The sequence below is a fragment of the Schistocerca gregaria genome, chromosome 3, assembly GCF_023897955.1.
Source record: "Schistocerca gregaria isolate iqSchGreg1 chromosome 3, iqSchGreg1.2, whole genome shotgun sequence".
Taxonomy (NCBI): Eukaryota; Metazoa; Arthropoda; class Insecta; order Orthoptera; family Acrididae; genus Schistocerca; species Schistocerca gregaria.
In genome coordinates, this window is record NC_064922.1 from 461155990 (window position 1) to 461425247 (window position 269258).

The 269258-nt window shown below is 42.0% G+C and overlaps 1 protein-coding gene across 2 annotated transcripts; it reads right to left on the reverse strand.

The window, feature by feature from the left end:
* Window positions 1-49499: 49499 nt before the first annotated feature.
* Window positions 49500-194324, reverse strand: LOC126354172 (cytochrome P450 4C1-like). Of its 2 annotated transcripts, XM_050003607.1 has the most exons (7): window positions 176212-176339; window positions 161816-162086; window positions 146321-146522; window positions 95628-95855; window positions 90930-91160; window positions 77035-77235; window positions 49500-50364 (listed from the first exon to the last, which is right to left on the reverse strand). In XM_050003607.1, exons 1-7 carry the CDS (start codon window positions 176252-176254, stop codon window positions 49927-49929), a joined length of 1614 nt encoding a protein of 537 aa, XP_049859564.1. In that variant the 5' UTR covers window positions 176255-176339; the 3' UTR covers window positions 49500-49926. The 2 variants fall into 2 exon arrangements, with proteins under 2 accessions (XP_049859564.1, XP_049859565.1); XM_050003608.1 differs by lacking the exons at window positions 161816-162086; window positions 176212-176339 and adding an exon at window positions 194236-194324.
* Between the last annotated feature and the right edge of the window lie 74934 nt (window positions 194325-269258).

Genomic DNA, 269258 nt, shown 5'->3' on the forward strand with positions numbered 1-269258 from the left:
CTGGACGTAACAGATACCGATTCAATTCCACACGTATTATGCAAAATAACTTACCCCTCTACTACACTGCTGGAAATGGAAAAAAGAACACATTGACACCGGTGTGTCAGACCCACCATACTTGCTCCGGACACTGCGAGAGGGCTGTACAAGCAATGATCACACGCACGGCACAGCGGACACACCAGGAACCGCGGTGTTGGCCGTCGAATGGCGCTAGCTGCGCAGCATTTGTGCACCGCCGCCGTCAGTGTCAGCCAGTTTGCCGTGGCATACGGAGCTCCATCGCAGTCTTTAACACTGGTAGCATGCCGCGACAGCGTGGATGTGAACCGTATGTGCAGTTGACGGACTTTGAGCGAGGGCGTATAGTGGGCATGCGGGAGGCAGAGTGGACGTACCGCCGAATTGCTCAACACGTGGGGCGTGAGGTCTCCACAGTACATCGATGTTGTCGCCAGTGGTCGGCGGAAGGTGCACGTGCCCGTCGACCTGGGACCGGACCGCAGCGACGCACGGATGCACGCCAAGACCGTAGGATCCTACGCCGTAGGGGACCGCACCGCCACTTCCCAGCAAATTAGGGACACTGTTGCTCCTGGGGTATCGGCGAGGACCATTCGCAACCGTCTCCATGAAGCTGGGCTACGGTCCCGCACACCGTTAGGCCGTCTTCCGCTCACGCCCCAACATCGTGCAGCCCGCCTCCAGTGGTGTCACGACAGGCGTGAATGGAGGGACGAATGGAGACGTGTCGTCTTCAGCGATAAGAGTCGCTTCTGCCTTGGTGCCAATGATGGTCGTATGCGTGTTTGGCGCCGTGCAGGTGAGCGCCACAATCAGGCCTGCACACGACCGAGGCACACAGGCCAACACCCGGCATCATGGTGTGGGGAGCGATCTCCTACACTGGCCGTACACATCTGGTGATCGTCGAGGGGACACTGAATAGTGCACGGTACATCCAAACCGTCATCGAACCCATCGTTCTACCATTCCTAGACCGGCAAGGGAACTTGCTGTTCCAACAGGACAATGCACGTCCGCATGTATCCCGTGCCACCCAACGTGCTCTAGAAGGTGTAAGTCAACTACCCTGGCCAGCAAGATCTCCGGATCTGTCCCCCATTGAGCATGTTTGGGACTGGATGAAGCGTCGTCTCACCCGGTCTGCACGTCCAGCACGAACGCTGGTCCAACTGAGGCGCCAGGTGGAAATGGCATGGCAAGCCGTTCCACAGGACTACATCCAGCATCTGTACGATCGTCTCCATGGGAGAATAGCAGCCTGCATTGCTGCGAAAGGTGGATATACACTGTACTAGTGCCGAAATTGTGCATGCTCTGTTGCCTGTGTCTATGTGCCTGTGGTTCTGTCAGTGTGATCATGTGATGTATCTGACCCCAGGAATGTGTCAATAAAGTTTCCCGTTCCTGGGACAATGAATTCACGGTGTTCTTATTTCAATTTCCAGGAGTGTAGAAGCAGTGGTCCGTAGGTCTTGAGGAGAGAACCTTTCATAGTGATAGTTCATTCTCGTTCTCAATAAGTGTCGAAAAAACGCTCAAAACTATAGGTCTGTATCTCTGATATTGGACTAGTGCAGATTTTCGAGCATGTTTTATGCTCACGTATTGTGACATCTCCTCTGTAGGAACCAGTATGGGTTCGAAAACGATTGTTTGAAACCCAGCTCGCTCTGTTCGTCCACGAGACACAAATGATCTTCGTCATGAACCTCTTTGCGAGGGAGGCTGCTGTATACAAAGAAGGAAAATGCAGATGTAACATAGACTGAAATACCTTTTGCTGTACGATTACGAAATTGCAGAACAGCCACTGGTGCTCTTGTAAAATATCTGAGAGTAAGCCTACGGAGCAATGTGAAGTCGAACGACCACATAAAATTAATCGTGGATAAGGCAGATGTCAGACAAAGAATACTCAGGAAAGGTAGTCCATCAACGGAGGAAGAAGTTTAGGCGACCAATATTTGAATAACTCTCGCCGTTTTGGGATCTGTACAATGTAGAACTTTCGGAGGTAACAGAGAAGATTCAAAGAAGAGCAGCACGTTTCGTTACGGATTCTTTTAGCAAGTGCGAATTCGCCATGGATATTGTCAGCCAACTCCAGTGCCAGACGCTTGGGGGGGGGAGGCTTTCTGGATTATGTTATAACCTGTTGTTAAAGTCCGAGACCGTACATACCTAGAAGAGCTGACCAGTATATTGGCTCTTCTTACGTATACCTCATGAAAAGGTCATGAAGTTAAAATTAGGGAGATTCGCGCCCACCCGGACGCTTAATACCGATCGTTCTTTCCATGAACCAGACCCGACTGGAACAGGGAAATATCTTCCGCCACACACCGTAAGATGGCTTGTATCGTATAGATGTAGACGCAGAAGCACAATAACGCCTCATTGGTGGTGAGCAAAGGTGGACACAGCCTTCAAGTAGTTAAACACCAAGATGACCTTAGTTCAAGATGGCTGATACTTATATTACTAGAGGCCATTGGATTTCAAGTCCCTGCCGAATTTGATGGACGTACCCATTCCCCGCTACTCTAATTAAGCGGCGGCTGTGGTGGAGTGCGCACTAAGTGGCGTCGGAGGTAACACCGAAGTATCTAAAGTACATCTAGACCAGTGGTCGTCAAACTGTGGCCCAAATTAATTATTCGTACCTCCCTCAGTTCTCAGACGTTCTTTATAATACTCTGTCGAGTCCTATTAACGTGACCGCCTGCCCAAAAGCCTAAATGACCACCTTATTCAGTGGGAAGAGACACAGTGAGATCCTGGAAGGTGAGAGATTGCACGGCACTCTCACTTCTGTTTCGGTGATATGCCACTTCATGTTCATAGGGAATATGATCTTCATTGCAGTTTGACTTTATACATCATGATGAAATGGTGGGCAGTAGATGATGCTCTTGCTTGCGTGCCCTAGGGAAGGAATAACGCTAAACTTTACCTGCGTTCAAGCGAATAGAGTGCCAATTTAAGCGACTGCAGTGAAAGCAGTGACAGTGGGCAGAGGGAAGCGCGTTTTTTCGGCGGAAACTGGATGGAAACATTTCTGGACGGCCGAGTTCCGTGGTCTCACTCTGCAGACACGTTGATTGGCACCAGTCGGTAGGCAGCTTCGTCCAGGTAGACTGACTAGCGCCGAGAAGTCTCCGTTGCAGTGTCCAGCGCATTGTAGACCGGCAATAAAGCGGAGGTGGGCCCTTGTTAGGCATGAAGCCAACAAGCCAACTGTGAGCGTTCTGCGAATTTCTGTGGGACAGATGTCCAGATTCTGTTACAAAACATATTTGTGAAAGCACGAGACTTTAAGCGAGTTTATGGCCGTTTTTTGGAAACTTTGAAATGGACGCAATAGAGAAGATAACAAGCTTTCATGGAGTGTTGTGGTTGCATCCTGGTCATGTTGTTTGCAAAAGACACGACGTCAACGCGAGGGAAAGAGGCCGCGAAGCTGAATCTCTTATTTTTCTTTTTCCCAATTAATTTTAAAGTCTCTGATTGGTCAAATCATTGTATGCAGAGCAATGGGCGGGCAAGTGTAATATGTAAATAGCCTTTGCTACCGAGCTGAGGAGAAAGCAGACAGAAGGAGAACACTCTTGTACTGACACTTCGCTAGTAAAGAACTGCAGGCCATTACCTAAACAGTGATGTGACGTAGCATGTGAAAGTTGCTGGATTTGGACGGGTGACTCCTGTAACTGAAATATCAGATCTGAAGATGGTCCTGAATGAACCGAAATCGGTCATATGAATAAAAAAATTGCAATCAAGACGGATTTTAAGTAACATTATAAACAGTGAGACTTGTGTCCTCTGCTAGTGTGCCACAGAGCACCTTCCGTACCATCAGAGGTACTTCTTCCAGCATCACACACACAACGAGTGATGTCTTGAGTCGGCCGTCTAAACTTTTGACATATTCTGTCATGCATAGTAGTAGCACGGAGTCAAACTGGTTTGGCAGACCAGCAAACGGGTCCACCTGCACACTGGAATCCACCGGGGTTTCAGAGGCTCATAGGGAATTACCGGCATTTTGAATTAACTGAACGCGAGAGCGCGTACTCACATTTTCCGGGCGTGCGCCATTAATAACAGATTGCGGCCGTCCATGACTTCAGTTGCCGAACGCACCATGCTGTGCCGCCTTGACCAGCACGAGGGTGAAGTATTGGCTGCTATGGCATAGGGTTCAAATATATGTTTCTCAGCACTCTGTTCTTTCGGACCATAGTTTTCTTTTTTTACTTGATGGTGGTGTAGTTTTGTGCCATAACTCGAATCCACGTGTATGAAGTCAGATAAAGCGATTAGTGTGTTTGTTAGTGTCGTGTGTCGATCCCCAGCTGATCACTTTGTCCAGCATAGACCCCATGTTAGTGAAAGCGTTTGTCAAATGAAAATGTTTGTGTGACGGTTCTTTAGCAATTTTTTTTGCCTTGTGATGTTAAGAATGTATAAATCTATTGTCATTTAGACCACAACTTATCCCTGTATTCTGATTAAAAGTACCTTTCCATTTTTATTAAAGACCAGATTCTAAAAAGAGAGCAGCAATTTTGCAATTGGCGAACCACTGCCAGGATATAGGTCTTGACACTTCTGTGATGCTGCCAGTTTGCGTACTTGCCGAACAGGTCCACGTTATGAGGAAATAAAAACAAAATAAAAATAAAAATATGGTTCATTAGTATGCTGTCGATTTGTTTTATTTGTCGTGCGTTTGTGTCAGCGACTTCTTTGTTATTTGTCGACCGTTTTGCCGTCGTTCCTAACGGCGTTGCCGTATTATTTTTGTGTTGTTTGCTATTGTATTTCCTTCGTATTTGGTTGTGTTTGATTCTGAATCTCGTCTACTATTGACATTTTATGGGACTCGGTACATCTTGTGGGTTAGGTAATACGGTTGTCCACGTGTTGCATGGGTACTTAAAGTTTGTTGTTGACAGAAAATTTGAATGATAACGAGAAATAGGGCTAGACTGGGAGAGGGAAAATAAAGCATACGTCATGGTGTGAGTGCGCAATGAAACGGCTGAGGCACAGTTTGAACGTAGGGAGGCGTTGCTGTTGAACGGCGCTAACAACAACGAGGTCGGACAACATGAAAATCAGGCAGACGAAAGCCATATGGCTTTTCTTGAGGGACAGACGGTGTCACATTCCGTGTGATATACGATGTGAGCGTACCACAACATATCGAAGCAGAGGTGCTCGTTAGAAATCCGGACCGAGCAGACAGGACGATATCAGAACGCAGTATTGCGGATACAACACCGAAGAAATCATGTATGAGTTCGGACGATCACGATACTGAGGAAAATGAAGAGGGCTTCAATCTAGTGGCATTTTTAATGGGAATGGAGAAGAAACTGAATAGACTATAGGGTATGGAGACTGGAGTAAAAGGAATGGAGGACAAAGTTAATGAGACGAGGACGGACATAAGAAATATCGGTGGTCAGGTAAATCAGATGCGAGAGGAAAACAAGTTTTGGGCAAGTAAACTCCAGGAAAACCTATGGAAAGTAAATGCCAAAGCAATGAAAGGTTTAAAGATTGCACATGATGCTAAGAAGATGGCAGAGAGTGCCAAGACAGTTGCAAGTTTATCAAGATGAGTAGCGCCTGAAGCATCGAAAGCGAGTAAACGCATAGGATTGCAAGGACTAGAGGCGTTGATCAGTTTGAGCAAGAAGGTCGAAAGCGTGGAAAAGAGGCAAAATGAATCGGAGCAGCACATCGACACAAAAATACGTGAAGCTACGGGTTTTCATGCGACAGCGCCCATGGACAAATTAGAATCTGAGCTGCGCAAATTAAGGACTGGTTCGGAGGTGACTGCCACTCCAGTGAGCGAGGCTGAAGAGATCCGGACTCTGCTTTCGTTCATATCGCAGCAGGAAGCAATCAACACGCATGTGGAGAATAAATTGGAGGGGTCGCAAAGGAAACAAATTCAAGTACGACCAAGCGTGAACGCAACAGAGCCAGAAAGAAAATTCAGACGGGACGGATAACTGCATACCGTTAGTAGGGAGCATAGGACATGGTGAGATGACGTCGCATTTTCTCGAAGCCGAGGAGGGAGCAAAAATGTGGGGGCGTCGAACGAGGACATCCAAAGGTCTGACATTTGCAGTAAGATGGAAGTTGTCGATTAAACGCCATTTGATTTTCAACACTTCTTACAAGTACGAAAATTCGAAATCTTCCGAGATGGGGGTAGTTTTACTCACCCACGCACATGGATATCACAATTTGACCTCTCTTTATCTCCAAATTGGCCTTTAAATTCCAAGCTGGACTTTATTTGCGTATACTTGAAAGTATCAGTTGCGGAGAAAATTCGTGGAATATCAGTATCGTGTAGAGGTTACTAGGAGTTCAAGGACAGCTTCCTACATATCTGCTGGTCCAAGGAAACACAAGAGCACATGAAATACGAAATGATTGTTGGCATAGATTTCGGGAGTTCAGGCTACAAAAGCCCAGTCATGTTCCTTGTTGCAATGATTGACAAGAACCAGTATGTTGATGTACCATGCTCTACCAGTGAAACTATTGGTCATTGTTACACCAAACTTCCGTCAGCATATCAACAAGTATTAGCTGGCAGTTGTAATAAGGAACTTAGTATTTGCCGTAACACACTTCACGAATTCGACTACGCATTCCGAGCAAAGAATATCAGAGGACACAGAGGAAAGTCTGACAGATACGTCGCATCCTATATGACGCGTTCACAGTATAACCCCAATAACAGGAACGGAAATGTACGGAATTGAACGCCTTACGGAAACTATTCACTATCGGGAAATTTCGGGAGTAATGAAGTTGAACAACGAAGAGACTGGAATGGAAGCCGCAATAATTATGTACTGCCCAACAGAGGCGGGAATGGAAAGAGGAATGAAGGCTACGGACCACAAAACAACGGATGGCGAAACCATGACACCGGTTTCAATGACAATAGAAGATGGGCGCAATTGAACAACAGAGGATACAGAAATATAGATCCGATCGAGGAAATTGCGATTCGGGGACAGAATCCGGGTCGAGGGGCGCAAGGAAATGATAACCAACGTGAATGACTAGTTAAGTATGCAGAAGAGGCTCAAAACGCATCGGCAACTAAATTCGGACCTAGCCTCATCAATGTTGAAACTTCCTGGCAGATTAAAACGGTGTACCGGACCGAGACTCGATCTCGGGAAGGCAAAGTTCCCGAGTTCGAGTCTCGCTCTGTCACACCGTTTTAATCTGCCAGGAAGTTCATCTCAGCGCACACTCCGCTGCAGAGTGAAAATCTCAGTCTGGACTCATCAATGTTATTAGATATGATGATATTGAAGAAACTTTGTTGGAAGAATGAGCAGAGTTCACTCAAGATGATGTGCATGCAATTGTTATGCTTACCACTGGAGGGAAGGAAGTTAGAGCAATCCTGGACAGTGGTAGTGAGATTCGGCCATCGCGGAAGAGACTTATAGACAATGTAAGCAACTGCAAGGCGGGGTGGAACTATCGGTGAAGAGACTAAGAATAAAAGGAGCAATAGTGGGGAAGGTAACTGAAGTAAACATGCAGGCAAGGCTGGAGCTACTTTGTCAAGGCCACCTGCTGGTGAGAAACTTCCTGATCGTCCCAAAACTGACAACTGAGTTGATTATCGGAACCGATTTTCTAAGCGAGTACAATGCAATACTGGATCTAGGACGTCGTACAACTTCATTAAATAAGGATAAAAGTATCATGCTACATTTCATTGATCGGGCGGTACGGGCGCAAGTCCCGGCTAGGTGCCATAAGATCTGCGTAGGTTCAGAAGACTGGCATTTAGTGAAGCCGAAATCAGTGATGAGAGATGAAAGGGATTGCCACTGTGACCTAGAGGACACTGAGGACGAGATGTGTCGTCATGCGATACAAGAGAGGGTTTGTGGTATTGACAATATTACCGAAGGGGAGAGAGCAGAACTACAAATCGTGCTACTGAACAGTACTGAAATGTTCCTACCTAAGACAGGAGCCAACAAGAACTTCAAGTATGCGTTCCGTGTCAACGAACATCAAAAGTTTTTCGGTCCACCTTATCCCATTCCCATCGCATACACAGAGAAAGTCCTAACACAAGTACCGTGGATGGTGCATGAAGGGATCATTGAAACCATTGTGTCAACATACAATAACCCATTGCAGGTAGTTGAAAAGAAAGATGGGTGCTTGATTCGAGGCAGATCATCACGATAATCTTGCCGGAAAAAGACCGTCCGGAGAAGCTGGAAGATCTCTTGCAAAGATTTCATGGTGTCAAAGTGTTTTCGTCCACTGACCTCTGTTCAAGTTTCTGGCACACTAAATTGCACCCTTCGTGTCGTAAATACACGGCTTTCGGCAATACACTGCTATCAGTCTGCGGCATTCATCAGGGGGCTGAAGCGAATTTAGTCGGAGAGTCTAAAGAACGACATCACGTCCTATGTTGATGATATCCTCATCGTAAAGCTCGCTTGGGAGAAGCACAACAAGGTCCTTGGCGAACTACTAGGAACATGAAGGCAACATGGTGTCCCAATTAATTCAGAAAAATCTTGTTTCCGAACTAGGAAGGTGATTTTTCTTGGGCACGTGATTTCAGCAGAAGTTATTGCACCTAATCCGGAAAAACTCAAAGATATAGCACAATTCCCGAGAGCACAGACCACGAAGGACCTCAGAGGGTTCCTGGGCGTCTTAAGTTTTTGTAGGAAGTTAATTACAACGAAAGAGAATGGTTCATCAAGGTTTTGTGCCTTAACAAGAAAGAAGACACCGTCGTTATGGGACGAGGCAGCGGATCACGAATTCAGATGGCTTTAAAAAAAAAAAAAAGACTTGTAGAGGCACCTATCCTAGCTCACCCAGACATAACAGCGGATTTTTGCATGTGGACTGACGCAGAGAAAACAGGTCCTGGCATAGTAATATTCCAGCAAATTATGGAAGAGGGGACATTAGTAAACAAGACCATAGCATTTAGGAGACGGGTCCTTACAAAGTGAGAAAGGAATTACTCAGTAACTGAGTTGGAGGCACTGGCAATCGTGTGGGCTTTCAAAAAATTCAAATATTTCCTGCTGGGACACAAGACCCATGTCTTTAAAGACCACAGAGCGTTGGAATTTTTACTGTCGGCAAAACTGGGACGCGATAGGTTGACCCGTGGGTTTTATTCCTCCAGCAATTTGACTTCAACGTCATATATGTTCAGGGAAAAACAAATGTGACTGCGGACGCACTTTCACGTTTGCCGATTGGGAGACCAGATGAAAAGGGAGAAGATGCGGAGGATAGTCACTTTAGTCTATTCTATCTGCGGGGTCGCCTTAGAGAACTTCATGACTCCATCATTACAGGATATAAGAAGAGAGCAAGATAAAGATCCGGAATTGAAGCAGCTGAAAGAACGATGGAAGGAGTGCCAGGAAGTCGAAATACGAATGTTCTACCTTGTAAGGAAAGGGGTCTTATTCCACCTCCGTAACGCAACCGGCACGGTATGGAGGAGCCTTTGTTTACCAGACGAGCTAGATAATAAGTTAATCTGGTACACAAACGTAAGTTATTGTCACTTCGGACCACGGAAATGCTTCCTTAAATTCAAGGACCTGTGCCATTTTAAACAAATGGAAAGTCGCATAAGGAAGGTTTTATCAGTATGCAAGGCATGTCAGAGGGCAAAACCCGTCACCCCTGCATCCAATCGTTCCAAGCAAACTGCGAAACATGGTGGCCGCGGACTTAATGGGACCGCTCCCGGTTATTCGGCGTGGTTTCCAATACATTTTAGAAGTCGTTGAATTAACATTGAAGTTTGCTACATTTACTCCGTTACGATGAGTCATGGCAGTCACTGTTTGAAAAGCGTTAATGAAAGACTTCCTAGCGCAAGTAGGTAGGGTGGACAAAACTATTACAGATAGCGGGGCTCAGTTCCAGTCAAAAGGATGGAAGGGCACTCTGGAGAGATGTAGGATGGCACCCATCTACATATCGGGACATCACCAGAGTTCGAACCCCGCCGAACGATTGATGAATAACCTGGGTAATCTGTGTCGCATCTACTGTCTTCGACAGCGCGGCACATGGGATGTGATGCTGCGAGATTTCGATAAGTCTTGATTTAACTTTCCCATGGTTCAACTCTCTTGGCATCGATAACTGTGTTGAAGAACAGAGACCCATCAGAGAAAGTACGGGAGCTACTTGAATTTCCCCGGCGTAAACAGATTCCGCACCGAGAGATAATCGGGATGGTGCTGGAAAGGCTTCGGGAAGCTGGAACGAGAAGGAAAGAGTGACAATATAAGAAGGTTCGGGTCCGTGAATTTCGCGTTGGACAGGCTCTCAAACAACAAAAGAGACAGTGCCAAATGTTATTCAGCGTGTATAATGGACCGCTTCGGATACGGCGTTTCACGCACGAGAATGCTTATGACCTGGAGTTCCTGAGATCTAAAAGATCGGCAGGAATGCATCACATATCGCATATCAAACCCTACATTGAATAAAGTTGGAGGTCACGATAGCAGCAGTTACAGCAGGCTGAAGGAGAAGAGAAGAAAATAGAAGGGAGGACATACGACGAAAATTTCTTATTCTGAACAAGCCATAGATAGTTTAAGGGTTGGTGACAACCGAACATAACCATTGTAGCATTGGTTTGTTGAGTCATAATAATTTTAAAGATAACAATCATCCTTTTTTGTGATTCACTATGGTAATTAGCATAAGAACTTCTCCCAATACTGCAAGTCACAAGACTTGGCATTGTTAGAATTTCACTGTACGAGTATTTCTTTGTAACGTGTACCAGGTGTATAGATGTACAGTTGGTCATCCCAGAGCTGAATAAATCACAATTGTTGAGTGTATAAATGTGTCAACTTCACGACAGAAATTTCGTTGTTTATTTGAGTCCTATTTCGCGGGAGTTAATATGTTCTCATAGCAGTTTTGCAGTTTGCACGGAACGACAGAGGTGTCATAACAACGACAGAATTTTATATCTTTGAGTACGAAACAAGTGCACGAGTATTGGGGACAGAATTCTTCTCGTCACATCTTCGATATCAGCTAAGATCATATTTCTTCTGTTTATTGTGTGTGCATCGCAGTACACGCCCTTGTACGATCCGGTATATAATTCGTAGTAAAGTGTGTGGGAGGGGCATCGTTGAGACTGGTTTGCGAGATTCTTGGAGGTATTTGGCAGGAGGGTTGTGTACTGTCCACGCAAAAGGCGTGTTGACATCCTTGTGTGTTTCGCTGTGGTTTGTGACCAGTGCCCAGTGCAATGTGTCTTCACTGTGGGCTGATTACTGTTATCGCCAGTGGTGCGATGTATTTGTGGTGTGTTTTTTGTCTGTGGATGTCGCCTTTGCTGCGTTGTTTTTCTATCGAATTGGATATTTTATTCGAGTGTGGTTACACAGATGAGCTATCGTGTCTAATGCTGTTGTTGTTCACTGTGGTTATTTGCTTGTGGTTTTCTCATGTGGTTTTCCGCGCTATTGTGTGGAGATATTCTTGTGGTCTTTCGCAAGTAATTCACGAGCGACTGAGTGGTAGATCTAGGGAGATAGTTTGTACTATGTGGCGTGAGCACAGAATGTGTGAGTCACTTTGGCATGTTTTTGCAGAGTCAGCGAGGTACACCATTAATTTGAGTGAGAGGGAAGAACGGAAGATATGTAGCTTTGCGGTCAAATGCTACGAATATGTTGTGCTTTTTATGTTTCTTTCAGGGGTTGGAATGGAAAATTTCTACACTAACCTGAGAAAATTTTGTGTCAGTTTCGGAGAATAGAGAATTAAACTTTCTGTTTTTTGTCCCACTGTGAACAGCGAGCAGATTGGTGACGTCGGAATCATCGAGATTCACACCACACACCAGTGTTAGTGCCACTTTAACGACAAGAAAATGGTAGTATAGTACTCTTAGTTTGCATATCTTTTATAGTAGGTGGGTTGCCTGAATAAGTAGTATACTCAGATGGAATGAGAATAACTGAAGTGAATATGTAGTCTAAGCCAGCTTAGTACTTGAGTATGAAAGGTTATGGGAAATTAACACTATACTATCATACAGTACAACATATCACCACCACTCAAGATTACATAGATAGACACAGAAAATTAATCATTTAAAATTATTGCTGTGATAATACCCAATTTTTGTGAAATAGAATAAGATTATATTTTTGTGATAGAGCTGTAGACAATTTTCTTTATTCTTTGGGTAATCATTCATTATAATTCAGTGCATTTATGTTGTAAATGTTGTTGTTGTTGTGGTCTTCAGTCTTGAGATTGGTTTGATGCAGCTCTCCATGCTACTCTATCCTGTGCAAGCTTCTTCATCTCCCAGTACCTACTGCAACCTACATCCTTCTGACTCTGTTTAGTGTATTCATCTCTTGGTCTCCCTCTACGATTTTTACCCTCCACGCTGCCCTCCAATGCTAAATTGGTGATCCCTTGATGCCTCAGAACATGTCCTACCAACCGATCCCTTCTTCTAGTTAAGTTGTGCCACAAACTTCTCTTTTCCCCAATCCAGTTCAATACCTCCTCATTAGTTATGTGATCTACCCATCTAATCTTCAGCATTGTTCTGTAGCATCACATTTCGAAAGCTTCTATTCCCCGTCTTGTCCACACTAGTTATCGTCCATGTTTCACTTCCATACATGGCTACGCTCCATACAATTAGTTTCAGAAACGGCTTCCTGACACCTAAATCAATACTATATGTTAGCAAATTTGTCTTCTTCAGAAACGCTTTCCATGCCATTGCCAGTCTACATTTTATATCCTCTCTACTTCGACCATCATCAGTTATTTTGCTCCCCAAATAGCAAAACACCTTTACTACTTTAAGTGTCTCATTTCCTAATGTAATTCCCTCAGCGCCAACTGGCTTAATTCGACTACATTCCATTATCCTCGTTTTGCTTTGTTGATGTTCATCTTATACCCTCCTTTCATGACACTGTCCATTCCGTTCAACTGCTCTTCCAAGTCCTTTGCTGTCTCCGACAGAATTACAATGTCATCGGCGAACCTCAAAGTTTTTGTTTCTTCTCCATGGATTTTAGTACCTACTCAGAATTTTCCCTTTGTTTCCTTTACTGGTTGCTCAATATACAGCTTGACTGTAAATATATTTGTAAAAACTCAGCACTAAGTTTCCATGTAAGCAATGTGCAGACTATGAGCAGCTGAGTTGTGGCGACATATCAGGCAGTTGGAGAAGTCGGAGACATCGATGTGACTGGAGCAGCTGGGCAGACAGGCCACCATGCAGAAAAGATGCCTAAGGCAGTATGCCAGCCGTGTCAGCAGGGGGTGACGTAGCAGGTGATGGTGACCCACATATCGACCACAGGGCAGCTGGTCGACATGACGTCATCGGGCTGTGTGAATAGGGTCAGGAGGTGTCATCAGGTGGTTGGTGTCCAGCTGACATTGGAGCACTTTTGCTGCTGTTGCCACTACAAGATCCCCAGGGACCTACTGCTGAATGGAAGTCCAAGGCCCGTGCCAGCAGGGCACGCTGGGCAGTGCTGATTGGAGGCATTCAAGTGTCTGAAGACACAGTCGACGCCATCGGCGATGGCGGGAGGAGATTCACCTCAAACCTGTGTCCATATGCTTCCCGGGTCTTCCGATGACCGTCCTTGACAGCAGAACGCATTGCCAACCACCACATCATCCAAGACGGTCAGTAATCGAGACGCCACTGATTGCTGCCGCAGACAAGGTCCTGCCACACTGGGGGTGCTGCCTGTACTGTACATGCCATGAAAGATTCGCCTGTTGTATGTCAATCATATGTGTTTTGTTGTTTTAACACTTATATATTTTTACTTAAGGGACAGACTGACACTTTTTAGAGAAATAAATTGCACAGATAACACATGTAAAATGAAAACTAGAAATCTTTCATTTTGGGTGCATGTGAGAGCACTAGTAATCCTTGTTCTATCAAGGAGGAGGGATAGTAATTTTCCATGGAGCAGAGAATCCTCAAGACAACAATATTATATTCAGGTTAGGGAATAACCTTCTCTGGCCCCAATTTCAGGATGAATGAGTAGATAAATTTGTGCATGACCTTGTAACCGTTTAGAAATTGTCATTTAAGTCTGAGTCTTCACGAATATAACCTGATAGTATGCCCATCACATTTTTACTTACCACTTTAATTTTGTAGTCATGCAGCAGAGAGTGTATGGATGACCCCTCAGTGAATGTAGTAAGGACAGGGGATAACATTGTGCTGGGATTTACGGTGAACAAAAATTGATTCATGTTTGTTTCATTGACAACGACTCAAGTATTTATTCTGATCTGTGTCACACTAACCTTTCAAAGTGTGCCACTCGACATTACTAAATTTGAGAGGAATGGGGAGGATGTGAGAGATTGCAAGGCACTCTCACTTCTGATTCAATGTTTTGCCACTTCATGTTCTTAGGGAATATGATCTTTACTGCAATTTGAATTCATATATCTTGATCAAATGGTGGGCTGTAGTTAATGCTCTTGGTTGCATGCTCTGGGGCAGGAATAATGGTAAGCTTTACCTGCATTCAGAGGAATAGGGTGGACTGAAATGGCTGCTGTAAAAGCACGGTGATGGTGGGCCGAGGGAAGCGCGTTTTTTCTGCCTAACGTGGATGGAAAAATTTCTGGACAGCTGAATTCCACGGTCTCATTGTGCAAACACGTTGGTTGACGCTGGTTGGTAGACAGCTGCGTCCTGGTAGATTGACTAGCACCAAGAAACCGCCGCTGCAGTGTCCAGCGCATTGTAGACCGGCAATAAAGCAGAGATGGGCCCTTGTTAGGCAGAAAGCCGACATACAATTGTGAGCATTCTGCGAATTTCCGTGGGACAGGTCATCGGCTTCCAGACGTCCACATTCTGTTACAAAACATAATTGTGAAAGCACGAGGCTTTTAGCAAGTTTAAGGCCGTTTTGGGAAACTTCCAAATGGACGCAACAGGTGCGATAACATGATATTATGGAGGGATGTGGTTCCATCCACATCATGTAGTTAGCAAAAGACACGGAGTGGGAAAGAGGCCGCGAAGCTGAATCTTTTTTTTTCTTTACCCCAAAAGTCTTAGATTGGTCAAATCAGTGTATGCAGAGCAAGGGGCGCTATCCGAGCTTCAAATACCATGCTCCAGCTCATGATTTGCTTTGGTAATGTATGGGAGTCTAAGATGTAAACAGGCTTTTGCTGCCAAGCTGAGGAGGTAGGTGGACAGAAAGAGAAGATCACTCTTGTACTGATGCTTCTTTAGTAAAGACATGCAGGTCTCTATCTAAACAGTGAGACTTCTGTCCTCTACAAGTATCCCATTTAGAGCTTGTGGCAGTCACTTTCTGAACCGTCAGAGCATCACACACACAACGAGTGATGTGTGGGTGTATTTATTTGTCTTATGTCGGCCATTTATACATTTGACATATTCTGTCATGCATAGTCATGGCAGAGTGTCGATTTGGTTTGACAGAACAGCAAACAGGTCCACCTGCCACTCGAATCCACCGGGATTTCAGAGGCTCATAGGGAAGTACCCGAGTTCGGTATTAACTGAACGTGAGACCGCTTGAATTTTTCGGGCGAGCGCCATTAAAAACAGATTGCGTCCCTCCTTCACTTCAGTCGCCGAACGTATTGTGGTATGCCGCATCACCAGCAGGGTGGTAAAGTATTTGCTGCTACGGCATAGGGTTCCAATATGTGTTTCTCAACATCCTGTTCTTTCGAACCATATTTTTCTTTTTTTGAATAGTAGAGTATAGGTGCTTGATGGTGGCGTAGTTTTGTGCCATAACCTGGATCCACGTGCATGCAGTCAGATAAAGCGATTAGTGTTCTGGTTAGTGTCGTGTGTCGATCCCCTACTGATCACTTTGTCCATCATAGACCCAATGTTAGTGAAAGCCTTTGTCAAACGAAAATGCTTGTGTGACGGTTCTTTAGCCATTTTTTCTTTGTCTTATGATGTTAATAATGAATAAATCTATTGTCATTTAGATCACAACTTATGGATAAGTGGTGATTAGCAGTACGTTGCCATTTTTATTAAAGTCCAGATTATAAAAAGTAGCAAGCTTGCAAAGGTACCAACAAGGATGTGGAGTCGTGCGGAGTGCCGTGTCTTGACCAGCTGCATTAGGTTTCTAAGGTAAGGATCCATGGCGGTAATAGCCCGATTGAGCTTGTCCCACAGATTCTCGTTTAGGTTTTAATGCGGTGAGTCTAGTGGCCAGGGGTGTACTGTAAATACATTCTGATGATCTTCCAACCATGCAGGCACACTGCGATGACGATGATGATTTGTTTTGTTGGGTGCGGCCTTACAAAGTTCCAATTTTTCAGACAGTCCACTTTCTTTACTCATTCCAACTTAGCCGTTGTCATGAATGATGATCTTGATGAAATGAGGTACACAGTGAGGCGTACGATATGCTGCAATTTTCTGCTTGTAAATGCCACCAAGGAGAAATAAAACTGCATCTAGAGATTGTTTTGGTCCCCAAGGACAGATGTATACTTGTGTTGATGCACTGTGCCTTCCAGAATAACTAGATCAGCCAGGGAATGCTATGAAAACATTTCCCATACCGTAAAGTTTCCTCTTACATGCAGAGTGTTTGTTTTCAGTCGTTTCGCACCATAAACTTCAAGAACCATCTGTCCAATGGAGCATAAAACGTGACTCATCTGAAAAGACCACCTGCCGCCATTCAGTGGGCATCCAGTTAAGCTGCTGGCGTGAAAATTTCAGCCTCGGTTGCCGGTACACAGCAATCAGTACAGGTGCCTGCTGTGGAGCACCATAGAGAGCAATGTTCGCCAGACAGTCCTTGAGGAGACGCTGTTGTTAGCTTATTGGTTCATTTGGACGGTAAGTTGTTCAACAGGTGCTCGTTTATTTGTCTTTTTACGTCTCTGCAGCCGTCATTCACCTCCAAGATTTATGGCCAGTAGTGTACACGCAACGCGAGTTTCGGTTCCGGTTTTGGATAGCGCCTTTTTGCCCTGCACGTTGTACTTTAACCACAGCCGCACGCGAAATGTTTGCAAACTGAGCTGTTTCGTAAATGCTTCCAGCTTTGTCCCGAAAGCAAATGACCACGCCCATTTAGACGTCAATTAAATCGCTCCGTTTGCGCATAACGACAACGGCCGCATTGTTGTCATCCGTTCGGCAGGCTTTATACACCCTCCACTGGCAGTTCGGCCACCTGCCGTCTGTGACTTGTTATTCTGTGTTGACGTCGAACGTAGGAGATGGTCACGATAACGAGATTGGACCGTGTAATTAGCAACTGGCAACTAACAGTTGAATCCAGAAACCTCAACTACCATTAAGGGCTTCTTAAAGCGTAATATCCCCCTCACTAACACACAAAAATACTTAAAGAAACAGCAGTTTTTTAAGATGTGCATAATTTTAACAGAATTGGTGAATTCGGCCGTCAGCGAAATGAAGCTGCAGGCTTACCACAGGAGCAGGGGGGAGGCAGCGGGACCACTGTGCGGTTTCGGTTAAACGATTTGAACGAGATATTATCTCAACCCTTGTCTTCCACTACTGACGACTCATCAGCGTGCTCGATCGAACAGCTACAAAACTGGCCATCTTCAAATGCAATACACATTTTTAGAATGGGATATCAAATTAAATTCAGGCTTTTGTAATACAACGTAATGAGTTGAAGAAAATTTTCATTCGAAGTATTTAGTTAACATTTGTGATCGTCCCTCACACTGCATAATGCGTTACGTATAAATACAAATACTGTTATTAATGAATAAATCAGACAACACATCAAAACTTCGTCAAGTAATTACAGTGCAACAACTTAGGGCTCGCTAAGGGTGGCAGCAATCTGGAACAGAGAGCAGCCAGCACGAACTGTTGCGAATAGTACCGACTTTTGACGATGAGTGCTAGGGGTCAGCAGCCAACTTATTCCGCCGTTGCTATATATAATCAAAATTGGGCTCATAACATAAAACTTTATATAGTTTATCAGTTAATACGATTGCCACATATGTTCCCCGAAGTGCCAGCCCACAAAGACAGCATCGGCTCTTGAGCAAAAGGGTTTGACGATCGCTGATCTAGATGGCATGGCACGGGGTCGAAGAGGTGCGTTACACTTCCGGCATCGGCAGGTGGAGCCTCTCACTGGCGCCGATCTAAGGGGCCTCAGTGATGGTTTGTTTTACCTACGCTCGCGTACTACTTCGATTTTACCCGGCATGGTTGGGAGAAGGCTGATGCGGGGCTAGCAGTTGTTGCGATAGCCTAGTTACCGGGCCATGCTGACGTAAGAGCGCCAGGCTGCGACTGCTTTGAGTATTATGTATTTGTAATTAATACAGTGTATTATCACGAAATAATGTAAAGTACTTAATAGACAGAAAGATGATGAAACGTTGACTAAACACATTCCTGTTCTCTTCTTTGGATCCGTATTCGTTACCAGACTCGTCTTTACCCTGTCGCTTCCCGTAACCTGCTCGTTGGCCAGTCCGCTGGTTTATATATACCAGCCTCGACATTTTCGGCGAACTGTCTCCTGTTGGTCTCGGTTTCTCCATTTAATTGTTATTTGCAGGAACTGGTAATTTAAATTTTATATTAGATGATCCAAATAAGCAGTTTTCCTTCTTTTTATTGTGACTAGAAGTTAAATTTTTGTTTAATTGTACATAACTTGATTTCTCACTTGTTCTATGTAATATCGAGGAGAAGATTGTAGCGTGGCACGTTCCATTCCACCTCACTCCATTTTGTGCTACTTGCTGCATAGTAGTCTGATTACTTGTACAAAGTAGCAAAATAAGGTGTGCTGTATTAGAAATGTTTTGGAATAATTTTTGTATACCTTAATTCTCTCAAGAGCTACTGTGAGTCTGACTTTTCCTTGGAAGGGTGCAAGAGATACTAAGGCTTTAGCAGCTAACGTGGTTGACTTCACAGCATTTCTCACTTCAGAATTGTACGTGGTGAGGTCTTTGGCTGACGTAACAGAGAGACACCAGTGTGGGACCTGCTCGCTGTTAAAGGCTTGGCACCGAATTCATTTCTGGTCCCTGGGTGAACAAATAAATGAATATTTGTGTCTCACTGGAATGAATAAAACTGTTAATAAAAACTTAATGTACTTTCTCATTTCCAGAAACTTGTAATGTTAGATAAGACAGCATTATATTTTGTAGTAAAAGTATTATAGGCCATTTTTACTCTTCTGTTGTTTGCTGTCCTGCCCTGAACACAAAAACTTATCTACTTCATCGTGGAGATGTAGTTCTTCCTCGTCAGTTTCATTGATTATTTATTACTTTTGTCTTATAGTAATTGATTTTTAGGAATGCTTCCCAACTTAATCAGTAAAGCTCTAAGCTGTTAAGTAGCCTATTATCTGCTATGGAGGTGTAAACAGAAATCATCACCAACATGATGCCGTTTCACATGTCTTCATCAGCATGGTTTTCTTCTTCTTTCCATAACTTTTAATGATATGAGAGACTCATCTAGGTAATATGTTTGTCGACAAGGAATCAGCTTGTCTGGCAATTCCTTCATCATTCTTCTTCTCCTTCTTCTTCACTTCTCATATTAGGCACCGAACGATATTAGGAACCGAAAGATAATTTAACATGACGAAATTTGTGCTATAAAAATTGGTTCTAACCTAAAATTCAAGAGAATAATATTACAAAATGTAACATAGTAACATAATGTAACTACCACATAATACGTTTATTGTACGTATAAAAAGGAACGTGTATTACAGGCCTCTGAAAGTGCTTCACAAATAAAGAAGCAACAAGCGAACGGCAGTAGACAAAGTGCTTTCAATTAGTTGCATAGACGGAAATTACCTCCACGAATTAAAATGTTTGACTTGCTCTATGATTTATTATTCAAGACTATTTTAGACTTTACTGGAAGTCTGCCCTGAAATGTCATTACTTTCATTTTATTTACCAATAGTTTTATGTTGTAACTTGAGGCCATCTACTGCACGTATAGACTCCATTTGAGGTCATCTCCATTATCTGTAATTTACTTAGGTAATCTGCAAATAAAATTACATTGAGCCTAGTGTCACGATCTAAAAGGACTCCATATACAATAAAAGTTCAAATAAAACAATTTATCTATGTCAGTCACTTTTTATTTTCTCCTACGACGCATCTCCAGGTGGAAAACAGTGATATCTTGTTACATGTGTACCACCTGGATGCAGCTAGGTGTCTGTATTGGTTTCATTATGAATCTGTTCCAGTGGACAGAACCCTGCAGTCAGTCATAAATAAACATTTTTGACTTGATTTTTCACACAGAAACAGAAACCACTAGTATAATACATAATTTGCATTAGTATATAATTTATATTAGTGGTTCATGTTTCTGTGTGAAAAACCAAGTCAAAAATGTTAATTTATGACGAACTGCAGAGGTATGTACACAGAAACAGATTCATAATCAAACCAAAACAAACAACTAGGAGCATCCAGCTTGTACACATCTAACAAGATATCGCTGTTTTCCACCTGAAGATGAGAGTATAACGTCGCGAAACGCGTCGTAGGAGAAACTAAAAAGTGACTGGCACGTATAAATTGTATTCTTTTTTAAAAAAATTTACTGTCAAAATGGTCGCAGTTTCCTTAGAAGGTAGTCCGAGAGGGCCGGGGCAAGATTAACTCTATTTATTTAAGTTGAACACTTTCCATTCGTTCATAACTTATCGTACCCCTTTTTGTTTATGTGTTGGCTTTGTTGTTATGTTTCTCATACCTATAACAATTTCGGTCTTTGTGTATAGAATATTAACAATATTTGTGAGGTGATATGGATAATCTCATTCAGCGTCAATTTTCCATAGCATTTCTCATTTCATATTATCGAATGCTTTCTGAAAATTCACAAAAGCGAGAGGGGTTTCCCTACTGAAATCTTGTCTTTTTTCTGTAACTCGATGCAGTGCAAAAACATTACCAATAATTCATCATCTTTTTATAAAACCTGCTGGTTCTTCAAACATTAGCTTTCCCATGATATTTCTGAGCCATCCAGTCAGGATTTTGGCCTTCAATCTATAGGCTGCATCCAGGAGTCTCATCCCTCGATAATTACTACATTTATTTTTATCGTGCTTTTCAAAGATAGACATCACTTTATCTCTCAGGCACTTTTTTGCTAACTTCTTATTTGTTAAAGATTCGTATAATATGTGAACAACCCTCCGTATTTCCACTGTTCCATGTTAATATCTATTAAACCTGTTTTTGTAGGTTTGAGATATTCTATCAGTCCTCTCATATCACTAACGTCCAAGCGTTTTGTGTCATTCGGTTCAGGTAACGTCTGAATAAAAGTATCATCATACCACAATTTTTTACAAGTATCTTTATCCAGCTGAAGAGCTCATGCACTGCTCTGTATATTAATAAGTATATATATATATATATAATGTGTAACAACACCTTGCTTTTTTAAGTCTCTTAGTGAAGGTTTCGTTGAAACTAGCTCCAAGTCTCTAACGCGCAGTTGAATGAAGAGTAGGTCATACCTGTCAGTTTGTTCCCTAATGATTAATTGTGCAATACCTAATAAATCCAGCTTGTTGCTTTGCCTGATTAAAATATAATATTATTTAAATGCGGCTGGTGAAACTATCATCCTGCGTACTATTGAAGGAAGCGCGTCTAGAATTTTTTTTATCTACCTTTTCTTCTTCTGTTACAGAGCAATTACACGCTTGCTTTATTATGGCCTGCCTTTGGATTTTCTGTTATACAGTTGATATCGTTTTTCTGCACTATACTTCAACGACAAGAATCGTCTTGTTACGTTGACAGTGCCTTACTTACTCCTTTTCCACCAACTTCAATAAGTTTTATTCTTTTCATGTCGTCTCTGTTTCTTCATACTGATTTTAAACTCATTATTAAGCACTTTTTATGAATGCGAAGTGGAAATTCTCCGATAGAACGAGGACTAACAATGTCAAACGATGATATCAATTTACGATGAGAGCAGTGGAATGCAGGGTTTCATAAGGTATATTACAAGGCGTGGTGGTTTGTGGACGGGTACCATGTGATCATATTGCACTAATAAACTTGTGTTCAAAAACGATACTGTTGCGCGACAGCGATTCTGAAATCTGGGGGATTACGTAGACACTTTGGACCACAAAAGCTTGCAAGGAGCAAAGGAGACAATGTACTTTATCATCAATAGATACCAGCTCAGCTCACTTACCGAAGGTGCCCAATAAGACACTCACCAATTCGATGCACTTTGTGAATCGCCTGGTAATGTCTTGTCGAACCCTAGGAAAGATTCCCGGCATATTACGCCTGAGTCCAGCTGCTACACCTATTCGTACTACAAAATTTTATGCTGCCTTCATGGATGACACTCACATCACGGTTTTCGTTTATTCCCAGATATGAGAGTCCAATAGTGTCAGCTTCGGTGAGCGATGGCGCCAAGGTTTCGGAAAGGCGTCACATGGCAATACACAAAATGTAGTTAACAGCTGTCTTTAAAAAAAATAAACTGATGTTTACTGACAGTAATATAGATTGCCAGGAGAACTTTTGTAAGTTTGGAAGGTAAGAAATGAGATACTGACGAAAGTAAGGCTGTAAGGACGTGTCGTGAGTCGTGCTTGGGTAGCTCAGTTAGTACCAGCCTGCAGAAGCAAAGGTCCTGAATTCGAGTCACGATCCAGTACACAGTTGTAACCTGCAAGGAAGTTTCAGTGACGTACATTGCCTTCTTCACTCCCTGTGTAGCTCGTGTGCTCCAAACTCTCTACGTCATCCTCCATATGTCAGATTTGATAGCAAGCAAAGAATGCATTTCGAAACATAAGTTTACTAGCACAATGTGCTCGCATGGTACCTGCCTATAAACGACATCATAATCATGGCTGGGATGCTACCACAGCACTGGAAAATCCGTGAATGGCTCAGAGAGTATCCCATCCCGGAGATAAAAAAAATGGCTCTGAGCACTATGGTACTTAACAGCTATGGTAATTAGTCCTCTAGAACTTAGAACTACTTAAGCCTAACTAACCTAAGGACATCACACAACACCCAGTCATCATGAGGCAGAGAAAATCCCTTACCTCGCCGGGAATCGAACCCGGGAACCCGGGCGCGGGAAACGAGAACGCTACCGCACGACCACGAGATGCGGACTCCGGAGATAAAAGGCAGTAAATGTAGAAATGTAAACAGTGAAACGGTGAAACTAGGGCACCTCTAGTTGAAGAAGAATTGTGAAGAAAATACGTCGGAGCTGATGTTCGAGTCATGTAAAGAAACTGAAAGTGAGAGCTTAGAAAACGTTAATACTCTATGGTAACTACATGCTGGAGTTGCAAGTACATAGGCCGGCCAGAGTGGCCGTGCGGTTCTAGGCGCTACAGTCTGGAGCCGAGCGACCGCTCCGATCGCAGGTTCGAATCCTGCCTCGGGCATGGACGTGTGTGATGTCCTTAGGTTAGTTAGGTTTAATTAGTTCTAAGTTCTAGGCGACTGATGACCTCAGAAGTTAAGTCGCATAGTGCTCAGAGCCATTTGAACCATTTTTTTGCAAGTACATAACAAAGAGCACACTTATGGTGTCAGTAGCTCGAATGTAATTCAAACTCTCTGTGTTTTATCGCACTAATTGCTAACTCACAGTACACCAAAAGTAGCAGCTGAAAGTTTTCAAGGCATATAGTGAGTACTGCAGTATCTATTTCGTGCGATATAAGAATGAGCAAGTTTTCAGTATCATTGTAAACTATATTCGTAAAATTACAGACAGAGAGTCTAAGAAACATCGAGGATGTTGCCGTTAATATGATAATTTTGAGCCGGCTTCTGTGAAGGAGTGGTTCTAGGCGATTCAGTCCGGAACCGCGCAACTGCTACGGTCTCAGGTGCGAATCATGCCTCGGGCGTGGATGTGTGTGATGTCTTTAGGTTAGCTAGGTTTATGTAGTTATAAGTCTAGGGGACTGATGACCTCAAATGTTAAGTCCCACAGTGCTTAGAGCCATGTGAATTTGATAATTTTGAGGATTATGGTAGCAGCAGTTGTTTCGAAGGTACTTCAAAAAGTAAGTTACGCGTTATTATGGCAGAAGACAGAAGGGATAAAAGGTTGATAGTTAAGACCATAACTACCAATGGAGAAGCCTTACGACAGAAGAGAAGAAGAAGATTCACACGATGAGAGTAGAAAACAGAGACAGACATTTAGTAAACAGTGCACATGTTACGGATTTCCTTTTGTTGCATTACATATTAGGTTAACGGTAAACAGTATAGATTAATGCATGAACTGCATGATATGAAGGATGTACATAAACTTAAAACATTGCATGACAAGAAAAGGGAGCACGACGTTGCATGGTACTAACAAGTTAAATAAGACTACCCACTATTACTCTAATAATCACACATATGCAAATACAGTATTTTGTAAATCTAAAATGAATTACAATGAGACTCTATTTCAGCGTGGATCGCTTAGAGGTAACTCCCCACATACTCATGGAGCGTCCGTCAGATGTACAGCTAACTTGATATTGTAAAGGTATGAAATAGGACTCAATTTCGTCAGCGACAGAAAGGGTGGGAAAGCGGCGCAGAGGCATACGTCTACACGGGGACCCAAGGGGGAGTAGTAATCAGAAGTCGCATGGCTACGTGCGCCGCCTTGTGTGTGACGGGTCGCCAAACCAGTAGATTTCCGACAGCTTAGCTTTGTGGACTGTCATGCGGTACAGTGGAGATACCACGTGACACGGTTGGCATGCACCATCCACAACGATCGAGAAGGGACATTTTCCTTTTGCGAAACTGCCCGAAACAGCTGAAAGTGCCAACAAAAGCGGGAGTTGATACTTTAGCTGGTTTGAAAGCGACAAGATGGGCAGGGTGCAACACGTGCCGAACTGCACAGTATGTCAGTCCAGAATAACAATCAAATTCATCTTTTTCACACCTTTCATGTTGTGCCGAGTAAAAAAATGAATCAAATGGCCTGTCCTCAATCAAGTTTCCTTACACCACCATGCCTTGTAAGGTACCCCCAGACAACATCGGTGGAATGTAAACTTGGATGAAGCACTCTCTGGGTACCGCTAAGAACGGCTGATGGTGTAGCATTACTCTGAGACCCTATGTAGCTACACGGGGAAGCACGCTTCTCTGGACCATCAAGCAAGGACTTAAGAACGTGCGGTCGATCTCAGACACAAGAACAACAGTGTATGTTATGCCAATACACGGACACCTATCGGCAACAAGCCACGACACACCCACGAAATCCCATTGTAGTTGATGCCACCGAGATGAAGAGACAGCAATGCAACACATGCGCATACCAATATGCCAGCTCTTTGATGCCTTCAGCCGACGAGTAACAGTGTACCTTCACCCCCAAGTTCTGAATCACTTGCCTCTCTCACCGGTACCCTGACGAAACGAAGCAGTGCGTATCTCACTTTGTGTGCATGTGCCATCAGTGAACAACATGTTTCACGTGTGAAGCAAACTTAGTTTGCTACTGTTGGGAAAATGACTGTTACAGGGGCTTCCACGATTTTGTTTCGGCAAGACGTTACTGCTCTCAGTGTTTATTATTCTGTTTGAATACTCTGATTGTTTTTTGTACATTCCTTGACATCACAATTGAGAAACATAAAGCAACTTGTACAGGCATTTACATTTAACGAGTACATATACTAACTAAATGAGCTGATACATTTTATTCTCATATATGTACATTGTGTACAGCGCGAACTGATACACTCAAATTACACATGTAAATTACTTGCAGTTGTGGTGTACGCATGAAAGATTTGCTACATTTTATTTATTTTACTGTATTAGGTCTTGGAAACTGTAAGTTATTTCTGATTGTTCATTTTTGTTCTATATGTATTGTTTGTTTTCATGCAATGTAAATGTTATATCTTCTTCCCTGAGAAAATGATGTATTCTATAACGGCACGACCACATATTGATATGCATCTGTACATTTATAAATGCACTGGCCATATTTTTTGGTATAATCTCGTTCTTTAATAGCTGGTAAATTTCTCACAGTTTACTTTCTCTCATAAATCGTGCTCTGATATAGGGGGCATATGTGCGGGTGGATTAAGCAGTAATTTTGTTTCATGTAAACATATTGTTAAACATATTATTCTACGCGCGCTGTCAATGAAAATGATCCGCAATCTTATGATAATACATTCACGTATAATATATTCACAACAATCTACAAAACTATCAAAGAAAGAAGTTTTGGAAAAAAAATGCGTGCTACGCAGTGGGTGTCGAAAAAACGCAATTCAATCCCATATGATCAACAAAAAAACGTAGTAGTGCTGTTGCTCTTACCTTACGTATTTTCTTTTGCCGGTCGGTTTTCTTGGTAGGAAATTTAACGTTTAATGTTACAAAAGTTCCTTCTTTTCCAGTTTTTTTAGAATAAATATTTGTAAATTTTATGGACTGATTTTGGCTGTAATTTTCTTATCTGGTACGCAGTTCGCGCAACATGTAACAGACACAACTGGTTGTAGTCACAATAATGGATCGAAAATATTACTTAGGTATTTCAACTTAAAATGTATACTGATTTTTCCAGAAACAATGGTTATGGCACTCGGTTACCATTGTAACCGCCCTGTTAAATTGTTAGAAGCTTAGTAATTTTGAGATGAGAGTTATTATCAATGTCGCGTAATAAGTAATCCGCGTGAAGCGCCGTTGCGACACAGGCAAAGGTTAATTGTGGAAACAAAGCCACTGAATATTATAAGTAACGTTATTAATGAATACACCCAACTCACTACACAAAATAAGAGGACATGTACATTAGCGGGTGAATGGTTCAAAATAAGAATTAATACTGCGAAGGAAATGGGTCATAAGTATAGTTACGTTGGTACACACTCTATGTATGCGAACGTACGATCGTAATAGAGACACGTACGTTCTAGATATTATCATTCACCGTTGCCTGGGTAAAAAGAACTGCAGTTAAAATGCATTTATTCATTTGAGAAAGAAAATAATCCGACTTCGTAATTAAAAGCGAAGAGCGTACGCAGGTTCTGAATGTCGCGGCAAATATATTGAAATTGACATTGGCGGCCACGAAGGGAAAGAGATGAACGCATTCACGTACCTCTATTGTTGAGCAGCGCCGTCGTGAAGATCGTCACCTCCATCTAAATTCTCCACATAAAATTAAAATAATAATAATCTTCCACAGTTACAGGAGGTGGGAACTATGATATCGTAAGTGAGAAAGTCGTTCGGTTGCACAAATGGCTTTCATTGTATAACACCATTTAACTTTAAAACTGCACAAAACGTCTTATCACCAGGACATGAGTGCAACGAAAGGTAATTAATACTGAAACTAATAAACGGAGAGCGTAAATCTTCTTTTGTCCGTCCGTATTAAATACTTTTAGAGTGGATCTTTGGTGTTAGAGCCTAATAATTATCCATACGGTACATTTATCAATAAGAAAAAATTATTAAGTTCCTTTATAATTATTGTGTTTTGTGCTCCACGATTTCTTCCCATAACAATTTTGCATTCAATGTATGGTGACAGGTTCTGCTATTCATGATAAGTACCTACTAGGAAAAAAATTGCTTTTAGAGTACGCACTACGTTTCAGAACATGTATCATCGACCTCGCAGTTTTTCAGATGTAAGAAGGAGGTGATGAAAAGTGCCAATGCAGTATGCCAGATCTCTTTTCATTCCGTGGTACGTTATTATGCAAATCAACAACATTTGTACATGCAAATTATTCAGTTTGACATGCAAATTACTTATATTTTAGTTAAATTTAATAGAAGTCGAGAAGACTGCAGAAAGCATCTTTATCTTCAATTGCAGTAAATCAACAGTGATTACATAGGTGATTTCTTCTTTTTCTTTTATCTTGGCGCTTGTAGACGTCCTTGCCTGTTTACTGGGAACAGTGTGAAACGACTTCTGTGAGCTGCATCAGCTGCACAGTAGACAGGATAGTTCAACAGAAGAACCCCCAATAATTTTATGGTTAGCTACTGCCTGGCCAATAGATGTGGCACAATTTCAGTTATATGCCAATCGCGATAAGCAATCACTGTCAAGTGGCGGATTTCAAATGGTTCAAATGGCTCTGAGCACTATGGGACGTAACATCTGACGTCATCAGTCCCCTAGAACTTAGAACTACTTAAACTTAACTAACCTAAGAACATCACACATATCCATGCCCGAGGCAGGATTCGAACATGCGAGGGGGGGGGGGGGGGGGGGAAGGGTTCTGCAACTTGAAGATGGCTGTTACCAGCATGTTTTCGTTGAACACTACTGCGGCATTGCCACCGTTATAACCGTCATTCGAAGCTCTAACGGGTCTTCGGACACCGTTTGTAAAGTATATGCCGGAGTGGAGCAATTGGTTCTCTCCGGAAGGTGGAGAGCAGGTGTAGAAGATGATTATGGCCAATTGTGACAAAAAATTTACTAGCTTCTCAGTGGGGGGAAGGAGGGTGGGGCTAGTAGCGGCCAGTATGGGCTGGCATGCCGGTTTCAATTCCTCTGGCGCTGTCACACCCAGGGGCTCAGAGCTGAGAGGATATTAGCTCAATGCCAGGCCCGTTCAGCTGCAGTTGGTGGCTCCGTTGGGATGGCGGATGAGCTTTGGCGGCCTGTACGATGGCAGCCAACACACAACCGATGCCGATTCGAGGCCGAGCCGCCACAAGACAGCCACTTTTATAAATAACAAGGCAGATTTTGTTGCAACTGTGATGAAGCACGCAGCTCGGCAAGTCTTGGATAACGTCTGGAAACGCTCAGTACTGCCCAACGACTGGGCGAACGTTGCAAGCTCCTGGGCATGGCGTTAGTGCTGAACTAGGGGTATCGACAAGCGCCCGAAGTTCGGCATCGGGTCCCAAGTTGTGCCTGTGATATTACAATTTAGATCAAACTTTACAGAATGGGAAAATTTCCACTTCAACCTATAGAAATCCAATAAGAACCAGAAATAATGAAATGTACCGGCATGAACAATGGATACGATCCTTACCTCATTAATCCATTGTCACAACAGACGAAAAATAAACTGAACAAAGAACAACAAATTACAGCACAAGTGACAGCACCCCACCATATAAAGATGTTAAAATGCTATGCCTTGGTGTAACATATGGCACATATGCTAGATTATTCAAAATACACTGGGAAAAATCAGCTTCGGCACTAAACAGAAACCTTTATGTAGCTCATTCACAATATTATACCGTCAAGGGCTGTAGCATCTTTGATTAGTAACCAAACCGTCTTCAGCTCCGTGTTCGTACCTCACAACTACTTAAATTTTGAATGAAAATCATCAGCTGTGATGGTCGAAATCACCCTCGTTCTGACAACGGACTTGTCTAGAGGACGGAGGATGTTTAGGGCACTCTCTTGCCCTTTGCGTGGGAAATCACCCTAAAAGGCAGAAGAATCAGCAATGATTAACGGCATGAGGATACAGGCAATCCTTAGGATAGAGACATGCGTATATAAAGATGGCAATAGTATCGTGAGCACAAGGTATGAAAGGACAGTGAATTTTTACTCCACTGATTTATGTGAAAAGGTCTCCGACGTGGCTATGGCCTCACAACTGGAATTAATAGCCTCTCATCGCGGAATAGTAGTTGGAGATAGACGCATAAGACATTTCGGAAATCGTTAGGGAATTCAGTATTCCGAGATCCACTGTGCCAAGAGAGTGCCAAAAATATCAAACTTCAAACATTAGTTCCCACCACGGACATCACAGTGGCCGACGGCCTTCACGTGACGACCGAGAGCAGCGGTGTTTGAGTAGAGTTAACAGTGCTAACAGACAAGCAACGCTGCGTGAAATAAGGGCACAAAGCAATGTGGAACGTACGACGATTGTATCCGTTAGGGCTGTGAGGTTAAATGTGGCGTTAATGAGTTATGGCAACAGACGAACGATGCGAGTGCCTTTGCTAACAGCACGACATCACCTGTAGCGCCTCTCCTGGGCTCATGACCATGTCGAGTGGACCCTGGACCACAGGAAAACCGTGGCCTGTTCAGATGAGACCCGATTTCATTTCGTAAGACCTCATGGTACAGTTCGAGTGTGGCGCAGATCCCACGAAGCCATGAACCCAAGTTATCACAGAGCACTGTGCAATCTGGTAGTGGTACTTCGCTGGTGTGGGCTATGTTTGCATGGAATGGTCTGGGTCCTTTAGTCCAACAGGACCGACCATTGACTGGAGGTGGATGGGTTCGACTATTTAGGAACCATTTGCAGCCATTCATGGGTGCCATGTTCCCACAGAACTATGAAATTTTTACAGATGACAGTGCGTCATGTCACCAGTTTGAAGAACATTTTGGACGATTCGAGCGTGTGCTATGTCCACACAGACCTCCCGAAATGAATCTCATCGAACATTTATGGAAGATAATCGAGAGGTTAGTTCGTGCACATAATCAAACATCTGAAGTACTTTCGCAGTTATAGAAGGTTATAATGGCAGAATGACTCAGTGTTCTTGCAGCGGACCTCCAACGTCTGGTTGAGCACATGCAACGTCGGGTTGCTTCACTACGCAGGACAAAAGGATGTCGTACACGATATTAGAGGTATCCTATGACTTATGTGACCGCAGTTTACAGAGAAATGCGAAAGAAAATGGAGAAACTGTTAGGCGACAATCAGTTTGGCTGTATGGAACGTAGAGGCAACAGAGAGGCGTTTCCGACGATGCGGTTGATAATGGAAGTGAGACTGAATAAAATTAAAGAATTTTCGTAGGATATGTGAACACAAAAAAATTGCTCAGCAATGTAAAATGGTTTAAGGTGTTCGAAATTCTGACTAGTATAGGGGCAAAGACGGTAATACGCAATATGTACAAGAAACAAGAGCGAAAAATGTGAGTGGAAGACGAAGAAGGAAGTATTCAAATTGAAAGGTGTCTAAGAAAGGAATTCAGTCTTTCACTCCTATTTTTTAGTCTATTCACTGAATAGGCGGTGACGAAAACAAAAGAAAACTTCAAGAGTGGAATTAAAATTCAGGGTGAAAGGATATCAGTGATAAGTTTCACTTTTGACATTGCTAACCTGATTGAATGTGAAGAAGAATTAGAGGATCTTATGAATGGAATGAACACTCTAATGAGTACAGTATATGGACTGAGAGCAAATGTAAGAAAAAGGAAAGTAAGGAGAAGCAGCTGTGAGAACAGCGGGAAACTGAACATCAGATTTGCTGATAGCGAAATAGGTTAAGTTAAGGAATTCTGCTCTAGCAACAAGATAACTCGTGATGGACCAAGCAAGGAGGACATAATAAAACAGAATAGTAGTTGTAACAAGGGAATTCCTGCCCAAAATAAACCTCCTAGAATCAAACATTGGCCTTGTTTTCAGGAAGAAATTTCTAAGACTCTACTTTTGGAACATTGTATGGATGTGAAACATGGACTGCTGGAAAACCAGAACAGAAAAGAATCGAAGTATGTGAGATGTGTTGCTACAGAACAACGTTGAAAATTACGTACACTGATAAGGTAAGGAATCATGAGGTTCTCTGCAGAATCGGCAAGGAAGGGTATTTTGAGGAAACACTGAGAAAGAGGAGGGACAGGATCTCAGGACATGGGTTAAGATACCAGGAAATACCTTCTATACCATTAGAAGGAGCTGTGGAGGGTAAAAACCGTAAAGGAAAACAGAGATTGTAATACGTCCAGCAAATAATTGAGACTGCAAGTTGCAAGTGCTACTCTGAGATGAAGAGGCTGGCGCAGAAGACAATTCGTGTAGGACCGCATCAAATCACTCAGAAATGAAACCGTCATATACAGGTCTTGACACATCTGTCATTTACAAAAATATCTACGGCGAATGTAGCAAACATTGTGTATAATATATAGACGAAAGGGGCAAATATTTCATTACTCGATTTATGGAACGTTTAGTGCTACAGAGTTGATAATTGTAACAAACAGTAACAACAGACACTAGTCGCACAGGCTGCTCTTCCCTCCGAAACACCTTGACATATTACTCAAATCCGATAATAGTGGAAAAAAACGTATGTCATGGAAGAAACAGAATATTAATTCACAATATAAAAAATTGAGATAACCGGGTTCTGAAACTCAGAATTCGTCAGTAGCCTTAACGCAATGTTAATACAATACGTTTTAAGAATTGAGGTCCAAAGATCCGCAGGAATTTCGGAACCTTGTGAGAATGGACGTGGCTTATTTCGACAAGATGCTTTCGATAATAAAGGAAGTAATTCGTTCAAGTGACAGAGTAATGTCTGAGGCTGTTTCACCTAGTCGGAAGTAAGAATTAAACTGTTTGTTAATTGATTTTGTGATCAGACTCTCTCGCTAACCATTGTTGATTTTTCCTACGTCGCATGTTGAAATAAATCAAAAGAATTGGTTACATAAAATGTGACGTGGCATTACGTGCACCAGTCTGAAATCACAAATTTAAAGTATACGCACATTTACTCAGAAATAAACGATTTACGTCCTACCTTATTATCATACAGTGTGTCGTGATAACCGTACACACACCTTTCCTCACTATAAGCCTGAATTAGGACGCTTAAAACAGGTTTGTTCTATTACATTCCTGATATACGAATGAGTCAGCGCAAATTATGCTTTTTGTAAATAGGGTGTACAACGGAAAGTTTGTTTGCAAAAATATTGCTTTTGTTTAATTACTACAGTTGTGTAAATTTTATCATTGGAAAATGCGCAAAATTGTCAATATGAAAACCTGAAGTTAGCTGCTGGCCTCACTGTCAACAACAGCTGTAAACCATATACAATAACAGGCAGAAACCATGTTAGACGACACATATAATATTATTGCACGTGGGAGTGAGGACGCTTAAGTCATTTTATCGCAACTTAGTGCGTAATGGGAGTTAACAGTGTATGGACAGGTAACCTGATAGCATTGTCAGTGTGATGCGTCTAACTTAGTCAGCACTATACTTGTTTACTGTAACGTTACCACGTGTCTAGTACTGAAACGTCCACTTAGAAAAATTGTACATGACTGTGCTTAAACTGACACACAATATTTTTAGCGCAACGCAATCTGACTTTCAAAAATCCCTACAAAAGAATGGCCCTGGCTAACAGTAACCTATACCTTTCATAAATCACTTACCTCACAAAAATCTGCGTTACTCGAACTACTGCAATACAGCGAGCGCCACTACTGCCAGCTAAATAAAAGATTCAAACTACGGAAGTCACTAACTACTGATAGGCACAGTTAGCAAATAAAAGATTTTAACAGAGAACAAACAATGTATTTACCTTAACTGTCATAATATATATATATCAGTTCATGACATCCATTCTTACCAATTTCAAAACTCCGCCATCTCTCTCCCCACGTCCACCACTGCTAGCGGCTCACCTCCAACTGCGCAACGCTACGCGCTGTTAACATCCAGCCGTCCAACATTGCAATGGCGAGTATTACAATGCCAACCAGCCACTGACTCCACACAACACAGCCAGCGATTTTTCATGCAGAGCGCTATGTGGCGTTACCAATAAAAAAATCTAAACAGCCTACTTACATAGCCCCCATGCTCCCCACAAAAAAATTTTACAAACTGTTTTGGGCACTGACCAATAATGATTTGATAAAATTTTTCATAATTAAAATAACAAAGATATCAAATGCACACACTTATTGATACAATGTTAGTCAAAAGCTAAAATTATCTCACAGTCCATAAAGACAGTCCTGATCGTTCATCACAGTAAAATTGCAGTGTTTTTCTCAAAGTCTGAGCAATAAAAGAAATTGCACTTGGAAGTACTGGATTTCTAAGCAGTCTTGAAGAAGTAGTGTTGTCCTTCCAACGGAAAGACAATGCTGACTCTTGACATGCAGACAGGTAATGGGCCACAGCAGAGTCAGTCGACGTTGAAGACTATCGGTAGGTAGGCCATCACAGAGCAGACCCACTGTAGTCCTGGTAGAGATTACTATTGGTGGGCCACCAGAGGTGCAGATCCACTGCAGTCCTTGTAGAAATAATGGTATTGGTGGGTCATCAAAGGTGCTGACCCACTGCAGTCCTTGTAGAAATAATGGTATTGGTGGGTCATCAAAGGTGCAGACCCACTGTAGTCCTAGTAGAGACGGCCAGCAGGCATCTGTTGCAACTGTGCAGGTGCACAATTACCATTGAAGAGTCTTGCAGAGAAAACAGCAAGTCCATAAACCACCACTTGTCTACTCACAAAGAATTTGTTTGAGATGTCCTTAGAACCAGCAATGCTGTTACCCAGTCCCTTGCTGAATTATTAACACACGTGCAAACACTATCAGTCTCTGCTTCTCACATATTGTCCATATACTATGGCCAACAGAAGCGTGTGCAGAGAAATGTAACTTACAAGTTACTTAATTTGATGAACTGGTGTCAATTACAATTTTATAACATAAGAATACAATAACAAAGGTACAAAATACATCATTAAAAACATAATAATACAGGTAACATTTGTAGTAAAACAGGCTTTACATAAGAATAGAAATAAACATGCGCATCAGTGTTACAAAAATTATAACATAAGTACATATATAAAGATCAGAATAACTTTTGAAACATCAACTTCACATATGAGCAACAAAACAGAACAGATAAATAATGTCTAAACATGTTTACAAAGTAAATAACATATTATCAGAAAAATTCTACAACGTAACTCGTATCAGCTAAACACACAAAGACAGGAAAGAAAAATTCACATAGCGTAATAACACAAAATATGGGACAGCGTTTTTTTTCAGTGTGACATTTGGTACTGCAGTCCAACCCAAAACTTCATTCTGTAGACCTTTCGTCGTATCTCAACATTTGTTTCCACCAATAATATCCTATCCAAGCATGCTTTCTGTATTTTGTTCACATCCTCATTCAAAAATAGTTTTTCTCCACTGTACACTACCTTTTTGGCCAAATCATTTTCTTATAACTTCTCAATGAATTTATTCCAATTCCTCATAGTTAGTTTCTTATATAGTCTACCCCCTCATAAGCTATCTTAAACCTACTGAGCTCAGATGCTAAGCTAAGGGACGAGGCAATGCAGCAGCACAAAACAATTAATACAAACAGCAATGAAAAAATGGAAGTTGTCAAAGCAGGCAGCAATATTACAACTAATATAAGGCATTCAAAAAAATGGAAGTTGTCAAAGCAAGCAGCAATATTACAACTAATATAAGCAATGAGCAGCAAACAAGAAAAATAAATCAATCGTAAAACTAGCTTAACAGAGTAATACAAAGTGAAGTTTAGTAGCACTATGCCTGGCAAACAGCAGCAGCAAATGAAATAACTTATATCTAAACATGACAAAGCTCAAGCAGAAAAAATATTACAGTAAAGACAAAAATGCAGATAAGGGAAATGTATATTCACATCTTAATGTCTATGTCATTAAAGTGGTGCACCACAAAAGCAAATTCTACAAAAAATTACCAAGAAGATGAAAAGAAAATTAAGTATGCAGTGACTGTTATTAATCCCTTCTTATTGTTCTTTCCTTTCGAAGTGCTCCTTTTTCGAAGAATGTGGATCATAAAATGATTATTTAATAGATCTGTTGAGAGAAAGTGTTCACATTAGCAAATGCATTTAATTTTGAAACTTCCTGGCAGATTAAAACTGTGTGCCCGACCGAGACTCGAACTCGGGACTTTGCCTTCCGCGGGCAAATACTCTACCAACTTTTTTTTTTTTTTTTTTATTACGACCACTGGTTTACTATACCAGTGCTCTACCACTTTTTTTTTAACACTAAATGAAATGCATCCTCTGCAAAAACAAAAACAAAAGAAAATCATTGTACAACAAATCACAAAATGTAAAGGAACAGGGATACAGGGATGTTGTTTTTATTTATTATATTTATTTATTTTCCACAATCACCCTGTTAAAAGGAACATGTAGATCATGTAGATCATTTCATGGTATAGTATGTGCATTACATATGGAGCGTTGAGAGAAGCGTGAGGTTCATTATCAGCTGTCAAATGTGCACACCGACTGCACCCGGCACATCCCAGCTGCGTGGGGGGTCGAGGAAGACTGCCTGAAGATAGTTGGCAAATGTTTTCCGATAGTGTGACCATCTATGAACCTCATAGTGGGCTTGCTGTAAGAAATAACAAAAGTCGAGTCGCGACTTGGCAGCATCCCCATAGAGGTACGCGATCGTCCAACCTTTGACCCAGATGATCGACTGTGATTTAGTCGCCGGAAAGTAGTCACTCTCCGGATGTAAGAAGGAAGCAGGTGTAATATGTTGCGGGGTCACACGGAGGTAGCAAGCCACCATCTGTCGTCCTAGGAGCCATACGTCCTCCACCGCGATACAAGTTAAGCGGTGATAGTCGTCATCCACTTGGCGACATTTCGGGCACAGTGGAGTGTCCACTAGTCTAATTGCATGGAGTCATTGGTTGGTGTTGAACTTGCCACAGGTGACAGAAAACCACAGTGCCCGAACGAAGGTAGGAAAGAATTTTTGGTGCACATGTCTCCAAATCTTCGGCCAATGCAACGTGGGGTGTTTCAGTTCAATGACATTACGACTTATCCGTCGTAGCAGCCAAACATAAAAATCCTTCGCGCATGGTGGTCTCGTGCGCGGAAGCTCGTCTCTGATATAACTAAGTTCCACGATAAATGTTGATACATGCGCAAAATGTGGCGTAATGTTGCCCACCGCCACCGGAGGTGTGAGGGACGCTGGAACTAGGACATCCAGTAGGCGGGATGTAAGGGAATCACGCCCGCTACGCCATTGCTTGTACATCGTGGCTAGAAGGAGCGCCGTCGCTCGGCAGCGAACATTCGTAAGTCCGAGTCCCCCCTTGTCCGTAGGGAGCGTGAGCGTTGCGTATCGCACCTTGAGGGGCGACCCAATCATCACAAAATAGCCTAGTGCTGATTGAAGTTGATGCCCGAGCGTGAGTGGTAGGGGCAGGATCTGCGAAATATGCACCATTCGAGAAACCACATAAGTGTTCAGATATTCGACTCGCTGCAAAGGATCAAGGCGTCGTAAGAGATCTTGGCGGACCATGGTACGTGTTGTCTGTAAAATACGTCGGTAGTTAACTGCCGCAGTATGTTTCACAGATGAGGTAAAGTCTATGCCGAGATAGCGGAATCGTTGCACATAAGGAAACGGACTGATTTCTTCCGGCGTAAGGCCGTTTCCAACCGGCATTGCTGCCGATTTGTTCATGTTCACTGCACTACCCGCCGTCACACTGTGGTCCAACAACAGTTCAAGAACCGTCTTCACCTCTTCCTCAGAACGAACGAGCAGCACGAGGTCGTCCACATAAGCACGACATTTGAAGGTGTAGCCCCGCAGTTCCACCCCAGAAAGAGAATTTGTTAGCCTCCCAATTAATGGTTCCAACGCTATCACGAACAGCAGCATCGAAAGAGGGCAGCCCTGGCGAATGGAACGTCGAATTTGAATGGGCCCTGCTATACGCCCATTAACGTGTACCAAGGATTGTGCGCTCCCATAAATCCTTCTAATGGGACCAGTAAAACGGTCTGGAAATCCCATTCGTTCCAGTACAGCGTACAGATAGTTGTGGCGCACCTTATCAAAAGCATTGTCAAAATCAACCGCCACCATCGCCGCTTTAAGCCGGCACTCCTCCGCCAGCGCTATTACATCACGGCATTCGCCAGTAGCTGTTTGCACATTCACCGATCCACCCGGTGTCGTCTGTTCTGGGGAGAGAACGCTACGAATTAACATACGACATCGGGACGCTAGCATCCGTGCAAAGATCTTATAGTCTGCATTAAGCAGGGTGATGGGGCGATAAGGTGTGACCGTAATTCCTGGCTTCGGTTTATGTACTGGCACCAAGAGGCCTTCCATGAAAGCCGGTGGAATAGGCGCATCGGAATTTAACAACTCGTTGTACATTTCCGTCCATCGCGGTGCCATTTCGTTGCGAAATTCTCGATAAAATTCAGCAGGAAGTCCATCAATGCCTGGGGAGCGATTCAACGCACCCTTTGCGAACGCATCATGTACTTCCTCACAGCTAATAGCTTCCAGTAAGGTTCCAGCGTCTTCCACCGTTAGTGTACGGGAGACGTATGTGGCTATACGTTCGAGGTCATCAACACGGGCTGCTTCCTCCCGATAGATGTGTTGGTAATGGTCGAAGAATGCAGAGACAATGTCCGCTTGACGCGTCACTCTTCGGTCTTCGCGGGTAATTAACTCCCGTACCAAAACGCGTCGTCGGTGCTTTCGTTCATTCACGACGTGGTGCATGGAAGGAATCTCGTGTCGTATCGTATCGTGACATCTGGCGCGCACCATGGTTCCCTGAAGATGTTTCCGAGCTAAAGCCACTAGTTTAGCTTTTATCCTTTTGCGTTCGATCCAGACGTCCGGTCCCGGCGGACCATCGTCCAGGTCGCGCAGCGCTGCAAAATAAAAGTCGGTCGTACGGCGGCGCCATTCGGCCATCTCCCTGCTATATGAGATGAACGTACGGCGAAGCGCCGGTTTAGCACAAGTCAGCCACCAATCAAGCTTCGTCGCATACCTTCCAACCTTTCGCTCGCACATCGTCCATGTCTCAAGGATCCGTTGACGACATTCGGGATCATGTAGATGTTGAATGTTTAATTTCCACGGGGCCTTGCTGTTCCACACCTCTCTACGGGGAAGAAGCACCGTACACATGTAAGCGCTGTGATCGGAAAATGCCAATGGCCAGCGTTCCGCGTCCTGGACATCATTTGCATGAGCCCGTGAGATATAAATGCGATCTAATCGGCTCGCCGAATGACTTGTCACATAGGTGTATCCCGGTGCATCGCCATGTCGTAATTCCCACGTGTCACTAAGTACAAGGCCGCTGACAACGATTCCCAACTCCTGGCTGATGTTTGCTTGCGGCCATTGGTCTTTCTGGCTGAGAACACAGTTGAAATCTCCACCAATTATTACACATTCATAACGTCCATGGAAAAGTGGTGCAATATCTTCTGCATAAAATCGCGCCCTTTCCCGACGCCGATTGTTTCCCGACGGTGCATAAAGATTGATGATGCGTGTCCCAAACGTTGTGAAAGCCATTCCCCTGGCCGACGGAAGGTAACACACGTTTTCCACGGGGAAGCCATCTCGCACGTAAACTGCCACCCCACTCCCATTGTGATCTCCATGTGACGAATAGGATTGGTAGCCTGCGATGTGTGGGACTTCCAATGTGGACTTCCTGCAGCAAAGCAATATCCGCATCAGATGCCAAATCGTTTCCTTCAGTAGGTGTATTTTGGTTGGTGAACGCACGTCATTTATATTTAATGTCGCAATATGGTTCGCATGGCGTTGAATCCCACTCTGTCGAGGCGCAACAATATCTCCCTGCATTGGCGCTGGGGGCTGAGTTAGAAGACGTTCTCTCACCCCTCTCTCTTCACCTTCAGCAATTACTAGGCCGTCTTTGTGAGTGCCGGCTGCCTCTGTATGACGTCCGGCGCCTCCTCAATATCGTCATACCACATCTTTGCAGGCAGTGATATATTCGTGTCCATAGCCACAGCATCTGCGTCTGGAGAGCCAACTGGTTGTGGTTCCTCTTCAGCATCACCATGTCCCGCTACCGTCAATGTGACAAACCGCTGCGGGTCTGATCGAACAGTTTCCATTGCCTCATCCTGCTTCGTAGAGGCTGTTGTGTCGTCTTGCTCCACAGGCGCATCGTCGTCGGGGCAAGGGGAGTCATCCCTAGGAGATGTCGTGCGACGACGCCGTTTCCTCCTTTTCGGGGAACGTTGTTTGCGTGATCTTCCTTCCGTGTCCTCAGATTGTAGGGAATCACGGCTGCCCGACAGAAAAGCATCCGTAGGAACTGGAAGTGTTTCGAGTCCCATCGTTGTAGTTGGCGGGAGTTCGGTCGAAACTGATGTTGTCGTCACAGAGTGCGTTCCAGACGGGACAGCATCCGTAGTGGCTGGAACTGCTTCGTGTACTATCGGTGTGCTTGGTAGGAGTTCGGTGTCAACTGATGTTGTCGCCGTAGATTGTATGCTCGATGGAGCAGCATCCTCTGTCATCCCGACGTCTGCTACAAGGTTTCGGAGAGTGCCATCGGGAACTTCCACCGGGGCTGTGTCCTTTCGGTCATCAGCGGACGCAGTGAGGGCTTTGGCATAGGTGATCGGTAGTACTGTCATCTCTGGTGACGGATCCCGCACATCTGAAGGCAGTTGCATACAGTTCGACCTGAGGTGTCCCTCCTGGCCACAGCCAGAACATGTACGTGGTTGCCCATCGTAAATCACCACCGCCCTACAACCACCAATTGTCAGATAGGACGGTACATGCTTCTGAAGATCAATAGTGATCTGTCTCACTCGGTTAAGCACGGGGTACGTGGCGAATTGTGTCCAGCGTTCTGCTGTGTGACCATGTACCGTGCCGTATGGCTTAAAAGCCTCAATAACTTCGTCAGCCGGGAGCTCAAATGGCAGCTCAAAAACACGTATTGTCCGTACACCCAGACCATCATGTTCTAGAGTTACCGTGCCGACATTCCAGTCACTATGGCAAAATCGGAGACCTGCTTTTGTCGCCTGTAGAATTCTCTCACACGCCGCGTCATTTACCATCTTAACATACACCGTGGGACTAACGATGGACAGGTGAATTCCGACAATATCGTTTGGCGGTATCTTGACGTCCTCTCGTATGAATCGTTCCACTGCTAAAGCCTTTGGTCTTTCGTAGTCTTTGCAGAAATTGAATCGTAATGTAGTTTTTCTGTACTTGTTCGCCATGATCGTTGTTATAAGCCCGCGCGCAGACTAAGTCGTCAAGTAGACAAACACTCGCACACGCCGCACAGGCGGAAGTATCGGACCTCCGCTCCGCACGGCCGCTAGCGCCGAACTTAAGCTACCGATGCACGACTCACGGCGGGTACCCACAGCTTTACTTCTGCCAGTACCTCGTCTCCTACCTTGCAAACTTTACAGAAGCTCTCCTGCGAACCATGCAGAACTAGCACTCCTGAAAGAAAGGATATTGCGGAGACATGGCTTAGCCACAGCCAGGGGGATGTTTCCAGAATGAGATTTTCACTCTGGCAAAGGTCCCGAGTTCGAGTCTCGGTCGGGCACACAGTTTTAATCTGCCAGGAAGTTTCATATCAGCGCACACTCCGCTGCAGAGTGAAAATCTCATTCTGGAAACATCCCCCAGGCTGTGGCTAAGCCATGTCTCCGCAATATCCTTTCTTTCAGGAGTGCTAGTTCTGCATGGTTGGCAGGAGAGCTGTAAAGTTTGGAAGGTAGGAGATGAGGTACTGGCAGAAGTAAAACTGTGGGTAGCGGGCGTGTGTCTTGCTTCGGTAGCTCAGTTGGTAGAACACTTGCCCGCTAAAGGCAAAGGTCCCGAGTTCGAGTCTCGGTCGGGCACACAGTTTTAATCTGCCAGGAAGTTTCATATAAGCGCACACTCCGCTGCAGAGTGAAAATCTCATTCTGGAGGCATTTAATTTTATTTTATAAAACCAATGCTGCAACACAGCTGGAAACCAGATATCAAATGAAATAAGCAACTATGAAAGGCAAAGCATAAAAATATCATTCAGTAGTCATGTGACATTTCATAAGTTAGTACAGATTCTCTCAACTCTCGTAGAAAGACGCTTGTCAGCTGTGCAGATGTAAATAAGTATTTTTTCCAAGTAATGAGCGTGTCGTTTTTGCGATGCTTTTTAGAAAGGAATGTGAATAGCGAGGTTAATGGCCTCCTTTTTTCTCCTCCTGTGCCTCTGAAAGGCACAACTTATGACTTTTTCTCAAGGCGGTTGGCACACCTGGTTGCTCACAACGCATTATGTCACGGTCACTTACCTTTCTTACCGAAATATTTACACCAGTTTCCGCTACAGTGGCAGTCTCATATAAAAAATTTCACCGGTCAAGAATTTGCGTTACACATCTGTAGAAACAAAATCCTATTGATATAACAGTGTCCAAAAAATTTTCGTCGGTATTGTAATACATTCACGCATTTACATACATTTGATAACTCTTAAAGTACGATTCTTGGTTTCCAACAACCGTTTTCACAAAGCAGAGTCCCTAACCACTATTCATTATTCCTTGCTTTATTACACATATACATATTCGTGGACACTTCTTCAACATTTCATCATAGTAAATACGTAGCATAATCAAATTCCTCATATAGCATCAACTTATTGATCATAAACATACCGCAACAGCGTAATACACATCGTCATCATAACATCATAAAACCTCAACCAAATCTCAAAATCGTCGTAGCTTCCTCCAATAATTTCAAAACCTAAAGAAAAAATTCTCTGCTCATGTCAAAAGTGTCATCTACTTCAAACGTACTTTAAAAATCATGATCCCATACCAAATATATCATTCAGAGCTCTCATAGTATCACAATGGTTCAGAAAAAAAATGAACGTTTCGCAAAGTACAGACAAAATACAATTTCATTAGTGTGAAATTATCCAACTGTGTAAATGCGTAAACATCTGTCACTGACGTAAAAAAAAATGTTTGTCTCTCTCAGTTAAATGATCAGGTACCTGTTTAATTATGTGTTAGAGAAATATGGTACCAATGTGTAATGTTGTATAAGCAAATACCATATTAGCTAGGGCTCCTTGTGCTTGCCAAACACATGGTACACAAAGTAAACGTGTACTCCCCTGAGGATTAATGTAATTATATCCTCAGGTGTTACAGATTACAGCAATGGAATGAAATGTATCACGGAAAACTTTCTTTGTAATTCAAATATGTTGAAAAATAAATGGTTTAAGTACAAACTTAATCACTCAAATGCGTGTCCTGTAGCGCTAAATGTGCGTCTTGCTGTAAGACAATCTCTGTGGAAGTGTCGTAGTTATTGTCTCCAAAAGCTAAGTTCTGCAGAAGTCAATGTACTTACCTCATGATAAACGAAAGTGAAATGCTTTGCGTATAGATATCTTAGTTATTACGCTTATTGCCGTGATGAAGTAAGTACTGTACTGTACGTATTGTTGTGCTACAGAAAAGGCTGTCTCATTGTAGCTATACCACAAACGTTACTACTAAAAACATGTTATACTTTCCAGAAGAATTCAGAAAAAACTGTGCAGATATAAAACAGAAACACCGCAAACGCAACATTGTAGCTTGTCACTCATTAGTAGCGTCGTGATAAAATCGTGTAGCTGTCACATAAACTAACCACTGTGTCATCTGGTATCTCACAGAAAGTACTTTAAATCCAGAATGTATTTTCAAGTAAACCAAAATGTTGCATTAAAATCTCATTAGCAGTACTGGTAAATGGTCTAAGTATGTGAGCCTTACGGTTGTTACGTAATCGTGCCACTAACAAGCAAGAATGTACACACACATAAGAACACTGTGTCGTCTGTTCACTATAACAATGCATTCGTAATTTCTGTTTAAATAAGTTCTCTTGGTTCTTGTTTGGATATTTAACTTCAAACATTGTTGCATCTTAACAGATTATAAGTCTGACAAAGCATACTAGTAACGTGAAGTGAAAAATTTTACGGCAAAGACTAAGTTAAAAAGCAGATTATCTTTCAATAAACGGTTTTACATGTGAAATGTGGTGTAAACCTTTACTCTTCCTAGTACGCAGAGTTTCAACTTCAACGCAATTATCATGCGGTATACGTCGGTAAAGAATGCTCAAATTTTTCTCAAGGTTAGCGTCTATGTTATTTCTCTCTGAGACAGCAGACGCACGCGGCTGCCTGCGGTGTGAGTCATTGTCTGACTCTTTGTTGGCGCGCGCCGTTATTGGGATTAGGAGACCTAACTTCTACAAATTCACCTTGCCGAGAGGGCCCAGCTCTGTTTGAATCCCGCCAGTTCTGATGCAATTCAGGTCTGTCGTTACGATTATATCGCCTGTCTCCCTTGATAATAATAGTTCTGGTTGCCATATTCACTGTTTCTCTGATTGTCTCTGTGATAGTCATTACTGCGGAGAGGTGATCTTTCCCTGTAATTATTACTACTCTGCCAACGGTTGTCATACGGTTGGTGTCTGTTCTGCTCACGATTTACGTTGTACGAATAGCCTTGTCGTGCATTATTTCTGTCATCGCGGAATTGTGACAGGTGTGACCTGTAATTGTTGTGCTCCTGTTTTCGCGTTCCGCGATTGTCAGTGTCAATTTCCAATTCTTGTAACAGTCCCTGAAAAGCTTCAATGTCCTCTTTGCAACGTCCTGCCAAAATAATATGTCGTAATTGTTCAGGCAATTTGATTAAGCAAATGCGGATGAGTTCTGAGGGGCTATATGGGTTTGAAAGATACTGATTCTTATGCAACATGTCTTCAAAATATTTCATAAAACGGGAAAACTCAGATTGTTCGAAACGTTTCATCATTATGATGCTATGTTTTACTCGGTCTTGTGTAGCTTGAGACCAATACGCTGAGAGGAAGGCATGATAAAATTCTCCTTCACTGTGACAATCGTGAGTGACCGATCGCATTCTTACAGCTGGTTCATTCTCCAAGTAGCCACACATAAATTCTAACCTGTGCTCCAATGACCAGTTGGGAGGAAAACAATGAGAGAATTGATGAAGCCATGCTTGTGGATGAATGTCGTTGTCAGAATTCTTAAATGTTTTGAATTTACGTGTAGTAATGAACAGCTTATAGTCAAAATAATCGTGTCGGCGAGTCGGCCATCGCTCATTGTTACTTCGTTTCGGCGGTTCCATCTCAAAATCCAATGCGCCTTGCCAATTTCTTTCATAATTTCCGAAGTGTCCAGTGTTATTATTTTGTGGATGTTCCGTATTTCTATGTTCCTCTTCCCGTGTTGGAGAGCGAGTGTCTTCTGAAATATGTAATTTTTGTATTACCTGCGTCAACTGATCTTGTACTTCCCGGATTTCTCTTTTGTATTGCGTATTAATTTGATTTTGATTTTGTTTGAATTTTCCAATTTGTTCATACTTTTCTGTGTCAGTGAAGGCTAAGGGTCTTGTGTCATTCAGATCATCATCTACCTTTGTAGATAAGTTAGTGAACTGATCCGAAAGTTCGGCTACTTTCTCCGATAGTGACCACATTTCCTCAGTGTGTTTTTCTGAACCAAATTTCAGAGTGTCTATTTGTGTTGAAACGAATCTACTGTGTCCTTTAAGTTTTCCTGAGTTCTTGCAAGTTGCGTAACCGAATCGGTGGATGCAACTGAGTCCATTTTAGCTTGCAAGATGTCGTGATTTTCACGAACAGTAGTTTGCAGTTCTTTTATGGCTGCTTCGTGATTCTGTAATGCATTTTCATGCCGCGAAAAAATATGTTGAAAATGCTCGCAAGTTTGTGTTTTTACGTCGTTACAGATTTTTTGACATTTCGATTCAATGTTATGTAACTCAGTAGTTAAATCTTCACGTGTTTGTTCAAGTGTGGTGTGTAACTTCAGAAGATTTTGTTCCATTGTGTCTAACTTTTGAAGCTTTTGCTGTGTTTGTCCCTGATTTTGTTCCATTGAGTCCAACTGTTGCTGTGTTTGTCTCTGGTGTTGTTCTATTGTGTTTAACTTTTGAAGCATTTGCTGTGTTTGTGTCTGATTTTGTTCCATTATGTCTAACTTTTGAAGCTTTTGCTCTGTTTGTCTCTGATTTTGTTCCATTTGTTGCATTAATTGCAATAATAATGTATTAGTGTCGGGAATCTGTTCCTCTATGCTTTTCGGCAGTGCATTTGTATCGGCAACATTCACATTTTGACAAGCAGAAAATGTGTGTTGACTTTTTTGAGTAAACGGTGAGGACGCAAAACCTGAATCTACAGTATTTGCAAGATTGTGTCCTGTCATTTCGGAATCCTGAGGCGAGCTGTTGCCGACCGATCGATCGATAATGCTTCCCTGTTCACTAATTGTTTCACTGTCTACACCATTGTTTGCAGCCCGCTCCATTTCCCTATGCACTATTACCAAATTACTACTTTGAACATTAGTTAATTCATTACATGGTGGCGCTAACACACTGCTTTCGTCTTCACTGTCATTTCTCAGTTTACTTTGGAGCCTAGTATTACGTTTTCACACCCTATTATTGTCACAATGTTTCACACGACAACACAGAAAAACACAATTTGAAGAGCAAAAATTAGAGAACACATGAACATAGCAAATAATATCTAGTTAATTGCAAGCGCAGCTGCGAAATACTTGGTGCAGCTCTACATGCACGCCACAACTTCTTTACTGTACAACAATGAAAGATTACAACTACAAAGGAGATTCTCTCTACAATCACGCGCTAGCAATAAACAAAATCTACACTAATTACACAAACTACAAGAAAAAAATCAGAAGATTCCAGTGAGGTATCCTCGGCTAAGGGTCGACATATGAAACGTCCCCTTAGAAAAATTATACAAGACTGTTCTTAAACTGACACACAATATTTTTAGCGCAACGCAATCTGACTTTCAAAATTCCCTACAAAAGAATGGCCCTGACTAACATTAACCTATACCTTTCACAAATCACTTACCTCACAAAAATCTTCATTAGTCGAACTACTGCAATACAGCGAGCGCCACTACTGCCAGCTAAATAAAAGATTCAAACTACGGAAGGCACTAACTACTGATAGGCATAGTTAGCGAATGAAAGATTTTAATAGAGAACAAACATTGTATTTACCTTAATTGTCATAATATATGTCAGTTCATGACATCCATTCTACAAATTTCAAAACTCCGCCATCTCTCTCCCCACATCCACCATTGCTGGCGGCTCACCTCCAACTGCCCAATGCTACGCGCTTATCCAGGTGCCCAACGCTACAATGGCAGACAACAATGCCAACCAGCCTCTGACTGCACACAGCACAGCCAGTGATTTTTCATACAGAGCGCTATGTGGTGTTACCAATAAAAAAATCTAAACAGCCTACTTACAGTAAGTGCTGCGAACGTTTGGAATCCTCTGTGAACTTTTGGATGCTGTCGCACCACTGACGTGTGAATAAATTGTACCTGTTTCTCGCGCCAAATTATCAAGGTTGTTTGCTTTCCGAAAACTTTCATACACCAGTAAGAAACTGCGTGTATTAAGTTACTAACACGTATTTATTTTGAGAGTTAGATGTTCCGAGACCTCTATTCTTTCAGACTTATTTTTTTTAATTTCCGTTTACTGCTTAACAACCTCAGAGTTTTAAAAAGTCTGCCATGGGTGCCATTGCGCGACAAACGACCGGAATACGCGAAAGGGCAACACAAAGTCATATTGCTCCATGCCAACGCCTCCTGAGATACATAAAAACGGGTCAAAGAAAAGATCGAGGCGTTGAGTTGGGAAATACTAGGCCATGCGACTTATTCTCCAGACTTGGCGCCGTCCGATTAACATATATTTGCATCACCGGGATATGCTCTCTCTGAACGATATTTCAGTTTAATTGAAAATGTACAAAAATGTCTCGCTGACTGGTTCACTTCAAAAGAACTGTTTTTTTAGGCGTGCCATTCACAGTCTGCCGGAGAGGTGGGAGAAATATATAAACAGCAATGTAGATTATTTTAAGTAAAATATTGTTTATCAGTTTCAAACAGCCGACGTGTAATTATTGCAAACAGATCCCGGTTTCATACTTCTACACCTGGTGGTGTTAATCTTACGGATTTTCCGCACATTGCCTGTTACGTTGCCCAGGCAGAGCGGTCATTCAGTTTTCTTAACAGAGCTAAGAAAAAAGTTCTTCGAGAATTACAACAGGGCAGGAGCGGCTTGTTGGATTAGCTGTGCTCAGAGCAGAGTCAGAGTTAGTCCTCTCGTTATACTGGGGCTATAAAAGAATTAGTATCAAAAAATACTGCAAGCATCGAATTTATGTAAACCGTGAGAACTGAAAAAAATATTTTGTTTGATTTTTTTTAATTAAAATTTTCTGGCAAATCAAGAAACCAATATTTTAAATAAAGTGTTGAAGGGAGGGGCCTAAGAATGCTTACCCGGGGCCCAAAAATCCTAGTGCTTGCCCTGCCCTAATCCCTTCTTATGTAAATGACGGTAAGTCGAATTCATAATAACATTGCCTACATTATAAAGTATGTGTGTCCTCGGAGTCTTTCACGGCGGCGTGTCTGAATAAAATCTTATTGCTTTTCAAACTGCATCAGTTCGAATAAAACCCTCGAGTTTTCGACGGTCATATCCCCCATCGTCGTCAGGAGTAAAACCACCGATTTCCGAGGCTTCCACATATTTCCGCTTATATGGTCATTATAAAGTATAAAATTAACACAGAAATCGTTTGTAAATATATTGAGACCTAGTTTTCTTCTGCGCTGTACATGGAAACAAATAGAATATCGTGCAATGAGTTCTTTATACATCAAATTTTTCTGACTATATGTCTTAAAACGCTTCTTTTAGTGACGAATAAACAGTGCAGACAACATTACTTCTTAAATTATCTCGATAATGTTATATGCTGAGAAGCAGTAATTTATTCTGCTGACAATTAATATGGAGGATGGGTACTGTAAATATGGAATACCATGAAAAAATATTATAAACACTCTTGAAAGTAATTGTTTACTCGTTTCGGTTGTTTTTTTTTTTAGTGAGGGGGATCACACAGACTATCGTGAATATTTATTTTAGATCTGTAAGAATGGCTTCATTGAGATGGAAGAGTTAAATGGCAGATGAATTTTTATCTGATCATGTCATGGACGGCTGAAAGAGGTCATAGAAGGCGACACAGACGATTCAGAATTTGGAGGAGGCTCTGACGGACATGATGTAACTGTTTTTTTTATACTGTTTCAAACAGTAATACAGTAAGTTATCGTAGTGTGCGCAACACAGCGTCAGGTGGACCAACAGCTGAAACGTCGAGCACTGATGCAGCACATAGGTATACTGTTTGTGCTTGAAGATGCATTTCATGTGACACTCTCTCTATTAATGAAGTGGCTGCAAATCTGGGTTATGTGCATAGTCTAAAGCTGGTTGTGAAACTCAATACTTTGGGAAATGTCTTCCTTTTTAGGGTATACGTTTACTAGCAGAAGTCGATATCACTAATTTCCTACAGATTTTCCAACTTTTTCAGCACAAACTTTGTGCACCTAATTCATCGGTTGGATTTATAAGTACATAATAAATTGAGCAGTTTTATTTATTACTATTCTCAAAGCGTACACACTCGCATGTATTTCAGTGACATGCCAAATAAAACCGCTTGTCATTTACGAGTATATGTGTTGTCATGTCTGTATGAGGCAGTGTAGTTGACATTTGTCAGTGTAAACTCGCTATACGTATTTATATATGGAATAATGTGTTAAACTTGAATTAATTCTACAGTCCATGTGATTAAACAATCCTGTCTGTTATTATTACAGATGGCTGCACGATTTGGAAAGTCGAAGCCAGTATGAAAACAATTCATGGGGCTAAATGTGTTTCACTGTCGTCTGCGTACATGTATACTGAAGTCAAAAAGTGGATAATGAACTTAGGATCACAGCGAATTTAGCTGATTGAACTTCTGTTCTGTGCTTCTGTTTTAGTTCACTCTGCTAAGTTCAGTGCTTCATCGCGGGAGCTGAACGTGGGATGCACGTGATTCTGATGCCGCGGACAGGCTTGCCAGTGATGAAGACTGCGATCTCCTCCAGCTCCTCCCTGGTGCAGCTGGCGATGATGCGGAACTGCCGCATCACCATAGCCAGCGTCGTCTTCATCACCAGCATGGCGAAGCGTGCACCCACACAGAGGCGCGACCCAGCACCGAACGGCAGGTAGCTGTAGGGGAAAAGTGCACCAGCGCCGTCGCCCTCCAGGAACCGTCGTGGGTCAAACTTGTCGGGGTCGGGGAAGAGCGCCGGCTGGCGGTGCAGCAGGTTCAGGAAGACGAAGACGACGCTGCCGCGAGGCGCCACGTACCGCCCGTCGCTCAGTGGGATGTCTTCCGACGCGAACACCGGTGCGACTGGTACAGCGGGAAACAACCGCAGTGACTCCTAAGGCAGAAAACAGGAAATCACATCGTATTTATGAGAATAATTCCATGATAAATTAAATAACCTAGAATCAATGGATTCATGGGGAAAAAACTGGTGAAGATGCACAGACATAAAAATAGACCTCTGACTGATAAAAATTTTATCTACATGTGTTATGCTTGGTCTATACAGGGTGTTACAAAAAGGTACGGCAAAACTTTCAGGAAACATTCCTCACACACAAAGAAAGAATATATGTTATGTGGACATGTATCCGGAAACGCTTACTTTCCATGTTATAGCTCATTTTATTACTTCTCTTCAAATCACATTAATCATGGAATGGAAACACACAGCAACAGAACGTGCCAGCGTGAATTCAAACACTTTGTCACGGGAAATGTTCAAAATGTCCTCCGTTAGCGAGGATATATGCAGCCACCCTCCGTCGCATGGAATCCCTGATTCGCTGATGCAGCCTTGGAGAATGGCCGTCCACAATACGAGCACGAAGAGTCTCTACATTTGGTACCGGGGTTGCGTAGATAAAAGCTTTCAAATGCCCCCATAAATGAAAGTCAAGAGGGTTGAGGTCAGGAGAGTGTGGAGGCCATGGAATTGGTCCGCCTCTACCAATCCATCGGTCACCGAATCTGTTGTCGAGAAGCGTACGAACACTTCGACTGAAATGTGCAGGAGCTCCATCGTGCATGAACCACATGTAGTACTTGTAAAGGTACATGTTGTAGCAGCACAGGTACAGTATCCCGTATGAAATCATGATAACGTGCTCCATTGAGCGTAGGTGGAAGGACATGGGGCCCTATCAAGACATCACCAACATTGCCTGCCCAAACGTACACAGAAAATCTGTGTTGATGACGTGATTCCACAATTGCGTGCGGATTCACGTCAGCCCACACATGTTGATTATGCAAATTTACAATCTGATCACGTTGGAATGAAGCCTCATCCGTAAAGAGAACATTTGCACTGAAATGAGGATTGACACATTGTTGGATGAACCATTCGTAGAAGTGTACCCGCGGAGGCCAATCAGCTGCTGATAGTGCCTGCACACGCTGTACATGGTACGGAAACAACTGGTTCTCCCGTAGCACTCTCCATACAGTGACGTGGTCAACGTTACCTTGTACAGCAGCAACTTCTCTGACGCTGACATTAGGGTTATCGTCAACTGCACGAAGAATTGCCTCGTCCATTGCAGGTGTCCTCGTCGTTCTCGTCTTCCCCAGTCGCGAGTCATAGGCTGGAATGTTCCGTGTTCCCTAAGACGCCGATCAATTGCTTCGAACATCTTCCTGTCGGGACACCTTACTTCTGGAAATCTGTCTCGATACAAACGCACCGCTCCAAGGCTATTGCCCCGTGCTAATCCATACATAAAATGGGCATCTGCCAACTCCGCATTTATAAACATTGCACGGACTGCAAAAGCACGTTCGTGATGAACACTAACCTGTTGATGCTACCTACTGATGTGCTTGATGCTAGAACTGTAGAGAAAAGAGTCGCATGTCAACACAAACACCGAAGTCAACATTACCTTCCTTCAATTGGGCCAGCTGACGGTGAATCGAGGAAGTACAGTACATACTGACGAAACTAAAATGAACTCTAACATGGAAATTAAGCGTTTGCAGACGCATGTCCACTAAACACCTTTTCTTTATTTGTGTCTGAGGAATGTTTCCTGAAAGTTTCGATGTACCTTTTTGTAACACCCTGTATAGTACGTGTCATCTTAAAGCAGGGTCATTCCATGTCAAGTGTCCCAGTTTAGAAGATGATCCCAGCTCGAGCACCTTCAATTTTGATGAAATTTGTACAGCTTCTAACTCAGCGACTTACATGAACTTTTGCAAAGTTTTACGCTCACCTGTAACTTGGTAAGGTGCTAGAGCCATTTTCGTGAAGACCACTTTTATAGAGACTGAAAATCCGTGAGAAAATCGTCAAGTTTGGCATTCCACTGTTCCTCATGTAAAAGAGCTAGACTCTGGCTTTTGGGTATAGTGGTACAACTTTGTGTGCTCTACACACAAATGTTGCAAGTAGAGTTCAGACAGAAATACATTTTGCGTAATCTCAGTTAAAAGTGGGCAACAATCATGTCGCGAGAAATTTGCCCTATAGTTTAACTTGGCATACGTAGTGGAGAAAGTGCTCTATGGACCTGGTCTTTCGTGAAACTGCTGTCTGACTGGGTGTTTAGTATATCAGAAATTTTGGACTGGCTTGTGTGTTTAATTACTGTGCTACCATCCCGTAAATTTGCTAAAAAACATGAATGTATTAAAATATACCCGTGTTCAAAGTCACGTACTTCAAAATAGACACCTAGCACATTACATTCATTAATACAATTCAAAAGAGCATATGTAATTCTATTAGAAAAACTTATTTTCATTTTGGGGCCTCTTTGGGCATGGTACAAAAATGTCACCTAAAATTTGGAATTTTGTTGATTATGTCTTCATTGTTTAAATATTCATTTTGCTGTTTATTCGGTGATTTTAAACCTGTTTGGGACAGGTTCATTGCTAAATTTAACCATTTAACTGTACTAGAGACTGCTACATAATTTTTGCGCAGCTGAATGCTTATTAATTTTATTTTATTTATTTATTTAGGACTCGACAATTTGATTTTAGTGTCTGAAGCATATCAATTTGTTGCTAAAATGGAAGAACAAGATCAAGTTAATGTATGCAGTTTTGGAAATACTGATTCCCCATGGCATTTAACGACATACAGTGCCTTAAAACGACTGAAAGCTGTAAAGCAACTTTCCTTAGGAGAACGAGAAATACCTACTAGACGGAGTGGTTTACACTATACTGAAAATACTCAACTATGCTTCTATTATGAAGCTTTACTGCTAGAAAGGTGCTCACCTATTCCTTAAGTTTTCCTATTTTAACTGGACCTGACGGAAAAACGGCGCTGACTAGCCATTGCAGCAGGGCGTATGGACTTGAAGACTGTGCAGTTGTGTCAGGACTTTACCACCTATTTGAATGAAGCGAAGCTCCTAGAAAAGATGGCCGCAATAAATATAGTAAAATTACGTGGCAACACCAACAGCCTCTTCAGGATTTTTAAAAGTTTTATCTGGGTATAAGGTGAGTACTAGGCTGATCCCCATTAAGCAAAGGGGGAGGTATGATAATCGCGTTCCCATGATTTCGCCTGTAAACAAAGTAACAATGAAGATCAAAAACAAAATAAACTTTACATAACTGGATGCAAAAAATACTCTACCGCAATGCCTCAGAAGGATCACTGTCCTCCCTTAGAGTATGGAATAAAAAGTGGTAAAAGAGATCAGATGTTAATAAGTTTCTTCAATAAGTTTCTTCATATCGAGCAATAAATTTCTTAAAAAGACAAACATTTCCCACCTTGATTGTTATTTATATCAAACGATGAGATAATCTCAGCACTGTGGCATTTTCAAGTACTACTCCTATTGCCGTAATTTTACACCTTAGCTTGTGTTGTTCATAGAAGAAAGCCTTCTTCGCTAGGATCGAAACTAACATACGCACCGCCGCGCGGGATTAGCCGAGCGGTCCAGGGCGCTGCAGTCATAGACTGTGCGGCTGGTCCTGGCGGAGGTTCAAGTCCTCCCTCGGGCATGGGTGTGTGTGTTTGTCCTTAGGATAATTTAGGTTAAGTAGTGTGTAAGCTTAGGGACTGATGACTTTAGCAGTTAAGTCCCATAAGATTTCACACAAATTTTTTTAACATACGCACCACTTAAGTTAAACGGTATTAACCAAATAATCACTGTAGTTTCATTTATTCCATTAGCTGTTAAGTCTGCATTATCTGGCTCCCTTGTCGACACAGCAGTAGCTACCTGTCTGCCATGGGGATAGTAAGCTTTAAGGCAAGATGTGCCTACAGCTGGATGGCAAAGACCCGGAAGACAGTAAAAATACATTAGGAAATGAGAATTTGATCTTACAGTAATAAAACTGATTCGTCGGAAGATTTTTTTGTTTTTCTCGTGTAACGGCTGGAGAAGAAATTGAGTTCAGATCATGAGTGTAATAACGTGACTGGAAACTGTGGTCCAGGGAAAGAAATCCACCTAGGAGCTTCTACGAAGTGCTGGAAATCAGTGGCTCAAGTGAGAAATCACGTACACCTAGTTCTGACATGTCGTCTGTCAAAATTGCCGGGAGGAAACTGGGAAACGTAAAATTGGCAATCTTCTCCTCATCGTCGGCGGAGAATACAGCAGAAACGGAAGGATAAGATGGAGAACGAAAACCGAAGGGAAGAGAGCAAAATAAATCAAGACTGTGAGTAAAAGTCTATTTGCCCCAAATACAAGTGAATTAATGTTCATTCCTTTTATTGCAACATCAGCGATTTCGCGGCTACTATCGTCTTTTCATGCTAGTAGCTTCAAAATTGATCATTTTATATTAAAAAATGAGGATCAATAATTTCAGTGTGCGGATAGTTCTTTCTTTCTCTCAGCTTACCACATGACTACATTTCCGCGATTCCGTCGACGATGGAAAGTATAACCATAGAAAACAGAATCTTCTAAAACAGAATAATACTCCTGCTGTAAACAGGAAATATTTGATAGGTCCCCGTAAAATTGATTCCACAAAAAATGCATCAACTCAGGATGCTGAGTGATTTAGACAACTAGTGAAGCCTGGAACGGTACTTAGATACCCTAAAAGATCAGGCGTACGCAGATACTCTAACGACTGAGGCGTAATCAGATACCCCAATGCTTAAGGCGCCTCCTCGCGACAGTGAGGATAGCGGAGTTCGAATCACTGTGTGACGGAAATTTCATTCATACGTCAGAATTTGGAGGCTCGAAACAAAAGTGAACAAAATGCTTGGGTGTATATAGAGTCCCATCAATGAAGCAGGAACCAATGATGCAGGTTTTGACGAACACGCACCGGACGTTGATAGACCAAGAGCGTTGCTTTTATCCACTTCTGTTAGACTGGGTTTTTATCTAACGATTAGCGCATATTGCGAAGACTGGTTTGTCCATGGTTTGTAAGTGATGCTTCTTCCTTTCAAAAATTTAGCATGGCTATGCCATACCACTTTGCACTTTCCATATATAAGATTCGGAGAACAGTAACCTATTTTAGAAGTCATTGCAATGAGGTGGTAGATGCAGTGAAATGTAAGGAGGATGAAATCCGATGGACTCTAATATTCGTAGAATACTTGTTTAGTAGCTCTCTCTCTCGTATTTCCGAGATGCCTCAGAGCGACATTTGTACTGTGTGTCACTACTGCTAAAATGTTAGTTTCGTTCCTTTCAACGGTCGCTCTTCGTTTTGCTTCGCGTATTTTATTCTTCACACTTCCAATTTTTAGGAACGTTCTTTTATAATGTTTGTAAATCATGAGGGCTTGGCACAATCTGGATGCTCTTCTACAAATAGCTACACCACTGCTCTAATAATTTGGCGACATTCCATGTAGAAGTTATCAGTTTCTGTACCGCCATATGCATAGTGAATGTCTCAAGGACTTTATGAGCAAGTTTCGTGGTTGCTTCTGTTGTATCGATGGCTACGATGCCACAACGTAGGTGCGCTCTACTTGGTTGGCACTACAACTACGACACCGACGACAGTGCCCTCTAACCGGCGCTGTGCAGCTCTGCGAGTGCCGCGCCAGGTTCAGCTCATTTGATTCCGAGTAGACGACCAAGCAACATTGTTTCTATTTCATAGTCGGCGAGCCATTACAGATTTTGCCTTTGTAACTTCTAGCCACTGTTAGATTTGATTGGTGAACGGCTTCGCACCTATGTGCTCATCTGTACGCAAAGTTAAGTAAAAGAGTTATAATCACACGCGGTACCGAAGCATTTCACCTTTTTCTGCTTCTACTCACTTCCTACATTCGGTCTAACCTTCACTTTACAGGAGCAGACCCACGCGACGCCTTCCAGGCGGGATACAAAAGCTTCAACAACAGAACACAGACTGATGGGCTTCAAGCACACTTGTAAACATAACCGTCATACGTGAGTCACGTGTTTGCTTATATTTCGTATAATGAGGCAGATGGTTGTGGAACCTCTTCTTCTGGCTATGTGACAGTCGTTTGCGGTGCCGGTATCTTGTAAGTATTTGATCAAGTCCGAAAGTCCTATACCTGTTAGGTTGTTGAAGTTCTCTTAGAAGCATCTTTCAAATGCCACAAAACAAGTTTTTAGTTCCCTTGAAAAAAAAAAATCGATGCCGTTGTTCGGTGACTATAAGCGATAAAAATTACATGCAAATGTCACGAAATTCGCCATATTTTCCGCTATAACTTGAGCAAAACCGGACCTTATATATTCATTTATTCAGTATTTGGGGTGGCCTGTCTTAGCTTCCTCACCCTATTTTTTCGAGAACATTGTATCAGAACCAACCGCAAGCTATTGTGGGAGATTCTGCTCCACATTGATGGAGTAACCTACCAGATATTCACGAGAGGCAGTGATACCCTGTGACGCTGCAGTGAAAAACCAGGATCAAATACGGAAACGTTTTTGATTTGGCCGTCATAATAAGGTTGACCTGTTTTACTTGAGTCAGACATGCTGCAGGATTCTGAAGCAGTTGGTAAGGGATAATGCAAAACTTATTATTACTTTCAAAGAAGGCATTATGAATTTCAAAAAAAATATATTTATCAACAGTATGTATCAAACAACATGCCATTCAGTGAATTTATTACCATATCCAGGACTCACATGCAGTAGGCCTGAATGGTCATTGACAAAAGGAGAATATTGAATGACAGACGACGCAGACGGAACATCTAAGAGTTTCTATTTAAAAGAAAGTGTACTAAATATGCAATTGTGTCAGTTTGTTATAGACTATGGGCAAATGTGCACACATGCAGTTTACTCCTTTCGAGTGGACGGTACACTGGCCAATCATTGGTGTAAACGTTGATAGCTAAATAAAAGCAATTAACATAGACTTAACGGAACAGGGTAGCATTAACAAGGCAGCTGCTACAGAAGGCAAAATGTATGCATCTAAGGTGGAACAGTTGAATGACAGAATGAGCGATGTGATTCTATGTTGAGGGAGAAACTGAGCAGTCAATGGAAGTCTCAACGCACATATTACGGAACTGGATGGGTTTATTACAGGAGGCTGAAATGGTGAAGGAGAAGAAGAAGAAAACTGAGGAGGATGTACTGTTTGTTACGGCGTAAAGTCAGCGCCAGCAAGCCAGTCGGGAACGAAAGGAAAGAGAAGGCTCTGAGAAGAGGTCAACCAATCGCAAACTGACTGATCTCCTTTCTGGACCACAGTGCGACAGCGGCGGTCCCCTGTTGAAGACGACATAAGCGCCAAGCCCGACTTGGGACTGCCCACTACGATAGCACCATCAACGTTAGCTACTTCGTTAGCTGATGCATCGTAGCCGCTTCATTATAATATCCACGTAGCTCAGTTATAGATCAGCAGTCACAACATTTTATTTGATGTTGTATGTCGCCCTTTGATTGTGACACATGTGTGTAATCAAAGATAAGTGCTTGTATTTGTCTGGTTGTAATATGACTAATTAATATGAGTTGTTTGATTGTTTGTCTAACGAACCAAGTATGCTAGATTCCTAGACACAACACTGTTAGCAATTTGATTGACCACCACAGTGTTCGCCAAAGAGGTGCGACCTACAGGGTGTGCCAGGACCAACTGTATGTGAAAGGAAAACATCTTGTTTAGTTAACCAAGTATGTAACCCAGAATGAAAAATACTCCTATCATAGCACAAAAAAGGCAAGTATGTCCTGGGCTGAGTTTAGGATTAAAAGAACGTAACTACCGCTCCTAAGTATCTGGCAGCTTCGAAGACATTTAAATCATAGCATCTTGGTATATTTGCGCGTTTTTACATATTATTAGTGTCCAAATCTGTAGTATAATGTACCGTGCCAAGTAAAGTAACTTGATATGAGGTGTCATATCATATAACATAAACTTGCCACCATGTCATCCAACATGGCGTTTGACAAGTCACACAATTGACACAATGTGCCATAAGATTAGAATGCATGTGCCTCCATTGTGGGACACTTCCTATTATACACAAATCAAAAAAGGTTTTGCAGCATCACAGTTATCAGAAATCCTGAAGATAGTCGTTGACTGTGGATATTGTGTCACAGACACAGTCCCTTCGAATGGTCAGAGCTGTCACTAAACCCACCCAAAGATGTAAACAACCATGCATGAGCAGCGCCTATTAGAAGGAGGAGGTCCGATAGCCGATCAGTTCCACAAGGAAGGAGGTACACGGCTCGTGTTGTCTAGACGGTCAAATCCTCGGTTCGATCGCGTCGGCATTGTTACTTTGTGCTAGGAAGGGCTCACAACAAGGGAAGTATCTAGGAGTCTCGGAGTGAACCAAAGCGATGTTGTTCAGACACGGGGCAGATACAGAGATACCGGAACTGTTGATGACATGTATCGCTCAGGCTGCCCAAGGGCTACTACTGCACAGGATGACCTACCTACAGATCATGGCTGGGAGTAACCCTGACAGCAACACCACCATGTTGAATAAAGCTTTTCGTGCAGCCACAGGACGTCGTGCTACGACTCAAACTGTGCGCAATAGGGTGCGTCATGCGCAACTTCACTCTCGACATCCATGGCGAGGTCCATCTTTGCAACCACGACACCATGCAGCGCTGTACGGATGGGCCCAAGAACATGCCGAATGGCCGCTCAGAATTGGCATCACGTTCTCTTCACCGATTAGTGTGGTATATGCCTTCAACCATAAAATCGTGGAGACCTGTTTGGAAGCAACCCGGTCAGGCTGAACGCCTTAGACACACTGCCCAGCGAGTGCAGCAAGCACCTTGCTGGCATTATGTGGGGCTGACGTACGCCGCTGGTGGTCATGGAAGGCGCCTAACGGCTGTACGATACATGAATGCCATCCTCCGACCGATAGTGCAACCATATTGGCAGCATATTTGCCAGTCATTCGTCTACATGGACGACAATTCAGCCCTCAACTTGCACATCTTTTGACTGACTTCCTTTAGGATAGCGAAATCGCTCGACTAGAGTGGCCATCATGTTATCCAGACAGGAACCCTATCGAACTTGCCTGGGGTAGATTGAAATGGGCTGTTTATGGACGACGTGACCCACCAACCATTCTGAAAAAATTTGGAAATTTGTGGTAAGTACTATGGGACCAAACTGCTGAGGTCATCTGTCCCTAAGCTTACACACTGCTTAATTTAACTTAATCTAATTTAAACTAAGGACAACACACACACACACCCATGTCCAAGGAAGCTCTCGAATCTAGGAAGGGGGGGGGGGGAGGGGGGAGCCGCGCGAACTGGGACAGTGTTAGCCCGTGCGGCCCATTCTGAGGGATCTATGCCGGATCACCGTTGAGGAGTGGTGGGACAATCGGGACCAACAGGCCTTGGTGGACTTGTGGATGGTATGCTACGACGAATACAGGCATGCATCAAGCAAGAGGACGTGCTACTAGGTATGAGAGGTACTGGTGTCTACAGCAATCTGGACCAACACCTCTGAATGTCTCACTCTATGCTGGTACACCTTGTAATGTGTGGTTTTCATGAGCAATGAAAAGGGTGGAAAGGATGTTTATGTTGATCTCTGCTCCTATTTTCTCTACAGGTTCCGGAACTCTCGGAACTGAGGTAATGCAAAACTTTTTTGATGTTTGTAGATGCACTCCTACTCTAAAGTACTTCGTATTGAACATAGATCCCTCTCCCTAAAAGCACATAAATTGGTGTCTGTTTATTCTTACAACCATGCATATAACTCATAACAATGGGTGAATATGTCAAGGTGTTTTGATTTAAATGTCTTTGGAGATACCAGATAAGTCGGAAAACTAGTTTCCTTCTCGTACATTCCTATCTCTTTCCAGGAAATATTCATCTTTTTGGGCTACGATAGGAGAATTTTCCGTTCTGGTTACCAAATTTTGTAGTGTGCCGACTGTTTTCAGCCATAGAGTACGCCAAAGTGAGTTACAACAAAGCCAGCTGCAGACATGCAAGAGTTTCATGCATGGGGAAGCAAAATACAACCCACAGGCACTGCGAAGCAGAGCTGGGCGGGCACGGTACAGTAACAGCCAATGCTGTAATATGGTACCGGTAGGACAGAAGCCTTTCCTCACTAGCCATCATGGATATGTTTACAGTATGTGGTTTAGGCCCTAAATGAACATAGTCTAGCGTGTATAAGTAATCACCCATTCATGTACTAAAGTGTTCTTGTCAGTATCACAGCCTACATCACGAGACTGTGACAACCAGAGTAAGAGGATTGCTGTTCAACCACAGGGTGGAGCAGCCTGCCCTGAGTCTCAAGAGGAGCTGCCACTGGAGCAGAGAGCCATCTGCTTGCCGGGGAAGGTCACGGCCGCCTCCACGGATCTGTCAGCTGGGCTGCCATGCTGTCATCAAGGTCACAGCCAGAGACTTTGCTGACTGAGGCATTTGACTGACATTGCACTTGGCCCCTCTCTTTGGGCTGTCAGTGATGCTGGACATCTATTGTTTCACATGAGTGGAAACTGGAGGCCTCCACCAAGCTTTTCCTGTAGTACTAAGGCCGAGGGCGAGACTAAAGAAGTTAGTTAAGCAAATCTACTACAGCGCTGATGTCTCATTTCATTCTCCATGGGTGAAAATCTGGTGGTCATCTAATACTGGTTTCAAATCATTGACGCCACCTTCTTAGAGTAACATTTGGACCTACAACCTACAGTGTGGTGAGTATAAAAATTTGCTTGTGTTTTGGTCATGGACAAAACGTTTCATGGTCGTGCATTCTGTAAAATAGATTTTATTGTGAATAGAGAACCAATGGATTTGTCTAGTTTCAGAAGTAGGAAGTCATGGTTGGTAGCATGTGTTGGTTATGCACAGTGTAACTCTGAGGACCACTCAATGCTCTGTACAGAATAATTTTCGGTAAAATTGTATGCTAGTAAACATTGGGGCATATAGCTAGGCAACGTCAAAAGTCGAGATGGCTCATGATTAGACGTAAGAATTAAGGTAATGTAAACAAAAACACCCTGAAGAAAGTGACTTTCAAGAGTTACCGATACGTCTGTAGTTTTACGTATTCACAATGCAGTCACAAACCCAGAAAAAAAAAACTGATTGTGACAGTGGTCACGGAAGCTTACATTTGTATCAATATATTCCGTTTTCTTCTCTTGTGAGTGTTAGTTCTGAAAATGAATGTTTTCAAGAACAAAGCTTCGACCGAAACAGAGGTGCAGGGTGTATCAGAGCCAGAAGCAGTACGCATATTGTTAGAAAAGGTTGCACACTTAACAGTCGATAATATAGAACTGCGCGGGTTGCTAGAATCGCGATTGTCACAATTGTGTGTAGATTTGTCAGCTGCAATTTTAATTGCTCCTCTTTCTAGTAAGGCAACCAAGGTTGCGCAGGCCTTTGTAGGACACCTTGGAAATCTGATTGAGACGAAAGGTTGGTGTGATAAGGAACTATTGAATGTTGCAAAATTGAGACTAAAAGGGGAAGCTGAGTCTTATGTAGGGTATACATAAGCTCTTAAGGAAGCTACAACATTCGAAGAACTTGAAGAAGGTTTAATCCAGAGACATAAGAAATGAAATAGTGCCAGACATTATAGGGAACAATGGGGTAGTAACTAAGAGAAATATGGAAACTGTGGAACAATATGCGGGTAGGATAAGGAAAATTAACGGATGTACCTATGAACTGGGACAAGATGACAGGATGTTGCAGTCAATTAAATTATTTTGCGGGTAGCTATGCAGAGGAAGCTCGAAGCTTTCCAAAGGGGGTTTCGTGCGCAAATATCAAGAGGTGTACTGATACATCTAAATCTACATCTACATCTACATGACTACTCTGCAATTCACATTTAAGTGCTTGGCAGAGGGTTCATCGAACCACAATCATACTATCTCTCTACTATTCCACTCCCGAACAGCGAGCGGGAAAAACGAACACCTAAACCTTTCTGTTCGAGCTCTGATTTCTCTTATTTTATTTTGATGATCATTCCTACCTATGTAGGTTGGGCTCAACAAAATATTTTCGCATTCGGAAGAGAAAGTTGGTGACTGAAATTTCGTAAAAAGGTCTCGCCGCGACGAAAATCGTCTATGCTGTAATGACTTCCATCCCAACTCGTGTATCATATCTGCCACACTCTCTCCCCTATAACGCGATAATACAAAACGAGCTGCTCTTTTTTGCACCCTTTCGATGTCCTCCGTCAATCCCACCTGGTAAGGATCCCACACCGCGCAGCAATATTCTAACAGAGGACGAACGAGTGTAGTGTAAGCTGTCTCTTTAGTGGACTTGTTGCATCTTCTAAGTGTCCTGCCAATGAAACGCAACCTTTGGCTCGCCTTCCCGACAATATTATCTATGTGGTCCTTCCAACTGAAGTTGTTCGTAATTTAAACACCCAGGTACTTAGTTGAATTGAGAATTGTACTATTTATCGAGTAATCGAATTCCAACGGATTTCTTTTGGAACTCATGTGGATCATCTCACACTTTTCGTTATTTAGCGTCAACTGCCACCTGACACACCATACAGCAATCTTTTCTAAATCGATTTGCAGCTGATACTGGTCTTCGGATGACCTTACTAGACGGTAAATTACAGCATCATCTGCGAACAGTCTAAGAGAACTGCTCAGATTGTCACCCAGGTCATTTATATAGATCAGGAACAGTAGAGGTCCCAGGACGCTTCCCTGGGGAACACCTGATATCACTTCAGTTTTACTCGATGATTTGCCGTCTATTACTACGAACTGCGACCTTCCTGACAGGAAATCACGAATCCAGTCGCACAACTGAGATGATACCCCATAGCTCCGCAGCTTGATTAGAAGTCGCTTGTGAGGAACGGTGTCAAAAGCTTTCCGGAAATCTAGAAATACGGAATCAACTTGAGATCCCCTGTCGATAGTGGCCATTACTTCGTGCGAATAAAGAGCTAGCTGCGTTGCACAAGAGCGATGTTTTCTGAAGCCATGCTGATTACGTGTCAATAGATCGTTCCCTTCGAGGTGATTCATAATGTTTGAATACAGTATATGCTCCAAAACCCTACTGCAAACCGACGTCATTGATATAGGTCTGTAGTTAAATGGATTACTCCTACTACCCTTCTTGAACACTGGTACGACCTGCGCAACTTTCCAATCTGTAGGTACAGATCTATAGGTGAGCGAGCGGTTGTATATGAGTGCTAAGTAGGGAGCTATAGTATCAGCGTAATCTGAAAGGAACCTAATCGGTATACAATCTGGACCTGAAGACTTGCCCGTATCAAGCGATTGAAGTTGCTTCGCAACCCCTAAGGTATCTACTTCTAAGAAACTCATGCTAGCAGATGTTCGTGTTTCAAATTCTGGAATATTCCATTCGTCTTCCCTGGTGAAAGAATTTCGGAAAACTGCAATCAATAACTCCGCTTTAGCGGCACAGTCGTCGATAACAGTACCATCGGCACTGCGCAGCGAAGGTATTGACTGCGTCTTGCCGCTTGTGTACTTTACATACGACCAGAATTTCTTCGGATTTTCTACCAAATTTCGAGACAATGTTTCGTTGTGGAACCTATTAAAGGCATCTCGCATCGAAGTACGTGCCAAATTTCACGCGTCTGTAAATTTTAGCCCATCTTCAGGATTTCGCGTTCTTCTGAACTTCGCATGCTTTTTCCGTTGCCTCTGCAACAGCGTTCGGACCTTTTTTGTGTACCACGGGGGATCCGTTCCATCTCTTACCAACTTATGAGGTATGAATATCTCAATTGCTGTTGCTACTATATCTTTGAATTTGAGCCACATCTCGTCTACATACGCATAGTCAGTTCGGAAGGAATGGAAATTGTCTTTTAGGAAGGCTTCTAGTGGCACTTTATCCGCTTTTTTAAATAAAATTATTTTGCGTTTGTTTCTGATGGATTTGGAAGAAATGGTATTGAGCCTAGCTACAATGACCTTGTGATCACTAATCCCTGTATCAGTCATGATGCTCTCTAGGAGCCCGATGGATTTGCACACAGCAGTGTGGTTAGATATAGAGCTGAAATGCGGGATAAATGGACAAGGTTTGTAGTCGGTACAAGATGTTTCTGCGGTAGCTGGATGAGGCAGTGTCGCCAGCCTCTAGGTGATGTGGGTAAGGTAAGAGGAAGCAATAGTTTTAGAAGCAGAAGATTGGGGAAGAATAAGATGTTAGAAGGCCAAGGTATTTCTAACACTGAGTTCAGAAAAGTGTAATTTTGTTATGGAGGAGGTGACATACATACAGTAGGTCATTTCATAAGTAAAGATGTGATTAAGACAGATCAATATTAAATAGAACTACACGTGAATTTCCTGTTCCTGGTTACTAAATTTTCTAGTGTTCCGACTGTTTTCAGTCATAGAGTACGCCAAAGTGAGTTACAACAAAGTCAGCTGTAGACATGGAAGAGTTTCATACATTGGGAAGCAAAACACAACCCACAGGCACTGCGAAGGAGAGCTGGGCGGGCACTGTACACTAACAGCCAATGCTGCAATATGGTAGCGGGAGGACAGAAGGCTTTCCTCACTAGCCATCATGAATACGTTTACAGAGTGTACATAAGCTCTTAAGGAAGCTACAACATTCGAAAAACTTGAAGAAGGGTTAATCCAGAGATATAATAAATTAAATATTGCCAGACATTATAGGGCCAATGGGGTAGTAACTAAGAGAAATATGGAAACCTTTTGAAGTGAGTCCGGAAGTTATTCCAGGGATAGGAGACGCGCACCAAAATGGAAGAGTGAGGAGAAAGACTTTGTAAGATAAACAAGAGGTTGTGAATGAAACGGTAACGAGGAACCAGTATGGTTTAAGGCTTAGAAGATAGGCATTTAATGTTTTTATTGTTAGGTACAAAGTTAGTGTAATTAGTATAAGCAGTTGCGGAGCAACAATGAATTTAATGGGGAGGAAAGTAATATGTATCCCTGCTCACAGGTGAGTGCAGAGAAGGCGAGATGATGCAGTTCATAGCGGGACTACTGTTCTTCGTTCGGGTGGAAGCGTTACAAAACCAGAACCTGGAAGGGGACGTGTTGTTCTCCAAGAAGCTTGACGTACTGGTTACCAATCATCGCTGGGCGATACAGATGGTATCAAGGCATGGTAAATGCGTAACGAGGTGCGAAGATTGGAAGAAGCATTCCACAAATTCTGTCAGTGAACGGAAGGCTCGGGATACCGAAAGGAGGTGGTGGGTAATACATGGAGCGTAGGAGAAATTAAGGAGTGAGTAAACTAGGTACTTTGGGTTATTCAACACACGCGAAAGAAGAGGGCCTGGATCGATACTTGAGGTCGGAAGATCAATATAACATTTGGCAATGCTGACGAGGAAGACATTTGAAGGGGGAACAACAAAGTAGAAGAGATTAAGCAGTGGGGAAAAAGGGAACAAAGCCGTGAGTGATTGGCACACTATGTAGATTGAGAGTTTAGAGAAGGGTATATTGAATAGCACACGACTACTACGGAAACTGACTACAGAAGTAGTGCGGTATGCCAGAGCTGCAGAAGAGGCAGGGAACTACAAACCGAAGTAGATGTCTTCGATAGGGAAGTAGTAATGACATAATGGTTGGCGTCCTTAGAAGGTAGTGTTTGGAAAGCACGAGGGAAAGTAACAGTATTACAGTAGGCTAAGCAGCAAGCTGTACGACGCCAGCTAGGGTGATATCGCCACAGCAGTATTTAGAGGGTCTAAGGAAAGTACAGAGGATTTACAGCCGGAGTCGGCTTTGGCCGAGCACAAGAACTTACCTTTTAATTTCAAGGTAGCCACACTATCGACACTATCGATGAGAACTGATGGAGCGAAAGTTTACATTTCTCTGCCAGTAGCAGGCATTACGAATGCTACATGGTTCATACATATCCTACAAGTGGGGGATACTGAAGAAATTTGTAAAGCAAAAACGCAGTGACTATTATTAATGGGAAAAGAGAAAGGGAGATACAGAGAAATTGAGAAAACAAAGATGCCAAAATGCTACTGATGGGGAATCACAATCGGATGTTGGAGGGCCAGGTACATACTTTGCGGGCGCGAGCTCGGCTCCAGTTCACCACCAGCAATGGAGCGTGAAGCTTTGACATTGCCAGCCACTCGTTCTGGCGGCCTAAGAAACCGAGACAGAAGCCAATAGGCAGTTTGTGCCTACGTTTGTTGCCAATGATTTCGCCAACGTATCTACTCGTTTCCTTTTTAGCTATTCGACATTTATGTTCAGGTACTGCATCAATCTGTCTTTTATAGCAATCTATAGGGCCGTTTTGTCTTTAAACGACTCCTAATGATTCTTAAATTTTTCTACGATAATTTGTTCCTGCTCTTTTGAAAGTTTCTTTTACTTTTCTTTGCTAAGCGTGACTGAACCTTAAAGAACTGCTCTAATATATTTAATAATTCTTTCTTCTTTCTTAGTATCCTTCTGTATGATGTAAGAGTTTTTAGCTTACTCATCATGGCATAACTTGACTAACCAGTGCTACTGTTATGGATTTCTGCTAGTCAGATTCCTTTTCTTTGGAAAAATAAGAAGTTTAATTCTTTCCTACATGCTAGGATAACTATTTTAAATACTACAGCGTTAAGATTTAAGTTAACCAATGACATGTAATGACTTCCAAGACCTATAGATAATCTAAGAGCACCTCTTGCTCATACAGCTCTACTTGCAAACTACCGTCACTTAGTAAACTGCAGCATACTGCAATTTGTTCCATGGCATGAACTGAAAATTTTCTCCACATATAAATTTACAGTAAGCAAAACTGCATGCAGGTAACTATGAGCCAATAAAAGGAAACTTCTAAATTTCACTTTCCAACGACAGTAGTCGTAATTAGATTTCCCCCTCACAACGAATTTGGATTCTTCTCTTGCCCATGTACACTCCTACCAACTCAATAATGGCGTTTTTGTTGAACAGAGAAGGGCAGTATGCTATAATTTACTGGAATATAAGGTCATGTTATGGTCGACAGTGTGACAGATGATCGAAAGAAAATTATTTATTTTTTATTATTATTATTTTATATGCCCTCTCTGACAATGCTCTCGTTCAAAGGTGATGTGAAACAAGAGAAGTTGAATTTTCAGTAAAGATTATAATATGTGTAATAGCAAGGAAAAATTCTAAGCATTTCTAGTATACTTATAGCATCCACTGTAATTAAGACAACAGATCATGTAACATTGCTCGCTAATTATTTAGATAATTAATTATGGAAAATAAGCATCAGCGCTACTGCCTTTACCAGTACTGGTTCCTCTGGTCTCTCAGGGAAATGAAACGTCACAATGTATTTGAATAACGGTCTTCACTGAACAGAAAACATCGCAAATGTTAATAAAACCAAGGCTAGCTATCTACCAACTAAGTAGGCAGAGATTTAACCTTTATCTTTTTAATTAACTTCTTGATGAGTAGTTTCATGCAGACGTGTTTACAGTTATCACTACACCTCATTTGACGTATCTTAATATCCTTTAATGAATAACATGTATTTTGGATAATTATTCAAGTTCAGTGATAATCCATTTATTCATTCATAAAAAGTACAAAAAATCTAAGCATGCAACCAGTACTTATCAGATATTGTTTTCTCTTTTAATAGGTGCATTTGATGGTTTATTGCTATTCTCTGAGAGTGAGTCGCAACCAAAGAGAGAATACATACGGAGAGTGTGGCATGTTATTCAGCGTTCCCTGCAATGCCATGCCATACTATTAGTTGCCATGTTGTAGGAAGTCTTTCCATGGTTCTTTTTAAAGATAGAGAGTTCGTGTATGTTTTTGTAAGCCACATAATTCCTGAGTTTCTTTTCGGAATCGTACCTGCGATGTGCTCACAATATAAATGTACTTACATGTCTAGAAAAAGGTATAATTATTCTTATATATTGTGTTCTGTAATTTTGCTGTGTTTTGTGTACAGTTATCTATTTGTTTACTTCTGTAGTGAAACCTGTTTCATACACATAGTCGAAGAGTTTTGTGATGATGGACAAACTGACAAAGGTCTGCATCATACTTAGTAACACATCCGAAATCCAAGGTGCATAAGATCGCCAGCTTTTTTGTGATGGAGAACTTAGTTGCTGGTTGGAAAGGATGGTGGATGTGTCTTTTTGTATGATTCTTTTTTTTTTTTTTTACACTTGCGGTAGGCATTCCCCATAAACCGTTTTTGTTGCTGTCTGGAAACTGAATGAAGTTTGCTTTCACATTAGAAAGTATGGATTATGAGAAAAAAGTTTAATAATTCCCAGTGAACTGATAGTTTTTTGTTTTCAATTTTAGCTTCAAATTACAATATGAGCCATTTATAAGCGGAGCATAAAGCAGAAACGACTCTGGGAATCAATCTTGGTACGACTTTGTATGTGGACAAGAATTTTCCAAAGTTTGGACATATAACAGTAGTTACATGTTTCAAATTATAACTTCTGGTATTTCCGTAGACAAAATACAATGTAAAAGGTGTAAATTAATCTGATGTAATACTGAAACTTAGAAATCAAATGCAGAAGGATAGTCAAGGAGCTAAAATGAGGTATCGGACGCCGCCCCCCCCCCCCTCCCTCCCGTGAAATTTTGGTTGTGGTGACACGGACGTGTAGCAAAGCTTAATGTTTCTTTCCCCCTAATGTAATCGCTCTCTTACATATTTAAAGCACTTTTCATCATAAAATCTAAAATTCTGTAGTAAATTCAGATAACGCATATTAGATGCTGGGCAGGTCTTCAAGAGTTTTGATGCAATTACGTACGCATATTATAAATGAACTTCGAAAATATAAGGGGGAGATTTACTACATAACTTTCTACGATTTTTCTCTATAAGTAGCTATACATAAGCCGAGTAATCTGATTTGTGTGTATACAACTGCCTGTGTGCCTTAGATCTTACGAATAATATACCTGTTTTGTGAGGCGGTGCTCCCTGCTCACTGAAACACAATATTTGCTTTGAATGTGAAATGTAGAACGTTCGTCCCTGAAATTACTGTTACTCTTTGAAAGTTTTCTGTTGAAAAACATGTACCAAATTACACGAAGATGTGTCCTAAACTAAATTTTACAGGTAGTATCTTTTACTTCGAAATGTTCCACTAGTTACCATCCCGTGTTACAATATTTAAATGAAAGCTACTAATACTATCAACAGACAGTGTATATGGAGTATTAGTGCACTGTACTCAGAAATAATATTATTAATAAACGTTAACAGCAGCAATTTCGTAATTTTCTTATGTATTGTCGCATACTTCACCTCATTGATTTCACTTCTGCAAATGTGGTGCAGACTTCTTCAATTTTCTTCTCTCTGGTCTTGATATTGGCTCTCTATGTTATTTTATCTTTTGGTCACAACTGTTTATCTGAATCTAAAGCATACCGACCTAATTTCCGCACAATCGATGAAAATTAAAGGGACATGACATTTCCGCCATAAATGCCTCAACGTGTTTGCTATTAGCGAGTATTTTGCACAGCATCAAATTGACTGCCCTAGCTAGGAACTGGTATGTGTGGAAATGCCCACCAATACATACAAGTTCTTTATGTTTAAAAATGCTCATCACCAGGAGCGCTGCCCCTTTGTCATTGAGGTGATTTTCGAGTGCCTCCTAGTTCCTGTGGCACATTATCAAGGTGGGCCCATTACCTCCTTCATTAACGCTGGCTGAAGGATTATATAGAAGTCAATAGCGAAAAGAGGGCAGTCTGAATGTGTGATTCTGAAAATAATTTTTTAAAAGTCAGTATACAACTCAGTTTTTTGTAAAATTATAGAAGATTTGAGAAAGCTCTTTGATATACATTTAATTTTCCGTTAGAATGGGCATTATGGCGCAAGAAATTACACGCCAACCCAAATTTTAAATTTTAATTTTGAATCGAAGAGCAGTCACTCTGGAGATGGCTAACGTTTCGGTAGCGTTCACAAAACCTGACTAAGCAAGTATGTGTACAATGCACCATAGCGAACCCCACATTTACAACTTCCACTATGACTTTGCGGAACCAAACTTCGCTGATCCAAAGTTACTTTATATGGATACAGGCAGTTACATCTAGTTTGCGAAAGGTTGTGATCTATTTGCAGTAATGTGGTACCAGCCCAATGCTTTCGACACTTCCTAATATGCAGCTGATAATCCTAATGTTATTACAACAAGATTATTATCGCCCTGATGAACGAGGTGAATGGCTTACACATAAAGAAGTATGTATGACTTAGATAAAAAAAACTTACTCCATACCATACTGACACGTGTCTTCCAAATACAGGCTAAAGGTGTGCAACATGTGGTCATAATGGCTTTAAAGATTGATGATTACAAGGATTGTTCAATGATGTTGGTAGTTCCCCACCTCACACCTCAACCTCCGCAATTCGTGCATCAAGTAGTCTATGGATCGCAAAACCACGTGACACATCCTGTATCGCAGCTGAAAGTTGGTCTTTCCCACCACGATAACAAATGGTTCATCTGTGGGAACAGGATCAGAGCCAGCCCATAATCATACTACTCACATTGGTGATAGTGTTAGTAAGAGAGTGGGTGAATTTCTAGAGTATATGTGTATAGATTAGTAGTAGGAACCGCTTGTCACTGGTCTTTTTATGTCAGTAGTCACTGCATGTGTCACTGTGCACTATCTCTTTGTGTGTGTGAGTGTGAGTGTGTGTGTGCGCGTGCGAGACAGACAGAGAGAGAGAGAGAGAGAGAACGGGGGGGGGGGGGGGGAGGGGGGAGAGTGAGAGGGGGAGAGAGAGAGACAGAGAGAGACAGAGAGTTAGTAGTACCGATTAGTCTAGTGAAATGTATATATCGTACGACAAATTCAATGCTCTGAAAAGGAAACTGGATTGTTTAGAAAAGGTATGCCAGTAACGAATCGGAAAAATGACTAGGAAACGTAGTAGTATACAGATTATTTGCTGGTAGTTTCTCACTTTGTATTTAAGATTTGTCCCTGTTTGTATATAATTTTTCTATTGAAGTTCAAGAAAATAACATAATGTAAAACATAACACTGAATACAAAACATGTTCTTAATAAACAAGATATTTGTTATATTACTGTTATTGTTTACGAGGAACGAGCTGTTACTGTAGTGTACGGAGCACGAATTATGAGGAGGATAATATAATTACTGTGCAAAGAGATGGAAAAGGAGGACGGAGTTGAGAAAAAGCTATTGTTAGTAAAATCCTGTTAATAATTTATTATAATTTATCGAAAATACCTACAAGTTGATCCTAAACATACATGATCCTCTCACTAATAAAGAACTCAAATGACTAGCCGATTTACAGTAATAAAAGGGAGAGGTGAGGGAAGGGGAGGGGAATTTCATTTCCGCTGGTCGGAGGTTTCCCTCCTTTTTAAATGCACATAATCGGCCTAGATCGTTATCTGGTCTGTATTGGTATAGTGAAAGAATGACTTTGGTTTTCCCACTTTCTCAAATGCCCGATGTGCAAAACCCAACTAGTAGTCTTTGTTGAGGACGATCCTAGAAGTGTTATCCTGTCAATGAACTAGGGGTAGGATCGTTAATGGGTTCAGAACATGCACTGCGGCTTTACTGTTGTTGAACGGTTACTAGATCGAGTGTGTCCCTGCCTCGGTATTCCAAGGACGTGTGGCTTGCGAGAGCCAAGTCAACACAAGCATTGCAATTCGTCTTGCTGTGTTTGATGGATTTTTCCTAATTTTATCAGCTTTTCGTGTATTGGACGATTGTCTGCGGTTCTATAGTAGTTACGTTGTTGACTGTTTGGCTTGAGTATTCTCGTTGTGTTTTTTGTTCCATAATCTTGTTCTCTGTATCTATTGAATGGACGTTTGAGTACATATTTTAAGAGCGTGCCTTGGGTTCACCAGTGTCTGAGTTGTGTAATGTCATCGTGTGTTTGGGCATTAAATTCAGTAGGGTCCATTCGCTTACTCAATCGGTAGGATGGGCGCTGTACAGTGAAGACTATACCTGGAGCGGGTTTGCTTTTATCAAACGCTAAACCAGGGTTGGCACACTGATTATAGTAAGGCTATTGCCGTCTGCTGGTATGCTACAGTCAGTACTGATCAGGCTAGTACCGTCTAGTTAAAACAGGGCTAAATGCCTGACGTAAATTCGAATTGTGGATTAAGCTATGGCTATGGCCGTTTATCATAAGTGGCTTACTGCTCCATGGGTGAGTAGTATCTCATGATAAACGACTATCGCCTTCGGGGTAAGTGACGCCGCCGGCGTAAGTAAAACTAATTAACTCATATGGTAGCTCTGGATTAAGAAGTACAATAGCTCAGGTGTAGCTTAGTGAGTGGCTGCTACAGCATTCACAGTATCTTCACTACTAGCCATATATATGGCAATAACTGCCTTATATAGACAACTAACTCTGCTATGGATGTACAGGGTAACCACATAAAACCATTACGCCTCCCGCTCGAGATTAAAGTAAAAACGCGGTAACCAAAGAGAAATGACTACAGTGACGTTAAAAATATGTAGTTACCTGTTTATAAGAGGTGCTGTAAGTGGTGGGCATGGACTTCATTGCACACATCGTGTGATGACTTCACAGCAACACGCTGTAGTTTCAAATGGTTCAAATGGCTCTGAGCACTATGGGACTTAACATCTGTGGTCATCAGTCCCCTAGAACTTAGAACTACTTAAACCTAACTAACCTAAGGACATCACACACATCCATGCCCGAGGCAGGATTCGAACCTGCGACCGTAGCAGCCGCGCGGTTCCGGACTACGCTGTAGTTCTGCAACCATGATGTTATCAATTTCTTTAGTAACGTCCGGTCTGTGATCGTGTATTGTGCGAGGATTGTCAGCATACACTTTCATTTTTAGTGTACCCCACAGGACAGAGGCCTCTAGTCTGTCTTCAGAAAAGACATTGGTGGTGGGGGCCATACTTCGGTTGGAGTGTGAGCGGTTGCTGCAGCTTGTTGTAATACAGCATACAGCTTCTCTGAGACTGTTAATTGTGCATAGAAGGGGTCGAAGATGTCTAGATATGTGGCACTGTTTAAGGTGTAATTGAAAAATATGGTGCCAAAAATTCGCATGCCAGGCAACACAAACCAAATTCCCATTTGAGTGGAGAGCTTCTCCGTACCAAATGTGTGGGTTGACTGCGACCAGAATCTGCAAATCCGTGAGTTTATGTAACCTGTCAAATGAAACCAGGCCTCATCTGAATAGAAGTAAAACAAGGGGTCCAAGTAATCTTTAGTAATTTATGTTGACAGCCACTTAGAATAATGAAGTCTTTCTTCATGATCCGCAAATTTCAACTCTTGCAACACACTCTTATGATAGGTTTTTAATTTCATACCTTTTAATACACGACGATACGATGTACGAGATACATCAAGGTGCTTCAGTAATCTCCTTACCAACTTTCGGAGACTTCTAGTAATGTCCATACAAATTCTGTTTGTAATTTCAGGGATCCTCTCTGTCGGTCGGCTATTGCTCTGCACATTCTGGACGGATTCTACAGCCCCCCCCCCCCCCATTTCCAGTACAGATCTTGAGTAATGCTGGTCGTGTGGAGTTTCCTAACAGAATACTTCACTTGAAACATTTCTTTACATTCATTGGTGGAGCCCGTCGTTACGTAACACGCCACAGTATCAGTTCCTTGTTTTAATGCAAACCGCCTCATTTCTGCAACAACTCAACAGTACAACCTTCTTACAATAACTGACGCATAATTCACAGCTGCCCTCAAGTTTCCAATAAAATGCAGTGAAGCCAGCTTTCAAGAGAGAGTCGCACCTTCACAAGCAGTTCGACTACACGATGTTAACTGGTACCCGAGGAGTATCAGTTACGTGACGGACACCCTGGAGTTTGTTGTTAGTAAGCTGTAGTAGAGTCCATGCAGAATAAAGTGGCTGGTAGGTGTGTACCCATGGAAAGAGCAGAAGTGATGGGAGTTACAGGCAGGCACTGTAGGGGAAATGGCGAGTGTTGGAGTGGAAATGCTGTTCTAAACTGATGCCTACACTCACATTTTTTGTAAATACTAAGTGGAACTCCTCCACGTACGCACTTGCATGGTGACCATTCTAAAAGATCTACTCCCACCGTTGCTTCGGCTGGTATCTAAAAATAATTCTGCTGAAAATGCAATAACAGTGGTGATTTATTTTCACCTGGCTTGTAAATCACTTATAACTTTCAGAGAAGTATCATATGTGGTGAACTTTGAGAAAACCTATATATCTGTCTTGTTATCGTGTTAAAATTTACTTCTTATAACAAACACAGCGGAGTTTGCACAACGTCACCTCCCTAACATGTTGTGCAGACGCACTTGTAAGAGACTTTTGAAACAATGATTTCTTAAGTTTATTTCTTAACAGAAGATCTGAGAAAAAGTAGCGTCAGTAGCTTACGTAGAGGTTCATCCTCAGCACAAAAATAAGTGGGTAATGTTTTCAGGTATGTTGTACCATACCCACAGAATTTTTCGTTTCACCAGCTTTCGATGGTCCTTAAAATTTACATTCTTTCTTCGAAAAACTCTGTAGTTAGTGGAAAAATACGGTAGATAGTGAAGTTCATCAAAACAACCATATGGCAAAATACTGTTTTCTTTGTGTGCTCTCATTTGCCAAAATCTCACTTCGGCGTCTCAAACCGTTTATGAAATACAATGAATGTTGTTGATATTTCACTCTGGCTTTATCGCTGGCGCACCCGATGAGAAGTGAGTGTGCTACATCAGATCAGTTATCTCAAGATTGATGACAGAGGGCTCCACCCAAGTCTAAAGAAATAATCAACGTGTTAGCTAAATTTCGTATACAGTAACTAGTTATGTAGTATGTATCAAATGCAAAATAATGCTGCCCCTAATTTTCATTGCAAACTTTCTTGAATTTCGCGCAATGTGTTACTTCCATGCTAATATCACAGTAATTGTGAGCATTAACGAAGCGATGGGCACATCACCATGAGGCTGACATGTGATACTTTAAGTTACACAAAAATGAAATTTTTTAGCAAATATTTTCTTTTAAATCGTTTGAGAAAGATTACAGGGCGTTTGACTCGATTCTGTCATCGCTGACGGACCGAAAGGGGGCAAACACTGTCTGCCTCACGGTCTGAACAAACGAATGAACTCGCCCAGCGGTTTGGACGAAAACTGGTCACTGCGGACGGCCCATCATACACTGCGTGGGCTCTAACATTTGAACATGTGTGTTTACAAGTGTTGGTTGGTTGAGGTGATGGGACCAAACACTGAGGTCATCGGACCCATCGGATAAGCGGTGCCCATTCAAAGGAACCCTCCGGCATTTGCGTGAATCAGGATGACCGGAAGCGGGTTTGAACCGCCGTCCTCCCGCAGGCAAGTCCATTGTGCTAATCACTGCGCTCCCCGCTCGGTTTTACTAATGACAGCCCTTGGGTACAGTTGTGTAAAGTAGCGTGCACTGATTGTATGCGTACAATTACATAGTGAATTTAAGTGTGTTGGTGCCTGGTCGTTTAATGTTTATTGAGCTCAGAAAGTCTTTTCCTGAATTTTCTATTTAGTACGAATTTTTCCTTAAATCTTAAATCATTTAAACAAATGTGTTTGGAATGCCTGAAATGTTGTCAGCCAGTGGTATTGTTAGTAGCAGTCAGATTAGTTATTCAGATCCTTATTTTAGAGCAAGAGCGTTCCCGCTTTCTAATTGTCTTCCAGCCTCACTAGTGCAAATTTTCACTCCGTCTTGCTACCAACGACTCTCTGCTCGACGTTCTTCATGTTTTGACGTCTGGTGCCGGGTCACTCTCGACGCGTCACGTGTTCACATTCGGGTAAGGCACCGAAGACGAGAAACTACATATTCATGAAAATTGAAATGAAGAATTGAAGGAAAATATTTTTGTCCCTCAACTTACTCTCAGCAGGAATTGCCAGCGCTCAACCTGCCAACCACGTTCTTTACCTCACTGTCACCAGGTTTATTTGTTTTGCACTTAGTAGATATAATTGGAGCCGTAAATATCTAGCATATAGCTGTATTCGCAAAGAAATCATTCATACAAAGTCTGTTACTAGACTTGATCCCACACATTTCGATAAACTAATCCACGTGATCTGCGAAACGTGTAATCGTCAACATGTTTCTTTATCCTCTTACATCAGTGACAAACAAGCCACTCCTGTATTAAACATAGTTTCAAACAATGGGAAATATCTGTGCCGCGCGGAATACCCGTGCAATCGGAGGCTTCTTGTTTTAAGTTAGAGTACGTAGTGCGTAAGCTTAGGGACCGATGACCTCAGCAGTTTCGTCCCGTATGACCTTACGACAAATTTCCAAAAAATATCTGTCTTGCTTCGTAAAGTATTTAATGAAGTGAATGACTTGATTTTTTTGAGTACACATCAATGCCTGTAAACCTGTCTGTCTCTCTCTATATTTCTCTCACACAGACAGACACGGTATGAGAGTGAACACTGCGTGATGCTTACCTTTATGACAGCCTCGGTGACCTTCAGCTGAGCAAGGTCACTGTCGATAGCGGGTCTCATGTAATCATCCCCAGCTCCGAAGATTTCGTCCACTTCCTTTTGAATTGCGTCCTGCCATTCTGGGTGCAGACCCAGAAGTGCAAATATACAGCTCAGAGCCGTTGCAGTGGAGTCACTAGCTGCCAGTACAAATGTTCGTACCTGTTGAAATGGGAAGATGACACACGAATGAGTGTTTGACGAAGTATTAGGTCAGACAGTTTTGTCGAAGATAAATGCGGCATTACGTGCACATTTTTAGCGAAATACATGAGTAGCAGTAAATATGTTAGGCACAAAAAAAAATGGTTGAATTGGCTCTGAGCACTGTGGGACGTAACATCTATGGTCATCAGTCCCCTAGAACTTAGAACTACTTAAACCTAACTAACCTAAGGACAACACGCAACACCAAGCCATCACGAGGCAGAGAAAATCCCTGACCCGCCGGAAATCGAACCCGGGAACCCGGGCGCGGGAAGCGAGAACGCTACCGCACGACCACGAGATGCGGGCAGTTAGGCACATGATGAATGGAATGTTTCGAGTTAAAATCTGCAAATCACTTTAGCGGCAGCTGTTTGAAGCTGACACAAGTTGCACCGATCAACACGCTTGTAGTACGATATAAGAATCCGCAGATGACACGCACTTAACGGATCAGTTGAGACATTCAATAGACAGTGATTATCTGAGCTGTCTGAATATCAGTACTGACAACAAAGCTGGACGTAAGCGCACCTGGCAAATTTAGCTTCCCTCGATGAACGTTACGATGATGTCGATGATTTATGTTACATTACGCTAATAAACGGCGTCATCAGCCCCCTCACATGAAATAAAAAGAGAAGAGAGCGGTGAAAAATAATGTAAAAGTTAACAACACATCATCAAATGAATCAGTGTTAATAAAAATAAATGTATGCAAAGCTGGACGTTCGTATACATGGTGGCCAGAAACAATCTGAAAATCTTCTAAGGGTGAGGTTGTTCTGATATTTAATTATTAAGAAAGCAATAAAGAATAATGCGCCTTTTCAGATTCAATTAGCATTGAAGTTAGCCAATTAGGCTGTTGCGCTCGAAAATTCAAGTGACCCGCCAGATGCAATTAGTGTCAGTTGTTCTCTTAAAGAATATGATAGCGCACGAAACCGTCCAGCCTTCCACTCAGGTTCGATTCTTACTATTATCACACTTCCAAATTTCGTATTGCTCTCGTGTTAGCTTTTAGGAAACAAAACAGAAACACGTTTTTGAGACACTGTCTCTGTGGGGCCGCGCGAGTTTGGGCGTGCAGCGGGTTGACTGTGTATCTTCATGGCAAATTATCTCGCGAACGGCATAGAAGGCTATTTTTAACAATTATTTCTCAGCACAATTTGTTCTGCCACACTCAACAAGCTTTTCAGGTTGTTTCTGACCACCTTGTATATATAAGTAAACTCTCTCTCTCTCTCTCTCTCTCTCTCTCTCTCTCTCTCTCTCCGTCCGAACAGGCCATGAAGGCACAACAGTACCGACCGGCCACCGTGTCGTCCTAAGTCCACAGGCTTCACTGGATGCGGATATGGAGGGGCAGGGGCATGTGGTCAGCACACCGCTCTCCCGGCCGTGTGTCAGTTTACGAGACCGGAGCCACTACTTCTCAATCAAGTAGCTCCTCAGTTTGCCTCACAAGGTCTTAGTGCACCCCGATGTAAGTAAACTGGTTTCCAAAATTAAAGCAACAAGCGGAAATTTAGCAACGTGGCGTTTATTTTTCCAAAAAATAGTATAAGCAGGTGATAGTAATGTAGAAACAATGTAAAGAACACGGAACGTAAACATCCGCAACATTCGTAACGGTAGACGAAAATATTTTTCGTTTTTTCCTGGCTCCTGGATTCGAATTATTCATTGCTTAATTTTTGAATGAAAGTCATAAGCAATAGCGGCATAAGACAACCCCCCTGTTATGACAACGCGATCAACAAAGAGGGTGGGGAGTGGACTGATGTTCTGGACATTGTCTTGAACTTATGGTGGGAAACCACTTCTAAAATGCAGATGAATTAGCAATGATCATAGACGTGAGTATGCAGAACCTAATCAAAGCACTGCTTTAAAGATTCAAAGGTGCTTCCACGTGACATTTGGTCTGTAATTGACATACACATGTGACACGTGCTGGACACTCACCTGAAGATGTTTGGATGGTTACCAGCCGAAACATTACGGCAAGAAGTCAACGTGACCCGGCTACAATCCCTTAACCTCACAGAGTATTCAGTACGCAAGGAAAACTTCAAGAATCACAATTGACGTAGTGTCATTATGATCTCTCCATTTGTGGAAGATTACGGATTGATCCCACTCGGGTTTCCGGAAGAGGAATGTCCAGGGGGAGGTCACCAAGTCACGATGAGAAAAAGGTGCAACAGCAAACGAAAAGGTGATATTCTACGAGTCGGATGTGTAATATCAGAAGTTTGAGCATGGTAGGGAGCTAGACAATTGAAAACGGAAATGCTAACAATCGATCAATATACTGTATAGAGGAGGGGAAGTGAACTGAAATAGAAAGAAGACAAGGATTTCTGGTCCAAGGAATACAGAGTAATATCAATAGTACCAGAAAATGGCGTAAGAAAGTGGGATTCGTTATGAATAAGCAGATATGGTAGAGTGTGAGTTACTATGAAGAATTCTGTGATAGGATAGTTATTTGCAGCTGCAATAGAAAACCAACGCCGACAAAAATAGTTTCAAAAACATGGCGACGTCGCCAGTAGATAGTCAAAGTGTTTGAGGATATTGAATGGGTAAGCCAGTACAGAAAGTGAGACAAAAATCTAATAATGATGGACGACTGGTTGTAGGAGAAGGAGTACAAGAAAGTGTTAGGGGAGAATATTGGCCTGGTGGCATGTATGGAAGAGGGGAAAGAGTTTTGCTATAAATTTCGCTTAGTGATAACAAATACTATGTTCGATAATCCCAAGAGGGGGGAGTATTTGTGGCAAAGACCGGGAGAAAAGGATAGATTCCAGCTGATTTACACCATGGCCAGGCAGAGATTTCGAATTCAGATATTGGTGGTAAGGGGTAGCCAGGAGAAGATATAGACTCGCGTCATAATTTAGTAATGAAGAAAAGTAGATTGGAGTTTAAGAGAAGCGTACGGATGAATCAATGTTGAATGATGTGAGATACTCAAGTACTGAGGAAGGATGAGGCGTCTGATGTTCGCTGATGATGCTGATACTGCCATAAGCAATAACATAGTAGACAGTTCAACTGAGGAAAAGTGGACATCTCGAAAAAGAACACTCACAGATGTTGGAAAGACAAACATAGGTGTTTGGAAGGTAGCTGTGCAGAAACCATGGGCAACAGAAGAAATGCTTAAATTTATTGACCTGAGATGTAGGTACAAAAATGCTCAGAGAAGACAGGAATACAGTAGTATAAATCACTTAGGTATGAAATGAATGGGAAGTGCATGGAAGTCCAAGAAAACTGACTGCAGGCAAAAATGTGAAGAAATATACCCCAGCATACAGAAAAGTCGAAACTACCTTGAAGTTAAAAGAAGGGTTTCACATTAAGAATAAGTCGAATCTCACTGTTAAACAAAGAGGAGAGACCGGATAGACGGAAAGAGTACGATGATGCACTTTATGAGGGGGATGACTAGATTGATGACGTATCAAAAGAAGAAAAAAGGAAATCGAACGAAGTTGGAGTGAATGTGGAAGAGATAAGGAAACTATTATCAGCCAGTATTCAGAAGGGATTAGGAAGACTAAAGATTAAACAAGACAGAACGGATAGATAACATTCCACCTGAATTTTTTAAGTCACTGGAGTATGAGGCAAACAATCGACTAGAATATTTGAGAGTGGCGAAATACCATCAGACTTCGTAAAGACGTCATCCACACAATTCCGACGATAGTAAACGCTGGTAAATGCGGGAAATATCATATAATCAGTTTAACAGCTCATTCATGCAAGTTGCCGACAAGAGTAACGTTCAAAAGAATGGAAAAGAAAATTAGGGGTCTGTTAGATGATCAGTCCGTCATTATGAACGGTAAAGGCACCAGATAGACAATTCCGACGTTGTGCTTCATAATGGAAGCAAGACTGCTGAAAATTCAAGACACGTTCATAAGATTTGTTGACCTGTAAAAGCGTTTGCAAATTTAGAATTATAGAAATAAGAGTATTTTATAGGGAAAGACGAATATCTTACGTATAGGAACCAAGAGGCATCAGTAAGGCCGGGAGACCAACAACAAATTCCTCCGATTTAAAAAAAAAAAAAAAAAAAAGTTCAAAATTTCGAGAAAGGGATGCAATTTCTTGCCCCTACTGTTCAATCTAAATATCAGAGAAGCAATGACAGATATAAAGGGAAGTTTTAAGACCAGGATTAAAATTCGTGGCAGAAAAGATATCAATGATAAGATTTGCTGATGACAGTGGAAGGTGAGGAAGGATTACAGGATCTGTTGACTTGAAGAAACAGTGCTATGAATACGGCATTTGGATGAGAGTGATCCGAAGAGGGCCATGAGAAGTAGCAGAAATGAAAATAGTGAGAAGACTAACATCAGAATTAGTGATCAGAAAGTAGACGAAGTTAAGGAATTCTGCTACCCCGGAGACAAAATAACTGATGACAGTCGAAGCAAAGAGGACGTATGAAGCAGACTATCACAGGCAAAAAGGGCATTTCTGGCCCTGAGAAATCTACCAGTATCAAATATAGGCTTAATTTGGACGACGAAATTTAGAGAATGTTCGTTTGGAGCACGGAATAGTACTGTAGTGAATCATGGACTGTTTTAATCCCGAACGAAGGAGAATCGTAGCAGTTGGAATGAGATGCTACAGAAGAATGTTGAGAATTAGGTGGACTCATTGGGTAAGGAAAGAGGAGATCCACGCAGAATCGGAGGAGTAAGGAATATATGGAAAACACTGTCAAGAAGAAAGGGCAGGTTTGTAGGACACCTGTTAAAACATTAGGAAATGTAGGGAGCTATAGTGGGTGCAAACTGTAGACTAAGACAGATATTCGAATACATACAACAAATAGTTGTCGTAGTCTGCAGGTGCTGCTCTGAGATGAAGAGATTGGCGAAGTAGAGGGATTCATGGTGGACCGCCTCAACCAATCAGAAGGCTGATAAATTAAAAAAAAAAAAGAATGAAAATTTCTGTCAACAAGGAACCATCGCACGATCGTTAGATAGTATTTAGGCCATCTAAACCTTTATGAAGGTAGCAACGGGAGATGTTTTTAAACGTCATCTCCTTCCTCTTGATCACAAGAAACACATTCTGGTTTACGACTTCGTGAGCCTCTTTACTAAAGCCAATCGTATTAACAGGATATGTCCATAGCCAGCCTCAGACTTTCGGTACAGTAGGAGTGAACACTTCCAGATGGTGCACTCATTGAGTTCTGTTATGTTAGTGATTCGTCGTGGGGTTCCCACGAGCAGCTAGAGATATGAAATTCCACCCGAACAGAGCCCCACTTGCCTGGGTTAAGCCGGTCATAAGTCAGGTATGCAAGATGCACCAGAGGCTGTCCACTAACGACTGCTCCGCCTCAGCAATTATGTATGTCATCACCAAGTAGTACACCTTGAGATTAAAGCTTTTTTTGAAGATATTTTTACCATCCTCTCTATCTGGGTAAGTGAAGGTTACAAACAGGCTGCACATGTCACTCTAACACTTTGTGTGTTCCATCTGTGGTCTGACACAGGAGGTGACTATCCTGTTAGCCCGTCACTCAGAATTATGACAGCCTTGTTTCTCCGTTGCCGTAGATTGACAGTCCCCATCCCGTTGTGGGAAAGGGGTCTACTAGCCAAACATCGGTGTGACATCAGCGCGGGTTCCCCTGGGTGATGAGGCGAGTCGAGCTCCACGGACGCTGACGTAGGACGACTAAAGGCAGGTCGCTTTTAACGTGGGATGGACAGCTGCCGTATCCCCTTAGCATGTGACAAGGAAGGGTGGCCCAGGTCTTTCCCCCAAGTAGCTGGAGCTAGTAACTCGGCTCTTGAGCGTGGACCAGCATTCACCTACGAAACCCTTTCGCTAGTTTATAACAGAAATTTACGAACATTACTGTACACAAGGCATCTTAATATTATATCCATTTTCCAGAGTCATATAAAAAGCACATCTTCATATAACAAGCCCCGTTAGCTGTCGCCTAAATAAATCTCCATAAGGCATAATTAAAAAAATTTGCAATGTTCTACAGATTCACTGAGTGGCGTCCTCACCAATAGGAATGCGATACAACCATATTCAAATAAACAAACAGCTAAAAATATCGTCTTACGATAACGATAATTAAAAAGTAAGACAATTTACGTTAACACGATGGAACTTTACTAATTTATTACTCTTTTGCACGACTGATAAGAGTGTTAACATTTACCTTGCAAACAAAGGCGAAAAACGGCCTTTAGGGCATTAAACCCATATACTACCATTTCATCTAAACTACAAGATCATACCAACTAAGTACATGTCTACTTTCTACACTCCACATCTTAGTAAACTGTTGATCTGTCCACAGGCTGCAGTTTCAGAAGTTACCCACAATTCATACGGCTACATTAACCAGCTCATTCACATCCAACTTTCCTATAAATCAACTTCCACTTTTAACCTTAGTTTTGAAATACTGAGGCCACTTTCTTGTGAGCGCCAGTGAGAGCTTTCCTATGTTTCCAACGTGTCATTTACTTCAATCAGCCAGGGAAATCATGTCACAATTCTTTTGAACATACACTTAGGTAGACAACTGCAATATAGCGCCAACATGTGGGATTTAGCCGGCCGGAGTAGCCGAGCGGTTCTAGGCGCTACAGTCTGGAACCGCGCGACCGCTACGGTCGCAGGTTAGAATCCTGCCTCGGGCATGGATGTGTGTGATGTCCTTAGGTTAGTTAGGTTTAAGTAGGTCTAATTTCTAGGGGAATGATGACCTCAGAAGTTAAGTCCCATAGTGCTCAGAGCCATTTGAACCATTTTTTTGTAGGATTTAACAAATAAAAAAAATAGATTCAACACGCTGAGATTATTACATATGAATTACTTGCTACACAAAAATAGTACTTGTTTCCTCGCCAAATACATAATTTCTCAAATACCATTGGTTACCTTGTTTGGTATGTTTTGCTGTCTTTTATATCACTTCCTTGCTTGCATCCCACATTCAAAAGTGTTGTTATTTAAGATTTCCTTGGCTATCCTTGTTCAACTCATCCACCTCAATAACATCTTTAAGTTGCCCTCTTGCCTTTAGGACTCCATGAGAGAAGAGAACTAGAAGAAGTCATGGTGATTTGTCAATTCACAAAACAGGACAAAAGTCTAATTCTGAGTGTTCTCTCATTCCACCTGCCAGAACTCCACTCATTCAGCCTACCACTACATGCTCACGTCCGTATTACATCTCCCTCAGAGCACACAGGCTCAGAGCATTCCCAGCAGCAGACAAAAACAAATACTCAACAACAACTCTCCTTTCAAATATATATAGGCACGGTGCTACTTTGTCAGCTGAAATTTCATCATACAACAGCCTCATATCCTGTATGTGGGCACTTAATTAATCAATGTGACTACTAACAGTAACAAAGGAAAAGGAGAAGCGTAAAAGGCATTATCTGATCCATAGCTGTCCAGAGCCCAACACCCAAGCTATTAAACCTGCACTTCCTTTGCACTTGTACAAAACCTCAACCTTATCCTAACATCATAAGACACAGGACCATCTATTATACAACCAAGAAGGTTTAATTCAACGAAGATTATGACAACTTACTAAAGAGGCCCCAAAAATCACAAATAATCTACTAACGTGGAGGGCCAAAGCGTATTAGCTTACCCATATTTGGGTTGAAAAACAAATGAGAGAAAAAGAACTTAGCAATCCATGTCCATTATGACAATTATGTATCAGTATCTTCAAATCTGAAATGTGAAGCACTCCCCTGGAATGTTTGGCCGAGAGGGTTTCTAATTCTATAGTGTTCAGATGTACAATCTTCCTTATGTGAAATAGCCTGCAATAAAATTTAAAAGGTTGTTGAAAAGGTATTTCCGTCTCTTCAACTACCACTGCACTTTTAGCAGAACTTTGTCCAATTTTAAGTCTCTTCTTTGAAACTGCTTCCTGCGGTCTGCGCTTCCTCTTCTCTGCCTGCACTGTGTTGTCTCTTTTTACATTTACCTTCACTACCGTTTATTCAATAAGTGTTCACTAACAAGTGATCGGGTGCTGAAACATGCCATGAATTTAGGGATGTGGTCCATGCCTCACCTTAAACCTCGCATTAAATTTGCATTTCCTGTACCCAGACAACCGTTACTAAAGATAACGCCATCGTGGTGTTCCCATGGCTGTTCTTGAACAGATAGCACGCACATCTCCGTCTTCCTTTGCTTTTTTCATCTGCGCAAACTCTCGTTCCGCATTTTCCTTATTTCATTGCCAGCTCGTGTGAAGGCGACAAGAGGTTTGTTCATCAGTTCTGCTGAATCAAACATTTGGAGCATCTGAGTGAGAATAGGCGTCCTGCAGTTGTTTCTATCTTTTGAGTCACACAGATTACGCATCCAACTACAGACTTGGCTGGGGGTACTGAATCCCCCAGTAGATCTGACATCGGCAACAAATGCGTGTCGCAGCATAGATGCTTCATTCAGTGCCAAATCACTTGCCTGACGCCCCACAAATTTGATTTGAACATAGACGTTTCTACTTGTATCAGCATGGTCAGTGGCGCTTCTCAAGATCTTGGTCACACTTCGCTTGTCTGTGTCTGTTAGCATTAATCGGCACACCGCACGTCCGTCAGCCGTTTCGCGATTATCCTCAGCTTTACTGCCGGCTATTTCCTCTTACTTTGGTATCGCTCCGTTCTGAAATTCTGCTACTGTCACACCGAGCCTACTACCAAATTTGCCAAACTCTGTTTTAAATTTATTTCTGTTCCTGATACGGTTCCTCGAATTTCTTACTCCGTTTTTGGTCTGTTATAGAAATAGTTCTCAGAGTTCCGTACTCAGTCTTCTGAATAATCCTCAAGAATGTTGATACCAAGTGATAGTGAGCCTGTTTCCTCTGCAACGCCCATTGCAATGGGTGGGACTGCCTCTTGCACAACGTGCCGGACCGACTCTACTTCTACATACTCAAGTCAGGTGGCTGAAGACGAGATCAACTGATGTGTCTCAAGATTAATTTCATCACTCATTATGTTATTGGGATGATCGCTTATCGTACCTTGCTGCAACCTGTTTCCATGCATGTCGAACTAGTGGCCTGAACGTTCTGCATATCAAAATAAACCGTCTCAGCTCTTGTTTCACTCAATGTTGATTGTATTCCAGAGCTTGATCGAGTGGTCACCCTGTTTCCTACTAATTTTTCTCTACAGATAACTGAGCAAATCTCACTGACACTACAAGGTAACATTCTGCATTTCCAAAATTGTAAATCACTTCACGTGAGCAAGAATCATTATAATCTTTAAGCCAACATCATTAAAAATAAAAAATAAAACAAAAGAATGTCCTCAAAAGAAAAAAAAGGACCAAAATATCTAAGTGCTAACAACATAATATGAAGTAACAAATCAACGCAATTAAGTAACGCCATTTAAGGGCAAATGTAGAAATGTGTGACTTATGGAATTAAAAACACAGGTTATTAAATGACATTCTACTACCTGTTTTATAGAAGATCGCTAAATAAGGATTATCTTAAGTGGGATGTATCCCATGAAAGCTTACATTTTCTTTGAATTTTACTGTGAACTTTTTCTTCTATCTCTCATTGTGAAGTCTTCCTCCAGCAGGTCTGTTCACTTCCCTGGCAATCTGATGAACTACGTACCTCTTTTCATAATTAGCACAATAAAATAATTAATAACATATCTGCTTCTGATGTACAGTCGATAAAGACAACAGCAATTTACGGATTTCAGGATTACTATAGTGGAGATCGGGGCATAATTTCTCAATGCTCCCCGCGACTATAGTAGTTTAAAGTGCACATGACGCAGTTGCCTTTTAATGGTCGCTATACTCAAAACTGTCACTCAAATTATACATCTTGTAGTGTCTCACTGGGTGTGAATGGGAAATCCGTTATGACTCATGGACCTATGATTAGTCATGCTTAGATAAACTGATCACGAAAATAGTTTATTCCTTAACATCAAAACTGAAACCTGTTCAGAGTACAGTTTCCTGCTAAGACTTTTGAAAGCAATATAACATATCCCTTACGAATGGTCCCTTATGAAGACGTTCCATGTTAGCTACCTAAATGCAACAGGTAAAATCATGACATACAGACTACGCTGGAGAGTGTCAGAGTGGTACATTTGGGTGGACTGGTGTATTTGACGACCAACACATCTAAGAACAGAGAAACATAAATATCATTCTGACACCGTTCTTCACAAGTGATTTCTAATAAAATTGTGTGCCAACGGAATGTCGTCTCAGCTGCGTGGATGAGTTCGTGATTACCTGCCAATATGGTAACAGTTCGTAATAACCGACGGAAAGTCATCGAGTTAAATACAAGTAATATCTGGCGTTTCCAGAGACAGTATTGTAGGCTCTCAGTTGTTCCTGATCTTCCTTAAAGATTTAAGTGACAATCTGAACAGTCCTCTTAGCCTTTGTTTTGCAGATGATGCTGTCATATACCGTCATGTAATGTCGTCAGATAATAAAAACGAAGTCCAAATTCTTAGCCGAGTGGTAACGTACTTGCTTCTCATGCACTGGGCCCGGGTTCAATTCCCGGAGATTTTCTCCGCTCAGGGACAGGATGTTGTGTTGTCCTCATCATCAGCCATCCTCATCACCGGTAGCAAGTCGCCCAATATAAGGCTTGCAATTGGCGGCTGAACCCGAATGGGACATCCCAGCCAACGATGCCATACGATCATTTCATTTCACATCAAAACGAATTCTTAATGATTTAGACAAGATATCTGCGTTGTGCAAAAGATGTCACTTAACTCCAAATCATGAAAACTGTGAAGTCATCCACATTGGAAGTAACACGAATCCGCTAAATTTCAGTTACACGATAAATCACACATACGTAAAGGCTGTAAACTCAACGGAATATTTAAAGATTACAGTTACGAATAATTTAAATTGGAACTATCACATACAAATGTTGTGAGGAAAGCAAACCTAAGACTGCTATTCACAGAAGACTTAGAAAATGTAACAGGTTTACTAAAGAGACTGCAGTACTGTTTTGCGATGTGCTATCCGCGTCATATAGGATTGACGGAGGACATCGAAAAAATTCAAAGAAGGGCAACTCGTTTTGTATTAGCGCTTTATAGAGGAGAGAGTTCCACTCATATGATACACGACTTGGGGTGTAACAAGTGCGCTTTCCACTGCGGCAGCGTCTTGTTTATGAAATTTCAATCACCTACTTTCTCCTCAGAGTGTGAATATATTATGTCGGTGCCCATCTACTTGCGGAGAAATGATTATAATAAAATAAGAGAAATCAGAGCTCGCACGGAAAGAATGAAGCGTTCGTTTTCTCCTTGCGCTGTTCGAGAGTAAAACGGCAGAGAATTAGCTTAAAGATGGTTCCATGAACCCCCTGCCAGGTACTTAATTGTGAATTGCAGAGAAATATTGTAGATGTAGATTAAATGGAAGGAATTTTCCACAAGTATATATGTGACAATTTATATAATCAATAAGTACAATTCGTAATCAGTCCACGTGGTTGGCTCCTGGCTAAAAGATACAATCGGTTTTCAGTGCATTCAGAAAATGCGTATAATTCAGGATTACACATTCATATGGGTACTCTTTAAACTCAGGAGATTGAGATCTAAACTCTCAACGTAGACACAAACAGAAAATCGGGGACTGAGTACAATGAGGTTGGCTGATTTTCTGCATACTGTCAATCACTCACAAAGGAACGTGTGATAAAAATAGGAAAAATCTCACAGATCCGATCTGACATGTGGATGGTAGAAACACAGAAACCCATTGCAAGCAACATCCCCACTTTTTACTTTACCACAGACACCAGTGAACATCAAAAAAAGCGTAATTTTGCCAGATGAAAAATTTAGATTTGAAAAGTCCCGTGAAACCTTTGCACTAACTATCTAAAAGTCTGCTCCAAATTAAGTGCAAACTGCAACCAGACTGTTCTAATCTAATGCTTGGTCTATGGTTCCAAAGCAGAGCTCGCTAAAGCGCTTGTGAGATCTCACGTATCAAACAGCTTCAAACTTGTGTATAATTTACAAATGAGTTAACGTTTTATACATCTGATGTTAAGTGTATAAGTGATAAAGAGTTTATAAAAGGTCTGAAATCATGTCTAAAGTGTGTTGGAAGTTATGAAGAAGTGCTTTCGTTGCCAAACACTGGATTAGGCTTGTCTGGGTAATCTGCGCTCCGTTTCAAGCAAAAGCTGGTTCTTTTACGCAGCTCAATGTTTTTGTCGTCATATGTCTGGAGCTATGTGTCTATGAATTACATAAATTTGCTGTTACATTCAGTGGCATACGTTGATACCGTCTGCATGATGTGTTGTGAATAGAGTTATTAGTACAGAAACAATAAATTGCATCGCGTGCCTGATCGGTACCTCTACTGCAAGGACAGCGCAAGTGTAGGAAATAAATTTTTTTATCATTTCATCATTTTGTCAGGGGGGGGGGGGGAGGGGGTCGGCGAGAAAAAGTTTCGCAAAGATTTGAAATTATATATATTCTCAAATACTGGACGAATATATTCTGGGTGTCGGAACACGGTGATTTACACTGCCTCAAGACATACACACTGTTCCTAAGTGCAATACTTGCGTTATTGTGTTAAACCTTTAACATTAGACAGTACTTCTTCATGAGCAGATTATGATATCATTTTAAATTTTTAAATTCATGAGGCAATCTGCAACTGAAGAAGTACCATGAATCATGAAACATGAACCGCGAACCATGGTGCCGGAAGGTGGTGGGGAGGGGAGGGGGGGTGTTGGGGTACAACTGTCGGTGACCAGGTCTTGTTCACAGGTAGTAGTTTCAAATGGATGCCGACTGCACTAGCTGTGCAGAAACCAGGAGGCTTCACAAGATAGATTGGCTTAGAGAGCTACATCTTCGGAATGAGGACCATAATAATAAAAGCAAGGGTACTGTCAGTGGTAAGTTACCGGAAGTGTTTGAGCACCATCTCATAAACATTTCCTGATTTCCTGAGAAAGGAATTGAACCTCCGGCGAGAGGGGACATGCAATCCGTGACGTAGCGCCTCATACATCGCTGCCATCCCGCGCGGCACGTACTGTGAGACTCCTTCGGTACATAAATGTAATTACTTGTTTTCGATACGTCTAGGTTCAAATGGCTCTGAGCACTATGGGACTTAACATCTGTGGTCATCAGTCCCCTAGAACTTAGATCTAATTAAACCTAACTAACCTAAGGACACCACACACAGCCATGCCCGAGGCAGGATTCGAAACTGCGACCGTAGCAGTCGATACGTCTAGAATAGCTTCACAATGAAAAAGCGTAAGATTTGTTTCTTAATTAAGTGTATTGTGATGCGTGCCATCATCACAAGTGTGTGTCAAAATAAAAATCTGTCCGTTTATGCATAACCGTGTGTAACACCACCTACGTCACAACGGCTTCGTCGTGTAATTCCTTTAGAAACTTCTAGCTCTTGTACTCTGTGTCTTCAATTGGTATCTTCGGCAGAATGGGAACTCTAGTCATCTGCAAGGAGAATAAATGATTTAAAGTACTTACCTCGTCAAAGACTTCGCTTTCGGAGAGAAGGAAATTTCCACGATCATCAATCATTACATCCAGAAAGGTTTTCCTCTTTTTCGGGAAAGCTTTCATTCTTTTCTCCCTTAAAAGCGCAATTCCCTTCTTCACTATGCCGTTTAACACCGTCATCTGTTCTTTTAATGCTTCCCCGTCAGGTGTTAGTGAGATTATCCAGTCAATTTGCAACCATGGCTGGTAAAACCGCTTCTGTTAGAATAAACACAACAAACTTGGAAAGAGATCATTTAAATTAGGAACACTACATATCTATCTTCCACACAATGTGTTTGTTACATGGAGACTTTGGAGAAAACTTTGTAGCAAAGAAAACCTGATTAAACCTAGATATAAAATTCAAAAGTTTCATTTAATTCCTTGCACACTTGTTTATACGACTCCACAGAGTAACCTGATGTTCAATAATTATTTACGCAATTCATTAGACTGAAAATTAACATATTAAGTGAAAAGCGGACATTAAGGTAACACATTAATTTTTTAAGTAAATTATTTTATATGGAATATTTCTTCAGCGCCACCCTTATGCCAAAAATCTTGTAACACTAAAACAGTGTGAGGTATTTTTGTCAATACTTCCTTCAGTAATAATTTTATAATCAGTGCCTGTTTTATTTTCGTTGGATTAGTGATACAATAGGAAGTTATTGTCAGTCTTACGTATCGAATCAAGCAACTCTGGTATCTAGTAAGCCTGGAATTGAATTACTGAGTCTACAAAGTCCTGTCATCCGGTGTAAGGTATTATTTGGCAGCTAAATGCTTTAATTTACGTTGTAAGTAAATGCTAGCTATCAAACTAGTTTTGGTGATCTGTTTACAGTGTAATCGCCGACATACTAGTAGATTCACTCCATGTATGATAAACCACAACTCATTCAGAAGCATATTTATAATCTGTTGTTATGTACCCTAATGGTTGAGTGTAATGGGAAGCTTTTTTAAGGAATAGATATGACTTCACTTGGAAAACATAGAGGAGAACTGTGTCAGGTAGAAAGATCACTCAGCTACCCTCACATACGCGAAGATTTACATGGCAGTTTTAGTACAGTCTATCATTTTTCTGACAGCAAACGCACAAAGGAGAAACTCATCAAGAATAAAATGGAAGAGATTAAAAAGGTATAAAATTGAAAGTTGCGGAAGGTGGAGATATCTTTCTACTTAAGAAATAAACTCGCACAAGATAGCGTAAATATGAATAATAAGAGAAACAGATTACAATTGAAGGAAACCCTTTTCAAGGAAGTATGTCTACTTGTTTTAGATCTACAAATGAAAATAAATCGGAAGCTTTTGACGTTGGCATGGCGTGTTATAAAAGTTAAATATGGACCACGAAAAATCTGAAGAAATTACATATTTAGGAACGTTAAATTGCTGCACTGTCTACGAAATGATGTGGTACAGCGTTGCACAAAATAAAAGCACAGCGAGAAATACATCTTTGAATGTAAATGCAGATGCTAGCCAGGCCTGCATTTGCCGCTGTTTTATAGAGCATGAATGCCACCCGTGCAGTTTTCTCGACGTGTTGACTGTTTTAGTCGTGCTCAGACAGTATTCATGTAGTTGGGAGTGGATTATGTCACAACCAAGAGAGGTCGAACGTGGGAATATTATTGGTGGTGGTATGGTGCCCCTAAAAGGTGGAAGAATCGGTAATGACTAACGGCTTGAGGGTGCAGAAGACAATGGAAACCACTGCATTAAATACAGGTAATTTGTATCCACAGAACATGTGGACTGTAACTGAAAAAATGACATCAAGATCTCATCATTGGAAGGGATTCCGAATTTAGATCCGAGTTCGGTTCTTTCATCGAGGACTGCCAAATGAGAGGTGCCCACGAGGAAAAGGTGGAATAACCAACGAGTCGGAACATAGTATTCTGGAAATCTGAACGTAACAAGAAAGCTAGAAAATCTGAAAAGTTACATATAAAGGCTCAATCTAGATGTAGTGAAGTGAAATGGAAAGAAGATAAGGATTTATGGTCAGAGGAATATAGAGTAATCTCAACAGCAGCAGTAAATGGGATAACGGGAGTAGGATTATTTGTGATAGGGGTGTTTTCACCAGAGAAAGTGTATAAGGATACTGAATACATAATTCAGTATTTGCGGGAGGTGAAAATCTAATAACCACGGAGGACAGCCACATGATTATAGAGGAAGCAATATAAGCAAACTTAAGGGAGAATTTTGGCTTGCCACTTAGAATGAGAGAGAAGAATGGCAATAAATTTCACCTGGTAACAGTGAACATCTCATTCAGAAATCAGAAAAGGAGGAGGCATACTTGGAAAAGGCAGGGAAGTATCGGAAGACCCAGCTGGATTACATCTTTATCGGAAAGAGATTCTGACATTAGTTATCGGAGTGTAATGCGTACCAAGGTGAAGATGTAGACTCAGATTACGATCTATCAACGATAAAGTGTACACTGAAGTCAAAGAGAATATTCCGGCACAACCAATGTGGACGGAAGTGGAATACTGTGGAACTGAGAAATGATGTGACACGTTACGATAGCTGGGGATATGGATAATGCGATAAGGATTACCAAATTAGGGAATTCAGTTGGAAAGAAGAAGATATCTGCAAAAAGGGTAATCACAGATATTGGACAGCTATAGGTACATCTAACTGACTTAGAAGCCAACGAACCCACAATGGACCAATTAAGGAGGGCATAAATAGCAGATTAGCACAGACAAAATGAGCATTACTGGCCAGCAGAAGTTAACTAGTATCAAACACAGGCTCTAATTTGAGGAAAAACTTTCTCAGAATATGCGTTTGGAGCACCGAATCGTACGGTAGTGATCGTGGAGAGTTGGGAAACAGGAACTGAAGACAGTCGAAACGTTTGGGATGTGGTTCTACAGAAGAATGTTGAAAATTAGGTTGATTAATGAGATAAACAGTCAACAGTTTGCCTGCAGAACCAGGAAGGAAAGAAAACCATGGAAAATGCTGAGAAGAAGAAGGGGCAGGATGATAAGATGTGTGTAGGGTCACCGGGAAACAGTTTCCATGATACTAGAGGTGGCTGCAGAGGGTAAAAGTTGTATGGGAAGACGGAGATTATAATACTGAAGACGTTGGGTGCAAGTGTGTGACGAAAAATAAGAGGACGACAGCTGCAAAGTTCACTGCAGAACACCATGTCGCATTCGTTAAATTGTCAGCACCCATGCAACACGAATGGAGCACCATAGGCAGGGAATTGAGGGGCGAGCTGGAATTCCAAAGGAGTCAATTAGTGGTGCAAATGTACGTAACAGGAAAACGTGGCAGCGAAGACATAAAACATGTTCTATGGAGCAATGAAAGAAAGTCGCTTAGTCGGATGAGTCTTGTTTCACACTGTTTCCTAGTCAACGTCTCGAAAGCGAAACATGGCAGAGATTAAGTGACGATTTGCACAGCCATGTCATGATAATCCATGAGTCCCATTGCTACTCTGAAAGGTCGAATTACTGCCTAGGATTTTGTGAACGTGTTGGAATATCAGTTCCATCCGTGGTACAACGCACATGCACTAATGGTGATGCTGTGTTCCAAGACGGCAGGAGTCCCTGTTCATACACATCACTTCGTCCAGGCCTGGTCCTGTGAGCACAATAATAAATTATCACATGGCCACCACTGCCAACGAACCTTAGTATTATTGAACCTTTGTGGTATACATTGGGGAGACTGGCTCATGACCGCTGTCTACCATCAAGATAGTTATCCGAACTTGCCACTATTTTGCAGGATGAATGGTATAAGGTTCCCTTGAAAACCATGCGAGATCTATATTTATCTATTCCGAATCGACTGGAAGCCAGCTTATTTCCTACCCTGTATTAGGCGTTATAATATGTTGTGTTTTAGGTGCTTCCATATATTTGTCTACTGCTGTACTAGAAGGTACTTGGCAGGAAAGAAATTTGTCTTTCCTTGCCAAAACTGGAAACAGAATGGGACTGTATGGACGTGTGTACGACACCTATGTCCCTTTACATGAGACAGCAGTCAGTAATAGGCGAAAACTAAGTCGAAGACAGAACCATTGTTTTCTGACATTGCTATGGTGTGGCGCTAACGAATTATGCTTGTATGGGGTAAACCTTTTGCAGGAGCATAGTATCAAAATCTCCTGACATGTTACGGGTGGCAGTCAAGACGAAACGTTGCGGGAGCCTTCCAAATGGTATTTCATGCTTCACGATACCATCCCGCTGGTTCTGAACGGGAATAAGTCGTAAAAGTGCTTTTGCCTCACATCTAGTGTGCTCCTGACATTGCACCCAGTGGCTCATTCCTCTTTCGTAGCCGACATCTAACTTGCAGAATGACGACGATGTGATTTTCGAAGTGGAACATTTCCTAGAGAGCAAAAATGCAGCCTTATACAACCCAAGGCCTCCTGCAAGACATCCATCGCTGGAAAAAATTTTTTGAATTGCAGGATGCTTATCTAGAGAAGAAAAACGGCAAGTTCCTTGATTAGTTCGACAGCATTACATAGATTCATATGAATAATGCTCACACTTTCTGTCAAATAATAAGTGATGTCTGTAACAAGTTTCACTACTTTACTCCGACGTTAAAAAGTTCCCCAAGGACATACACAAATAGACAAACTGTTAATTTATTTACCTGAATTAGTTCGAGGGCGGCGAGGGAAACGGTAACGAATTCAGCTTGTTTTTTTCTATCAGGTTCTAGTTCGTCGACACTGATACCAAAAAGAGAGAGTGCGAGAACATGGAAAGACGTATGGTGAAGCATCTTGCTTATGTCTATTGCAACACCCTTTGCCTCTTCAAGTTGCGAACACAGGAAACGTGCACCTTCATTGAATGCCTCCATGTAACCGTTCAAAACCTGTAAAATAATTAGACTGCTTTAATTGTAAAAGAATAGCAAACATGTTATTTTCCTCATTATTATTTTGTTGCTAGCTCACTTTCTTGAATCAAATAAATTGAGCACCTGATGTCTGGAAAGATCTTTAAATCTTAGTTTCTACACTAACTTACAAGTATTCGACCTTTTTATTGCATTACATAAGCTTTCACCCATAGTTTTACTGTTGTTACAGATGGGATGGTTGCCTTTGTTAACTTTTTCTTTAGTATATTTCCCACTGGAATCGCACACACTAACACACACACACACACACACACACACACACACACACACACACACACACACACACACACACACACACATGGTATCTACCAGCAGTGCAGTGCAAAGTGTCACACATGTCACAGTGTTTATTCGTGACCACCAAATTCTTCGGATTTAAATCTTATTGAGAATCTGTGGACCAACCTTGACTGGGCTTTGTGCACCATAGATCCTCAACCATGAAATCTAGCGCTGCTGGCTACGGCACTGTACTCAGCATGGCTCCATATTGGTGTTAGTACCTTACAGAACCTCACTGATCTCTTCATATAGGTCTCGAAATGGTCCGTGCCTCAAATGGCGATGATTCAGGCTTCCGACAGGTATCACTGGACAATGTATTTGTGCTTATGTTCGACGATTAAACTTTGTCATTATAGAATCTGAGGCGTGACTACGATTTAAATTGGGGAGCGTTGTTGGGAAAACGAACTTCATTGTATCTGGTGTAATAATACAATGGCGAAGATAGGTAAATTCCAACGGGCTGAATAATCTAGATTTCATTTTGTCCTCCAGTGCTAATGACATGGTGCCTGATTAAATATATTTGTGTAGGTCTAATGCTGAGCAAATTTCTGTATTAAGTCAGCTGATTAATTTTTGAAATGAAAGAATAATTATATTCACTCTTTATTTTACTTTTAAGTCCACAGTCCTTTTCTCATTGGCACTGGTTTCCATGCTATTCAACACACTACTTTCCACTGTGATATAAGTACTTACACAAAATGTTCACATTACACACAACATTGAGACATTTATAGATGCCAGTTGATTTTGGCAGTCAGACACTTATCTTTATTGTGTAAAACAATGGAGTGTTCAAATGGCCATAATGCAAAGTTTTAAATAATCTATTACCAGGTCAGTATCGATAATCGAAGAGGAATGATAAGTCACACTCCATCTTTTTTTTCCCTGTATTGTGATTTCAGTCCCCTGCCCCATATGTGAGGGTTGGCAGCGGCACAGTCCGCCGCTCTTCAGTCGAGTGACATGACAACTAAGACAAGAATAAAATGTTAAATATGTAAGGCGATAAAAAGTAGAACATAAAAAAGAGTAAGGGGAGATAATTGAGATAAAAATACACTGGCATGGACACGTTCATGGAGGGACAATAAAAAAAGTCGTCATAAAGCTAAAAAAACACAATTGGCACTCTTTAAAACACAAAGAAGACACTGAAGACACATGCACAGTTTAAACGTCGGCCACAGTATTAAGAACACTCCAGAAGAACACACTTAAAACCCACTTGGAGCACGCACAGTGAAGAATAAAACTGTCAGGTGGTACCTGCTGAGGGGGAGTCCAGAGAGTATGGAAAAGGAGGGGAGAGCAAGGGGCCCAAGGGAGGCGGCGGGATGAAGGGAGTAGGGGCGTCAGAGGGTTCACTAAGAGGCAGGAGACTGGTGGGGCAGGAGATGGAGGGAAGACAAGGCAGGAGGGAGTGCTGAGACACTGCAAGGAAGCACAATAAAGGGAGGGGGAGTAGGAGGGGAAAGCCACCCAGGAGAAGGGAGGTGGAGGAGAGGGAGCCCTGAGGAGGAGGCAGGAAGATGGGAAGATGGGGTTAGAGTTGGTAGGAAGGGTAGATGTCAGGGCGAAGCTCATCATCCAGGGGGGGGGGGGGGGGGGGGTAGATGGAGGAAGTTGCGTTGGGAAAGGATGCGGAGGGTGTGGAGAAGGAGGGACAACACAATAGTAAAGGCATGGCAACGGGCTGGGGGCGGACGCTCCATCCTTTTGTCTCTTAAAAATAACATTTCAAAATTACTGCCATTGTGAGAAATTTATACAGCAAGCAAAAGTTAACACTGTCTCATGTAGTTTACGATGGAACTGTGCCTTTCCACAGGAAGTCCAGCGGAATCCCAAGTTTCAGAATTAAATATCTCGAAAGCTTAGATCGGTAAAAGTGTTAAAGAAGCAAGACATTTGTTTTTTTCCGAATGTTGTAAGAACTTTATATATAAGCTATACAGAAATTCAGAAATAGTTCGAGGGTTTGCTAACAGATAGTGCTGTAATGGCAATACATATTGCCTATAAATAGTGCGCCACAGCTTAGAGCGATTAGTTCCACCGTTCAAACGTGAAAGAAGTCTTTCGTTCCTGAACAATGCCGTAATTTAGTACACAGTCCTACTAGAGTCTAACAAATGAAATGCGAAACTCTCAGAGATTTTATGCAATTTGGTACTATAGCGCTGCCCAGTGGCCTACCAGCATAAACATAACATACTGTGTAACGATTTTGTATTTGTGTGTGTGTGTGTGCGTGGAAGGGAGAACCACATTAAAATGCGGTAGTAATTCGGTGCTTATTGTGGAGCTACACACTATTGTACCAATGAAAAAAGTAACCCGAAAATATCTCTTTCTTCGATTTCCAAAGGAGGTTAAGAGATAGGTGAATAATGGTAAGAATAGCAAATGCTCATTTTAGGGATCATAGTTATACTATCGGGAATGTTAAAAAAATGTTAACACTTAGATTCATTCGTAGTGTCTTCAGACCTTAGACTCTTAATGGGTATCGCAAAATCTCAACCACTAATTTATGGTGTTAATATTGACATGTTGGATGTTTCTCGGTTGCTCATTAGCAATCGATAAGTTTTTCAGTTGAACCTACTTATTTTCCTACTTAAATTTCACAAAAGTACACATACTGTTATATTTTTATCGCCATCTACGATGTTCACCAAGAAATGGTTAAAAATAGCAGCTCATAAAAAGTTCTTGAAAGCAAGGAAACGTTCTGAATCGTGTTAGGCTACATTATTTGGTTGTAAACGAAGAGATAACTATAGTATAAGACATTACTTTAATCAGACTTTCCTAATTATTTTGAGAAATTCACCACCACGCTGAGTGGCTAGGTTATATGAAGTAGTAGCATTAAAAATATCACGTTTTCCGTTTGTATCATATCAGTCTTGTGTTATTATAGGCTAGTTGCCTGGAGCACTAGCATAGCTTCAACTGTCGAACTGTCGAATGCTTGAACCTTTTTCCCTACAGATTTTCGCGACTTTTGGTGTCAGACGGTGGCCCTACGGCAAAAAGCTGCAGTTTTGAAACACGTTGTATCTGAAGAATACGATGTCAAAACCATTCGCAAGCTATTCGCCAAATTCCGACGAGCAGGCAGCGTGGCTGGTCATCTAGCGGGGATATTGACCCCAGGCAAACTGTAGTTACTGCTGAAGATGTCGTCACCGTTTCTGGAAATCCGCCCAAAGAATTACAGCAGAGATTGGTTTGAAGCATTCTAGTAAGAAAAATGCAGGGACAGAGCCTCCACCTGTTTCCATCACAATTCCAAAGTCCCCAGGCCATATACGTATGAGCCGTGTGACAGAGAACTGACTCTGCGAACCAGATTCTCGAAATGACTCATAAAGAAAGATTTGAGGTATGTGACATCTGGTTTACACATCAAGCACACTTACACCAGACTGACGTCGTGAATAACCAAAACTGACGATTTTGTGATTCTGAAAAACTCTATTTGGATGAAGTGAAACCATTGTATTCACCCAAAGATAATTTTTGAGCTGTGATATGCAGCAGAGCCATTATAGACCCATTTTTCAGGAGAAAAAAATCGCTAATTAATGTTACGTTGCAATTGGGGGATCGATCAGGTACCGTGTACTTCATGCAAGATGGGGCTAGACTACGTCGCCTCGATCAGGGGTTTCACTTTCATTATGAAAAGTTCGGGAACAGACTCATTTTGTTGGATTGTTGCAAATTTACTGGCGTTGGAATGGATTGGCTTCCATATTCTCCCGGTATGGCTCCCCATAACTACTTTTCATAGGGTACATTGAACGGCATTGTCTATCGAAGCCTTCATATCAAGCTGGACGAACTAGAATCGGTTATCCGTGTGACATCTGAATCCATTTCCTTTGAGACACTACTCATGTGACGGCAAATATCATTATTCATTTGTGCCACCTCCGTGCCATTAGTGGTGGATTCTTGGAAACGACTGTGATTTGATTGGAAAGACTTCTTGCAGAAGACGAATTTAATTATGCACACTGATAAGGTACGTGCTTGACAGGGTACAGCGACTTCTGTTAGAAGCTTTTCGAATTGTTTCAAAATTTCCGCATAAAATTCTTACAGTTTCTACAATAAACATACCTTTTGTTGCATTCGCTTGTCGATCATAGTTTTGGAGATATTAAATTGTGAAATGAGGGACTCATTTGCTGGACACACTGATTGTGTCCATACCAATGTGCATTCAGATATATGAATCTAGACGACTTCATACAGCAGTTCTTCAGAGGAATTTATGTACTCTGTGATGAGCAAATTACTGAGGTTTCCCTGTATCCCAGATAACAAAGACCAAAAACTGTTCTACACTGCTATAGAAAAAATTGATTCGTGGTCAACTTCTGACGCAATTCTAGCGTTCTTCCAAGATAGTCGACTTTCTTTAGCATGAGCTCTACTCGCTTTTCAGTTTACAGACGGACTGTCTTTTCAGCATTTACTATTCTTTTCTCTTCTGTAAGTAGAAAAAATAACTTCACTGAGTTGGTGTTCATGTAGCCAAGATATTTATAGTTTACTGTGTCCCTGTTTGCAGTTGTTGAGTGAGCTTTTATGTGAAGTATGTCTCTGTACACAATCGCTGAGAAGTGCTTAATTTGCAAGTGTGATGTTGTCAGTGACAGATGTATGTTGGTGGGAAAGGGACTGGATGGGTAAATGTGGTATTTTGCAACTGACTATCGCTAGCAGCTTATTGTGAGGACATGTAGTCATTTGATGGTGAATTAATGAGTGACCAGAAAGTTATCGCACTTCCCTCACCATTAATTGCGTTACTGGTAGACTGCAAAAATCTCTTCCAGGCAGTAATTTCTGGTACTTGAAGGTTAACTGCACTGAGTGGAGCCACTTATCACACATCCTCAGTATACCTTGCGAGGCGACTGTCAATGCACTTGACAGAATAGGACTGACCATGTTTAAAGCTACATAGATCAGTTATCTGCTGTAATGCATTGCTTGGCGTATGTTGAAATATCTGAAGTTTTGTAAACCTAGGTGACCTAATTCTGTTACAAAGGGAGCCAGTTTACCCCTAGTAATTGCAACATATTTTTGATAACGTGCTTTAACAACGGGAAATACTTTACTAGCAGTAAAGAAAAGTTTTAGAAAAAACTAAATTATTAATTGTTGTTGATTAATACTAAAAACGTACTTTTTAAAGGCCTACTGATGTGTCAATAAGGCCAGAATATGAAAATATCTTTTAACACACTTATAGCAACATCAACTCATTTTTCGTAACTTGTACAACAGGGAGGGATCCTTTATGCACTCCCTTAAAAATTTTTAAAATGCCAATTTCGTTAGTTGTTGACTTTTACTCACAACACGCTGTTTAAAGAGATACTGAAGTGTCAGTAAGGTCCTGAACCTGAAAATATTGAATACGGTATTCATTGGAGAAAGTGACATCTACTACCGAGAACAAAATTTTTGGGTTAAGTTTAAGTAAAAAATTTAAAACTTTATGGAATCAGATAGAAGAATTCATTACAATAATCAATACTTAAAAAACTTTAAAACTTAAAGCAACTGATTACATTTTAATATTTTCAAAAGGAAACCACAAACTACACCCTCCCCCTTCCCCCTCTGGTTTGCGAGATTTAAACTTCTGGACCTCTTCAGACAGAGGGAGAGCAAGGCTAGGGTGACGGATTTGATACATTCATGCAGAGGGAAATATTTCAGCCGCTGATAGTGAAGAGAATGAAACTCATATTGTCGAACGCGTATTGCCAAATGTTAGACTTGGGGCAGACTCTTCAGCGTAGTAGAGAGCTGACAGCCACAACTGTTGAACTTTTTACATAACAGCTCATTTAACGACTGCAAATAAACACTCACTTAACAATCTGAAAACAGCACCTCTAATAGAATCACAGTGAACTTATTTTGTCTGTTTACATGAGAGAAGTAGACAGGAAATGCTGGGATGATACAGTGCGCCTGTAAACTGCTAAAAGAGCAGCACTATTGGTATGGAAAGTTGCATTTCCTGGAACAGCGTCACACCTGCTGTGTAGGATGACTAAGAATCAGTTTTGCTATATCATTGTAGAACTGTGTCCTGAGATTTACGTAAATTCTGTATATAGGGGTTTCTTACTTAAGCATTATTAGTAATTCATATCTGTATTTCATGTGGTGTTACCCAGCGAGTGGCGGAGTGGTTAGCACACTAGGCTCGAATTCGGGAGGACGACGGTTCAAACCCGCGTGCGGCTTTAGGTTTTCCGTGATTTCCCTAAATCGTTTCAGGCAAATGCCGGGATGGCTCCTAATCCACCAACTATGTAGTGTTTCGCACCTTGCAGAAAATAAACATTCTTGAACATGTCCACAGACCGCATTGTTAGTGATTCGTACGGCGATATGCGGAATGGTTGTTACAACTTCCTGAAATACTCTTTAATTTCTTCTTGGGGTGTAATGCCTTGGAGAGAATGGGGAGCTGCATGTTTCGTCTTCATTTTGCAGACCTATATTTGTTACATTAAGGAAACAAGGCTGGTTGTTCTGTAATTTTGAACGCCTTGCCTGCCTTCGCTTTTTTTTTAATTAAGAATTATTACCCTACACCATCGCTCGAGTTCAGGGGAATCGACTTACTTCCCAGACGCCCAGTGAATAAATTTGAACTTTAATTTACGTTACATTGCCTCCATCAGTAGCCACGTCTACTGAAGCACGAACATTTCTAAGTACGCCAGACTTCAAATGACTTTACACATACCATCTGCCGCTTTATCGCAACATCTGGGATGCCAATACTTTCGCAATTCACCGTCCACTTTGTGTTCCAAATAAATCTGCGAATACTTGGCCAATTTTTCCTTATTGGTAGTTATAGCTCCATCTGCCTTTTTAACAGATGAAATCTAATGTTAATTGTTCATTTTCTCCTCACAATCGAACTAGCTGGATACCCAACGTTGCCTGCGTTTCTATTCCAGTGCTGTTAGTCCTGTACCTTCTGTCCATCTCTTAATCCCCCTCCCTGTCCGTTTCCTCCTCGTCACTCTCTCTACCCATCCCCTCCTCCCCTCGCTCTCTGTCCATATCATCCTCTTCCATTCCTGTGTCCTTTTTTGCATCTCTGTCTCTGTCTACATCTCCTCATTCGACTATCATGGTCTATTTCATTTGTCTGCGAAATATGTTTTAAGTAATGTTAGTACAAAAGATGTAATAAATTAAAATGTCGTGCGTGATCTACATCTTCATCTACAACTACATCCACACTCCGCAGGCCACCCGACGGTGTGTGCCGGAGGGTACCTTGAGTACCTCTATCGGTTCTACCTTCTATTCCAGTCTCGTATTGTTCCTAGAAAGAAAGATTGTCTGTATGCCTCTGTGTGGGCTCTAATCTCTCTGATTTTATCCTCATGGTCTCTTCGCGAGATACACGTGGGAGGGCGCAATATACTGCTTGGCTCCTCGGTGAAGGTATGTTCTCGAAACTTCAACAAAAGCCCGTACCGAGCTACTGAGTGTCTCTCCTGCATAGTCTTCCACCGGAGTTTATCTATCATCTCCGTAACGCTTTCGCGATTACTAAATGATCCTGTGACGAAACGCGCTGCTCTCCGTCGGATCTTCTCTATCTCTTCTATCAACACTACCTGGTACGGATCCCACACCGGTGAGCAGTATTCAAGCAGTGGGCGAACAAGTGTACTGTAACCTACTTCCTTTGTTTTAGGACTAATTTTACTTAGGATTTTTCCAATGAATCTTAGTCTGGCATCTGCTTTACGGACGATTAATTTTATACGGTCATTCCATTTTAGATCACTCCTAATGCCTACTCCCAGATAATTTATGGAATTAACTGCTTCCAGTTGCTACTATATTGTAGCTAAATAATAAAGGATCTTTCTTTCTATGTATTCGCAGCACTTTACACTTGTCTACATTGAGATTCAATTGCCATTCCCTGCACCATGCGTCAAATCGTTGCAGATCCTCCTGCATTTCAATACAATTTTCCATTGTTACACCCCTCGATATACTACAGCATCATCCGCAAAAAGCCTCAGTGAACTTCTGACGTTATCCACAAAGTAATTTATATATATTGTGAACAGCAACGGTCCTACGACACTTCACTACAGCACAGCAGAAATCACTCTTACTTCCGAAGACTTCTCTCCATAGAGAATGACATTCTGCGTTCTTCTATCTAGGAACTCTTCAATCCAATCACACAATTGGTCTTATAGGCCATATGCTCTTACTTTGTGCATTAAACGACTGTGGGGAACTGTATCAAAAGCCTTGCGGAAGTCAAGAAACACTGCATCTACCTGGGAACCCGTGTCTATGGCCCTCTAAGTCTCGTGGACGAATAGCTCGAGCTGGGTTTCATATGATCGTCTTTTTCGAAACCCATGCTGATTCCTACAGAGTAGATTTCTAGTCTGAAGAAAAGTCATTATACTCGAACATAATACGTGTTCCGATATTCTAAAACTGATCGGCGTTAGAGTTATACGTCTATAGTTCTGCACGTCTGTTCGACGTCCCTTCTTGAAAACGGGGATGACCTGTGCCCTTTTCCAATCCATTGGGACGCTACGCTCTTCTAGAGACCTACGGTAGACCGCTGCAATAAGGGGGGCACGTTCCTTTGCGTACTCTGTATAAAATCGAAGTGTTATCCCATCAGCTACAGTGGCCTTTCCCCTCTTGAGCGATTTTAATTGTTTTTCTATCCCTCTGTAATCTGTTTCGAAATCTTCCATTTTGTCATCTGTGGGACAATCTAGAGAAGGAGCTACAGTGCAGTCTTCCTCTGTGAAACAGCTTTGGAAAAAGAAATTTAGTATTTCGGCCTTTAGTCTGTCATCCTCTGTTTCAGTACCATTTTGGTCACAGTGTGTCTGGACATTTTGTTTTAATCCACCTACCGCTTTGACATAAGACCAAAATTTCTTAGGATTTTCCGCCAAATCAGTACATAGAACTTTACTTTTGAAACCATTAAACGCCTCTCGCATAGACCTTCTCACACTACATTTCGCTTCGTGTGATTTTTGTTTGTCTGCAAGGCTTTGGCTATATTTATGTTTGCTGTGAAGTCCCCTTTACTTCCGTAGCAGTTTTCTAACTCGGTTGTTGTACCACGGTGGCTCTTTTCCATCTCTTACGATCTTGCTTGGCACATACTGAATCTAATGGATATTTTACGATGTTTTTGAACTTTGTCCACTGAACCTCAACACTATCTGTACTTGAGATAAAACTTTTGTGTTGAGCAGTCAAGTACTCTGAAATCTGCTTTTTGTCACTTTTGCTAAACAGAATAATCTTCCAACATTTCTTAATATTTCTATTTACAAGTGATAGATTTCGGCTGTCAGTCGTCCTTTCGAATTTCTATTGGCAGATCTAGATTTCAGTTAGAAACTAGCCATTCTCAGTCCACTGTCCTCTTTTTTTTTTTTGTCAATGCATGTAATGCCTGTTGGTCTGGCTTTGTACACAGGTCACTGAATACTGTGCCGAAAACCGTACATCACGTAAAAATAGTGGGTAAGACAAGTTCGGAAGCTCAAAAGGGACATCAAATGATACTACAAGTGACCTCCGGCCCCCGCCCCGTTGGGTGGGGTGAGGGGCAACTTTCATATCTTAAATAGAAGCACAAATTTTTTTGGCAGATTCAGATTTTTCACAAAAAATAATCAAGTTTTGCCTGAAACATTTGTTTTAAACTATTGACAGATTGCACTGAAATCGAGAAAAATGTAAAATGGGGGGGAGAACTATCATATATTTAGAATTATCCGAGAAAGACGCAACAGATGGATAAAACATGTGCACCAATTCTTTCGTTACGCGAAATTAAGCTATTTTTGTACAAAATGTACTGTGTCCTACCTTTAGCGTTATCCAAGAACGGCGACATGGACGTTCAAATTGTTCAAATGGCTCTGCGCACTATGGGACTTAACTGCATAGGTCATCAGTCCCCCAGAACTTAGTACTAATTAAACCTAACTAACCTAAGGAAACCACACACATCCATGTCCGAGGCAGGATTCGAACCTGCGACCGTAGCGGTCGCGCGGTTCCAGACTGTAGCGCCTATAACCACTCGGCCACCCCGGACGGAGACATAGACGTAGTAGAATGATGTTCCCTTGGGATGCTTCATTAGTGTGTGTCTCCTTGCCTCTCAGATGTTGGGGCTCTTCATTAGGGTAAGTCCCCTTCCCTCTCACATGTTGGGGTGCTTCATTAGTGTGAGTCCCCTTGCCTCTCAAAATTAATGGAGTTCTTAATTAATGAAATTAGCCACGAAGGAATTGTTCAAAATTATCCCCATTTGCTTGAATGCATGAAGTCGATCAATCGTCTGCGAAAGTTGTTCACAGTTTAGAGCAGCGCAACCCGTGGTGTGGCTAAACATGCCCTTCGAATGCATTTCTCCCTATCGTTTCGCGCTGCGGTCTGTATTTCATAAACAATAATTTTAAAATAACCCCAGAAGTTAAAATCAGATGTTAGGTCTGTCGAACATGGAGGCCACTGAATTGGTCCGCCGTGTCCTATCCACCGACCAGGGTACCGTGAACTTAAAACGTTCTGCACATATTTAGAATAATGGGGAGCTGCTCTGTCCTGTTGGAACCACATTCGTTGCCTAATTTCTGAATCAACATCTCGCATTAGCTCCAACAAATCATCACGGAGAAGTTTCCCAGTAACATATCGGTCAAAAAAATACGCTCCTATCAAGTAACCATTTAAAATTCCACACCAAACCATTAACGACCATTTGTGTTGATTGTCAGCGGGTCTGTGCCAGTGTGGATTTGCAGGGCACCAATGATAACAGTAATGACGATATATTTCACCATTGTTTTTGAATGTGGTTTCATTGGTGAACATAACAATCTAAAAAAAAAAATCGTTGTCACATCTTATCATTTCCAAGACCCATTGGCAGAAATGCAAGCGTATCTGCATATCTTTCGGCGTTAATGCCTGTGTCAGTGTGATATGATACGCATGCTATTTATGTGCTTTCAAATTCCTCAAAACAGTTGATTTCGGTATTCCAGTTTATCTCTCTGAATCGCACGACTACTCATTTCAGGATCCCGTTGAATACAGGCGAGAACGGCAAGGGTACGAGCGTCATTTTCATTGTATTCGCCATGACAAGGAGGACGGTGCATGTATCCATTTAGAGCTCGTTGAGTGCAATTTCGAGTAATGTTTTCTCTTGGATGTCATCTGTTTGGGAAACGATCAGCATACAATTGCGCAACTGCAGCGTAATTGTTATGGCGTTCACCTAAAATTTTGCATCGTATCAACAATCTCTGTAGGAGGATAGTGAGCCATATTTCGCTAAATAATAATTTACTTTCGTCAGTTGACGTTTATGGTTCACAATCTGAAAGGGAAGTGACGTCTGACTGCAAATTTCTGGTTACATCTACCAGGAGGGAGACAGGCTAAGCAGCGAAGCTGCTTTTCCTGTGTGGACCTCAAGAACTATTGTTTGGCCTCACGGTTAGGATTGGCCTATGGGAGCGGCCGCGTGGGGGCGGACGCTGCGTCAAATGCGTCATAGAGTCTGCAGAAGAAACTACTCCCGCACCATATCAGGCCAACGCGTGGTCGGCCTGCGGTGTACTTGGTGTCCCAGTCCGCGTATAAGACGACTGCCAGAGTGTTCTGCAGAGGCATAGAACACCCTGGCGGACTGCCTGAAGCGATCCCGCAGCAACGGGAGGCCAGCTTCCTCATGAAGGAGCCTCGTGGAGTAACGAGGCGGCTTGTGGAGAGCGAGTCGCAGCGCCCGATTCTGGACACGCTGGAGCATCGCAATGTGCGATGGAGCGCCATTCCCCCACACAACGGCGGCGTACTCGAGTACCGGCCGGATGAGGGCCAAGTACACGGTCAGGCCGTGCCGAGGGGGGAGGGTGGAGGAGGGGTTCAGCAGCGGGTAGAGCGCCCAGAGACCCCCAATCGCCCGCCCCCTGATGTCGCGGATGTTCGGCAGCCAGGTGAGATGCCTGTCCAGCGTCACACCGAGGTATGCGCCGGTCGGTGACCACGGGATTGGGGCCTCCCGAGATCGAGACAGGCGGCAGGTCAGGAGGCAGCCGTCTCCGAGTGAAGACGACCGCTTGGCTCTTGGCGGCGTTAAATTTGAGTCGCCACTTGGTGGACCACGCCCCCAGGACGTCGCACGCTAGTTGGAGATGGCGGCACATCGCGACCACGTTCATGCTGCGGGTGAACAGCGCAGTGTCGTCGGCATAAAGAGCCAACTCCACGCGCGCCACCCGTGGTGCGTCAGCGGTGTTCAAGGTGTACAGCAGGGGGCCGAGAACCGACCCCTGCGGTACCCCCGCACGAATTGGACGGTCAGTGGAGGTGCCGCCGGCGGCCCGGACGTGCAAGGTGCGGCCCGCGAGGTAGGACCGCAGCAGAAGGGCGTGTGACGTCGGGACCCCATGTACAAGGAGCTTGTACACGAGGCCCTCGTGCCACACGCAGTCGAACGCCCCAAGGTACTCCCTCGACTCCAGCGCCCGCATCGCCTCTTCCACCAGGCGTAATAGCTGTTGCGTGGTCGAGTGGCACTGCCGGAATCCAAACTGCTCAGCTGGAAGGAGCCCTTCGGCAGTGACGTGGCTCCACAGCCGCTCCACGTACAGTCTATCAAAGATCTTGGAGAGAGACGGGAGGAGGCTGATCGCCCAGTAGTGCTCCGCCCGACGCGGATCCTTGCCGGCCTTGGAGATAGCCACCACATCCGCGTGCTTCCACGCGGAAGGGAAGATCCCGGAGCGGAGAAGGCAGTTGAAAGTGTCCGCCAGTGATTGATGGATCGCCGGCGTCAATAGCCGCAGGAGGCGGTTCGTTATACCATCGGAGCCACCCGCCTTCCTGGGGTTGAGGCGGCGGAGCTGGAGTCCAACCGCATCGGCGGTGCTGGGTGCGATCACATCGTCAGTGGCCCTGGCGGCGAGGAAAACCGGGAGGCGGTCTTCCACGAGACAGACGTGGTCGGCATCAAGGACGTCCACGATCGGGCGGAAGTTGTCGGCGAACACGTAGGCGAGGGCGTTGGCCTTGGCGTCTAGGGCACAGACAACCTCGCCGCCGACGTGGAGCGGAGGAACAGGCTGACGGCGGCGGAGGGAGCGCTTGGCAGTCCGCCAGGCACTCCCATCAGTCGTGGTGAGGGTGGCCACAAGGCCAGCCCAGTCACGGTTCCAGTGTTGGTCGATAGCGGCCCGGATTTCGCGCCGTGCCCGATTGAGGCGATGCTTGGTCGCAGGCTGGCGAGTGAGCTGCCACTCACGGAAGAGACGGTTTTTGGCGGTTATAGCCTCCAAGACGTGCGGCGGAAGCTGCCAGGACATCTTGCGAGGCCGCCTCAGCTGACGGGGAGACGCAGCGGCAGCATCGCTGAGAGTGTGCCGCGTAAAAAATGCCAGCGCAGCATCGGCCCACTCCAGGGCAGGATCTGGGGCACCGACGAAGCGACCGAGCAGTTCATCCCGAAATCGGGACTCGTCAATGCCGCGGAAGGTGCGGCGGTCAGGCGGAAGGGAGGCGCCGACGATGTCCATGTCGTAGACAACAGGAAGGTGGTCGGAGGACAGGGCACAGCGGACAGTAGCCGACGTAAAGTGCCCGACGCCCTTCAGGGCGGCGACGTCGAGCACGTCGGACTGGCCTCTGTTGGGGAAGGTGGTGTGGTCAAATGGACCCAGGACGACAGCGACATGACGTTAAGTGATGCTAAGAAGGCGCCGCCCGATGACGTTGGTGACTCGAGAGTTCCATTGCGGGCTCTTGGCGTTGAAGTCACCTGCAATGCACAGTTTCCGACGCAGCGTCAGCAGGGCATCAAGGTCGGCCTCCAGGAGGTGGCCCCTCGGCGGCCTGTAGACGGCGACGAAGGTAATGACCCCCGCCGTGGTGGTGACAACCACTCCAGTGGCCTCCACCGTAGCAAGAGGCGGCATCAGGACTTCATGGTGCTTCAACGAAGTCTTCACATAGATGGCAGTGCCTCCGCCATGGGTGGGCTGGTAGGTGAAGTAGCAGCGATAGTTCGCCACCCCGACGGCCACACCAGGTTTCAGAAACGTCTCGCAGACGAGACAAACGTCGATCGCCTCATCGCAGAGGAATTGGCGGAATTCACCTTGCTGGGGAACCAAGCCACGTGCGTTGAAACCGCACACCGTGAGCCCATGTACATGCTCATTATCCATGGCGGTCAGCAGGAACAACGCAGGCCTGGAAGGCGGACGTGACGGCTGTGACGACCACCGGGAGCTGCTCGAGCAGCCGGCTCAACGAACGCAGGAGCGTACGGAGCTCAGCGGCATCGGGAGCCGTTGGGGCCTCTGGGGCGGCCTCCAAGGCAGGAACAGCAGGCGGCGGTGGAACCGCAGGAGGCGGTGGCTGCGGGAGCACAGCCCGAGGATCAGGCCGCCGCCGCCCCAGTGGGGCATCAGTGGCCGGACGTTCTGTCGCTGGGGCGTTACGCCCCGGCCGTCGGCGACGCCGGCACGGGGCGGCAGCTGGTGCGGCAGGCATGGGTGCAGGGGCAGCAGCTGCCGCGGATGAGGCAGGCCGCTGCGGTGCAGCACCATCGGAGGCAGCAGGCCGCTGAGGGGAAGGGGCGTGCGGCCCCCCCCCCCACCCACCCCTTAGCGGCATCGGCGAAGCTGGTGCCAGGCTATACCTTGCGGGAAGGGGGCAGCCCGCTCAAGGTACTGATGGCGGCCACGCTGGAAGGCCGGAAATCCATAGTAGCTCGCGACGTGCGCGCCACTGCAGTTGCAGCACGTCGGTTCATCCTCTCGTTTGAGCGAGCATTCCTTACTCTGATGCTGGGTCCCGCACTTGACGCAGCGGGGCGGCATCGAACAGCAGCGAGACACATGGTCGAGCCGTTGGCAAGAGAAGCATTGGGCCCTCCTGCCTTTGGCCTGCAGTGGCTCCACTTCGACATCGGCATGCCCAACCTGCCGCACCTGAAAGATCTTGCGATTTTCCAGGTTGTCGACAAGAACGACCTGGTAGAGCGGCATGGGGCGGTGGGTGCGTGGGGAGTTCATGAGCCCCGTGTGGTGGATGCCAAACCCATGTCCTCCAGTTCTTCACGTAGGTAATCCGCCCCAAACTGTAGCGGGAGGCGGCGGAACACCACCTTCAACAGCTTGAGCGGCTCCGACGGGTGTGTGTAGCAATGGAGGCCATCTTTGCAGATGACATCCATGACTGCTCGGCAGTCCTCGACACTCGTCATGGAGAGCCGGTAAAGATCATCGCCGGCAGTCCTGACACTGGCAGTGGGCGCCACCCGAGTGATCTTCCGCTGGAACGGCTTATAAGGGCCGCCCCATTTGACCACAATCGGCGGGGGCGCGGGGCCGCTTTCCGGGGCGGAACCCCAGCGTCATCCGCGACGTCAGCAGACGCGTCCTGGAAGGCGTTGGCGGTCGGCAGTGGCAGCGCAGGCTGTAGGACAGCCGCCCGCACCGTGTGCCGCCTGGCAGGGGTGATGAGCCCGTCCTCATCAGGGTGGCGCACGGCAGGAGGCCCCGTGGAGGGCTGCTGCTCCCTCGTGCGCATCGTCGTCGCGACCGCCAGGGCCGCGGTGGCAGCGGCGGCTCGGGAGGCCCTAGGGGCCTTCTTCCGCGGCCGAGCAGTGTCGGAGGCTTGCGAGCAGACATCAGAGTCGTAAGTGATGTCTGATCGCATTGCACCGACCTTTATACTGAGCCATAGTTCGCAGTTTGGCCACGGTGCGTCACAGAGAGCTGAGTAATGCAATTGTGAAGAGTTCCCTAACGAGATTTTAATACCATTCCGCCCCCCTCCATCAAAGACTCTGGCGAGTAGGATACATTTTGTAAAAAATAGCTTAATTTGGAGTAATGAAAGATTGGTGCATATTTTCTATCGATTTGATGTGTCTTTCTCGAATAATTCTAAACAAATCGGAGTTCTTCCCAAATTTTAATTTTTCTCGATTTCAGCGCCATCTGTCAATGGTTAAAGAAATGTTTCAGACAAAACTTGATTACTTTTTTATGGAGAATCTGAATCTGCAGGGAAATGGGGTTTCCATTTAAAATTTAAAAGTTGCCCCCCGCCCCACCCAAGGGAGAGGGGGCTGCATGTCATGTTTAGTATCATTTGATGTCCCCCTTTGGCATAAGGAACTTGTCGTACCCACTACCAATGTATAGTTTTCGAGATAATCTCATCCGAAACTTCAGGTGGGGAAGGGGGGATGGATTTTTTTCACATATTTCGTGAACAAATTTTCGATTTATCTTTTGCTATCCTGCCGAGAGCATTTGCAATAATTTTGGCAAATTTAGCACTTTCCATCCACTTCCTATTAGCGTTTGCTTTGCCACCTCTTTAATACTTGCCTTGCTCCGTGTGAGATTTCTATTATTTTACCTTCTGTGCATCTACAACACATTTTACTTTTCTGAAATAATTGTCCCTTTAGCATATCTTTGTAAAATCTTAAATTTCTGTGTTACTGAACATGCTATTTAATTTAATTTATTACACCTACGTCTTTGATGTCTCGTACAGTGCATGTAGTGTGGTGTACTTGTTGGCGTCATTGTCTGGCGCGCTGCGGGACACTAGTTCTCCTAACCAGCAGCAATTACTTGTTATTTAGCAATCACTGCTTCTCAAGGTACTTAAAATATTTAAACTTTAATGTAATGCTTGTATATTCTGGACTGTTCAATAATTCAGTTCAGTTCCGGCTGTATATTGGCGTCAGTAATAAACATGCTCTCAGTTGTAAGTGCTGCACTTGAATGATGATCTTGCCTGCGAACATGAACTTCATTGTTGTTACGACATGACCTTGTTTAGTGGAGACAACTCCGTCTCTCCAATTAGGAAACTCGAAATCCATCTCCTACACGGACAGGAACCGAAATACTTATAGTACATCGATTGTATATTCGCGAGATAGATGGATTCCAAAATACTAGTAAGCCAGCTGCACATCAGGAATCCAGAAGTGTTTTTGGAGACGTCGCTTAGGACCGTACGAAATGGCTGAAAGAATTCGACCGATTAACCAAACATGTGTCTGGCAAATGTCTCCTTTCACTTGGACGGCACGGCCCACCATTGGTTAAAGAACAATGAAGATAAGTTTAATAGTTGGGACAAATTCCAGGCCTAAATGAATGAAAAATTAGGTGCCAATCAACAGTAAGACCACTTAGTGGAAGAAAAATTGGAGATCAGGGCCCAACGTCACAGGGAAAGACACAGTCATACATACAGTACGTTACGTCCCTATGCCACAAAGCGAATCAGAATGTAATATACACCGACAAAACCTGACAAGGTTCAAATGGCTCTGAGCCCTATGGGACTTAACATCTATGGTCATCAGTCCCCTAGAACTTAGAACTACTTAAACCTAACTAACGTAAGGACATCACACAACACCCAGTCATCACGAGACAGAGAAAATCCCTGACCCCGCCGGGAATCGAACCCGGGAACCCGGGCACGGGAAACGAGAACGCTACCGCACGACCACGAGCTGCGGACCCTGACAAGAAGTCGCAGAAGACGTCTACCAAGGTCTTTTGGTAAGCCACAACGTCAGAGGAATTCAACAACTATGGTCAAGAAATCGAGGAAATCAACGGAAAAAGTGCGAACCAAAACGCGAATGACCAAGTGCTGAAAGGGGCCCTGTGGCAGTTGTGAAAGAGCACCTAGTACTCCAGAGATAGCAGCCGTGACATAGACCTAATATGTCAGGAGGTAATAGAGAATGTCGAAGAACAGGAAAATCGACGTGTGGTACCTATCTCCGCCAGTATTAGAGTGCGCCTTGAAGATTGAAGTCGGCCACGTCGAGCTTATGCCACAATCGTCAAACGACAACCCAGAACCCAACTAACGCCGGTACAACCAAGCCCTCCTCCAACGTCCCATAGGAAAACAGGAATTTGGGAGACGGAGATGAACAATCCGGTATTTTTTCACTGTGGACGCCTTGACAGGTCGTACGCTATCGCAGACAGAATGTATTCACAGTTACGAATATGAACCACCTTCGGTGCTTAACAGAACGATGACAATGAGAATTTATATCAGACCGGAACTCGAACACAAGTTTCCCGTTTTACGCGAGAGGTTGCCTTAACATGTTTTTTACGTCGTCGTCCTTGTGTCATACCAGTACTCGTAAATCCCATTAATGTTATGGCCATGTAGGGGAAGCCCTTCATGTATAAGTTGTAACGCCGTTATCGACCGATAAACACGAAACTACTGAGCCTATTTTGTGAAAAAGTACGATGCCAGCGCTCCTCCGGAAGTGTGTTCGACGACTATTTGCCGCACACGCTCACCATCACAACACTTCTATTCACGCCAGGCAACTGCTGACGATTATATTTGACCTGTGGGGCGAAGCCGTCGCCACGCCCTGGACAAAGTCGCTGCCCAACACGACGTAGCCGTTACCTGTTATCGTACAGAAAGTACCTGCCGCTTACCTAGGAACTAAATAAGGCGATCACCTATAGAGATAAGGCCACCTCAGACGCAAATCCTCCACAGACGACAGTCAAACCACGGTGACAGGAAACCTTTTCTGTAATTTCGCATGCACATCGAGGCCAGGTAAACAAGACAATGTTACGTGATATGAAAGCGACTGTACTGAAATTAGCAAATAGGAAATACATTCGCCAACAGGAACATGTATTGCAAAAATTTCCAAAAATGGTTTTAACAGAAAGTAGCCAGAATGTTATTCTCATGTGGGACTTGCAAGCATCACAAGCAGTCAGACTAAGGAAGATCAGCACTCCAGGTTGACAAAGCCATTCCAATGAGCATGCACTCCAAAGATTGCTCTAGGCGGTAACTCGATATTAAAACGGGTTGGGAGAAGACGAGTCACTCTGTCGCTATTCTCCACGTTCAAGGGTACAATTTAATGTTGATTTTTCACACAAGAGACGACTAGAGGTTATCAGCATGAGTAGGCATTGATGGAAGCATGCACATTGTTAGTGCATGCAATGTTTTTATGGTGGCGCTCCTTTGAATAGCATTTTACTGGAGTTGAGAACAAGTAGCCAGTTTGGGCATTTAAAAGTAAACCTTGCAGTGCATATTTGGAGCTCGAAAGCCACATGCAACTATTATAGAAGGGAACCTTTCGAAGCACTTACTAAGGACAGAATGCATGGCCCAAGAATTTTTCCCACAGTGTGCACACAGCGCCTTCGGTCGACGAGAAGGAAGCCTCAGGCCTCCAAGTTTAGAAGGAACGCAACATTTATGACTGCTCTGAAATGATCTACATTGAAAAGCCAAAGGAACTGGTACACTTTAATTATATCGTGTAGGGAAGGAAGTAGCGGCTGTTAAAGAAGAGCTATAAGGCGTCAACTATGCATTAGCTTAGACGCAAGAGGTCGTGAACGAGGTGAAACGTGATGCCAGGACGGCAAGATTAGTACCCGAAGGTGCAACCAGAGACGCCTTGTTAGCTAAATAACAAGCGAAACAGGCGAAAACCGAAAGTTGGAAAACGAAAATGGTTCTTGTCCCACTCCAAGAACGGGGAAGAGAGATCATCCAGAAAACGCAAGAAAAAAATCAGCGAGAACGTGAAGCGCATCTAACAGATCGAAAGCAGACGGGCAGAAATATCAGAGGTTAAAGAAGAGCAGACTCGGATCAACGCACAGCAAAACGAGTTACAAAAGGTGTCCAGCAAGCACGTCCTGGGTTGCGCAGTTAGAATCACCGTGTGATACGGCAGCGCTCCCCCGTAATCAGGGAAGGAGAAAGGAGCATGTAGTCCGACATTTCGATGGGCAACATTAGGCTGCTTCACCGGCATGAAGGTGAATGCCGCAGGAGAACAGACCAGCCGTCAGACTGCTTGCCGTCGGATATGCAAAGTATGGCAGAAACCGTACCAGAACACAATTGTGTACGTCTTCGACGAACGGAAACATTACTCCGTGAATCTGACGAAGTAAGAGGTGGCATTGAACAGTGCACAAGAATCGTTTGCACACCGACTTAATAGAGAAGCGTGCTGCGAAACTTCGTTCGCAGGAAATGTCGAACCATTCTACCACAAAAATTTCTTATCCATTCAAAATTTACATGTGTATTAAAGGAATAACAATACACTACGTCCAAAAAATTGGATAGCCCCGTTCGATAAGGTGCTACGGGAATCGTGGTCACTGAAATACAAGCTGGAATTTATTTGCGAATTTTTAGAGTGATCGATTACGGAATATATGCGTAGTGTTACTGACAGCTGTCGCTCGTATGAAGAGTTCAGGGATGAGTCCCTCAATACATATTGGTCGCAACACACGTAGGAAAGAATCAAGCAGGAAACAATGCTGGATAAAGATGTGGTATTCCGTAGACCGGTGAAGTTCTTTCAGTCGCTAATTAAGAAGATTCGGTCTTTGGACCCCCCGTACAGTCTCAAGGAAATTATGAGGCGCTGTTATGTTAAATTACCACTGCACTACCAACGACTCCTCATCAGAAAGTGAATACTTCAAGAGCGCACTACGGAAATTAGACTACGCCAACGCGACACAAACACAACAGACAGAAACAAAACAATGACCCCAGTTGCCAAGGCTCGTCAGAAACGAACAACATGCAAAACGGGGGAAATTATCAGCCACAGGGAAACAACAGCAGCTCGAACCATAGAGGGAATAACCAGTCACTACGGGATGGCAGAGGTAGAATATGTAATTCCAACGATAATTACAACGAACGGAATAAAGGTAACTTTAGAGAACAACGACGTCCAAATCATTTTCAGTGGGATACTGGAGAACCACAGGACCAAAGAAACAACTGGAAGAACATCAGTTAATGGTAGCAAGAAAACCAACAAGACCATAATATTCAGATTAAGTTACTCAATCCTTCACAGGCGAAACGAAGCAGAAGTTGAAATATAAATTTAAGCTCGGCTGCTGCGGTCACAGCTCATAACAGGGCCGCAGGAATAATCAGAACGCGAAACATGAACATGCTAGAATAAGAAGACACACGAGAGGTTTTGTGTGAGGAAAAAGAAGTCATTACACTATCGGACCAACATCCTATTAATCGCGCCACCATAGGCAACATCAGTCTGAACAGAATTGTGGACAGTGGAAGCCACGTTACGGTGATCTCGGAATCTCCGTACAAGAGATGCACTGCAAATCACTCAAGGCCAGCACTTTCGCTGAAGGAAACAAAAATCGACGGCGCACTGAGAGGAAATCACACGGTTTGGATACAAATCAGGTTTATGTTCAACTGCCAAATGGACACCTTGAAATCGAACATTCTCGTCGTCCTTTCATAACATTCGGCATGGAGTTGCTGAACCGTATTGCCGTATTGGACGTGTCACAAGGAGAGCTCACACTGCAAATAATGTCGTCAGAAAAATTACATTTGCTGATAACGCAATATGGGTGGCAATTCCTGCCGTTTACATCAAACTAAATTACATCACTAAACAGGAGGAAGATAGTAATGAACTGTGCATGATGATCGTTGTCGCACACCACAAGGAGGTGACCAAACTCGTAGGGAGATGCGCAGTGATATTCATAATATGTTAGGGAACCTAGAACACATTTCAATGATTGACAAGGACGACCTGGAAGAAATCATACTTGAAAACGCAGATGTACAAATATTTTGCCGAAAATGGGAGCTATCCATAATTCTGAATAAGCATTCCGAGTGCTTGCGCACACTAAACTCTTATCACCACCTCACCAGATCTACCTGGCATACCGTCTTAAAGTTTTATTACAGGCCAAGCGGATGCTAGAAGACGATATAATCGAACCAGCAACCTACACGTACAACAACCTCGCCACGGTAGCTGAAAATTCCGGCGGCTCAGTCCGTTTGGTTGTGGTTTCACGCCAAATTAATACCATCATAGAACTGGGAATAGGTCATCCCGAGAAGATAGAGGAACTCCGGCGAAACATCCATGGCGTAACAGTATTCTCGTCCCTCACTTACGCACCAGTTTCTGGCAAATTACACTCCACTCACAAAGCAGGAAATACACCTCATTCCTCACCTTCGATAGATAGTACAAACTGAAACGCTACGATTCGGATTAGAAGTGTCCTCAGCTGCCTTCGTTAGGGGACATTATGGCATCTTAAAGCACTACATGACACAAAGAATCACCATTTACTTAGACGATCTCTTAATTGCGGAACCCAAGTGGAAGGGACACAATGTGATTTTAAGGGAAATACTACAGTCCTTCAAGGACTGCAATGTAATTGACAACATCACTAAGTCATCTATTGGGACCTAACGAGTAAAATTCCTCGGCCACAACATCACCGTGGAAGGAATCTCGCCAGTTTTCTGCAAAAGATTCATTCATATGAAGACAATAGCAACACCGTGATGATGCCATATCACCAGCAGGAACGCTCCGTCAGACTGGGACGATGTTTCGGAAGATGAATTCCACACCCTCAAAACAGAACTAGTTAATGCACCGATTATGCCGCACACTAAACTGGCGGAGGACTATCGCATGGCAACGAACAGCTCATACTTTGTTCTTGGCGTATTAATCTTTCAGAGGTATTGGGAGGAACATGGTGCATCAGACCATTGCTTTTGGAAGCCGTGTCATCAGTAAATGTGAGGAGAACTACTCGTTAAGTGACTTGAAAGCACAGCTGGTCGTGTCATCATCATCATCATTTAAGACTGATTATGCCTTTCAGCTGGTCGTGTTTGGCTTAGAAATATTTCGATTCTTTCTGTATGGGAGAAAAACAAGAGTCTTCATCGATCACAAAGCCTTAGAGTTCTTACCCTTGGCAAACACTACAGCCTGTACTATATTAAAAAGGTGGCGTATGAGAATTACATCACCATGAGCCTTAAGGACATCAGCAGCCAACAAGACAAGGACCCAGTTTTGCTTGCTCTGAAGAAAAGGTTAAAGGACACGATGGAAACTAAGTTCAGGCACTTCTACCTATTGCGGAAGGGAATCTTGTTCTTTCACAGTGAAGGAGAACGAGCTCACTGGCGTCTTTGTATTCCAGATGAACAAGTGTACTAGGTTATCTCGCACAGTCAACTTAGCTATGCACATTTTGGAGCCAGGCAATGCTACCTGAAACTACCCATACTGTCCCACTTTAAAAATATGGAGCCAGCCGCGGTGGTCTAGCGGTTCTAGGCGCTCAGTCCGAAACCTAGCGGCTGCTACGGTCGCAGGTTCGAATCCTGCCTCGGGCATGGATGTGTGTGATGTCCTTAGGTTAGTTAGGTTTACGTAGTTCTAAGTTCTAGGAGACTGATGACCACAGATCTTAAGTCCCATAGTGCTCAGAGCCATTTGAACCATTCTTTTTTTTTTTAATATGGAGAGAAGAATTCGGAAGGTTTTGGCGGTTTGTAAATGTTGACAGAAATCAATGCAAGATAAGGCGACAGTGTAGGCTACGGCCAGACTATAATATGTCGCTGCAACCTCCCAAAGGAGGGCCCCTCTAACATAAGAAAGCCCCATGTGTACGCCACTCGTACTCCGCCACCCTAGTAGCCGCTTCCTACGTGTAGTGCACACCTGACCTATTGAGGGGAACCCTACAATTCAGCACCCGGTAGCGGAGGTCGATAAATTCTCATCCGATATCGTCGCAGAGCCGTCTGAAACTCTGGTATAGACCTTCCACTCTGCTCCAAACCAAAGGAACCCGATCAACCCTGGGTAATATGCTACATATAGATAGCTTAGCCTGCACAACACGTGCGTTGCTAGTTTCCGTCACCAAATCAGCCAGCCGCCGAAAGGAGCCGAGGATGGTCTCAGAACCCAAGCGGCAGGCGTCATTCGTGACGACATGTGCCACTACATGCAGCCCGTTGCACCCATTGCGGTCGATAGCCGCCGGCAGGGCCTCCTCCATATCACGGATGAGACCTCCCGGCAAACATACCGAAAACACACTGGAATTCTTTCGCGCCCTGTCTGCTGTCTCCCTGAGGGGCTCCATCACCCGCCTAACATTGGAGTTTCCAATGAATAGCATACCCACCCACTGTACTTGTCCGAACTGGGCAAGAAAATCGACCACTGGACCAACACGAGAGGTACCCCTTGCTGGCTCAGAGTTATCATCAACACTGGGAAGCAACTCGTACCTGTTGCTAAGACGTAGGGAGCCAGCCGCACGGCCTGCCTCCTCTTTCGCCTTCCGCCCAGTGACACGCGAACCCTCCACTGTCTTCCACTCACTCTGGAGTGAGGACAGACAGGTCAGACGTTGTGCAACGGAAGCCGCAGCGACGTCCGGGTCACCAGGGGATTCCAGTGGCACCAAAGTTGTCGCAGGTCTCGTCACTGGCGTCCCGACGTCACCGAAACTCCAAGCAATAGCTAGAAGCTCGTCGACGGTAGCCAACGCAGCTTCCAGCTGTTTACGGACAGTAGCCTACTCTCCTTGTGTCCGGTCACAATAAGCGCAGTCCCTAACCATGTAGTTTTGTGTGTAAAATAGATATGTAGTCTCAAATGGCGCTACTGAGGTTGAAAATAGACCAAATGAGAATAAAGTAATTCTGAAAAGTAAGTGTGTACATTTCTCACTGAACTATGAGGTCGGAAGTTATTAAACAGAATTAAATTTCTACACGTAAAATTTATGCCTGGAAGCCGCCCAACACAAGTATATTAACAAGACTTACGCGAAAACAAAAATACGATTAATTTTGTGACCACTAGTCTACACAGTGAAATATGCACGCACAGTTCACTTCCTTCAAGAAGCACGTGAACAAAAAATAAAGGCTAAATTAATTTACAGTTTACCACATAAGTGATGCTGCTGCTCTGCTGCGCGTCCTCTTGGCTTGGCGGCTGCCGCAAAGCCATCTGCTTAGATTTCTTCTCACAGGAAGGCCCTGTAGACCTATCTCCGACAATGGAACCATATCAGAGAAATGGGAAGCTATGTTAAAGAAAAACAGGATTAAACCGATATATGCAACCATACGACATCCACAATCATCACCGACAGAAGGAATATTGAAAAACCTTGGAACCCTTTGCTGTACATACTGCGCGGAACGACGCGCCAGCTGGGATGCTTTCCTATGCAACCTTAAGATTGTAATGAACGAGTTGCCACATGGAATCACTAAGACAGCACAAGTGACTGTTCTCAAGAACATGTAACCCAGAGATATCAGGCCTCCGTTAAAGAGTAATTGCGGTCCATATAACAGATGGGCAGCAGCGACTTCGCACATTTCGTGTCCAAGATAGGGGATGACAGGCACTGCACATCGCTCCTCTGCATAGCTTGAAACACGACCGTCATCTGAGACAACGCCGCACATGGAGAAAAGGGCTATTATATTGCTGCTCCGGCTTGTTGGATAAACAGAATCAGAATCTCGCCACTTGTTCTCAGCTGCAACTGCGTAGTATAACTTCTGTATATAATAAATCCAAAAGGTCTATTCAGCGTTAAATAATTTCAAATAGCGTTGTCCATATTTTGAGACAGAATAAATAGTCCAGTGAGACAAACCTTAGCCTTCGCCAACCAGCTGCGCCACAGGGTTGTTAACTGTTCCTTGCCTATTTGTGTTGCCATTAGATCATGTTTCTTTTTTGTCATCACGCTTAACATGTTTGTTCTATTTTTAAATAATAAACTTCTATCGTAACTTTTATTAAAGATCACTCCCGTGTTAATATTTTAATCACCCATCAACAGCTGACAAAAATAATGACAAGGACACCATTTCATTAATACTATTTCAACATTCAGGATCATTTAGTTGCTGATGACCCTGATAATCTCAAAGGCAGGCTATCAAGACAAACACGGTTAAAGGGCCAAAGCAACTTAGACTAGTGGGGCAGGTAGCCAAGTGGAAGGTTTACTGGTTAAAGTGTTTCCTTTCAGGACAGTAATTGAGAGTCGCCTGTCGCCATCCAAAACATATCGCTAGTCCAGTGCAGTCCTGCAGGTTGTTATCCTGCCATCATCAACGAGCCAATTTCCAGTCGTCGGTTTAAAAGCACTGTTAATCTGTTGAGCATTTGTCGATTTCAAAAAGCTGCTCATGCTCATAAAAGCAATCTCCATGCATGCAATGATCATAAACATTGTAATCAGCCAAGGAGAACTTGGAATTCTCACAAGAGGTCAGAAATGATCCATAGAGATATATGCATAGGGACAACTGAATGATTACAGGCTTAGTGCGTACTGTCATCAACGGAGAATCGTGCCCCGTTACCAGTACAGACGACGCTGGGAAGAATGTTGCTATTTAGCTGCCAATAGTACGTGGCATGACCGATGAACAGTGTCGATGAGTGAAAGCTGTTGTATGTCAGTTTGCGATTACTGTCAAATCCAGAGTGGAGAAAAGGTAGATCGAGCAGTCAATGGTAAAACACCATATCAATACTGGACAACATCCACCAGTTAGCCAGTACTCATGTAGGCTGTCACAGACTGAACGGAGGAAGTGGAGAAGACGGTGTATGATGAGATCGGTGAACCTTCAGGAAGTTCCTGGTTCTCTCCTATGGTTTTCGTGGCGTTGACTACCGGTTGCTTGTATGGGTGAAAGGTTATGGTATCTGGATACTTTAACGCCACTTTAGAATGCATGGTGCACAACCTAATTCGACATTTTCACTTGACACTGTATCATTGTTATCGGATGACACTGTTTTCTGGACGGTATTGTGGGACACCTAGCTGTCTGACAACAGCCTTGATCTTTATTTGGACTGCATGCCTCCACCTGGATCAGAAATGTGCCTTTTCGCAGCCAAGGAAATAAAAATCTCAAGACAACTAATGAATGGCAATGGAGCGCGTCCCAATCAAGAGAATGTTACCAGCTCCCCAATACATTCGTGATGTGAGGAGTCTTCCAAAAAGGTGTCTGTACTACTAACCGTTCATAAAGGACTTCCAGATGGAAGCACGTCCCTTGGAAGAACTACTTCTAGGAGACGTCAAATTTTACTGGAACGACACTCAGGAAAGATCCTCTCTTGTCCTTACGGAGGCTCTACGTTGTTCCACAGTTCCAGCACTGTAGGACGAGAATGCTGCGACTGAACTTCACACCGACAGCTGCCGCTTCCAGAGCACTCTCCAGAACGAAGATAATGTGCTTTCTACAAGCGAGAATATACAGCCGTATTTACTTGGCAAACGATTCACCTTTGTGAGGCACCTGCATTCTCTATGGCCTATGACTAGCCGAAAGGATACACCGAAGTGACTCGGTATTTGGTCAATGAGACTTCAATACTGTGACATCACAGTAGCACATAAAAGTGGATACAAACACAAGACTGCCGACTTGCTTTAAATTAATCTTTTGGTATACTAGCATTGATGGCGGAATCTGTCATCGCTGCACTATATGAAACTGTTGCTCAAGAGAGGAAGATCCAGCACTGCTGAAAGCTATAGAAGCCTTGGAAAAAGAGAAATCGATCAAAGGAGATCGTATGGACCTTATAATTAAATTTTCTCTGAGACATTTTTGTCTCATCTTTTCTACGATAGTGACAGAAGCTGATGAAATGAATTAGAATTTATGTCACAGGTAAGTCTCGGACCCTGTCTTCTTGTTTACTAGGCAGAAATGCTGACGATTAATGTCGACATCCCTCCCCACCACAAACTTGAATTCATATCTTTAGCTTATTTTCCCCTAAATTGTAACTATTCCCAGGGCATTCGACTTTGGTATTTCATGCTTCAATATTGACCATAATGATGTGGCGGTATAGTGGTTAGCATTTATGTCTAGTAAGCAAGAGGAGCCGGGTTCGAGTCCTGACCCTGCCACAAATATTAATTAGTTTCTTCAGCTTCCATCATTATTGCCTAAGGGAAGGTTTCAATTAAGTAATGGATCATTGTACAAGAGGAACTTTGATCCAATGGTCTGAATTGCTTGCTCGTCAGTCCAGCTCATCCATGGCCAGGTATCATGCACTATTTCCACCACGCCCCAACATCCAGGGTTTGTAAATGCTCCAGATAGAATCAGTCGCAAGTATTACTGGCGATATCTCTACCGATCCTGTGGACACTAATTCAGCCGCTGTAAGGAATGCCAGTGATGCATGTATGTACCACAGCTACCTCAGACCTGCAGCAGCTTCATTTCATCGAATGGGAATCGACCTCTTGCGGAGATTTCCAAACTCGACAAAATTTGAATCAATGGATAACAGTGAGTACTGACTATCTTATCTGCTATGTGTCACGAAAGCTGAGGTAACAGTCGAAACTCAGGAAATTGAATGTTCCTAGTAGAAGGTATAAAGTACGCAGTTGATGATTTCCGATCGTGGAAACGTTTTCCAGTGGAAATTAGAATCAGAGATAATTTCACGTTGATCCGCAAGTTGATAACTGCCTACCATTTGCAGAAAAATGGCATCACAGAACTCTTTGATAAGAAACTGGCAGATACACTCTCGACGTACGTTTATCTCGAGTGGTATATAATAAGGACCGTCGTGACATCGCAGTGAAGCAATACACAGTAGGCTTGACAGTTTTCTTCCGCTCCACGGCCGCGAGGTCGATACAAGAATGGATAGACTTTTCTCGTTTCAGCCAGACATTGCTCGGGAAGACTACATGAAACACCTCCTCACGTGGGCAGAAAATGCAAGAGAGCTGGCTGGCGTACTGACGCTGCACACCCAGGCACAGGATCGAGAGTGCTACAATGCCAAGCACCGAGCAATGAAATACAGCCCTGGAGCCATGGCATGGATTTTAAAACTGTGCGGACTATCGTAAAAGTTACAAAAGTGCTAGTTAGAGCCGCATCGTACCGTTTGTAAACGTGAATGACCTAGTAAGCGAGCACAAAATCGAGATGGGGCGAGCACAGCGTACCTGGATAGGCTGCCCGCATCAGATATCGTAGCCGAGCGTGGAAGACAGGAGCAAATCGCAGGTAATGTTTGATGCCAAATACGATAAACGTGTCCTTATCTGTGAACAACTACTGCCATCGATGGCTTGTCATTTATGGCATGTCTGTCTGTCATGATGCACCATGAGCAAGCTAGTGCAGTGAGACTGAAACCAACATATTGACATCAAGGAAACAGGAAGGTCTACAATGCGAGCTATGGAGGAAATATCTGTGGTTTGTGGCCAGACACGTCAAGTCCACTGTATACTTATCATGCATGAACTGCTTTGCGTTCTTGTGATTCCAGTCGGCAAAAATAATCCTACATGTACGTTCTCTCTACAATAAGCAGACATGTCAAGGATCAGGTTAATGGAATAACGCCTCCTGTAATTAAGGCAGTTATTAATAAAAGATTTGTCGCAACAGCTAATATGTGGGCTGATTCACGTAATGAGATACATTATTTGATGGCTACAGCACATTACATAAACACTGATTGGTGTCTTGTGAATATTTTTTTATTTAAAACTAAATACAAGGAAATTAAAATATGGAAGCAAATACTGAAAGTGAAACATAGGAGGGTATGGCTGACTGAAAGAGTTCACCAGAAGAGTAGCGTAATATTGTTTTGGTCTTTGACGAGCTTGCCAGTAGCTTTGTTCAATAGCTTCTAGCTCAGTTTTCATTTTCTAGCTCACTCACTCATTTCACTCACTTGTTCACAAGAAAATGAAAACTTACCTAGAATCTACTAAACTAAGCTCCTACAGCCAACTTTTCATGTTTAACTCATTAATTTCACTTAAATTACAAGCAAAAATTAACAAATAGGACATTTTTTTCAAATCACCTTCACCAATTTCTAAAAATAATTATTTTTTTTACAAAAGTTCAACATAAGGAAATAAAATTTAATATTTCTTTAGAAAAGGTGAACTTACAAAAATAAAATTTTATATTTTTCTTAAAATATAAAATACTTTTTATAAAATAAAATGTATTATAGCGAATCTAAAAAAGGAGATAAACAAATTTGCTATCAAAATGGCCAAAATTTTAACAGAATGAATTCAATTTCATGAAATTCATTATTTCTGTTGTTAAGTTTTTTCTTCCTTTATATTTCCGCTTCATCTGGTTATTTTCTGTTAACTGGAAATCCGAATCAGTAATTAATTCAGAATATCTATCTGGTAAAGTAATTTTAAACTTATTATTAAGCTCCATAATTTTTTTCTTATATCAGGTATATAAGTTTTGACGAACAGTACTATTATACAAAATATTTATCTCTAACTCACATAATTTTTTAGTCTCATTCGACACATTTGCATTGTTGAGCTTCTTGATTAGAGTCTCCATTTATGAAGAAAAAGTTTTGTCAGATATTTTATAATTTGTAAATCCATATGGTAACATACCTATTTTATTTTCCTAAACATAAGTGTAAATTTGGTGTTGTTCATTTGACTCACATTAATTCTTCTGTACCATACTCTATTGTTGACCAAGAATTCTTTATAATCTTCGATGCTTATTCTATTTTTGACAACACATTTCTTAACACCTTTAGATTTTTTCTCAGTTTTATCACCAACTTCACAAGCATCCATATTCTTCTCTCAGATCACAGAATTATTCCATTATTTTTCCATTGCTTTTGTCTTTCATTTTTCTTATTACCTTCTTGTTAACTTTCAAAATACCATCAGGAAGATACGAGTATGGAATTTATCGATCATCGATTTCATATCATAATATAAATGTTAAGTTTGTATGTTATACTTGTATATTATACTTTCCATACCTTGATAGCAAAATTCAATATTTTCTCCAAATTTAGTCTTCATTATTCAATAGCAAAAATCATAAGCCAGTTCTTTAGGTAAATAAAGCATTCTTACCAATGTAGATGGATTTGTTGAAAATGATTTTTGTCTTACTCATATGAATAGGAACAAGATTTTCTTGCTTTACTAATTTATCACATTTTTCACCATATGACACTAATTTTATATCCACATTATTTCTAACATTTACCTATATGTTGCCCAATACCAAATTATTGACAAGTGTATATAAATCGAATTCAAAATCATTTTTCGATGTACTTCTCATTTTTGTATGTAAATCTATATACTTCATCAATCAATCAATTTGTTTAAATTTTCAAACTCTATGCATTTTTGTTAATTTCATTGCTAGTGACAGACACTGCTTAGTAATTGTTCAGTGAATTACATTTTTATTTTTAGCGTTCAGAGTAGTCAACAACTTGCTTTCTTTAGTTTCAGACACAATTTTATTGTCAGGAGTGAGAGGTAAATCGCTATGTAAATCATGTAATTCCTTTGGATAGTCTAAATCTACTTCCAAAGAGTATCCAATTTTATAGTAACTGAAACTTCACTTATTTTTGTACCGTCAAAAGAATTTGGATTATCTCATTCGATCAATCCAGAATGTAAATACTTACTCATGGCATATTCATAGGAATTATTCACAGCTCAATATCCTAGTCAGTTTGATATCTTTTTCATATCAAAATCGTTATTGATTGATGTAATGTATGATTTACAACACTGCAGTATTCCATTTCTTTTTCCTTCTTCTACCATTAAAATCATATCATAATTATGTAATAAATCAAGTGGTTGTTTAGTCATTTTCAACATTGCACCCCAAGGTAATCCTGATGCAGTAAAGAATCAAGATGGATAAAGATCATCAGCTTTTATTCAAGTTTTTCAAAAATTCTCTGTTACATCAGACAATAAAAATACATCAGTTTTAACATATAGATCGTGTTATTCACCTATATTTTTAGCATCAAATTTCTTCCAAAAATACTTTTGCATATTTATGAACTTGATCACTTATATCACAGTAGTTGCAGGGGCAACAGTCTGAATGATTGACTGATCTAGTATTGTAAAAATAACAAAAATGGCCTTGCTCTACTGCTACTACCAACGGCTGAAAGCAAGTGGAAACTACAGCCGTAATTTTTCCCAAGGGCAGGCAGGTTTACTGTGTGATTCAATGATGATGACATCCTCTTGGGTAAAATATTATGGAGGGAAAATAGTCCTCCATTCAGATCTCTGGGAGGGAACTACTCAAGAGGACGCCATTATCAAGGGAAAAAAAAAACGTGTTCTATGGATCGGAACGTTGAATGTCAGATCCCTTAATCGTGCATTTAGGTTAGAAAATTTGAAAAGGGAATTGGCTAGGTTAACCTACGATATACTAGGAATTAGAGAAATTTGGTGGCAGGAGGAACAAGACTTTTGGTCAGGTGAATACAGGGTTATAAATACAAAATCAAATAGGGGTAATGCTGGAGCAGGTTTAATAATGAATAAAAAAATAGGAGTACAGGTAAGCTACTACAAACTGCATAGTGAACGCATTATTGTGGCCAAGATAGACACAAAACCCACAACTACAAAAGTAGTACAAGTTTATATGCCAACTAGGTCTGCAGATGATGAACAAATTGATGAAATGTATGACGAGATAAAAGAAGTTATTCAGGCAGTGAAGGGACACGAAATTTAATAGTCATGGGGTGTCTGGAATTCGTCAGTAGGAAAAGGGAGAGAAGGAAAAGCCGCCTGGTAGAATTTTGCACAGAGTGCCACTTAATTAAAGCTAACACCTGGTTCAAAAATCATAAAAGAAGGTTGTATACATGGAAGAAGCCTGGAAATACTAAAAGGTATCAGATTATATAATAGTAAGACAGAGATTTAGGAATCAGCTTTTAAATTGTTAGACATTTCCAGGGGCAGATATGGGCTCTGACCACAATCTATTGGTTATGAACTGCAGATTAAATTGAAGAAACTGCAAAAATGTAGGAATTTAAGGTGATGGGATCTGAATAAACTGAAAGAACCAGTGGTTGTACACAGTTTCTGGGAGAGCATAAGAGAACAATCGACAGCAATGAGGGGAAGAATTACAGTAGAAGACGAATGGGTAGATTTGAGGGATGAAGTAGTCAAGGCAGCAGAGGATCAAGTAGGTAAAAAGACGAGGGCTATTAGAAATCATTAGGTAACAGAAGAAATATTGAATTTAATTGATGAAAGTAGAAAATATAAAAATGCAGTAAATGAAGCAGGCAAAATGAATACAAATGTCTCAGAAATAAGATCGACAGGAAGTGCAAAGTGCTTAAGCAGGCATGGGTAGAGGACAAATGTAAGGATGTAGAGGCTTATCTCACTAGGGGTAAGATAGATACTGCCTACAGGAAAATTAAAGAGATCTTTGGAGAAAAAAGAGACACTTGTATGAATATCAAGAGCTCAGATCGAAACCTAGTTCTAAGAAAAGGGGGGTAAGCGGAAAAGTGGAAGGAGTATATAGAGGATCTATATAAATTTCCTTAGCAAAATATATTTTTATAGTTTTTAGTCTATGGCCTTCTCTATACTTTTTTCAGAATCGTCAACTACATTCTTACTTGCTTTATCTTTAATGGGAATAGCTAAAGCAAATTTTAAAAAGCATCTACAACATTTAATTAATATTTATATACTTTATTTATTTCTGAAATGCCTATCAGATAGGCTTAGTCCATTTCAACTAAATTAGCTTCTTACAAATCATCTTTACCAAAAGAAATTACATTTCTTCTTATTAATTTTTTCCTTATTGTTCTAAGTAAATTGTTACTAATTTCTTCATGAATGTGTCCTAAAGACTAAGCACATCTTCGATATGTATAGTAAGACGGTCGCCCATCAATTTTTTGTAGTGAATTTATTAATATTAGTATTACAAACTGTGCAAACACTTTCAATTCCTTGTCTTCCATTTTTTGCTGTTACTGTGTGCGGATTATGTTTTTCAGTAAACTTTCTGCACTTTATGTAGTAAATATCGTTTTCTATTATATAGAATACAAATTTAATAAGATTTAAATTATTTTACCAAACATAATTAACTTTACAACACATGGATCAGTTTTCTCAGAATCATTTAATCCTACAGTCAGAAAAAGGGATTTATATACTGTCATTGAATGATGAGTAGAAGTTGCTTCATATAGATTGTAGTAAACACTTACTGCAATATCAAAATCATGATATCTTAATTAGTTACTTATATTTCAGCCAATAGCAGCAATTTAAAAAAATAAAGATTTACTTCAAATTGAGCTTTTGTTGTTTACCTCCAGTCGTGAAATTAAATTCACTAACTTGCTTATCATATACAATAAGATTACTTAAATTATTTAAGTGTTTCTAGAACGAGACTTTCACTCTGCAGTGGAGTTTGCACTGTTATGAAACTCCCTGACAGATCAAAACTGTGCACCACACCAAGACTAGAACTTGGGATCTTTGCTTTCGTGGGCAGGTGCTCTACCATCTAAGCTACCCAAACACAACTCATGACCAATCCTCACAGCTTTAATTCCGCCAGTACATCGTCTCCTACCTTCCAAACTTCACAGAAGCTCTCCTGCAGACCTTGCAGAACTAGCACTCCTGTAATCATACCCCGGGCTGTGGCTAAACCATATCTCTGCAGTGTCCTTTCTTCCATGTGTGCTAGTTCTGGAAGGTCTGCAGGAACGCTTCTGTGCAGTTTGGAAGGCAGGAGGTGAGGTACTGGCATGTTAAAAGTTCTGCATTACAATACTTGTATGTCAATTTTCTGTAATATATTCTTTTTCTAAAGTTTTGAGTAGTAAGAATTTATTGGTCATTTATATTCGCAGTTGTCCTACCACTAAAATCAAAATAAACGTTAGTTGTTTTAAAATGACACATAACTCTTTGTGTAATTTTTTAACCAAACTTTCCATTTCTAGAAGATTTCTTGATTGGTCTTTTACATTTTCTAAATTTATTTGTCCATTAATCATGTAACCTTCAGTCTGTGCGTAATTTCCAAAAATGTCCATTTATTAAGGTCAAATTATGATTAAAATTATAATTCATACATAATAGTTTTGAAACAAATACACACAAATGCCCACACAGTATTTCATAAAAATTCGAATTCGTTGCCCATTACAGTACGACTCACTTGAACCGAAATATTTACTCAATTCGTTCAGAATATTTCCACGAAATTAACCAAATAATAGTTTTAATTATTCTTATAATAACGAATCCAGCGTGTACCAGGATGATCAGATGTGTGTAAATTAACTATTCCACATTCAAAATTTATTGGTTCATTATTTAAATCATTTATTAGAAAATGCTATGAAAATATTTGTAATTGTATAACTGATAACTCAGTGTCAAAATTGGTTAAAGGATTATCATGCTTTCGAATTTTTTTCTAGATATAGATCCAGCTTTCTTTTCCATTGCTTGATAATGTCCTTTCCCTTCTCCCAATTCTGCATCGGTTTTTTCTTGTTTGTTACAGGAATTGCAATTGTTGCTGGGCCACCAGCAAGTGAACCAATAGTTGCTATACTTGTTAAATGTAGCTAATAGTGATGGAAGAAATCAACCTTCATTATGAGTTAGTTCTTTACCTACTTTCATTTTTGTTAGATATTCAATAATCTTTTTCACAATAACAATACCTAATGTAACAAGCAAATTTCCACCAGTTTTAGTATGCTTTGACCCTTTATCTGACTTTCTTTTTTGTATACCAGTTAAAACTGTTTCAGTACTATGTAACTGTTCATTATTTAATTTAATTTTAATTGATTTTGGTTGAGTTTGGCCACTTGGTAGCAAAGTATAATCAACTGCAAAGTTAGTCATGTATATAGATAAAAATTTATAAGGATTAATAATTTTTATAGGTCTATTGTTGTAACTCCATAAGAGCTTCTTTAAATAGTTTTCCCTTATCATATATTGTGTACATTCTAAGTCTATTTCTAATTTCTCCATGTTCATGCCATTCTGTATCTAGTATATGTCTATGATAATAATCTCTTCTAACTTCCTGTTTCTTATCTTTATGTCTCGTTTTTTCGCAATTGTAAGAACATGCTAAATTCAATAAAATTTATTTATTGCACTTTTATATATCATTCTGCTTTTCAATTCTAAGACCTCTCCGTGATGAAACAACGACAGATCATACAGGTTCAGTTCTAAAGTTCTTAATTCCTAAATTCTCTAATGAGCTGAAATTGATTTTTGATTTCCTTTTCTAGCATAATCTCGGTGAAAAGCTATTCTTCTATGTAATATTATAGTAGTAATTTCAATACATGTTTCACTGTCAATGTTGACTGTAATCTTGTATGTTGTGCCACGCACTACATTCTTTTATATACAAATGATTATTTTTATTCCACCTAAACCAGCATGTAGATAGAATATAATAGTAGTTTTTCAGAGGCACTCGGTTCTAGTATTGCGCATTGAATAGAATTTGATAAACTTTTATGAAGTTTCTTTTTTATTTCTTTTCTGGAACTCTTAATTTTGATTCCCAATCTCTCATTTATTTAAATAAATTCTTATTAATATAAATGGAACTCCTAGATCAATTGAATGTAAGTAATCTATTCTTAAAATAGGATGAACCATTCCAGTAAGACATATTAAAATGTTTCACTAGTTGACCTTTATTCAATTTCTTTAACTCCAAATACTACATTAAAAAAATAATAAACTTTACTGTGATGCAGAAATAACAAGTTTATCAAAAAATAATGAAGTATGTACTCACATAGAATTGACAGAAATTCCTGTCGGTCGCTAAAGTTTAAAAAATTAGAAAAATTTATTGAGTCAAAAAAACACAATATAAGCATTAAAGAAAATTTTAGGTAGAAAGTGATGTTAAATTCTTTACAGATAGAGAAATTGTGTTGGAGAAGTTTTAGGATTTAAGAATCGTTTTTTTTATAGTAATATAAAGACTGTTGCTTATGATGTTCCTAAATTTATTCCATTGGAATTAATTAACATAAAGTTTAATCTAGGAGATGGAATGATTGTTAACCATAATGTATATTTTCACAAAGAATGATTGTTAACCATAATGTTCATATTCACAAAGAAAGTGATGTCAAATTTCTTACAGATAGGGAAATTGTGTTGATGAAGTTTTATGTTTTAATAATCAGAGTTTTGAAGGTCATTGAAGACTGATGCTAAAGATGTTCCTCAATTTATTCCATTCGAATTAATTAACATAATTTTTATCTAGGAGATGGAATGACTGTTAACCATAATGTTCATTTCCATAGAGAAACTAATTTTATAGCTTAGTTATACCTAATGCTGAAATTGGTAACCCAATAATTTATGAACCACTTTATCCTACAAATATTCCAGTTTGTCATCCTATTCAGTATTTGCAAATTACTGTAACTGATGAAAACGTTAATCTGATTGACTTTAATGAAGCTTAATAACAATTGTTTTAAAAATGTAACATAAATTTTATAATTAGTAAATCATGAACAATATCGAGAGCTATCATTATTACTCATTTCCTGTGAATGATAAGACAAAAAATAATTTAAATGCAGCAAACAAGGATACAGAGAATGAAATAAGTATTGCTGATAGATGGCTTCATCTGAACCATGAACAATTATACATGAACATTAGAAGTTTTATAGTTAATCTAGATGGATTAGAATCAGATTATCCAATGTACAGCAGAAAATCCATAAAAAATTAATCGATAATTATGTGGCAAAACTGTTTGATTTTGTGACCTTAAAAGAAGGCAATAATATTTTTCTACAACTGAACATCCTTTTATTACATTAACAGCTATCTTATATTTCACTTCATCTGTTACTGATGAAATAAGTGAGCCAAATAAAATACTTCATCCCTTATCAATGCTTGGTGGATTTTTTATAGATTATAAAGATATTATGTGGAAAGGTGATTTAACAGCAGTATTTACTAGGTCTTCTAGTTCAGGAGATGCAATACATAGATTGCCTGATTATAATACTGTGAGAGTTGGAATCAAAGATAGAGTTAATAAGGAAGAAAAAATTGTAAAGGAATTGATGGAAATTCATGTGCCAATTGTAAAATATGAACCAACTTACAAGTTATAACATGAGAAAATGTTCTGAAAAATTCAAAAGTTCTGATATCTTTTTATGAACTACAAACTGTAGAAAATACAGGTCTGAGTAGTAAGAAAAATTTCGAACTACATATCACAAATTGCTATAACTGAAAAAGTTGATATGCCATATTTCGTATTTGTAACATATCAGACAAAGCATAAAAAAATCATTTACTTGATTCGACCTGGTTACTTGATTCAACCGCGTTAATCTGCAGAGTATATCTTTGAGAAATGGAATAAACGAAATTTTCATACAGGAAATATGGCATATTAAGCCCTACATAATTTTCTCAAAGCATATGCTACGTATCTTGATTTTAAATGAGTTACACTACCCAATTCAGACTCTGACATGTCTCTATATAATTTGATAACGAACTATCCTATCTATTTGACTAACATGACTCATAGAAAGAATGTTGTATCTTCACAGAAAATGTCTGTAAAACTTTTGTAACTTTTACGAAAAAATTTCTAAAGATACTTTACGGTATGTAACAATCTATAGCAAGAAAAATTTAACTTACGATGCACAGCACAGAATATTTACTGACAATTTTTTACTGTATGAAACAATAAGTATTAGAAAAAGTTAAGCGAATCTGTACACCTTGTTTGCATTTCATTTTGAAGTATTTTCAGAAAGAAAGAGACAATAAGAACTGAATTATTTAGTATGGTAACTAAAAATGATAGCCAATTGTAATTTTTCTGAATAGCAATTTTTATGAAGTTTATGTTAGTATTTTGTATTATCAGAATCGGTTAACATTTGCATGAGATCGATGAGAGATTACAACTCACATTTTTCCAGAAGTGTGTGGCCTCTAGATAAAGATAGCACAGCACTTTCCGCCAGTGCAAGCAAGGGCATGCAATGAGTGAAGTTACATAAACATTTTCTTGCACTGATTGTGGCATGCATTCACTCGCATTGAACTAAGCATTCAGGGATGTCGCTATGTAGGCTATATTGAAAGTAATGTGGGAACATGTCTCACTTTAAACATAAATTAATTATGTTTTAGAGTTGTTTTCAGTATTTGTACTAACTTTTATTATAGTTTGCACTTTGTCTTTCCTAATGACATACAATAATCTGAAGAAAATAATTTATTGATATCTGAAATAAACTATTAAGTGTAATGCTTTAGACTGTACTTTGTTACTCAAATACCAACCACACATATTAAAATAGTATTGCATTACCTCAATTCCGAGAGTTATGGAACCGGTACAGAAAATTGGAATAGAGATCAACATAAACATTATTTCCGCTCTTGTTATAACTCGAGAAAACCAAACATTGCTTGTAGTACCACCTTACAGCGAGACATTCATAGGTGGTGGTCCATATTGCTGTACACCTTTACCTCTAATACCGAGTAGCTCGCCCTCCTTCATTGATGCATGCCTGTTTCCGTCATCACAAGTCCAACAAGTCACTGTTGGTCCAGATTGTCCTATTCCTAAACAGTGATTTGCGTAGATCCCTCATAGGAGTTCGTGGGTCATGTCGTCCATAAGCAGTCCTTTTCAGTCTATCCCAGGCATGTTCGATAGGAGTAATATCTGTAGAACATAATGGTCAATCTAATCGAGCGATGTTGCTATCCTGGAGGAAGTCATTCACAAGATGTGCACGATGGCGGCGCGAATTGTCGTCCATGAAGGCGAATACTTTGCCAATATGCTACCTATATGCTTCCACTATCGGTCGGGGGATGGCATTCATGTATCGTACAGCCGTTACAGAGCCTTCCACGACCACCAGTGGCCTATGTCGGCCACACATAAAGTCATCCCAAAACATCAGGGAACCTCCACGTTGCTGCAGTCACTGGACAGAGTGTCTAAGGCGTTCAGCCTGACCAGGTTCCTCCAAACACGTCTGCGACGATTGTCGGGTTGGAGACATATGTGACACTGATCAGTGAAGACAACGAAATGCCAACCCTGACCGGAGCATTCAGCATGTTGTTGGGCCCATCAGTATTGCACTGCATGGTGTAGTGGTTGCAAAGAGGGACCTCGCCATGGACGTCGAGAGTAAAGTTGCGGATCATGCTGCCTTTTGCGCACAGTTTGAGTCCGAACATGACGTCCGGTGGTTGCACGAAAAGCATCATTCAACATGGTGACGTTGTTGTCAGGGTTCCTCAGAGCCATAATCTGTAGGTAGCCGTCATCCACCGTAGTATTAGCCCTTGGGCGGCCTTAGCAAGGCATGTCATCGACAGTTCCTGTCTCCCTCTATATCCTCCATGTCTGAACAAGATCGCTTTTGTTCACGCGGAGATGCCTGGACACTTTCCTTGTTGAGAGCTCTTCCTGGCACAATGCAACAATACAGACGCGATCGAGCCGCGGTATTGACTGTCTAGACTTGGATGAACTACAGACAACACGAAAGATGTGCCTTCTTTCTGGTGGAATGACTGGAATTGATAGGCTGTTGAACTCCCTCCGTCTAATAGGCGTTGCTCACGCATGGTTATTTACATCTTTGGGGGGATTAGTGACATCTCTCAACGGCAAATGGACAGTGTCTGTTGTACTATATCCCCAGTCAACGTCTGTATTCAGGCGTTCTGGGAATTGGGGCGATGCCAAAATTTTTTTGATGTGTGTATATACATACAATCGTAGAGCTTCTTTACCCTTAATTGAGTATGTAGATTGAAGGATTGTGGCCTTTATCTCATGAAGTCAACAAAATGTTTGTGTTTGTTAAAGAGCTAACTATTTGACAAATCAGTTAACACCCAACATGTTTACTCAACAACAGCCAGAATAAATAACAAGTTCTTTTAATTCAGAACTTAATCTGTGTGTGTTGCTGTGTAAATAGGGCCAGAGGAGTCCAAAAGTTGACAACTTGGTTGTTGTTTTGCACTTTTTGAGAATGAATTTTATTTTTTCCTATTAAATTATGTAATATTTAAATGAACAGTACCAAACAGCTAAAACAGTGTCATGACTGTTTGGAGAAAAAGAATATTAATGAAATTAATAAAGATATTTATCGAAAGGATGTATTTTGTTATATTTGTACAGAATGTGTATCGAGACATCAGAAAATTTAAGTTAGATGTGAGTGTGGTAAGATTGTAAACAGATCTTCTCTAAAAAAATATTTATAAACAACAGGTACCAAAAATTTTATGGCTGCTTAAGAAGAAGGAATTGGAAAAATTTTGGGTAAGGAATGGATTTCTTACATCGATTTTATTTATTTTCTTACATTCATGTTTCTTAAGAAATATTAACTTTTATTTTCCTTTGTTCATCTTTTATAAAAAAATATTAATTATTTTCCCTATGTTCACTTACTGTGTGAATAAACAATTACTTTGAAACTTGGCGAACGTTATACTAAAAATATTCATTTTTATTAATTTTTCTTAGTAATTTAAATGAAATTAAATGAATTATAGCTGAAACATTGATAATAATTGACCTATACTTGAGTAATCATAACTAACACTTGGTTCAAGAATCAAAAGAATGTTGTATACATGGAAGAATCCTGGAGATACTAAATGGTATCAGATAGATTATGTAATGGTAAGACAGAGATTTAGGAATCAGGTTTTAAATTGTAGGACATTTCTAGGGGCAGATGTGGACTCTGACCACAATCTCTTGGTTATGACCAGTAGGTTAAAACTGAAGAAACTGCAAAAAGGTGGGAATTTAAGGACATGGGATCTGGATAAGCTGAAAGAACCAGAGGTTGTACAGAGTTTCAAGGAGAGTATAAGGGAACAATTGACAGGAATGGGGGAAAGAAACAGAGTAGAATAAGAATGGGTAGCTCTGAGGGATGAAGTAGTGAAGGCAGCAGAGGATAAAGTAGGTAAAAAGACGCGGGCTGCTAGAAATCCTTGGTTAACAGAAGAAATATTGAATTTAATTGATGAAAGGAGAAAATATAAAAATGCAGTAAATGAAGCAGGCATAATGGAATACAAAACGTCTCAAAAATGAGATCGACAGGAAGTGCAAAATGGCTAAGCAGGGATGGCTAGAGGACAAATGTAAGGATGTAGAAGTTATCTCACTAGGGGTAAGATAGATACTGCCTACAGGAAAATTAAAGAGACCTTTGGAGAGAAGAGAACCACGTGTATGAATATCAAGAGCTCAGATGGCAACCCAGTTCTAAGCAAAGAAGGGAAGGCAGAAAGGTGGAAGGAGTATATAGAAGGTTTATACAAGGGCGATGTACTTGAGGACAATATTATGGAAATGGAAGAGGATGTAGATGAAGACGAAATGGGAGATACGATACTGCGTGAAGAATTTGACAGAGCACTGAAAGGCCTAAGTCGAAAGAATGCCCCTGGAGTAGACAACATTCCATTAGAACTACTGACAGCCTTGGGAGAGCCAGTCATGACAAAACTCTAAGGGCTGGTGAGCAAGATGTATGAGACAGGCGAAATACCCTCAGACTTCAAGAAGAATATAATAATTCCAATCCCAAAGAAAGCAGGTGCTGACAGATGTGAAAATTACCAAACTATCAGTTTAATAAGTCACAGCTGCAAAATACTAACGCGAATTCTTTACAGACGAATGGAAAAACTGGTAGATGCGGACCACGGGGAGGATCAGTTTGATTCTGTAGAAATGTTGGAACACGTGAGGCAATACCGACCTTACGACATACCTTAGAAGAAAGATGAAGAAAAGGCAAACCTACGTTTCTAGCATTTGTACACTTAGAGAAAGCTTTTGACAATGTTGACTGGAATACTCTCTTTCTAATTCTAAAGCTGGCAGGGGTAAAATACAGGAAGCGAAAGGCTATTTACAATTTGTACAGAAACCAGATGGCAGTTATAAGAGTCGAGGGGCATGAAAGTATTGGTTGGGAAAGGAGTGAGACAGGGTTGTAGCCTCTCCCCGATGTTATTCTATTGGTATATTGAGCAAGCAGTAAAGGAAACAAAAGAAAAATTTGGAGTAAGTATTAAAATTCATGGAGAAGAAGTAAAAAATTTGAGGTTCGCCGATGACATTGTAATTCTGTCAGAGACGGCAAAGGAGTTGTAAGAGCAGTTGAACGGAATGGACAGTGTCTTGAAAGGAGGATATAAGATGAACATCAACAAAAGCAAAACGAGGATAATGGAATGTAGTCAAATTAAATCAGGTGATGCTGAGGGAATTAGATTAGGAAATGAGACACTTAAAGTAGTAAAAGAGTTTTGCTATTTAGGAAGTAAAATAACTGATGATGGTCGAAGTAGAGTGGATATAAAATGTAGACTGGCAATGGCATGGAAAGCGTTGCTGAAGAAGAGAAATTTGTTAACATCGAATATAGATTTATGTATCAGGAAGTCGTTTCTGAAAGTATTTGTTTGGAGTGTAGCCATGTATGGAAGTGAAACATGGACGATAACTAGTTTGGACAAGAAGAGAATAGAAGCTTTCGAAATGTGGTGCTACAGAAGAATGCTGAAGAGAAGGTGGATAGATCACGTAACTAATGAGGAGGTATTGAATAGGATTGGGGAGAAGAGAAGTTTGTGGCACAACTTGACCAGAAACAGGAATCGGTTGGTAGGACATGTTTTGAGGCATCAAGGAATCACAAATTTAGTATTGGAGGGCAGCGTGGGGGGTAAAAATCGTAGAGGGAGCAGATTCAGAAGAATGTAGGTTGCAGTAGGTACTGGGAGATGAAGAAGCTTGCACAGGATAGAGTAGCATGGAGAGCTGCATCAAACCAGTCTCAGGACTGAAGACAACAACAACATACTTGAGTATTGCTCATCAGTGTGGGATCTGTACCAGATCGGGTTGACAGAGGAGATAGAGAAGATCCAAAGAAGAGGGGCGCGTTTCGTCACAGGGTTATTTGGTAACCGTGATAGCGTTACGGAGATGTTTAGTAAACTCTTGTGGCAGTCTCTGCAAGAGAGGCGCTCTGCATCGTGGTATTGCTTGCTCGCCAGGTTTCGGGAGGGGTCGTTTGTGGACGGGGTATCGAATATATTGCTTCCCCCTACTTATACCTCCCGAGGAGATCACGAATGTAAAATTAGAGAGTTTCGAGCGCTCACGGAGGCTTTCAGACAGTCGTTGTTCCCGCGAACCATACGCGACTGGAATAGAAAAGGGAGTTAATGACAGTGGTACGTAAAGTGCTCTCCGCCACACACCGTTGGGTGGCTTGCGGAGTATGAATGTAGATGTAGATGTGAGGTAGAAGGCCGTGCTGCTTAGTCGTGGGGCCTCAGGCGCCTAGCCAGGGTTCGCGCAGCTCCCTCCGTCATAGCTTGGAGTCCTCCTTCGGGGATGGGTGCGTGTGTTGTCCTTGTGATAAATTAGTTTAAGTTACATTAAGTAGTGTGTAAGTCTAGCGACCGATGACCTCAGCAGTTTAGTCGCATATGTTACCACAAAATATCACATTTCCAACACAAGTTTTATCAAAAACTACATTTTCTTCGACCAATTCATCATACAGTTCTCTGTCACCTCCTCTCTATTGGTTATTAACTTAGAGCCTTCAGGTATAGTCTCATCTTCACACAGAAACACAGATCGTCTCAATGTCTGGAGAAATAACATAGTCTCCACTACAAGTGAAATAAATCGCTATATTTTAATGCACCTTGGAGATGGTCGGGACATGTTAAAATGGTTTTCCAAAATTAAAAGTATCTACTGGTGAAGGCTGCCATTACGCAATGTATTTCCTGTATCCCTGCAGCAAGTGCTCCTAGTAAAATGTGGTTTAGGTTTCAGAAAAGCTAGCACGTTGTTAACAGATCGGAGCAGTCTATTAAATCCAGATAGCGTCAGTGATCTAGTGTTCATCACCAGCAGCTACTGATTTTCTTCAAATGAAAAGTGTAAGTAGTGACAGCTGTGAATGTACACTCTATCGCCAAAGAAACTGGTATAGGCATACGAATTCAAATACAGAGATATCTAAACAGGCAGAATACACCGCTGCGGTCGGCAACGCCTATGTAAGACAGAAAGTTCCTGGCGTGGTTGTTAGATTGGTTACTGCTGCTAAAATGCAGGTTATCAGCATTTAAGTAAGTCTGAACGTGGTGTTATAGTCGGCGCATCAGCGATGGGACGCAGCATCTCCGAGGTAGAGATGATGATTTTCCCGTACCAACGTTTAAGAGTTTACCCTGAATACCAGGAATCCCATAAAACATGAGATCGCAGACATTGTGCTGCGGCCTTAAAAATATCCCGGAAGAACGGGACCAACGATGACTGAAGAGAATCGTTCAATGTGACAGAAGCACAACCCTTCAGCAAATCGCTGCAGATTTCAATGTTGGACAATCAATAAGAGTCCGCGCTGGGACCATTCAATTAAACATCATCGACATGGACTTTGGGGGCCGAATTCCCGCCCATGTACCCTTGATGATTGCACTACACAGAGCTTTACGCCTCGCCTGGACCCGTCAACACTACATTGGACTATTGATGACAGCAAACATGTCGCCTGGTGAGAAGAGTCTCGTTTCAAATTGTATTGAGCGTAAGGACATGACCGGATATGAAGACAAACTCATGAATCTGTGGACCCTGTATGTCAGCATGGGACTGTGTAAGCTGGTGAAGGCTCTGTAAAGGTATGGAGCATGTGCAGTTTGAGTGATATGGAACCCCCAGTTCGTCTAGATACGACTCTGACAGATGACGCGTATGTAAGCATCCTGTCTGCCTGTCTGATCATCTGCATCCATTTATGTCCATTGTGCATTCCGACGGAACTGGACAATTCCAGCTTGACAATGCGACACCCCACATGTGGCTCCAGGAGCACTCTTCTGAGCTTAAACACTTCCACTTGATACTAAACTCCCGAGGCGTGAACATTACTCAGCATACCTCGAATGCCTTGCAGCATGCTGTACGCTTACAGATTTATGGATAGCCCTGCTGGATTCATGATTTCAGTTCCCTCCACCACTATTTTACACATTAGTCGAATCGATGCCACGTCGTGTTGCTGCACCTTTGCGTGCTCAAGAGAGCCCTATACGATAAATAGGCCGGTTTAGCAATTTCTTTGGCTCTTCATTTGTAATGCTCTTTGAACGTATTTTTTTTTTTTTTTTTTTTTTTTTTTTGCAAGAACAGTCGTCTCTTAAATCAGGAATTTATTTATTTAAGGTATATGTAGTGCCCTATTACTTACGAGGTAAATAGATGTTCTGTTTAGAACGAATCTCTTCTTCCGTGTTTGCCCTGAGTATCAAATTATTTTCTGTTTGAAGTTAACTGTCACATTAGCATTCTTAGAAACATTCTTTGCTTTAAATAAGAGAGACAGACAGACAGACAGACCGAAAGCAAGGGAGAGAGAGAGAGAGAGATAGAGAGAGAGAAAGAGAGAGAGAGAGAGAGAGAGAAAGCAAGAGAGGGAGAGAAAGCAAGAAAGAAAGTAGAAGGAAATAGCCAGAGAGACAGGGAGGGAGTAAGGGGGAGCGAGAGAGAGAAAGAGAGAGAAAGTGAAAGAGAGAGAGAGAGAGTTGTTGGGTTTGCGAAGTGCGACAAGGGAAAGCGACATATCGTCGAAGACCGGTCATCCCCGGTTATTTACCTAACTGCTGTCCAGACAACATACACGGTGTTAGTACATGACCGAACCGAGTCATGTGGAACCAGACACGACCGGCTCGATCCTCTCGTAAGAAGGCGAGCCGTAAATGGTGAAACTCATAGCGTTGCAGCATTCTAGCTAGTATCCTTTGTCACTTACCTGACGTCACTATCGACGTTGAGGATTATGACCCATCATCATGAAGACAACTATGCAGAAAGGTCTTCTATTTTTTCCGTTTCAACCATTATCACACACCGTAGGCGCAGTTAGACGAAGGGACGTTCAAGAGAATTAAAGACACACTCGCCAATCGCGAAGCTTCGACCGGAAGGCTTACCTTCGATACTGAACACGACCGGAAAAGCAACGATCCGCCAGCAACGCCATACAGAGGCCGATTAAAAGATATAAATCCTGGATGCTTTAGTCAAAACCAATGAGAACTTCCGAAACAGAAGGTCGTTGTTTGTGCAGCAAAGAGAGCAAAGTCACTAACTGCGGTGCATATAGTTTGGTGTAGTTGTTAGCGTCGCTAGCTTGTATGCTGTGAGTCACCAGCTCGATCGTGAGCACCAGAATTGGTTGTTACTCAGTATTTACCATTCATGGAAAGCTCTGGCAGGATCTGATGGTTGCAATGCTTCTGTATTCTGGAATATTTAACTTTTGTACAAATACAGACATTTTGGAATACTCAGTGTATGTATAAATAGGTTCACTTCACTTATGGCTGTACGTTTGTCTCAGTAATGAATGTGCCTTTAGATGTAAGTGTTGCTTTAATTGACGGCCCTGCCTCCAGCTTCTGACTTGATTCTGATTCCGACATGACGATTTGCCAACTTCGTACCTAACTGATTTTGCTTTTCTTTTTCTTTCTTTTTATAATTTTGTATGGAACTTTAACCTTCGATTTCATTAAGTTCCCTTGAAGATAGTTACTTTTTTCAAGTACCCACTGACACTACGAATATCGTTTAAAATCAAATATTGGTAACTCAATATACTGAGATACGGAAAGACTAATTGACATTCCTGTATAAAGTAAGCAAAATACTTGTTTGCCTGTGCCACTTTCTCCTAGGATCAGAGCAAAACTTATAATAGCTCTGGCATTTACTGTTACATCGGTAAAAGTCTCGCTGCTGTTGGGAAACTTTTTGTGAAATTTCTGTACATGTAAAAAACAAAATAGCAAAGAATAGGATAGAAAAAGTAAGTGTAGTACGAAATATGTGCCTTAATTATCGGTGTATTGTACAAGAAACTTGTTCACTGTAGATGACTATGTGTGCACTATTCAACCAAATCCTGAGAATGGCTATAGATAAAAAATTTTAAATTAACGCTTTTGGACGTGACTCATTGTTTTGCTTGGAGTGGTATAAATTTAAATATGGCAGTACATCGATCTGATGTAAGGATAACAGAAGGTTCCTTTATTTATATCCATGTTAATCCCTAAACCTATGTCTTCGGTTTATTCCATAAGAACTGCTATTTTGGAACCAGAACAAAGCGAGGTCTTATTTACAACAGTAAAGATAAACGTCAAACGTCAAACAGGCTTCACTAGCTCAACCTCACGTACATTAGTAACCATACATTACCCGCTGCTTCAACTTCACAATTTTTTGGCTGATGCTCTATCAGTAAAAGTAATCGTGTTATGCATGTGACCTCTCTCAAGTTTCCGACCTTGCTTATTAAAACAATTTTATCTACCCTACAATAATGATCATGTGTGAGGTTGCCTTAGTGCACACTGCTTCAATCACTTAGAGTGTGTGGTCTGTACGAATATCTTTTTGGTTTTCTTTAATCGAATTTTTATGTTGTTAACAAACTGTAACACCTTCTAAACTTCCACGCAAAGTAAGGTCATAGAAGCACGGTCTTGGCGAATGTACTTCTGAATAAAAAGCGATTGTAGTAGCCGGAGGCCAACGTTTTAGTTAGTCATCCCTTTTGCGATCTTGTGGTGGTGTTTCGATATCAACATCATCTTCTAACACATATTTCTTTATATGGAAGAGAGAAATGGAGCACCAGTTTTCATAGATTTACCTTTACATTTTTTAGTGCAACGAAATATTTTCTTAAAAATTTTCCAACCTTGTTTTACCCCATTAGTGGCTGAATTTCCAAGAACTCTGAAACACTAGTTTCTTTAATTTCTGACTGAGGAACCAAATACCAATTTTCGTAGTTATAGTTTGAAAATTTCCTCAATAGTGATGTATTTTCAAAAAGATTTTCATCTCCTGCTTCACCCTTAGGAGTGTAATTTCAAACTATCCCTTCTTAAAAGACGCCTCCAGTAGAAGATCCATACCCTCTTCAAATTTCGAGTTCATATCATTAGACGTCGGGTTTGGGCCATAATGACTCTCTAAATCAGTGAGACCCTATTCAACCCCCCGCAGGGATTGAATTTCCAAAAGCAGTCAGACGAATATTTTTTATTTTGTAACTGAGAAGTCAATTCCAAGTGTCATAGATTTAGCTTTAATAATTCTTTCACAATGAAATATTTTGATAAAACATTTCACCCCACATTTAACTCATTAGTTGTTGAATCTCCAAAAGCAGTGAAATGCATAATTTTTGTTTCTAACAAAGAAACTAAAGGCAAATCTCATAGATTTATTTTCAGAAATGATAACTTAATGAAATATTTTCATAAGACATTTCATTCCCTGTTTCATCCCAATAGGAGTTCAATTTCCAAAAACAGTGAAACATATATATATATATATATATATATATATATATATATATATATATCAGCGAAGTCAAATACAGATTTTGACATAATTTAGCTTTAAAAATGCTTTCATAATGAAATATTTGATAAAACACCTCCTTATGTTTCAAATGTCCTAAACCACTGCAACGTGTATCTTTTTATATGTCACCAAGAAATAAAAACCAATAGCGATAGATGTGGCTTCAAAAATACTTTAGTGGTACCTTAATAATGATTCATTTTGAAAAAGCTTTCACAGATTATTTTACGCTCACGGCGGTTAAATTTCAAAAAAATTGTGCAAACCTTATTTCTTTATTTCTGACCGAGAAAGCAATTACCTATTTTCTTAGGTCTAGCTTCAAAATGGCCTTAATAGCGACATCCTTTCGAGATAACTTTTTATCTCCTACTCCACTCACCTAGAGGTGGAATTTCGAAAAATACCTTGTTAAACGACTTCTATAGTACAAGCTCAAAATCATCTGCAAATTTCAAGTTTCTTTCCTTAGCGGTTTGGGCTAGTCGATGATGAGGGAGGGAGGGAGTCAGTCTCTTGGGACTTTGTCTTTTATGCATTATACAGAAATGAAAATCTCATCGCTGAAATTATGTACGTACCTCTGAGTGAAACGTAGGTTCGATTATCTTTCTGTGTGCTTTCCATAGTTCACCCTTACTAACGATAAGCCCATTGCCTGTGTAGGCGTAGAGTGCGCGAGTGGTGAAGTCGTCTCTCTCTCGCATCTTGCACCCCACTAGCAGCCTTCTTGCATCGTTCGGCTGCGTCGCTACCAAGATCAGTTTAGGTCCTAAGTAGAACCTGTACATGAATTATCAAGTCAGCTACACAGCCAGGAAACGAAGTATCAACTATATTTCTAGATTCTGAGTGCTGGAGCACTAGCTGCTCCAAGTCGCTAGCTGTATCACCTGGCTGCTACGCTAACACCCACCTGAGGTTATGTGCCGCTTGGTGGCATTGTGGGGTTGTGACATTATAGGGGAACTGGAGCATCTCGTGCTCTGGCGCTCAGAATCTGTACTTAACTACTCAATAAAAAGAAAGTACAACTAATCACTATAACAGTGTGGCACTATAGTTAGAGCACTAATGAATTTTTCTGTCCAGTGTTCGTGATCTAGTCCAGCAGAAGTCTGTTTTGTACAGAGTTGTTTTCTATTTCTGACGGTGTCATCAGGAGAGTTTCTATGGTGTCACATCAGTGGCTCTATACCCTCAGAGCGAACGTATTCCACCATTCAACACTAAGCCCCCTCCGGAAGCTACTAGGAGCCATGTCTTATAGAATGTAGCAGGAGAACCTGTCACTTGACACTCCACTCCACCCCCTTAGTTATGCACTCGGAAATTATTTTAAATTAACAGTTCTTCTGGTGCTGTTATTCTGTATACTCTTGACTATTCACACTGTTTGAACGTCCACGTCTTTATCTTCATCTTGTAACGTAACACATTGTGTCACGAGCCCTGCCTAGAACTTTACGTGTAGAACGAGTGCGTAGGAGAACACACAAGGCCGGAGGGAAAGCATAATTCGACAGTAATAGAGCAAAATGTAGTCATGTGACAGATTCGGGACGTTTTGACGAGGAAAAAACCTCTGCTCAACCCATAATTTGCTTATCAATTTTATTTCTATGTATCCAAAGATACAGTCGCGAATTAAAGCGTCTAAATACTTACAGACACCAAAGAAACCTTGTACTAATAATTCCCTACGTACGGAGGAACCGAGATCCGTAGGCAGACCTCGGCTTCTATCATTCTGAGAGGAATTAATAAATTGTTCAAAATTGCGGCTGTCGTTAAAAAGATTCAAATTGAAACGGAGCGTCTTTTTCTTCTTGAGATACACATAGTATCCTGCTGTCTCAAATGCTGAGCCTGCGCCAGGTTAGGATACTTAGGGGCAAAAAGGAAGCGGGCAGGTCTATGGGACAGCAGATGGCAGTCTGCCGTTTGCCCACCCAGCAAGTCAGCACCGGAACAGTTTACAGCTGTAGACAAACTAGTCTGAGGTGCCAACCAGCTGTCAAAAGCCCTGTGCATCGTCGCTTCAGCCCCCATTTTGGAAAGTCTTCTTAGAAGGTCCACTACCTGTTGTCTCACCCGCGACCGCCTGTTGTCCATACGTACGCTCCACCATGCGACGGCAAAGCTTAACGGTTCGTGACCTCTGACCCAGTCTAATAATGACGCTCGAATTCCATTACCGTTTTGGTCGTTCAGCAATCACGAGTATTTCGCGATGTTATGGGAGAGCAGCAGCGCCAGCCATGCGGTAAGATTCATCGGATTTTCCATCCCCCCCCCCCCCCCCCCCGCCTCTCCACTTTTTGCTCATGATTTATTATTCTATACCTTAAGTGTTTTCGGTGAAATTTGTGTAGATATCCATGAATTCTATTGCTATATGTCATTCTGTGAATGTGTCTACGTCAGTGGTCACGGGCCTCTGTTAAGAGTGCTTTGTTCTGACCTCATTTAAGAATGTATTTCTTTGAACTACGTTCCAAATCTTTTATTTTTTGTTGCGATTTCTGCCACCTTATTCAAATCAGTGGCTCCTTGCAAGTAGGTCGTAGTTCATGCCTTCCCACGGTTTGATACTGGATATAATAACTATATGAGATTCCAATGGCGTATCAGTATTCATCTCGCTTACTAACTGGACAATCTCTTTTCATTCAGGATATCTGGATATGGAAACTGTGGCAGTCAGTTTAGGTGTGGTAGCACAATCAACAGGGATCATTAGAACTGCTGATCAGTAATTCCAAATGAAATTTTGTAACTGCTTCTGTCTTCTCATTCTTGTCTGAACTTTTTCTATTTTTATATTCATCTAGTTTAACTTAAGGTTTGCTGTTTTCTTTATTACAGACTATATCTTATACACTATCTGATCTGATATCCACTCCCTATCTAAATTCAAAATATTAATCACATTTGGACAAATATACTGACATGCATGCACTCCTGCAGTCTCAAAAAATTGTATGAAAAGTGCTCAAGACATTTTCTAACCTGTATACAACTACTGCACTAGTGTACCAAGTAACAAAAATCAAGCACAGAAGGTATGTAGTTCAAGAAACAATATGTAGTGAAAAAAGGGGAACCTGATTAAGCAAGTGTACATATTATAGCCTCTACAAACATGGAAAACGCGTTAATGAAAAGAAATGAAGCTGACAAAACAGATGAAATTCGTGAAAAATACAATTTGAAAGGCTTCTTGAACCAACAGCTTCTCTTAGCACATATGAATCACGGAAAATCTTACCCCAAGGACATTTTCATCTAATAACAGAAACAATGGCCAAATATCCACATAGAGAAATTGATGTCATCTGGCAAAGTCACACAAAGAAGCTTATTACTCTTACTTAGAAAACAAATAACGACAAAAGAAAGACGCCAATAATTCAGATTTTACGTTATATGAAATACTAATAAAACTTATTGACTTACAGTTTGACGCTAAAAAAGAGGAACTATTTCATAAAGAGCTAAATAACAACATCACATAATGATACTAATATTGAGTCCAAATTGCCTGTAGTGTAGTAGCATTAGATATAGTTATCAACAATAGAGAAGAATCACATCAGCAGCAAAATCTCAGTTTCATTAACAAACAACTACAGAAGGATAAAAGTGTTAAAAATAAATTGATGATATTATCAACTTCAAGAATATCACACACTGTGATAGCAATAAATCGGACAAAAGGAGTACAATCATAGTTATACAAAAAGAAAAAAAAGAAGACTATGTTACAAAACAAATAATTTTTTTGGGGTGAATAACATTTAGAAGTTATAGAACAGACCACCGAACAAATTTCACACGCTTATTAAATTAGCGGTTAAAATGTATGTTTCTACAGTATGTTTAGGAAATGGATGGTTGTGCAAGAACTTAAAGTAAAAGTGGAACAAAAATGACAAGAATAAGTGATTCCTGTTACAGCTGTTGTAAATTAAATAAGTAGTCCAACATACACTCTTACAAAACGCTAAATACATTGCTCACCCAGCGCTCTTCATATAACAAGAAATACTCAATAGATGTAATTAATCTGATTGAAGACACAAAAATACCAATTATTGGAAAAAACTTTATCGTCAGATGTCTCTTAACTATGACACTTACTGAAATTATGAACGAAATAAGAAATAACCTACTAAATTTGGCAAGATTAGCTAATTAGAAATACAAAAGCTGATCCTTTTCCTAGGCAGTACATAAAAGCACAATGATGAGCTGGCTGTGGGAAACCGACTTGCAGGAACCTTGGAATATATTTTCTTAGAGCACTGACCTCCTGTTCTGTCCTGGAATTATAGGATACAAGTAGGATAATGTTATTAGCATGTGTTGTGACACCTTCGGTAAAGGAACTCTTTGATGTATCTGTAACAGCGGTTCTATTGTGATATTCCGAAAACTCTTGTGACCATCATTTCCTAAGTCCCCCAGTAATTTTGTCTACGCTTACCACTTCGCGACTCTAGTTTTGACGATAGTCTATAAAACTACACTAGAAAGACCAATGGAAATTTCCTCTCCTAAGCTGAGGGAACGGTGGAAACTAACACAAATTATCGAAAACTCCGAAAATATTTATCGTAATCTCAAACAAATATTTTGACTTTATGTTGTCAATAACAGTCAGAGCATAATTAATCGCACTATTTATTGTCTTGCCTTACCTAAATCGAAATTTGCATTCATTAGGTCCATACAGTTCTACGTGACTTTGTAATCTGTTGTATATAAGTTTTTCTTGAAGTTTTCCTAACGACCTCAACAACGAAATTGAACTGCAAAATTAAGTAATTTTAGAAACAATAACGTATCTAGATATTTTGTATCCGACCACACAAAGAAAAAAGCACTCCGTCATCAGACCACAAGTGGCCCATCGGGACCATCCGACCGCCATGTCATCCTCAGCTGAGGATGCGGATAGGAGGGGCGTGTGGTCAGCACACCGCTCTCCCGTTCGTTACGATGGTTGTCTTTGACTGGACCACACAAAGAGACATTCATTTAATGAAACTGTTAAACATGGCCCAGTCTTGCAGGTTATTTTGAGTAACTCATCGGCGCACAGGTTGTCAGAACCAGATGCCTTGCCTGTCCTGAGTTCATTCTTGTACAAGTGGTACGACTATTCTCTCTCCGCCACTGTGCGTTTATATCATTGCCTTTTTTATGTGGATTTCACCTTCCCCTTCTGGGGCGTCTCCTGGGAGTGGAATCTCAATGAGATATTTGACAGAATTTTTACCATTAATTGTCACAGAATTATTACTTTCCTTAATTCAGAGGTGATTAAAGATCTTTCACTTAGTTTTGAACGATGTGTCAGACGTCCCCTGGGTGGGTGGGGGGAGGGGGGGAGTGGGGGGGGGGGGGGCGGCCACTGGGTCCCAACCGCACTGTAACCCTGGGTTCGCTGTGGGGTGGTGGTGGGATGAGTGGACTGCTGTAGCCTGTTGTGCAGTTGTGAAGCACTGAGGGCTACGGCGTGGACGAAGCCCCACATCAATACAATACAACAGAGCAAAAAGACAGTGGTAATGAAGATGAGTAGGATACCCACATCATGTTACATCATACAAAAGGAGAGAAAGTTGAACGTGTGAAGAGGTTCAGTTATCTGGCTGTAGTCTTCTAGTGTGATGGAAATGCCAGATTAGAAGTTTTAAACAGATTAGCAAAAACATCCAGCTTCTTCCACCTAGTACAAAACCTAATCTGATACAAGGGACTCTCTTTAACAGCTGAATATAACATGCACAAAATCTGTCTCCTGCTAATCACGACGTATAGTATGGAGACATGTGTCATGAATAAGAGAGATACGATTCAGATGCAGGCACGTGAAATGAAGTTCATTAGGTCAGCTCTACAAAAAAGCAGTAGAGACAGAGTCAGGAACAAGTGTATAAGGAGAGACGTGCAGGTGACCTGGACCATGGAGGAAGGAATCAGCACTGCGAGACTGAAGTGGTTAGATCATGTGAATCAACTACAGCCAAATGGACTTCACGTTAGTATTTGGTGATGGAGGTAATTGTAAAAAGTCCGATTGGGTGGTCTAGGAAGAGATGGACACACCAGAGGAGAGGAGAACAGTAACGTGGCAAGCAATGGAGAGAGAGAGGCTGTACCACGACAGAAATCAATAGAGGCATATCGTTTACATATTTCCTGTCCGGAAGCTGGAAGGAAATCCTGATACTGCTGACGATGATGACTAATATAGCGCTGGTACGATTGGTCAGTAACTCACTCACTGCAGCTCTGGAGCAATCACACTTTAGTGTGAGCCTCCACGAATCCATCTGTTGTGCCAACATTTTATTTCAGAGGAGCGATTGCAGCCTACGTCCTCAGTTATTTGCTGGATGTATTCCAACCTCACCGATTCTGCGGAGAACCTCCTCATTCTTTGACTTATCAGTCCACCTAATTTTCAACATTCTTATGTAGCATCACATCTCAAAGGCTATGATTCTCTTCGGTTCTAGTTCACCCACTGTCCATGTCACATTACCGTACAATGCTGTGCCCAAAACGTTCGTACTCAGAAATTTATTCCTCAAACTATAACCTATGTTTGATAATAGCAGGTCATTAATGCCTTTTGCCACTGTGGGTCTGCTTTTTATGTCCTCCTTACTCCGTCCGTCATCTGCTATTTTGCAACCTAGGTAGCATAATTCCTTAACCTGGTCTACTGTGTGATCAACAATTGTGATGTTAAGATTCTTGCTATTCTCATTTATGTTACTTCTCATTTCGTCCTTCGTCGAATTACTCTCAGTCGACATTCTGAACTCATTAGACTTCGCATTCCATTCAACACATGCTGCAACAATTCTTCACGTTTACCGAGGATAGAAAAGTCGCCAGAATTTAGGTCCTCTTCCTGAAACTGTCTTTTATTTCAATCACTGCTTCTTAGATGTAGAGACAGAAAAGTAGGGGCAAAAGACTATATCCCAGCCTTCAACCTTTTTCAATTCGAGCACTTCGAAATTTATCTCCGTCTTATTGTTCCCTCTCGGTTCTTATATGTATTGCATTGTACCCGTCTTTCCCTATCGCTTGCCCACATTTCTCTCAGAATGTCGAACATCTTGAACCATTTTACACTACCGAACGCTTTTCAAAAGTTCCCACATCCAATGAACGTGTCTCAATTTTTCTTCAATCTTGCTTGCATTATTAGCCGCAACGTAGGAACTGCCTCTCTCCTGCCTTTATCTTTTCTAAAGCCAAACTGATAGCCATGTAACAAAAATGGTTCAAATGGCTCTAAGCACTACGGGACTTAACATATGAGGTAATCAGTCCCCTAGACTTAAAACTACATACAGGCCTAACTAACCTAAGGGCATCACACACATCAATGCCCGAGGCCGGATTCAAACCTGCAACCGTAGCAGCTGCGTGGTTCCGGACTGAAGTGCCTAGAACCACTCGGCCACAGAGGCCAGCAACCATGTAACAGATGTTCAGTTTTCTCATGCACTCTTCTATATATTATTCTTCTAATCAGCTTCATGTTCCAGCAATTAAGCTGATTGTGCGATAATTCTCGAACTAGTCAACTCTTGAAGTCTTCTGAATTGTGTGAATGATGCCCATCCGAAAGTCTGATGGTATATCGCCTGTCTTATACATTCTACACATCATCGTGAATAGCCCTTTTGTTGTTTGCTTCCCACAATGAGTTTAGAAATCCTGATAGAATGTTGTCTATCGCTTTCTCATTATTTGACTTTAAGTCTTCCAAAGTCCTTTTAAATTCTGTTTCTAATACTGGATCCCATATATTAGCTCTGTAGACTCCTATTTCTTCTTTTATCACATCGAGATGTCTTTCCCCTCGGAGAGGCCTTAAATGAACTCCTTCCATCTATCCGCTCTTTCCACTACATTTAACAATGCAATTCCCTTTGTTACCACTCTTGCTTTAATTTCACCCGAAGTTTATTTAGAGTTTTCTATATGCTAAGTTCATTCTTCCGAGAACTATTTCTTTTTCAGTTTCCTTACGCTTTACGTGCAGCCATTTTTTCTAAGCTTCCTTGCATTTGCTATTTCTTTCGTTTCTACGTGATTGGCCTAACTGTAGTCCTAAGCTATTGAGAACATTTTTATACTTCTTTTTTCTGTCGATCAGCTAAAGTATTTTATCTGTTATCTATGGTTTCAAAGCGTTCGCCTTCCCTCTACCTTCCGTTTGCTCCCAACTTCTGTGACTGCCTTTTTTGGAGATGCCCATTCCTCAACAATTGAACTGCCCTCTGAGCAATTTATTAGAGGAATATCTATAGACTCAGAGAACTTCAAGAGTGTGTCTTCATTTCTTAGCGCTTCCATATTCAGCTTCTTTGCGCACTGACTCACCCTGACTAGTTCCTTAAACTCCAGCCTTCGATTTATCATTACTGAATTGTGTTTTGAGTCTATATCTGCTTCTGTGTACACCTTAATATCCATTTTCCGATTTCGGAATCTCGGCCTGATGATGATGTAATCTAATTAAATTTTCGAGATCTACCGGTTTCTCCCCATCTTTCCCAAAGTGTACCGACTCCTCCAACCACATTACAGTCCCTAGTGACTGTTATATTTCATCTCTCTTTATGCACTGAAGTACCTGTTCAATATCCTCATATACTTTCTCTTTCACAAGTTTCTTGTGCTGGCCATTTTCTTCCTCCATCTCTTCATCTCCTGGTTGGAACGTCCGGATGTATACCTGAACCTTTGCTGTCAGTGTTGGTTTGATGTCGCTTATGATGAGAGAAAACCTGTAACTCAACAGTTCATAGTAACTTACTCTCTGTCCAATCTTCAAATTCATAGCGAATTCAACTCCTGTTATACCATTTTCTGCTTCTGTTGACAAAGTGAAATGAAGCAGAATGTTAAAAATTATGATAAAAATAGGGGTAAGCTATATAGAAAGACGGGTGAAATACTGTATGTAGCCGGCCGGAGTGGCCGAGCGGTTCTAGGCGCTACAGTCTGGAACCAGGCGACCGCTACGGTCTCAGGTTCGAATCCTGCCTCGGCCATGGATGTGTGTAAAGTCCTTAGGTTGGTCCTCAGTGTCCCATAGTGCTCAGAGCCATTTGAACCATTTTTCACTATGTACATGAGCCAAGAGGGAGCAGTAAGACTGGAAGACCGAGAACAAAGTGCTCAGATTAAGGTGTAAGGCAGGGATGTACTCTTTCACCTCTCCTGTTCACTTTATACGTGGAAGAAGCAATGATCAAAATAAAGGTTGAAGTGTGAGATTAAAACTCAAGGTGAAAGGATACTAGTGATGACATTCGCTATGCTCACTGAATGTAAGAGGAGTTATAGGAATTTTTGACTGGAATAAACATCACAGTGAGTACATAGGATTGAGGGTTAATCGAAGAAAGACGAAAGTAATGAGAAGTAGCAGAAATGAGGACAGCGAGAAAATTGGCATTAGAACTGGGGATCACGAAGTAGATGAAGTTAATGAAATTTTGCTACCTAGGAAGAAAAATAACCCTTGACGAATGGAGCGAGGAGAATCTGAAAAACAGACTGATACAGGCATAGAGGTCTAGGGGTAGTGTCTTCGGTTCATAATCAAAACGTCTTCGGTCCCGGGTCCGATCCCCGCCACTGCCTAAATTTTGACAAATAATCAGCATTGGCGGTCGAAGTCTTCCGGCATAAGAAGTCAGCCTCTTTCTGCCAACGGCCTTGTCAAAGAGGGCGGAGGAGCGGATAGAGGTTCAGGGCACTGTCTTGTCGTAGGGGTGGGAAATTGCCCCTAAAGGCGGAAGAATCAGTAATGATCAACGACATGAGGATGCAGAAGCAATGGAAACCACTGCATTAAAGACAAGTAACGTGTATCCACAGGACATGTGGCCTGTAGTTAAAGAAGTGTCATGATGATCTCTCCATTGGCAAAAGATTCCGGAATAGTCCCCCATTCGGATCTGTTGGAGGGGACTGCCAATGGAGAGGTTACCATGAGAGAAAGATTGAATAATCAACAAAAGGATAATGTTCTACGAGTAGGGGCGTGGAATGTCAGAATCTTGAACGTGGTAGGTAAACTAGAAAATCTGAAAAGGCAAATGGAAAGGCTCAATCTAGGTATAGTAGGGGTCAGTGAAGTGAAGTGGAAGGAAGACAAGGATTTCTGGTCAGATGAGTATCGAGTAATATCTACAGCAGCAGAAAATGGTATAACAGGTGTAGGATTCGTTATGAATAGGGAGGTAGGGCAGAGGGTGTGTTACTGTGAACAGTTCAGTGACCGGGTTGTTCTAATCAGAATCGACAGCAGACCAACACCGACAACGATAGTTCAGGTATACATGCCGACGTCGCAAGCTGAAGATGAACAGACAGAGAAAGTGTATGAGGATATTGAAAGGGTAATGCAGTGGGTAAAGGGGGACGAAAATCTAATAGTCATGGGCGACTGGAATGCAGTTGTAGGGGAAGGAGTAGAAGAAAAGGTTACAGGAGAATATGGGCTTGGGACAAGGAATGAAAGAGGAGAAAGACTACTTGAGTTCTGTAACAAGTTTCAGCTAGTAATAGCGAATACCCTGTTCAATAAGAGGAGGAGGTATACTTGCAAAAGGCCGGGAGATACGGGAATATTTCAATTAGATAACATCATGGTCAGACAGAGATTCCGAAATCAGATACTGGATTGTAAGGCGTACCCAGGAACAGATATAGACTCAGATCACAATATGGTAGTGATGAAGAGTAGGCTGAAGTTCAAGACATTAGTCAGGAAGAATCAATACGCTAAGAAGTGGGATACGGAAGTTCTAAGGAATGACGAGATACGTTTGAAGTTCTCTAACGCTATAGATACAGCAATAAGAAATAGCGCAGAAGGCAACACAGTTGAAGAGGAATGGAAGTCTCTAAAAAGGGCCATCACAGAAGTTGGGAAGGAAAACATAGGTACAAAGAAGGTAGCTGCGAAGAAATCTTGGGTAACAGAAGAAATACTTCAGTTGATTGATGAAAGGAGGAAGTACAAACATGTTCCGGGAAAATCACGAATACAGAAATACAAGTCGCTGAGGAATGAAATAAATAGGAAGTGCAGGGAAGCCACGACGAAATTGCTGCAGGAATAATGTGAAGACACCGAAAAAGATATGATTGTCGGAGGGACAGACTCAGCATACAGGAAAGTCAAAACAACCTTTGGTGGCATTAAAAAGCAACGGTGGTAACATTAAGAGTGCAACGGGAATTCCACTGTTAAATGCAGAGGAGAGAGCAGATAGGTGGAAAGAATACACTGAAAGCCTCTATGAGCGTGAAGATTTGTCTGATGTGATAGAAGAAGAAACAGGAGTCGATTTAGAAGAGATTGGGGATCCAGTATTAGAATCGGACTTTAAACGAGCTTTGGAGAACTTACGGTCAAATAAGGCAGAAGGGATAGATAACATTCCATCAGAATTTCTAAAATCATTAGGGGAAGTGGCAACAAAACGACTATTCACGTTGGTGTGTAGAATATATGAGTCTGGCGACATACCGTCTGACTTTCGGAAAACTACCATCCACACAATTCCGATGACGGCAAAAGCTGACAAGTGCGAGAATTATCGCACAATCAACTTAACAGCTCATGCATCGAAGCTGCTTACAAGAATAATATACAGAAGAATGGAAAAGAAAATTGAGAATGCGCTAGGTGACGATCAGTTTGGCTTTAGGAAAAGTAAAGAGACGAGAGAGGCAATTATGACGTTACGGCTAATAATGGAAGCAAGGCTAAAGAAAAATCAAGACACGTTCATAGGATTTGTCTACCTGGAAAAAGCGTTCGACAATATAAAATGGTGCAAGCTGTTCGAGATTCTGAAAAAAGTTGGGGTAATCTATAGGGAGAGACGGGTCATATACAATATGTACAACAACCAAGAGGGAATAATAAGAGTGGACGATCAAGAACGAAGGGCTCGTATTAAGAAGGGAGTAAGACAAGCCTGTAGCCTTTCGCCCCTACTCTTCAATCTGTACATCGAGGAAGCAATGATGGAAATAAAAGAAAGGTTCAGGAGTGGAATTAAAATACAAGGTGAACGGATATCAATGATACGATTCGGTGATGACATTGCTATCCTGAGTGAAAGTGAAGAAGAATTAAATGATCTGCTGAACGGAATGAACAGTCTAATGAGTACACAGTATGGTTTGAGAGTAAATCGGAGAAAGACGAAGGTAATGAGAAGTATTAGAAATGAGAACAGCGAGAAACTTAACATCAGGATTGATGGTCACGAAGTCAATGAAGTTAAGGAATTCTGCTACCTAGGCAGTAAAATAACCAATGACGGACGGAGCAAGGAGGACATTAAAAGCAGACTCGCTATGGCAAAAAAGGCATTTCTGGCCAAGAGAAGTCTACTAATATCTAATACCGGCCTTAATTTGAGGAAGAAATTTCTGAGGATGTACGTCTGGAGTACAGCATTGTAGTAGTGAAACATGGAGTGTGGGAAAACCGGAACAGAAGAGAATCGAAGCCTTTGAGATGTGGTGCTATAGACTAATGTCGAAAATTAGGTGGACTGATAAGGTAAGGAATGAGGAGGTTCTACGCAGAATCTAAGAGGAAAGGAATATGTGGAAAACACTAATAAGGAGAAGAGACAGGATGATAGGACATCTGCTAAGAAATGAGGGAATGACTTCCATGGTACTAGAGGGAGCTGTAGAGGGCAAAAACTGTAGAGGAAGACAGAGATTGGAATAGGTCAAACAAATAATTGAGGACGTAGGTTGCAAGTGCTACTCTGAGATGAAGAGGTTAGCACAGGAAAGGAACTCGTGGCGGGCCGCATCAAACCAGTCAGTAGACTGATGACCAACAAAAAAAAAAAAAAAAATGAGACTTAGGTCTTAATTTGAGGAAGAAATTTCTGAGAATGTGCCTTTGGGGAACAGGTTGGTGTGGTAGTGAAACACGAACTGTGTTAAATCTAGAACCGTAGAGAACCGATGCATTTGGTACATGGTAATACAGAAGAATACTGAAAATTATGTGGACTAACAAGGTAAGGAATGAGGTGGCTCTCCCCAGAATTGCAAGGAAAGGAATATGTGGAAAACACTGACAAGAAGAAGGGTCGGGATGATAGGACATCTGCTAAGACGTTAGAGAATAACTTCAACGGTACCAGAGGGAGGTGTGGAGGGTACGAATAGTAGAGGGAAACACAGAATGGAACACATCCAGCAAATAGTTGAGAACGTTAGTTGCACGCTCTAGCAAGGAAGGAAAAGATTGGCACAGGAGAGTAATTCGTGGCTGGCCACATCGAAACAATCAGAAGACTGATAAGAAGAAAGAAAATAAAATACTGTTTTATCGAGCGAGGTGGCGCAATGGGTAGCAGAGTGGACTAACATTCTGGAGCACAACAGTTCTCATAGGCCTCTGTTGTTTTCGGGTTTCCGTAGTTTTCCTAAATCACTTCAGGCAAATGCCGGGATGGTTTTTATGAAAGGGCAAGGTCGACTTACTTGTAGCACCTCGAGCTTATGCTTCATCTCTAATTACGTCGATGCCAACAGGGCGTTAAATCGTAATCTTTCTTCCTTTTTTTCATGCTGACTTCACGTGATCTTCCCGTTTAATGCCACTTATTACTGTTAGTCCTAAATACTTATAGGACATGCCAATGCTCAAATTATTCTTGTAATTAAAACTGTCTGATTAAACCTTTGTGTTATGGGTATTAACTTATTTTTCCCATAATTATAGAGCATCCGTTCATTATTCCTGGAAAGAAAATTTGTCCAGGTCATTCTGCGATTCCGTAATTTCGTCAAACGGTGATACTTCCCTGTACACAACACCATCGACAGTGAACATTATCATACCACCTTTTCCGTTTGGTAAATCATTTACGTGTATTAAAAACCGTACATGTCCTATTACTCTTCCTTGAGGACACATAAGGTACTGCTTCAGTTTCTGTGGAGCATTCGGCGTCCATTATAAATTATTGGGTTTTGTTAATCAAATGATTCGTTAGCACTGAGGTGACAAAAGTCATGGAGTACCTCCTAATATCGTGTCGGACCCCCTTTCTTCCGACGTAGTTCAGAAACTCGATGTAGAGCTGGACTCAACAGGCCAGTGTATGTCCTCTGCAAAAATATTGGGCCATGCTCCCTGTACAGCCGTCCACATTTGCGAACGGTGCAGGATATTGTGGACGAACCGTCTTCTCGATTATGTGCCATAAATGATCAGTGGGATTAACGTCGGGCGATCTGGGTGGCCAAGACATTCGCTCTAACTTCCAGAACGTTCTTTAAACCAGTCGCGAACAATAGTGGCCCAGTGACATGACATCGTTGTTTGGGAGCATGAAGTCCATGAACGGTTGCAAATGGCCTCCAGGTAGCCGGATGTAGCCATTCCCGGCAAGTGATCGGTTCAGTTATGCTGGAGGACCCTGTCCATTTCATCTAAACACAGCCCACATCATTACGCAGCCACCACCAGATTACACAGTGCGTTATTGACAACTTGGTTCCTCGGTTTCGTGGTGTCTGCGTGACACTCGAACTCTTCTATCAGCTCTTAACGACTGAAATAGTGACTCCCCTGACTAGACCACGCATTTCCAGTCATCTAGCGTCCTACCGATATGGTCACGGGCGCAGGAGAGGCAGTGCAGACAATGTCGTGTTATTAGCAAATTTACTCGCGCCGGTCGTCTGCTGCCATTGCCCATGAAGGGGGTTAGGACGTCAAACGGGCTGACTTGGAACAGGAAAGACACCATAGGACATTTTCATTTCCACTATCTATACTTTTATAAATAATTTCATGAAACTTTGTCAGCATGACCAGGAAGGATTCGCTATTCACACTCACAGCATTGGAAGTTCAAAAACATAACAAAATATTTTTTTTACATGTGTAATTTCATCATTTCTTCAGTTACTATTGATTGCTTTTCTTACTATAGGTACACTTTTCTTCAAAAGTAAGAGATGTTCTCCGGTGAATTTTGCACTACATACAAACTATACGTAGAGATGTATGTATCTCTAGATTTTATTTTATTTATGTAAAAATGAATAAGAGGATGAATTTTAAGCTTGATGTTTAGAAAAATCTCAAATTTTATAGTTAATTATCTCAATTTTTACCACAGCTTTTAATAGATATGAAAAATTGTAGAGTTTCACACACCTGTAAGTATGGTTTGGATGCTGTGCAAAATTTATCGAAGAATCTCTTTTGCTTATGAAGAAAAGTATACCTGTAGCTACAAATGTAGCCCATAATATGTGAAAAAATGATGAAGTTATAAGTGTAAAAAAATTATTTTGTTATGATTTTGAACTTTCACTGCTATGAATGTGAACAGTGAATCCTTCCTGGTCAGGCTGAGAAAGATTTATGAATTTATTTCTAAAAGTATATATAGTGGAACTTAAAGTGTCCTGTGGTGCCTTTCCTGCTCTAGGTCAGCCCATTTTACGTCCTACCCCCCTTCACATCACATTTCGTCGCTCTGTCCTAACGGATACGTTCGTCGTGCGTCCCACATCGATATTCGCTATTTTTTCATGCAGTGTTGCTTGTCTACTAGCACTGAAAACCCCACCGCTGCTCTCAGGCGTTAATGGAGGCCGGCCTCTGCATTGTACGTAGTGAGAGGTAATGCCTGAACTTGGATATTCTCTGCTCAATCTTGATAACGTTGATCTCGAAATATTGAATTCCCTACTATTTAACAAATGGAATGCCCCATGTTTCTAGCTCCCACTACCACTCCGCATTCAAAATGTGTTAATTCCCTTTGTGCGACCATAATCACGCCGGAAACCCTTTCACATAAATCACTGCCATATCAATGATAGATTGGCCCATGTACTGTCCTTTTATATTCTGCGTACGAGATGCTAACGTCATATGTACATGTGCATATCGCTATCCTGTGACTTTTTTCACCTCAGTGTATAACAAGGTAGCGGTCTGACGCTGAAAATTTAAATACCTGAAGACGTCGCCGTAGCAACGTTGCAGCTTTCTAAAGTCGTTCACGACGACGGGCAGCTTTCGCCAGAAATGCGGGAGGTTTCCCAGCAGTGGCAGCGGAGTGGGCCCAGGCGCGTTGGTGCGAGGCCGGGTGATCCAGAGCCAGCTGAGGACGGCCAGCAGAGCTCCCACCGCGAGGCCGAGGCCCTGCCAGCAGGCGGTCCACGCGCTCATCTCTTCAACCCGTCCGTACAGCAAAACACAGCCACTTGCAGCCTCACCTTGAACAACTGTAGTATTTCCCCGTGGTTACATTCAACACTGCTCCCTCAGATTACTTCTGGAACATGAACAGAGAGCGATAGAATCCATCCATTTTGAAATTTCATTTTCATGCAGGTCCCAATAAAATAATTCGGGAATTTATTTTAGAGTTCAAAGTATGCATGAGCTTCACGACAGACACCCAGGTATCGAAACGTTTCTCTTACTATCGGGAAGGGAAATAGTCTGTGTATCCCTTTTGTTGACTGTTGTTTAATCCACGTCTTTATCACATTAGGCCTATTCGTTGCATAATGCATGCAGTTCAGACGTTATACTCGTATTATAGCTCAAATACGACTTTTAGTATGCTAATACACAAATTAATAATCGTGTAGGATCTTGGCTGGGAGGAAAGGAAAGTCCGTGCACACCTAAATCCGTGTATTTCAATCTGACGGAATGGACTGAGGACATTTATGGGCGAGTGTGTTCTGATTAGTTTTAACCGTTTTGTTTCATAACAGTGAATCAAAAATTTTTGGATCTTTTTTGCAAGCATTAAATACGCCAAGTGTCAAGCAACTACTTTAAACGGCGCCTACGTACACTCTTTGAAGACATTGTCTCATTCTATTGTTTGCCTGTGCGCTCGCTTGACATCCCTGCCGCGAAGATGCGGTGGTAGTACTGTGCATTATGTTCAAGTGTGTACACTTCTTTGTGAGTGCGGTATTATCATTGCACCATTTTGGCTCGGAGGTACGACTTCGTTAAGGTATGTTCAGTTTCATTATTTATTTAAAATTCTATCCCGCGTTTACACGACATTACATTATTTGTTTTTGACCATATCTCAGGGGGTTCCTCTGATTCGACGCGTGCTTTAGTCTAGCACAGAGCAGTTTCATTGTTTTTAACATGTTTTAAAAGGAAAGCTTTAAGAATAGTGAAAATTCGTTATTCACATTTAGAATCGAGCAAGCTAAGACCTTATTTTTGCTTATTTTGTTATTCTTATAGACAATATGAACATTCCCCACGTAGGAGAAACACGTTGGTAGTAAAAGAAAAAAGTGCAACCAAGAGAGTTTTTAAGTCAAATATTGTACATAAGGTTGCTGTACCAGACAGACTAACCGAGTTGAATAAATTTAAATAATGAAGATACCTTTCTGAATTTCGGTTGACTCCTCTGGCATGTCCGCAAGGAGCAAGAGGCAAATTTCTTCTATTTTCATTTCTTCACTGGTTTTTGCAAACTACGTGAGCAAAAACAGACTACTGAGCTACACTATTGTTTCAAACCTGCGCCATTTTATTATTTTGTCAAATTCAAAAAAAGAAAGAAGATACCTTTGCTATTAGTGCGTGCGCAGTATCCTTTTGATTAAGAAAACTGTCTGTTTTATGATTTCAGATAAAGCGTGCAGGTTCAGAATGGCTCTGAGCACTATGGGACTTACCTTTTGAGGTCATCAGTCACCTAGAACTTAGAACTACTTAATCTTAACTAACCTAAGGACATCACAAACATCCATGCTCGAGGCAGGATTCGAACCTGCGACCTAGCGGTCTGGCGGTTCCAGACTGTAACGCCGAGAACCGCTCGACCACCCCGGCCGGCAAAAGCCTGCAGGCTGCAAGACTTCCGTCTCGGACATGTCTCATGGCGGTCAGAGTAACTATTACTACTCGTACAGTGGACTTAATGATTACTGAATTTCCTAATACGATCAGAAAATATTTTCCAAGAATCAGTAAATAATGTGTAAAAGATTTAAAATTATTGCTTCATCAGTTCTAAAATAATAGTGAAAATCCTTTTTTTTTTTTTTTTTTTTTTTTTTTTTTTTTTTTTTTTTTTTTTTTTTTTTTTTTTTTTTGTAACTTGACTGAGAAGTTTGGGCCATGAAACGTTCGTACAACTTACTGGAATGCAGCCGGGTGACGTCTTCGACAACTACGATAATTCAGTAGGGGCATAATACGTCATTTTCGAGGCAAATCACGTGGTGTGTACCTGTCTCAAGATAGGTAGTTGTCGATGACGTCATCCGGATGCGTTCCCGCAAGCTACGTAGTCAGACAGTCTAATTTTGACTTCATGGTTCCTGCTGGCGTGATACGTACTACCACTGTGTACCTAATTCCTTACTTCAAACTGCTTCTTGAAAATTATTACGTAGGATTTTACAGAGTAACTGGCGTTTATTTTCAAATGTGCCCCTGTTCAAGTTTTTCAGTATCTCCATGACACTTTCACGTTATTGAGACGTACCTGTGAAGTACAAGCGGCTCATTTTTTGTATACGTTTAATTTTCCCTGTTACTCCTGCTAGTCACGGATCCTAAAGAGACTCAACAGTAGTCCAGGATGGGTGAAACTATTCTTTTGTAAGATACTTCTTTATTGCCTAGCTGCATTTTCTCACTATCCTAGCAAGGAATTGAAGTCTGCTACCCACTTTAACTACGACTGATGTCATTTTACATGACTGTAATATCCAATTATTGGTATGAAGAACAAACTTATCTTTAAAATAAAAGTGGAACATGTTCGTAGGGAGCGATCTGTCATTGATGAATATCAAAATATTCTGCACCCAAAATCGCTTGGTATTTTTATTTTTTTCACACTGAGAGTTTCGACTGATTCTTGCTGTCATAATTAGATCTACAGTGCACCAAAAGTAAAGCCATTACAAATGAAATGTATCACCCTATACAAATTCATATATGACTAATAAGAAGTACATGAGCATTATTTTTGATACTTCTCCTTTTTTCATATTACCTGCATCCCCCTCGCTCTATATGGGCGTGGGCTTGGCTGTCAGCGGATACAATTTGCCGCTCTTCAGACACATGAGAGTTAAAAATTTCAAGTAATAATACAGAAATCCTACATGGCGATTGACAAAAATAAATGTTTTGCACAAACAGGACAGATCGTCATTTGTCCAATTGAAATTATAAAAGGACGATATGTTGACTAATTAAAATATAGACAATGAAGAATTAAAATGAGTGTAGCACATGAATATATAAAACAGATGAATGGTTGCGTAAGTTAAAAGGAAAAATGGAAATGAGCTTTTGGCGTCAGTAGCCGGGAGGTCCTTAAGGATGCATGTCCGACCGCCATAGTGCAGGTCTTACTGCATTCGACACCACATTGGGCGACCTGCGCGCTGGATGGGAATGAAAAGATGAATACAGCACAACATCCAGTCCCTGAATGGAGAAAATCCCCGACCCAGCCGGGAATCGAATCCGGGCCCGCAGGACGGCAATCTGTCACGCTGACCACTCAGATATCGGGGCGGAAAGTTGAAAGGTAAACGGCCTACATGTTGACTGATTAAAAACCTGACGGAAAAAAGATCTCAACACCAAAAATTAATTAATGCAGAGTAATGACATTCCGGGAACACATACGTCTACTTAAAATATTCAAGTGATTAAGACTGCAAGCTCACAGATTAATGTAAGCGTGAGATACCCATTGCAAATGTCAAATGGCGCTACATTAATAACCTGTGTAACAGGCAGAATGTTGAATGCAAGCATGCATACGTGACTGCATTTAGTTATACAGGTGCCGCATGTCAGTTTGTGGGATGGGGTTCCATGTCTGTAGGCTTGGCCGGTCAGTGCAAGAATGGTTAAAAATGGTTCTGAATGACGCTGGAGTTGTCCTCCGATGATGTCCCATATGTGCTCGATTAGAGACAGGTCTGGTGATCGAGCAGGCCAAGACAACATTTCGACATTCTGTGATGGGTGTTGTGCTACAACAGCGTTATGTGGGAGAGCGTTATACTGTTTGTCAAACACCTTATGGAATACTGTTTATGAATGGCAGCAAAATTGTTGAAATCACCCGACTAACACGTAAATTGGCAGTCAGAGTGTGTGGGTTAACAGCGAGAATGCTCCAGCTGTCATACGAAATCGCAACCCTGACCATAACTCCAAACGTAGGTCGAATGTGTCTAGTACGCAGGCAGACTGGTTGCTGGCCCTCAACTGGCCTCCTTCTAACGGAAACACAGCCATCACTGGCACTGAGACAGAAAGAGCTTTCATCAAAAAACACAACAGACCTCCACCGTGCCCTCCATTGAGATCTCGCATGACACCATGGAAGTCACAAATGGCGGTAGTTTGGGGTCAGTTGAACGAACGTTACTGTGCGTATGGCTTGGATCTATCCTTGAAATAACCGATTTGTAACAGTTGTTTGTATCATTGTGGTGCCAACTGAATTCAGATTGCTGCTACAGGTGCAGTACGATGCGCCGGACAAGACAGTCTTCCCTCTCGGTGGAGTCACTTGGCCGTCCGGAGTCAGAACTTCTTGCGACCGTACCATCGCTGCCAGCAGCCATGTATAATGACTACATTCCTGCCAAGCATTTCTGCGTTGTCGAAGAAGGAACATCCAGCTTCTTGTACCCCTATTACACGAAGTCCCTCAAACTCAAAGAGGTGTTGATAATGGCGCGGTTGTCGCCTTAAAGACATTCTTGACAGATATCAATTTACCACGCCCAATTTCAAAAGTGAAATGAAATGTCGTGTGACGAGGGCCTCCCGTCGGGTAGACCGTTCGCCTGGTGCAAGTCTTTCGATTTGACGCCACTTCGGCGACTTGCGCGTCGATGGGGATGAAATGATAATATTAGGACAACACAACACCCCGAGTGAAGAAAATCTCCGACCCAGCCGATAATCGAACCCGGGCCCTTTGGACTGACAGTCTGTCGCGCTGACCACTCAGCTACCGGGGAGGACACTTCAAAAGTAACAAACGCTCATGATCATTACAGCGTGTACTTAAAGCAAGCCCGATTTTCATGCTCGTAGTGGCACTGCTACTGTGACTCTTAGGCGGCTGGTGTGAAATTTAAACAGTCTTCCTGTTTCATATATACACTAAAGAGCCAAAGAAACTGGTACAAGTGCTTCATTTAGTGAAGGGCCACCGCGAGCACGCATAAGTGCCACAACACGTCTAATGTCTGAAGTGGTACTGGAGGGAACTGCCACCATGTATCTCGTAGGAATGTCCATGAATCCGTATGAGTGCGAGGGCGTAAAAATCTCTTCTGAAGAGCAGGTTAAAAGGCATCCCAGATATGCTTAAGAATGTTCATGTCTGGGGAGTTAGGTGGCCAGCAGAAGTGTTTAAACTCGGAAGAGTGCTCCTGGAGCCACTATGTAGTAATTCTGGATGTGTGGCCTGTCCCCTTGTCCTGCTGTAATTGCTCAAGTCCGTCGGAATGCACAATGGACATGAATGGATGCAGGTGATAAGACAGGGTGCTTACGTACGTGTCAACTGTCAGAGTTGTATCTACACGTATCAGAGGTCCCACATTACTTCACCTGCACATGCCCCACACCATTACAGAGCCTCCACCAGCTTGAACAGTCGTCCCCTGACATTCAGGGTCCAATGATTCACGAGCTTGTCTCCATACCCATACACGTCCATCCCATCAATACAATTAGAAATGAGACCCGTTTGACCAGGCAACATGTTTCCAGTCATCAATAGTCCAGTGTCGGTGTTGACGGGCCCAGGCGAGGCGTAAAGCTTTGTGTTGTGAAGTCATCAAGGGTACACGAGTGTGCCTTCGGATCCGGAAGTCCATATCTATGATGATGTTTCGTTGAAGGGTTCGCTCGCTGTGGAAAATAATAGTCACCTCTTGCCATGTGGATTTCTTAACATTACGAGCAGCACACTAACAGGTACTTCTGTGAAATCTCAGTGATCCAGGACGGGGTACAATCCTCGCGATTTCACTTCCTATTTGTACCAAAAACACGAGCTTAGTTGTGATCTGGCTGTGATGTGAGGCAGTGCATACTCTGGCATTTGACTGACGTTGATCGTACGGTGGCTGGGTGCGAAGTGAAGACTAGTTTTGCATCTCGGGCTTTACTTATATAAGGGCGCAGCCGACGGCCAACGGAACACCTGGTGTCACCCACTCTATGCCTGCAGTAGCAGCCTCTAAACGGCCACTTTCTTGGACACGTAATATTTTATAACACTTTTGTGTATTAATTTTGAATTTTAGTAGTTTTTGTACGGAAGTAGTCTAGTTGAATAAAATCTTAAAACGTTTTAACTCGCCTGCGTTTAAACATCGCCGTCTAGAATTTTTAGAATAGAACTGACAGTAGAGCATGACCTCTGAACTACAACTTTAAGACACCTTCTATTTGTTATTTTTTACATCCAGGCCTCAAAATTTGTTATAGCTCTATTATGTAATAGATTTCATCATGTACTGTAACCAAAATTTTCTAGCATTAATGTATCACATACATAATCTACTAAAAATAAGGACGTTATTGTTCGAAATTTAGTTTTCAGTAAATTACTCGAAAACTATTAGAGGTAGCTGAATGCGGTTACATAATTAATGTTTTTATACTGAACTGAAGCTTCATACAAAATTTAATGTTTCTAAGTCTAATATTTAGCACCTTAAATTTTTCTTAAAAACTTCGATTCTGACCAAAATATTTCTTTAATCACGTTGAGACTTGTACAAGCTAATTTTGACATACATCTGCACATTGTGACCAATTTTTGGGTTCCTGCGCCACTTATTTTTTCTTAAAACGATGCATTTAGGGAAAAATATTCGTCTGATCAATCTGAGATTTGACAGTTCAAACGTTAATATACTAAAGCATATGCTGACAAAGTTTGGAAAAGTAACTTTAACTTTTAATTTCATTCTTAAATTATGGTGCAATACTTCTGGTTTAAGTTCCGGCACACTCGCTCGCCGTTGTATTTCTCAACTGATACAGCGCTTGTTTCGCTACAGGTTCTTATAGATTTTGTTAGTGATAACTGTATAATCATGGAAGTGCTCAGACAGTAACTGATCAGCGCCGAATATTGGATGTGCTGCTTAGCTCAAATATGATGGTGAGTTTCTGTTTTGTGTCAACCCGTTCACATGCTGTATTCCGTTAATACACGTGACAAGTTAGCTACAGTACTGCCCACAGTGGGGAGACGTTTTTCAATACAGGGCCTTGCACTGTTCAGTATTCGGGGGTATCAGTCTTCAGTAGCCTACGTGGATCGTTTTAAGAAGCAGTATCGTTTAATAGTACAGCTGATGCACATATTTAATTTTTGGAAAGACCACACCTCTTTCCATTTGGCGACCGTGCTCCAAGATCACCAGCTTTGGTTCGTCTGTAAGGCAGCCAGGTCTTATTTCATTTCTTCGTGGCCAAATCTTTCATTCGCCAACCTTGCTCTAGACTCACGAGCCATTGGTTCGTCCGTGACGCAGTTAGGACGTCTTTTGTGTCTGACGCAGCACAATCCATATTTTCGTGACAATTCGTCTGTAATGTTGTATGACAGATGAATAATTAACTTTGCAGTTTTCTTTTATATCAGGTTACTCAGGGCTTAAATAGTTCAGAGTGTATAATTTTTATCGATTTGTATAAACAGTGCAAACGCAAATTTAACAATTATGTAATTTTCTTTCATCTCTCGAATGTTTGGCTTTGTACTTTCTGCACCACTCCGTGAGTTGAATAGCTGTGTTGAATACAGCTTTGTTTGCATTTTGTAGTGGCTTTTACTATGTATTCGTGTATGTTATTTTGATATTGTTAATTTTATTAGGTGTAATAATTCTATCAGATTTAGTGAGTGTACAGGATGAGTATACTGACAAGAAGGCCCAAGTAGAAATGTGAAACGTGTGAATCGCATTCCACAGTTAACGTGGAGTAACTTAGAAAGGGTCAATCGAATGTGTCACTGGATGAAATTAATTTCTGTCCAGAGTAACACTGTAGTCGCGCAAGTAATCCTTGTGGTTATGGTATGCAGTGAGTGGATAATATAGTTGCATTAGATTTCAGTAATGATTCATCACCAGAGTAAGCCAATGGTGTATGCCGAGAACGATTCACGAGAGAACACAGACACATCAGTTTTAGCACGCTAAAGTCTGAGTGCGTGTAGCTCAAATGGAGCATCTCCGGAACCAAATCTCAAGTCGAATTCTGTAACGGATGTGATTGCAAATTTCATTGTAGGTACAGAAAAAGAGTAGAGTACGAGAACGAAAGAGAAAGCGAAGCTGAGAAAAGAAAAAGGAATAAACTAGATATGGATATGAATAGATAATGGACAGGATCAGAGGTGCAGAAAAAGAAGGGAAAAGAGAGGGAAATTAATGGAGGGAATCGAGTGAAAACAATTCGATAAGATATTGGAGACCACAAACAAAATCATGATTGATTTGACGACGTCAAGAACGTGACTTTAGAATCGAAGAGATGCGAAAAAGAACGCGAGTGACGACAATGGATGCTATTAATGCACAGAAGCTTGTTCTTGCAGTCGAGAACCAGGTAAAAGTGGTACGAAGTACAGTGGAGAGGACAGAAGACGTCTAGACCACACTACAAGACTGTGGAAACAAATTATGAAGGAGACACTGGAGAAAGTCACGAACTGTGCCCAAAGACTCGTCGTCTTGGAGAAAAATAAAATCGAACTCGAGCACATAGTGGAAAAAGAGGCTAACAATGACGCCTAACATAAACAAATAATTGCACAAGCCGAAGTAAGGCAAAACCGCGTGAAGGCTGTGGAGGATAGATGCCATGTAATGGCAAGAACTGGTAGCGTGCGTACATATCACGATGCTGCTGATGAATTACATATTATGACACCAGCAACCAGGGCAGGTACCGCGCCGTACGAGCATACGACTCGATGTTGAGTGAACACGACATATAACATCGAGGACATACTTGCGCTGGACACATTGTGTGTGGTGTAGGTAAGTAAGTTACTACACATGTGATCGTTGCAGCCTGTACGCCTGTTAAAGGAGTGTTTGTCAACTGAACTGACGACGTAATAGTAAACAACGCATTCCCGCCGGTCAGGGCACGTGTGATGTGTGTGAGGGAACCCATAACTGTGTTCCTCTTAGTCGTGTGAAGCGCAGATTAATAGTCACAGATGTAGCGCTGCAGTGTCAGCCATCACAATAGCATAAACGTGCAGAGAGCAGGATATTTTGGCTGTATCCAATATCGAGAGTAGAATACTGAGAGGAACGTCTGTGCATTTGGCTATAAGCATTTCCTCTCGGTTCATAATTTCCAAGACAATAAGATTCATGCAGTACAATCCACCCCAAAAGTTTCACGGCACAATTTGAATGGACGCAGCCTTGTGACTGGCCTCTACTGTATAAGCTGAATTTATGTTTGGTCGTTTCGAAAGACCAGTTGTGGAAAGAACGTGATGCATTGCACCATTGCGCAGACCTTTCAAAGAATTCAAAGACGCATTCTTGGCCAGCTACTGGTCTAACGAAGTGCGACGCAAAATTAAACAGGAAATTATGATGAGCCGTCGCCTCAAAGCTTCCACGACTGGAAGTCCACTCAAGTTCTTCGATCACCGATAAAGAAAAACCATTCCTTGACATACCCTGCAGTGGCTTGGAAGTTATAAGATTTTGCTATATGAAGCTACCGATTCACTATAAACAGATTCTGATAGGACGTTGTAAGACAACATTGAGAGTTTCAGAAATATATTGCGAGAGTTGGATTATCCATATTACGAGCAAAACACCAAAGCAAGGCTTGCAGGTTCAAATCCTGCCTCGGGTATGGATGTGTGTGATGTCCTTAGGTTAGTTAGATTTAAGTAGTTTTACGTTCTAGGGGACTGATGACCTCAGAAGTTAAGTCCCATAGTGCTCAGAGCTATTTTAACCGTTTGAAGGCTTGCAGTTTCAGATAGAATGCACGAGTTTCGAAACAATAGGAAACATAATAGACGAGGAAACAATTCCTGACATACATTAGGAGATAGTTATAGGAATAACAGATGTCAATTCAAAGGTGTGCAATAAGATAGGGGCTATTCCAGGAATAACAACGGGAACAGCCTTGATGATCGCCAGTACAGACAAAACTGGAGGCTACGTATCTTGAAAAATCGACAGGGGCAAACCGTTGAGGTATGCAGTCCGAAACCCAGCCTGTTCTAAAAGTTACAGTGGAAAAGCACATGCTGAAGTGCATTCTCGACAGCAGCAGTCAGGCTGCTGCGATAGTACACCAGACCGAGTATAGCTACTGTTATGACTGAGTAAGAGCCGAATTAAGGGCGCACTCAAGGGAATGTACGCAGATGTAAATTTACAGAGGGGATTGAAAGTAAAATGATAAGAAAAGGAGAAGTACGAGTCATAAAGTTTGTTGGACACACGATGCAGGCCAAAATAAACGAAAACTACTTGAAGTGGTGACAAACAGGAAGAGGAGGATGTGACCTTGCGACTTTAAAAGATTGCGTTGCGTGGGTCAGACGAGAAAAAAAAAAGGTGAATGTAATACAAGCTATCAGAGACAAGTACAGCAGTGTAAACGGTACTGTGGGGAACGAGAGGACAAAGCTGCAGAATATGTTAGTGGCCGACACAGAGGCATTCACGCCTAAAACATGTGCCATTAAGAGCTTCGTGTTCAAGTTTATCGTCAGAGAACACAAAAAATTCTTCGTGTCTTTGGACATCAATCGGACCTTGACTAAGTAGTAATCGAGCCAGCATCGCCCACTCATAATAGCCCTCTTCGCATTGTGGAAAAACAAAACAAATCCATACGATTTTTGCTAAATCCACGGCGAATTAAGCCATTCTAGAGCCTTAGATTGATGGGTCAGAAAGATTGCGGGAATCGATACAAAACTGACATGGAGTAATAGTTTACTCCTCCGTCAACATTAGATCCAATTTTTGGCGGATGAGGTTCCACCCCGAGTGCAGGAAACACACAGGCTTCCTAACATTCGGTAAGTGCCACCATTTCACCCGACTTCCCTTCAGGGTTACGCGTCTTCTGCCGTTTTCATTAGAAGTTCCGATAGCATTCTGAGCCCTATCTTAAAGGAGCATGTAACACCGTATGTCAAAGATCCCTTAATAGTCGGACCGACTTGGGAGCAGAATGAAGAGACTTTGGCGAAGATTTTGCGTGTTTTAAAGAACACAGGGTAACATGTAACATCACAAAATCATGCTCTGAATCGTTATGGATTAAGTTCCTTGGTCATATAATCTCAGATGAAGAGATCGAAACTAACGCCGAGTACATTGAAGCCATAGAGAAATTAAATCCAGTTGCCTTACTTTAGTGGATTTATTTGTGTCAGAGCTCTGGTCACTCCTTGATTATGTCAACTGACGTGGAAGAAGATCCTCTGCGAATAAGATGACCCAGCGGAGTGTGAATTCCAGTCTTTGAAAGCTGCATTACTACAAACACCGACATTTTTGCACCGAACTCGGAACAAGACCATTGTATGGTGACAGACAGCGTCAGCAATAGCCTTCAGGTTGTCGTATCTCGACATTACAAAGAACAAGGGAATATGGTGCACATAACCAATGTGTTCGGTAGCCGGGTCTTCAGTAAATGCGAACGAAATTACTCCATAACTGAATTATTGGTGTTAGCTACGTATGGTCTGAGCCTTTGAAAAGTTTAGATTCTTGTTGGCCGACCAGAGTGGCCGGGGGGTTCTAGGCGCTACAGTCTGGAACCGAGCTACCGCTACGGTCGCTGGTTCGAATCCTGCCTCGGGCATAGATGTGTGTGATGTCCTTAGGTTAGTCAGGTTTAATTAATTCTAAGTTGTAGGCGACTGATGCTCTCATAAGTTTAGTCGCATAGTGGTCAGAGCCATTTGAACCATTTGATTCTTGTTGTTCGGACGCAAAACGAGGGTCCTTACAGACCAAAAAGTCCTGGAATTCTTCATAACTGTAAAATGAAGACTAAGGGTTTATCATGGTGGGCCTTGATTCTTCAGAAGTTTCAGTTCTCGGTTACCTATGTTCCTGGGAAGACTAACATTATAGCGGATGCCTTATCCAGGTCATCGACTGATACGACTGAGGTACTGACTGAGAAGTTACAACAAAATCATTTTAGCTTGTACTATTTGCACCAGGTAGCATTTGAGAATTACGTGACGATGGCCCTTAAAGAATTTGGCAAAATACAAGAAAATGATCCAGCGCTGTTAAAAATGAAGAAATGTTGGCATGACAGTTCACAAATATGAACACGACAGAGTTCTGTAGTAGGCAAAGGCATTCTCATCAGACTTGTCCTGATATCCTTAGCATCCCTCAAGGTCATATGGCATACACATGTGTTTACAGACACTTTGAAGTACACCAATTCTATTCAAAGCTTTGTACCCTGTGTTGCTTTATGAATATGGAGAAGCGTATACGAAGGGTACTCGCTGTCTGCAAACAACGTTAGAAGTGTAAACACACCACAATGACAATGCGTGTTCCTCTGTATTCCATTGTGCTTGGAAAATTATGGGAACTTATGGCCATGGATCTCATGGCACAGTTTCCCCGCTATAGTAAAGGATCTTGGTCGTTGTTGAGCTGACCTCAAAACATGTCATGGTCCCTCGGTTAAAGAAAGCCACTAATTTGATGGTATCATGCACTTTCTTCATAGACTTCTTGACTAAAGTGAGTCAAGCGGACAAAATCATTTCTAGTAATGATTATCAGTCTCGGTTTGAGAGGTGGAAAAAGATTCTACCGAGACAAAAGATTAAACTGTTCTTAATTTTGAAGGAGCACCACTCCTCTAACCATGCTCGAAGGATTATGAAGCATCTGGGAAATCTTTTTCGTATCTACTGGTCCCAATGATATACATCCTGGGATTTCTTTATGAAGGAATTTCAGGAAATCATAAACACCATCCCACATGGTATCTCCATGCTAGCTGTAACCGCCATTCCTTGGAATCGCCAGTCTATTGATGTAATGCAGGACGTAGTAGACTTCTGCTGTGAATGCTATTAAGCTTGAGAAATGAGAGCACATTGCTCTCCATAGGATTAATGTGGCAGACCACAAAAGGAAGCACTGATTCCTCAATAAAGCTCGTCGACAGGTCCTTCGAGTGGGAGACAAAGAATTTAACAATCTTTCAGGCGATCGAGTAAGTAAATAAAGTTCGACGACAACGTTTTCATTGCATACGTTGGAGCAGTACGTGTCAGAAGATTGGTCCATGCTTATGCAGCGGTACTGGAATCCTTGAGATCAGGGAAACCTGTCTGTGCCACATTAAGCTGTGTGGGGATGATAGTGCTATTTCTGGGGAGTAGTTTATAGTAGAATAGAGTCCATGAATATGTAATGATTTCATGTGTTAATTTTCTTTATCAAGTTTTGTTTTCTTTATTTATTTTAATTTAATTTATTTATTTATTATTCCGTGGGACTACATTAAGGAGAAGTCTCCATAGCCATGGAACGAGTCAGTACATGAAATTATAACACGATAATGGAAACAGATAAAATGAAATATAAGAAACATATTCAGGCGACAAGTCGTAAGTATAAATAAAGAAAATCAAGAATGTAACACTGGAATTTGCTTAATTTTTCAGCTCTTCCAGGAGCTCCTCAACAGAATAGAAGGATTGAGCCATGAAGAAACTCTTCAGTTTGGACTTAAAAGTGTTTGGGCTACTGCTAAGATATTTGAAAATGGATACAGCAGAATAATGCACTCCTTTCTGCACAAGAGTCAAGGAAGTGCATTCCACATGCAGATTTGATTTCTGCCTAGTATTAACTGAATGAAAGCTGCTAACTCTTGGAAATAAGCTAATATTGCTAACAGCAATCGACATCAAAGAAAATATATACTGTGAGGACAATGTCAGAATTCCCATTCTATTGAATAGGAGTCGACAAGAGATTCTCGAACTTACACCACACATAGCTCGAACAGCCCATTTTTAGCCAAAAATACCCTGCGTAAATAAGTTATACACAACTGCAACCGGTCACTTTTTTCAATAATAATGCTTTATTACATTAACCGGTTTTCGAACCCTTTCAGGTTCATTTTCAGATGATTTCGGGCGGATCCGGGAAGTTACATCATTACTGGTAGTAGCATAATGCTGGGTGCTAGTTCTATGGCAGAAAGATGGGCCATACTTTAATGTATCGCCATGACTATAGCTTATCTGTCGATATGGATGTAAATTTAGTTTTTACTTACTGCGACAGTGTAGGCGGCTTTTTTCGTATCTGTCTGCCTCCATTTTGATGTCCAGAACACTTTCACACGAACTATATTAGTTTACACTTTGACAGTGACACTTTACCAGCATCCAGCATGCGCTTTACAACTGTTACTTGTAACAAAGATCTTGACAGAGAGATATGGCATAATCCTACTTTCGACAGAGATGTAATTTGTTGTTCTTTACATGTGTTAAAGTCAATATACGAGCAAGTTTTTTTATCAGAATGGTGATAACATGAGAGCACTAGATAAAATAATAATAAATTTCTACAAGAACAAATTTCAGGTGATCTGATATGTTATTTCTATTTGTATTTTGCAGGCAGTTTTTTTTAGCAATTATCATGTTTGGCATTAACATGAATCCCAAGGAATCAATAATACAGAGTTATTGTATCTGCAGTGAGGTGCAGCTGTCTGTATGACTAGGGCCTGTGTGTTTAAAATAATAACAAATCTTCAGATGAACTGTTGGCTTATTTCTGTTGTTACAGTAATGTGATCTGGAGTATTATGAAGAGCAGATTCTGTTTATTTTAGCTAGAGGTATATGTATAAGAGTTATAGTGATTGTAATGGATTAAAGCTGGCTCTACATTTAATATTTTAAAAATCATGAACAAAAATTCTTTAACTGTTGACTTATTTTCATCCTAACATTAGAATGATCTGGGATATTGGTAAAAGCAGCTTCTGTTTGTTCCAGCTAGAATTAATATGTATAAAGTACTTATTTATGTTAGCAATGGAGGGCTTTAACATTTAGACATGGTACATGTCTTCTTCTGTGGTAGTGTATTACATTGACACCGGTGTGGTTAGGATGTAAGGAGAGGGAGGGGGTTGGTCATTGGGAGAGGGGGTGTTTGGGGAGCCGGTGTAGGGTTCGTTGGGTGGTTACTTGTTTTGAACTAGCAGATCTTCAAAGTTCTGAAGGAAAAATTAGTTTCTCAGTTCAGTTTGATCATTGAGTAGGTAGTCAGGAGCTGTATTTGTGTAGATAAATATTTCAATTTCTTCAAGAAGGTCAAGTGTTGTGCCTCTGTTGGCAAAATGTAGTATTTGGAGATTCTGTTCTATGTTGTTTGCAGAATGATTGTGTTGGGTAAGGTGTGAGGCAAAGCTGGACTTGTTGAGGTTGTTAAGATGGAGTGCATCCATGTGTTCTTTAAATCTTATTGTGAAGCTTCTACCAGTTTGTCCAATGTAGAAGCTTGGACATGAGTTACAAGTGAGCTTGTACACATCTGACTTTTGATATTGTTGTATAGTGGTTTTGGTGCTGTGTATGATTTTATTTTGTACTTTGTTGTTGGTGAAGAAACTTATTTTTATGTTGTATGTCTTGAAGAGGTTGGCAATTTGGTGAGAAATCTTCCTTAGGAAAGGCAGGCTAACAAATGTGGTTTTCTTGTTTGTGAGTGGTTATTCAGCAGTTTGTTAATTTAGTTTTGCTGTATGGGTTAGTTTATCTATTATTGCAGGGTTGTACCCATTGTTGGAGGCAACTGATTTAATAATTTCTGTTTCTTTTTGTCTTTCATTTGTGCCCATTGGGATTTTATGCATGCGATTAACCATTGTTCTGAAAAATGCTTTTTTATGTTGGTCTGGATGGAAAGAGAATTTGTGTATGGTATTATTGGTGGTTGTTGGCTTTCTGAAAATTTGAAATTTATGCTTCTGATTTTAATTTGAGATTGTTAGATCAAGATAGTTAATGCCTTCTGGTGTTTCATGTTCTGCTGTGAATTGGATTTTATTGTGTATTTTATTAAGTTCTTTTGATAGATTATCCATTTCTTCTGTTGCTCCATTGAACAGAATGAGTGTGTCATCAACATAGCGTTTGTAATAAAGCAGCTTATCTTTTAGTTGGGTTTGGGACCTGAAAAAGTTATTTTTAAGCGTATTGATATACATGTCTGCTAACAAGCCTGCAAGACTACTACCCATTGCCAGGCCCTGAATGTAAAACTTGTTGTTGAACAGGAAGTAGTTGTGTGATAATATGAGTTCCAGGATCTCTATGAGTTCATAGATTTCAGCTCTACCCATTGTCCCATGTTTCAGTAAGTTATTCCTTATTAAACTGTTTCCTTGACAGGTATGTTTGTATATAGGTTTACTATGTCAAGAGATGCAAATTTACCTGTGACTGGGATGGGGATATCTTTTATACTATTAACAAGCTCATAACTGTTTTTAATGGAGTAGTTATTTTCAAATACATATGCCTTGCTGATAATATCATTAAGTTTTTTGGTGATTTTATAGCTTGGGCTATTGATAGAGTTCACCATGGGATGTATCGGACATTCTGATTTGTGGATCTTAGGCTGTGATCTCAGTTTTGGTGCTGAAGGGTTCATCACTATACAGTGCTTTGCTTCTAATGGTGTCAACAAGAAGTTGCAGTTTTTAAATAACTTTTTAATTTTATCATGGAATTTGGGAGTAGGGTCTTATGCTATTTCCTTTATATTATTCTTTCTGAAGAATTCACAAGTTTTGCTAATATAGTCTGATTCATACATGACAACAGCTGTGTTCCTTTTGTCTGCTCTGACAATGAGGGCATTTTCAACTGAAAGTTTCTTATTTATATCACTTAATGCTTTATGTTCGGTATTCACCCTGTTGTACATTTTGTTCTGGTGAATGTTTCTCATAATGATGTTGTTTGCCTTATGAGCTACAGCATTTTGTTCATTGTTTTTTAGTTTAGCTGCTATACATGCAATTTTTGTGTTAACTATGAGGTCTTTAATGTTGCTTTTATTTAGTGAGGGGGCAATGATGTGCTTAAGGCCTTTGTTTAACAGCTTTAATTCATTACTACTGAAGCATATTTCTGTAGTATTTATCACTTTATCAAAAAACTTATGTTCCATTTCAGAAGAGATACTGGGGGACCTCACTGCATTCTTTGAAATTAGAGCATTTATCTTTTTCTCGTGTCTATGTGAGATGATGACACGTTCATTGTTTACATATATATTGACATAGTCAAGGAAGACCATGAAGACATGAGCAACAAGTTTATGGCTAAGTTCTAAGTACATATTATAGAGCTTTGAATTGAGCAGATCTTTCTTTTTGTAAAGAGAACTGATTTCAGTTTTTAACCAAATAATTTCACATTGTGCTTTTGCTATCTTGGCTGACTTACTTTGACTTGTTATTTTTATTCTGATATAATTTGGAGTCACGTTTTCTGAGAGACATTTTTTTGTTAAATCTTATTGCAAGGATTGTTTTCGTTAATTTAAGTTTACATTGCCGAAATTCGCGCATTGTTCTAATTACCTGGCGTGGTATCAACTAAAATACCCTTTTTGAATCAGAAAAATTACCCCAAAAAATAATACCATATGACATAAGCATATGAAAGTATGCGAAGTAGACTACTTTTCGTGTTGAACTGTCACTTATTTCAGATACTGTTCTAATGGTAAATAAAGCAGTATTCCGTTTCTGAACAGGATCTTGAACATGGGCTTTCCAATACAGCTTACTATCAATCCGAACGCCTAGGAACTTGAACTAACCCGTTTCGCTTATAGTATGCCCATTCTGTCTGATCAAAATATCGGTTCTTGTTGAATTGTGAGTTAGAAACTGTAAAAATTGACTCTTACTGTGATTTTGCGTCAAATTATTTTCCACAAGCCATGAACTTACTTCATGAACTACATTATTTGATACTGTTTCAATATTACACACTAGATCCTTCACTACCAAGCTGGTGTCATCAGCAAACAGAAATATTTTTGAATCGCCTATAATACTAGAAGGCATATCATTTATATAAATAAGAAACAGCAGTGGCCCCAGCACCAACCCTTGGGAAACGCTCCACTTAACAGTGCCCCATTGAGACTGAACATCACTACCACTCTCAATATTGCGGAGAATTACCTTCTGCTTTCTGTTCTTAAAGTAAGAGGCGAACCAATTGCATGCTACTCCCCTTACTCCATAATGGTCCAACTTCTGCAGTAATATTTTGTGGTCAACACAGTCAAAAGCCTTCGTTAAATCAAAGAAAACACCTAACGTTCACAACCTTTTATTTAATCCATCCAAAGCCTCACAGAGAAAAGAGAATATAGCATTTTCAGTTGTTAAGCCATTTCTAATACCAAACTGTACATTTGACAGCAAATTATGTGAATTTAAATGCTCCAGTAACCTTGTATATACAGTCCTCTCGATAACTTTAGCAAACACCGATGGCATAGAAATAGGTCTATAATTGTCAACACTATCCCTGTCTCCCTTTTATGAAGTGGCTTCACTACCGAGTACTTTAATCGGTCAGGAAACCGACCACTCCTAAAGGGAAAGTTACAGATATGGCTAAGTATTCGGCTAACATAAACAGAACAATACTTCAGTATTCTGCTAGATACCCCGTCATATCCATGAGAGTTCTTGGTCTTTAGTGATGTAATTATTAACTCAATCTCCCTCTTGTCAGTATCATGGAGGAGCATTTCAGGTAACGGTCTTGGAACATTTTTTTCTACGAGCGCTATATGATTCCCTGTTGGGACTAGGTTTCTGTTTAGTTCACCTACTATATTCAGAAATTGATTATTAAATACTGTACATATATGCGACTTATCAGTAACATGGAGATTCCCACTATGCACTGATTCTATATCCTCGACCTGTCTCTGCAGACCAGCCACTTCCTTTACGACTGACCGTTTGGTTTTCATTTTATCCTGAGACTTAGCTATTCTATCTGCTTACCACACACTTTTTGCCTTCCTAATAACTTTTTTAAGCACATTACAATACTGTTTATAATGGGCTGCTGCATTTAGATTGTGACTGTTTCTAACGTTTTGATACAACTGCCACTTTGTTCTACAAGATATTCTTATCCTTTTAGTCAGCCACCCAGGCTGCCTGTTTGTACTACTACCCTGTTTTAAACGTTCTAACGGAAAACCACTTTCAAAGAGCACGAAAAAAGTCTTGAGGAAAGCATCTTCTCATCGATGTTGTTTGATGTGAAAACCTACAAGCGTCATTGATGTTATATGTCAGTTGTATATATTTTGAATCTCATTTTTGTCTAATCCCTGTCCCTCTCTTTACGGTGTGATGTTGTTGTTGTCCTCAGTCCTGACACTGGTTTGATGCAGCTCTCCATGCTACTCTATCCTGTGCAAGCCGCTTCATCTCCCAGTACCTACTGCAACCTACATCCTTCTGAACCTGCTTAGTGTATTCATCTCTTGGTCTCCCTCTACGATTTTTACCCTCCACGCTGCCCTCCAATGCTAAATTTGTGACCCCTTGATACTTCAAAACATGTCCTACCAACCGATCCCTTCTTCTAGTCAAGTTGTGCCACAAACTCCTATTCTCCCGAATCCTATTCAATACCTCCTCATTAGTTACGTGATCTACCCATCTAATCTGCAGCGTTCTTCTGTAGCACCACATTTCGAAAGCTTCTCTTCTCTTCTTGCCCAGACTAGTTATCGTCCATGTTTCACTTCCATACATGGCTACACTCCAAACAAATACTTTCAGAAACGACTTCCTGATACATAAATCTATATTCGATGTTAACAAATTTCTCTTCTTCAGAAACGCTTTCTTTGCCATTGCCAGTCTACATCTTATATCCTCGCTACTTCGGCCATCATCAGTAATTTTGCTCCTCAAATAGCCTCAAATAGCTAAACTCCTTTACTACTTTAAGTGTCTCATTTCCTAATCTAATTCCCTCAGCATCACCCGATTTAATTTGACTACATTCCATTATCCTCGTTTTGCTTTCGTTGATGTTCATCTTATATCCTCTTTTCAAGACACTGTCTATTCCGTTCAACTGCTCATCCAAGTCCTTTGCCGTCTCTGACAGAATTACAATGTCATCGGCGAACCTCAAAGTTTGTACTTCTTCTCCATGAATTTTAATACCTACTCCAAATTTTTCTTTTGTTTCCTTTACTGCTTGCTCAATATACAGATTGAATAACATCGGGGAGAGGCTACAACCCTGTCTCACTCCTTTCCCAACCACTGCTTCCCTTTCATGCCCCTCGACTCTGGTTTCTGTACAAATTGTAAATGGCCTTTCGCTCCCTGTATTTTACCCCTACCACCTTCAGAATTTGAAAGAGAGTATTCCAGTCAACATTGTCAAAAGCTATCTCTAAGTCTACAAATGTTAGAAACGTAGGTTTGCCTTTTCTTCATCTTACTTCTAAGATAAGTCGTAAGGTCAGTATTGCCTCACGTGTTCCAACATTTCTACGGAATCGAACCTGATCCTCCCCGAGGTCCGCGTCTACCAGTTTTTCCATTCGTCTGTAAAGAATTCGCGTTAGTATGTTGCTGCTGTGACTAATTAAACTGATTGTTCGGTAATTTTCACATCTGTCAGCACCTGCTTTCTTTGGGATTCGAATTATTACATTCTTCTTGAAGTCTGAGGATATTTCACCTGTCTCATACATTTTGATCACCAGCTGGTCGAGTTTGGTCATGACTGGCTCTCCCAAGGCCGTCAGTAGTTCTAATGGAATGTTGTCCACTCCGGGGGCCTTGTTTCGACTCAGGTCTTTCAGTGCTCTGTCAAACTCTTCATGCAGTATGTTTCCTCCCATTTCGTCTTCATCTACATCCTCTTCCATTTCCATAATATTGTCCTCAAGCACATCGCCCTTGTATAAACCTTCTATATACTCCTTCCACCTTTCTGCCTTCCCTTCTTTGCTTAGAACTGGGTTCCTATCTGGGCTCTTGATATTCATACACGTGGTTCTCTTCTCTCCAAAGGTCTCTTTAATTTTCCTGTAGGCGGTATCTATCTTTCCCCTAGTGAGATAAGCTTCTACATCCTTACATTTGTCCTCTAGCCATCCCTGCTTAGCCATTTTGCACTTCCTGTCGATCTCATTTTTGAGACGTTTGTATTCCTTTTTGCCTGCTTCATTTACTGCTTTTTTTTATTTTCTCCTTTCATCAATTAAATTCAATATTTCTTCTGTTACCCAAGGATTTCTAGCAGCCCTCGTCTTTTTACCTACTTTATCCTCTGCTATCTTCACTACTTCATCCCTTAGTGCTACCCATTCTTCTTGTATTGTGTTTCTTTCCCCCATTGCTGTCAATTGTACCCTTATGCTCTCCTTGAAACTCTGTACAACCTCTGGATCTTTCAGCTTATCCAGATCCCATGTCCTTAGTTCCCACCTTTTTGCAGTTTCTCCAGTTTTAACCTAAGGGTCGTAACCAATAGATTGTGGTCAGAGTCCACTTCTGCCACTGGAAAAGTCCTACAATTTAAAACCTGATTCCTAAATCTCTGTCTTACCCTTATATAATCTATCTGATACCTTTTAGTATCTCCAGGATTCTTCCATGTATACAACCTTCTTTTATGATTCTTGAACCAAGTGTTAGCTATGATTAAGTTATGCTCTGTGCAAAATTCTACCAGACGGCTTCCTCTTTCATTTCTTAGCCCCAATCCATAATCACCTACTGTGTGTCCTTCTCTCCCTTTTCTTACTGACGAATTCCAGTCACCCATGACTATTAAATTTTCGTCTCCCTTCACTATCTGAATAATTTCTTTTATCTCATCATACATTTTATCAATTTCTTCATCATCTGCAGAGCTAGTTGGCATATAAACTTGTACTACTGTAGTAGACATGGGCTTTGTATCTATCTTGGCCACAATAATACGTTCACTATGCTGTTTGTAGTAGCTTACCTGCACTCCTATTTTTTTATTCATTATTAAACCTACTCCTGCATTACCCACATTTGATTTTGTATTTATAACCCTGTATTCACCTGACCAAAAGTCTTGTTCCTCCTGCCACCGAACTTCACTGATTCGCACTATATCTAACTTTAATCTATCCATTTACCTTTTTAAATTTTCTAACCTACCTGCCCGATTAAGGGATCTGACATTCCACGCTCCTATCCGTAGAACGCCAGTTTTCTTTCTCCTGATAATGACGTCCTCCTGAGTATTCCCCGCCCAGTGTTCCGAATGGGGGGCTATTTTACCTCCGGAATATTTTACCCAAGAGGACGCCATCATCATTTAATCATACAGTAAAGCTGCATGTCCTCGGGAAAAATTACGGCTGTAGTTTCCCCCTGCTTTCAGCCGTTCGCAGTACCAGCACAGCAAGGCCGTTTTGGTTAATGTTGCAAGACCAGATCAGTCAATCATACAGACTGTTTCCCCTGCAACTACTGAAAAGGCTGCTGCCCCTCTTCAGCAACCACATGTTCGTCTGGCCTCTCAACAGAAACCCTCCCGTTGTGGTTGCACCTACGGTACGGCCATCTGTATCGCTGAGGCACGCAAGCCTCCCCACCAACGGCAAGGTCCATGGTTCATGGGGGGGGGGGGGGGGGGGTACGGTGTGATATAATGTTAAAATCATACCTTATGTTATGTGATAACAGTTGCATTGTGAGATACATGTGTTACAGTGAGATCTTGTCCATTATTTTGGAGAGTAGGTTCTTCACTTATTTCCATTCCTTAGACTCTGTTCTGTGGTTCTGTTATAATGAATGTTTGAGGATTGGTAGCGTCTGTGTCTTCTTGACACGAGGGCAACGTTTTGTCGTTTGTATTGCGTATCTGGCCAGGCAATGAGTGCCTGTGGCATTCGTTTTGGTTTATTCGAGGGTGATGTAGTTCCATTCACATGGTGGTGCATTGGGTAATCACATCGGTTCTGTGTTGATTTATGTCCATCCACGTGGTGGGGCGTAGGATGTTGTTGTTTGTTACCTTTGACCATCTCTAAGGTTGTTGGAGTTGTTCAAGGAGTTACTGCCCAGGTCATCACACACTGGTGTAACCTGTTGTATATTGCACGTGATGTGTAAGTCATTGTAATATGGTATTTGAGTTTTGAGGTTTGGTTATTAAAATATGATAATAGCGCACTTGTTATTCAATGGAGTCTCGCCCGCCCCCCCCCCCCCCTCCCTCCTTTTTCAGAAGCACTGACAATGTGTTCTAGCTGAAGTGGAATTATCTGCGTTTCTCGCATTGTTTCTGTTGTATGTGGAAAAATGATATATAATTTTGCACCATAAAAAGTTGAATATCGTGCTAACTACCTGTACTGAGCTATAGAGTCATCTCAATGTGATAGCGCTAGGACAATGTATGAACTGTAACGAGATTCATGCAAAGCCAGGATCCGTGTGGCAAAAATACCATAATACTCTGGTGACAACACATCAACATCAAGTAAATGTGGGAAATCACATTAAATTGATGGCATGACATATTTGAAATCTGCATGTTCTTAATCATTTTAATTTATATCTCTAATGTATGACATGTTTTATAACGTTTCTTAAGTTCTTGATTTAACAGAAATGGGTTGCTGGTTGTAGACTGCAGAATGATAATTGATAATCTTATTTAATGAGTGCATTAATGTAACAGTGGAGGTGTGAACCAACCACTAACCCACAGTTAAATACCACATTGCACCACTACAAGAGAATACTACACGTTTATTTGTTTATGTGTCACTTTCATATAACTGGACGAATATAAAGACCTAACGTTTGGAAGTTTCATAAGATTTTCTTAGAATCATTTTGTAAGTTGATATGTAACTTTTTTTTGAAAAGCTGTAGCTGTTTCTTTTTCACGTTTCATAACATTTTCTTAGAATCATATTGTAAGTTGATATTTTACATCTTTCAAAAATTGTAACTGTTTCTTTCTGTCTTATTTTGTAGAGTTAGTGAAAAGGAAGATTAACAAAGTTTAATATCACATTGTAACACATGTATTGTATTTTATTGTAAGTTTGTGATGCCCCCGGTTAAGGCAATGTTGAGTTTTCTGCAGACCCAGGGGACATGCCTGCAACCAATGGCAGTGTGGGCTAACTCACTTGACTCATGCCAGTTGAGGGATTACAGTAGTTGCACAATAGGTTACTGCTTGGACGACCGCAGGTACTGGCGACTCAGCACATGGGTGAAGGGGACAGAGGTGCGTGTTGTGTCAGAGAGCACAGTGCGGCCCCTTTGGCCACCTGAGCGGTAGCAAAGGAGCCAGGTAGCCAGGGAATGCATTTAACTTTCAATGGCTGCAGACAGCACAGTGAATGGCCCGATGCGTGCTGCTAGTACCCAGCACAGAGCGAGCCAAACAGGAGTCAACTAGGCATCTGTCTTTCATTGGGAACTCCCCCATCTGGCGACATAGCTGCTTGTATGCCAACACACATACGGGACAAGGATGCAGTGTGCCAGCAGAAACACTGTTGACACTATTTGGTTGTGGAAGAGGGCTTGGCTGCTTGAATCTTTTTACAGTTAATAATGGGGTTGTCTTACACCTCACAAAGCACTCTGTTACCCATTACTACTGTCTTCTTAACTTGCGAGTTCTCACAACTCAGCGAGTCAAGCTATATCCCTCATCAGTCCTTTGGAAATGTTGAAAGAAGGCTCACATACATTTCTCTGAGTTCTACACATAGCTGCTGTTTCCAATGAAGAATGTGCATAATAGCAGTTCTGTGACTACTCTTCATTGTGAACATGGCAAATTCAGACTTCAAAAGTATTCCAACTACTTTTCAGCAACGAAGAAAGTAATAGCTCAAGTGAATTTCTCTATATATTTCGGGATAGCAAATACAGATAGCTACTCCAACGCTTTTATTTTACTCTCACCTAAGCAGAGCTTCATTACTCAAACCAGTCTGCCAGTCCAAAACAAAGTCAGCATTAAACTGTCAAACAAAACCTCGCCATGCCACACTCATGAAGAGCTCCTCTTAGAACTACAGCTACTGTCTAGACCAACTGGTCTACCAAACTCTCCGTTCGGGAGACTGTCACGCCGACTACTCGAGACTACTGGCTGTTGAGATACCTTGGCTAGGTGACCTGCCTCTGCCTCCAACTGTCCACTCCTCTTGACTCTCTTTGCGACACACCTTTGTGTTGAGTGCTGTGCCTGCGTGTGGAGTCAGACATATCGAATACTGCACAAGGGTTGGGAGAGTAGAGAAGTGAGAGCGTAGTCATTTTTGACATATTAAAAAATTTAAACATTCAAACATGAAAGTAGATAGAATTTCGAAATCTGATCTTTTTAAGAAAGTATATACATGTCATTTGAAATGTATGTTATACACTGTGTACAATATTTAACAGAACTGTTACATAGTTGGAGACACACATACGTTAGATTAATTTTTCGTATTTGGTATGTATCACCTTCGAATTCATTATTTTATTCACAGTTCAGTTTTGCATCAAAGTGTCACGCTATGATATTACATTTACAGAAACACCTGTTGTCATTTTTTAATGTTGTTTTACGTAGTAAACAAGCTTATGTTCACCTGGTGTTTGATTTTGTGCTTCGATACTAATTGTTTACCATACCCGTTTCTGGTAGAATAATGGGTGGGACTGGAATGCCAGTGATTCTCCAAAATATTGTCAAAGATTTTGGGACAGCTGTTTCTGAATAATTATTATCTTCTGTAAGTTTGAATGCAGGGAGATGTAAGCCGTCTTTGTCAATAATAAGTAGAATCTTTTTTTTTTCTTATGTGGTAGATGGAATGAATGTTGTACACTGGTTATTGAAAGATAATTTTATTTAGTTTAATGGGAGACCGACATGCTTATGTCGACCATCTAGTCTTGGACAATGTAAAGACATGCAGGCCTTTTCTTTCGTCATAACTAGCAGCAAAGCTTGAAACTTTGTGGCTGTCCAACTCTTTGAGTGGCTCACGCATTATGAAAGAGGATTAGTTATAGTATGGTCTTAATTAGCAATCTCTTCCATACATACCACTCCATTTTCGATTATTCCAGAGGGTTTTCAAAATTTTCACTTCATGCTTGTCCATATCATAGTGATTAACAACAATGTGAGATACTCAATGAATCAATTACTGCTGAACCAAAGGGTTTTCAAGGGGGTCTGCTTCATTCAACAGCCATCCTTTATATCATTTTTGAGATATTTATTTATGGACCTTTATTTGGTTATCATCGAATATCTGTGTTAGGGCCAGACAGTAGGGCTTTGTTATAATTTAATTGGTAATAAAATCACACATGGATAAGTATTATGAACAATTTGAGTGGGTGCACTGGTCATAATGCTGTTTGGTCTGGGCTATGTGTATTCTGTGAGCTAGGTCCAGTGGTACCTGCGATGGAAAGGCAGGCCTGCTGTCAGACCTTGTGCAGAGTATGGCTTAAGTTGATTCACAGAAAGTAGAAACGCTTCGCCACGAGATACATATGTGGCTTCTTGGCCAGCGACTCTCTGGCGCCGGCAGCTTCCACAGCTGCAGCAAGCTTCAAGGGACCATTCGACACGATGGGCGTGACTCACCGTGGGTGGCGCCTCAGAAAGACGACCATTGGAGCAAAGCGTTGGGCTCTATTGCAAACGAAAGCTGCGGTGACTTGCGCCTGCAGATTTTTTTTTAATGTACGGCTGCGTTTGCGCTGTAGATACGTGATTCAAAGTTGATTCGTCAGACGCCTTGTGCTACAGGTGCACTAACAGAAACTTGCATCAAAGTTGCGGCTGCGATTACCACTGGCTGAGTTTTATGCATAGACAGTGAATCGGAATTTTACGGAAAGGGAATAATTCTGCCATTGGTATAGTAATCGGTTACGACGCCTAGCCTCGTTTTGCATGGCGGTAGGACCAGAGTTCTGACTGCAACAGTCTATGTGCGAGGACGGAACTCTGGCTCCGCCCTTCGTATGCGGGTTGCAGATGGAGAACTGTTTGATTCTGAGCAGACCTGCAGCCTTTCGAGAGGAGGTCAGCAAGGTGTCGTCTGACGCAGTCCCCATGTAGCATAGCTAAGATCATTGGTGCCCTGCAACCAGATGTTGAAGATCGCGATATTTCAATAAATTAAGGAATAGTTCGTCGTGTGGGATCTGTAGGCTCATCTCTTTGAATATTAGCCCTATCCGATTTACGTCCGATTAGTTAGGCGTTTTCATAATTATTGTTTTGCCTTGTTGCATTTGCCAATATGAGTTGATAGTTCCCTGCAAAATCGCTGCCGGCTTTTCTATTACCTTATATTTTTGTCTAACCTTAATTTCAATGAAGGTTGTGACATTTTAGCGTACTAAATCATCTTGTGATACCAGTAATCAGTACTGTTATTTCACGTACTTTATTTTGGAAGAGATTTTATAGATTCTGTTCCTGATATCTGTATCATCGTGGAAGAGCTCTGCCACTCAACTGGTCAGGACCGAATATTGGATGTGTTGTATTGCCCTAATACGTGAGTTTCTCTTTTGTGTCAGCCCATTCATAAGATGCATTCTGGTTAGCAGGGAGTGCAATTAAACCGCTCGACGCGGATATTGAGACACAGCACTGTCCACAGTGATGAGGTGTTGGCAAGACTAGCCTTGCACTATTCAGTGTTCGAAGGAATCAGTTTGAGCCACCTACGTGGATCGTTTTAATGCGGAGCAATGCTTAACTGCACAGCTCAGACTCACATTTTATTTTTAAAACCACGACGCCTTTTTGAAACTTATTTCGAAATATAATCTAACAAATCTCAAGGGAGTAGGTTGAATCTGTAATGTATATCACCAAGAGACAGGCAACCACAAGTATCAAGCTAAGGATGTGACACGTGGGAACTGTGAAAAGTTTACAGGCTGTAAATCAATGAAATGGATATAACAGGCAACAACCACTACATTTATAAATCCATCAATGAGTACAAGCACCTAACGAGCAACAACAACTTGGCACAATAATAGGCTGGGATACGCAGACTCTTGTAAACAATGTATTCGTAGACAAATGTAGGGGACACAGTGTTATATGGCAACCGACTATATGGATAAAGCGGGAATAGGTCAGATCGATAGGAACATAAGTAAGCTGCAACGAGTTTTCCTGATGATACATAAACTGACCGAAGTACCTGCACTGAAAATGCTTGTACCACAATTAGGCTGAAAATCGATGTTACTGATCTCTGTTTTTGAAGGGAGAACATAAATCACTAAAACATCAGTGTGTATGATATAAAAGGAAAACAGTTACACAGTTGTGAATCAGCAGAGACCATGCTATATGAGAGCAAGCCAACTGAGGCGCATTTTACATTTTTATTGTACTATAGTATGGAGGGGAAACATGTAACAATCATCATCTGAGTCATAAGAGCATATATTCCTTGTAAAATGAGTGGAATAGCTTCATACAAAAAAAAAACTCTAAAATTGCAGGAAAACCTTTGTTACAGTTCTAAAACGTATTTTTAATTTTTGAATTATAAAATTTATTGAGTGTGGCATGTATGGGCATGTACTTACGTATCCAGTACTTTCGTTGTTACGACGCATACTATTCTCTAGTGCTCTGGTTGTATATTTATGGTCTGTGAAGTTGAAACATATATACACAGAGTAAATTAATTCAATTGTTGTAAGAGAATATTATATTGAACCAGCGATGGTCAAATGTAGTATCGATTGTGTAGTAGCGTCGCTGCACAACAGTGATCACCTGATTCAAGGTGCTATGGGTAATGTGTTAGAGTAACTTTAGATCGATAGATGTGTGGAGGACTCTCAAATGTAAAGACATGTTGTATCTGTTGCGTGCTGGATATATACTTTCTCGCTACGGTCAGTAATGTCTGCAACTCGTGGTCTAATGGCTTGCGTTGCTAGTGCTTAATAACGAGGACCCGTGTTCGATTTTCTTATGGATTGGGGATTTTATCTGCCCGGGGACTGGGTGTTTGTGTTGTCCTCATCACTACATCATCATTCGTGGAAGTGGGTAGATTTGGCTGTGTACAGATTGGGAATTTGTACGGACACTGATGACGGTGCAATTTAGCGCCCCACAAACCTAACATCATCATGTACGGGCAGTAATGATATTTTATTTGCAAGATACTATGATGTTTGCTATCTGTAAATGGAATCCCAACGGAAGTTGGAAATAAGTAAGGCAAAGAACGTAGTTTCGTTACTAATTCAGTGCATGTGATGATTGAGAGAATGTTAGCACCCACATCCCATGATTTTGTAAATCTAATTTTTAATGTATAACCATTTACTTTAGTGTGTTAATTGTGAGGATTATTGATTTTCAAAGAGCCAAAATACAAATTTTAAGGTTAGTGCCAATTTTTACTTGCTCCAAGTCAATGCCGTTTTCCCGAGAAATTTTAGTGTTGATTAACTATTTTTCTCAAGAAGTTACTGTCTCAAACATATTCAATTTAATTAAAATGTATGCTAAGCAACAGCCGTTCACAATAGCTGTTCGATGACTATATAATTTAAACCGCTAACGCAGAACAGCGCCAAAGCCTTACCATTACCCAGATAAAGTTAAGAAATTGTATTATTTAGGGAATAGCATTCACTTAGCACCGGGACCATTATTTTCAAATTGATCAAGTTTTGTTTTATTACCACGGCCAGTTTCAAATCAGTAGTGTTTCATCAGGTTCAGTTTTTGTGCTACGTTAAGTTCATGCAGTTTTGGTTTTGTTTAAAGTTGTTGATAGTTTACATTCTCGCAGATAAAGTAAATTTATATTCTCGCATTCAGGAAAGTTCATTAAAGGGCAAAGATCATAAGCGACGAGATAAAATACACGTTCACGTGCTATTCCCATTCTAACAGTTGTACTTCAGAATGCTGTCAGTTACGTAATTTCAATCACGTACAGGTTTCAGTTGGCGAAAACATTTTGCAGTTCTAAATTCTTTTTGGAATCTTTTGAAATAATACAGTCAGTCATAAGCTCTGCTCTTTGCTACTTAGTAAGTGTAGTTAGCAATTTTTCGTTGCGCATTTACCAATCTGTGTCAGTTATTCCTAACTAGTCAACGACAAATTGCTCTTTATTTCTTCTCTATTTGTTTGTTCTATGATTGTATTTGTCCATCATGCCGCGTAAAACGATTAATAGTACTAAGCGTACCTCAGTCAAGGACAACGTCGAAAATATTTATTTGCCAAATAACACAGTTGCAATGAATATCAATTCCGACATTACTACATTGACGACAGTACGTCACACGAGAGTCAATTGAAGTACATTTTCGACGCCAAACAGTCAAATTACCTTGAATTTTGCTTTACCTACCGATGTTGCAATTAATTAGACGGCACATTCCATAAATGCGGAAGCCGCTGATACACATATTTCCCATGTACAAAATTTGCACTCTGTTCATTTACCTTTAGAATCCAATCAAAATGACAATACTCAAACCTCTACAGACATGCCAAATTCTGACGCTGTTGAACAGTTTACGAAAATACTTTAAACTTATGAAGATGTTTCAACAAATCGTGGCTGGCAAAAAACACTACAGCAGAAAGAACACAAACATTTCACTCAAATTAGTGATGCAATGAACCAACAGACGTACAAAATCAATGACGAAGTTTACAAAGTCTACCAAAAACAAGAAAAACTGACACACAGCATAGAACAACAGATTAACGAATGTTTTGAACAACGCGACTTAATGAACGCCTCGGTCAACACATAGAGGCATGTAATCAGTATTAAGAGCAAGTTACACTTGCCATCCAAGGTCAAAATGAGATCACTCAGCAACAAAACAAAAGATAGAATAGATACGCGAAAATCTCGTTCACGAGCAACACGAAATCAGCAAAAATGTAGCACCTCACCCGAAAATTACAAAGTCAAGTGCTACAGTAAAGTTTCCGGTGATTTTAAATCCGTACAAGACATGAACACACAGCTTCAAAGCGATTTTACAGAGCATAAAGCACAAGTAGAAAATCATTTGAGTCAATAACAGGAAAAACAGTAAGAACACATACAAACTGTCACCAGTAGACTTGCACAATTAGAACTTGATTGTGCTGTACTCAGGGATCTGATATACTCGAACTTAACAAGTGCGTAAAGGAAGTGCAGAAACAAATCGACGAAAATGGCATCAACAATACTGCTCAAATTATGAAATGCAGAAGAACTTGATGGCCTTTCGAAGAGAGTAAAATTTTTAGAAAGTATTACAGATACTAAATCTTCTTTCATTCATTCTTCTTTCATGTATTCTGAAGAATACAGAGCGCTGACACATGAGTTGAAGGGATCAGAAAGTAACCACTTAGTAGGTGTTGAAGAAATCAGAAAATAACCACTAAGTATAGAAGCACATTTCTGCTCCCTAGTTGTTAGCGTATGGAGAAAGGCGGTGTACGTCACTTGATTAAGACACAGAACAAGAATGTAAAGAAAACTATCGTAATGGCATAAAGGACGTCATATCCTGCTTATAGTTCTAAAAATTTTATTTTGCTACCGCAGTTTCGTTGTTACGAAACTTTAAAACATAAATATTCGATGCCAGGTCACAACAGAATGGGTGTCATTTATGCTTCGGAATTATGTATAGCTGAAACTCCAATAATACATTAAAAACCTCTAAGCCATAAGGGGAAAATAAGCTTTCTACATTTCATACAGGATGCAGACCCATATGGTAAGAAATTAATCGTAATGGCAATAAGAAATTAAGGTTATGGAAGCATACCATATTGTAATTGAAACAATAGTGTATGCAACAGTGTGATACTGAACGACCGGACCACACAGTGACTGAAAATACGTAAATAGCGCTGAGAAATGCCTTGTGGTGGAAACTCAGGACGAATGTAAATCAGTGCCTCTTCAGTTAAGATTATTTGCACGCTACTGGGTTAATCAATTGCCGTGGGCCTTTATGGAGGAACAATTCGTTCTGCAATTACTCTAAACTATACCGTTGACTAGAGTTACACATGTGCATTGTAACAATAACAAACAAGCAGCAAAAGAACTTTACAAGCTTCTATTAGCAAATGTTAATGCAGACCATATGATCTTTATGTGATCCAAATTGTCAAGGTTCTCTCTAATCTTTTCCAGGTCTACTTACAGCATAAAATTGCTTCTGATATTCACTATTTATCGCGTCCTGCCTTGGAGCGGTCGGTTCTCCGAACTGGCGTATTCCAGATTCCAATGTCAAACTATACACCCGTTCCTTCAGCTCCTTATCAACATTTGTCTATGCTGAGTTGCTGTAAGTGAACTTCTGACACTTGTGCTTCACCTTGACCTTAATAATCAGTAAGAAACGCAAATTTTTACACCACTATTCAACTAAAATTTAAAACATGCAGTCAGACACCAGCTGTAGATAATGCAGTGCATTCTTCATTTTATCACTTTTCTTACCATGGAGAATCGTTGACGCGACGGTCTAGCGGATAAATCACTGGACTCGGACCTTGGAGGTCTAGAGTTCAGTCCTGTATAGGAGCTGGGGCTTTCCCTCTTCACAGCCCCTGCAGGCGGCCGCAGGTCCCGTCAGCCTGTTACAGACTGAGTACCGTGAAGTACAGTGCCTTTTCTCCGGGTGTGAAAGATAGCCGAAGCGATGGGGGCCGCCCTCCCCCTCCCACTAACGAGACGAAGGAAAGGTTGCTGTTCTGCCTGCAGCCAGACTAGAAGCCATATAACAGGGTAAACGCCAACAGAGTTTTGTTAGACATATCATGGAGCTTCTGCGTTTCATTCACAAAGTTAAGATTAACTTCACCGATAGGCTAGTTTAATATCATTACATTTCACGTTACAGGGTGACAATTATTTAACTATAAAAAATAAAATCGTTATAATTTCTGAACAGTTTGCGTTAGGAAGTTCAAACTGTACAGTTGGCCGTGGGGCGTGATGGGAATGCATGGGCATGCGAAGCCCACATTCATTTGGATGAGTTCGTCAAGAAACAACTTTGGCGCATTTGGGGGACCGAGAATCCTCATTTCGCGATCGAGAAGTCTCTGTGTGATGTACAGTGTCCCATCACAGAATAACCTGTGTGATATTCCTTGATAATACGGTGACTACAGAACTCAACGATGCCATCGAAGCAGGAGATAGTTTGATGTCCTGGAAGAGAACTTTGGGGACTGCATTCTGGCTCTGGAGTACCCAGAGGCAATTGGCGTGGGCCACGACTGGCACCCAAATTCCCTGTATCTGAAATCTGAACACACACGACTCATTTTTGTGCAGCTATGTTAAACAGAAGGTGTACAGCAGTAGCCCCAAAACCATTTCTGAGCTAAAAACACTCTTTCAGGAGATCTTAGACATCATCGATGTTCAGCGGGTCACGCACAATTTCGCTCTTCTTCTGTTCGTCTGAGCTTCATCATCGCCAATGTTGGCAGGCAGGTAGAACATGTCGTAACTTAAATCCGAATAACTGTGTGTGCAGGTAGTAGTTTATAGCTAACTTACGCGTTTTTCTTCGTATAGTTCAATAATTGTCACCCTTTGTGTGCTTAAAAAGAAACTGGCATACGTTACCGTCAACCCACGTATTGACTTCGACAGAGAATAACATTTCTTCATCTCCCCTCCTCATAGAGTAGACAGATCCTGGCTGATAACCTGAACATCACATATGTAAGAGGTGGTACATCTGACGTGGGGAAATTAACATATGAAGAAGTACCGTCACAGGTTGCATAGTGTTTAAGACCACAGCATCGTATTCCAGAGGAGGGTCACTCACATTCGTTTCCGGTACACCTGTGCACAGTCCTTTATGTTTATTATCTTTCTCTCGACGTGGAGATGACATGCAGATCTGACTCGTTTCGAGCTGAGTAAGGGTTAAATCTTCCTACAGCTACCCGTATCTAGGTGCTCCGTGGTTTCCCTACATATTTTAAGGTAAATTACGCAGTGGGTTTTCCTAAGACACAGCCGATCTGTTTCTAAGTATTTGCCAGTCCGAATTTGCACTCTGCAATGAACTAGTCGGTAACGTCTGAACTCGTCGGTAACGAGACGTCAAACCTAATCTTACTTAACGGGCAGACATCTTAAATGACGATACAGACGATTCCCTTTCCGTTGCTTACATAATACAAGCTTCTAGGCTAGCACACTCCACGTCAGAAACGAGCTCCGCCTCTTCTTTCCAAATCTTCTTTTTTCTGATCTGATCTGGTCTTCATGGCGTCGGTATGTTCAAAAATGGTTCAAATGGCTCTGAGCACTATGGGACTTAAAATCGGAGGTCATCAGTGTGGTGTCACCGCCAGACACCACACTTGCTAGGTGGTAGCCGTTAGATCGGCCGCGGTCCGTCGGACCCGTGTGTCGCCACTATCAATGATTGCAGACCGAGCGCCGCCACACGGCAGGTCTAGAGAGACTTCCTAGCACTCGCCCCAGTTGTACAGCCGACTTTGCTAGCGATGGTTCACTGACAAATTACGCTCTCATTTGCCGAGACGATAGTTAGCATAGCCTTCAGCTACGTTATTTGCTACGACCTAGCAAGGCGCCAGTATCCGTACTATTGATATTGTGAATCATGTACCATAAAGAGCGACGTTCTCCATTAATGGATTAAAGTTAAGTATTCCACCAGCTACGTCCGTTTTTCTCAATTCTAATTCCCTTGTCATGTTCCAGACCTCACGCCAGCCTGCGTGAGCTAAAACGCGTGCATATTGGCCTCCTTTAACCATACGGTTGGCGCTCTTGCCAACCACAACATTGGCGACGAGGCAATACCGCATTCTTTTCTAAATTGCTCTGATTTACTTGTGTAATGACTTCGCCACAATCCCCAGATGTACTGTTCGAATATTATCGCCTACAGAATCAGCAGACGCAGGCCTTACTGGTTGCCCTTGGACAGCTCGTCCAGGGTCAACGTGCAATGCAAAACGATGCGGTGGCAGCCGCTTCACCGCTAACGCAGCCACAACACGCTGTTGCACCAACTTTTCGACCTTTTGATGCTGCACTGGAAAGCTGGACGGAGTGGTCACGCCAATTTGGATACCATCTCGCCTCCTACAGAATTCAAGGTAACGAGCGGCAGCCATTTCTATTGTCTTCCGTCGGCGTGAATACGTACCGTGTGATAGTCAAATTATTTCCCCGATGCGACGTAACAACTCTGTCCTACGAAGAAGTTTTGTCTGCATTAGATGCATATTTCAAAGAATCAGTCAATGTAGTTGCCAAACTGTATACCTTCTTTCGTACAAAACGTACGGCAGGTCAGACTAATCGGGAGTGGGTTGTAACCTTGCAAGGCCTTACTAGGGATTGTGCTTTTGAGTGTCAATGTGGACTCCCTTATTCAGATACTATGGTACGTGATGCAATAGCACAGAACGTTTCTGATGTTCGTATAAGGGACAGATTTTGAAACTAGTAAATCCCTCCTTTCAACAAGTGATGGACATATTGGGTCGGCAGGACACACTTGACTTTGTTCAGGATTCATTTGAAACTTCGCCAGCAGTGTGTCAGGTTCACCGGCCCGCCGGGCGAGCTGCACGGAGCAGTAAACAGTCCGCTGCCGCCAGGCTCTCAGCCACGTGTGCCGCGCAGGCAAGCAAATGCAGTGATCAAATCATGCCCGCGGTGTGCTACTAAACATTCGCGTGAGAATTGCCCGTCACGCAAAGCTATTTGCTTTTATTGTAATAAAAAAGGACATGTTCAGAGTGTTTGCCAGAAAAAAGCTCAGATTGGAAGCTCAAACCCGTTCCAGGCCCTTTGCTTCGCGCTGGAATCGGAATCCAACCAAGGATACTCAGGCTCGCGACACTTCGCCCATGGAAATTCATGTCGTTCATTCCACTCCGCCCAGTGCCACTCTCTCTAACAGTGTGTGTGTTCGTCCCAGAAATAGTGTTCGTCGACATCGCCAGAACTACCGTCAAGTCGCAAGTGATTATGTACCCGTGTCAGTTCACGTTGCACGAGACAGTCGCTCTTGTCGTCAGCAGGACAATAAACTTTTTGTGGACTTGGACATTAACCGCAAAGTGATACCATTCCAGCTCGATACCGGAGCTGCAGTTTCAATGATCAATCAAGACACTTACAAACTGTTGGGCACACCTCTGTTGCGTGCCGCAAATGTTAAGTTAAGTAGCTATTCGGGTCCAGAGATCCCTGTGTTAGGACAGTGCACCCTTCTTGCAACATACAAAGGACAAACAAAACTTGTGTCATTTTACGTCCTTCTTCTTCTGCAGTGAACTTGTTCGGTTTCGATTTATTTCAGTTGTTTAACTTGTCTATAGTAAATCAGGTCCTATCAGTGAACCAGATTGTGCCTTCAGACAGTGTTTCTCGTCTATGTGAAGAATTTGCAGACAATTTTGCACCGGGCCTAGGTTGCGCTAAGAACTACAAAGCACATTTGGAACTGAAAGTAAACGCGCAACCGAAATTTTTCAGAGCGTGCAATGTTCCCCACGGATCGCGTGATGCGGTCGCAAAAACATTACACGATTTGGAATCACAAGGTGTGATTGAACGTGTGCAGGCTTCTCTCTGGGCATTTTGCCGAAACCTTCCGGAAAATTGAGACTCTGTGTGGACTTCAAGGCAACAGTGAATCCACAAGTAGCGATTGCAACTTTTCCTTTACCCCGCCTGGAAGATCTTTTTGACAAACTGTGCCGGGGTAAATATTTTTCGAAGTTGGACCTAGCAGATGCGTACTTGCAAATACCGGTGGAAGAAGAATCCCAGCGCGTTTTGGTGGTTAACACGCATCTTGGGTTGTATCAATTCAAACGACTGCCATTCGGGTGTGCATCCGCCCCTGCATTGTTTCAGCAATATCTACAAACTGTTTGTGCGTCGGTCCCTACTGCAGCAAATTATTTGGACGATATTGTGATCTCTGGAAAGACGGAAGAAGAACATTTAGGCAATCTCAGAACATTATTTCTGGTCTTGCGACAAAATGGTCCTCGCTTGCGAAAGGACAAATGTGTGTTTTTTGCTCGGGACCTACTTTACCTGGGACATGTAATCAATTCCCAAGGCATACATCCCAGTCCCACGCACCTTCGTGCCATTCAAGACTTACCTTCGCCGCAGAATTTGAAGCAACCACAGAGTGTGCTGGGAAAAATCAACTACTATAATAAATATATTCCGCATGCCTCTTCCATTTCAGCTCCACTTCATCGCTTACGCCGTAAAGGTGTTCCGTTCGTCTGGACGACGGAATTCTAAAGCGCTTTTCGCCAGTTGAAATCGGCGTTGCTGTCCAATACTTGCCTTACGCCATTCGATCCCCGGAAGCCCCTCTTGTTGATGGTGGATGCATCGGATTTCGGGATCGGTGCTGTGCTTGCGCACAAAGATGGATCGCACGATCGCCCTATTGCCTTTGCGTCCAAATTGCTTTCGTCTGCGCAAAGAAATTATTCACAGATCGAGAAAGAAGCATTGGCTCTCGTATTTGGAGTTACAAAGTTTCATGATTCCTTGTATGGTCGTCACTTTACCATAATCACAGATAACAAACCTTTGACATCGCTTTTTCATCCGCCCAAGCCTGTACCTCCACATACAGCGCAGAAATTCATTCGCTGGTCTATTTTCCTCTCGCAGTACCGTTATGATATCTTGTATCGGTCCACTGCTAAGCACGGAAACGCCGATGCGTTGTCCCGCTTGCCTGTTGCTGTGGATAGGTCATTCGATTCCTCCGAACTTACTTGCATGTTCATAGATGCGGAAACCGATGACGTGGTCGAATCGTTTCCGATTGATTTTCGTCGTGTAGCTACAGCCACAGCTGCCGACCCTGTCTTTGCTCCCGTTCTGCGTTTTGTTGCTACACAATGGCCCTTGTCGAAGTCACGGATCGGGGACCCGTTGGTTCGCCGATTTTTTGCTCACAAGGAGAGACTTTTTGTACGACGTGCTGTTTTGTTGTTGCGTTCTGATAATGATCAGTCCAGGGTCGTGGTACCACGTTCGTTACAGTCCTCTGTCTTACAGTTTCTCCACCAAGGACATTGGGGTATAGTGAGAACGAAACAACTTGCTCGTCAGCAATGTACTTGGTTCGGAATCGATGCCGCGATTACGAATATGTGCTCTTCTTGCAGGGTGTGTGCCGAACAACAATCAGCACCACTGCGGAAATTCTTTGCATGGCCAAAAGCCACTTCCCCTTGGCGACGCTTACACATCGATTTTGCTGGTCCATTCTGGAATTCTCGATGGTTGGTTGTGGTAGATTCATTCAGTAATTTTCCTTATGTTGTCCGGATGTCTTACACAACGTCATCTGCCGCCATCCAAGCGTTATCTGCTATCTTTTGCATTGAAGGTCTTCCACAGACAATTGTTTCCGACAATGGCCCACAATTCATGTCCGCAGAATTTCAGTCATTCTGCAAGGCCAATGGTATTCAACATCTGACGTCCGCGCCGTTTTCGCCACAGTCAAACGGTGCCGCTGAACGATTGGTCAGGACTTTCAAGTCACAAATGTTGAAGTTGAAAGAGTTGCATTCTCGGGAGGACGCGTTATTGCTCTTTTCGTCCTCGTATCGCTCTCAGCCCCGAGATGGTCGCTCGCCGGCTGAGTTGCTCCACGGTTGTCATCATCGAACCTTGATGTCTTTGCTACATCCGCCGCATCGGGTTCCTGTGCCGCGGCAGACACCTGCTTTTGCTCCAGGCGACGTTGTCTACTATCGCCACTATCGAGGTTCACGGCGTTGGCTCGAAGGGCGCATTCTTCGCTGCCTCGACCGCGCTATGTATCTGGTTTTGGGGGCCTCTGGTGAGGTGCGTCGGCATCGCAATCAGCTGCGCCTCTGTCGTCGCACGGGATCTGCCGCTCGCCGTCTTCTTTCAGCGACGGTGCCGTCCGGTCAGCGCCCCGGGGACCATTCTACTGGCTCGCCTCAGACCCAGGTGTTACCGACGCTGCCTTCCATTTTGCTCCGTGGCGACGCGCCGCCGACGCCGACACCGACGCCGACGCCGACGCCGACGCCGACGCCGACGCCACCTCCGCTGCCGCCGCCTGTTCTCCCGCCGGCGACGCCCACAGTGGACGCGTCGCTGCAACCGCCGGGCGCCTCCCTGGGTCACGCGCCGCCGATCGCTTCCCGGGACCACTTGTCCTCCGACATGGAACTTTTGCCCGCTCTGGACCATATGTCGTCTTCGCCCGTCGGGTGCCCCGGCCCGATGGAGGTCGATTCTTCGACCCCTCCTGTCCCTCTCCGGGCGCATACACCGCATGTTGGCGTGCACCCTGGAGCAAGTTTGCAGGCGTTTCCTTGCTCCCCGCGGTCCAAATGGCAGGGTGCGGGTGGTACAGCCTCGCCTGTTATTAGGCTCCCCACCTCGTCGCATACGTCGACATGCGGTCCTCCCCAAGGCGGGCGGAAGCCTTATGCCACAACCGTACGCCGATTTGCGGGGGGGGAATGTGGTGTCCCCGCCAGACACCACACTTGCTAGGTGGTAGCCTTTAAATCGGACGCGGTCCGGTAGTATACGTCGGACCCGCGTGTCACCACTATCAGTGATTGCAGACCGAGCGCCGCCACACGGCAGGTCTAGAGAGACTTCCTAGCACTCGCCCCAGTTGTACAGCCGACTTTACTAGCGATGGTTCACTGACAAATTACGTTCTCATTTGCCGAGACGATAGTTAGCATAGCCTTCAGCTACGTTATTTGCTACGACCTATCAAGGCGCCAGTATTCGTACTATTGATATTGTGAATCATGTACCATAAATAGCGACGTTCTCCATTAATGGATTAAAGTTAAGTATTCCACCAGCTACGTCCGTTTTTCTCAATTCTAATTCCCTTGTCATGTTCCAGACCTCACGCCAGCCTGCGTGAGCTAAAACGCGTGCATATCGGCCTCCTTTATCCATACGGTTGGCTCTCCTGCCAACTACAACAATCAGCCCCCTAGAACTTAGAACTACTTAAACCTAACTAACCTAAGGACATCACACACATCCATGCACGAGGCACGATTCAAACCTGCGACCGTAGCGGTCTCGCGGTTCCGGACTGTAGCGACTAGAACCGCTCGGCCACCGTCGGTACGTTATTCTGGATTTGGCAATGTTAGGGGCAGAGGGTGGTCTGATGCCCTTCCTATCTCACTCCCTCCCCCTCCCCACACTGGGACAGTATTTGTGTATCCCATCAGTCTGCGTCTTGTGTTACCCTATATGAAAAAGTACGACGTATTCTAACTGTCTGTGAACCCTGTAACTGAAGCGGGACAGGGGTATGATACGGGTATTCACCTAGTCGGATGTGGGAAACCGCCTAAAAGCTACATCCATGCTGATCGACACACCGGTGCTCGTCGTTAAGGAGCCCGGCGGATTCTAATCGGGGCCGTACTGACTACCCGAATCGCGAAAGCGGCGTGCTAACGAGCCCGGCTGTACCTGTGGAACTTATTCCTTCCCGAAAGGAGAGAAATTCCAGTTATTAACAAGACAGTAACCTCAATCATGATTACAGTTCTTTGTACGTTAAGATTTATAATAATGACAAAGCCGGCCGCGATGGTCTCGCGGTTCTAGGCGCGCAGTCCGGAACCGTGGGACTGTTACGGTCGCAGGTTCGAACCCTGCCTCGGGCATGGATGTGTGTGATGTCCTTAGGTTAGTTAGGTGTAAGTAGATCTAAGTTCTAGGGGACTAATGACCACAGCAAGGGACTAATGACCACAGCAGTTGAGTCCCGTAGTGCTCAGAGCCATTTGAACCATTTGAGTAATGACAAAGTACGGTTGTAGCGTTTTACATTATTCTCTACTTCAGAAATTAAATCTCGTCTGAAGTAAAACTCAGTGAAGAAATAATTCAGTCTAAATTATGTTGAGCGACTAGCACTTCTCGTTACGCCACCATGTTCTACGTGTTTACATTTTATCTCTGTGTGCAGTAGTTTCCATATAAGGAAAAACTCCATATCAAATAAAAATAATCATCTACAACTTTCACGAAAATGCAGCATGCTTTTATTATACTAATTTTGTACGAAACTACTTTACTAACCAATTGGTCCCACAGTCCACATCAAATGAACGTTGCAACGTTTTCGACGATCGGCTGTAATTATGTGAATAGGTAGTGTGACAGTGGAAAAATACAGCTTGGCATTCAAAAAAATAAATATAAATAAATAAAAATCTCTGACTGTTCAGCCATCCAGATTTAGCTTTCCCGCTATTTCCGTAAATAGCTCCTCGCAAATGCCAGGAGAGTTGCTTTTAAAAATGACGGGTGATTTCCTTCGTCATGCTTACAACATACAGAGCATTCTCTGCGTCTGTAACGACCACGCTGTCGACCGGACTTGAAAGCCCAATCTTCCTTTCTCGAACAGCCCACGGGTAAAACGAACACTTAAATCTTCCGTGGGAGCTCTAAATTCGCTTATTTTATTACGATAATCATTTTTACTATTCCAGAAAAATTTTCGTAACCACAAGAAAACTTGGTGACTGAATTCTCAAGAAAGGCTCTCGCCGCAACGAAAAACACCGTTGTTTTCTTTATTGCCACGCCAACTCACGTATCGTATTGTAGCATTATAATGAAGATTTAACGCTTCCTATTAAAATTAACCGCTGTTTAAACGCATTTTCCCCTCACAACGGGTGCCAAGTGCAGCACTACCACAACAGACAGGGGAATGGATGTTCTAAATATCGTCTGCTACCGTATGTGCACGTGGACGCACAGCGATGCTAAGCGTGATGTACGGATGGTAGACTGGTCTGACCGTCCCCTACTTCTCTTGACTGTACTGTAACCAGCTTGCCTACCTCGGGTCTGGTAGCCGTTGCCCCAGATGGTTTCTCTTCCGTCGCTCGCTATCTCTATGGCTTGTGCAACAGACAGTGCATAATAATGTGACAAGTGGGTAGGTTTAAATGCTAAGCCCAATAATTATCGTAAAATACAAAGATGTCAACTGATTTTGTTTTATTTCACCTATCGAAATATTAGTAAAACTATTTCAAGAGCCAGACTATCGTTAATGCGAACGACCTTGCCTCTGTGGTACCACCGGTTCCCGTCAGGTTACGGAAGTTAAGCACTGTCGGGCAGGGCTAGCACTTTGATGGGTGGCGATCCGGTCTGTCGAGCGCTGTTGGCAAGCGCCTGCACTCAGCACTTGTGAGGCAAAGTGGGGAGCTACTTTATTGAAAAGTAGCGGCTCCGGTCTTGTAAACTGACGTACGGAAGGGAGAGCGGTGTGCTGACCACGTGCCCCTCCATATCCCCATCCAGTGACGCCTGTGGGCTGAGGATGACACGGCGGCCGGTCGGCACCGTTGGACTTTGTAACTCCTGTTCGGACGGAGTTTAGCGTTTAGTCCATCGTTAATATTCATAACAAAATTCCCTGTGAATAATCATTAGTTTCCCTCCACCTCCAAAGTCACAGAATGCTTCACACAATCTTACAATGAACTCGAGACTACACAAATCAGTTTCCTGAGGCAGTTTTAAGAATTAATTCCATCTTTAAGCCCAATGCCACTTCACACAGTAGTTTGATCGCAAACTGCCTGGGTTAACAAATGGTTCAAATGGCTCTGAGCACTATGGGACTTAACTTCTTTGGTCATCAGCCTCCTGTAACTTAGAACTACTGAAACCTAACTAACCTAAGGACATCACACACATCCATTCCCGAGGCAGGATCCGAACCTGCGACCGTAGCGGTCGCGCGGTTCCAGACTGTAGCACCTAGAACCGCTCGGCTACTCCGGCCGGCCTGGATTAACGCAAGATCGTACAAGAACTGTTTCGTCTTTAGCTGAGATCAGACTTCATACATGGATTCATCTATTGCCTCGTCGGAAACGAGTCGTAAACAAGTATGAGCTACAGTATGTTAGCAATTTGGTGCCTGCTTTCTGAGGGCGCACTACTGACTGGTCCATGCTTTCCATCAATAAGCACTGACAGTGCAGGTAAAGCCACCAGCGTGATTGGAGCTTTATATTAATATTCAAACAATAAATATACGTAATACAAGATTCGATTTTTATTTGCTCAGCGTTGCATGTACCACGATACGGCTCTTGCTCGCCCGGCCGTTCTCGCTCTATGTGACCATCTGGTGCGTCGTATGATGAGTCTGCCTTTGATCCTACCTACTTGATAGCCCCCCACAACGAAATACTCCCAAACTGTGCATTACAACGTAGCAACAAAGTGGACTGGGATATGGCATAAATACCAGAATGTCTGTGGCACTCTCCACTATTTCGCGACAGTGCAAAGCGAGCTGGCGTTCTCTGAGCTTTTCCACCGTCCTCCGTCAATTCCATCCGGTATAGATCTCAAATCTAGCGCAGGAATATTCGAGAGAGGACGAACAAGCGTAGAACAAGCAGTCTTTTTAGCACACATACTGCAACTTCTACGTGTTCTGCAAATAAAACAGAATCTCTGGTTCGCTTTCCCCACCTCATTTTCTGTGTGCTTGTTCCAATTTAAGTTGCTCATAATAGTGATTCCTAATTATGTAGTTGAACTCACAGCCTTTTGATTTGTGTCATTTATAGTGTAGGCGAAATGTAGAGAATTTCTTTAAGTGTTCCGTGGATGACTTCACACTTTTCATTATTTATACTCATTACCACTTTTCTCATCGTATCTAAGTCACCTTCGGGTTGGTTTTTGTATTATGATGACTTTCCTGGACGGAAAATGAATCATCGCAAACAATATTTTGAACATGGCCGTGAAAGGTCTCTGTTGGATTCCTTTCATGTTAATTTCTTAAATCTTTTGTCATTTAAGGCATAAATTCCTCTTCTAAATTTACTGTGGTGTTTCTGACTATCTGGGAGGAGATTGAGCAGTGAAACGTGTTACTTTTACACATAAACAAGAACGATCTGTCACACTACTACACTTTAAAACACAGTTTATATGTAATTCGTGTCACACAGTCTCATACGGAACCTACATCCGCTTTCTTTTATATACTGTATATGATAAGATACTGTCATCCCCCTTCCCTTCTGTGTGAAAGAATGAATGAGCAAATGTATTTCTAGTTGCATGCTTGATGGTAGTAGACAAGCCTATCTGCTAGAGAACAGTAGGACCAACGTTGGAACAGGTAGCTATGCTTTCTAGAAGCAAAGAGGTGTCTATCCTTAGTATGGTCCTGTCCGTCCCTTGTCATGTTGGTACAGGGAGCTGCCTCTCTGGTCACTTCTGTTTGTATCTGTGAAGCACGCTCGGTAGAAGCCCAGCAGATCAGTCTGTCCGCGGCTAGCGTCTGAAGTGGTAAGATCTCCGGCTAAGCGCGTGTCTGCTAAGTCCGCAGGACAATAAATTTCTTAAGTTCAGCCTAACTGAAAATTTAATCACCTTTATTTCAGGTTTAGCTCTAAAATATCTCATGTTATCCTAAATTGCAACGCAGTGTATTTCGAGTGTCAACTTCAGAATATCTTCCAGTAGTTGCTTTGTCACTACTTTGTGAGTAAAGTGGAACCACGTGTTGATCAGTAACTCTAAGATCATCAATCTTAAATGCGAATGTGCGTGAGATTATAACGTCTCGTCTTAACAATATTTTTCAATATAGCAACTTTTCTTTATGTTCAACCCACGTGGGGTGTACTTTGTAAGACCAGTACCACGTGCTTATACAATTGTTTGACCCATCAGGTTGATAGTAAGACGATAGTAACCAGTTCGAGGTTTTTCTTTTGTAAATTGCTTTTCGATCTAATTTATTTTAATTATCAAAATTATTGTGGAGTTACACTCCTTGTGTCAACCAAGCTGACCACGTGAAGCATGTGGTGTAATCATCAAAGTAGCCCTCAACTATTCTCTTCGGGAAGATTTCACAGAGAGTTAGTATGAATTTAGTATACCAGTGTGCGGTAATTACATGACGGACAGGATTGCGCTACGAACGTAACTTCTTTGGGTGAAAATTGAATCGGTTGGTTGTGATTAACTTCCTCTTCCATATGTTTGAACGTTCTTTGTGTGTTATTTTATGAATGCAGTGTTGTATGCAGTCTCCCAATCTTGGCTCCATATTTGCTGTGTTCCGTAAGATTACAACCTTACATTTTCACAATCGTAAATAAGGCATCAGTTTAGTTATGAATCAAGTTTAATATGCTGAAATATCAATGTTCAATGATCAATGTTAAAATAAATTTCCAAATATAAACATTTTTCTTTGTTTAAATTCTCTCACTCTCACTCTCATATATATATATATATATATATATATATATATATATATATATATATATATATATATATATATATATAATAATCGGTTGTCGTATGGCTATTAAAAGATTGTAATTAATGTTAATCTGGTTGGGAATTTGGTAAGCTACACTGGATACCTGGTGAAACAGTTGCGCAGTAATGCAAGGTTAACTTCCTCAGATAGCTCACAGGTTTTAAACCACTTTTATGGTCTTGAATAGCAGCACCGCTTGCAGAACGAATTAATGCAACAACGTTACAGGTGCACTACAGCAGGAATAAAGGCAGCCAACCAGTTCAAAAATGGTGGTTTTCCACTGTGGTGGTTGACCACGGTTTCGACGGATCTAACCCCGTCTTCTTCAGAAGGACAGACAAACTTCACATTAGTAATTCACTCAGTAAAAGTTGTCTCCACATGACATTAATCGGCAACGGTCTGTACGTCCATATGTAAAAATTAAGGCCCCTACAGTCAAGCGCTTGTCACATCAGTAAAGACAATCACGTAGAATAACAGACGATTCCAGTAATTACATGAAGGTTCATATGTAGTTACTAGCAAATTCGGTTATTTTAAGTGATTGATTATAATGATGTGACATATTTTTCATATGGCCATACAGACCATGGCCGACTATTCTTATGTGGAGACAGCTTTTACTGAGCGAATTACAAATGTGAAGTTTATCTGTCCTTGTGAAGAAGACGGGCCTAGATCCGTGGTAAAGGTTATTTTAAATTACAAATGTGAAGTTTTTCTATCTTTGTGAAGAAGACGGACCTAGATCCGTGTTAAAGGTTATTTTAAAACCTACATTTTTGCTACTGGTTGGCTGTCCTTTATTTCTGCTCGTAGCAAAAACCTAAGAGAACTCTTTAATTGTCTCCCAAATAGTTGGTTCAAATGGCTCTGAGCACTATGGGCCTTAACATCTTAGGTCATCAGTCCCCTAGAACTTAGAACTACTTAAACCTAACTAACCTGAGGACATCACACACATCCATTCCCGAGGCAGGATTCGAACTGGCGACCGTAGCAGTCCCGCGGTTCCGGACTGAAGCGCCTAGAACCGCACGGCCACCATGGACGGCCCCAAATAGTTGATATAGCTTGGGAACAGCACAGAGCCTAAAGAACTTGCTTGTACAAAACGAGATGTCACTTCCGTTTTACTCATAGAATTTCCGTGATGATAAATCACAAACACAATCGCACAATTGAGTCGACACACCATAGGCACAAAAGTAGATTAGAAGTCGCTATTGAGGAATGGTGACAGAAGCTAATGTCTAAGAATATGGACTCAGTTTCAGAACTGCTATCGATAGCACTCTCATTACTTGGCGTAAATAAACAGCTAGCTGTGTTTCACAAGAACGGTATTTTCTGAATCCCTGCTGACTGGAATTGAGCGGGTAACTTCTCTTTCCTTTCTTGCGTGTTTGTGTGATCTGTGCAACTTTCCAGTCTTTGGGTATGGGTCTTTCGTCGAGCGAGGTGTTGTATATGATTGCTAAGCGTGGGGCTATTATATCAGATTACTCAGGAAGTAACATGACTGGTGTACAATTTCGACAGGAAGACAGCTTTGCTTCACCTTGGATATCTAAGTTATGTTGACAGCTATTGTTGATTCGATTTCTGGATTTCTATTTACTTTGTCTTCTTTGGCGGAGGAATTTCAGAAAACCACGTTTAGTAACTGTGCTTTTGTAGCACTGTCAGCGGTAACAGTACCACAGCTATCGCACAGTGAAGGTGTTGATTGTGGCTTGCCGCTGGTGTATGAACAGAATCTCTTTCCATTCTCTGCCAGATTACGAGACTGGGTTCTATTGTGGAAACTGTTAAAAGTATCTCGCCCTCAAGTTTGCAGTAAGTTTGCAGGTTCAGTAAAATATCGCAGGGCTTGAAAATTTTGGGTTATTTTAAATATGGCAAGTTTTCTTCGTTGCTTCTGCAACAGTGCCCTGACATTTTTGTGTACAATTAATGTTCATTTCCATCTCTCATTAATATATTTGAATTTAAGATACAGCTGTACTACGCTTACATAGTTGGTTAGGATGATATGAAGGCTGTCTCTTGGGAAGACGTAAAGTGAAATTTTATCTGCTTTTTAAAAAGATACACTGCCGAAAAAAAACACTCTTTTAGAGATGATATTACATTCTTGTAAGATATTTAATTTGTGAATTTTTCGAAGGATGTCACGTATATGTTTTGTAAAGACTGCTATCTTAACCAGATTCCGGTAAGGTCTGTTTCTCCGAGTAGCAAAATTATCGAATTTTATATACTGACTGCCAAAAGAGATATTGTATTTAAGTTTGCTGGCGAAGAAAAACCATTTGTAACTGATGGACTGTAAGCTGCGGGTGAAGATATGTACACGAGAAGCAACGAAATTACCACGGAGTGAAGGCAGCTCTCCTTTTTACATTGACATCACACAACTGATAGTGAAGTAACAAGACATGGGACAGCGACGTGCACATTTACAGATGTCAGCAGTATCGCGCACACAAGGTATAAAATGGCGGACCTCCATACGTACTGGAGTGATTCATGTGAAGTTTGTCCGAAGTGCTTATGGCCGCACGGCAGGAATTAACAGATAGTGAACGATAGATGTTAGTTGAAGCGGGACACCTGGAGCATTCAGTTTCGGAAATCAAAAGGGAATTCAATACTCCGAGAACCACAGCGTCACGAGCGTGCCGAGAGTACCGCATTTCAGGCACTACCTCTCACCACTCAGTGACCGTCGGTATTCACTTAACGACGGAGAGCAGAGGAATTTGCGTAGTCAGTGATAACAAAAAACCGTGAAATAACCGCACAAATCTTTGTGGGACGTACGACGAACGTATTCGATAGGACAGTGCGCTGAAATTTGGCGTTGATGGACTATGGCGGCAGGCGACCTACGCGACTGCCTTTGATACTTCACGACATCGCCTGCAGCGCCTCTCTTGAGATCGTGACCACATAGGAAGGACCCTGGACAACTGAAAAAACCATGGCCATGTCAGATGAGTCCCTATATCCCGATTTAAATTGGTGACAAGTGATGGTACGATTCGAGTGTGACGCAGACCTCACAAAGCCATGGACTCATATTCTCAACAAGGCTGTGTGCAAACTGATGGTGGCTCCTTAATGGTGTGGGCTGTGTTTACATGGAACGGACTGAACCCTCTGGCCTAACGGAATACATCATTGACTGGAAATACTTATGTTCTGTTATTTGGAGAGCATTTGCCATTAGAAGCCATTCATGGACTTCATGTTCTGAAACAATGATGGAATTATTATCGATGGTAAGGCGCCTTGTCAGCGGGTCACAATTGTTGGCGACTGGTTTGAAGAACATTCTGGACAATTTGAGAGAATCATTTGGCCAACCAGACCCTTAGTCGTGAATCCCATTAAACATTTATGCGACATAATCCAGACATGGGTTTCTGTACAAAATCCTGCACCATCAATAATATCGAAATTGTCTACACAGGCAGCATGGTTCAGTGTTTCTATAGGGGACTTCCAACAACTTGCTGAGTCCATGTCACGTCGAGTTGTTGCACCATGCCGGTATCCCATGGCTTTTATTATACCAGTATATATTAAAGAAAACTACTGAGGTGGGCTGTGTAATTTATGTATTAATATTTACTAGATTATTGTTTTCAGAATTAGTAATATGCAGGATGAAATTAAGAGGTATTGATCCAGAATTTGAAAGATTAAGAAAATGACTTTTAACAGGCCACTCTGCACTTCAGAGTCAGTTTATCTCTCTTGCTTCCTACCAATGAAACAGTACGCAGATTGAACAGTAAGGAAGAAAGACCAAATCCTGTCTTAGAGCTGATAAGCAGTGCACTTCGTTCATGATAATCCATGCCTTCATGGTAATCGATGCCTTGCCGTGTAGCTTACATCTAACTTTCTGAGAATTTGGAGCAGTTTTCACCATCTTATAGTACAACGGTTTTCCTCCGTCGACAGACTCCATTAAAGAATCACACTTTACCCTGAGTCTCGCTTCCAATACCAGTTTAAAAGTTATAAATGGTTTTCTTGTTTCCTTTAATTTCCTGCAAGTTAAACTAATCGTAACCTAGGAGATCCTCAATTTCCTTTTGCAATTATCTGTTAATTGGGTAGGTAGGTTAGAAAATTTAAAAAGGAAAATCGATAGGTTAAAGTTATATGTAGTGGGAATTAGTGAAGTTCGGTGGCAGGAGGAACAAGACTTCTGGGCAGGTGAATACAGGGCTATAAATTCAAAGTCAAATAGGGGTAATGCGGGAGTAGGTTTAATAATGAATAAAAAATAGGAGTGCGGGTAAGCTGCTACAAAGAGCATAGTGAACGCATTATAGTGGCCAAGATAGACACGAAGCCCATGCCTACTACAGTAGTACTAGTTTATTTGCCAACTAGCTCTGCAGACGACGAAGAAATTGAACAAATGTATGATGAGATAAAAGAAATTATTCAGGTAGAGAAGGGAGACGAAAATTTAATAGCAATGGGTGACTGGAATTCGACAGTAGGAAAAGGGAGAGTAGGAAACATAGTAGGTTAATATGGCTTGGGGCTAAGAAATGAAAGAGGAAGCCGTCTGTTAGAATTTTGCACAGAGAATAACTTAATCATAGCTAACACTTTGTTCAAGAATCATAAAAGAAGGTTGTATACATGGAAGAACCCTGGAAATACTAAAAGGTATCAGATAGATTATATAATGGTAAGACAGTGATTTAGAGGCCAGGTTTTAAATTGTAGGCCATTTCCAGGGTCAGATGTGGACTCTGACCACAATCTATTGGTTATGAACTGTAGATTAAAACTGAAGAAATTGCAAAAAGTTGAGACATTAAGGAGATGGGACCCGGATAAACTGACTAAACCAGAGGTTCTACAGAGTTTCTGGGGGAGCATAAGGGAACAATTGGCAGGAATGGGGGAAAGATATACAGTAGAAGACGAATGGGTAACTCTGAAGGATGAAGTAGTGAAGGCAGCAGAGGATCAAGTAGGTAAAAAGACGAGGGCTATTAGAAATCCTTTGGTAACAGAAGAGATATTGAATTTAATTCTTGAAAGGAGAAAATATAAAAATTCAGTAAATGAAGCAGGCAAAAATGAATACAAACGTCTCAAAAATGAGATCGACAGGAAGTGCAACATGGCTAAGCAGGCATGGCTGGAGGACAAGTGTAAGGCTGTAAAGGCTTATCTTACTAGGGGTAAGATAGGTACAGCCTACAGGAAAATTAAAGAGACCTTTGGAGAAAAGAGTCACTTGTATGAATATAAAGAGCTCAGATGGAAACGCAGTTCTAAGCAAAGAGGGGAAAGCAGGAAGGTGGAAGGAGTATATAGAGGGTCTATGCAAGGGCGATGTACTTGAGGACATTGTTATGGAAATGGAAGAGGATGTAGATGAAGATGAAATGGGAGATACGATACTGCGTGAAGAGTTTGACAGAGCACTGAAACACCTGTGTCGAAACAAGGCCCCCGGAGTAGACAACATTCCATTAGAACTACTGACGGCGTTGGGAGAGTAAGTCCTGACAAAACTCTACCATATGGTGAGCAAGATGTACGAGACAGGTGAAATACCCTCATACTTCAAGAAAAATATAATAATTCCAATCCCAAAGAAAGCAGGTGTTGACAGATGTGAAAATTACCGAACAATCAGTTTAATAAGCCACAGCTGCAAAATACTAACGCGTATTCCTTACAGACGTATGGAAAAACTGGTAGAAGCTGACCTCGAGGAAGATCAGTTTCGATTCCGTAGAAATGTTGGAACACGTGAGGCACTACTGACCTTACGACTTATCTTAGAAGAAAGATTACGTTTCTAGCATTTGTAGACTTACAGGAAACCTTTTGACAATGTTGACTGGAATACTCTCTTTCAAATTCTGAAAGTGGCATGGGTAAAATACAGGGAGCGAAAAGCTATATACAATTTGTACAAAAACAAGATGGCAGTTATAAGAGTCGAGGGGCATGAAAGGGAAGCAGTGGTTGGGAAGGGAGTGAGACAGGGTTGTAGTCTGTCCTCGATGTTATTCAATCTGTATATTGAGCAAGCAGTAAAGGAAACAAAAGAAAAATTTGGAGTAGGTATTAAAATCCAGGGAGAAGAAATAAAAGCTTTTAGGTTTGCCGATGACATTGTAAATCTGTCAGAGACAGCAAAGGGCTTGGAAGAGCAGTTGAACGGAATGGACAGTGTCTTGAAAGGTCGATATAAGATGAACATCAACAAAAGCAAAACGAGGATAATTTAACGTAGTCGAATTAAGTCGGCTGATGCTGAGGGAATTAGATTAGGAAATGAGACACTTAAAGTAGTAAAGGAGCTATGCTATTTGAGGAGCAAAATGATTATGGTCGAAGTAGAGAGGATATAAAATGTAGACTGGCAATAGCAAGGGAAAAGTTTCTGAAGAAGAGAAATTTGTTAATATCGAGTATAGATTTAAGTGTCAGGAAGTCGTTTCCGAAAGTATTTGTATGGAGTGTAGCCATGCATGGAAGTGAAACATGGACAATAAATAGTGTGGACAAGAAGAGAATAGAAGCTTGGGTGGGTAGATCACATAACTAATGAGGTATTGAAAAGGATTGGGGAGAAGAGAAGTTTGTGGCACAACTTTACTAGAAGAAGGGATCGGTTGGTAGGACATACTCTGAGGCATCAAGGGATCACAAATTTAGCATTGGAGGGCAGCGTGGAGGGTAAAAATCGTAGAGGGAGACCAAGAGATGAATATACTAAGCAGATTCAGAAGGATGTAGGTTGCAGTTGGTACTGGGAGATGAAGACGCTTGCACAGGATAGAGTAGCATGGAGAGCTGCATCAAACTAGTCTCAGGACTGAAGGCCACAGCAACAACATCAGTCTTGTCAGCAACGTGAAAGCTTGAGCTGTTAGACTGATTGTGTGAACAATTCTCTTATAAATGTCGTATTCATCTGCCCTTCGTCTCCTGAACATTGTGCAAATGATATTTTTCCGCAAGTCTGAATGAATGTCTCCTTTGAGTACATTCTAAACACAAAATTTAATAGTTGGTTGGTAGTCATTTCCGCTAATAGTTTTAAAAATTCCAAAGGGAAATTACTGTAGCGGCATCACCGTTTAGGATAGGGAAAGTTAGTGTTGTGCGATATTCAGAGCACGATTTACAGCCAGGTGCAGTTCGGATTGCTGTAAGTTACACATACAAGCAGTAGCGAAGGCAAATAGAGTCCACAGGGGAGTAGAACTGACAGAGAGGGCGCACACAGCAGTTTCCGTGGCGCAAGACATAGGAAGAAGAGGGCCACTGGCCAGCCTAAGTTTTATGCATACGTGATGCGAAGCTGTGCGCTTGGGAAAACAAAAATGCACAGCCGAGTATAAATAGGTGCCGTTTTCTAACAAGATTCGTTCAAGTGTGGCAGCTCTCCTAGACGGCAGGGAGTATCACACCACCAAGCTACACGCAGCAACAGATGGGGCGCCACGTCCCAGTCCATAGCAGGTCGTTGGTTCGACCCACTGAGACTGACGCGAGGTCCACAGCCAGTTAGCAGTGAGTGACTCTGCAGCACACTACCGTGGGCAGTTGTCTCAGCTCCCGACATGCTTGAGACTTCCCAAGGCGAGAACTGCAGATCTGGACACCTGATAGCAGGAGCTTCTTCGTCGCCATGATCCTGACATCATCGGAATTCAGCGGGCCGGCCAAGGCCGGCACAATACAGCGTTGCTTTGCACAGGCCGCTGGGGTGCTTCCTCAGCATTGCGGGTCCCTGTGATGCAGACTGAGGTGAACGGAGCACTGTAGTGGAATCAAATAAATCATTTGGAAACTTCTCGCCGAGTTTTAATATGGCACCTCCTGGCACCTACCCACAACATTACCAATGCCTTCGGCCTTATTTCGTCGCAAGTTTCCCTACGTTATCCCATAGCTGTGATAATGGATCACCTATGTCACTCAAACAGGCTTCCAGTTCTTCTTTCTACCATGTTAGACAAGAGATCGTTGCACTCATAGAGGCCTTCAAAATGTTACTTCCAACCACCTGTTCTTTCCTCAACGTTTAACAGCAGACTTACTCCTGCAGAATTAATGTTGACACATTTGCTTTTAGTTTCACTGGATGCATGCAGTAATATTCTTATCGTAATTCAAAATATGTAGAATGTTTGGTTCGATTTAGGAGGTGACCTAATATTATCACGTTAAAGATATTGCTGGTTAAAAAATGCAACACTCTCAACCAGGTCTTTTTTTTTTTTGACAAGTGAGTAGAGAGGTAGTTTGTCATTGTAGGACTATATGATAACAAATTCAGGCCAAATGAAGCACACGCATCACATCAAATGGTGCCTAACGGTCGCATCAAGGTACAATGTACTTCCACACGGCGGCAACGTTGGCATCTATTCTCACATGCTAATGACCATAAATGTGCCGAATGACATATGCTATACATTGCCCCATGGAAGCTGCACCTTTTCTTGCCATCTGGCACTAGTTCTTTGAGGTCCCGGAGTAAGAGAAAGTTACCATTTGTTCATATACTTGTTCAGATGGCGAGAGGACTGGTGATGTCATCAGTGATGTAGTGGTTTTGGTTTCCAGGGCAGTTGTTGTACACCACGAAGAGAGCCTTGCATCAGAGGAGCTGTACATGTGAATTGTGACTGTCCTGCTAAAATAAGAACATTCTCTTCATGTGGTACAACATAATTGTAGTTAGATTAGATTGGGTTACATTCAGTTTTTGTTCCATAAACCCAAAGATGAGATGATTCTCTCGAATGTGGAAAAAGTCGGAAAGTATAACATAAAAAAACATAAGGCATTTAAATGTAATACTCAGTAGCCAGAATGTCGAAATATGTGAATACATTACAGTAAACTGGAACTGCTACTCATATTTACAGAATTAATACACTGTCAGAAAGAAACGTATTAATACACGTCTAATAAATTTTTCATACACAGAATAACTCATCTTGACTCTTGTGACCAAGTACTGTCAAAACTGAAATCTAACAGCTGGTCTGACAGTCGCTGTTGAGATACTCATCTACAGAAGAGAAGAAATTGCCTATCATAAAGTCTTTCAAATTCTGTCTAAACTGTGCTTTATATGAAACCAGTGTTCCTGAATATTGGGCATTTTGGACCAAGGTAAGTGATTTTGGGTCTTTATGTAAATTGTTGTTATGAAACTGGTTGGAAATAGAGACTTATCTCTTGCAATAAATTTCATTAAGAAATAAGAATGTTGAGAGGCGGTGGTGAGAACACAAACTTCCTTCGACAGGTTTCTACATGATATTCTTCAATTTACATCACAAAGGAATCTTAAAACACGCCTTTGCGCGCTAAAAGTTTTTCCTCGGTTTGACGATTTAACCTAGAATATGATCCCATATGACATAACAAAATGAAATTAAGCAATGTATGCAGTTCTTTTCATATTTATATCTCCTATATCTGACGTAATTATCTTTGCAAACACGGACTTGTTCGCGTGATTCAGCAGTTCTGTGGTACACCCTTCCCAACTGAGTTTGTTATCTACTTGTAATCCCAGAAATTTAACACTGTCAATCTCTTCGATCTGCAGGTCTCCATCTGTTATACACATGCTGGAAGGAAATCTTTTACAGGTTCTGAACTGCGTATAGTGGGTCTTTTCAAAGCGAATGTCAGTGAAAATTTGATTAGCAGCCATTTCTAAATCTGTACCTGACTTGCTGCGTATTGCAATGTTGATGGCCTCCATACCTTGAAGCCCAGTATAGGACCTTTCTGCCTTGGGCGAAAGCATCCTGGAATAGGCAGCTCACCAGATATTACGTCATACACGTATACATCCGTCACTCGCATACAGACATAACATACTCTCATCGCTGAAGACAAATGAGCACCATTCCCCTCTCCAGTCAACGCTTTCAAGACACCAGATTAGCCATGCTTGACAGTATCTAATTCCAGTGGTAACCTAGCAAGAGGCATACGCGATCTTAATCCTGTACCAAGCAGACGATCTCTGGTGGTGCCTGACGACACAACAGATGCAACAAGGTGCCCGGATATCATCCTGGATGATGTTGAATCGGCACAGTTTCCTTTCACAGTGTATTGTTCCTGACGTTGTCTATTACAAGAATGTCTAGAACGTGGTCTAAAAGTGTAGGAATGTTCTACAGACCACTGTTGAAAGCAGCAACACGCCACCGATGCAGTGTGTCCGACATGTGCAACAGTCACTCGTTACGTCATTCCAGCTTCCCGGAGGCTCTTAGTATTGTTGTTGCTGTCTTCAGTCCTGAGACTGGTTTGATGCAGCTCTCCATGCTACTCTATTCTGTGCAAGCTTCTTCATCTCCCAGTACCTACTGCAACCTACATCCTTCTGAATCTGCTTAGTGTATTCATCTCTTGGCCTCCCTCGACGATTTTTACCCTCCACGTTGCCCTCCAATGCTAAATTTGTGATCCCTTGATGCCTCAAAACATGTCCTACCAACCGATCCCTTCTTCTAGTCAAGTTGTGCCACAAACTTCTCTTCTCCCCAATCCTATTCAATACCTCCTCATTAGTTACGTGATCTACCCATCTAATCTTCAGCATTCTTCTGTAGCACCACATTTCGAAAGCTTCTATTCTCTTCTTGTCCAAACTAGTTATCGTCCATGTTTCACTTCCATACATGGCTACACTCCAAACAATTACTTTCAGAAACGACTTCCTGATACATAAATCTATATTCGATGTTAACAAATTTCTCTTCTTCAGAAACGCTTTCCTTGCCATTGCCAGTCTACATTTTATATCCTCTCTACTTCGACCATCATCAGTTATTTTACTTCCTAAATAGCAAAACTCTTTCACTACTTTAAGTGTCTCATTTCCTAATCTAATTCCCTCAGCATCACCCGATTTAATTTGACTACATTCCATTATCCTCGTTTTGCTTTTGTTGATGTTCATCTTATGTCCTCTTTTCAAGACACTGCCCATTCCGTTTAACTGCTCTTCTAAGTCCTTTGCCGTCTCTGACAGAATTACAAAGTCATCGGCGAACCTCAAAGTTTGTACTTCTTCTCCATGAATTTTAATACCTACTCCAAATTTTTCTTTTGTTTCCTTTACTGCTTGCTCAATATACAGATTGAATAACATCGGGGAGAGGCTACAACCCTGTCTCACTCCTTTCCCAACAACTGCTTCCCCTTCATGCCCCTCGACTCTAATAACTGCCATCTGGTTTCTGTACAAATTGTAAATAGCCTTTCGCTCCCTGTATTTTACCCATGCCACCTTCAGAATTTGAAAGAGAGTATTCCAATCAACATTGTCAAAAGCTTTCTCTAAGTCTACAAATGCTAGAAACGTAGGTTTGCCTTTTCTTAATCTTTCTTCTAAGATAAGTAGTAAGGTCAGTATTGCCTCACGTGTTCCAACATTTCTACGGAATCAAAACTGATCCTCCCCGAGGTCCGCATCTACCAGTTTTTCCATTCGTCTGTAAAGAATTCGCGTTAGTATTTTGCAGCTGTGACTTATTAAACTGATAGTTCGGTAATTTTCACATCTGTCAGCACTTTCTTTCTTTGGGATTGGAATTATTATATTCTTCTTGAAGTCTGAGGGTATTTCACCTGTCTCATACTTCTTGCTCACCAGCTGGTAGAGTTTTGTCATGACTGGCTCTCCCAAGGCCGTCAGTAGTTCTAATGGAATGTTGTCTACTCCGGGGCCTTGTTTCGACTCAGCTCTTTCAGTGCTCTGTCAAACTCTTCACGCAGTATCTTACCTCCCATTTCGTCTTCATCTACATCCTCTTCCATTTCCATAATATTGTCCTCAAGTACATCGCCCTTGTATAAGCCTTCTATATACTCCTTCCACCTTTCTGCCTTCCCTTCTTTGCTTAGAACTTGGTTGCCATCTGAGCTCTTGACATTCATACACGTGGTTCTCTTCTCTCCAAAGGTCTCTTTAGTTTTCCTGTAGGCAGTATCTATCTTACCCCTAGTGACATAAGCTTCTACATCCTTACATTTGTCCTCTAGCCATTCCTGCTTAACCATTTTGCACTTCCTGTCGATCTCATTTTTGAGACGTTTGTATTCCTTTTTGCCTGCTTCATTTACTGCATTTTTATATTTTCTCCTTTCCTCAATTAAATTAAATATTTCTTCTGTTCCCCAAGGATTTCTAGCAGCCCTCGTCTTTTTACCCACTTTATCCTCTGCTGCCTTCACTACTTCATCCCTCAGAGCTACCCATTCTTCTTCTACTGTGTTTCTTTCCCCCATTGCTGTCAATTGTTCCCTTATGCTCTCCTTGAAACTCTGTACAACCTCTGGTTCTTTCAGCTTATCCAGATCCCATGTCCTTAAATTCCCACCTTTTTGCAGTTTCTTCAGTTTTAACCTACAGGTCATAACCAATAGATTGTGGTCAGAGTCCACATCTGCCCCTGGAAATGTCCTACAATTTTAAACCTGATTTCTAAATCTCTGTCTTACCATTATATAATCTGTCTGATACCTTTTCGTATCCCCAGAATTCTTCCATGTATACAATCTTCTTTTATGATGACGCCATTAAAATGGCTGAAGGTGTTCAACGGGAATACGTACTCACCGGTGGAGCATGGCTGTTCCCTAGAATGAATGTTGCAAACAATGTTCAGCTTTAAACTCAGCACAGTTACTGAATGCATATGTATAGAAAGGTCTCCTGAGCGCCATCTTATTGAATAAGTAATACTACAATCCTCGCTATGCATTAATTGAGGGTGCTACACTGTTTTCCCCTGTAGCGTAAGTCAGTAAATAAATTCATATATAGCAACAAAACTAGTGGTCTCAGTGTTGTAACCTGTTCAACATCAACAATAAGTTGTCCCCATGGAGAAGAAATTTCATCATGAAATGTACAAGAACAAACCAGCTTTAACGTTAGCTTCCTATTCATCAAATTTAAAGCGATCCATCATTCCCTGACAGCAATAAAACATAATTTATAGTAGAACATAGTTCTTCGTGACCTATTGCTAGGAAGGTGACTGCGTAGTTGAAAGTTTTATTCTGATGGCTTTGCATCAGACGGTTTTAATATGTTTCTGTGGTCACGACTTGTACTAATATTCTTAATAGCACCCAGCTCAACCTGTGGACTGGCAAACGTGGTCTCCCGATATGAATCCAAAACCATAGTCTTTTTAGCCAAACACATTTAGTAAGAAATGCACCTTTAGGAAAAGACCGGCGTAGGATTCCTAAGGATGCAATGAACTTCATTATTCGCAGCATCATACAGAACTGTAGGTGCTCTTATACATCTCGGAATAATCACACTAAGTATTTAAGTAATTTATATTGCTTCAAACCACAACATCAATTTGTGAAATATTCTTAGTTATAATATTATTTCTGCAGCTGTGCTACTGTGTTTTCATTCGTGCACTGGCATGTGCTCTGTACTATGTTTCAACTTCATCACATAAAATCATAACGATATGAACTCCACATTGTTTCCTTTAACGAGAGAACCTAGAGCAATACGAGCATCAAACAATACACATACAAAGCACCATCTTCTTTGACGCCTCTTCTTCTACACTCGTTGCAAAGGAGGATGATATTCTTGTATGAAGGGGAAAAAACAGTTTGTTTTTCTGGACGGGGACCTCTCTAATGCTTTACGTTTTACTTCGATAAATGCGGCATTGCCAAATACTTTCCACAGTAAAAACATCCAAAGTCATTCGATACTAATTCGGTACTAACACCGCTTTACAACCTTTGTGCCTTTCTGTACTAATGATATATGGAAGTACGCTACTCCTGTGCAGAATTGTACGTTGATGTAATTTCAAACGTATTCTCAATCTAACAGTGTAGGCTTTTGCCTCTGCTTACAGCAATGTTCTAAGACTAAATATGAAATACAGGATCTTGCTCTAGAAAAGTGGTCGCAAAAGTACTCCTGTGGCCCAGGGTTCTCAGCCATATTTGATAATAATAAGCATCTAGCCACAGATAAATCCAAAAACGTCGACTAAGCTTTTAAAGAAGGCAGTATTCCTGCTCAATAGCATACATAGATACTTCCAGACAGTATTGTTTTATGATATGTTTAATTTTAGTTGACGTTTGTGCCTGAGTGGAGTTGTCCGCTGTCTTCAGTGGCATCAACTAGAGTACAGCGGCCACTGCGTGATTGGAGGCTGTCAGAGGGGGATATTTTATTGTTTGTCTTTCTGTGCTCACTACTCATACGCATGTGTGTCTTGTATCGATCAGCTGGTATGGTATAAATACGAAACCAATGTAACATGGATTCGTGAATGTGAAGTATACAGATGACCACTTTTAAATGTAGTACGTATTCGTAGCACAGAATATGAAAATGAATAAAGACTATTGTGATACAACGCAATGAATGGAACACAAACAAAATATTTTGTCAAATTTCCTGATGGTATCTCATATTGGATTACGCATTTAAACGTGAATACAGTTACTGCTCCGTAACGAAATTTTCACTCTGCAATGGCGTGTGCGCAGACATGAAACTTCTTGGTAGACTAAAACTGTTTTGCCGGCCTGAGGCTCGATACTTGTTTATTTTCTAGGCTATCCTTTCTTTTGTATGGACATCTTCCACTTCAGGCGTTGGAACCTAATTCCCATACTATCCCCAAAACGTAATAAGCTACAAACAAGAACAATATGTGATGTAACCACTAATTAGGACTGATTTTTGCCACCACTCCGGGCTCCGATACAAACAAATTACATAATTCAATTTTTATGTTTCTAATTTCTTGTCCTTCTTCTTCCTGGTATGCCAAAAGCAGCCAGATAATGAGGTGTCCAGTTCGTCTTCTTGTTGATCGAGGGTTAAACACCCTACAATTACCGTTGATGTCTCTCGTCAGTGCATCCTCTGCTATGCCTTCAGTCCCTTCTCACACCCTGTACCAACTAAGCTACCCATGCATTAGTCATAGCTGTATTTCCGCCAGGTAGGAAGGCAGCAGACGAGGTAGTGTCGGAAGTACAACTGCGGGGAGGGGGTCGTAAGTCGTGCCTGGGTAGTTCAGTTGGTAGAGAACTTGCTGGTCAAACTCAAAGATCTCGAGTGCGAGTCCCGGTGTATCACAAAGTTTTAATCTGACTGAAAGCTGCACAATTGCTGTGACTAATCTATTAATCATCCGCCCACACAGACAACACAACAACACTTCACCAGAAAATTATAGAGCCCCAACCGAGGAGAAATTAAGGATAGCAGCAGTGTGAATCAGAAAGCGGTCGATATGAAATATTCCAAATCGTAGCGACTTACGAGAGTGAATACTTGTGGTATGGGAGCAGACACCTTAGTGCAATCTTATTATGACTAGCCTGTTGGGCGGGTCATAACATGCTAATTTATCTAGGTTAGCAGATACTAAGACATCGGTACAAAGGCAACTCGATGAGCCATCCCACAATCAAAGTATTAATTCTTGAACAAAAACATTTGGCTGTTTGTAAATGAGAACCTGTTTTCGAAATCTGTGGAAGCCACCGCCATAAACGAACTGGATAGTTCCCAGAAACCTTTATTCATAAAGTGATTTATTGACGACATAATGACTTGTACGTTGTTACGCTTAAGGTAATTTGGAGACATCAAGGGCACTCACAGTTAGGAAATCAGAGACAAAATGCAGTGCCCAAGCTAAAGTGGTGGCCTTTAGGTACCAGAGACTGTAACACCAGAGACGTGCAAATTGTAGACGATCTGTGCAGCTGTCCCAGGGGAGAAGTTTCACTTCAGGGAATTACCTAGTAATTCCATCCACCACCTAGACGCTATAGTAAGGTGTCACTGTAGAAGATGGCCACGAAAAGACACATCTTAACAGAGGCAGAAGGCTTGGTACTTGCTCCCGGGAACTGCAACGTCAGTGGATTTCCACAGATTAGAGCGCAACAAAACCCACAGAAGGAGGGCGCTGTGCGGGGCCAAGTGACGTAAAGCACTGTTGTTGCTAGCCGTAATACGAGTAGCAGGGACGTTTAGCTTTCAGCTGAACTCTGATGATACGAAACGTGGAGTTTGTTAATGTAAAACCCCAGAAGCACCCCTACCCACGGAATAGGAATAAGGGAGGGACCTAAATGTGATTGGACAGAGAGGGCTTAACTGTGCAGATTGGCCAAAGCTTGTTAACTGCCGGAGGGGTGGTGGTTAGACTATAGGAAGGGAGAAATGGTGTGCCGACACGATTCTTTAAAAGCCCATGTTTTGGTATTCAGAGAAGAGTTCTCAGTCAGATCGTTGGGGCGCCAACTCCGTGTCGCTCGCGGCCAGACTCTGTAAGCTCCGACATGTCACTTTTCCTCACTTAGAGTCCTGCTCTCAAGTTCGTACTTAACGCGCTGCTGGTGTTTGCTACTTTTGTTAGCACCTGCCCCCTTGACTTCAGACACTGACTTCTGTCATGCAACAAACTGCCTCGTTTGCTTTTTCTGATATTTAGAATAAGCCTTCAATCTAATAGTTAGTCTGATTACAAATAAATAGTGTTAATCAGACCCCTGAATTTCCATGAGTCCCCTGTTGCAAGCTTCCTGTCGAGTCCTAATATCTGCATCACTCGTAGATGCTCTGTGACACTGTTTGGCGCTGATCCAAGTCATCAACCTGCCAGCACTGGGAATTTGCCTTTCTACATTTCACCCTCACTGCTCGGAAATTTCAGACTGAACGTAACCCCCTGTCTTCCTTCTAACGTGTGTCAGGACACGACATAGGTAAACATTTCTGGTACCAGGTGTGGGATGGTTTCCTTTACGACTTAGGAGACGGATGGGAACTTCGTACACCCTCAGCCCGGCATCATGATTGGACTGACGGCTTTGAGACTCGTATGAGAAGGAGCACTTGCACTCCAGTGAGAAAAAAAGGAGCGCGACGAGCAGAAGAATTACGCTGAGGTCTGATGATCGACCCCTGACCAGGCAAGACGCGGTCAGGACAGACTTATCTACAAGATTTCACAACAACGTGAGGTCGCGGGCCAGCTCATCTCATCTCACCTCTGCAGAGGGCTCCGCTTCCGTCAATGACGCTGTGTCGTATCGCCTCTGCACAGCGCATCAGTAGATAAAAGTGTGTCATGGCCTCATCTAATAATGCAGTATCTAACTTAGTGTCAGTGATGCCTATGTGGACATAGCTTTTGAATTAGTACGTGAAGCTGACCATTCAGTATTCATAAAATTCGTAAAATCCCTTATTCGTGGTCCTGCAGGAAGTAAAATGCTCGTGCGTGAATTATCTTCCACCTGGGAAGAAGTAAGAAGTATTTTGTTGGAAAATTACGCATGTAAGCATGCTTCAGATTTCTATGCTTGCAGCATGTTTTCTAGTTGGCAACGAAAGAGGGAATTGATTACAGATTGGGCCATTAAAGTAGATACGCTTCTTCGCTCCCTTTCGTGAAGCTGTCCAAGGTGCAAGCCTAGCATCAGAAATGGCGGGATCTTTGCGATTAGCGGGAAAATTAAGCACAGCAGCGTTCATTCAAGGCATCTATAATGAGCTCTTACAGACAATTGTGCGTGAAATGGGTGATACATCATCTCTCTGAGGCTTTTGGGGTAGCTATGTTCACCAAGGAAAAATGATTTCGTGACACAAATCGTCAGGGCAAAAAAGGGGAAGGAAGCTCTTCAGTGTTTCTCTTGTGGACATGTACGGCACAAGTACAAGGTTTGCAGAAGTAATGCTTAGTGTAAAACCTGCGACGAATCAGAACATTCAACGCGATACTGCCGACCTGAGAAAAGAATTCGCAAAGTAGAATCGTCTGAATCGTGACGAGAGTCAGAGGACACTGAGATGCGAGAGTTTCAATTTGTTCGTTCGAAGAGGTCACTATAAGAAAACAAAGCCTGCTGTGTGTTTCGCTTGTCATAGACCAGGGCGCAGGGTTAGACAATGTACTGAGAACGCAGGGAATTTGGTGAAAAGTTAGAAACACGAAAACGAAAGAAAACGATGAGACTACAGTCGCCTTATGCTGCATTGGAAAAGTTGGCTGTGAAAGTAAAAATGAGTTTGTAGAAGTGAATTGCCCACAGAGTACACAGAGTCCATCAAAATTAAGTAGAGCAAAAATTAGCCTCTAGAGTATGAAGTATCTTTAAAGCCAGGTTGGGTATAGACCTGAAGAAAGTGTAAAGATTAAAGGTATTAAAAGTCCAGTCATACATACATATGGAATGGCGGTTTTAGACCTTTGAATAGAGAGGAAATTAAAAGTGAACTGTAAGTTTCATTTGATAAGAGGGGAATTGGATATTCCCTACGCCGGTTTCGTTGGAAGGGTCTTCTGTACGAAACATGGTGTAGTAAATTATTATGGCATGGGAACCCTGTGGATCAGGGGTAGGCCCGCTAAACTGTGTATGGAAACAGAAGCAAAACTGCAAGGTGTTAATGCACTGTAGTTCAAGATTCTCTTAGCTGTTAAGAGGGACCCGTGAATAACAGTACACTTAGGAAATGGCGATGTAAACAAATTACCGGTAGGCAGATGTGTTACCGGCGGGGAACGAACGCACAGAGCCTAAGGCCAGCAAGGTGGCTAAAATAATGTTGGGTCCTCGCGAGGAAGGAATTTTGAGGATATAGGTGGCACATCTTAGCCTTCGTGAAGGTATTATCATGAAACAAAAGGTGCAGGGAGCCCTGTACCTAGCAGAGGCGCTGGTGAGAGTACGGAAGAGGCACTTATTTGAGAAGCGTGTCAAATACACGAGGAGATTTCTATGGAGACACCTCGCACTGAGATGGAAGAAGTTCCTCCATTTCGCCCAAGTCCGCATCAGACGGGATGCAAGGTGACAAGGTCTCGAGAGACAAAAAATGCGAGGATCACTTTATTAAAAGAAAACTTGCTGTTAGATTATTTAAATGCCATACAGAAAAGTCCATAATAGATGTGCTTTCCGCCTATAATGATGTACACGGTAACGGGTATTCTGCTTCCATTATATTAACTTAGCCTCAGGCAGTTGCGGGAGCTGTTACGTAAACTACTCCGTAGTACTTGTGGCTGGCTCACACGCTATTACGCTGAGCTAGGGACGCCACCAAGGTATTTCTGAGTGAGAGTCGCCAAATTCCTACCACAAACCAGCCAATGGGAGGACCAGGTGCCGTCACGCGAGGTACGCGAGAGGATCGGCAAGGTGGCGGTTGCACAGCGGTTCGCTCTCTTTCCTGCCAGCGTCCTCACCGTCTCGAAGTGTCCACCGATCCTTCCTATTGAGGGCGAATTTCTCTTTCAGTACGAAGTGTGCTTCACTTCACGACCGTAGCCAGCTATCTGTTGGCGGTAGATCATAGGAATAAATCCCATTTTCCCCAGAATCCTGACATTTTTCATTTTACATGTTGGGAAACACCCAAGATTCCCCCACCTGAGCATCTGGTACCATCCTGACGTGTACAAACAGGCGTAAAGAGAGGGATCTTACCCACTGTTCGATCCGAATTGATATTTTCCTACTGATCCTGTGTGCTGGCAACCACAGTGGCGCCTAGCGATTTGTTGCCCCGGGCCCTTAGCTGTTGGCGCTAGACGCGTTTTCGGGCGCTCACGGCGACGTGTTAGGCATTGACGGTCCCATAAATCCTGTGTGCGTGCTGCTACATCGTGTCCCTTGCCCGTGGCGAGTCACCGGCAGTAAAACAGTCGCGGCAGGCCGCGCCGCATCATGCACCGCCGCTGTGTGCTTTAACGAGGAGGCCGCCTCTCCAACCGTCCCCCACGCCGCCGCTTCTCCCACCGCCGCCGCCGCCGCTTCCGCCTTCTTCACCGACGCAGCCGCCGCCACCACCTCCGTGTTATGTAAGTGTGCTAGCTAACAACTCCGGCGAACTTCCACAAAGGGATCTTCCAATCACCTAGAATAGAGCAAGGCCCTTTTCTTATGTGTGCATCTGTTTGATCTGTCCTCGCCAACCAGCTCGGTGCCGTATGCTGCCACTGCGGCCCCGAACGAGTCTAATAACATTACTTCACTGCGACAATAGATAAACACTCTGTCACTTGAGAAAATAGAGCTACAGGAGGGGCTTAATACGATGATTCGCGAACACGAAGCCAGACCTGCCGAAAATGCGGCAACTGTGAGTCATTCAAGAGCCCCTAAAGTTTAAACAGAGAAATTAGTTCCAGATACAGCCAATACACTTCTAGCCGTAACTTTTGTATCTTCTTTTGCTGTAAAGCCAAGGGAAAATGTAACGCATGTCACCAAGCTGAAGCTATCGGGCGATGCGCGAACTTACGTTGAATCAGTAGACGAGCAGCGTGAAGCACCCACGTGTGAATTCTTGGCAATGGGTTTAGCAGAGCGCTACTCAGACAACGGTGGCGTTAGCTGTTACAGTGGTCGGTTGTCCACCCTTAGACAGAGTGTCCGCAGGTTGTAGTCTAGTGGCTAGCGTTGCTGCCTCTGGATCACAGGGTCCCGGATTCAATTCCAGGCTGGGTAGTGGATTTTGTCTGCCTGGAGACTGGGTGTTTGTGTTGTCCTCATTATTTCATCATCATCATCTTCATTATCATTCGTGACAGTGGTTAGACTGTACTATGTACATAAACTAGGGACAGTGTACCGGCACTGAAGACCCCGCAGTTGAGTGCCCCACAAACCAAACATCATCGTCATCCATAGACAGAAAATCGTAGAGAACTTTGAAGCATTTGCCGACAGAATTAGGACAGTAGCTTGTCGCACATACACTGCAGGACGGACACTACAAGTAATGAAGTGTTAGGTGAAGAAGCTGAAGGGAGAGACATCGATAAATTCTTACGCGGAATTAATGCACATATAGAGAGTGAGATAAGAGTAGCCTTCCCTACCTCCTTGCGTGATGCAATGAGACTTTCTCTATTTTTCTAGGAGGAGGGAAAATTTGTATCCGCCCCGCGGGTGCCAGCGAAGCGCGATATTTGTTTATTAACGACATGGATTGCCAGAGATGAGCGAAGCCCAACTTTGCGGCCTGGCGCTGCTAGAATTCTGCTTCCTATTGTAAGAAATGCCATACTGTGAGGACACGAACAGTATCGTTGTCCACAAAATTAATGGGCCAGTTCCCGGAAGAGGAATGTGCTAACAGAAGAAAAAACAAAAAAACAAAAAAACAGGCCTACTATTCCACCGTTCTGTTCAATCTACCATGTCAATCCTAGCATGCGAGCTAATGCTAATAGCTTTCACTGGGTAAGGGAAAATATTTCTAGTTTCTCACACAACCTGACTCCGTCGTGTAACTGAAGAAGCAGAACCGTAATGGACGTAGTTTTGAGTAAACAGTAGTCTACCAGCCACATTAGAGACTTAATACTTCCCGGCAGATTTGGCCGTCCTATCTGTCACTGTAGCGGGAGTGACTAACGGAGATCCAAATTTTAGCAACGGCCTATTAAGATGTGCACTGTCGTGGAAGTCGTTGCTACGCGAGAGAGACAATATAATACGCCAGTATAGTCAAATCCTACTCGAGTAAACGTACTCCTGGTAGAGGTTTCAAATTAAGCAGAAATCGCACATTAAGATACAAATACAGCGACGTTCTACTCAGGATAACATGTAATTAATACCAATTATCGATCGTGTTCCGTAACGCCTCACTAAAATTAGCGCGAGAACTGCCATTTATTTATATGAAGCTGGTATCTGTACACATATGATTGGTGATCTTGCAGCTCTCGAAGAATGAAGTTATAATGAAATCTAGACCTCCCGGTGCTTACAGGCGTTGATAAATAACAACGGGGACAGTTAAAACGTGTGCTCCGATTGGGACTCGAACCCGGGATTTCCTGTTGACATGAGAGACGCTCTACCTAGTTTTTTTAATCTCATTTTGTTCGTGATTTTTCGTTGCATTTGTTCGGGGATGACGTCCCCTGACACCAGTTGAAGTTTATTGTTGATCCACTCACTGAGTTCTTTTATTTTTATTTTTTTACTACATAGGGCAACAAACCCTATTCCGAATGAGCCATCTAGGACACAGGAAACAATGCGACTGCAGGGACTTATCTCTTGCAGGCTCCCCTCAGACTCACGTTTCCGACTTATTGTCCACACACTACATTTGTAGTGCCGCTGCCCACTATACTCATTACTGGCGCCACTCAAACTACTGAAACCAGTAAGACTTTGAAAAGATAGAATGTGAGTGCATCCGCACTATAGATGATCAATGGCCAGGAACTGTGCCAGAGATAAGTCCATGCAGTGGCGCTATCGTCTGTGTCCTCGGTACCTCAGTCGGATACAGCGTCTGCCAAGTAAGCTCGAGGCCCTGGCTTCGAGTCACGGTCGGGCCACATATTTTTCAACTGTCCCCGGTGATATTTATCAACGCCTGTAAGCAGCGAAAGGTCTAGATTTCATTATAAACTTCGTGCCATTTATTTTGTAGCTGCAATCACGGTATGAGGACTTGAGCATTTGAAGGTGACTATGCATAACCAGTTTATCAATCTGGTGTATTTGCAGCCGTTTCCTTACGTCACAAAACGTAATTGAAGTAAATTACATGCTTTGCATACATAACGATAGCAGAAAACTATCTAGTACTTCGAATCAGTATTGATTCTACCACTGCGCCTTCGAGCCAAATACACTTTCCAACGTTTCTCGGCCGTGTGAATATTGTTATTCATTAAGGCACCGGACGAGCGGCTCACGCTTTGGAGTACGCTCGCTGCCGACGCGACAACAAATCCTGGTGATTATAGCACATGCCACGCCACAGCTTAGCTACAGCACCCAGCACCTTTACATAACGCAGTTGGAAAACAGGAATGCAGACACAATCTCCCCTTCGCACATCAAAATAGCGCATTGATTTTACCAAAAACAGTTATTTGTGTCCTCACAAAATACATAAATAAAAAAAGAAATCACTCTTCAATCTACTTTTTTATGCTTTACAACGCTTCTTGCGGTTTTCACACTTCAAGGTAAGTTGGTCGTTGAAAGATAAAATGCTGCCGTCTGCGAGAATCTTCGATGCAGCGCAACATTTCATAGGACATTCAGGTAGGTTGAATAAATAACCACAAAAGTGATCGGTGATGACTTACGGTAATAAAGAGAACAGGAATCAAGAAACAAAACACTTAATGATACAACATCATCAATTAATACATCACCCTAGTACAAGAGCACCTGAGAGAGCTAAAAAATTGTTAAGATGATCGTGTCTCAGCGACAGGCAGAAGTAATATCGGAATACATGACGCATCTTAAGGTGTAGGAAGAACTGTTAGGCGCACCGTGCTCAGTACTTTCCTGTAAGCGGAAGTACTTGGCAACACAGATAATGAGAGAAAAGTTAAATTATCGCAACAGACCCTACTCTAGCTACTACAAAATATACACTCCTGGAAATGGAAAAAAGAACACATTGACACCGGTGTGTCAGACCCACCATACTTGCTCCGGACACTGCGAGAGGGCTGTACAAGCAATGATCACACGCACGGCACAGCGGACACACCAGGAACCGCGTTGTTGGCCGTCGAATGGCGCTAGCTGCGCAGCATTTGTGCACCGCCGCCGTCAGTGTCAGCCAGTTTTCCGTGGCATACGGAGCTCCATCGCAGTCTTTAACACTGGTAGCATGCCGCGACAGCGTGGACCTGAACCGTACGTGCAGTTGACGGACTTTGAGCGAGGGCGTATAGTGGGCATGCGGGAGGCCGGGTGGACGTACCGCCGAATTGCTCCACACGTGGGGCGTGAGGTCTCCACAGTACATCGATGTTGTCGCCAGTGGTCGGCGGAAGGTGCACGTGCCCGTCGACCTGGGACCGGACCGCAGCGACGCACGGATGCACGCCAAGACCGTAGGATCCTATGCAGTGCCGTAGGGGACCGCACCGCCACTTCCCAGCAAATTAGGGACACTGTTGCTCCTGGGGTATCTGCGAGGACCATTCGCAACCGTCTCCATGAAGCTGGTCTACGGTCCCGCACACCGTTAGGCCGTCTTCCGCTCACGCCCCAACATCGTGAGAACCCATCGTTCTACCATTCCTAGACCGGCAAGGGAACTTGCTGTTCCAACAGGAAAATGCACGTCCGCATGTATCCCGTGCCACCCAATGTGCTCTAGAAGGTGTAAGTCAACTACCCTGGCCAGCAAGATCTCCGGATCTGTCCCCTGTTGAGCATGTTTGGGACTGGATGAAGCGTCGTCTCACGCGGTGTGCACGTCCAGCACGAACGCTGGTCCAACTGAGACGCCAGGTGGAAATGGCATGGCAAGCCGTTCCACAGGACTACATCCAGCATCTCTACGATCGTCTCCATGGGAGAATAGCAGCCTGCATTGCTGCGAAAGGTGGATATACACTGTACTAGTGCCGACATTGTGCATGCTCTGTTGCCTGTGTCTATGTGCCTGTGGTTCTGTCAGTGTGATCAGGTGATGTATCTGACCCCAGGAATGTGTCAATAAAGTTTCCCCTTCCTGGGACAATGAATTCACGGTGTTCTTATTTCAATTTCCAGGAGTGTATATGAAAAATGTTTTTGTGTCTAGCCTAAGATTTTGGAGATCCGCCTGCATGCCATTTTATTTCATTATGTATTTATGTATTTTATCTGACTCTCTGCCCCCTCTCTCTGAGGTTGCACCCTACTTTGAAGTGTATTTTCATTTTATCATCTCATCTACGAGAGATAGTAGATATACATAGTTCATGTTATTGCAGATTTGCTCATCTGAGAACGGCAGTTGAGGGAAACATCCCAAATCCGAGGACATACCTCACTATCTAAATATTGCAAATAATTATTCGCTCTCGCTAAGAAACACAGTGCACTTTTCGGAACGAATAGTTTTCGTGCTACATCGAAGCACAGTGTGCCCGCCAAGAAGCATCAATAATTTCTGTAGAGGAGCAGTCCCCAGTAAAACAAAACGGGAAAGAGGAGAAGATTAGCCCATGAGAACTGGTAGTAGTTACCTGCACTAAAATACGTTCAGAAATATTGTCTCGGTGACGCTACAAGCTCTATCGCATATGCCACAATAAGGCACGTCGTCCTGCGAAGAACCCGCTTATGGACCACGCCAGCAAGCGCATAGGAAAACGCCGAAATGCACAGTCTATCGATTGACGCGACTCTACACACCTGCTGACTTCCGTGATAGACCGAGTAAGCTTGTCTCGATCCTGACAACACAGTAAGTTACGTTACTAACTGGGCACGGTACATGCGCTTCCTTTTTTGCTCGATTTGCCAGTGGGCTCCCATGACCGCATGGTACTGCAGTTAATTTTTTGACCCTCCCGCTTTCATTACTTACTCTGTTGCCGTGGTGTCAGCCCTATTCTGTACTTCTTTCATCCGTCGCTGAGGAGCTAGCCGGATTAATCAGGACTATGCCCTCCGACAGTATCAAGACTATCACATTCTATTGCAGCCACATTATATGGAGGTATCGCTCCTCTCTTGTTATAAATACATACATGCATACATACATTAATCCTTGTTCCATAGATCATGAATACGAAATTTCATAATTATGTGGAACCTGTCACTTAAACATAAGTTTTCTTTACCCCAAATAAATAATTTAATTAATTTTTTTCTTAGAGTTACTATTTCATATCTAAGAATTCATCTATTGAGCAGAAGGAGTTATCATTCAGAAAGTCTTTTAATTTGCTTTTAAATGATGCCAGGCTATCTGTCACACTTTTAATACCATTTGGCAAATGATCAAAGATTTTTGTGGCAGCGTAATTCACCCCTTTCTGTTTCAAAGCGAGATTTAATCCAGAATAGTGAATATCATCCTTTCTTCTAATGTTATAGCTATGAACTTCACTGTTATTTCTTAATTGGAATGGGTTATTAATGACAAATTTCAAAAGTGAATATATGTATTGCGAAGGTACATCCCGAGTTCCTTAAATAAATGTCTGCAAGGTGATCTTGTGTGGGCTCCAGCTATTATTCTCCTTACAAGCATTTGTGCAATGATTACTTTCTCTCTTAATGACGAATTGCCCCAAAATATGATGCCATATGAAAGCAGTGAATGAAAATAGGCATAGTAGGCTAATTTACTGATATGCTTATCACCAAAATTTGCAATAACCCTAATAGCATAAGTAGCTGAACATAAACACTTCAGCAGATCATCGATGTGTTTCTTCCAATTCAATTTCTTATCAGTGCACACTCCTAGAAATTTTGAGTATTCTACCTTAGCGACAGACTTCCGTTCAAAGTCTATATTTATCAATGTTGTTATGCCTTTTGATGTACAGAATTGTAGAAACTGAGTTTCCTCAAAATTGTCCATTTGCAGAGAAAGACTAAATAATTTCCTGAAAGACATTATTTGCAATTTCCTCAGCTGATTCTTGCTTCTTGGGTGTGATTACTATACTTGTATCACCAGTAAAAAGAACTAACTCTGTATCTTCATGAATATAGAGTGACAAGTCGTTAATATGTATTAAGAACAATAAGGGACCCAAGACTGAACCCTGTGGGACACCATTCTTGATACCTTCCCAGTTGGAGGACTCTGCTGGTTTCTGTAGACTATCTGTACTGTTAATTTCAACCTTCTGCAATCTTCCAATTAAGTATGAATTAAACCAGTTGTGTATTGTCCCACTCATCCCACAATACTTAAGCTTATCTACAAGAATTTCAAGATTTACACAATCAAAAGCCTATGAGAGATCACAAAATATCCCAATGGGATGTTATTCATTTCATTTAATATTTGATCAGTGAAAGCATATATAGCATTTTCTGTTGAAAACCCTTTCTGAAAACCAAATTGACATTTTGTTAATACTTCATTTTTACAAACATGTGATGCTACTCTTGAATACATTACGTTTGCAAGAATTTTGGATAATGCTCCCAGAATGAGATTTTCACTCTGAAGCGGAGTGTGATATGAAAGTTCCTGGCAGATTAAAACTGTGTGCCCGAGCGAGACCCGAACTCGGGACGTTTGCCTTTCGCAGGCAAGTGCTCTACCATTTGAGCTACCGAAGGATAATGCTGTCAGAAGTGAAACTGGGCGGTAGTTGTTAGCATCAGATCTATCCCATTTTTTATGGAATGGTTTAAAAATAACATATTTCAGTCTTTCTGTAAAAATTCCCTGCTTCAGTGAGCTCACACACTCCGCTGCAGAGTGAAAATCTCATTCTGGATTTGTATGGTTCGTTGCAGATGCTATTTTTTCCAGGTGACACTGAATATTGTAGCCCTGACCCCTATCAACACAGTTTCCCGCTCCACCCACTACCACAACACGATTCTGCTTTGTAAAACCTCTGCACAATGATCCTACATCCTCTATCACTTGGCTATGACATGCACTGGGCTTGAAAACACTTGTGACCTGGTACCTGTCACCTAATTTTTCCTCCAAAATCTGGCCCACACCTCTCGCATGGCTACTACCTAACAACAGAACTTTCTTCCTACTCCTTATTTTCTTGCAACAGTTGGTTTCGTAGTGAAAGTGTGTTGAGTGCTGACTATACTTACATCTACATGAGCCTCTTCCTAAGCTGACTGGGGTAGCAAGGCAAATCTGTTGTTTGTGCCAATGATGAAACTGTCTGATACTGTTCTCTTTCTGTGGCTCCTGTACCTTGCTACTACTTTCGACCTGTCTTCACCCTCCTCCTCCCTTAACCTCATCAGTTCCTTCCTAGCACTATCCAGTTAAGCCTGAAGGGCTCTAATCTTCCCTCCCTGTTCTGCTATTTTCCTATCCCTTAAACATAATCTGCAATACCAAGGAAGAGACCCATTTACTTCCCCAATTCCCATGCCACTACATTCACCCCAATGTAAGCATCTGCCACAAAAGCAGCACAGAATCCCAGAACTGACTTTCCTACGGCAGCTCAAACTCTTCGCGCTCATGGTTGTTTACAATATTTTTTACAAAATTTATCTAGGCAGTGATCCGTCTCGCTTACTTAGGTCTTGCCGTAAGGCATCAACAGAGTCCTAATTAATTAACCAAGTATATCACTTACATGTCAGAAAGTACAGCCTTAAAAACATGTCCAACGCTTCGCACTTCGGTGATGCATGTCTAAGCTTAAGGAATAGAAATACAGCTTTGCTGCATGTCGATTGTCTGTGTTTCTTCATCATTCCATATGCCACCGCGCAAACTGTGAAATGGCACAATCTGAATTATTCCAGTCTAGTGATCATTTCAAAAGTTACGTCTGTGCCTGAAGTTCTACTAGGCATTGGATTCTTTGCACGGATTTGATATAAATATGGCTACTGTAAATCCTACGAGCCAGCACCACAGGTTGTACCAGATCCACAGCCAGACAGTGAATACTGTGGGTAATTTCTGATGAGTCACATTGCTTCGCAGGCATGGCCCTCCCAATAGGTTAAGATATAGAGTTTTTTGTAAGTGTCTACTAAATTTTTGTGTAAGTCTGTTAAATTTTTTTATTGGAAACTAGTTTTCAGATTCTAGGAGTAGAAACTAATTATTTATAATGAAAGCGTTTGATACCTGGGTTCTTCAGCTGTCAATTACGCCTCTTACAGGTTTATTGTGTATTCGTATCTATCATTTAACCTCGGTTTTTTTGTGAGTAACTTGAGCCTCCATTGACGCGAATCATACCTACGAGTGTTGCAGTAGCTGCTACTCGACACGCCCTCTGACAATGTCGACTCTGGATCCGTGTTACGGCGTCTGGGTGATCATACACTCCGGTAGCTAGGTGCAGTCCAGCTCCCCACCGCCTCTGCGACCATCATCGCCTTGGCTCCACGAACGCAGTCGACTACTGGCCACTGACACGACTCTGACGGCTTCGCAAAGTGTGCAGGAGAAGACATGACATTAACAGACTTCCAGTTATGAACGCCTCAACGCCTCAAGTGACATCAATGGATAATGACACTGTAAAGTAAAAAACCAAACTTCGTACCCACTGCCCCTATTGCATATTTCATAATCATTTTTTTTTTAATTAAGCTTCATCCCTCCATTAGTTTTGATGTGTTGTGGTCTTCAGTCCTGAGACTGGTTTTATGCAGCTCTCCATGCTACTCTATCCTGTGCAAGCTTCTTCATCTCCCAGTACCTACTGCAACCTACTTCCTTCTGCATCTGTTTAGTGTATTCATCTCTTGGTCTCCCTCTACGATTTTTACCCTCCACGCTGCCCTCCAATACCAAATTGGTGATCCTTTGATGCCTCAGAACATGTCCTACCAACCGATCCCTTCTTCTAGTCAAGTTGTGTCACAAACTTCTCTTCACCCCAATCCTATTCAGTACCTCCTCATTAGCTATATGATCTACCCATCTAATCTTCAGCATTCTTCTGTAGCACTACATTTCGAAAGATTCTATTCTCTTCTTGTCCAAACTAGTTATCGTCCATATTTCACTTCCATACATTGCTACACTCCATACAAATACTTTCAGAAACGACTTCCTGACACTTAAATCTATATTCGATGTTAACAAATTTCTCTTCTTCAGAAAAGCTTTCCGTGTCATTTCCAGTATACATTTATATCCTGTCTACTTCGTCATCATCAGTTATTTTCCTCCCCAAATGGCAAAACTTCATTACTACTGTAAGTGTTTCATCTAATTCCCTCAGCATCACGAAACTTAATTCGACTGCATCCATTATCCACGTTTTGCTTTTGTTGATGTTCATCTTATATCCTCCTTTCAAGACACTATCCATTCCGTTCAACTGCTCTTCTAGATCCTTTGCTGTCTCTGACAGAATTAAAATGTCATCGGCGAACCTCAAAGTTTTTATTTCTTCTCAATGGATTTGAATACCTACTCCGAATTTTTCTTTTGTTTCGTGCGCTCCTTCCTCAATATAACATCGGGGAGAGGCTACAACCCTGTCTCACTCACTTCCCAACCACTGCTTCCGTTTCATGTCCCTCGAGTCATGTAACTGCCAACTGCTTCCTGTACAAATTGTAAATAGTATATCGCTCCCTCTATTTTACCCCTGTCACCTTCAGAATTAGAAAGAGAGTATTCCAGTCAACATTGTAAAAAGCTTCCTCTATGTCTACAAATGCTAGAAACGTAGGTTTGCCATTCCTTAATCTAGCATCTACGATATGTAGTAGGTTTAGTATTGCCTCACGTGTTCCAACGTATCTACGAAATCCAAACTGATCTTCCTCGAGGTTGGCTTCTATCAGTTTTTCCATTCGTCTGTAAAGAATTCGCGTTAGTATTTTGCATCTGCGTTTTATTAAACTGACTGTTCGGTAATTTTCACATCTGTCAGCACCTACTTTCTTTGAGATTGGAATTATTATATTCTTCTTGAAGTCTGAGGGTATTTCGCCAGTCTCATACAACTTGCTCATCAGATGGTAGAGTTTTGTCAGGACTGGCTCTCCCAAGGCTGTCAGTAGTTCTGATGGAATGTTGTCTACTCCCTGGGCCTTGTTTCGACTCAGGTCTTTCAGTGCTTTATCAAACTCTTCACACAGTATCGTATCTCCCATTTCATCTTCATCTACATCCTCTTCCATTTCCATAATATTGTCCTCAAGTACATCGCCCTTGTATAGACTCTCTATATACTCCTTCCACCTTTCAGCTTTCCCTTCTTTGCTTAGAAGTGGGTTTCCATCTCAGCTCTTGATATTCATACAAGTGGTTCTCTTTTCTCCAAAGGTCTCTTTGATTTTCCTGTAGGCAGTATCTATCTTACCCAAATGAGATAAGCCTCTAGATCCTTACATTAGTCTTCTACCCATCCCTGCTTAGCCATTTTGCACTTTCTGTCAATCTCATTTTTGAGATGTTTGTATTCCTTTTTGCCTGCTCATTTACTGCGTTTTTATGTTTCCTCCTTTCATCAATTAAATTCAATATTTCTTCTGTTACCCAAGGATTTCTACTAGTCTTCGTCTTTTTACCTACTTGATCCTCTGCCGCCTCACTACTTCATCTCTCACAGGCACTCATTCTTCTTCTACTGTATATCTTTCCTCCATTCCTGTCAATTGTTCCCTTATGCTCCCCCTGAAACTCTGTACCACCTTTGGTTTAGTCAGTTTATCTAGGTGCCATCTTCTTAAATTCCCACCTTTTTGTAGTTTCTTCACTTTTAATCTACAGTTCATAACCAATAGATTATGGTCAGAGCCCATATATGCCCCTAGATATGTCCTACAATTTGAAACCTGGTTCCTAAACCTCTGTCTTACCATTATATAATCTATCTGAAACCTGTCAGTATCTCCAGGCTTATTACATGTATACAACCTTCTTTCATGATTTTTGAACCAAGTGTTAGCTATGATTAAGTTATGCTCTGTGCAAAATTCTACCAGGCGGCTTCCTCTTTCATTTCTTAGCCCCAATCCATATTCACCTACTATGTTTCCTTCTCCTCCTTTTCCTACTCTCGAATTCGAGTCATCCATGACTATTAAATTTTCATCTTCCTTCACTATCTGAATAATTTCTTTTATTTCATCATACATTTAATCAATTTCTTCATCATCTGCAGAGCTAGTTGGAATATAAACTTGTACTAGTGTAGTAGGCGCGGGCTTCGTGTCTATCTTGGCCACAATAATGCGTTCACTATGCTTTTTGCAGTAGTTTACCCGCATTCCTATTTTTTATTCATTATTAAACCGAATCCTTCATTACCCCTATTTGATTTTGTATTTATAACCCTGTATTCGCCTGTCCAAAAGACTTGTTCCTCCTGCCACCGAACTTCACTAATTCCTACTATATCTAACTTTAACCTATCCATTTCCCTTTTTAAATTTTCTAACATACGTGCTCGATTAAGGGATCTGATATTCCACGCTCCGATCCGTAGAACGCCAGTTTTCTTTCTCCTGATAACGACATCCTCCTGAGTAGTCCTCGTCCGGAGATCCGAATGGGGGACTTTTTTACCCCCGGAATATTTCACTTAAAAGGACGCCATCATCATTTAACCGTACAGTAAAGCTGTAGGCCCTAGGGAGAAATGACGGCTATAGTTTCCCCTTGTTTTCAGCCGTTCGCAGTACCAGCACAGCAAGGCCGTTTTGGTTAGTGTTACAAGGCCAGATCAATCAGTTATCCAGACTGTTGCCCCTACCACTACTGAAAAGGCTGCTGCCCCTCTTCAGGAACCACACGTTTGTCTGGCTTCTCAACAGATACCACTCCGTTGTGGTTGCACCTACGGTGCGGCCATCTGTAACCTTGAGGCACGCAAGTATCCCCACCAACGGCAAGAACCATGGTTCTTGGGTGGGGGGGGGGGGCATTAGTTTTAAGACCATACATTTAAATAAAAATCACTAAATATAGGTCGCCTTCTTTCTTTCTTTCGTTTGCTGCTGCCTTTATCCCACATTGTGCGCAGTGTCTGTAGGGTTAAGTACGGATCTGGCATGATTAATTTTAAAGGGTTGCCGGATGCCCTTCCTGCCGCCACCCCATACCCCCCGGGACGGAATTAGTGTACCCCTGCTGTCTGTGTGTAGTGTAAATCGTGAAATAGTGGGAATGTGCTTGAAATGACTTCGAGTCGTATAACTGAGGCGGGACGTGGGGACCAGCCCGGTATTCACCTACTAGGTTGTGTAAAACCGCCTAGAAACCGCATCCAGGCTGGCATGCACATCAGCAATCGTCGTTAATCCATTGGGCGGATTCGATCCGGGGTCGGCACGCCTACCCTAGTCCAGGAAGCAGCGCGTTTGTGTTCTCGGCTATCCTGGCAGGTGGTCGCCTTCTATGTACGTCAAAACAAAAACTTTTTGTGTTTTGAACTGGTCGTTAAGAGTGCTTCTTGTCAGTCATTGTAACAATCCAAGACCCGTAACCGGCTCTCGTGGAAGGGGGAAGGAATTGAACATGGTAACGGGTAATAATCGTAAAATTATTTATCGTATTCTGCTTCCATCATTTTATCTTAGCCTCAGGCAGTGGTGCGAGCAGTTACGTGAACTAATCTGCAGTACTTGTCGCCGGCTCCCACGCTACTACGATGAGCTTGGGACACCACCACGGCATTGCTGAGTGAGAGACGCCAGTTGTCTGCCACACACCTGGCAGTGGGAAGACCAGGTGCCGTCACGTGAGGTACGCAAGAGGGTCAGCGATGTAGAGTCTGCAACAGCGGGTCGCTCTCTATCCTGCCAGCTTCCTTGCCCTCTGGAAGTGTCCACCGGTCCTTCCTATTCAGGTCCAAATGACCTTTCTGTACCATGTGCGGTTCACTCTGCGGCCGTAGACACTTTTCATGTATATTGTACCCATTAGGGCAGTTCTCGGGAATAAACTCATTTCCCCTGAATTCTGGCATTTACCATTTTATGTGTAGGAAAAGCACCTGAGCACAACCCGACATGTACCATGATATCATCCATTTACCATGGGATAGTTGACATTTACAGATACAATCTGGCACAGATAAAACTCATTCCCGAGGCAGAATACCAGATGCGCAGAAAGAGATGTTTCAACGACAGATAAATCACATGCACGAGGACTATAAAATACTGCCTTCAACAAGCGTCTCTAATTCTCCATTACTCATGATTCCCTTAAGGATGGATGTATCTGGTAAAAGGAAATGATGGGGGGGGTACCTGATTACAGAAAACTAAATCACAATACGGTTGACACCGTCGTCCCAGTTAGAAATATAGATGAAATTTTAGACGGACTTCGTAAGCAAAATATTTTTCAAATCTTGATTTGGCAAAGGGGTACTATCAGGTGTTACTAAATGAGAGAGACAGAGAGCTTGTAGCTTTCAGCTCACCACACGCTCATTATATGTACAAAAGAACGCCAATGGGACTTCGTTCTACACCCTCCACATTCCGGAAATTGCAGAATTCGCTTCTCATATGTTTACAGGACGAGAAGATGGTTAAAATGGTTCAAATGGCTCTGAGCACTGTGGGACTTAACATCTGAGGCCATCAGTCCCATAGAACTTAGAACTGCTTAAGCCCAACTAACCTAAGGACATCACACACATCCATGCCCGAGGCAGGATTCGAACCAGCGACCGTAGCGGTCGCGCGTTTCCAGACTGAGGCGCCTAAAACCGCTCGTCCATGGCGGCCGGCTGAAAAGATGTTTATTTACGACATAGTAATTTTCGGCCCATCGCTGGAAGAACTCAAGATACTAAGAAAAACTCGAGAGACTAAGGAAATTTAACTTGAAGCAGCAGGTGGATAAATGTGAATTTTTAAGGAAGGAAGGAGGTCACATATCTGGGAGAAGTATTAACAGTAGATGGGTTAAAACCAGACCCAAACAAACGAAGGGCAGTGGCGGAACATCCCCAGCCCAGCACAACCAAAGCACTAAAAAGTTTTCTAGGGTTAGTTGGGTACTACAGAAGCTTCCTAAACGACTTTAATAAAGTGGTAAAACCACTACATGAGTTGTTAAAAAAGGTGTTAAGTATGAGTGGGGCGTCAAGCAATTTGAGAGATTCCAGGTGCTAAAGCAGGAGCTACAAGCAATTCGGACACCCCCCCCCCCCCCACCGTATTACAGTTCCTAGATTTTCCAAAAAAGTTTATAATCACTACGGATGCGCGCCAAGACGCTGTTGGCTCAGTTCATAGCCAGGGGCAGTTAGGTAAAGACTTTCCAGTAGCATATGAGTCTAGTACTTTGAATAATGCTTTGAATAATGGAGATAGAAATTATAGCACAATTGGAATAGAGTTAATGGCCGTAGTTTGGGCGGTGAAACATTTCTGACCATATATTTTTGGACGTAAGTTTACCATTTTCACGAATCATAAACCATTGCAGTGGGCTGGAAATATTAGCGGTCCGTCCTCACGACTGATGAAGTTCAGATTGTAAGTGGAGGAATATGATTGTGAAATTATATACAGGAAAGGCAGAAACAACTGCGTAGTGGATGCATTGTCAAGGCTAAGGGACGTACAGTGTGCCGATATCTAAAGAGGGGAAAATGAGAAGGAGGAATTACCGGTAGTTGACGAACAGCAGACGATAACTGTTGAAGAAAAGGCTAAAATTTTGCAGGAATTCCATGACGAACCCATAGGTGGCCATCATGGGATCGTAAGAGCTTACGATCGAATTATGAAAAACCGAAAGTGGTCCGGTATGCAAAGGATATCGAGGGCTCCATCAGAAAATGCGCTAGGTGTCAAGGAAAAAAAGAAAACCGCAAAACGAGACACAAATGCAGTTGGTTATAACAAGTGTTTGTTAGGTGTGATACTGAAATCGGTGGTCCCCTGACGATAATGGCCAAAAATCATAGATATATACTAATAATATACTAACATTTCAGGGAGAACGGTTAGAAAGACAGGACACAGATTGTGAGGTAATGGACGAGTTGTGGCGCCCTGAAAATATTCCAAGTTCAGAGTTGGCGTAGCTGGATGAGCAGCTCGGCAAGACACCAGTCTTTTGACCAAGTGCCTCTGAGAGATTGTTTCTGCCTCTGAATTCCGAGCTCCACCGTTTATCGTGAGAAATCTGTCTACAGCGGAAACAAAAAGTAGAAAGCCGTCAACAAACCATTTCCCAAACCCAATCAGAATCCTAGCTGAAGATTCCCTCCAGCGGAAAACGGTACTTTAGGAACAAAGTCACAAGGCAAACAACTGAATTACTGTAAGCTGAAATTCCCACATGTTCTGTTTAATTGACTTTAATAAATCCTTCTTAACTCCACGCACCAAAAACTATGTGCACATACAATTACAGTTTTAATACGCTTCAAATTCACCATTAATTTCTTTGCCATACTCTTATACAAAGCATAAATCAATACATATTTTACTTACATCCACGAGGTCACTGACTACACGATCCCTCAGTGCCTTGACTTCCCTTTCTTGAACACGTACACTGCCACAATAAAGTAACAAATTACCAATGAATCCCCAATAAAAACATATAAAATTGTCCCTCCAAAATTACTTCCACAAATTACAGGTTAGAACAGTTTTTAATTTCTCCCCTTTCTCTATATATAACCTCAACTCCGCCTCATATGCTAGCCCCAAAGGTTTTCCTGAGACAGGGTATTTTAAACGGTATGCATTTGGGTGAGGACAATCTGCCACCGCAAATGGTCCACAGTATATCTCGAATAATTCTCCCCGTCCACATCGCTGGAACGGTCTTTTGTGCATACGAGCATTTTGTCCCCCACTTTGTACTTTATCGGTTTGTCTCCCCTTTCTCTATATATACCCTCAACTCCGTCTCATATGTTAGCCACAAAGGTTTTCCTGATATAGGGTATTTTAAACGGTATGCATTTGGGTGAGGACACTCTGCTACCGAAAATGGTCCATACTATATCTCGAATAATTCTCCCCGTCCACATCGCTGGTACGCTCTTTTGTGCATAGAAGCATTTTATCCCTCACTTTGTACTTCATCGGTTTGTATCGCCGAACGTGTCGCCTTTTCCTTTCAGCGGCTAACTTTTTCTTGCGGGCCGTTACTGTCTTCTCTCTTTCAGTAGCCGATTCAGCTTTTGGTGGCGGGAATTCTACCGTTTCTGTGAGCAGGAACTTTGATTTCACCCCGGTCATGACTTCCAAAGGTGAGTACCCCGTAGCCTTACTTTTTACGCTGTTGAGTACGTCCTCAAACGCGCGCACGTATTCCACCCACTTGGAATGACGATTGCTGGCATACGTCCTACATAAACGTCCTACTTCCCGCATAAACTGTTCACACTGGTTGCTTGCTGGGTGGTACAGGATATACGGATATGTTGCACACCCTGGTCGTTCATGAACGTGTTCCAATCGTTCGAAGTAAACTGTGATCCGTTGTCAGACAACAACCTTAATGGTTTTACAATATTCTTGAGAAATCTTTCTCCAGGTTGGTGATCAGAGTATTAGTATTCGTTTTCCGTATCGGATACAGTTTAATGAACTTAGGGAATACGTCCGCCACAACAAAGATGTACTTCATGCCGCCGCGTCCTGTGGGTGGTGGGCTAAAATTGTCCACAGCCAGTACCTCGCCCACGTTTATTGGGTTTAATGCTTTGCATTTCCCCGTGTTGCGCAGTCGTGCAGTATTTGACCCGTTATCAACGGTCGCACGCCGCCAGCTGCGTGCGGACCCGTCTGGCTAGGCTATTTACGTGGGTCTATTCCTCGATTATTTCGGTGCACTTTTCGGACCCGTAATGTCCGTGACTTAAAAGGACGCAGTCTATTAACTGCTCCACATACTATTGGGAAAACACAGTCTCCATTTGTCCGTCTCTTCATCTATCCGCCGGAATAACATTCCCTTGTATATCTTAAAATGTATGGGTACTTTCTCGTATCTCTTGCTGTCGAAATTTCCTTAATGTGTTTCAGTTAGGATCGTCGTTTTGTGCTCGCCGCATATCTTTGCACAAAGCACGAATTTCTTTCTACCCCGCTACACTCTTCATATAAAGTAGCTTAAATTCGTTCGGCTCCTCCCTTCCATCGTCTTCCGCCCCCGCTGGTAATCTGGACAGAGCATCGGCAACACAATTTTCTGTATGCTTGATGTAACGGATTTCATATTCGAATTTCTGCAAGAACATTGTCCAACGCATTAAGCGGTCGTTCAGTATCCTGCAGTTCTGCAGATAACTCAGCGCCTTGTGGTCGGACAACACCGTGACTTTCCTACCCTCTAAATACATGCGGAATTTCTTAAATCGAAGCACAGTCGTGAGCATTTATTTCTCCGATAGGCTGTATCCCCGTTCGAGCTTATTTAGCATGAGCCTGGAGAGTGCCACACTACGGTGTTAAACTTTTCCATCAACTAGCTTTTCCTGAAATGCCTCACAACGTATTCCATAGCCCCAACTGTCCGACGATAAACTGAAAGGGAGATTAGTATCTGGGTAGTACAACACCTTACTATTGCACAGTTGATCCTTTATATCCTGGAATTCCGTTTCATATTCCTCGGCCCATCTCCAAACTCTATTTTTCTTCATCAATTTGCCTAAATTCGGAATATCCATTCCTTCCTCCCCCAAGAATTTAGTGTAGAAACCGCACAAGCTTAAGAATAACTTCAGTTGTTTCCCACCTTTGGGTATATTACATTCAACATTGGACTGAAATTTTCCGGAACTAGGTAAAATTCCTTCCGAAGTTAGGATATGCTCCAGAAATTGAATTTCTGTTCGAACAAACTCACATTTTGCGAGCTTTAATGTCATTCCACCTCGCCTCAGAGCCATGAGTACCTCCTCCAAAACTCGACAATGCTCAATCCAGGTTTCTGTAGCGATCAATGTATCATTTACGTATATCACGAGTTTTTCTCATTAGACTCTCCTCCAGGACATGAGTCAATGCTCTTACAAAAAATGTCACAGAAATTGTAACTCCGAATGTTACTACCCTAAACCGGTAGCTTCACCCTTCAAAAAGGAAAGAAATGTACCCTCTGCTTTCTTCTGCCAACTGGATCTGCCAAAATCCCGAGGTCAGATCAACACTGTAGAATAAATTGATATTATTAAAATTCTGCAGCAGTTCCTCCATATTGCCAGGCTGGTCTAATTCCTTTACAATTACTTTATTTATTTTTCCCTCATCTAATACAATTCTGACCGAGTTATCACGTTTCTTTAACAACATCGATAGGAGTGCAGTAATCGCTCTTGCATTCTTCGACTATACCCGAATTCGACATTTGTTTTAATTGAACTCTGACGGCAGCCCTATCATCTATAGGTATTACATACAATTTGCACTTTATTGGTTCGTGAGGTTTCACTGTTATAGAGTACTCGAAATCGGTAACTTTACCAGGTCGATACGAGAATACGCCCTCGTAGCGCTACAACAACCCACATAACTCTTTCTTTTCCCCTTCTGATACACCCTTGACTGCATCAATCACTTCCTTAATTCCGTTGTGCACATCGACTTCCTCACTCCAACCCTTAGTAACTACGGAATGAGCAATCTGATTTTCACTTGTTAAAAGACTTTTAAATTTTACTTGTCCTTCTCATTCTGAAATTCAAATTCTGGGCGTTTCCCTACACAATTATTCGAAGTATTGTATTTGCACAGGAAGTAAGTTCCTAAAATTACTGCCTTTACTAGACCACTGACTACAAAACATTCTACTTCGAATTTATTTTCTCCACATTTAAGTTCTAAAAGTATTGTTGTGTTACTGGCTTACTCAAACGACCAACTGCCGTTTTAATCTGAACGCTAGTGACTGGGAAGATTACTAGTTTCCTATTTTTGATCATGTTCATAAAACTTTTCAACACCGCTGACACATTACTGCCTGAATCTAGAAGTGTATCTACCATTTCTTTGCCAATTTTAAATCTGATTATTGGCTGTACATTTACCATTTTCTTTCGGTCTAAATGTCTCTCCTTTAATAAAAATTTTTTCTTCGTCTTGTCCAGTCTCTTCCAATTCTATCGTACACACATCCTGTTTTATCCATCCCTCAGTTTCATGTTCATTCCAAAATAATTCATTAAATATATTCTTCGCCCCAATTCATTCCTTCCTAAATATTTTCTAAACCTCTAGAAATTTTAAAAGTCTCTCGTTTTCCCAAATACGGCAGTAACGACCGTAACGTGCTACCGTACCAACGCCAATCGGTCACACTAAAATCACACTCCTCCTTCATATACCGCTTCGTATGAACTTCATGACACAAACTATCTACATCTACACTATTTACTTCAGCCCTCTCTAAATTTTCTGTTAGTTCTTCCACACCTTTCGCCGATTCACTACCCACAACTTACACAACTTCACTGTTTTTCCCCTTCAAAATATCGACACTTCCATTTCCAACAAATCTACACGTCAATTCCCTGCTAAACATTTTATCTTCCTGAAATAATACATCGATAACTAAGCCACCATTATCATAAATTTTCACCTCAGCAACCATATCTGCTGATACACTATTTAAATCACTACATAAATTCACATCATAAATCTTACTTTCCTCCGTCGACAAATTAACTTTACGTAAATCGTACACAGCTTTATCCTTCGCCGCTACATTACACAAATTGCTGCTACCTGGTCGTACCATTTTGGGACTTCCAGACTTGGTACATTCCGCTGTGATCGGACAAACATCAGCACACATTGCCACTTCTCCATTTCTACACACTTTTTATCCAGATTAATCCCCGATCCTACTCTACATACATTCTCACATTCACACTAATTCATCAATACGTGTTGAGGACTGTGCTTCGTGTCAATAAACGAGATTTGTATTCCGGGAGTGCCAAAGATGGCAGACTTTGTGTAACCATAATGGCAGACATGTCATAGTTCATGTAGAAATTAGTAACAGCCAGAGGAATCATGATACCTTAAAAAGAAACATGTACATTGCCATTATTTGCATGACGATTCTGATGGTGCATTCAGATTTTCAATATCTTTACTGTTTTAAAGTTTAGTATCTGTCTGTAAATTATACAAGTACCACCCAGCGACGAACTTCCAAAATCTTAAGAGTTCATCCAATTTTGTCGATCGACGTGTCTTTAGAAAGCTATTAGTGTAAACCCAAATTGTCATGAATTACAGGCATATAACTTGAATAGTACATGAGTTACTGGAGGTCAGAGTAGCCAATTACTATTGACCGTGTGAGGTCATAAATACTACAAAGTTACATGAAAAAAAAAAAACGGTAGCAGCACGCCTATATTTATTCGTCTATGTCTTTGTTTATATACGATATATACTATTCATTAAGAATTTGGTCAAATAATTACTGTGTTTAGAAAGAATAAAAAGCATTAGGCTACTGTCCTCACTTTGTTCCTATTCCTTTGATATATGTGTATTTAATTTGTTTATGTATATAATAATGTGTGTTGAGCATGTTTATGGTCTAGCCATAGGAATATTTATTTAATTTCAAGTTATTTAAATGTAAATCCAGTATTTCGTATGTGTTTCATTGTGTTTGTGAGTGTGCGTTGGCTTGGAGACATAGTTGGAGCGCTTTAGCCAATCACAGCCCTCATTACTATGGTAGGCGACTACCGAAGTCAATGGAGAGACTGTATGGAAGTGGGGGAGGATTATCAGGTGGCACAGGACACAGGGGAGTGCTGGATGGGAAGGAGAGACAGACGGTCTCAGGAAATAATTGAAGAGTGTTGATAAGTTTGCGCGTGATAGCAGAAGATTGAATTATTTCTTAGTGCCCGCTTGTGCACTAGTGGGATGTCTGTAGCTTCTGCCGTGAAGTTGTAGTATGTATTTAGAAGATATATCTCGCGAGCTATGTTGTTGTTCATAACTACTTACGAGTTATAGGAATCTATTGTTTCCCTGTTACTCAACTTATATTTTATTTAATTGTTGGACAATTGACACGAATAAGTGTTTTGCAGAAATAATAGGCATCTTAAAAGTACTGGTGCTATCACATTCATCATTTAAAATCATTGAAATAGGGCCTACAGATATTATTTAATTGATATCTTCCATTTAGAAAATTCTACGTCACAATCAAAATTCGCAATTGCCTGGTGATAGGAACCTTCAACCATTCGATTCACGTGCATATTCATGTTGTATACTGCAGACTCAGCAGTATTTGGTACGTAATGTGGCAACTAAATATCCCACCACTAGATAACGAAACCAGCCAAAACGTTTAATGTATCAACTCTGAGTCTGAGGGTACGTAGTTGAGGGCCAAAATTTCTTTTGGATGCCCTCAATATATAATAGCTGGTGTGCTGATGGTAAGAATATTTATGAGATTTGGATTACCCTCAGCGACAATGGTAGCAATTTTTTGAGTCACACACTAAAGAACATTTGCAAAATGTTAAGGATTGGTAGAGTATAGACCTCATGTTACCATTCCCAACTGAACGGAGCTTTGGAAAGATGATACTGATTTATAACAAAATTATTTAGACACTATGTCAATAAGGCCCAATCAAACTGGTGATGAATGACTTCCATTCACGGTATTTGTGGTCAATACCAAGCTCTATAAAGCAACGAATTAAATACCATACATATAACCTACCGGGTATAATGTAGAGTGATCCCGCACATGTTACTTATAATTATGACGACAATGTGCTTGAATTAAAATAGAAAATGAAACTAATGCACCTGTGTGCCTGAGACTATAATAATGTAAGGAGAAGAACAAATAATACTATGATAAGAGACCAGATACCGATGGATATTAAAGCAGGTGATCATGTCCCAATGTACGATGATAGCGTTAGAATGGGTAGAAGCTGTAAGCTAGACATACAGTGACTTGTCCGATACGCTTGGAAAGGACAAAGATCCCCAATGTGGTCACCCGTTTACAGAGAAACAAATTTTTAACGTTGCATGGCAATAGGTTAAAGGAGTTCTAGTGAAATAGAACTTTTGTTGCAACTGGTGAGCTATGTTATCGCAGTGTACACACTTAGACAGTTTCAAGTATTTAGCATTGAGAAGTTAGTTCATCGCCGAGCTTACATTATGATAGTACTGGAAAGGACCAGATGTACAACATGACGTAGAAAATCGTGTTACATTAATCTCGGAGAACTTGAGGAAAAATATGACGAAACAGAGAGTCTGGCACCTTCATCGGTGGGGTATTGTAGAAAGAAGTTAACAAGTTTAGGAATGTACTGCTGTAGGGCAAAGTTTAGAATTACACGCCAAAAATATAAAATATTTACAAGGTCTAACAGGACAATAAACCAGACATGAGACAGATAGGAAACGAGGTGTCTTAAATTTGTCAGTGAAATTGGTAAAACATTTGGGACATTAGATGAACATGTTGTCTTGTGCTTCAAATCAAACATTGATTTAATTGAAAACGAACCGAGGCAATTGCTTAAGTTGACTAAACAGCAAGTAACAGTGGTAAAAGCAACTTCGACAAGTTTGGGTCTTGCAGTAGCTAGCCTTGCATGTTACGAAGAAATAATTTCTAGAAACATTGTAAAGCTCCATCGTTACATGCATCAATATGATAATATTACTGATCAAAAGATGCCGCTCTTAGCTGTGATCACTATTGTTAATGAACAGTTACTTCATCTGGTACCTGTTTACACTGAGTTAGGGAATATGCGATGCTGTTTTCTGTCGTAGTGACCGCTCAGAAGGGACTATTGGAACCTCATGTAATTTATCCATTGCAAATAGTTGTACACCTACATTTCATTCAGGACGATATTAAAAACAAGAAGTTCCCAACTGCTCCCACAGAACAGAAGAAATACCAGTTATTAAGCATAACTGATCTTGATGCGTTTATATCTGACCATATGCTACGTTTTGTACTGAAGTAGCACAGCAGAAAACGAACAGTTTAATTTGTACAAATTACTACCCCTACATCGAGAAGTTGATGAAATTCAAGGTTTATTTATGTACACACAGCCAGAAAAAGATATCTGTTATTTGATGAATCCAAACGGCACTACGCAAAACTGTGTAACGAATAACTGTTGTGTAAAGAGGTATATATCGTTCGCAAAATCTGTAAGCAGGAGTTTGTGTTAATGCCCACATATGATTACACACATGTGAAGCAAAGATGATGCAACCCATAAGGGAAATTTCAAAACACTGTATCAAGATATCTGTGAAAATAAATGATAGTATTTGGAGTCGATTGAGTTAGGACCAATGGTTGTTTGTTGCTCCAAAAGAGTGAGACTTGACAATTATGTTCAGTGACAATAAGCCAACGGATGCTCTGGTCAAATATACAGGGAAACTAATATTTTAAGGAAAACGTAAAGGGTATGGAGCTCAGGTGTTCATGCTGTCTGAACAAATAATAAGAATTAATGTGACCAGTGAAGATATAGTGCCAGTTTTAAATATGGAGACTGGTTGTTGTGTCATAAGTAAAGAAAAGAGGCACATTTCTGAGTTACTGTCAGATATGTGGCTGGAACGTGTAATACAACATTTAGATGACCTTTAAGTAGCAGGTCATAAAATAACGAACAGAAAAGGAAATATCTTTCCAGGAGTGGTATTGTTTCACAGAAATACATTGGTATGATTATTCGTTTTGGTATTACTTAGGAGTTGTAATATTTATCATTATGTTTATATGTTGTTTATACAGATACTGCGGATGTTTTAGAGATTATTTTAAGTACTTGTGAAAAGGCACGGGCACTGATTGTTGTGGCAAAGTACGTGTGAGGACGACCATAGCAAACAGATGTGCCTCTTCGTCAACCAGAGGTAATAGTGAAGAGCGTGATGAAGCTCCGTTACGTTTGAACACGACGAGGAAAGAGCCGCACTACCTTTGCAATCATTACGAAGAGATCATAGATAGTGTAAGGCCCTGCAAAACACCCTTAGTATGTGAGAAATTACTGTTGTGAATAACAAGTAAAATGTAGACAAGAATTTTGTAAGACTGTTTTCTTTCAGATTCATTGTTGTAGTTGTGATAAGTAATGTGTTATATTGATATTTTTATGTATAAGTTATATCAAGGAAATAAGCAAATATATGCTGAAGCGTAAGTGTAGTGTAAAAGGAAAAGAGAGAGAAAAATATTTGATTTTTTTGTGTATTTGTATCTGTGAAAGGGGAAAGTTAATCAGCCAGTGATTTAAATTTATATTTATGTAATGTATGTCTTCATGATAAATGAACCAGTGTTTTACGACGGCGCATCTATGCGCATGTATCTCGAGTAGATAAGTACAGTGAAAAATGAAACGGTTTTCATGCTGGTTTTTAACTGTGTGCAAAAATGAAGGGCAAAATGTAGAGATAAATGAAGTCAGCAACGAAGAACGTCTATAATGTTATTTCTAGAGCTAAGAAGTCTTCACTACTACAGACGCATGATTACAAATTGGTTGCTAAATAATTGCCAATAATTCTTTCCCGTGGAGGGGAGGGGGGGGGGGAGATGGCATATACTGACGACACAATGAGTTGTATGTTGTTACGCTTAAGACTATTTGGAGCCATCACGGTGACTCGAGATATATTGAAACACCAGAGCCGTGCAAATTGTAGACGATCTGTGCAGCTGTCCAGAGGAGAAGATTCACTTCAGGTATTAGCTGGTAATTCCATCCGCGGCCAAGAAGCTGTCGCAAGCGTCACTGCAGAGGATGGTCATGAAACGATACGTCTTAATAGAGACAGCAAGGTTGGTATTTCCTCCTAGGAACTGCAACGTCGGTGGGTTTACAAAATTCAGAGTGCTACTACAGCAGTCCCCACCCACAAAAGAAGGGCAGAGGGCGGGGCCAAGTGACGTAAAGCACAGTTGTTGCTAGCCATAATGCGAGTAACAGTGATGTTTAGCTTTCAGCTGAACGCTTGAAACGTCCCCTTAGAAAAATTATACATGACTGTGCTTAAACTGACACACAATATTTTGTAGCGCAACGCAATCTGACTTCCAGTAATCCCTACAAAAGAATGGCCCTGACTAACATTAACCTATACCTTTCACAAATCACTTACCTCACAAAAATCTTCGTTACTCGAACTACTGCAATACAGCGAGCGCCACTACTGCCAGCTAAATAAAAGATTCAAACTACGGAAGGCACTAACTACTGATAGGCATAGTTAGCAAATGAAAGATTTTAATAGAGAACAAATAATGTATTTACCTTACTAGTATTCAAAAGTCATAATATATATAGCAGGTCATGACATCCAGTCTTACAAATTTCAAAACTCCGCCATTTCTCTCCCCACATCCACCGCTGCTGGCGGTTCACCTCCAACTGCGCAACGCTACGCGCCGCTAACAGCCAACTGCCCAACACTACAATGGTAAATGCCAACAATGCCACCCAGCCACAGACTGCACACAGCACAGCCAGTGATTTTCATGCAGAGCGCTAGGTGGCGTTACCATTAAAAAAAAAACTAAACAGCCTACTTACACGCTGATGATACCAAACGTGGAGTTTGTTAATGTGAAACGCAGAAGCATCCCCATCTACCGAGTAGAAGTTGCGGAGGAATTTAAATGTGGTTGGCGAGAGGCGTCCTGGATGAGTATAAGGAATCGTCAGACAGGCCGAAGCTTGTGAAGTGTAGTGGATTGGTGGGTCAACTACAGGAAGGGAGAAATGGTGAGCCGACACGATTCTTTAAAAACCCATGTTTTTGTATTCAAAGAGGAGTCCTCAATCAGTTCGCTGTTGTGCCACCAATTGCCTCGTTTGCTTTTTCTAATGTTCAGAATGAACCTTCAGTGCAGTAGTTAGGCTGATTACAAATAGAGTTAATCAGACCCCTGAATTCCATGAGATTCCTGCTGCAAGTATCATGTCGCATCTCTCGCACATGCCCTGGGACTTTGTTTGCCGCTGATCCAAGTCAGCAGTTAATATAGTCTTAGATTTCTGCACAGCAAATGTGTAATGGTTAAAATGAAGATATGTGTTTTTTCCTGCAGAATTTGTTCGTTACTGCAACATCATCTGTTTATCTATCACATTACCTCAGTGGATATTACAGGTTGCTGTTGTTGTTGTTGTAGTCTTCACTCCTGATACTGGTTTGAAGCAGCTCTCCATACTACTCTATCCTGTGCAAGCTTCTTCATCTCCCAGTACCTACTGCAGCCTACATCCTTCTGAATCTGCTTAGAGTATTCATCTCTTGGTCTCCCTCTACGATTTTTACCCCCCCCCCCCCCCCCACACGCTGCCCTCCAATACTAAATTGGTAGGTAAGATACTCAGAAAAATTTCTGGGATATCTGATCCAGTATGTCAGATACGTATACACTGTTGCACTAAAACTAAATACAGATTCACAGTGTTACGTGTCTGAAAATTGTTTTTTTGTGATTAGCAGGTTTTTAGATAAAATATATGTTCGTTGAAGAATAACTAACAAACCTTAACGAGAATTTATCATAGAAAGTTGCAAAAATTGGTAAGAATAACATGATAAAATTGGTCTATCCACTGTGTCCAAAAGTACTGTGTTGCATCCGCCCAGGGGTTCTTTGTCGACCCACAATGCCAGTGGTCCTGGAGATAGCCGGCTGCAACCCATACGACGAGCGCCGGAGATGTGACACTGGAGCCATTCTGCGACCACACTGGGGGTTGCCTGCGGACGCTCTCACCTCGCTTAGCAATGGGCACGTTGGGAGAGCCTAGAGAACAAGGAGAAGTGTACCAAAACCTGCAGCCATTAAGATGGAACGTCGAGAATGCACATGTGAAAGGGGTGAATTTTTTCTAGCCTGGCAGCGATCGTTTCCTGCCTTAGAATGCACGAACTTGTCAATTCCAGCACCCCACAGGCAATAGGACGAATGTACGCAAAGCGCGAAGAATTCGCAGAGTTAGGGGTGTGAAATAAGTCAACCGCATGAAGAAGATGTTTTCTAGCCATTAAGAACATGCATTATAAATCGTGGACGGCAGCAGATTGAGACGAAGCCGAAACATGACTCTGTCCTGACAAACACAGAGACAGCAGTTACTAAAAAGTGTTGTATGCCTACATTCAAAACTATTTCTAAATGCGGAAAAACATTGTAAGAATGTGAAATCCTGAGAAAAACCAAAATTTTCGAGTCTCACGCAAGCAGCAGGAGAGGCGTGGACATGAAGCGGCGATCAGTAATTGGGCGGAATTGCAAATTCAGTCCACCTCTGACAACGCCAAGAGAGAAGAAAATTTCGAGGAACGATTGAGCTGAGAGGTGAATGAGGAATGAAAATGATTATGAGAATGGGGACCTGGGGTCTCTTCCATCTATCGCCAACATCCGCCGTCCGATAACCTGATACTGCAGCTTTGGTCACACAACGCACAAGGGGCAAACTACGCGGAGATCGTACCCGGGCCTTTACACAAATCCACAGACGCCGATGGTAGCAGCCGACTCTCGCCACTCAGCTCCGAGGCGATGCGCCAATCGACTCAGCGCCTGCCGCCGACAGCACAACACGACGAATAATCACTAATAATGCTGAGATGATCCGTCCCTCCCTGCTTCCCCTTAAAAATTGAGTCGTATCCACATCCAGTATTAGGCCTCTGACACTTTTATTTTTTAATTGTGTAAACAGTACTGGAATTAATATATTTCTTTCATTTTTGTATGATCATCCATTCATACATCAACCCCTTAACCGCATAATCTTTGGTACTTGAGTTCATTTAGTTACAGACGAATGAAAAATTGGTAGAAGCCGACCTCGGGGAAGATCACTTTGGATTCGGTAGAAATGTTGGAACACGTAAGGCAATACTGACCCTACGACTTATCTTAGAAAACAGATTAAGGAAAGGCAAACATACGTTTCTAGCATTTGTAGACTTAGAGAAAGCTTTTGACAATGTTGACTGGAATACACTCTTTCAAATTCTGAAGGTGGCAGAGGTAAAATACAGGGAGCGAAAGGCTATTTACAAATTGTACAGAAACCAGATGGAAGCTTTAAGGGTCCAGGGGCATGTGAGGGAAGCAGTGGCTGCGAAAGGAGTGAGACAGGATTGTAGCATATCCTCAATGTTATCCAATCTGTATATTGAGAACGCAGCAAAGGAAACAAGAGAAAAATTTGGAGCTGGAATTAAAATCCATGGAGAAGAAGTAAAAGCTTTGAGGTTCATCGATGACATTGTAATTCTGTCAGAGACAGCAAAGAACCTGGAAGAACAGCTGAACGGAATGGACCACGTCTTGAAAGGAAGATATAAGATGAACATCAACAAACGCAAAACGAGGATAATGGAATTTAGTCGAATTAAATAGGGTGATGCTGCGGGAATTAGATTAGGAAATGAAACGCTTAAAGTAGTAAACTAGTGTTGCTATTTGGGAAGCAAAATAACTGATGATTGTCGAAGTAGCGAAGATATAAAATGTTGGCTGGCTATGGCAAGGAAAGTGTTTCTGAAGAAGAGAAATTTGTTAACATCGAGTATAGATTTATGTGACAGGAAGTCGTTTCTGAAAGTATTTGTATGGAGTGTAGCCATGTATGGAAGTAAAACGTGGACGATAAATAGTTTAGACAAGAAGAGAAAAGAAGCTTTCGAAATGTGGTGCTACAGAAAAACGCTGAAGATTGGATGAGTAGATCACATAACTAATGAGGAGGTATTGAATAGAATTGGAGAGAAGAGAAATTTGTGGCACAACTTGACTAGAAGAAGGGATCGGTTGGTAGGGCATATTCTGAAGCATCATGGGATCATCGTTTTAGTACTGGAGGGCGGGGTGGAGGGTAAAAATCGTAGAGGGAGACCAAGAGATGAATACACTAAACATATTCAGAAGGATGTAGGTTGCAGTAGGTACTGGGAGATGAAGCAATTTACATAGGAGAGAGTAGCATGGAGAGCTACATCAAACCAGTCTCTGGACTGAAGACCACACAAAAACATCAGTTAACTATTGGTTCCCAATGTGGGACGATTGCTACTTTTCATGTTATCTAGTGTCAAAAACGAAAAATTATCGATTAACTACAGTGTCTAACTTTTATTGCAGTTAGTAACATCATCTGACCTGCAGTAGTAGCTTAAATACGCATTTTGTGCTAAAATGCGTCCTTTTGAATGAATTAGAACTATATTCTAACTAAATTTTCTCAAACACATTGACGGGTATTAAACATAAGGTTGAAAATATTAACGAAGGACGTTAGTAGCCTTCAAAACTCATACACGATTATTTCAAGAAAATATTGAAACTTGAGTATTCGGTGGAGAGGAATTTTATGCGTGGAGTATAGTGTGCTTAGGAACACCACACGTGTCCCAGTCGATGTTCAATTTTAGTAAGAGACTTTAATCACATGAAGGAATGCGCACGAGGTACCATTATAAGCAGTTTCTAACATTTTCTGCTGTCTTCGTTGGTGCTAGACAAGTGGTTGAGTTGTGTGTAGTGTTTGTAATCATTATGACTCGTACAATGCCGGCCGGAGTGGCCGAGCGGTTCTAAGCGCTACAGTCTGGAACCGCACCGCCGCTACGGTCGCAGTTTCGAATCCTGCCTTGGACATGGATGTGTGATGTCGATAGGTTAGTTAGGATTAAATAGTGCTAAGTTCTAGGGGACTGATGACCTCAGCAGTTAAGTCCCATAGTGCTCAGAGCCCCCTAGTTGTACATTCTGTAAGTGGTGTATAATATATTAACTTTATTTCAATGATATTGTTAATGCTTCAATTAGAGTGCTGTAGGCTACGTTGAATTTTCTATGCTCTTAAATATAGTTACGTGTGAAAGGTTAAACCATACTCCATCGTTCGTGATCTGTCTTGTACCTCGGGGCGGCAAAAAATCTTTCACTATGGAACGCTTGATGTTTGCAAATGAACTGAACTTCTTCAGTTACTTAAAAATTTTTTCCTGTCTTAAGTATTTTTAACCTTTAAATGGTATTTGATAATATTTCTTCTTAATCTGATTTTACTGAGTGAGTTCTGGCGTGCGATGGATTAATAATGTAACATATAGACCGTGAAATTATAGTACTGATAAGATTTTATGCATTGCAGCCGTTTTAAATTTGAATAGATTACTTGTTCCTAGGTACATGATCATGCTCGCAGTAGTTATTCAGAGTTAGAAAAACTGTACTTTTCTGGAAGAATTTTCGTAATTTCAGAAGAAGACTATAAAGTGAATACTCACGCTCGTTTCAAAATAGAATAATAAAGTACGTTAAATGTCTATTACAGGGCTCGTTTCAGGCGTCAGTCTGAAAATTGTTAAAAAAGCGAATATAAGCTTCCTATAAAAACTTTATCCGTAAATGAAAATACTCAGTATTCTTCTTCCAGGAACTTTCTCCTCATGTAACGTGTTCTTTAGAAATCTTGTTCGACTGCTGAGAAATATTGCCTGTTGGTTGGCACTGTGTTGCGCTCTAGAAGAGAGTCGTGAAAGAGAAGTTTAATCTTAATGAAATACTGAATTTGAGATAGTGAAAATGAATCTAATAACATGCCAAAGAAACTAAATGTGCTCTTAGTCAAAACTATTTAACTGATAATAATATAGTTCATTATGAAAGTTCTGTAACCTAAAGTGCAACGACTGACTTGAAATATTGAGAGAAATAAAATACTGCTCTACTCGGAAGAAGAGAACTGTTTGAGTTCACCTACACTGCTCACAGTAAATTAATCTGATTATTTAGCACACCACCAAAAATTCTTTCTATGCGCTGCTTCCTCATAACAATGTAAACTGAAATTCGCCCAAAAATAAAAGTAACCCACCTCATTCTCAGCCCCCTGTTTTCTGTCTGGTGTAGTGATGTTCTAGAAAGCAAATAGAAATCATCATATGCAGCACCTAAAGAAAAATAAACTACTTCCTACAAAATTTGTTTTCTTGTCAGAAACAGTCTGTGGCATCGTGTAGCCTGAGGTGCAATGCACACTAGACAAAAGTAGAATGATGGAGATGGGTTTTATTTTAAAGGAAATCATTCTTGAAAAATTAAACTGTGATTATTAACAAAACAGACTGTACAACATAAGAAGGCCCTAACAGTTACAAAATTCTCTAAATACAAAAATTAAAAACGTTTACGCGAATTGCATTATTTGCGTCGTAGTGAAAAATGAGATCAAATTAATACTGATCATGAATATTATAAGTTATCCGCGCGACAAAAATTTTCTTCAATTAATAGTTATGATACTCAAAAATTCCATTCTTTCGCACACACTGTTTGCCTTGAAAAGTAGCTCCAAAAAATTTCTCCATCGATCGGAGCAATAACATATTTTTAGAGACAAGTTTTCGTCTGCATAATAAAGTACTCCAGATAAAATCTCTCAGATTCACAAATATCAAATCTCCTTCTCTAAAAACTAAACCGCTCCACGCTATGCCTCAAATAAGAATGCCCCAGCGCTGCATAGCTGACAGGCAAACAAGGGAACCACAGCTGGACTTTAACGGAGAGTCAAGTATATTATTCACTACTCGTGCAGGACGCTCATTCATCTTTGTCCCAGTAGAGTGGAGTTATTTACAATGGCTGAAAACGTAAGAAAACCTTATACACTCTCCCCCATAATGAGCAGAATACATTATTAAATTTGGTGTTTTGGGGTATCGATGGGGCGAAATCTGCCAAAAGTGGCAGCAACTGCAGCTCCGTCTTGGTATCGAGCTAACTTGGGATGACAGTCGTGGATAGGTGACTCTGTGTTGTTTCAACTCTGTGCCTGAGTTGATAAAACAAAGTGACATGCCAGCCTCTCTTCAATCCGTGAAGAGATCCTTTCAATGGGAGAGGGAACTGAGGAACGTGCTGGCCAGGGCGACGGTCGGATCCCTTTTGTGTCGCAGTAGAACATTCGGTTTTATGTTGTCCTGTTGAAAGATAAGGCCACGAAAATCTCGAAAATAGGGCACAGCCATTGGCATTAACAGATTATTAAAAAAAAGAACATAAAGAAAGACAAAACAGAGAAACGTTCTGTGTACCCAAAGGCACCCCGCTCCATCATGCCAGACGCTTGGCCCATATGAGAATGACGAATAAAAGTTGCCAGCTTTCGTTTCCTCAGGAGCCTTCACATCGTGGTGTACGAGAAACACGATTTTATTTAGAAGACGGCGTGGTGCCATTTCTGCATCCTGTGTGGTCGTTGACTGGGCTACTGTCCGTGTATGTCCTTCTACTGCTGCGTTAAGGGAAATCGCAACAATAATAAGCACACTACCAGTCCGTAGTCCATACTTCGTCACACTCTCTCTGTGTATGTCTGTCTTTCTGCAAAGAGGTCTATGTTGGGACTCTAGCTACGTGGCACAGCAGTACGATCCTGCACAGCAGAGCAAACAGTATGTCTCCTCTCTCTGGAGATCGTGTTTGGCACTGAGAATGGCCCACAAGAACCCATCGGTTCTATATTCGTTAACACAACCAACAATATCGCAGAGTGACAAACTTCAGTCTCCATTGGCCAGTATTCTGAATAATTTGATCTGCCTAAAGTTTCTACCTGTATAGTCTGGAAGGCAGATGGGAGAGTTCTCATCCATTACTTGACAAAGCATATGTTGTGCATGTAGTAATTGAATGCTGCTAGTAATTCAGTCCAAACTTCGACAATAGCAGGAAACTGCTATACTTCACTGAAGGCAGCCATGGAACACCATAATTTTTAAGTAAACAGTTGCCTCATAGGGCATAATAAAACAGGAATTTGGCAACACAGTAAGGAACAATAAGTAATATATATGAATATGTTACTAAACGTACTTAACTTGGATACAGTTTGATGGATGGTACTTGATGTTCTAAACATAGTACAATGATATCTAATAACTCTGCATCCCTTAGTAGTCAGTGGCACAAGACTGGCTGGTAGAGGTACTGAAATGAACCGCCTGATAACTTCATAGGTGTCCACGGCAGGTCGTTTTATAGTGCTTGTCAGCAGAAGGATTTTCAGGTCTGCTAGTGCATGACGGTAGCGATCTGATCCACGATTGGCAGCGTTTCCTGATGCCTCCACAGACTATCGGCGGGCATGTACGATATGGTGGAGCAAGTTGCTTGGAAACAGAAAGAGGTACAGGTTTTGTGAGCGCTATCACGAGACCGTACACGAAACTGAGGGGTGCGAGGCGAGTGGTTGGGCGTGTGGGGTGGTGTACGATTACACCTGTTACACATGACAATATAAACGGAGGTAACGAATCATTATGGACTAATAAGATTGAAAGAAAAAAAAATCGCTAAGAAGATGGCAGGACTGGAAAATTTGGACAATGTACTAATTCAATATAATTTGCAACAGGAAAAGGTAGAAAATTAAAGTATTAATGCTGGTACATCTATAAAGTTCTCCAGGCTTTGTTTCCTGTATCTTGGAGCTATTCCCACGTCTAAAGATGTCTGAATCGATAGAAACATTATTACAGCAGTAAATGGTTAATGTGCAAATCTTCCAGATTAGACAAATATGAATCTGTTTCATGGGTTTGAAATTTGTAACTTAGGAAAGTCGGTTTAGGTGTTTACTAGAACCGTTGAAGTCGCGTAACTTGTCGTTTTCTTGCCATGATGCACCGTATGTGACCTTTCTTTGCCTTACGATGTGACCTTTTTGTTATAACCAGGAATAACGCAATAAGTATGTCACCACTGTATGGTTTGTTGACACAACGCTGATAAAAAATAATTATGTTACCAAGCGCCAAGTTGTTTATCAAGATTTTATGGAAATTTTATAAACTGATGGTGCTTATACCAATGGCCAGGAAGTGCAAGTGAAATGCAGAATTCCGGCGGAAATCAAAAGTCGGTTTAGATCCTAAGCCTAGTGAACGCTGAAGTCCAAATTCCACCACAGAATCGGGTTCTAAGTACAGAGCGCAGCCAAATCACCATCGAACAGCAGGTCCACAGCAGCGTAGCGTTCCCTAGCTGTGGAGCAGAGCGTAGCACGACGAGAATATTGGCTTGTAGACGTCAGTAGCTTAATTAAATAAGGCTCCACAGTTAACGGAGCCAGCAGCTGTGGTCGCTGTATATTTTGGGAGGCCAGTCGCTGAGTGATTTAGGGGGGAGGGGGGGGGGGGGCAACGTGTTTTGAAGAGCGCCTGAGCGCGCGCGAAGAGGGCCTGCGGTGTTAGCAGTGGGCCGCGCACGAAATACGGCCAACGATGCGCTTCTCGACTGCTAGCGATCGACCGCGCCGCTGCTCGGTGCGGAGATTTAATAATAGTGGATACCACACTTTTAAGAAGACTGTCTTATGTAGCAAGAGGCCAAATACTGAAAGCCATTGAAACTAAAATTTACATAGGTTTCTACGAGCTGTTGCATTACTCATGCAGTATGTTTTTGTCACTATGAACACGATATCGCAGTCGCCAGAACGTAATACGTAATAACGTTGAACGGAAAATTCCGTGCTAGGGTACACTTATTAATATTTACGGTTTTTACTTGGAGCAGATGACAGATCCAGCTCGTACCCATAAACTGTGTAGCAACAGCATTCTAGGACACCCAAAAATGCTATCCTCAGCGAAAATTAAGAAGAATTACTGGATTTCTAAATTAAATGAACCGTCTGATGAGTAAAGGCTACAGATCAGAGTAAATCGAAGAAAGATGAACGGAATGAGAAGTAGCAGAAATGAGAACAGTAGAAACAGAGGAATTGGGGATAACGACGGAGACGAATTTAAGTTCTGCTACCTAGATACAAAAATAATCCATTCAGGACGGAGAAAGGATGACATAAAAAATTCTGGTCAAGAGAATTCTAACAGTACAAACACAGTCCATAATGTGAGAAAGAAACTTCTGAGAGTGTATGTCTGGGGCACAGTAGTGAAACATTGGCTGTGAGAACACCAGAACAGAAGAGAATCGAACCATTTGAAATGTGGTACTACAGAAGACTGTTGAAAATTAGCTGAATGGTAAGGTTGGTATGAGGATGCATTCTGAAATCTATACACAGAAAAGACTGACAGGAAGAAGAGACAGAATGATACGACAACAGTTAACACGTCAGGAAATAACTCCGATGGTACCACAATGAGCTGCACTTTGCTCAGTAACAAATGTTAATCACTTTCACTCTACAGTCGATCTCCTGATTACAAACGTAATGTTTCCTACCCTTATTCCCCACACTCAGCTCAGAAAGATTTATTGTTATTCACACGCTAAGGATTAATGTGGCACTGCCGTGAATGTGTGTTCCTCTGAGACTTAGTTTATTACAAAACCAACACATGAATTCGCAGAATTAGCAAACAGATCAAATTACAAAAAAACAACAAGGAACAAAATACATCATGAAAGATGATGTTGGTGGCTGGCGACACTATTAAAGGTGAAGGTGGTCAAGCTGAAACGATTCCTCGCTCAATGTAATAGCAACAGCTCTCTCGGCCTACTTGTGAGGCGATGACAGAGACTGTGCACTGGTTGCTGAACGACAATACGACATAGGTTGGTTGAAATACAGGACTGCAGGTCAGATGGATTCGCCGCTAAGCAGACTATGTCTTCACACAAAGATTGCGATTAGTTCCAGGCTGTCAATATGCAAATCACTGAACAGCCAATTGGAGATTGGCCGCAGGTGAGCAACTGCAAAGACCGCAGCTGGCATATCCTAGCACCGAGATGTGCAGAGAATTATGGCTGGCACGCTGAAAAACCCAAGACTGTGCACTGTAGTGGCTCTCCCCAATTTCCCGAACGTTCATAATACCTCGGTCAAACTGCCCACTCCGACGAGCTGCTAAAGTGTCAGTACTGACTAATTTATTATGGAAATGTATGATTCCAAGAAATCCTCTTAGATGGTTCTTGGTAGAGGGCCACGCGTATTGAGACCTATGCACAATTTTGCAAAGGCCTCAATTTTTTTCGAGTTTGTTGCTGTACCTTCAGCTGAAATAATTTTCCCAAGGCACTGTACTTTTCTGGACACGAAATCTGATTTTCCTGTATTAGCAACCTCATCAGTTTGTCAGAACATCCACGAAACATCCATCAAGACTTTTCGGTGTTATTCCCAATTTCTTCTGGCTATTAAGACATCATCCACATAACACGTGATTCTTCGTTTCAATGTTTCACTTAGAATAACCGAAGCAGCAAACGTGTAAACTTATAACACTGTCTAAATACCAGAAAGGCGGTGTACTGCCAGCACTCAGCGTGAAACTCAATCTGCCATAAATAGTGCGTAAATCTGTCAATGAGCAAACTGACACACCATGAAAAATCTAATTTCTTGGACCTGTCTGTCTCAGGGTAAATAATTGTATTGGTTTGACCCCAGTTCAACACCATTCGAATGAAACCATGCTTTTCTACTACACGCAGAGGGCTTCAGGCTCTATAATTGGTATTCCAACATTATTCGAATTTCTGCAAATACCTGATCTCTGCAAACAGATGGGACATTGTATAGAGGCACGAAATGTCGATGGTGTTCCCTCACCTGAAATTACTACTGACAGTTCTTTATTGTACCAAGCTTTGGTAAACATACGTCTGCATCCTGTGATAAAATATCACACACTTCTTCCTTACATTTCTTTCGCATGTTTTGCATAGACTGAATGATCTGCTCTATTGCAACGATAACTTCTTTTCTCAACAATTCTGTGTATGCTTGATGGCGTCCTGGTCATGTCGCGTCCATCTCACTTCCCCTTCTTCTGTTCTGTGGGAAAAACTAAGTTTCTAAAAATTCTTTGGAATTCATACTTTAATTGCTTGCTCCTCAAACCAAACTCGAATGAAGGGTTCCTTTTTTAGGGTGACCTCACATTTAGCAGTGTCTAGTATGGATTTCTGTTCATTAAGGAAAATCATTCCGATTATCAGATCGTTCGCCAAATGTGGCACTGGCAAGGATTAGGCATCTAGTGTGTGTCCATGCGATACAAATACGATTCGCGACCGCAGAGTGAGTTCAGTGTGTTTACCCAATAAAGCTCCCTTAATCCTCGTTTCCTTGCGAGACAGAGTCAGCGATGATCGATTATGAGAGCATCTTTCAAAAGGCGATTGTGATATAGTCGTTATGCAGCTTCTGTTGTCCACAGTGCCTTTCAGCAATAAACCCCCTACCGTAACTTCGATTAGGGAATGTATATTGTTCGGTAAGAATTCACTTTCCCTTTTAAAAACAATCTATCCGTATCTTCATACTCTAACAAATTAACTTACCTCAATCTGACTTTTCTTTGTGCTGGTAAATTTCTTGCCGAAACCACTCCATTATCTAAATTAGAATTATATATTAATACGTTCAGCTGCTGACGGGCGTTGATATATATCAAGGGGGACAAGTTAAAATATGTGCCCCGACCGGGACTCGAACCCTGGATCTCTTGCTTACAGTGCAGACGCTCTATCCCTCTTTTTTTTCTTTTTTCTTTTTTTTAATCTCATGTCGTTCGGCATAGTTCATTGGAATTGTTCGTGGCGGACGTACCCTGACGCCCATTGAAGTTCATTCACTCAGTTTTTTTTATTTTTTTTTTATTACAGAGAGCAGGCAACCCTCTGACTGAACAATCTGAGCTACCGTGCCGGCGTCTCTGAGCCACAGAGGGCACCGAGGAGAGTGCAATTGCAGGGACTATCTCGCGCACGCCTCCCGAGTGACCGACATTCTCACCTTATTTGTCCACACACTACATTCGTAGTGTCCCTACCCAACACACTCATTACTTTTGGAAGACATTCTTACGAAGTCCCGTAAGAGTTCAAGTAATATGTGTGCATGGAAAAAAGAACACATTGACACCGGTGTGTCAGACCCTCCATACTTGCTCCGGACACTGCGAGAGGGCTGTACAAGCAATGATCACACGCACGGCACAGCGGACACACCAGGAACCGCGGTATTGGCCGTCGAATGGCGCTAGCTGCGCAGCATTTGTGCACCCCCTCCGTCAGTGTCAGCCAGTTTGCCGTGGCATACGGAGCTCCATCGCAGTCTTTAACACTGGTAGCATGCCGCGACAGCGTGGACGTGAACCGTATGTGCAGTTGACGGACTTTGAGCGAGGGCGTATAGTGGGCATGCGGGAGGCCGGGTGGACGTACCGCCGAATTGCTCAACACGTGGGGCGTGAGGTCTCCACAGTACATCGATGTTGTCGCCAGTGGTCGGCGGAAGGTGCACGTGCCCGTCGACCTGGGACCGGACCACAGCGACGCACGGATGCACGCCAAGACCGTAGGATCCTACGCGGTGCCGTAGGGGACCGCACCGCCACTTCCCAGCAAATTAGGGACACTGTTGCTCCTGGGGTATCGGTGAGGACCATTCGCAACCGTCTCCATGAAGCTGGGCTACGGTCCTGCACACCGTTAGGCCGTCTTCCGCTCACGCCCCAACATCGTGCAGCCCGCCTCCATTGGTGTCGCGACAGGCGTGAATGGAGGGACGAATGGAGACGCGTCGTCTTCAGCGAAGAGATTCGCTTCTGCCTTGGTGCCAATGATGGTCGTATGCGTGTTTGGCGCCGTGCAGGTGAGCGCCACAATCAGGACTGCATACGACCGAGGCACACAGGGCCAACACCCGGCATCATGGTGTGGGGAGCGATCTCCTACACTGGCCGTACACCTCTGGTGATCGTCGAGGGGACACTGAATAGTGCACGGTACATCCAAACCGTCATCGAACCCATCGTTCTACCATTCCTAGACCGGCAAGGGAACTTGCTGTTCCAACAGGACAATGCACGTCCGCATGTATCCCGAGCCACCAACGTGCTCTAGAAGGTGTAAGTCAACTACCCTGGCCAGCAAGAACTCCGGATCTGTCCCCCATTGAGCATGTTTGGGACTGGATGAAGCGTCGTCTCACGCGGTCTGCACGTCCAGCACGAACGCTGGTCCAACTGAGGCGCCAGTTGGAAATGGCATGGCAAGCCGTTCCACAGGACTACATCCAGCATCTCTACGATCATCTCCATGGGAGAATAGCAGCCTGAATTGCTGCGAAAGGTGGATATACACTGTACTAGTGCCGACATTGTGCATGCTCTGTTGCCTGTGTCTATGTGCCTGTGGTTCTGTCAGTGTGATCATGTGATGTATCTGACCCCAGGAGTGTATTTTTCTGGCTTCTTTCGGACATGCCAGAAAGTCAGACACCATATCCATATAAGTATATACACTCCTGGAAATTGAAATAAGAACACCGTGAATTCATTGTCCCAGGAAGGGGAAACTTTATTGACACATTCCTGGGGTCAGATACATCACATGATCACACTGACAGAACCACAGGCACATAGACACAGGCAACAGAGCATGCACAATGTCGGCACTAGTACAGTGTATATCCACCTTTCGCAGCAATGCAGGTTGCTATTCTCCCATGGACACGATCGTAGAGATGCTGGATGTAGTCCTGTGGAACGGCTTGCCAAGCCATTTCCACCTGGCGCCGCAGTTGGACCAGCGTTCGTGCTGGACGTGCAGACCGCGTGAGACGACGCTTCATCCAGTCCCAAACATGCTCAACAGGGGACAGATCCGGAGACCTTGAGGGCCAGGGTAGTTGACTTACACCTTCTAGAGCACGTTGGGTGGCACGGGATACATGAGGACGTGCATTGTCCTGTTGGAACAGCAACTTCCCTTGCCGGTCTAGGAATGGTAGAACGATGGGTTCGATGACGGTTTGGATGTACCGTGCACTATTCAGTGTTCCCTCGACGATCACCAGAGGTGTACAGCCAGTGTAGGAGATCGCTCCCCACACCATGATGCTGTGTGTTGGCCCTGTGTGCCTCGGTCGTATGCAGTCCTGATTGTGGCGCTCACCTGCACGGCGCCAAACACGCATACGACCATCATTGGCACCAAGGCAGAAGCGACTCTCATCGCTGAAGACGACACGTTTCCATTCGTCCCTCCATTCACGCCTGTCGCGACACCACTGGAGGTGGGCTGCACGATGTTGGGGCGTGAGCGGAAGACGGCCTAACGGTGTGCGGGACCGTAGCCCAGCTTCATGGAGACGGTTGCGAATGGTCCTCGCCGATACCCCAGGAGCAACAGTGTCCCTAATTTGCTGGGAAGTTGCGGTGCGGTCCCCTACAGCACTGCGTAGGATCCTACGGTCTTGGCGTACATCCGTGCGTCGCTGCTGTCCGGTCCCAGGTCGTTGGGCACGTGCACCTTCCGCCGACCGCTGGCGACAACATCGATGTACTGTGGAGACCTCACGCCCCACGTGTTGAGCAATTCGGCGGTACGTCCACCCGGCCTCCCGCATGCCCAGTATACGCCCTCGCTCAAAGTCCGTCAACTGCACATACGGTTCACGTCCACGCTGTCGCGGCATGCTATGAGTGTTAAAGACTGCGATGGAGCTCCGTATGCCACGGCAAACTGGCTGACACTGACGGCGGGGGTGCACAAATGCTGCGCAGCTAGCGCCATTCGACGGCCGACACCGCGGTTCCTGGTGTGTCCGCTGTGCCGTGCGTGTGATCATTGCTTGTACAGCCCTCTCGCAGTGTCCGGAGCAAGTATGGTGGGTCTGACACACCGGTGTCAATGTGTTCTTTTTTCCATTTCCAGGAGTATAGTTCCTGCAATTCCGGTCGTGACCTTCTTCTTCTGTGCGGATGCACACATATTACCCGAACTCTTACGGGACTTCGTAACAATGTCTTACACGATTAATGAGTGTGTTGGGCAGGGACACTACAAATATAGTGTGTGGACATATAAGGTGAGAATGTGGGTCTCGCGGGAGGCATGCGCGAGATAGTCCCTGCAATCGCACTATCCTAGGTGCCCTCGGTGGCTCAGAGGGATACAGCATGTGCACTGTAAGCAGGAGATCCCGCGTTCGAGTCCCGGTCGGGGCACACATTTTCACTTGTCCCAGTTAACATATACCAAAGCCCGTCAGTAGATGCAGGTATTAATATGTAATTCTAATTTCTTTCCAGGCGGCTGCAGGTCAATGGTGTCGGTTCTTTCGGACCAGGTATTACACACCCCATTAAAATCATTCCAGTTTCCTTGTCTTCTGGGTTGTGGTCCAAAATGATACTGTTGATCTGATGGTCCACTCCGATTGTCTCTTTGATTATTGTTTCTCATAGATGATTTACCGTTATAGTTTTCC

Coding starts and splice junctions, on each gene's coding strand:
- LOC126354172 (XM_050003607.1), bottom strand. CDS start 176,254: ATGGAGGCAGACAGATACGAAAAAAGCCGCCTACACTGTCGCA. Junction 91,161..95,627: donor CCGCCCTCGAACTAATTCAG/GTAAATAAATTA, acceptor TTATTCTAACAG/AAGCGGTTTTACCAGCCATG. Junction 50,365..77,034: donor TCACCGAGGCTGTCATAAAG/GTAAGCATCACG, acceptor TTTCTGCCTTAG/GAGTCACTGCGGTTGTTTCC.